Source organism: Sus scrofa, chromosome 13 (assembly GCF_054392235.1).
Source record: "Sus scrofa isolate SSC_HxYL_T2T_F1_AM1 chromosome 13, Sscrofa_HxYL_maternal_Yorkshire_Landrace_v2.0, whole genome shotgun sequence".
Taxonomy (NCBI): Eukaryota; Metazoa; Chordata; class Mammalia; order Artiodactyla; family Suidae; genus Sus; species Sus scrofa.
This window is the reverse complement of record NC_139395.1, coordinates 42042988-42324238: the sequence shown is the minus strand read 5'-3', so window position 1 is coordinate 42324238 and position 281251 is coordinate 42042988. Positions and strand designations below refer to the sequence as shown.

At 43.5% G+C, this 281251-nt stretch overlaps 1 protein-coding gene, 2 long non-coding RNA genes and 1 other non-coding gene across 14 annotated transcripts; 1 reads left to right on the top strand and 3 right to left on the bottom strand.

The window, feature by feature from the left end:
• The first annotated feature begins 24897 nt into the window (after window positions 1-24897).
• LOC110256512 (uncharacterized) lies at window positions 24898-54876 on the top strand. The gene is made up of 3 exons (XR_002338104.2): window positions 24898-24996; window positions 32430-32490; window positions 53056-54876. It is a non-coding gene; the product is annotated as an uncharacterized LOC110256512 (long non-coding RNA).
• Window positions 54877-116192: 61316 nt separating this feature from the next.
• Window positions 116193-123853, bottom strand: LOC146397283 (uncharacterized). 2 transcript variants are annotated; one of them, XR_014822928.1, is made up of 2 exons: window positions 117861-119641; window positions 116193-116714 (listed from the first exon to the last, which is right to left on the bottom strand). It is a non-coding gene; the product is annotated as an uncharacterized LOC146397283 (long non-coding RNA). The 2 variants fall into 2 exon arrangements; XR_014822929.1 differs by lacking the exon at window positions 117861-119641 and adding an exon at window positions 123593-123853 and having other exon boundaries at window positions 116344-116714.
• Window positions 123849-123933, bottom strand: MIR138 (microRNA mir-138). The gene has a single exon (NR_128418.1). It is a non-coding gene; the product is annotated as a microRNA mir-138 (primary transcript).
• Window positions 123934-124092: 159 nt separating this feature from the next.
• Window positions 124093-249604, bottom strand: LOC110256584 (uncharacterized). Of its 10 annotated transcripts, XR_014822916.1 has the most exons (9): window positions 249342-249604; window positions 245231-245289; window positions 146612-146806; window positions 144652-144970; window positions 131009-131313; window positions 130704-130817; window positions 129195-129357; window positions 126400-126453; window positions 124348-125405 (listed from the first exon to the last, which is right to left on the bottom strand). XR_014822916.1 is itself a non-coding variant. In XM_084988026.1 (4 exons), the coding sequence occupies exons 1-3, from the start codon at window positions 249566-249568 to the stop codon at window positions 138491-138493; spliced, it is 354 nt and encodes a 117-aa protein (XP_084844152.1). In that variant the 5' UTR covers window positions 249569-249604; the 3' UTR covers window positions 134518-138340; window positions 138450-138490. The 10 variants fall into 10 exon arrangements, 4 of the variants coding, with proteins under 4 accessions (XP_084844152.1, XP_020927381.2, XP_084844153.1 ...); XR_014822919.1 differs by lacking the exons at window positions 144652-144970; window positions 146612-146806 and having other exon boundaries at window positions 124093-126453; XR_002338254.2 differs by lacking the exons at window positions 131009-131313; window positions 144652-144970; window positions 146612-146806 and having other exon boundaries at window positions 124093-125405.
• Window positions 249605-281251: the final 31647 nt, after the last annotated feature.

Here is a 281251-nt window from a genome sequence, read left to right as displayed (position 1 = left end):
TTTTCCTCTTGTGTTGGTGGATAAGCCATCTACCCAGTTGTCAGAAATTTAGAAACCTTCAGAGATACACTTCTTTCCACTTTATCTGTCACATCCACATTCATTTGATCTGCTCGATTCAAACTTCTGTTTCTGTCAGCCACTCACCTTGGCTCTGGCTTGCAGACTCAGACTGACCTAATGCATCAACCTCCTGGATTTTATTCATGCCTCCATTCTTGTGTTATTTCAGTCAGCTTCCACCTGCTGCCTAGCCATGCCCTTCTGGTGAAAGGCTATCCTGGTATCCTGGCATTTCCCAGCTTGACTTTTTTTTTTTTTTTTTTTTCGCCGCACCCAGTGTCTTGCATCCTGGGTGAAGGGCTAACCCAAGCCACAGCAGTGACAACTGCCAGATCCTTAACCAGTAGGCCAACAGGGAACTCCTCCACCTTGACCTTTCATGAACATCCTTTGCTTAAAGACTGAAAGTAACAGAAAGTTCAAACTCTTTAGTGTGGTATTTGTGGCTTTTCCTGATATGGCCCCGGAATATTCGATTTTATCTCTTACTGTCACTATAGTGGAAAAGTTGTGCTTTGGTGGAAATCTGTGCACGAGAGTCACCCTTCTGCATTATTTGATTCTATGGGAGATATTTTGCAATTATGTAAGTTGTAAGTGAGTGGTAGCAATGCAAAATAATGGTCTATAGACACACAAATTCTTTCCTACAGAAGTTCAATTATCTTCCCACTCCCTGTTGAAGAAGCCAGTGTTCCTGCCTTTTGCACATTCATTTCAATATTCCTTTTCTAGAAATGTGTCTGTTCTTTGGACTTATCCTTTGAGCAAGTGGTTATAAAATCTGCCTAATGAGAGAAACACAATCTTAACATTTTCATTTTTACATCTATATGAGAGTCATGATTTCGAAACTGAGCAGCACCCCCCCAACACACACACACGCCCTCCCAGGCACAAAAAGTTTTGTGTGTCCCTGTTTCTTCTTTATAGCCTTCTTGCAAGTTCCAAAGAGCACATTCAAACAGTTACTAATTAGGGACGTGAGGGAATGCAGAAACAAAGGGAAAGCAGTCAAGGATCACCAGTGTAGCCAAAAAGCAGAGTCCTAGTTCTTCCTCATGTGATGTGCAGAACAATCTGATACATATCTTTGAGATCTTCTACAGAACTAAGGCCCCCACCTGGGAGCAGGATGATAACTTCAGGCTGAGCACAGGCACATAGAACCCAGACTGGTTTGAACTAGGAGGCTGATAATTGAGATTCCCAAAACATCACCCTGTTACTTCAAGCCAACCAATCAGAAAAAAAGTATATGTTGTGCAGACCTTCCCTGCAAATGTTGCCTTTGAAAACCCTTCCCTGAAGACAATCAGGGAGTCTAGATCTTTTGAGCATGAGCTGCCTGAACTTCTTGTTTGGTGCTCTGCAGATAAACACTTTACTTTCCTTCATCACAATCTGGTACCAGTAAATTGTCAGTACTGCACTGCAGGCATGCAGACCCAAGTTGGATTCAGTAACAATTTTACCTTTTTTTGGAGTGGGGAAACACCACACATACCTTGGTATGCACTTAAACCACATTGGGCTACAACTGAAACTCCCCAGCTTCCCTATGATCTGTCATGCCTGTTGTTTCCTACATGCTGGTCCTGGAAATTCCTTCTTTGCTTGTCTGCTTAGTGAAGTATATATTCCCCTTCAAGAGTCAGGGCAAGGATCACCCCTCAAGGAATCTTCCTGGCTGCCTTTCTCTTTACACTTGGAGAGATCTGGTGTTCCTGTTGGCCAACACATGGCTTTCAACTGTTTATTTATATGTGTCCCTCAGGGCAAGTACCTTCTTTTAATTTTGGCATTTTGTGTGTTGAATGAGGAAATTGGTGACTTTGAGTGATGTATTAAAGGATAGTAGGTGGGAGTTTGTGTCGTGGCTCAGTGGTTAACAAATCTGGCTAGGAACCATAAGGTTGTAGATTCGATCCCTGGCCTTGCTCAGTGGGTTAAGGATCTGGCGTTGCCGTGAGCTGTGGTGTAGGTTGCAGATGAGGCTCTGGCAAAGGCCAGCAGCTACAGCTCCAATTAGACCCTAGCCTGGTAACCTCCATATGCCATGGGTGTGGCTCTAGAAAAGACAAAAAGACAATAAAATAAAATAAAATAAAGGTTGGTAGGTATGATGCAGAGAGTGTGAGTACTGTGGCAGTTTGGATAAGTGGGTAAGTAGAATTAAGAGCTTCTAGAAAATTGAACTTAGATAAAGGCAGTGTAAAGAATCTGGAAACTATTTCTTTCTGCTTGCAAATACCTCCCATCAAAAGGAAGCCAGTTTAAGAATAGCAAAATTTAGAAAAATTATTTTAGGGATTTCAGGGTACAAGCTCATTCCAAGTTCACTTTGTGCCTCAGTTTCCTCATCTGTAAAATGAAACAAGAGCACCTTCTTTTTTTGCTGCTTTTTATTTATTTATTTTTTTTAGGGCATCAGAGCTGTGGCAACCAGCCTATGCCAGGGCCACAGCAATGCAGGATCCAAGCTGTGTCTGCCACCTACTCTGCAGCTCATGGCAACGCTGGATCCTTAACCCACTGAGTGAGGCCAGGGATTGAACTTGCAATCTCATGGTTCCTAATCGGATTCATTTCTGCTGTGCCACGACGGGAACTCCTGAAATACGAACCTTCTGAAGGAAATATGTTATCCCCAAATATGCCTCTTTGACATAAAGATTTTGAGCTGAAGTTAATTAAGCAGCAGCAAATGCAGAAAAACCTCTGTACCCTCACTTCTTTCTGTCTAGAGGCAAGATATAAATTCTTCTTTACTAGAGATTACTCTAGACCCTTAAAATTTTTTTATTGAATGAAAGATTCTTTAAATTTACAATTTTCCTTTTTCATTTTTTAGCTTTTAATAAAGTATAGTTGATCTACGATTTTGTGATAATTTCTGCCATACAATAAAATGATTCAGTTATGCATACATACATATCCACTCTTTTTCAGATTCTTTTTCCACATAGATTATCACAGAAAGTATTCTGTGTAGAATTCTGAGTAGGATTCCCTGTGCTATACAGAGATCCCCTTTGACCATCCATTCCATACAATAGTGTGCATATGCTGTAGGAGAAAATGTCCCAATAAAATGTAGAAAGGAGACACCCCAGCCATGATGACTAAGCAAAGTCTAGCCAACTGCCCCAACCAGTCCTCCCCCATGCATCTGCTGCTGTAAATTGTTTCCGCATCTACTACCTTGCCTGACGTCACTCCAGTCCAACTAGCCAAGCTTGGACTCGGAAGATGTAGCCCATAAAAGCCTTGTGAAACCCTTCTTCCGGGCTCAGACTCTGGAGAGCGATCTCCTCTGAGCCCGCTGGCATAATAAACCTGAGTTCTCCAACTCTCTGAGTGCTCGCTTGGTTTCTCGCCGGGTAAAAGAGCTGACCCACTGCAGCCACAAAGCTGCCGGAGCTGGTACACTACAGCCACGGGGCTGTCACCAGAGCTGATGCGCTGCAGCGCAGGGCTGCTGGGTATCTGCCGTAACAATGCCAATCCCGAACCCCCAATCCATCCCTCCCCCTGACTTTTCTCCTTTGGTAATGATGCTTGTTTTCAAAGTTTGTGAGTCTTTTTCTGTTTTGTAAATAAGTTCATTTGTATGATTTTTTTAAGATTCTACATATAAGTAATATCATATGACGTTTGTCTTTGTCTTGCTTATTTCATTTAGCCCTTCGCGACTCTATACTCTTATTAGTCTAGAGATGGCACTAGAGGAATCTGCAAATAAAACTTACTCTATTAGTTTCTTCCCATATATTTACCTTCTGGCATTTGGCACCCTTAGAAGCCTAAAACTGCTTTCCTTTCTCCTGTCTTTTATACACAAATTTATTCTTTGTGGAAGATGCTAAAGAAGTTGGAGTCCTAAGGAGTTTGCATGAGAATTAAATATGCTAATATTTGTAAAGTACTTAGAACAATGCCTAGCAGATTGTAAAGACTAACTAGATATGTTAAATAAACACCTTCAGAATAAACATTGCTGCTAAGATCTTGGTAAAATAAAGGTAAAAATACAAGTCTCACTTCTTTATTGTGAATAAAAACAGATTGTCTTAAAGTCAGTTATCGGCCCAGGAATTTAAAGACTTATGCACATATAACTGTTGAGAAATGAATAAAAGAGATATGAGAAGAGCTTAGGAACATAGGAAATTGTAAATTCAAGCATACTGAGTATTCTGAATAAGAAAATTATAATCTTTATTGCAGTTCTTATATTCTTCATACCAAATGCTTTCACAGAAAACTTGAGGAGATTAGGTGTATTTATACAAGTTTTCTTCTATCCTCTTCCGTGAAATGATTATCATAATCCTATTATTGTGCTTGACAGTGTCTGGAAAGAGCAGGCACAGTTGTTTACCAGAAAAGACTCCATCTTCTTAGTGGCAGATTTCACACACTTGGGAGTCAAGAAGATGGAGTAGAATATTTCTCCACACCCATTGGATTGCATCTCAGTCCACAGAGAGTCAGCTTTTTGTGGGTACCTGGGAGTCCCTTCTCTTCCATTCTCCCCACCCACCCACCCCCTTTTCTTTTCTACACTTTTCCCCTTGTCCCTGGATCCTGATTGACACTACTGCCTAGCCTTTGAAGTCAACTTCAGAGCTACTGCTCCTCCAATGTCTCTCGTGAATGGCAAGTCCTAGTTCTGTGCTGGAAAGATGACAGCAGAGCCACATTGTCTGCTTTCTACAACTTAACAACTTAGAGATCATTAATGCATAGGATGGGCTACATAATTTGGGGGGCTCAGTACAAAATGAAAATGCACTTTTTGGAGGCTCTCTTTTAAAGAGTAAGGAATTCCTTATATTTGGAATCTAAAATATGACAAAAATGAACTTATCTACAAAACAGAAATAGACTCACAGACAAGGAGAACATATTTGTGCTTGCCAGAGTGGAGGGGGTTGGGAGAGGGGTGGAGTGGGAGGTTGGGGTTAGCAGATGAAGCTATTACAGAGGCGATAAACAAGGTCCTACTGTATAGCACAGAGAACTATATTCAATGTCTTATGATAAACCATAATGGAAAATAATTTTTTAAAAAGAGAATATATATATGTATAACTGAATCACTTTGCTGTGAAGCAGAAATTAACATTGTAAATCAAATATACCTATATTTTAAAAAATATATGTATGTATATTTTTTAAAAGATTAAGGATTTAAGACAGAGACATCAGGGCATTAAACCAAGTGTGGGTCCCTGTGCAACTACACAGGTTGTGTGCCCATGATGCTGGCCCTACAGATCTGTGGTTTACTTCCACAGACCTTTCTATTGCTAATATTTATTAGCTTTGACCTCATAACTTCTTCTCTTTATCGTGCCAGTTCTTGGTCAGTTTGCCCTCACAGAAATTCCACACTCTTCCTCTGTCCTCCTCTGCATCACAGGGGCCAGCACCTCAGCCTGTGTTTTCCATGTTTCTGAATCATGGGTGAGATTTGACTAGTGGAGGACACTGAGAGGAGAATGGAGAAGGGAGGAGTTCCTCAGCTCTTTCTCTGACTTAGGGTTTCTATGAGACAGCAGCTACATCTCCTCTGGGCCTCCATCCTTGGGGGCCAGGCTCACTGGGGTGCAGCTTCAGCCACCTGCCTTGAGATCCCTTTTCTCTCCATCCTTAGAGTGGCAGTGGCTTTCTGTTGTTACTCATCTCCGGAAACCTCAACAAACAGTTTGCTTTCTCAATTCTTCTATCCAGTTTCCTGCATTACATTCTTGCGTTTAAGATACTTAATTTCTTTACTTGGTAATAGACTGCCTCCCCACCCCCCACCCCATCTCAACTGACCAAAGTGAGGATAAAGGAACACAGGAGATGAAAGGAAAGACTTCTGTACTGCCATGGTATCAGGAAATGTTTTTTCACCCTCTTGAAATGAATGTCTAAATAATGCAAGAATACATGTGGTTTTCTCCTAAGACACGGTCACTTTCCTTTCTCCTAAGTATTTCCGGTGTTTTCACCAGGAGTAGCTTCTTATTTGACTTCAGATTGTGAATCTTCTGTTCAGGAACATCATCCAATCTTGCTCAGTAAAGAATAACATAATGGAACTTTTTAAATGCTAAACAAAAATCAATGATCTTATTTCCCTGAGAGGGGGATAGGTGAAGTGTTAGGGGACGGAAATGTCAAGGATTCAAAATCAGCCACTGGTCCCAAATAGTTTACTTCAGATATGTAAGTCCAGACTTGGAAATCGCAAATGAACTTTCTATCCACTAGAGGGCCCCATATCCAGAGCAGCCAAGGATGACGCGCCACTCTTTCCTCCGGCTCCAGAACACCACGCTCTTTAATCTTAAGAGTTTTGATTGTGTCATTGAGTCAGATGAAGTCAATTACTCAATGTAATAAGTCCAAAATGGAACACAATGGGCATCTGTCAGCAGAACAGAAGCTCAGAAATCATCTAGTCTAACCCCTTTGTTTTACTACCATGAGGCACAGAGCTAAGTAATTTAAAAGTGCTGTAAACCAATCATTTCCTAAGTGTTTCTTCTGCTGCTGCTGAGTCGCCCGCACTTTCAATGGCCACTCTTCAGGAGACAATCCCCTCCCGTCTGAGAGAGAGGGAAGTAAGCACAGATTCATTCTGCTGCTTCTTTGTGCAGTTGCCTACCTGTCTAAGGATGTCTGGGGTGCAGGTGCTCACGTTTTAGCATCTCTGTAAGTGATCTTGCATTTTTGCCTCTCAATTTTTCAAAGTGAATGAGAGCCAACATTGCAGTCTATTATTTTGTCTTGAGGAGGTAATTCCCATTTCACTTTCCAGAATGGGATAACCTCAGAGAGAATGCCTGCGGCTGCTATGTCGAAATCAAGCTTACCACGGAGAGAGAATGATTTGAAGTGTGACAGACCAAATTTCCTCCTATTTAGTCATCTTTTTTTTTTTTTTTTTTGTCTTTTCATCTTTTCTAGGGCCGAACTCACAGCCTATGGAGGTTCCCAGGCTAGGGGTCTAACGGGAGCTGTAGCTGCCGGCATACACCAGAGCCACAGCAGCACAGGATCCAAGCTGCATCTGTGACCTACACCACAGCTCACGGCAATGCCGGATCCTTAACCCACTGAGCGAGGCCAGGGATCGAACCCAAAACCTCATGGTTCCTAGTTGGATTTATTAACCACTGCACCACAAGGGGAACTCCCTAGTTAGTCTTCTTCCCACTCAAGAGAACATTATATATAGTTATAGTGTTCATAATGTTTATACAGGTGACTTCCAGATTTATATCTCTAGCACCATGTCCTGCTTTGTAGCCCCTTGTCCATGCCTTTGAGCCAAGTGGCTGGGATAAACAGTTCCTTGCAGGGTTCGACTCATTTAACCAAGAGCATTCACCAAACATTTTCCCTTCCTGCCCCAGGGATTCCTCCAGTGCCCCACAGCAGACAGCTGGCTTCCTTCAGGGTGTAGGCAACTAGAAAGTGCAGCAGCATTAGTGTATCTGTGTATATATGTTGGGGGTGGTGGCGGGGGGTGGAGAGGCTCTTGCCTCCTGCCCTTTGGACAGATAATCCAGGAGGCATTTTGTATGTTTCCTCAGATATTTCTGAAGATGTGAGCCCTCATTGCACAGGCAGCAACCTTGATAGCACATCTTTTTATTGGCCTCTCCTCTGTCCTGGTCTCTCTCCCTCTTTTTACCACTGGTCCTGTACCTCCTAAAAAAAAATGTATTTCTGGGAGCTGCCTGGTGGTCTAATGGTTAGGATTTGGCCATTTCACTGCTGTGGCCCAGGTTCAATATGATCTGTGAACTGGGATCCCACATCATAATACTGTATGCTGCAGATTAAAAAAAAAACAAAACAAAAAACAAACAAACAAACAAAAAACCCAAAAACCAAACTTCTTATTCCTGGGTCTTTGCTTTGAGCTCTGTCTGAGCTAAGACAATATCTAACTGACATTTTACATTCACATGCCCAAAATATTACTCTGGATTCCCCCACTCCTCCCATATGTTCCTCAGCTCAGTAAAGGGCAACTCCATAATTCCTGTTACTTAGGTCAAAAGTAGACTCATTCTGGAATCCTCTCTCTCAACAGGCCCACTCCTCTAACTGCATTCAATTCATTAGCAAACTGTCTGCTTTCCTTGGAAATATTCAAAATTTCACCATTTCTCATCATCTCCACCACTTCTGTCCCCTAGTTAGGCCACCATCCTTTCTTTTCAGACCACTGTAAACAGCCTCCTAACTTATTTCCCTATTTCCAAATTTACTACACTATTCTTCACATAGCAGTCAAGTTGATTCATTAAAATGCAACTTGTTTCTGTGTCCAAACCCTCTAGTGGGTACCTATCCCATTTAAAATAAAATTGAAAGTCTTTCTGATATTCCATGGGCTTTGCATAATCATACCCCTGGCATCCCTTTGCCCTAATATTTGACCCCTTTCTTCCTCCTTGTGATGCCCTAACCCACTGACCTTCTTGTTGACACTGGAACATGCTAAGTGTGTTCTCGTCTTGGGACTTCTGTGTTGCTCTTTCCCTGCCTGGAATGTTTCTTCCCACCAGAATCCATCATCTTTATATCATCCTCATGGATAGAATTTAAATTTTAAAACTGAGAACCGTCTTTGGAGGACATCTCACTTTAAACCTTGTGAACAATACGATATTATCATAGTTCACACACTAGGAAAGTACAGTGTTTCACATATTACACATAAACACGTCATGGATCTGGCTGGTGTCAATGGATTGATTCAAAGAGTTTTTATTTACAGAGAGGATTAAATCACACTAGCAGGAAGCAGGTGTGGGGGAGTGGGACGACAGGGTGGCGTGATCAGATAGAAGATCAGAGAATGTCTGCCCCTAAGGCCAGACTGTTCTTGGTGCGGGTTGGGTGCTGGCTCAGCGTGAGGGTGGGCCAAAGTTCAGGAAACTGGAGGGACAGAGAAGCTTAACCAATGTTTGGTAAACAAGCATTTTGTTCCAACTGATTAGTGGGGACACACACTTTGACTAATCATTTATGAGGCAAAGAAAGGGAGTTTTGAGGGTCTGGGCTTGTCATGGGTAAATAAGAGGCACCTGTAAGTCTTATCTGCTAAAAGGGAGAAGGTGGTTCTTTGTAGTAAGCAGTTTTCTGGAAGACAAAGGGTGGGGGTGTTCCTTAACCTTCCCTGTCCCACAGGATCACAGGACAAACCTGGGTAAACATCAACACTGGCACCACTTAAAGAGGGGAGATTCCCCCACGTGCTTTCCTGTCACTTGCCATTCTCCTCCTGGCTCTTTCAACACGTGCCCTGTGACACGCTCATCATGTCTTCCCCAGCCCCCAGCTGGAGCAGGGCCTTTTTCTGCCCCGCTGTATCCCCCCTGCTGCAATAGTGCCCCACCCAGAGCAAGTCCCTAGTACATGTCAGCTGGATGCATGGGACCTGAAATTCTCCTTTTTGAGGGCTGGGTGGAATGGTGCGGCTGTCAGAGTTGAGGCTCAGAAAGGCTGATCTGGAAGGGCTGTGTTTCAGGAAGGAGACGTCCAACCAGAGAGCCCTCTCCACAGCCCTCGTGTTAGAGAGAAACCCTAGATAAGCAAGCAGCAGATTCAAGAGACCCTGAGGAAGAACAATTCCCCTTTGAAAGCCAAGAAATGTCATCTTCCTCTCCTTCTTTCTCTTTTCCTTCTTTTTTTCCTTTTTAGGGCCACACCTGCGGCACTTGGAAGTTCCCAGACTGGGGGTCGAATCGGAGCTGCAGCTGCTGGCCTACACCACAGCCTCGGCAATGCTGGATCCTTAGTCCACTGAATGAGGCCAGGGATCAAACCCACATCCTCACGGATACTAGTCAGGTTTTTAACCCGCTGAGCCACAACAGGAACTCCAAGAGTGTCTTTCTGATCTCTTATCCCAGCACCCATTATGATGCCTGGCCACTGGTTGATCTGTTGAAATTATAGTTAACATTTATGGGAGCTCTGTGGATATTCATGGGAGAGAGTGGCCACTCTGCTGAATCCTGTCCTCTTGTGAGAAGGTGTTTTCTGACCGATGCCTGGCAAGGGTGGCTTCCAGGAAACCAGTAGAAGAGTTTGATTTGGACTCCATCCAGTTGAGAGATGCGAACTGGGACCTGACCCCTGCCTCACAAAACTAAAGTGAACCACGAATGGGGCCTGATACCCTTCTACCCCAGAAAATGCAGAGTGGGAAAGAGCTGACTCTCTGCCGTGATAGTGGAGCCAGCAGGCTGATCAGGTTGGGATGGGTCTGTACTCCCAGAACTAGTCAGGGCAGGGGACTGGACAGCGGCCACCATGCACCCAATGTGGACCATACAGGAGAGCGCTGACCTGAGAGAGTCTTGTCCAGTCTGGTAGGGCCAGCTGGTAGGATGGGGTGTCCTTATGAGGAGGAGGCTGAGTGCCCAGGGGCTAAGAGTTTCAAGGACCACCTGGCATATACATGTACCCACTCAGGTTGAGGGACAAGAGGTGGCTCTAAAGAGCCCATGAGAGGTGGCTTTGATCACTGCATCTCTCTAAGACAACTAGTAAGAGAGGAAAAGCAAAGGGTGGCAGGAAAAGCAGTGAGCTGAAAAAGTGGGGCAAGGAGAACAGGGAACGTCTTCTCCCACTGGAGGCTTCCTCATGGGAGCAGGAATGAGCTGAGAGGGGAGACAACTTCATGCCAAGCCAACTGACAACTGAGGTTGTCAAGACTGAGACCATCACATGAGACTGGACAATTTAATTTCTGTGACTTAGACTATGGCTAAGAGCAACAGAGGACTGTCTGTGAGTGAACAGAAAATTCTCATCCTGCCCAAGTCAGCATCTAGTCTCAGGAGAATGTTATTCCTCACTGAAGAAAGTCTGAAGGAACAGAGGGAGACAAAAGGATAGTTGTGGTCCCACACCTATGTAATGCTTGCTCCATGTACAGGTTCTACATTTGTTAAATAATCATGATTTGAGACACCTACGGGATATGACATTTAATATCCCCCATCAGCCCTACAAGGAAGGACTTGTTGCCACTGCAGGATACTTGATCAGGACGCTGAGGCTGGGAGGGATGTCCTCTCAGTGAGCTGGAGACGGTGGAGGTCACACTTGCATTGGCCCAGCTCCTTAGCCCATGGCATTCATCACTGCACCACAGTGCCTCCCTTGAATGTATTCCTCTAGTGCTTCCTGGCACTTCAGCCATCAGCACATTTTGTCTTAACGGTCATGCCATCAAGTAGACCAGTGGGTGGTGATAGGTCTAGTTTTACAAAGGGAAATGATTTGGAGAGACTCAGTCTTGCTCATGGCCACTGGTCCTGTGGCCAAGTTTTGGATTCTTGCTCTCGGCCGCACCTCCTGCATTTCTCTGAGGTGACTGTCAGATACTAGCTTTTCTGCACCTTGAAAGTGATGCTCAGAGACAATTTTCTATTGACTTTTTGAAAAATGTTGAAGTACAACACACATACAGAAAATAATTTAGAAATGCAACATACGTACAGCAAAGTATTTAGAACAGATGTTCAGCCTAAGTGAAGGTCTGAGTAGCAACCACCGCTTCAAGAAGCAACATTTCAGCCATGTGCCCTGAACACAACCTGCCTCTTCACCCAAAGTTGGTCACCACCCTGTGTTTTATAGCATTTTCTTGACTTACTTTTATAGTTTCATTATCTATGTGTATATCTCTAAACACTACAGCACTGTCTGTTTTTAAACTTTGTATTAACTGAGTTGTAATGATGTGTTCCTTTGTGTCTACTTTTTACTCAACATTGTTTTAAAAGTTCACCCATAAAATGTTCTATGTAGCTCCAGGTTTTCTTCATTGCTGTATAATAAACTTCATTGTATGAACATCCCAAAATTATTTAATCTATTAATTATTGGATAATAAGATTATTTCCAACTTTTAAGAATTATAGACTAAATGATTATGTTTCTGTGTGTGCATATATAAACACATCCCTCTAGGGTCATGGGATTTCTGGGTCATGGGATGTGGCAGTGGCTGTATAAAGTGCTGGAGCTCATGCTGGTATATAAACTTGCAATTAACCATATTTCTAAAAGAGATACATCACTTCCCAGTTTTTACACCATGGAAATCGGCAAACACTGCAAATCAGGGCTCCTCCTCCTAAAGAGCTGGCTGTTCAACATTTAGCAGCTCTCACTGGATGTGTGTCCGCAAATTTATCAGCTAATTCCAAACTATTTTCCAAAGCAGTTGAACCAATTTACATTCCCTCCAGCAATGGCAGAGTCCCTTACATCTTTGCCAACACTTAAAATACATTCTGGTGGGCAAGTAGCCGTATCTAATTGTGGTTTTAATTTGTATTTCGCCTCAGCACTTGTCTTGCTTATTGGCTGTTTGGATTTTCTCTTTCTGTGAAGTGCTTCTTCAAGTCTTCTGCTCATTTTTCTATTATGTTGATTGTCTTCTTCTTATTGTTTTCTAGATCTTTTATCTGACAAAGGATATCTATTCTGTTGATCATGTGGATCTCTTTGTTCCACCACTTTTTTGTTGTAAAACAGGAACATAAAACCCACATAGAATATAGCTTAATACATTATTATAAGACAAATACTGTTGAAGTTATTAGTCAAGAAATGGACCTTTGCCAACCATTTTGGTGGCACTTTTGTGCCCTGTGCAATCACAGCTCTTCCTTGCTTTACTTTATAGTTTTAACCCCAAAATGTGCATCTTCATATGCAGTGATTTAGCTTTGCTTCTTAAAAATAAATGTCCTTGAGATTTTTTTTTTTTTTTTTTTTTGTCTTTTTGCCATTTCTTGGGCTGCTCCCATGGCATATGGAGGTTCCCAGGCTAGGGGTCAAATTGGAGCTGTAGCCGCTGGCCTATGCCACAGCCACAGCAACGCAGGATCTGAGCCGCGTCTTCGACCTACACCACAGCTCACGGCAACGCCGGATCATTAACCCACTGAGAAAGGTCAGGGATCGAACCCGCAACCTCATGGTTCCCTAGTCGGATTCGTTAACCACTGCGCCACGACGGGAACTCCTCTTGAGATCTTTTAATCTTCACGTTTCCCCAGCCTCCCTTTTTGCTTTTGCAAATTGAAGAAGCTGAATCATTTGTCCTCTAAAATTTCCCATAGATTGGATTTTGGTGATTACATCCCTATAGTGTAATTTGTCACATTCTTTTGTCCTTTGATTTGAGAGTTGCTCCTATTCAGGTTCTTTTTTTTTTTTCTTCAAGATAATTTCATAGATGGCAATGTGTTTTTGCATTGGGAGGCACATAATATCTGATCATCTCTCATTCCATGATATAATCAGCCTTTGGTGCTCAGTGCCTGTGTGTATTAATTCTTTGGGGAATGCAAAATGGTGATATCCTAAATCTATTATTCTTTTATATATTAGCTAGGTAGATATTTCTATACAGAGAAACTTCCCCTCATCATAACTTGTTAGTTACTTAGTGCTTCCATTTATATAGAAAAAACAGGGAAATTATTTGGTTTAATTTACCACTTTTTAAAAAGAATTTGTTCTTTATCATGTACCAGAGGTGAATTTTTCCTTTTAGTAAACTTTTTTTTTTTGGGGGGGGGGTCTTTTTAGGACTGCACCCATGACATATGGAGCTTCCCAGGCTAGGGGTCAAATCTGAGTTGTAGCCGCTGGCCTACACTGCAGCTCATGGCAATGTTGGATCCTTAACCCATGAGCGAGGCCAGGGATCAAACCTACATTCTGATGGATGCTAGTCAGGTTCCTAACCCACTGAGTCACAATGGGAATTCCTTTGTTAGCTTCTTTAACTTTCTAACAAGATGTCCCAGAATCACTGAGTACATTTTCTATCCTCCCCCTGGAACCTCCATTTCTTCAAGAAATCCTGATTTCTTTTCACAGAAAATGTTGTTTCAAGTACCTAGTCTGGGGTGCTAGAGATACTCATTGTTAATAGGCTGGTCATGAAATCTAGATCTCTTCAGGAGAGTTAGGAAGCTGTATCAAAATACTGTTATTTCATGCTAATAGTTCTATTTCAAATTCATGACTGTAGGAATTTTACTTCTTTCATTTTATCTGTCATCTCCTTTCCTCTGTAAAGAATCCTGATTCTCAAGGAAGATGATAGATTGGAATATTCCGTGATTACACATTTGCCCTCCTCTATCGCACACACTGTATTCACAGAGCTACAAAACTACCACCACCAAAATGAATGTTGAAAACTCAGCTGACTTTTCCATGTGCTTTCTCCATGTGCTCTGCTTTTAATGGTTTGCTCTGTCTATATTGTTAGAGCAAAAAGATATTACAGCTTATATTCTCCCCCAAATAATCCTAACTTTCGTAAGCAGGAGCTTACCTAGGAATGCTTAGGCTAAAATTGACGCTTTAGCATCTGGTATGCACGAGAACTTTGCGGTGGCACCTTACATATTTAAAAGAGAAGATTTCAAAGAAAAGGGAGGTACCCTTGACCAAGGTCGTATGTTATACAGGTGTATTTTCATCTTTGTGAACATGTGCATTCTTCCCTCCTTTTAACTGTCATCTTGGGTGATGCAATTAATTCTCTAGGTGATGTGTTAGCAAAAAAAATTACGTAAAAGTAAACTAACAGTCATGACTGTTTTCAAGTTCAAAAGCAGAGAAATAACAGATGTACAGAAAACTTCTAGAGTTTGGAGGATTACAAAAGAAAGGGCAATTCTTAAGAGGAAGGACCCAATGTTTTGTTATCAAAGTTTATAAGTGTGTCTTTTTTGGAGAAAAAACCCATGCCTTTTGTTAAGCATTCCAGCAATATAGAAATATATTTTTAGAAAATTATTCAAACTCACATCATCTAGAGGGACTCCTAAAGTTGAAATTCCATATTGTCAATTAAAACTTCAGTTCTGATTGTTACTTTTTATCATAACTTCCAGAAGAACTTCCAATATTCTCAAAGTCACTTCAGATAAAGAAACAAACAAGCTATCCTTGGAATCATGAAAATGCAACTCAGACGTCTTTATAAATATAGTAGTATGTTCCATAAGTGGAAGCTGTCAGGATATTACTGGTGTATTGTAGTGTGTACAATGTAGTCATCAAATGCAAGCTCTACCTGTAGAAAAGCAAAGCAGCAATTTCTCCTCAATGATCTACTTGGGATGCAGGTGTAAGTGGCAGAAAAACAGGAAATCAGGCTCAGGAAATGAAGTCAGTGACTCCTGCAAACCCTCCACTTATCTAAGTTGTAGTTGGCTCTGTGGTGCTGTTCAGTCATATCATTATCACATCGGACAAAGCAAACAGCAGCTCAGGGGTTCTAATTTGTAAACATTCTTCGGAGACTTTGGTGCTTGCTTTGATTTTCTCAAAGGACCATGTGCTTATAAGGTCAGCAATTCCAGATGAAGCTAATAGCAAACATCTAATTTCAGGAAGATACAATCCTAACTTTCATCTGTGTATTCACAATGTGGTCACACAGTTTACCTCAGAGAATTAGGTCTTTGTTAAAACTGAAACCCTCTGTTCTTCATGAAATCAGTGGCTTCAGGGAATGTAACTGTCTTTGTATACAATGAAATTTGAGAAGAATTTGGTTATAGTTCTACCTGAGTCTCTACTTAAACTATTGCTGTTTCCGATGCACAGTATTTCTGCTAGAGAGAAACATCGCTGACCAACACCAGTTTACCTGGGGACTTGTTAGAAATGCAAGTTCTTGGGACCTACTCGAGACCTCGTGAGTCAGAAACCCTGGGCTGGGGCCCTGAAGTGTGTTTTAACAAGCCCCACAGTGGATTCTGATGCATGTTCTCTCTTGAGGACTGTGGTCTCAGACTTGGATGAGAAGTTGCTTCCTGCCTACCTTGTGAGACTAAATGAGCAAAGATCCTGTAGAATGCTTGGCTTAAACATGCTCCAGAAACATTTACTCACCTGTGTAGAAACCAGAGTTTTTAACATCTACTATCCTGTCACTGTGATAAGCCACGTTCCTACTTTATGGGCCTGTGGTTTTGCCCTAAGATTGGCTTGGCCCTGTCACTGCTGCCTACCTGCCCTAGGATTCACCCTGAAGTCAGCTGGAGCCACCCTAGAAAGTTACAAACCAACCCTAAGTCATTTAGCAGGTCGTCCCCTTTGCATGGCTCCCCCACACAGGTAGGAGGCCCTTTCTAAGCAGGTTGACCCGGCTTTCCCACAATTGCAGCCCTCAGTGACTCTTCACCTGTTTCCCCTCAATGTCCCCACCTGCCCCAGCATAACATGTCCAAGTCTCTGGGCTCAAGTTGTGAGGCAACGAATCTTCTAATTTGGGGGAATAATGGGCCCACTCAATTACTGCCAGAGAGGCCAGTGCCATGGGAAAACACAGGGGCCCCTGGCCTTAATGCTCTTCACGCCCCATTTAATGAGCTCATGAGCTCATCAGCTGTGCCTTCTTCCTGACCAACTTTTCTTCTGAGTCCCTTAAAGTGGGAAGCAAAGCCAGTAGGAAAGCAACTCCAAAGCTCTGTTGAAAAATGTGTCATTCCTAGCTCTTGCAACTCCCAAGCAGTTATCCTGAAGTTACATTTATTGCCTCCATTATCTTACCAAAGAGAGAATGGTAGGAATTTGGGGAGAGGCAGAGACAAAGGCAGCTGGAAAGTTGTGACATAAACATCCCAGGCTTTAAGCACATGGTCCTGTAAGTAAACATCAGCTTTTACATCTCAGCCCTCCAGCCTATCCCTGCTCATTGCCCTTTCCTAAGAGATTTGCCTTCTTTTAGTCACTCGATTCTTTATTAAAACCTCCATAAGAGCGAGGAGTTGGAGTTTATAAACTGGAGTAACTTTAAGATGTTCAGTTGTTTATATCTCCCCTTCATTTTACAAGGCCTGAGGAGTGCCTCTTCCTTCTTGACAGATTTTGCTTCCTAGACTGCTTGGCTCAATGAGGGTTCACAGGGAAAAATATGGCTCAGGGGAGGAGGGAAATAGTTTTAGCTTATTGGTCTATCTGACCCCTTTCCACCACCCCCACCACCCCCCCAGGTTCTGAACTGCTAGTTTAACTTCTTAAACTCCAATTCAGCATAGCTCAGACAGTTGGTTATTTCAGACAGCTCTTTGTTTCTTCACGGAAATCATCAAACCAAGACACACATCTCTAAGAATCGCCTTTGCCTTCTCAAAAAAAAAAAAAAAAAAAAAAAGGAAATTAAAAAGTTATGGCTTTTCAGCTTCCTTTTGAGCAGAATTTTGTGAAGGAAAACTTTTTGGGAAGAAATGTAATTTTTTTCATAGGGAATGCTATGACATTTCTAAGTGTGGCAAGTCTTGTCCTCCAAAAATTTGGTTAGGCTTTAAAAATCCCCACCCCATTTCATTCTGTATCACTTTTGTTAATGACCACTTCACTATAGACGAGAGAATGTTACACAAAGGCAAAAGCACAGGAGTTCCCGTTGTGGCGCAGCAGAAAGGAATTCGACTAGGAACCATGAGGTTTCGGGTTCGATCCCTGGCCTCGCTCAGTGGGTTAAGCATCTGGCGTTGCCCTGATCTGTCACGTGTAGGTCACAGAGGCAACTTGGATCTGGAGTTGTTGTGGCTGGCAGCTGTAGCTCCAATTAGATCAGCAAATTGACCCAGCCATATATATATGTGTATATATTCTTTTTTTTAACACTATCTTCCATCATGTTCTAACCCAAGAGATTGGACAGTTTCCTAGGCTGTACAGTAGGACCCCATTGCTCATCCATTCTAAATGTATTCTTTTTACTCTAACTGAATATTTTTCATCCTTCTTCTGCCTAAATTATTTCAGCTCAGTATTACAGGTTTTCCTCAAATGCCAGCCCTTTTTAAAGACATCTCCTACTGGGAATCCTTTGGTCTTCCAAATCTCTCGTGTACATGCCAACTTTGCTTTGTATTCAGTTGGTTGCTTGAAATTATAGTTTACTCGTAGGTGTCTTTTTCACTCATTTTAGTAACTAGTGTATGGTCTAGCACTGTCATCGGCTTTAGAAGCATTCAGTCAATACTGGTTGAATAAATGAAGTTAGTCCTAAAGAGATTTTAACATTCTCTTTCTTTTTTAAAATTGTTACTATTATTTTTTTATGACCACACCTACAGTATATGGAAGTTCTTGGGCTAGGGATTGAATCTGAGCAGCAGCTGTGACCAACCCTGGATCCTTTAACTCACTTCATTGGGCCAGGGATCGAACCCATGCCTCTGCAGTGACCCAGACGGCTGCAGTTGGATTCACTGTGCCATGGCAGGAACCCATTCTCTTTATTTTAATGAAGATGAAAATTACAATATAAAATCCTGTTCTCAGGAAGTTCCCAATGTGGCTCAGCTACCGGTAACGAGCCCCCGACTAATATTCATGAGGATGTGGGTTTAATTCCTGGCTTTGCCCAGTGAATTAAAGATCTGGCATTGCCCTGAGCTGTGGTGTAGACTGCAGACATGGCTCGGATCTGTCATTGCTGTGGCTGTGGTACAGGCAGGCAGCTACAGCTCTGATTCAACCTCTAGCATGTGAACTTCCATATGCTGCAAATATGGCCCTAAAAAGCAAAATAATAAATAATAAAAATAAAAATAAAAATTCTATTCACAGTGTTATTGTTAATATTTTCATTTTTACCCTGTGACTAGAAAAGAAGGCATATTCTATTTCTAATTTGCAGTTCATTCAGTATTACTGAGGTTCAACGTATTTCACGTGTTTATTACTATTGTTTCTTCTGTGAATTTTGTCTTCCTGTCCTTTGTCAATTCAGGGGTCTTGTTATTTTTTTCTGTGGGTTGTAGATTCTCTGTTTTATGGATAGTACTGCTTTCCTGGTTATGTATATTACTGGTATTTCCTCCCATTGGTAGCTTGTCCTTTAATTCTGACTGTTACATCTTTGTTAAACAAAATATTTGAATTTTTTCCCCATTTTTAAGTATGTATTTTGATAGGTTTTGACAAATGTAATACCCATGAAACCATCACCACAATTACGCTCTAGAACATTTTCATCACCCCCCCAAAACATTTGCTTGTGTGTTTTCCAGCTAATTTACCCCTCTTGGAGCTGCACATTTGGATTTTTACGTTTCAACCTGTCAGTGTTTTCCTTTCCATACCTGGTTTTAATAAGAACCTCTGTCCTAGGAAAAGAGAGATCTGAGAAAGGAGGCCCCCTTCCTGAGAAATGGCTATTTTATGGCTAATAAAGAGATTACTAAGTAGGATGAATCTTCTCATATATTTAAACATTCCCATATATTTCAATTTGGGGGTCCAAATTCTCATATGCATGCTATAGACACATAATGATATGTCAAGATCAGTGTTTTTTTTTTGAATGTTTCTATACATTTTTCTTCATCCTTGGCTGATATTAGCATTCATCACTTGGTTCTGTGATTCACTGAATTTTTTAGATGGTTAAATAATTTCTATGTGAATCAGTAAGAAATTCTTAAGAGGTAATGATGCAGGCGCCTCCTACATCTGAGAGAAAAGTTATATTCCTTATGCTTCTATTTGAAATGAATACTTTGAAATTAAACAGCTTTGAGTACTTCCTTGTCCTTCTGCCTGACTTAATGGACCCTAAACGCAATCACCCATAAGCTAAAGATTAAGCACCCTGAGCATAACTGCCTGTGGGTTAAAGATTATTAGCACATGATGTTTTGCAGGGACTTTCCTGGTTTGTTCTAATCTCTGATCAATATGCCCTCTTCGCAAGTACTGTTATTCTAGGCAATAACCCAGAAGACCACCACTGTGAACATCTTCTGACTCCAGCTTTGATGACTAAGATTCCCCCAAAGAAAGAAGAATGCATGTTTGTCCTAATCCTGATTCCTACCTGAAAACCTGTTTTTCTCCTTTTTTACTATAAGACTCCTTTCAATTCTTTCTAAGAGGGGGCACAGTCTTTAAGGCATTAGCCTACTGTGACCCTCCTTTACCAAGCAAAGCAATAAAGCTATTTTTTCTCCTTTACCCCAAACTCAATTCAGCACCAGCAGACAGAGTCCCATAACAGTAACCCCTTGGGGGTGCATATTCTGTCAAATTCCCTCTGATCATTCAGTTCTAATCTTATCAAACTAACCAGTGTTTACAAGAGATTACTGCCTATTTTTAGGATCTAAAGTCCAGGATTCATGATCATACTTAAGTAGGACTTGGGTACAACTCTGGCTTGGTCTTTGATATGGACTGCTTTCATTCGTTTTTTGGTTTTTGTTTCAATCAGAAGTCATTATCTCCAGGACATGTCAGCATAATACCATGAAGCTTTAAAAAAATAATCTTGCTTTCAAGTATACTCTCTTCTCCCTCCCTAGTGGCACACCAGTCAGGACCAGCCCAATAGTACTTGCTCTCACAGCATTAGACCTTATGTCTTTGAATCAAAGTGATGTTCACCTTTTTTTTTTTCTTTTTCTTTTCTTTTTTTTTTTTTTTTTTGTCTTTTTAGGGCCACAGTTGCGGCCTATGGAAGTTCCTGGGCTAGGTGTTGTATTAGAGCTGCTGCTGCTGCTGGCTTATGGCATAGCCACAGCAATGCCAGATCTGAGTCACATCTGCAACCTGCACAACAGCTCACGGCAATGCTGGATCCTTAACCCACTGAGGGAGGCCAGGGATTGAACCTGCTTCCTCATGGATACGTCTAGTTCTTAACCTGCTGAGCCACAGGGGAACTCCAAAGTGATGTTCATCTTAACCACAGTGTGAACAAGGCCTTGAAAAGTACAAATGGGGAAAATGACAGTTCACGAACCATTCTTAAAGTGTGATTAATTGTTTTGTCAGCTGTAGCCCTCCCTACACTTTGGTAAAAAACTTATTACCCTGTGGCAGAGGACACAAACTGTATTCACTGTCCTTTGTATACATGAGTCATTAGTGTGTTCCTGAGATCTGAATTTGCATGAAGATATAATCACCTTGTATGGTTCCTTTTCCTTAAATTGTTTAAATACTTAACCTAATGTAAATTCTGGGCTTTAAGCTTAGGACAGATACCCTGGGATTCTTCTCCAGTGGTGAGTTCTACATTGGCAGAAGAGGGTGGACCTGGTTTGTGCCTGATTATCATTGGAGATCTTTTTTTTTTTTTTTCTTTTTCACTTTAGCAGCAACCCAAAAGAGTGAGGAAGTCTGATCATGAGACCATCAATAATATTTTCATATTTTGAACCTAACAATAATAATAGCTAACACTTATGCAGTGCTTGTTATGTACCAGGCTCGTTCCAAGTCTTTACCTATAATAACTCATTTATTCTTCACAACAACCCTATAAGGTTGGTACTACTATATTCCTCATTTAACAGATGGTAAGACTGAAGCTTAGAGAGATGATAGGGAAAAGACAGAAACAGGTTAAAATCCACATGATGAGCTCCGGAATCAGGTTCTTAACCACTAAATTATGCTGCTCAATTATTATTCAGAAAAATTGGAGCCAGGAAAAGAAAAAAAACCCATAAATTTGTAGCCAATACATTGGAGCAGGTCCCTCCAAATTTTGTTCAAAGTAAAAGCTGGAATGTACAATGAAATAGCAAACACTATAATAGTAGCAAAGGAGGAACTAGATAATTTCTCAAGCTCCTTCATATATATTAATTCATTTAATACACACAATAACTTTATGAAAAGGGTACTACAATTTGGCCCGCTGTACAAATGGATAAACTGAGGCCCAGAGAAGCAAAATAATTAGCCTTTTGACACATAGCTTACAGTGTTTTGCTAGCAACTCCCTAACTGTTTCTAGCTACCAAATCATTTGTTCTCTGTAAACCTTCCAGGTTTTTTCACATGTATCATCTCATTTTATTCTCAAAATAATAATGTACCAAACTGTTCAGTAAGTCAGGGTTCACCTTCCTTTAGCAGTTAAGGTGTTTTTTCTGTGTTAAGCTGTTAGGAGATAATTAAGAGTTCTTTAACACTCAAGGTAAAACTCCACATCATTTTTGTTGAAATGGCATCATGGCAATCAGTTGTTAGCAAGAGTCATAATCCAGGGTTGCAGGGCCTGGGAAGAGACACATGGAGTCCCCAGATGGTCAGTACAGACTCAGGAAGTAAACAGAAATGCTTTGAACCCGACCAGGAGGAGGGCTGGGGTTTCACATCTGTTGTGCTCTCAGCCCTGGCCTTCTTTTGTGTGCCATGAATTTCATGGGTATTGTTTAGGGTATGTAGGTGGGTTGGTCCATTTGAAATGGGGTAGAATAAGAAGAAATGAAAAATAATGAAGGGTTGACACAAAGAAAGGTCAAGGGCACAGGTCTGCTCTACTCTCTCTAGCTGGAAAGCTCTCAGTCTGAGATGGAGATGGCTTGGGCAGGGTGGCTGCGTACTGCTGAGTACATTGTTGAGTGTACCACCTGCCCAACCATACACAGTGGCCCTGCTCATGTGAAATGCCCTTGGAGGAAAATCTTATTGTGCAGATCTAATTGTAGACAGATCCGCCAAAGAGCTTTTCAAAATATAGAACAGCTTTGTTCCCTTAGACCTTTTCTTGTCAGTTTTATTGCAATAGGACTTTAAAAAAATGAAAAAACCCAGCTTTATTGAGATCTAATTCACATGCCATACAATTAACCCATTGAAAATGTACAATTAAATGTTTTAAAAAATACATTAGAGTTGTGCAACCATCACCACAATTGATTTTAGAACTTTCCCTCACACCCAAAATAAGCCCCATACTCATTAGCATTGATTCTCCATTTCCTCCCAACATCCCCAGCCTTTGGCAACCACCAATCTATCTTCTCTCTCTATGGATAGGCCTATTTTTGGACATTTCATAATTCATTTGGAATTATACAATATGTGATTTTTGTGTCTGGCTTCTTTCACTTAGCATGTTTTCAAGATTCATCCAGTGTGTTAGTTGTACAGTGTGTTAGTACTCTATTCCTTTTTATTGCTGAATCATTTTCGGTTATATCCCACATTTTGTTTATTCCTTCATTAGTTGATGGACATTTGAGTTAGGGCCACTTTTTGGCTCTGATGTCTAATTCTGCTTTGAACATATGTGTACAGGACTTTGTATGGATGTATGTTTTCATTTCTCTTGGGTACCTATCTAGGAGTGGGGTTGGTGGGGTATATGGTAGCCTTCTATTTAGCTTTTGAGGAACTGTCAGAGTGTTTTATAAGGCAGCTATTCCATTCTGCATTCCCACCAGCAGTGTAGGAGTGTTCCAAGTTTTCTACATCCTTATCAACATTTGGTATCTGCCTTTTTGATATTAACAATACTAGTGGGTGTGAAGTAATATCTCATTGTGATTTTGATTTCATTTCCCTAATGACTAATCATGTTAAACATCTTTTCATGTGACTATTGTCCATTTGCATATCTTTTTTTGAGAAATATCTATTCAGATACTTTGATGGCCTCAGTGTAAACGAGAGCCTCTTTGATATGGTATCCCTTTGCAGTGCACAACCTCATGTGGCAGCTTTGACTTAGGAGGACCTAGCATTAAATCCCATCTATAATACCTGGAATGTGCCTTCTAATGTGCAAGGCACTGCACTTGCCTCTGGGTATTAGAACAAGATCCAGGGGAGGTGTGAGGTATAGCAATTAATTTTAAGAACTAGGAGTTCCCATTATGGTGCGGTGGGTTAGAGATCCAGCTTATCTTTTTGGAGGAACACATTCAATCCTTGGTCCGGCGCAGTGGGTTAAGGATCCAGTGCTGTTGCAGCTGTGGCACAGGTCATAGCTCCGGCTCGGATTCCACTGCTGGCCTGGGAACTTACATATGCTGTGGGTGTGGCTGAAAAAGAAAAAAAAACCCTAGATATTGAGTATCTACTTCATGGAATGCTCTTCTGTGGCACTAAGAAGAGTAACACACAGTTCTTGTCCTCAGAGCTTGGAATCCAGTGTGAGACAGACAAATTCACGCTTATAACCACCATATAATTCAGCCATCTGCCATTTCAACAATAAAGCCAGGGTCCTTTGCCGGACAGTCAGCATCAGCCACAGCCAAGCTGCATCAAGTAAGCACATTATCTAAGCCCAAGTGGTGTTCCTGGTCCCTGCATCCAGCACCTGAATCCCTGCCCTGTGGAGAGGTTCTGGAATCATCACTGCTCACAGCACAGACACAGGCTTGGAGTTAGTTGAGTGTATAGTGGAATAATCAGATCTTTGGGGTCATGGGGCAAAAGACCTGTGTTATGGAGTCATAGGAAGTGCTCCTGAAAGTGTAAAGTCCAGCTGGACTGAGTGGGACCTTGACCCAGACCTGGGGGTTGCATGTTGCTCCTTCAGGTGTGTGGGCCATGGAACACTTCACTGATATCACCTGGGTGCTTGATACAAATGTAGAGTCATAGGCTACCAAATCAGAACCTCAAGGGGCAGGACCCAGGAAACTGACACTTAATAAGCTTCCCAGGTGTGGCCCATGTACAATGAGGTCTGAGATCCACCTACTTAACTTCTGCTTGCAAGTGCTGTTTGGGCAGTAGTCTCTCCCAATGGCACATTAGACTCTGGGGAATGACCTTGCACTTCCAGAAAAATGCAGCCGTTCCAAGTTTTCTTAAGAACACACCTAGCATATTCTTTGAAGTCATAAGAAGTGTTGATTGCTAGTTAAAACAGTGCACTGTTGCCCAAATGAAGCCCATCTCATGTGAGGCAGCTAAGTGAGATTATGAGTCTCCTTCTGTCTCAGGTTTCCTTGATCAGAAAATTCAGCCACAGGTTATAAAAGTTTTCTCTGGGCTGCAGCTTCTGCTCTTGTGGGTGGTGGGAGAATCTGGCGTGTGGCCTCATGTCCTGTTTGAAACCTGATGTTTTGGTGGCTGTGATGAGAGCTTTATGGCCTCTGGAGGGTAAGCCAGAATGAAAAAAATGGGTTTGTAGGAAAAGCTGCGTCTCCAGGAGTGATGAAGAGCCTAGGTCAGCTGTGTATCTCTCTGTTTCCACAGAGATGAGATCCGCTGGGCATTTAATCTGCTCTCTGGAGAATACGGCCTCCAGCCACAACCCCTTCCATCTGAACTTGCTCTGAAGGACCATGTTTTTTTTTTTTTTTTTCATGTAGTTCTAAGGGGGAGGAGCAGGCTCCTTAGCCAGTTATTGTTTTTTGTGTGGTGTTTAAGGAGCCCCACCTTAGGGACTGGTAATTTGTAATTGCCGTAGTGGAGAAACTTTTGGTTTCAAGCTTTTCTATTTTAGATTCACGGATCTTCTAAAATTACTAAGAGGTTGAATTGTAGATTTATTTTGAAGTCCTAAGTAGGGGGAAAGCCCACAGCTTAACATTAAGATCATCCCTAGAAGAGTGTAGGGCCTGATGTTATTTAAGCCATGCAGCCTGTCCAGGATAATGGCACTTGAAGAGAGGTTGGCTATTGATCTATTAGTGGATCTTTGGGGCTTTTATTAGAAACACAAGTTTGAGGGAGTTCCTATTGTGGTGCAGTGGAAACGAATCTGACTAGTAACCATGAGGTTGCGGGTTTGATCCCTGGCCTTGCTTAGTGGGTTAAGGATCTAGCATTGCCATGAGCTGTGGTGTAGGTTGCAGACACCACTTGGATCCTGCATGGCTGTGGTGTAGGCTGGCATGTGTGGCTCCAATTAGACCCCCTAGCCTGGGAACCTCCATATGCTGCAGGCGTGGCTCTAAAAAGCAAAAAAAAAAAAAAAAAAAATTGAAATTGAATTGTAATTATCAGGAAAAAGAAGCAAAGCGTAGGACCATTTGGGGTTCACTGGGACCTAATTGTGTACCCAAGGGACAGGCCAGTCCGCAGTAGTAACAACAGAATCACCATGGAAACACCACCCAGTCACTTTAATTTTTGTCATGGCTATGAAGAGGCCAGATGGATGCTATTTTGGTTGATAGTAAATTCCTTCAACTCAGTTCAGGTGTTGAGTCTGGATTGTGTTTCCTGGCTGTCATGTATCTGGAGACAAGCCCAGACTGAGTCCTGTCAACTGTGAGCACTATTGAATAAAAGATAGTGCTTCTGTGGGTATTTGCACTGGTTTTTAGTCCTTGCTTCAAGTTGCCTATTAGCCTAGAGTGCCTCTCTCCTTGGCCACCCAGCCAGGGTCAGTACCCAAACCAGAATGACAATGTGCCTTGTTGAAGTCCTGCCTCACAGCTCCATCAACTCATCATTCTCTTCCATGGCAGGCCACAGTGCTCCAAAAATGGAGTTTGGTGAGGGACCCCTTTGATTTTGACCCCAGAGGTAAGTCTTGTTTTTCTTCCCCAGTATTGGATTGGCTTTGGAGGCTGTACCCAACTTAGGAAAAAGTTGGTGGAAACAAAGCAGCCAAAGAATTGGGCTTTTCCCATGTTTGTTTTGGATATGGATCAAAAGTCTTGAATGCTGAGTTTGATTTTTTTATAAAGGGAATTCTTTTTTGTTTTAGTTTTTAAGCTATGGTTAACTCCTTGCCTTCAGATGGTCAGACATATTGACAGTAGGAACAGGCCATCCATCCCCATGACTCACACTGCATGAACTCAGTGCTTGGTGTGAATTAGCTACTCAAAGTGTTGATTAAAATGAGATGCAGGTTCTCCGGCATTTGCGAGTCTTCAGAAAATTCCAGGTAGCTTGTGAGAAGACCCTAGAGCAAACATGTAGACCATGCATGATCCTGATAGGAAGGAAACTCAAATTGGCCTAAGGTGCCATTGCTTTGCTACTAGAGAAGTTGAGCTGAGAGGGGCTGAATGGTGGCATAGTCTACCCTGCCACTATTACTCTTTTGCAAAATGGCAAGAATACTCTTCTCTCCTTACAGACCCTGCAATTGAAACCCAGATGTCAGACTTTTCCATAATTAGTTAAGAATAGGGGTATATTGGGGTCTGGCTTGATACTGAGCACATATCCATCCCATCTCATCCACTTTCCTATGGCAGAAAGAGACGTGGAGAATTCAAACTTACCTACTTCACATCTTCCTTTGGAAGGTTGCCAGCCTGGACTGTAGGAACAGTTCTCTTGGGGATTTATTTCCAATTCTCAGTGTGAGTGCTCTTTAACAATCAGCTGCGTCGTGAACAGATCTCGCTGGTAGAGACCCAGCTGGCTAGTTTGTTGCTCCACGTAGTCTCTTCTTCAGAGGCAGTCATTCTCTTTTGGTCACTGTCCAGCTGTGGCTACGTATATCTCTCTCGTCTCCACCTGGCCCAGGTTCAGAAAACCCTAAAAGACTCTTTTGTGATTCCAAAGGCTGTTTTGGTAGAGGAGACTAGCTTGGTCTGCCCTTCCATTGTTGATTAAATTATCATTGCTTTTGGCAGAAAGCATTCGATCACATTCTTGGCATTGGTCCCCAAGAGCCAGTTGGCACACTTAAAGCTAGAGCTTTGAGTGGCACCTCTGTAGGGGGCTTCAATCTACCTCCATCACCTTTTAATTATAACCTTATGAATTATGCATCCATGAAGATGGCAAACACTATGTGTGAAATGCATGATTTTTCTCCGTCTAATTTTCTGGAACAGAACTGTTAATGACACAGTCTCTACCATTCCTTTTACTGTTGGATTGATTCTTTGGTATTTTTTCCTGAAGGCCATTCTGAATAGCAGAAGTAAGAAGACTGAGGCAGCTGGTGGAAGGGAAGTCCTTGTTTAATACCTGTTCTCTGCCAGAACTGTGCTAGACTAAATACATTTTCTTTAATCCTTACAACCCTGTCTGAAATGTCTTCTCAGTAAGGCTTATAGAGGTTTAAATCATCATGAGTCTTTTCATTGTTTACCTCTGGGAACAGCATTTTATAAGTGAGGTGATTATATGTGTGTATACATATATTTAATACTATATATAATATATATACATTATATATAATCTACATGTAGTTATTGCATTTCTAAAAATGATTATGGGACAGTATTGGATTATTATCATAGCACATAAAATAGAAAACAAGTTTTCCATTTATTTCCTTTCCTTTTACTCAAGAGGTACACTGTTAATGTCACTGGTTTTAAAGCTGAGTTTAATAGAGGTCAGTCCACCAAAAGCTGGACTTAGAACCCTTGGCTGTAGCCTATGCTGGTCCTGAAAATGAGTTTTTGGGTCTCTGTTTCATTGTCAGGATTGTAAGCTGAGTAGACTTCGAGTCTTCTCAACTGGTGAAAACTTGAATCCTCCATCTAGGAAGTGGGAACCACTGGGATTTGTAGCAAAGTATTGAGGTAGTGATGCAATTCATTAGGCGCTGGCTGGCTCCTTTGCTCAAGCACATACTGAGCATATATTTTATGGCAGAGCTTGTAGATTGAAGTGAAGACCATCTTGGCCCTAAGGCTCCCATAGCTTGATGGGAGATGGACTTTGTAACCCTGCACACCCAGAAGTAAGTTTCATAATCACCTCGTCTCTTCCTTTGTTCTTCTTTCCTCCCCTCCTTTTCTTCTGCCAGTCACGCCCACACCATTTTGTTGGTACCCAGTAAACCCCCAGGATAAAGACATTTGCTATGGGGAAGTGTTCACATAGAGCAGTTACTGCATCATGGAGGAAGCAGTCAGTGGGATTGACAGCTGATGCCAATGAACAGGAAGTCACATTTCTTCTTCCTATGCATTGGGCAGGCTGAGAGTCACAGCCAGCCAGCCAGTCACATTATTGGCGGTTTGCCTATGAGTTCCTTAAATCTTATCAGATGTTTTAGAAAATGAAACCACATTTTTGGAGAAGCCCAAAGATAGCTGGGAATCTATCAATGACTGAAATTTTACTTCGATGACACCAGATTGTTTCTATGTACTTGGGATTTTTGGATCTTAATGTTCTTAAATTATAACATGAATCACCTCTTCAGCAAATAGGATGTGTCTAGATACTTACCTCCTGCATTCTGCTGATCACCTAGGCCCTCAGGTTCTCTAATTTAAGGATACTAATCTGAGGGGCCAGATTAGAATAAGTCTGCTTTTTTTCTGAGCTTCTTTCTTGGTTGAATTCTTGAATTCTAGGAGAAGAACCCCAGGGTCATGGTGGGATGGTGAGGGTCTCACTCTTCAAGATTAAAAATATTTTCACTACCTTTAGGAAACAGCGGTGCTTATTTTTCTCAATTCTTGCTGAAGGCTTTTTGTTAAGACTTTGTTTAGTCTCCTAGAGCAAAGTCTATAGGAGTTAAACAGGTAGCAAATGTGGGGAGGAGGCTTGCCTTCATAAGTAGGTGATTCCTGCCAAATCCAGATAAATAATGTGGGCTGTTTACCTCTCAAGACAAAGCATCTCTAGAGGAGTAAGAACGAAGAGCAGAATCTAGGAACTTAGAACATAGCTGAGAAACCCCTGGGGAGAGGTGGTGCCCACTGAGAGGTGGCTGGGGCTGCTGATGGGAAGAAAGCTTCTGGGTTCTGTTCACGCTTATCTTCATTGTCTGGGGACAGCCTCTGTCTGCTCCTTCCCTGTTGGGACTGGGAACAGCCACCCAGCCCCCAGTCAAGGCCAGAGAACACCAGGGCAGCAAACAGACAAAAGTCCCCTTTGGTGTGAGGAGTTAGGGAAATAAGGTGACAGCTGTCCAGCTCCCAGTGGGCAGTCCTGTGTCTAAATCCAGAAGTGGGGCTTCCATAGCTCCTCTGAGACACGAGGTTAAAGATGGTAATTGCTTAATAGAGAGATCAAATTTGTTCTCTAGTGTCTAGGGCTCTTCCCCTGCTCATCCTGGAGGCTCATCAGAGCTAACAGGAGAAGCTGACTCAGCCATCCCTAGGACCTATTCCCAGGCTGGGTAGCAGATCCTTTCAAAGCAGCAGGTCACAATTTCTCCAACTAGACACTTGAGAAGTGCCATTACATAAAACGCCACAAACTGAATAACACAACCCCCCTGAAACTGAATGTCTGGAACAGACAGGTCGAAGACTTAAAATAAGGAGGATCAATACACTCGAGCTAAGGAACAATGTTAGCAGCATGAAGCAAGAGCAAGATGTCAAAGAACCAGGTAGAAATATGAAAAAAGTACAGATAAAGAGCACAGAAGTAGGAGCAACAGTAATAGATGGAACCAAAGAATGCATTGATGAGATAAAAGAGCAGATGAAAGGAACAGAAAACTGTAAACATAAGCTATGAAAGATTGCTCTCATGTCTGGGAGACAAAAGGGAAAAGAGGGGACTATGGCTAACCAGGGAGGTGGCTAGGCTTAGCAAATTGTGATTGACCACAGAGGCATTGTTTGACTTGCATGTAACTTATGAAAATTGAGACCAGCATTATAAAATGGAATTTTAGCTTCTCTTTGGGGTAGGGGAAAGAAAATCAAAAGACTTCCACTGTGGGTTTCCTGTCGTGGCACAGTGGAAACAAATCTGACTAGGAACCATGAGGTTGCAGGTTCGATCCCTGGCCTTGCTCAGTGTGTTAAGGATCCGGCATTGCGGTGAGCTGTGGTGTAGGTCGCAGGCGTGGCTGGGATTCTGCGTTGCTTGGCTGTGGTGTAGGCCGGCAGCAATAGCTCTGATTAGACCCTTAGGCTGGGAACCTCCATATGCTGAGGGTGCAGCCCTAAAAATACAAAAGACAGAAAGGAAAAAACCTCTCCCGAAACCACTTTCTTCTTTCTGCTTCATCCTGGGGTCCAGTTGGGTGTGCGATTTAGTTGACCTGGGAAGGACAGAATGTTTGTGCATTTCCTTATCTAGACCAGATCATGTCTCTCTCAAACAATTGGACTATATAAACTATACTAAATAATATCCCTAAGATCACACTTTTGAGTTTGAACAAGGTATATTGTGATCCAGCAGACAGCTGCCATGGTCCAGGAGTGATTGATGATGGGTGGAGAAAGCCCTTGGTAGCCAGTGGGCTATGGCTCTGGTCACCTTACTTACATTCGTCTTTGGTAGAAGCTGTAGCTTTCATGAAGACATAGGCAGCCAGGCCTGCTGGCAAGCCTAGATAACTATTCCTTTTATTGTTTAAAATTCTAAATTACCTGACAGATGGCTGGGGTCTTAATGTCAATGCATTTCATAAGATTTTCATCTTCTGCTTATAGCTGTTAAACTGCCCAAGGGCAGCCTTGAAGCACCTTTTCCTGGTTGAGAGGAAGGAGAGCGTAAAGCTTGAGAAAATGCCCACATGATTATTGCTGCTTTAAACAATGTTGGCTTTTTCTCAGTGAGTGAGTGGCAAACCCAAGATGGAGCTGAGAACACACATGACCCTGTTCTGTATTCACCAGTTACTCTTCTGCCATTGCCTGAAGCAAGGGGCTCAAAAAGGGCTGGTAGGCAAAATGCGCCCTCAGCTCTTCCCTGATGACCCTGCAGTCTGTGAATGAGGTAGTGATAACCTTGGGGTCCATGGGACTAAGCTCTGGGGGTCAGTTAGCCACCCTCTATCAAAAGAAAGATTTTGTGTGCATTTTTCTGGTGAACCAGGAACACCAGATTCCCAAGGTGTTTTTGAAATAAAAAATGGTTAGAACCATCGTTCTATTTAGAGTTCATGGCAAGAATAATGGTCCTAAAAATATGGGAAAGAATGGAGGCTTTTTTCATGTCTAATTTTTGCCCTTGCTCAATGTAAGTGCTGATGTCTCCACCACTTCTCTTGGCCACCTGCATACATGGATGGTGGTGGAGGAGAACCTAAACCATCCTGGATGGCTTAGTTCAACTCTAATGAGTTGGGTTTTTAAATCTATGAATGTCACTGGTTCTGACACTGGTGGCTAGTGAGGATATTTGAGTGCTTGCTCTATACCAGGCATGAGCACTGCATGGGTGAACATTTTTATCCTTATAGTAAACTTGGATATAAATAAATGCTATTATTCTTACCTGAAATGGTAAAAGATGGTGAGAGTCATCCAAATGAGAGAAGACTGCACTGACATCATTAAAGTCCAGTGGAGGGTCCCCGCTTCAGGGAGGGCCCAGAATGCAAAGAAAAGAGGTCCCCAGGATGCATAAATTCCCTTTCCCCTTCAACAGATTGAAAAAACAGAGCTCTTTGAGTTCTTCCTGGACGCCACTAGATGGTGGTATACAAAAGGCTATTGCCTACCAGGATGCCAGGTGCCCAGGAAAGCATGTAAATGTTGCTCTGGAGTTTAAACATCTGCCCGATGGTTTGAAAGAAGAGTTTTCAGAGCGAGGTAATTGCCTAATAGAGAGATCTCCTAACCTCCTCCTCTCCCTCCCCACCCACCTTGTCCCAGAGCAATTCAGAGTGACTGGTTTCCCATTTTTTGGCTAAATGGTGTTTCTGTCTGCCTCTGTCTCATGGCCTAATTCGGGGTTTTCATTTTCAGAGAATTGGCAACCAGTGTGATCATTTCGTCCTCGGCAAGTTGCAACTGTTTCACAGTGATGGTAAGGCAATTTATTTTAACTTCTTTACATAGTTCTCAGGGTGCACTGATTCTAATGTTTTGAAGTCTTGAGATACACTGTATTGCAGAGCCTGTGAAACATTTTATTGCTGAAATGGGTGATGAGACAGGAACATTATGAGTCTTTTTTTTTTCTTTTTTTCCTTTTCACGGTCACATCTGCAGCATATGGAAGTTCCTTGGCTAGGGGTTGAATTGGAGCTGCAGCTGCCAGCCTCAGCCACGGAAACGTGGGATCTGAGCCACATCTGAGACCTATGCCACAGCTTGTGACAATGCCGGATCCTTAACCCACGGAACAAGGCCAGGGATTAAAAACCGAATTCTCAGACTATACTGGGTTCTTCTCCTGAGGAGCCACAATGGGAACTCCTCTCCCCCGCCCCCAAAGAACATTATGACTCTTTACGTTTTCTTCTATTGTTCACTTTGTCCTCTTACATGAAATCTTGCTTGGGTATTCCCTGCTGTTATCATTAGCTTTCAGACACCTCCCCAGATGTAGATGTATGATCAAAATGTCTTTTGTGGCACTAAGGAGTGGACCCTTTCGTAACTCTGTAAGAATACTGCAGTGACACCAAAGCAATCTCATTCAATTACGAGTTTTTCTTTAAGTGGTAGTACAACTTTAATGGCTGTTGCTATTTCCATGGGGTCTTAAGTGTATTTTTTTACTGCACCCTTTCCAGCAGTTAGGCACTAAGATGAGTCTCTAGTCTAAAAGCCTCATCTAAAATCATATATAATTCACATACTAAATGGCTAAACTGGAACTGTGCCTCTTTTCTCTTACATAGGAATTTAAAACAGTAGGATTATTTGGGGGTCAGATTTTGTTATATGTGCCAGATGAAAACGTCCTACAGTCTTGAGTAGTTAGTTTCTAGAAGAGAATTAAAGGCCAGGTATGAATCATTGCATGTGATATGTAGGGTTCTTTGCAGTTGCTCTCCAGATCCACAGTAGAGTTAATGGTTAAGTGGAAGATGGTCTCAATTCTAACAGTACTGTTAGGGGCTTTCCTTAATGGTACCTGGGCTATCATATTACTGGTTCTAACAAATTTTCCTTTGAAAAACATAGAAAAGCACTTTATGACATGATATTTTTGCATCTATCAGAAAATATACACATTTTGCAAATGTGGCAATGAATATCAAAGTGCTTTCCTTTACTAAGTATATTTATATTTGCTATTTCTGCAAAGCAAACTGTGCCATTAAATCTCTTTAATGTGTAATTAAACAATCCTTGGGAGTTCTCATTGTGGCACAGCAGAAATCAATCTGACTAGTATCTACGAGGATGCTGGTTCAATCCCTGGCCTTGCTCAGTGGGTCAGGGATCTGGCATTGCCATGAGCTGTGGTGTAGGTTGCAGACATGGCTCAGATCTGGCGTTGCTGTGGCTGTGGTGTAGGCTGGCAGCTGCAGCTCCGACTCGACTCCTAGCCTGGGAAATTCCATATGCCGAGGGTGCGGCCCTAAAAAGCAAACAAACAAACAAACAAAAACCTTGGAAGTTCCTTGGTGGCTTGGTGGGTTAAGGATCTGGCATTGTCACTGCTGGCTGGGGTCACAGCTGTGGTGTAGGTTTGATCCCTGGCCTGGGAACATCTCCATGCCGTGGCCGTGGCAAAAAAACCCCAAACAAAACAACAATACTTAGCATTGTATGCTGATCACACATAACCTCTTTTTTAAAAAAATAGTATTTAATTATTTTATTAAAGTATGGTTGATTTACAATGTTTCATATGTATAGCAAAGAGATTCATATAGATATATTTCAGATTCTTTTCCATTATAGTTTTTTAGAAGATACCGAATATAGTTCCCTGTACCCATAGCCTCTTAATAGCATCTACTTTTAGACTCCTCTAACCTGTTGTCTCCTTGTGGTTGCTGAATTGAGTATCATTTCATGGTCAATGTCTTCTCCCCCTTGTTACTAAAATTCATTCAAATCCCACTCGTATTCCACCCAAGCCTTTGTGATGCATTTAATAGTGTGTTCTTATATATGCATGACTCTTTCAATGTAAGCATTGTGTTCTAGACTATTTCCCTATCTGGAACCCAAGTGATCATCAGTCTGTCATTTAAGGTAATATTAGCTGATGAACCTGACATGATAAATTTATTATTAGGAGTACCCGAACAATTATTCCCGAGAACAGGCATCTCTTTTCTAAAGCAGGGCTTTGAGGATCCAAGCACTTATTTTAGCAGCTCTGTTACCTTAAAACCAAGAATGCCAAGCCTGTCAGGTTTTCTAGTAATAAGGAAGGGGAGAGGACTGAGGATTCTACCTGGAGGGTTATCTGGACCATGTCTAGAGCAGTATAGATCACCTGTATTAAGTTTCATTGACCACAACTTAGTCACAGAGCATACCCAGTGCCAGGGAGGCTGAAAATCTATTGTACCTGGTGCTGCTTTTTACATTTCAATTTTTCAATTGGTATGTAGATATACAAGTGATCTTTTTTCAACATTGACCTTGTGTTTTGTGACCTAACTACACTGACTACAGTTCTAGCAATTGACGTATAGATTCCTTAAAATTTGCTGTAGAATTGTGTTATCTTTGAAAAGAGAAAGTTTGGTCTTTCTTTCATGATCATGGTGGTTTTTCTTTTTCTTATGTTACTGCAGTGGCCACATTTGAGTACAATGTTGAATAGAAATGGTAAGAGTGGATATCCTTGTTTTGTCACTGACTATAAGGAGAGAGCATCCAGCATTTCATCATTGAGTATGATCAGTTGTAGGTGTTTTGTTGATGCATTTTTATTTTAATTTTTAAATTTGTTTTTTTAGGGCCGCACCCATGGGATATGGGGGTTCCCAGGCTAGGGCTCGAATAGGAGCTGTGGCCACTGGCCTACGCCACAGTCACAGCAACACCAGGGCTGAGCCTCATCTGTGATCTTCACCATAGCTCACAGTAATGCTGGATCCTTAACCCACTGAGCTGGGCTGGGGAGCAAACCTGCATCCTCATGCATGCTAATCAAATTTGTTTCTGCTGAGTCACGATGGGAGCTCCTGTTGATGCATTTTTAGACGAGGAAATTCCCTTCTAACTCTAGTATTCTGACTCTTTTCTCATGAATTGGTATAGGATTTTGCTAAATGTTTTTTTCTGCATCTATTGAAATAATCATGTGATTTTCCCTGTTTATTATGTTAATATTGGGAACTTTATTGAATGGTTTTCCATCTTAAACCAACTTTGCATTCTGGGCATAAATTCTGTTTATTCACAATATACTGATTTATTAAGGTTTTGCTAAGGATTTTTGCTTGTATGTTCATCAGAGATACTGGACTATAATACTCTTCTACTGAATTACCTTTGTCTAGTATTGGTATTGGGAAAATGTTGACTTCACAAAATTAGATGAAGTGTTTTCTATTCCATTTTTGAAAGAGTTTGTGTAAGACTGGTGTTTTTTTTTTTCTTAAATGTTTGATAGAATATGCTAATAGAACCATCTGGGCTTAGAGACTTATTTTTGAGAAACTTTATAGTTAATTTCTTTAATAGATATAGGTATTCTGATTTCTTATTTTCTCTCATGTCTGCTCTAAGTTGTTTTATTTATAGTTTTTGTCCATTATATCTAAGTTGTTTAATTTGCCATAAAGTTGATCATAATATTAGCTTATTCTTTTAATGTCTTTCGTTCCTGATATTGGTAATTTGTGTTTTTATTTTCTTAATTAGTATATCAATTTTCTTAATCTTTTATTAGAACCATATTTCATCTTAATTTTCTCTTTTTGTATTTTCTCTACTTGTCTCTAATTTTCTCAATTTCATAAAATTATTCTCTTACTTATATTTTACTTTTTTGGGGTTTACTTTGCACTTTTTTCCCCTAGCTATTTAGTATGGAACTTTATAGTATCGACTGAAGAGATTTTTTCCTTTCTAAAATAAATATTTGTAGCTATAATTTGCCCCTAAGCCTTTGAGCCATTAATCCCTGTTTTAGCTGCATCACACACATTTTAATAGCCTCATTTATTTATTTATTGGTAGGTGGCAGGTTTAATAAGCAATTTATACTTAAGAGGCTTGTCTTGGGTAGCTGCAAGATGAATAGATCTCCACACCTACCTTCCAGAATCTTAAAAGTTTATATAGCGGATTTAACTGGGTTCAGTCATCTGTACTGTCCAGATGGTCTCAATTGCACATTACTCCCTCAAGGCTGTGTCCTTGGGCAGCTTCTAGTGTGGGGAAGGCAAGCAGAACACACGTTACAAGGACGGATGGATAGGGGAGGGGATGAGGAGCCCCCCGATTACCGGGGTCCGTGGTCTGTCAGTGGTCAGGTCTTCTCATGAGCTCCTTGAACACTTCAGGAATCATGTTAGTGTTTCACACACTCAAAAATAACTTTTTTTTTTTTTTTTTTTTTTTTTTTAGATCAGGTAGTTTGCCTAAAAACCCATCTTCGTGTTAGTTTTATTCAGAAAATCTGGGGCCCTGGCACCTAATAATGCTTTATTTTAATCACTTCTAAATACTTTATAATTTCCTTTGAAGTCCTCCCTGACTTGTTTAGAAATATGTTGTTTAACTTCCAGATATTTTTTTGCATTTTAGGTATCTTGTTATTAATTTCTAATTTCATTGTGGACAGAGACATATGATGGTTTCTGATCTTTTGAGATAATTGATGGTCTAGCACATGATCAGTGTAGATGAATGTGTCATATATTCTCGGCAGTTGTTGGTGAACTGTTCCACAAACATCACTAAGGTCAAATTGGTCAGTAGTATTTTTTAAATCTCTGTCCTTACTGATTTTTGGTTTTTATTTAGTTTTTTTTCCTGTCAATAATTAACAGAGGAAGGTTGAAAAATATCCTAGGGTTATGGATTTATTTTTCTCAATTTTGGTTCTATCTACTCTTGCTTTACTTATGGGCATACTTGGAGATATTGCAGATACTGCAATAAAGAGAGTCACATGAATTTTTTGTTTCCCAGTGCATATAAAAGTTATGTTTATACTATTCTGTAACCTTTTTTTTTTTTTTGCTTTTCAGGGCCTCACTTGTGGCACATGGAAGTTCCCAGGCTAGGGGTTCAATCAGATCTGTAGCCACTGGCCTACACCACAGCCACAGCAATGGAGGATCCAAGCTGCATCTGTGACCTACACCACAGCTCAGGGTAATGCTGGATCACTGAGCAAGGCCAGGGATCGAACCCCTGTCCTCATGGATCCTTGTCGGTTTCGTTAACTGCTGAGTCATGAAGGGAACTCCAGTATACTATACTGTAATCTATTAAGTATGCAATAATATTATGCCTAAAGATGAACAGACTTCAATTAAAAAATAATGCTGTTGGATAAATGCTGCCAATAGACTTGCTTAACACAAGGTTGCTACAAACCTTCAATTTGTGTAAAAACAAAACAAAACAAAACAAAAAACGTCGTTACCTCCAAAGTGCAGCAAAACAAAGTGCAATAAAATTAGGTATTCCTGTACTTGCAGGTTCCGTTATTTCATTTATAAATATTTATGTTTTTTTTTTTTCCTCAGGTGACTTGTCTATAATTTGAAACATCCTTCTTTATTGATGGCAGTTCACTTTGTCTTAAATGAAGTTCTCTTTATCTTAAAGAGTACCTTATCTGATGTGTAACCATTCTAATTTTCTTTGCATTCAGGGAATATTCTCTTCCATAGGTTTACTTTAAAACTGTCTATATCTTGGAGTTCCCATTGTGGCACAGCAGAAAAGAAACTGACTAGGAACCATGAGGTTGTGGGTTCGATCCCTGGCCTATCTCAGTGTGTTAAAGCTCCAGCGTTGCTGTGAGCTGTGGTGTAGGTTGCAAATGTGGCTTGGATCTGGTGTTGCTGTGGTCCTGGCATAAGCCAGCGGCTATAGCTCCAATTAGACTTCTAGCCTGGGAACCTCCATATGTCATGGGTGTGGCCCCCCAAAAAACCAAACAAAAAAAAAAACAAAAAAAAAAAAAAAGAAAAGAAAAAACTGTCTATATCTTTATGTTTAAAATGTCTCCTGTAGGGAGTTCCTGTTGTGGCTGAGCTGTGGTGTAGGTTGCAGACGTGTCTTGGATCTGGCATTGCTGTGGCTGTGGTGAAGGCCAGCAGCTATAGCTCTGATTTGACCCCTAGTCTGGGAATTTCTCTATGCTGTGGGTGTGGACCCCCCCAAAAAAAAAGACAAAAATAAAATGTAGGTTTGTCTTGCCTTTTTTAGCCAGACTGATAATCTCTGCTTTTTAACTGGAGTGTTTAGTTCACTCACCACGAGTGTAATTATTGATAAGGTTAGATATGTCTGCCATTTTGCTATTTGTATTCTGTTTGTCTTACTTGTGTTTTGTTCCTCTGTTCTTTTGCATCTTCTGTGTTTAAACATTTTTTTAGAATTCCATTTGCGTCTGCTAGTTTTTATTTTAGTGGTTGATCTAGGGCTTACAGTAAATATCCTTAACTTTTCACAATCTAATTTGAGTTAATATCATAGTATCTTATCTAAACTGTACCTTGTCATCATGTACTTCCATTTACCTACCTTATCCTTTATATGATAGGTATGTGTGTAATTACTGTGTATATACATACACAAATGCATACACATACATGTATATATTACATCCACATATAAGCCCCACAATTTAGTGTAATAGTTATTACTTTATATATACTGTCATCTATTAAAAAATAGAACAAAATACTATTTCACATTTGCCCATATACTTTCTATTTCTGATGTTCTTTATTCCTTCTTGAAGATTCAACTTTCCATCTGGTATTATTTTTCTTTAGCATACAGAACATCCTTTAACATTTCCTGTGGAACAGTTCTACTGGTAATGAATTTGAATTTTCTTAAGTTTTATTTATTATAAAATGTCTTTATTTTGCCTTTATTTTTCATGGGTTTATTTTGGTTGGATATAGAACTCTGGGTTGACAGTTTTCTTTCATCACTTTTAAAGATGTCATTACATTGACTTTTTTGCCTCCATTATTTTTGATGAGAAGCAATCTATAATTTTTAATTTTGCTCCCTATCTGCGAAGTATCCTTTTGGTCAGCCTTATTTCAAGATTTTCTTATTCTTTGGTTTTCAGCACAGGCCATGATGTTCCTAGTGCAGTTTGTTTGTATTTATTCTGCTTAAAACTATCTAAACTTCTTTAATCTATAAATTCACATTTCTCAACAAATTAGAAATTTGGACTATTATTTCTTCAAATATTTTGTGCCCTATTTCTGTGTTCCCTCTTTTTGGTACTGAAATTATACCCATGTTAGACTTCTTGATACTTTACCACAGGCCATTCTTTCCCCTGTCACCTCAAATATGCTATTAAACCCACTCAGTGAAATTCTGAACATTTCTCATACCCAAATAATCCTAAAACACTATTCTCACTATATCAGCTTTTTAAAAACTATACTATGTATTTTAAATGTAAATTATACCTCAAGGAAAAAAACTACACTGGTTCCCTATTGCCTACTAAATGTATACCAAGTGTGCTATCTTGGCATTTTGAGAATAGTTATGTATATTATGTATGCAGAAATTTTTCTGTATGATAAGAGACTGATAATATTGATTTCCTCTAGGAATGGGAACTGAGTGAAACAGGCATAGGAGCAAAACTTTTCAGCATTGACTTTAGAAATTTGAATCAATTCAGGATGTATCTATTCCAACAATACCATAAAATATAGTATCCTGCATACAATTTCTAATGACTCATCTCTCCCATCCCTGGCCGGCAAACGTGCCTCTTTAGTCTGATCATTGTATCTCTTCCTGTATCCTCATGCTCATGTTTCTTAACATGCATCCAAGACCTTGATCTGCCTTCAATTTGCATACCCACTTATAAAGCATTCTGCTTTAGGACTCTGTCCATTGCAAGTTTCAGCCTTTGTTCAAGAAGGGGTGCAAGTGGTGCTGATTTAAGGAATAACTAGACTGAGGGACTGGGATGTCATTGCCATTCCTCAGCTTTCCTGTCTACCTCTCTTTGTGTGCTGATTTTGTTATCCCAGTCTCCCTGTACTAAGGAAACTGGAATCAAAGCTTTAGGCAGCTCCAGACTTAGAATTTCACAGCCACATGATCAGAGACAGAAAAAAAATTTCCTCTGCAACCTCAATAAGTAGAATCCCAGAGAGGGACTCAGATTGGCCTGAATAAGGTCAGGGCAAGGGCATGTGACAAATCATTGATCAGCTCAGCCTGTGATTGGCAGGTTGATGGGAAGTATATGTATGGAAAGGGATAAGGGGACAATCTTCCAAAAGGAGAGGAGAGAGGTGCTCTTTGTGACAAAACACCAATACATACTCACTGTGCCTTCCTTGCCATCTGCTATGCCTACTGACCTCTCTGTTTCCTATAGCACTTTCTTAACATCATATGTTGCCCTGTTATACAGAGCATGCCTGTGTCCTTTAAAGTCTGACATGGGATAATCTCATTTTCCACAACCAAATTTTACTCTCTGAGAAAACAGGGTTTTAAATGTTTAAACACCAATACATTCTGACACAGGTGTGAACCTGAGGGTTTGCTAATGCATCACAGTTAAACTTGGATGCAAGATGCTTTGATGCATTGTAGTGAGACTGCTGGGAGAACTGTCTCTGGGCAAAAGAGCAGTTGGAAGAGCAGAGAGTGCTTGGGCTAAGTTCAGGGTAACCACAACAGGTGACTTCTGACTTTAGCACTGGATTATGCTGCTTCTTCCCCAAGTCAGCACCACTACTTACTAGGGACTGTTCAGCCCATACTGAGACCACCTTCTAACTTCTATATGTGTAGCAGATAAATGACACAGATGTTACACTCTACCAGCTACCATCTTTAATGTCTTCAGACTTGTTAATGCTGTTTAAATGACTATCGATCACTAAAAAATCGTAAGAGCTTATCCTCCCTTAATGGAATTCAGAAAGAAAGTGGTTAACTGTGTAAGGTTTATTTTAGACTTAGATTCTTTGCTGACAAAAAGTAGTGACTGTATCAGCGTTATAATATCATTAGGAATGAAGAATGAAATTAATATATACTTGTTTATAAGAAAAGAAACAAACAAACCTCAAGCTCTTTACTTCATTCATCATTTACTTCTATATTTTGCCAATAGTAATATATCCAGAGATATTACATAAGTAAGGTCTGAGGTCAGAATTCCTCCCCCAGGCTTCGTTTTGCTACTGCTTACATGCTGGCAATTTTGATAAAGGGTTTTCCCCAGGGTAGGATGAAGAGATGGCTTTCAAATCTAGTTGGAAATAATGTAAACAGTTCTGATAAGTGGAAAAAGCTGAAACATAAGGAAGAGCTTCAGGTTATCTGTGGAATAAATCCATCATTCATGCCTTTGCCTGGGTGAATGTCATGGGCAAAGGCAAGCACTTTGCTGATATCAAAGTGACAAGGGACCCTGGGTTGTGCCTTGACTTAGCCATGCTTCCTTGGGAGGTCCTCAAGGGAGCTCCACACAAAGAAACAAGAGGGCAGCCACTTCTTCAATGACTGACATACACTCCCTGGGTCCCGATACAGCATCTGAAAACTGGGCTGGTTCTGAGAATCATGCATGAGGCTTAAATAGGCTCTCTTCTATTAAGACCCAAACCCAAATCTTGGGACTCCTTTCCCTCTGCCTAGGCTTATGGTAACAAATCCAAAAATACATAGGCTAGAGTGTGCACAAAGAAGGTAGATCTATATTTTTCTTCCATTAATTACATGAGGCTTGTTCCAGAAATAACATTGAAAGTGATCAAGGTTGGGTAGCAGTCATTAAATTTTCTTTTTATTTAAAAAATGTTATAAAGTATAGTTGATTTACACTGTTGTGCCAATTTCTGCTGTTGAGCAAAGTGCCTCAGTTATCTACACACACACACACACACACACACACACACACACACACACACACACACACACACATACATAAAGGTTCTTTTTTATATTCTTTTCCATCATGGTCTATCCCAGCAGATTGGATATAGTTCCTGGTGCTATAGAGTAGGACCTTGTTGTTTATCCATTCTATATGTAATAGTTTGCATCTCCTAGCCCCAACTCCCAGTCCATCCCTCTCACTCCTCCCTGCCCCTTGGCAACCACAAGTCTGTTCTCTATGCCTGTGAGTCTGTTTCTGTTTGGACATAGGTTCATTTGTGCGATATGTTAGATTCCACATATAAGTGATACTTTATGGTATTTTTTTTCTCATTTTGACTTACTTCACTTAGTATGATAATCTCTACTTGCATCCATGTTGCTGTGAGTGGCATTATTTCATTCTTTTAATGGCTGAGTAGTATTTCATTGTATGTAGGTACCGCATCTTAATCCATTCATCTGTTGATGGACTTTTAGGTTGTTTCCATATCTTGGCTATTGTGCTGCCATGAACATAAGAGTGCATGTGTCTTTTTGAATTATAGTTTTGTCCAGATATATGCCTAGGAGTGGGATTGCTGGATCATATGGTAATGCTATTTTTAGTTTTGTAAGGAAACTCCATACTGTTTTCCACAGTGGTTGCACCAATTTACATTCTCACCAGTAGTTCCGGAGGGTTCCCTTATCTCCACACCCTCTCTAGCATTTGTTATTTGTAGTCTTGTTTTAGGTCTTCTGCCAGTTTTTCTACTGAGTTTGTTGTTGTTGTTGAGTTTTATGTGTTGTTTGTGTATTTTGAAGATTAAGCATTTGTTGGTTGATATTTGGCAACTATTTTCTCCCATTCTGTAGGTTGTATTTTTTTTTTTTATGGTTTCCTTTGCTGTGCTAAAACTTATAAGTTTGATTAGGTCCTATTTATTTTTACTTCCATTGCCTTGGAAGAATGATCTACTAAAACATTTGTATAATTTTCGTCAGAGAATTTTTGTCTACTTTCTCTTCTAGGAGTTTTATAGTGTCATGTATTATGTTTAAGGCTTTAAGACATTTTGAATTTATTTTTGTGCATGGTATAAAGGTGTATTCTAATTTCACATATTTACTTTCATCTGTCCAACTTTCCCAACACCGCTTGAAGATTGTTTTTTCCTTTGTATATTCTTGTCTCCTTTATTGAAGATCAATTGACCATAGGCATCTGGGTTTATACTTCTGGGATCTCTATTCTGTTGTATTGATCCATATGTCTGTTTTTGTACCAATACCACACTGTTTAGATTACTGTAGTAATGTTGGAAGTCTGGGAGATCTATGCCTTTGGCTTTGTTCCCCACCTCCCTTAGGATTGCTTTGGCAATTCTGGGTCTTTTATGGTTCCATATAAATTTTTGGATTATTTGTTCTAGTTCTGTGAAAATGGCATGGATAATTTGATAGGGATTATATTTGATCTGTAGATTGCTTTGGGTAGTATGGCTGTTTTAACAATATTAATTCTTCCATTCCAGGAGCATGGGGTATCTTTCCATTTCTTTGCATCCTCTTTAATTTCCTTTATTAATGTTTTATAGTTCTCACCTCCTTGGTCAGGTTTACTCCTAGGGTGTTTTAGTTTTTGGTGTGATCTTGAAAGGTTTTTTTTTTTTTTTTTCGCATATCCTTTCTGATTATTTCACTGTTAGCATACAGAAATGCAATCAATTTTTGTATGTTTATCTTGTATCCTGCTATTTTGCTCAATTCCTTTATCAGATTTAGTAGTTTTTATCACGTCATCTGCATATAGTGACAATTTTACCTCTTCCCTTCCAATTTGAATAGTTGATTTCTTTCTCCTGTCTTATTGCTGTGGCTAGGATTTCTAATGCTATGTTGAATAAAAGTGGTGAGAGTGGCCATCCTTGTCTTGTTACATATTTTAGCAGGAAGGCTTTCAGCTTTTCACCGTTGGGTATATTATATTGGCTATGGGTTTGTCATAAGTAGTTTCTATTTACTATGTTGAGATGTTTTCTCTATACCCACTTGGGTAAGACTTTTTATTATGAATGGAAATTGAATTTTGTTAAATGCTTTTTCTGCATGTATTGAGATGATCATGTGGATTTGTTTTTGTTTTTTGTCTTTGCGGACATATACCTCACCTGTGGTATATGTCCCCCACTCTAGGGGCCGAATTGGAGCTACATGCTGCCAGCCTACACCACAGCCACAGCAACACTGGATCCTCAACCCACTGAGTGAAGCCAGGGATTGAACTCTTGTCCTCATGGATACTAGTCAGTTTCGTTAATCACTGAGCCATGATGGGAACTCCTGCTTTGTTTTGTTTTAACTTTTCCTTTGTTAATGTGGTACATTACATTGATTGATTTTTGCATATGTTGAACCATCCTTGTGAACTTGGGATGAATCCTACTTGGTCACAGTGTAGGGTCTTTTTTATGTGTTTCTGGATTTGGGTTGCTAGAATTTTGTTAGAAATTTTTAAATCTATATTTATTGAAGATATTGGCCTGTAATTTTCCTTTTTTGGTGATGTCTTTGTCTGGTTTGGTATCAGGGTGATGATGGCTTCTCTTCAGTCTTTTGGAAGAGTTTAAGAAGGATTGGTATAAGTTCTTTGTATGTTTGGTAGAATTCAGCTGTGAAGCCATCTGGTCTTAAGAGTTTTGTTTGTGTAGAGTTTTTTAAAAATTACATATTCTGTAATAACTTTGATAGGTCTGTTCAAATTATCTATTCCTTCTTGGTTCAGTTTTGGTTGGCTGTATGTTTCTAGAAAGTTGTACATTTCTTCTAGGTTATCCAATTTGTTGGCATATAATTTCTCATAGTATTCTCTTAGGGCATCTTTAAATTTCTGTGGTATCAGTTGAGATTTCTCATTTTTTCACTTGTTAGTTTGCTTATTTGGGTTCTCTCTTCTTGGTGAGCCTGGCCAGAGGTTTGTCAATTTTGTTTACCTTTTCAAAGAACCAGCTCTTGGTTTTATTGATTTTTTTATATTACTTTAAAAAACTTCTATTTATTTCTTCTCTGATCTTTATTATTTCCTTCCTTCTTCTGACTGTAAGTTTTGTTTGTCTTTCTTTTTCTAATTCTTTTAGGTGGTAGGTTAGTTTGTTTAATATTTTTCTTGTTTTTTTTGAGGAAGACCTGTATCATTATAAACTTCTCTTAAGAACTGCTTTTGCTGCATCCCAGAGATTTTTATATGGTTGTGTTTAAATTGTTGTTTGTCCAAGGTATTCTTTAATTTCCTTTTTGATTTCCTCATTAACCCCATGTAGTCATTTTTTTTCTCATTTCTTTTCCTGTGATTGATTTTTAGACCACATGCCATTGTGGTCTGAGAAACTCGAAGGAATTTCTATACTCTTAAGTTTGTTGAGGTTAGTTTTGTTCCCCAGTATGTGGTCAATCCTAGAGAATGTTCCATATGACTTGGGCAGAATGTGGATTCTGTGTTTTTCTGGCTTTAATGTCCTGAAATGTCAATTAGGTTAACTGTTCTCTTGTACCATTTAGAATCTCTGTTGCTTTATTGATTTTTCTGTCTAGAGGATCTGTGCATTGATATGAGTGGCATGTTAAAGTCTCCCACTATTATGGTATTCCCATCAATTTCTCCTTTTATGTCTCTTTGTTTTATGTATTTGGGTGTTCCTACATTAGGTGCATATATGTTGATGGGTGTAAAATCCTCTTCTTGTACTGATCTTTTTATCATTATACAGTGTCCTTTTTTAGCTTTCTTTATGAGCTTTGTTTTAAAGACTATTTTGCCTGATATGAGTATTGCAACTCTCACTTCCTTATTTCTGTTTGCATGAAATATCTTTTTCCATTCCTTTACTTTCAATCCATATGTGTCCTTTGCTCTAAGGTGGATCTTTTGTAGGTAGCATATTGTAGGCTCTTGTTTTTTGTCAATCTGTCAATCTGTCTTTCTATTGGAGCATTCAGTCCATTGATATTTAAGGTAATTATTGATAAATATGTACTTATTACCATTTTAAACCTGTTTTTCACTTGATTCTATGTTTCTTTTTTGTTCCTTTTTAGGTTTTTTTTTGTGGTTTGATTTCTTTTTATTTTATGCTTGTGTTCTCTTTTTGGTTTCTGTGAATCTGTTGTATGCTTCTGATTTGCAATTGCCCAATTTTTCAAGTATTTTAATCCATTTCTATATCTGCTTGCTTTAGACTAATAGTCATATACCCTCAAACACATTCTTTAAAAAAGACTCTATATTTTCTTACTTTCCTTCCCCACATTTTATGATTTTGATGTCCTTTTTTATATCTTCATGTTTATCCTTTTGCTGTTCCTTGTGTTTGTCATTGCTTTCACAAATAGGTTTTTTCCCCTTTTTGATGTGTGCTTTCCAGTTGTGATCTCCCACTTCCTATGTCTTCTTGCTCCTTTCTCTCTTTAAAGAAGATCTTTCAATATTTGTTTTAGGGTAGGTTTAGTATTGCTACATTCTTTTAATTTTTTGCTTGCCTGGGAAATTCTTTATTTCTCTTCCAATTCTGAATGGCAGTCTTGCCAGGTAAAGTATTTTAGGTTGCAGATTTTTCTATTTCATAACTTTGACTATACCTTGCCACTCCCTTATGACCTGTGACCTGGAGCATTTCTGTAGCGAAATCAACTGATAGCCTTATGGAGTTTTCCTTGTAAGTATACCTTTGTTTTTCTCTTATGGGCAGTAATCATTTTTAACAGAAATGCAATTTAGTACTAACCTTTGGAAATGCATGAATTGTCATGAGAAATTCACAGTGGGAGGGATATTGGATGTCTCATCCACTGCCTTACATCCCTGTGGCCTAACCTCTGATTCTAAGCATGACTAGAGTGTGAGTGCCTTCTGATGGCAGGGCCACACCTACCCTGGGGCTGTTCTTATATCCCAGGAGCTCTGTGAGAACCTAACTCACATGGCCATGTGCAATCCAATGTGTTGGGGTTTAGGGCCCCAGGGGCACCCCTACCCACAGTGGCCCATAGTTAGTGATGAGGATATACCTGGGGGTGGCTTTCCATCCTCCCCACCTCATGCTCCCCTTTCTATCACTGCTGATCCATAGCAGCCTTGTCAAGTGCATAATCTACAAGCAAGTTCTGTTTCAGTTCTGCTTTCAGGGAGCAGATCCCAGGCAGGTGGTCATCTGAGGCATTTAATTCAGAAGACTGTTTGTGCAGTGGGAAAGTGACTGTTTTGGACCATCTTTAAGTTTATGGTCATGGCTCAAGGTGAAAGAACAATGCACTGAGCAAGGACCCCAAGCCACTGGAAATGGAGGGTTTCCTCCAGGTGGAGGTGGTATTTCTAATAAATGCAGAATTCTGTTTGGGAATACATTGGGGTCTCTTTTCTACTGCAGTAACTTCTTTTCCTTTGTTTGTCTCTTGGAAGCTGTTAAAAGTCAGGTTTGGGATTGTAAGTATTGATTCTGGCTAACGTAAGCAGAAAAAGTAATGTACAGCAAATATGAAAAGCTAGATGTAGAGATTTCACAGCCAGGAGAAATACCTCCAAATAACACCACAGAACTGGTCCCCTGAAAGACATGCAAGTGGCAACATACACAATAGTGCACCAGACCCTGAGTTTTGCAGCCACTTAAACCAGAGCCATGTTGCCATCACTGGCCCCAGAACGGATTTAGGTGGGTCCCCACTGGCTTCTGCCCATGGTGCTTTAGCTGGGTCTGAAGCCTTTGTTTGTTCTAAAGCTGTAGAGCCCTCTGTAATTGGCTATCATTCTATAAAAACAAAACTAGACCTCAGTGTGGGCAACAAGAGGAAGGGGACCCATTTGGCCACATTTGAATACACCATCTAATGCAATCGTATGGTTTCTAACTAGATTTAGTGGGACTCTGATGCCATGTCCTCTCCTTTATTCAAAATTTCGACTTGCACCTATTCTGTATGTAGGGGTTCTTGTAAATTTGTCTTTATTTTAGAGTTAGTTTAGAAACTTCTGTCCTTCAAATAAGCATCTTAAAGCATCAGGAGGCCTTGAAATGATGACTTACAGGAGACTCCTAAAAATGTCTTTCTGGATGTGTGGTCTGACCATGGAGGAAATAGGCACCCCTGATACATTGCTACTGAAAGCTTGACTAAGTCCTGGCTCTAGGATCAGGGCTAAGCCTCATGCTAACCAAGTGACAGCTCCACTCTTTTAAGTGTTCATAACTTTGAACAAGCTGCAGAGACCACACCAGGGGACTGAAGGACTGCTGTAGAGAATCAGAATTCCAAAGTCTTATGACCCTAGGCTTACTTTAGGGACATGAAATCTGTCTGTCTTCAAGCATAAGACAGAAATGAATTTTTTCAGGTTTGGTGGAATGATTATAATTCTGAGTGGAACAAGGTTCTGACAAGGCTAGCGTGTCTGTCACAGGTTGGATTCTATGGGAAGGTGATGGCCCTTATGCTCCTACCCACAGGAGTTCACATCCATCCAAGGGACCAGGATAATTGTCTTCACACCAGCTGCAGCTCTTGCCTTGCATGGCTTTCTCTCTGCTCTCCCTTTGTCTATCCAAACCTCTTCTTCTTCCTTCAGTTAGGAAGAAAAAGCCTTTATATGTCAGTGGATGCAAAGAGTGACTGAGACTATCAAAGAGGCTTTGCTCTGGCCTTTAGCCCAGCTCAGCCCATCCAAACACCCAGTGATAAAGGCCACGGGTCATTCACTTTGACCATTTCCTAGTACTTGACAAAGAACACTCATCAGGATATCCTCTTGTGGCTCAGCAGAAACGAACCTGACTAGTATCCATGAGGAAGTGGGTTTGATCCCTGGCCCTGCTAGCGCGGAAGGGATCCAGTGTTACCGAGAGCTGTGGTGTAGGTTGCAGATGCGGCTCAGATCCTGCATGGCCAGTGGCTGCAGCTCTGATTCAGCCCCTGGCCTGGGAACTTCCATATGCTGTGAGTGCGGCCCTAAAAAGAATAGAAAAAAAAATTAAAAAAGACCACTCTTCATGAACTGCCCGGCCCTCATGCCACAAGCTCACGTTCAGTACTCAGCTTTCCAGCTTCCAGATAAGAGTTTAAAGTCAAACTCAGTCCTTTGTGAGGGGAAGCCTTATCACAAGATTACAGTGAAGAATCATCGGAGTGAAGATGATATCAATGTACTGTCTTACGAGGAAGCCCTGTGTTCATTTAGAATTCTTTTAAGTGTCAGGATACAACGTAAATTTGTTGAGGATTGTAAACTTTTCTAATGAAAATGGAAGTGATGGATCTGCCTGTAACGCATGATTTAGGGAAGTCACTGTCATCATTTGGGAAGTATCCTCTTGTGGGATGTCTCACAACAAGGGTACCTCTGGGCAAAGACTTAGGTACTGGAGAGAGGGAATCTCTTGAGTGAGCTGGGCTCCAGGTTTTCCCACCCCAGGTTCTCTCTTATGTTCTAGGGACTCCATTTTGTTCCATCAGCTACAGACCTTGGAGAAACAAATATCAGGCACATCAAGAGATGAAGTATTGGGTTAACCCTTCAATGTTGCAGTCTATCATTTCTGGCTTGTCATCAGAGTGAGCATGGAGCTAAGTAATTAATGGCTACTTTAAAAATCAGCAAGTGCCTTAATACTCAATTCCCAATGACAAGGGGGCAGATGCTAAGGCTCTAGGCAATTAAAAAAAAAAACCAGCAAATGTTCCCCTTCTGTGTAAAAAAAAAAAAAAAAAAAATGAGTAGGAGGAAAGAAGTGACTAGCAAAGATTTGCTGCTCTGGAAAATCAGTCTTTACCTTAAATCACCCAGTGAAATTCCTGTGCTGCCCAGGCTGTGGGGATCTGTCTTAAAGATGATCTGGGAACTCTTGGTTCCTCAGTTGGCATAAGCCATGAAGGCAAACTTTCCTCTGTTGATATACAGAACCAAACCTTGTAAAGGAACTGTAACACCAGGAGTGCCCAGTATAGAGCATGGCTCAGCACCCCTCCCTGACTGTCTAGCTCACCCTTTTTCCTGAATCAGCTTCTCTGGGGTCTGTGGTACCATCTGGGCAGAAAAAGGACAATACTTCCGTACTTTGCTGCTAGCTGCTCATCTAATTCCTAATTTACCAGGCTTAGAATTCATTTATTTCTATTGATGTGGGGCTCTATCAATTACCTATTGTAACAAAATTATCCCCAAACTTAGCAGGTTAAAACAGCAAATAATTAATAAATAGGTTAAAACTAAAAATAGTTTTTAAGGGTCAGCTTAGGTAATGGGTTTTCATTCGGAGCCTCTCATGAGGTTGTAGTCAGGCTGCCCCCTGGGGCTGTAGCCATCTCAAGGATTGACTGAGGATGAAGAATCTGCCTCCAAGTTTACCTGCGTGGTCCTGGGCAGCCTTGGTTACTTGCAGTCTCTTGGATTGAAGGCCTTAGTTCCTTACTGGCTGTTGTCCAGAAGCTTCAGATCTTTATACCTTGGGCCTCTCTTAGAACTGTTCACAATGGTGTAACTTGCTTCTCCCAGAGACAGTGATCCTGGAGGAGGAAGCAGAGAGCAAGAGAGTCCAAGACAGAACTGCAGTCTTTTTATAACCTAATCCTAGGAGTGTGACGTTGTCACTTCTGCCACAGGCTCTTGGTCTCACCCAGACCAAGCCTGGTACAGTGTGGGAGGGGACCATCCAGCGGGTGAATACCATGGGGTGGGGATCATTAGGAACCCTCTTAGAGACTGTCTACCATGACCATTGGCAGAGGTGCTCAGACTCAGTTCAGACACTGCTTTCGACCTCTCCACCTTTACCTTTAGCCCCTCTGTGTGTGTGGGAGGGGCGGGGGGAATCTCAGTCCACAAATCCAGGCGTATGAAAAATAATTCTGAGATTCCATTTTACTGGGTCTTAGGAACCTTGACCCTCACTCTTTCTCGGGGGAGTCAAGGTTTTGGGAGGGACCTGCGTGGTTATAAAGTGTCTTCTCAAGGGCTCTCAGCTGCTTCCTGACTGTAGCTGGGACTACCTGGGCAACCATATAGACTCTCGTCTGCCTGGATGTTCTGCAGCCCTCTCCTTTCTGGGATCCAGCTGCTTCTCATGTGGTTCTTCCTTTATGTTATAAATAGCCTCTGCTGTGGGACAGCCGGACACCTTTGCTGGTTTTCACCCCATAGCTCAGGGAAAGCTCTTTCTAGGCTATTCTCTTCATTTCATGATCAAAATATTACTCCAGATATAAGAGGTTCAGACTTTGGCCTTGTAGAGTCCCAGGTAGCTTGTGACCTCTGCCCTAAGGCAGGGAGCACAGGGCTGCCTATATTTTGGACGGATGAAAACCCAGGAAGGAAGAGGGAAGATGGAATATTGTGTTGCACCGGCACACTTGCTGGCCAGACTGCTTTGTCTCCCCCCACCCCACTCCATGCCTTTGTTGGCTGTGCTGAAGCTTGGCAGGTTGATTATACACATCTGCCAGCAACCCTACCTGAGTCATGTTCTCCAGTCGAAGATTTATTTCCTTTCCCACATCTTTGCTGACCGCAGGCTTGGGGGTCATTTCTCTTCATTCTGAGTTTACAGAGCTGTCTTCATCTCATGTCTTCTTTGCTGTAACCTTCTCTGTGTCAGTTCAGAGATCACAAAACAGCAGTCTGTTTGCTGAATCTATCCCAGAGAGGTAGTTTGACCCATGTTACTTTTTGTTTCTAATTTGAACGAGTTGCCAACAGTTAAAGATGGCGGGATTTCACGTAAATTTGGCTTCTGGCTTGCACTGAAAAATCAGTTGTGCTAGCCTCAGACTCGCTTTCCCACAGAGTAATAATTGGCCAGTGCTGAGCAGCTGTCCCTTTAGATGGGTCTTGCTTCCTCCAGTCGGCTTCTGTCTGCTTGACTCTTGCTCGTCACCTGCTATTTCCATGTGTGTGACTCCCACTCTGGTCTCTTGTGTAGTTATCTCACCTCTCACAAGCTCATTGTCCTGGATACTCTTCTTTGCCATTTAATGATTGCCCAGCATGGTGAGCTGAGCTGGATACAAGTGGAAGAATGTAAAACCTTATCAACATATTAAAAGTTAGGAAGGGCCTTATCAGGTAATAGGCACTGTTGGCTAATTTCACCCAAGATCCAAGGGCTGCTGCGTAAGCAAGATCTTCTGTGTGGTAGACAATTTCCAATTTATAATTGTTTTATAGATAATACTGCCAGGCAGCAACTTCCCTTGTTAGCCTGTCTTGATATATACATTTTGTAACTTGTTTGTAGTAGGGGCTGAAGAGATCCTTATTCAGTGGAAATGCTTGTTCTTTCTACTTGTGGTTCAATTTACTCTCCAATATGGGTCTGACCTAGGGAAGTAAGAGCAAAGGCCCTGAGGCAAGAGCATGATGGGTGAGGGCAGGGGAAGGAGTACTGGGAGATGAGCCCAAAGTCTCACAGGAGGATGGCATGTGGCTACAGGTGATACAGGTGGTCAGGCTCTCGATTTACTAGAGGACTGGCATTTGCATTGGCTCAATCTCAGCGAGGTTGTCAGTCCATCCTGTGTGATGGGGCTGAACAGGGCTCAAAGCCACCATACCCCTTTTCTTTTTCTTTTGCAGCATATGGCATTCCCAGGCCAGGATCAGATCTGAGCCACAGTTGCAACCTACAGCACAGCTGTGGCAATGCTGGATCCTTAACCCACTATGCCGGGCCAGGGATCGAACCTATGTCTCAGAGCTCCAGAGATGCTGCTGCCGATCCCATTGTGCCATGGTGGGAACACTTCAAAACTCACATCTGGGAACACTCTGTGGAGAAGATGAAAATGCATCTTTAATTTCCTTTCACCCTTGTACAGAGCCTGTGATGTGTGGTCTCCAGAAGCTCAGTAACTTGCCCAAGGTCATAGTCAGCCATGCTCTGCCCTGGCGCTTAGCATCTAAAATACAGAGCTTCTGGACTCTCTTGGGTAAGCCTCTCTTGCCCTAGAGCATTGTTAGAGAAACATGGCACCTGTGAGAGTGAAGGGAGGTCTTTGCCTGTCCCTTGCTGGGTATTCAAAGTGAACTGGCAGTTAGACAATAAAATGCTATTTTCTTGATTCCTTCTGCCCAGTTCTTTCTGAGCCTTCTGGCTTCTGCTTGTGACATCCCTCTGTCTAGAATGGCTCCAGTGCAGAGCTGGTTTGACTTGGGAGGCTGTTTTACAAAATTAAGAGGCTGCTTTGACATAGCTTCAAGGAATACGCTTCCGCAGCAGCAGTTGCCTCATTCAACCCTGGGAGACGGACGAATGCTCCAAATAGGGCTACGCACGCCCAGTGTTGCACAGCCACCCAGCAAGTGGCCATTTAATCTCAATTGCTCCCTGCAGCGTGGGCCAATTAAAGAGGAAGCCAGCAGGGCAAGGAGCACTGGCAAATCTTTTGAGGGAAGGAGACCCCAGGGCTGCTTTGCCGAAGGCTCTCCCCCTCCATTCACACACTGTGCAGGAATGTGAAGCACAGGGCTGCGAGTTGGATGGAGGGCTGCCCCAGAAATGGGAGCTGAGATGCAGTACAGATGGCAGCGAGAGTGACAGTGACACAGAATAGTATCCCCAGGGCTTGAAACTTCCAAAATGAGATTTACAGTTCTGGCCCGCCCTCTTTTGGGAGGAAACACCTGCTCCAGCAGCTTTAGGAACGGCCTCTTATTATCAACTTCTGTGCAGGGATCAGATTTTTGCAGCTAACTAGTGCCTGGTGTGAAATAAAAGCTATTTTGAGGTGGGAGGAGTTCTCAACCTTTTCCTCATTGCATTTTCTGTCCTGATTAATTTCTCTTTAATCCTTTATTTCCGAGTCCCCTTTCTTCCTCAATTCCTCCTCCTCTGCCTTTCTGTCTACTGTACTCTCCTCCCTAAATGTTCACAGCCTGTGCTTTGGAGACCAAGCCAGGGTTTACCAGTAGTTCCCAGCCCTAAATATCCATCAGGATCTCCAGGGGCTCCCAAATAGTTATGCCTGGTCCACTTCCCAAACCACTTAGGTCTCTAGGGGTGGGGCTCTGGCACAGAAATGTAAGATCCTCAGCTGATTCTAGAATTCAACCAAGGTGTAGAAATGCTGGCTATGGAAATGATGCTAAGAAATAAGATAGATTTGACTGTCCTGACCCACTGGGATTAGCTTAATGTCCACACTCAAGTTTCTAGAAGCAGGATTTAGTTCCAAAGGTAAGCTGTGAAGAATTAGATTCTTTTTTCATAGCTCTTCTCCCATGATTCAAATGATCTGTGTTCATTTAAGGTGATTTAGAAAATAGAGACAAAAAATATGTACCTATCCATTCAGTACCACCATTAATATTTTTATGTGTAGTTTGAATATGCCTTTATTATTTTTATGTACATGTACAGAGAATTTCTTGAATAAAAGTAGGATTATGGAGTTTCCATTGTGGCTCAACAATTTACTAACCTGATTAGTATCCCAGAGGATGTGGGTTTGATCCCTGGCCTCGCTCAGTGGGTTAAGGATCTGGCATTGCTGTGAGCTGTAGTCACAGATGCAGCTCAGATCTGCTGTGGCTGTGGCTGTGGCAATGGCTAGCAGCTGCAGCTCCAATTTGACCTCTAGCCTGGAAACTTCCATATGCCATAGGTGTAGCTTTCTAAGATTATACTGTATATATACTATATATAGCCTTATAACTCTTTTCTCTGAATATCATGAGCCTCTTTTCACATGAACACATACATTATAGAATATAACTTCAACTGATGTCATGGTCTTACTTAATCAGTTTTCTATTAGTGGATTTGGGGCTACTATTTTGTTCTCTTATGATAAATACCATGGTATCCACTCTTGTAAGGGAAATCTTTGCCCTTGTCCATGGTGCTGGCCTGATTTTTTCTCCATACTCATTCACTGGGTCATCTTGTCTAGTCTGATGCCTTGAATTATACCCAGCAACTAACAGTCCAAAATTTATGTGCATTTGACTTTTTTTCAAAAGAAGCTCTAATGATGTCCCTCTGGTTGCCTAAACCTCGTTTCCTATCTACCTACCTCTGGTATATTTGTTTTTTTTTTTTTCAGTCCAAAACCCTAAACATCACCCTCAATTCTTTCTTCACCCCCAGCACACAGCCTTTCCCCACCCATCCATATGCAAGTGATTGAGTGCCACATTGTCTTGAATCAATCTATACCTCTCCATCTTCCTTTCACCTCTTAATGAGACCATCTTCATCTCTCATCTGGACTAAACTTTTCCTCTGGATCCTCTCCTATCTTTTCTCTACATGGCAGCCAGAATCATCTCCCTCAGGCCTAAATCAGATGATGGCATTTCCTACCTTGAGGAGTCACATAGTTCCCTATCTTCCAGAATGAAATTCAGAACTTCTTACCATGGTCCACAGGACCTGCAAACCTTGCTCCTGTTTATCTCACTAATCTTTTCATTCTGCTTCTCCCCTGATGGCCAGAGTCTAGGCACACTTGTGTTATTTCTCTTCTTAAATGTGCTAATGTTACAAGTGGTTCCAGCTACTCACTGCTCTAAAGCCACTAAAGAGACAAGGTTGGTGGGAAGGAATGTCTGCTTTATTTCAGAGGCTGGCAACTGGGGTTGGGGAGGTCAGACTCATGTCCAAAGATGGACTCTCTGCATTGACAATCATTGGGAAAGAGCTTTTGTAGGAGGACGGAGGGGACTACATGCAGAAACAGCACAGTCAGCTCTGACAGTCAATTTGAAATTTGTCATGTGGTGGTCTGTACAGTGCCATCTTTATTGTTTTAAGTACAGGTAATCTTCAGTTCCAGGGTTGGTTTATTCCCATTTCCTTGAGGCCAGTTCTCAGAATTATGGCTACAGCCTGGTCCTCATGTAGTTAACTTCTTCCACCTGGTGGGGCTGCAAAACAACCCAAAGGATCTGGCTCAGAACATTATTTACAGCCCTTGAGGAGGAAACAAAGGTCTTTGACTTTGCTTACTGACTATTTTTTTGTATTATGATTTTAATTTTTTTCCATTACAGCTGGTTTATATAAACAAAATAATTCCATTTGCAGCAACATGGAAAGAACTAGAGACTCGCTTACTGACTATTATTATTTGGTCTCATTTGACTCTTTTCCTTTGCTTCTGCACTTTCTCACTTCTCTGATTAAATGTATTCTTTGGCTAAGGTTTTTCTACGGACAAAAGGCAGGCAGAGGACACAGGTGAGGGAGGACCATAGCATCCTACTCTGTTTCACTAATGCCTTTCCCACCTTGGGGCCTTGGTACCTGGGTACAGAGGGGCTACGTAAACATGCAGCCAATTCTTTTGTTCCATGAGTAATAAAGTCCTTGATCCAAGAGTCTATTTCCCACTGTGAAATGCAGCAGGCTGATCTGTTAGCCTGCAAGTAGGGTACAATCTCAGATCCTTCACCATCATTAACACTCACCGTTCTAGTGTGCTTGGGGAGAAAACCTACCTTAGGGGAGACCAAATATGCTAGGCTGCTTCTTGGATACAATGTTATTGGGCTGACCTGCAATTCACTTCCCATGTGCTATAGTTTCCCCTCCTCCTTCCCGTCATACACACTTTAAACTGAATACTAAATAGTATTGCCCTATGGGATGGCATTAAAGAAATGTAATAAGTCAGATGGTTAGATGCATTGCTAATTACTAGAAAAATGCAAATTGAAACCACAATGAGGTACCACCTCACACTGTTCAGAATGGCTATCATTAGTAAGACTACAAATAACTACAAATATTGGAGAGGGTATGGAGAAAAGGGTACCCTCCTGCACTGTTGGTGAGAGTATAAATTGGTACAACCACCATGGAAAACAGCATGGTGTTTCCTCAGATAACTAAATATAGAACTACCATATTATCCAGCAATCCCACCCCTAGGCATATATCCAGACAAAACTTCCCTTTAAAAAGATACATGCACTCCTATGTTCATTGCAGCACTATTCACAATAGCCAAGACATGGAAACAACCTAAATGTCCATCAACAGATGAATGGATACAGAAGATGTGGTACATATACACAATGGGATACCACTCAGCCATAAAAAAGAACAAAAATAATGCCATTCACAGCGACATGGATGGAAATAGAGATTATCATACTAAGGGAAGTAAGCCAGAAAGAAAAAGACAGATACCGTATAATATCTTTTATATGCGAAACCTAAAATATCACACAGATGAACTTACCTACAGAATAGAAACAGACTCAGGCATGGACAGCAGACTTGTGGTTGTCAAGGGGGAGGGGGAGGGAATGGGATGGATTGGGAGTTTGGGGTTAGTAGATGCAAACTATTACATTTAGAACAGATGAAATTCTGCTGTATGGCACAGAGAACTATATCCAATCACTTGTGATAGAACATATGAGAAAAGAGTGTATATACATGTATGACTGGGTCACTTAGCTGTACAGGAGAAATTGACAGAGCAACATAAATCAACTATAATAAAAAATTTTTAAAATTTTCAGCTTTAATAATTGGAAGAAGCAGGAGTGAAGATCTTTCCATCCTCATACCAGTCCTATTTGGCCTAAGAGTAAAGCAGGTGGCTCTAGGAGACTAAATATTGGCTATTGTGGCTTTTCACCAAGTTATACATAGTGAAAACTGTTAGATTTGACTAATGCTTGCTTTTCTATATGAATTTTGGAAGGAAGCCAGGCACCACTCACTTCCTTACGGAAGGAATGCAATATGTATTCACTGTCTTCCTGCAAGCGTGCCTCCTGTGTATGGTCACAACCTGGTGAGGTGAGATTTAGATTTGACTGCCATCAGCAGTAAGATGTTTTTCACACTGAAGCTGTTGTCATGGTCTCTGTCTCAGGAGAAGCAATCAGGGAAGATTGAAAAACTTTGATAGCATATACAGCCAGCTAAAGTTGGGTAATTCACCTGGCTAAAATGCAAAGCCCAACCAGTTCAATTCTCGGGAATAACTTTGGCCAAGACCATGGAGACAACAGTGCTTCTTAGGACATTATTTTGGTTTCTTGGAATTTAGGTGGGTTTTTTTTTTCCCCCCTTCCCAAAGGCAGCAGGGCTGACTGGTGACATAATTTCATATACCTAAATCAGGTTGGCTGTAAATGTACCCAGCTGTCTGTTAGCCTAAAGTCCATCATCCTTTACTTTTCGATTCCTATTTCTCCACCTTCCTTGGAACAGACAAAAGGAGAAGTTAGGGCGAGGCCAATCCTGCTGTCTGTCCTATGGTGGCCAGTGTGGCTGAATCCAGAGATTCAGGTTCATTATCTGATTTGAGACCTAATGAATGGACAAAGGGGGAAATTGTGGCAGGTGGAAGTGGAGACCACAAATGGATGATGATACTGAGAAAGGATCATGTATTTTCCCAAGACTGCATTTTATTTCAAAGATAACACTCTTTTTTTTAAATTTATTTTTTTCCCTACTGTACAGCAAGGGGATCAAGTTATCCTTACATGTATACATTCCCCCCCCACACCCTTTGTTCTGTTGCAATAATGCTCTTACATGCCGGTGGTGCCAAACCATAGCACATTCTGGGAGAAACCTCAGGATTTCCCTTCCCTTGAGAAGGAGATCTGGACTGAAGTTAGAATGCAAGATATACTTTAGAATTGTACTTTGTCGATTTAGAGAAATGGCATCACTCTGTACTCCTGATGACCAACCTGAGGATCAGTAGACTGAATTGGCATGGTTTTTGTTTTGTTTGTTTTAGTTACATTTGTGACATTGATTCTTTATTGGCCTTGAGAGAAATCCTATCTTTGAACTGGGATGGACACATTATCTTATCATGCCTGGCAGTTGATATACTGTGTTGTTGTGAGCCAGGATGTTGTCATATTAAGGGTGTAAGAGGAGCCACATCTTACTGTTGATACAGTATCTCAGAATCTGCCTTGCCTTTGACTATATAATTGTGAAAGCGAATAAAAACTATGTAAGCAAGCATTCATGGAATCATAATGGTTTCCTGGAGGGTGAATATCTGTGCAGTATGGAGATCATGCTACCTTGAATCCCCTGGAACTTTGGAAAGGCAGATGAGTGGTGCTTCCTGAAACCTGGAAATATGGGTTAGTGAAAACTTGTTCCCTCGTGACTGGGACATGGCCATGCTCCAGACCACCAGATAGGAGGGACCTAGAGCTGACTGAGCAGTAGCCTTAAGGGAGATAAGTGGTATATGAGAAAGAAGGTGCTATGCTTGGAAAGTTGAGAAAGTGGCACCATCATATTAACTAATGTATGATGTGTTAAGCATCACTTTAATCTCTGCCATAATTGCAGGGCATAATAAAAGATGTTTAGCTTCATGTACATAAGTAAATGAAAATCAAGCCAATGGAGAAGATGGTCTCCACAATGAAAAGATGTTTTTGGAAGTTGACCTGACACCCAGCTGACGTGATTCCCACAGAAACTTGCCAGAGGACACTATGGAGTTGAATGAATGCTTCTATCAACATCTATGAAAAGGGGAAAACAATGGAGGGGAGAGAAAGGAGAAGGGAGAGATGGAGCATTTGGAAAGGGCATATTGTGCTTGGAACAGAGTCTTGTAAACTTGTTTTGTGGAGAGAATTCCAACTCCTCAGTGAAGGATACAGGTCTTCATGGTTGTCTGTATTTTAGTGTATTTATTTTTTTGATAAAACAAATACTGCAGAACTTGCTGTACTAAGAATAGGAAAATACCTCAACTAGGTGTCACGGAGGTCTTAATGGAGTTCAGGGGAACTGGAAGGAAGGGGTTAACAGCTGCTTCTGTGGTCTTTCCTCTAGCCTTGAGGTATCTGAGGATTTGACTCTCGGTCTTTTCTCTTTGGAACATTAACTCACAGAAATGTTGGGATGATACACTACTGATGAAATAGAATCCGGTTAAGGATTGTGGTCTGCACATGCACATTGTCAAAACTGGTTATTGAGTAATGAGTAATTGACATTGATGAGATGCAGCTGCCCTGAAGAATGGGCGGGATAGTCACATGCCTGAGGGGCTACAGGACCAGCTGGCATAAAGTTGAAAAGGGATCAAAGCTGATGGCTTCCCTGAAGAGAGGTCATTTGCACTCAGTCTTGTATCTTGTGAGCACATTTTTTCTAAGTTCAGAAAGGCTATACCTGGGAAATCAGAGGACTTCTGCTGTGCCATTGCCGTGCATGCCAGGACATAGCGTGTTTTCCATCCTTTGGTAAAGCTAAGTAAATTTGGTGCTGGGTGGGGCCTTTTGTGTCTTTTTTTTTTTGTCTTTTTATGACCACACTTGCAGCATGTGGAAGTTCCCAGGCTACGGGTCGAATCAGAGTTTCAGCTGCTGGCCTACACCACAGCCACTGCAAAGCCAGATCCAAGCCACGTCTGTGACCTACACCACAGCTCATGGCAATGCTGGATCCTTAACCCACTGAATGGGGCCAGGGATTGAACCAGCATCCTCATGGATACTAGTTGGATTCCTAATGCACCGAGCCACAGTGAGAACTCCCTGGGGCCTTTTGTGTCTTGCAGGTGTGATTGTCTATCTGAACCCAAGTCCTTTGTGGCTGGTAGAACAGAGTGGGCATTGCAATTACCTTAACCATCTATGTTTTAAATTGTTATATTCTTAGTCATAGTGTTTAATTTACAGCCATGATAAACACTTGATGGAAGGCAGGAAACATGAGGAACACTGATGTTGAAATGTATGTTTAGGAAGATAGGTGACAATTCTTCAGATTTGCCTTAAGGTATTTGTTTCAGATCTGTAAATTTTCATATTTATCTGATTGGGGTCTTTACATAGCAGATCGACACCTCTCTTTTACTTATGCAACCAGTGCTAAAGAGAAAATATGGTGGATGTTACTCCAATTTGGCTTTCTATTTATTGGGAATAAATACTATCCACATCTGTAATGGGTTATTTGTAGAGCGATGCTTGCAAATAGCAGCCTAAAACTTTCTCTCTAAATCAGTCATTTAGAAAGATCATGGGGCTCATAAAAAGAAGCTAGTTGATTTTTATCTCAAAAGAATTTTAAACATATAATAAATTGACTTCTATTTGTCACTAATCAAGACTATCCAAAGGATTGAACACAAGAAACGTTTTGTGATAGCAAAAGTGATTTCATTGAAGTTCTGGATCAATTGTCACCTCTTCAGTGGCCTGCCTCAACCACTCTTCCTAATGTCTTCCCCTGGCTCCTTTCCTTTGGGTCCTCTCCACAGTACAAATAAGGGTTTTCCATCTTTATTATCCTCTTTTAATTTGTAGCCTATCACTTTCCCCTCTAGAATGTAAGCTTATGTGGGTGGAGTATAATTTGTTTTATCACTGTGTGCCCCCAGTGCCTAATAACATTGCCTGGAACATAGATGTACAATTTGAACATATCAAATATATTTTGATTATATTTCAGGTATAAAAGGTAGTTATTTTGTAACAGTTGACATAAATGGAGTTTGGTGTGCCTTTTTCCTGTAACATAGCATCTTGACAAATGCACAATACCAACTATTTATATCGTCAGAGTATCTACCATGCTTTGTGGTTAGAGACCACTAATGATTCTGTCCCAGTGATTTAAATATAGATTAAGCTTTAAAACCAAAGGTGGTGGCGAAACATGCTGTTCATCAGATCTCCTGCCAGGGGTGGGGTGGGGGGCACATAGTTGATTGGCAGCTCCAGCTGCTGCTCCTCCAGATTCACCACAATGTTTGCACTAAGTCATGCATCCCCTGGGCTGCTCCTAGCCAATAGCCAAGCATGGTGGGCATCCTAGTGGGATGTGTAACTCCTCTATACAGTCCTATAAGTTTTTGCTGGAGGACTCCCTATTGGCTGGGTTGAAACTTCTTTGGAACTATACTGTAGTCATAGACCTTTCCTCCTTAATTTTCCTTCCTTCCTTCTTTCCTCCTGGGAAGTCCAACTAATGGGAGGCATTGGAAGAAATTTGGAGAATTGGAGGAAAGGAAGGGCAAAGGTCTTCCTTCTTCATACCTCTGCTTCCTGTGATACCCCAGCAACATCTCTTTATGTCTACTTTTTGTCTCCATCCTCCTCCTTCTCTTTCCTCTGTGGTCCAGTCCCCTCCAGGCTGCTGCCACTGAACCTCTAGCCCCATCCAATGGCCACTGCAATCAAAGAGTTTGTATTGACTTAGGGATTGATAAATATATAAGTTACAGGAAGAAATCCAGAAAAAGAGTCTAATTTCTAAAAATGTAATATTTCAAAGAGTTAATGATTTATAATAGATTATATAACAAATGGTTCTTATACTGGAAAATGTATGTGGGGTTATTTTACTCCACATTAAAAAAATCCAATAGATTATATACTTAAAATGCTTTTATTTATTTTTATTAAAGTATAGTTGATTTACAATGTTGAGTCAATCTCTACTGTACAGCCTATATATATATATGTATTTTTAAGTTAAAACTTTACTAGAAAATATAGGAGAGTATAAGTATAATTGGAGATAATGGAAGCAGTTTGTCACTGTATTACTTAATGATTGCTGTGTAACAAATTGCTCCAACATTTTGCAGCTTAAAACATGAAATGTTCATTATCTCACAGGCTTTCTAAGGATCAGGAATCTTGGAATGGCTTAACTGGGTGACTCTGGTTCAGGTTCTCCTGTGAGGTTGCAGTCAAGTGGTTGGCAAAGGCTGCAGTCATCTGAAGGCTCAACTGGGGCTGCAGAGTCTGCTTCTAAGTGCACACATGTGGTTCTTGGTAGGTTTCAGTTCCTCACAGGTCATCGTCGAGAGGCCTCTGTTTCTCCCTATAGGGCTGCTCACATCATGGCAATTTGCTTCCCCTGGAGTGAGAGATGGGAGAGCAAAAGTGAGAGACAGAGAGCGAGAGGATAAAAATGAATGAGAATGAATGCACCCAAAATGGAAGCCTCAGTCTTTTCCTAACTTACTGTTAGAAGTGACAGCTCATCACTTCTGCCATATTCTTTTCATTAGAAATATATCATTAAGTTCAGCCCACACTCAATTGGGAAGGGAATGAAACTAACTCTTGATGGGGGGAGTGTCACAGAATTGGTAGATGCATCTTTAACACCACCAAGAGGAGAATAAGCTACCAAAAACTCTGATTATATGAAAATAGGGAACATTTGCATGGCAAAATACTGTAAAAGTTAATAGACAAGAGACAGCTTGAGAACATGTTCATAGTGCAGATAAGAGTAAATCTCTCCAATATATAAAGAACTCATAAGATTTGACAAGAAAAAGACAACTTGCTAGACAAATATGCAAAGGACATTGAATCAGTAAGGACTTTTACTCGACTGCTGGTGACAGAGACCTGCCTGTAGTGGCTTAAAGACTCGAGGGTTTGCTTTTGTAATAGATCCAGAGGAAAGGGATGGCTGGCACTGGTTCAGGGCTGTGGTGTCTTCATTTGCTCAGCCTTTTGCTTATAGCTACACATGGCTGTTAGAACATCAGACAAAACATGCACACTCTTGGTGTCAGGAAGGAGATGGCAGGAGAAGGACAAAAAAGGGTTTGTCATTGATTTTAGCTAATGACTTCTCCTATCTAAAAAAACAAAAACAAAAACGAAAACAGAATTACCTACCATATTGGGATGTTTTTTGGTGCAAACAACGGAAGACCCAATTGAAAAAAAATGTTTTAAGAATGAAGAAAATTCTTGGGAGTTCTCATCGTGGCTTAGTGGTTAACGAACCTGACTAGTATCCATGAGGACACGGATTTGATCCCTGGCTGTGCTCAGTGGGTTAAGGGTCCAGGGGTGCCCTGAGCTGTGGTATAGCCAGTAGTAATAGCTCCAATTTGACCCCTAGCATGGGAACTTCCATGTGCTGCAGGTGTGGTCCTAAAAAGACCAAAAAAAAAAAAAAAAAAAAAAAAGAAAGAAAAAGATAAAAATGAAGAAAATTCTTTATGTATAACTCCCAAGGCAGGAAAGTTACAGTAGTAATTCAGTGACTGAGTGCTACTGGATATTATTTCCATTTTTTGGCATTGCCTCCTATAGAGTGAGAATCTGCTTTTTGTTCCTAGGCTGTTACCCTGTGGTTACAAGATGGTACATCTGTATGTCTCATGTATCCACACAATGACCAGAAGCTAGAAAAGGCAACTCTGTCTTCCATACAAAAACAGTCATGATGAGGGGAACGGTGTAACTATGACTGAATGATTGACTTGGATCAGAGGGTCTTACTTGGTGGGCTGTGCTATAAGTAGGTAACAGTGCTGAGACTCTGAGCCTCTTATTCTCTAGGGCAGCCTGTGTGGCACCTGTTATGCCCAGAGCTTCCCAGGCTAGTTGCCTCTCAGGGTAAATGGAAACACTTAAAAGTTGTCAGAGGAGTTCCCTTGTGGCACAGTAGGTTAAGGATCTGGCATTGTCATTGTAGCAGCTCAGGATGCTCCTGTGGCATGGGTTTGATTCCTGAGAACTTCCTTATGCCTTGGTGTAGCCAAATAAATAAATAAACTTTTTAAATCACTGTGGCACAACAGGATCAGCAGCGTCTCTGCAGTGCCAGGATACAGGTTCGATCCCTGGCCTGGCACAGTGGGTTAAGGATCTGGCATTGCCACAGCTGCAGTGTAGGTTGCAACTTTGGCTGGGATCTGATCCCTGGATGGGGAATTCCACATGATGTGGGGTGGCCAAAAAGAAAAAAAAAAGTTGTCATCAAAAAAGCATATCATATGTGAGCCTTTATTAAAAAAAAAAAAAAGGATGGGAAGTAATGGCTAAGAGTAATTGACCTTCAGCCCTTGGGGTGAGATAGAAGACAGCACACACTGGCTATCAGAAACCTGAACAACACTCTGGTTCTATTTGAAGGAAAGGGGGGAGGCAACAGATTGTTTGCTACAACTATAAAAGAGCTAGAATCAGATCAAATTAAAATTTGAATCAGTAAACTCCAGAAATAAGACAATAAGTTGGACTACTGGTTGAAACTGGTGCAGGAAAAGAGCTTTGACCTAGAGTTTTATACCCGGTAAAACAGCTCCAGGTTGGGCTTAGGAGGAAGCAGATGCTGAGGTGGAGAGATGAGCATAGGGGAGTTTCATTAGGTACCATCACCCATCGGGGAAGAGAAGGAAGCAGGGTTAGGCCATGAGAAAGGCTGGGCTGAAGTGGAGCCCTGGCAAAAGCCACAGAGACCCAGGGGAGCCCTGAGGTGGGATGGCCTTTGGTGTTGTCCTACATTGCATGGGGTCTTTCTCCTCTCTCACAAACTTGTCACTGGGTGCACAATGCCCCCAGGAAAGGGGTACAACCTTGAATAAAGCAGCTCTTACCAGCTGAGAGCCATTTCTGGAAAAGGCTGAAAGCTAAAATATGTCTGCCAACAGCACTCCTAGCTGCTGGGGGAGGAAGTTCTTCTCTTTAGAGGGAGGGATCTGGGGGTCACAGAGACGGACATTTATTCAACAAATATTTATTCAGCATCTACCATGTGGCAAGCACAATTCTAGGCACTTGCTGTGAATCAGTAAACAAAAAACAACAACAAAAAAACAAAGCTCCCTGCCCTCATGGAGCTTACCGGCAGGCAAATTATAAAGGTAATAAATAGGAAGTTATATAGTTGGGTGTCAATCAGTGTTCAGCCAAGAAAATCAAAGTATTCTAGAATTTCCATATGGAGGGCTTCCCTGGTGGCCTAGCGGTTAAACATTCAGCTTTGTCATTGCTGTGGCATGGGTTCAATTTCTGGCCTTGGAACTTCCACATGCCTTGGGCATGGTCCCCCTCCCCCACAAAAACAGAATTTTTTTTTTTTTTTGTTTTTTCAAGACATGCACCCACAGCATAAGGAAATTCCCAGGCTAGGGGTTGAATTGGAGCTGTAGCTGCCAGCCTATGACGTAGCCACAGCAATGCCAGATCTAAGCAGCGTCTGTGATCCACACCACATCTCAAGGCATGCTGCGTCCCCAACCCACTGATTGAGGCCAGAGATTGAACCCATGTATTCATGGATAATAGTTGGGCTTGCCACTGCTGAGCTACCACAGGAACTCCCCAAAATAGAATTTTCATATGGAAAGAGGTGTTTTTTTTTTTTGGCCATGCACACTGCATGCTGAAGTTCCCAGGCCAGGAACTGGACCCGAGCCGCAGTAATGACAATACCAGATCCTTGACAGCTAGGCCACCAGGGAACTCCCTAAATGGAAGGGGTTTTATACAGGAGATTAATATTCATATTGAAAGAGTGGGGAAGCCAAAGGGGATCTAAGGTATCCAGAGTTAGAAACAGCAAGAAGCTGTTATCCCTCTAGGACCAGAGAGACAAAAGGAAGGGGCAGTTTTCTCAGAACCTAGAAGTTGAGGCTTTTGGCAGGGACCTGAGGCTCAGTGGGGATAGATGGAGGGAGGGGAGTCACGGAGAGGACACAGTTGGAGGTGTCCTGGAAGCAGAGAGAGTAGAAGGACCCCAGTCTTTTTCTTCCTTCCATCCTTCAGCCTCCTGCCAGTACCTCCCACTGGCTGAATCCTCCAGAAGCCAGAGGGCAGTGTCACCTGAGAGACTTAGTTCCCTGCCATACATAGCAGGGCAGGAGAATGGTGGGGGTTGATTTGAAAGCAAACCGCCATGGGACAACATAGTGTGTTTAGAAGGCAATAGGTTTAAGGGTTTTTTTTTTTTTTTTTTTTTTCCGTCTTTTTGCTATTTCTTTGGGCCGCTCCTGCGGCATATGGAGGTTCCCAGGCTAGGGGTCTAATCGGAGCTGTAGCCACTGGCCTACGCCAGAGCCACAGCAACGAGGGATCTGAGCCGTGTCTGCAACCTACACCACAGCTCACGGCAACGCCGGATCTTTAACCCACTGAGCAAGGGCAGGGACCGAACCCGCAACCTCATGGTTCCTAGTCGGATTCGTTAACCACTGCGCCACGACAGCAACTCCGGTTTAAGGTTTTTTAATGTGGGGGGAAAATTATGGAGCAAAATAAAGGGAACCAAGGGTTTTAGAGTAGGATAGGGAAGACCATACTGAGCAGGTAACATTTTCTTTTCCTTTTTTCTTTTTGGCTGCAGCATGCAGCAGCTTGATGTGGGATCTTAGTTGCTGGACCAGGGCTTGAACCTGGGCAGCAGCAGTGAAAGTGCTGAGTCCTAACTGCTAGACCACTAGGGAACTCCCCCAAAAACCTCTAACATTTGGAGTTCCTGTCATGGTGCAGTGGAAACGAATCTGACTAGGAACCATGAGGCTGCAGGTTTGATCCCTGGCCTCGCTCAGTGGATTAAGGATCTGGCATTGCCGTGAGCTGTGGTGTAGGTCACATAGGCAACTCAGATCTGGTGTTGCTGTGGCTGTGGCGTAGGCCAGTGGCTATAGCTCCAATTAAACCCCTAAGCTGGGAAACTCCATATGCTGCAGGTGTGGCTCTAAAAAGATAAAAGACAAAAAAAAAAAAAAAAAAAAAAAAAAAAAAAAAAAAAAGGTAACATTTGAGTAAAGAATTGAGGTGAGGGGAGTGGGCTGAATGATTGTCTGCAGGAAGAAGACAGTATCCCAGAGAGAAAAGAGCTAGAACAAAGGCACAAGATGAGGTGGCCTCTGCCTGCTCCTGTTAGAGGGACATCGAGGAAGGTGGCTGGAGCAGGAAAAATGCAATGTGAGTGGCCAGTGACGTGGCTGAGAGGAATGGGATCCAGGTCATGTAAAAGTGTAACTTTTACTCTGAGGAAAAATCAGGAGCCATTGCATGGTTTATAACCAGAGTAGGGACATTCAAATGCATTCTTATACGGAGGCTTTACCGAACCTGTGGATTTAAAGCCTACCACCCACAGAATGTTGCTGAGAAAACTACTAGAGGCTGTCATTCAGCAAGAAGAAAAAATTAGTTCGGGAGGAAGTAGAGAGATGAAATGATGAGTAAAATCTAGAGCTCTCTAAATAAGGACTAATTGAGGAAATGTTTCAGAAGAGTGATCTGGAATTAGATTCTAGATGATTTCAGTATAGAAATAGGGCAGCAGGTGGTGGGGAAGTGTAGGGTGATAGAAAAACATATTGTGTGCTGGCGTTCCCTAGTGGCTCAGTAGGTTAAGGATCAGCATTGTCATTGCTGTGGCTCGGATTGCTGCCATGGCATGGGTTCGATCCCTGGCCCAGGAACTCCCACATGCTGCAGGCATGGCTAAAACAAAACAAAACAAAACACCCCACGCCAAACCATGTCATGCTTCTTGCTTGTTTTGGGATGATATAGAGGGACCTCAGTAGAAAAATATGCAAATGAAACATTTAAAACTTAAAATTAAAAAAAAATTTAAAAAGCTTACAATTAAAGGTTTAAAGTGTAAAGGTGAATCACTAAAAGAATAAATATAGACTATAGAACTTTGGAACCAGTGGAAGAAAAAAGCTGGAACTAAGGAGACTTAATTCAGAAAAAAGCAAGAAAAATGTGTGGGTGGTAGGTAGTACTGGTATAAGAATCAAAGAACTTAGAAAAGAAAGAAACAAAATTAGATAGCAGGAATCTGTTAAACACAGTTACCATTTGACCTAGCCATCCTACTTCTGAAAGAGAACATATGTCCACCAAAAGCTGTATAGAAACGCTTACAGTAGCATTATTTGTAACAACCAAAAGGTGGAAACAACCTAAATGTCCATCAGCAGATAAATGGGTAAACAATATGTATATCTAGAAACTGGAATATTATTCAGCCATAGAAAGGAATAGCGCTCTCTCTTTCTCTTTTTTTTTTTTTGCTATATGCTGAAGTTCCCAGGCCAGGGACTGAACCCATGCCATGGCAGTGGCTGAGCCACAGCAGTGATAATGCTGGATTCTTAACCCATGAGCCACTGGGAAACTCCAGGAATAGTGCCTGTTCATGCTGTAGCATGGATGAATCTTAAACATTACAGTAGGTGAAAGAAGGCAGTCACAAAAGACCACATATTACATGATGGCATTTGTATGAACTGTTCAGAAGAGACAAACCTATAGATACATAGGAAGTAGATTGGAGATTGCCTGGAGTGGGGGATGAGGATGAGATGGGGATGACGGCTGAAGGGTGGAAGTATAGAGAGAAACTGACACACAGAGTAGTGGCAGAATGATTAATTTCTCTGTGAGCAGTCCTGTGGTTGGGTGTGGTAAGTTCCCCTGCATCTTTCATGGAGTCTGGTAGAATACTGGGCATTTTGATAATTCATTCATCAAATGTTGATGGATGCTGGTGATGCCACATTGAAGGCCATGAACCAGGCCTAGCCTGATAAAGCATAGGTTGGCCAAGGTCGCCTGGAAAGTGTTCACTGGCTGAAAACCCTGGGGAAATGTGTTACATCAGAACGGACTTCCCATGAACAGGGTGGGGGGAATGACCTTGAGCAGAGAGAAAACCAGGCTTCCGTTTAATTATGCATTCAGTGTTGGTGAAATGGAATTAATTATCTTTATCATCTTTGGAAATGCTGCACTGCACTTCCTCTCTTTTGTTTCACATTCCTTGAGATAGAGGCATCCTCACAATTACTTGCAAACTGTTTAAAAACAAGAGCTTTAATGTAGTCAGTGGAGAGACAAAGCCAATGAAGACTGTTTCTGAGTTTGAATAGAGTTGTATTAGCAAACTGTAGTATATCTATATATATATGCATACATTTTTTATAGCATTTCTTTTTAACATTTTTCTAGCTTTGAGATATGATTCACATGTAACACATTCAAGTTGAAGTTGTACAATGTGATGATCTGATACATGTATACATTGTGCAAATGATTATAGTTTTGGCATATTTATTTTATTTATTTATTTTGTCTTTTTAGGGCTGCACCTATGGCATATGGAAGTTCTCAGGCTAGGGTTGAATTGGAGCTGCAGCTGTTGGCCTACGCTACAGCCGCTGAAATGCCAGGTCTGAGCTGTGTCTGTGACCTATACCACAGTTCTCAGCAATGTCGGATTCTTTTTTTTTTTTTTTTTTTTGTCTTTTTGCCTTTTCTAGGGCTGCGACAGCGGCATATGGAGGTTCCCAGGCTAGGGGGTCTAATCGGAGCTACAGCTGCCGGCCTACACCACAGCCACAGCCACAGCAACATGGGATCTGAGCCGTATCTGCAACCTACACCACAGCTCATGGCAACGCCAGATCCTTAACCCACTGAGCAAGCCAGGGGTCGAACCCACGTCCTCATGGATACTAATTGGGGCCACAGTGGGAACTCCCAGGTTTGGTATATTTGGATTTCTGCTTTTAAATGCTAATTCAGGTGTCTGTAAGCTCAATCTGTCTCTTGTTTGATTTCTGTGACTTTGCAAATGTGACTTAATCACTCTCAGGTGCTGAAGTCTGTATCAGCTTCTGACATCTTTCTTGTCAAGTGGGCATTTCTTCAAAAGGAGAAAATATGAACAACACTGTAATGAAAACAAACTAATAGACTGTGTTTCATTACCCCAGCCCAGAGTTTATAACCTGACCATGAAAATGAATCATAACCAATCTATTCTTTCTTTAGGGAGTCTACCAAGTATTGATACAGAGATTTGTAGCCACGTTGGGTTTTGAGTATTTCTGTCCCTCCTCCTGTTGATGGGAAGACCCCGACCATGATCCATATTGGACATTTGCCATGTCTGTCTGTCTGTCTGGCCATGGCTGTCTGGATGTTGAGTAAAGTGTCTGACCCAGGGAAGTCCAAATATTCACTAGTCAGTGACCCAAGTGGCCTGATTTGAAGGCATCATTAGAGCCAATCAGATTCTTCTTTGTGGAATGTGAAGTTTGCCAACAGAGAGGGGGGCGAACACTGGAAGGAGGATAGAGGTGGGAAAATGCTACGAAGCTGAACAGGGGCCATGAGAAGCCCATGGCAAGGCAGTTAGGAATGGAGAGAAAAGGAGGTGTTCAAAGGAGTGAGCATGTATCATTCACCAAGCTACCAACCTGAATGAGTATGGCTGGTTGGCAAAGGTCATGGGTGTGGTTTGGTGTGTGTGTGTGTGTGTGTGAGAGAGAGAGAGAGACAGAAAGAGAGAGTCACAACTGGCAGCCTCATTGCTTTCTAAGCCTCGGTCCAAATTTGTCCAAGTGTCCTGGCTGTGCTAACAGATGTCTCCCAACCTGTCTGGAGTGGGAAAAAGTTGCTTTCTCTCTTGTTCCCCTTGGCAGTTCTCCCAGGACTTGCATGAAATGAACCCTTCCAAGCAGATGGGATGTCTTAAGGTTGGGAGGTAGTAGTATCCTTCTTAAAACAGACCAACCCCAGGAAAGGCTTCTATACACTGAGATGGTGCTGGTGGCATAGGCTTTTGTGACTCTTCATGCTGTTTTCATGGAAGGCTGAAATTTCTCTGATGCCTCTGAATCCATTCCATTTTAAGCATCACTAATGCTCATGATCACAACTGCTTCTAATGCTCATAAACCAATCCTAAAGTGTTGATACAGATGGAGATGAGTTTGGTTACACAGGCATCACAGTCATCGTGCTGAGGCATTGAAAATTTGATCCCATTAACACTGGCCTGGAGGACAGCTCTGTACTGTTGATGTGTGTAGTTGAGCAGAACCTGGAAAGCTGCTTCTCAATTGTTGGTTGCCTCTCTCAGTATCTCTGAGTTGGTGTTAGGGAGAGATGCATCCATTTTATAGGGACAAATTTCTCTTGGGAGCAAGGAGGGCGAGACTCTCCTCTTCCTCTTCTGAGAATCCATTTCTTGTGTGATTTGCTCACTTTCACACTCATGGATCATGCATTTTTATGCATGTAGTATCCATCTGTGTTTGATGGCCATCTATCCTGCTGCCTTAGGCTTCTTGAGGATCCACTTGGGGCCAGTTACTGTGCCATGGAGATGGGTCTAAGGTATTAATGTGCTGGAAGAGGGGCAGTTAATATACATGCACCTGTATGTTCATTAATTGTTGTATAATTAATTAACTGGATAATTAATTAATTATTATGGGGTGTGTGTCTTCCCATCTCTAAAACAAGGAGTGCAGTAATACCTTCTTTGTCCCAATTATAAGTTGTAGTGTGAGTAATGGAAGACAGTATGGAGGCACCCCAGAAAACTAGATATAGAACTACCATATGACCCAGAAATCCCACTCTTGGGTATATATCTGGGCAAAACTTTCCTTGAAAAATATACATGCACCTGTATGTTCATTGCAGCACTATTCACAATAGCCAAGACATTGAAACAACCTAAATGTCCATTGACAGATAAATGGATTAAGAAGATGTGGTATATATACACAATGGAATACTACTCAGCCATAAAAAAGAATAAAAATAATGCCATTTGCAGCAACATGGATGGAGCTAGAGGCTCTCATACTATGCGAAGTAAGAAAGACAAATACATTTTGATATCATTTATACATGGAATCTAATATATGGGACAAATGAACCTTACCATAGAAAAGAAACTCATGGACTTGGAGAACATACATGTGGTTGCAAAGGGGAAGGGGGAGGGATTGGGGTGAACTGGGGTTAATAGATGTAAACTATTGCATTTGGAGTGGATAAGCAATGAGATCCTGCTGTGTAACACAGGGAACTACATCTAGTCACTTATGATGTAACAGGATGGAGGATAATGTGAGAAAAAGAATATATATATGTGTGTGACTGGGTCACCTTGCTGTACAGTAGAAATTGATAGAACACTGTAAACCAACTGTAATGGAAAAAATAAAAATCAATATAAAAGAAAAATAAAATTGTAATGTAAGTAGATAATGCTCCCTTAGTATCCAGAAAGACAAAATATTATCCAGCCTATTCCTTTTGCTTTGAACTGGGCTGGAAATGTCCACAGTGGGATTTGCCATTGCCAACACCTCTGAGCTGCTGGATGTCTAACTACAGGACATCAGAGCCCAGTGCCGGGTTGCTCTGTCTCCTCCACCTGACCTCATCATTGGAGGAGAAGCAATTTAGAGGGACGTGTTCAGAAAAGGGTGGGAGAAAATTTCCTCCGTGGAACTTTTATCATGGACTGTGGACTGTTACCATGGGAGCCATGGGTTACTGCTCTAGGGACCAGCATTCATTGATTCATCACATATGAGTGTGTTCTAGGCCAGGTACAGATCTAGGGCTCTGTGTACAGCAACGAACCAGATGTACAAGATATATTCCCTCACAGAGCTTTCTCAAGAGTAGACAGCAGACACAACCAAACTAAGTGTGATGTAGGGCTCGTTTGCTGAGAATAGAGGGCATTGGTATCCTCAGCTCTTGGCTTGGAGGGCCTGATACTCACTGCAGGGGCCCCTGGTCAGTCCAATGGGCTATGTCTCTAGAGATGTCTGCTAGAGAGAGCAGGGCTAGATTCTGGATTTGGGCTCTCACATCAGCCAGGTTTTGGCTGGGTTACTTCCCAGGGGAGAGGTTTTCCCACTCTTTAAGTTTGGACCAAGGCAGGCAGACCTGGGCTCAGTCTTCTGCAGGAGCAGCTGGTTATACCAAGGGTGTGGTCTGAGTCAGGGCTGCCTTTCTCTCCCAGATGAAACAATTCTCTGAAGATATACTGAGGGGTACACATTGTGACTCCCTCAGCCTGGGTATGAAGCATCAAAACATACAAATTTGTATTCATTCCATAGCCATGGGAATCATAGGCTTTTCCATAAGTACTTTTTTTTTTTTTTGGCCACACCCATGGTGTGTGGAAGTCGCCAGGCCAGAGATAAAACCTGTACCGCAGAGGTGACAATGCTGAATCCTTACTTGCTCAGCTACCAGGGAACTCCCATGAGTACTTACTTCTTCACTGCAGCCTCTTATTCACTTGCTTCCCTGCCCTTTCCCACCTCAGGTCAAGTCCTTATTTTCTCTCCTAGACTAAGATGAACGCTTTCCAGTTGGCCTTCTTTTTCCTTGGTCCCTTTATGCTACTGTCTCCTTTATGCTGCTGAGTTCCTTGCAGAAGAATCCACATCTGGCCCATCTTCATCTTCCAAGAACAACACGGGCCCAAAAGCACAAAGAGTATCATTTCAGTTTAAGTTCCCCTGGAACAACCCCTGAGACAAGGAATAGAGTTCAAGTTGTTTATATAGGATGCGAGCCCAGGAGGCACTGGGCAGGGCCCTTGGGAAGTAAGAGATGAGGGAGTCAGTGCAGGAGGTGTTATCAAGCTAGTGATCACTGTGGATACCAAGGAACTCAGAGGATACTGTGAAGGCTGATTTTACGTGTCAGCTTGACATGGCCATGGTACCCACATACTTGATCAAATATTATTCAGGATGTTTCCATCAAGATATTTATTTTTTATTTTTATTTTTGTCTTTTCTAGGGCTGCACCCACAGCATATGGAAGTTCCCAAGCTAGGGGTCTAATCAGAGCTGTTGCTGCTGGCCTACACCACAGCCACAGCAACGCTGGATCCTTATCCCACTGAGCAAGGCCAGGGATCAAACCCGCAATCTCCTGGTTCCTAGTCGGGTTTGTTAACCACTGCGCCATGACAGGAACTCCCATCAAGATATTTTTAAAAGAAGAGATTAACATTTAAATCAGTAGACTTTGAGTAAAGCATATTCTTTTCCATGATAGTGAAGGCTTTAAAAGAAAGACTGACCTCTCCCAAGCAAGAAGGAATTCTGCCAGCAGTCTGTCTTTGGACTTGGGCTGTCACAGCCACTTTTCTCTGGGGTTCCAGCCTGCCAGCCTTCTTCATAGATTTTGGACTCTATAGCCTCTACTCTTCTTTTTAAATGAATTTTATTATTACATTTATATTGGTACAACAATCATCACAACTCAATTTTATACATTTCTATCCCAAACCCTCAGCGTGTCCCCCCACAGCAATGGGGGGATGTCTCTCTTTCTCTCTCTATACACACACACATACCATTAAGTTCTCTTTCTCTGGGAGTCCCTTGACTTTTTTATCTTTGGTCTTTTTAGGGCCACACCCATGGCATATAGAGGTTCCCAGGCTAGGGGTCAAATCAGAGCTGCAGCTGCTGGCCTACACCACAGCCACAACAATGCAGGATCAAAGCCACATCTGCGACCTACACCACAGCTCATAGCAACTCTAGATTGGAGTCTTTACCCACTGAGCAAGGCCAGGGATTGAACCCTGGATCAATACTAATCGGGTTCATTACTGCCGAGCCACAATGGGAACTCTATCCTTGACTATTATAAACACACACCTCCGAGTTGCCCTGGTTAGTCACCGGCCACTCATTTCCCAGTACTTCCAGCCTGTACCACACATAGACAAAGGGGCTCTGGTGGCCAAAAAAGGCCTTAGGAAAAAATTTTCAGGTGCTGACTATTAGAAATCTGGCTCATGAGCTTGGAAAGGTGCCTACAGAGTCTGGGTGGGGCATGGACAGCTCCTGCTATAAGCCTTTCATTGAGTGGAAAGCTTCTCGTAGGATGTTCCTTCATCACCTCATAGTACGCATGATAGAATTCTAGGGCCTGACTTCCAAACATTGAACAAGATACTTGACAGCTTTCCCATTTCCAAAATAGAACAATAGCTCATGGGACTTTTGGAGAAATAGCTCACAATGATATAATGTGGGCCAAATGTGTGCACAGTATCCAGTATATACAGCATACTCCATAAATGATAGCTACTTTTCTCAGGTATTGGAGCTTCTAAACTCTTTTTTCAGAGTGTGGTCTCCAGAGCAGATGTTAGAACATTGGGTACGCATGGCTCTCCATTCCTCGTCATTCCTCTCGTGACCTGGAGATGGTAGCCCATGGCAAGATGGCACATAGCACTAACACCACCACTGCCCTTAAATTTGGGCAGCTCTTCTGTCCATTAAAGGGCTTCCCGTCAAATTTAATCCTTTCTGACTGCCTTCCACCCTTGGTGTTTCTATGACCAATAAATATAAATGGGAGGTCAAATAGCCTTTGTTGAAAACAGATGCCACATGATCTGTGAAAAGAAACAGACTCGGCGAATGAACATCAATGAGGAGAGTGATGTGACTGGCATCTGTATCAGGGTTACATGAGCTGGAAATCTGAAAGCTTCCATGTCTGCATGTGTGTGAAATTGGCAGGCTCAAGAGCACTGGGTCCCCTTCCTCAGGCATAGGAAGAGGGATCCACATTTACCTGCTGGAGGGTGTCAAACTCTGCCACACAGTGTAATCAATGACTGGGGTATGTTGCCAATATTTCAACAGGTGAATTGCAGGGCTTAGAGATGTTTTGTAATCGCCTTTTAAAGAAGAGAAAACAGCATTTGTTCTTCCAAGAAATAATAATAGAAGCTTTCATTTAATTCCTCCCCATATTTTCAGCTGTGGGTTCTTTCACAGCTGTACTATGTGTCACTTCCTGTGGAATTGACCTGGTTTGTCCTCAGCAACAGGTGAACCTAGATCCACGGGGTGAGTCCAGTGGAGCAGGCATGCCTAGCTCTGGATGGATGTTGGCTAAATGGGTGTGGTGAAGTTTAACTGGAAGGATTTCCATTTTCTTTCCTGGAGACAAATAGGGTTTGTGCAAAATGAAGGGCAGAAGAAAACCCTCAATACTGCTCAAATGCAAATCATTAGATTCCATAGGCAGGCTGGCATCAAATGAGATAGTAAAAAAAAAAAAAAAAATGAGATAGTAAAAAAAAAAAAAAGAAAAAAGAAAATAAACAAGCTATTTGAAACATTCCTAAAAATAAGGTGTTTTTGTTTTTGTTTTTTAATTTGAAGGAGAGATATATTTAAGATTATTATGGACTTTTACAAATTCCCAGTTGGGATTTGAATGTAGATAAAGACAAGCTGGCTGGAAATCAATGCTCTTGGAATATTGATAGAGACATTTATTCCCATCTTACATATTCTAAATCACTTAGGTTGCATCATACCCTGGCTGTGTTTAGAATGCAATGATTTAAGTAGCAGTAACAGAAATTATCCACACTGTTGAAAACGTTCAGTCTTGATAGTGTTCAATGTAGCTGCTCACATGATTTTGCATTTCATAAATGCCTACAGATATATTGGAAAATGTCATGACTTTTCATATACAGGCAAATCAAAAGGCCAGGCAAGCATTTCATTTCTTCTCTGAATTACAGAGTGTCTCCTGACCCCAGCCATGTGTGCAATGAAGCCCCACTCTCTAAAATATTACTCCTAAAAGCCAATGAAATTGTTGCGGTTATTCTGGTTTGGTTCAAAGAGAATTTAAGGCAAGTGTTGAAAATTACAAAGGAAAAGATCAGCCTTGTGCATTTGTTTCCACTTTTATGGTCTGAGTATTCCCTGTACAGACTTCTATGGGAAAATAGAGAAATGATCTGTAGTCATTTAATCAGATGAAAAAAACCTCTGGGTGGGTAGTAGTATTTTCATTTTCCAATGAGGAAGTAGCTCCTAAGAGGTTAAATATCTTGCCTGAAATCACTCCCAGATTAAATAAAGTCAGGAATCAGACCCAGATCTTTCTGACAAAACCCCATTATTTCTGTGGTCCATACTGGGGCTGCCTCACTGTAGTCCAAACCTAACTGTATAAGCACTTCTGCTCTTCAAAGCAAATACGTAAGTTTTGATTCCCTGGGAGATGTTACTGTGGTTTAACTCTGAGCAAATGACCAACTTGGCAATCCATAGCTTAGTCAGTTAATGACAAAGTATTGTTGGAAGTAGGAAATGTGGGTTAAGCCGCCACCATGGAACAGAGGTGAAAACCCTCTATGTTGTATATCTTATTTCTAAGTGTGTTGTGAAGAAATTACTATGGATCTCTGGAAAGACCTCATGTTTTAAAGCAAGGCTGGTCCAAAATGACTGCATGTTGCTTCTTCCATATGGAAATAAGAAAGCCTATTGTCTGGTAGTGAGAATCCATTAGCTACAGCAGATGCTGTCGGCTGCCAGCCTGACACCCACCCCATTACCTTCCACACTCTTCTTGTTCCCAAATACATACCTCCTAATGTTCTTACATCTTGGGTTTGAGACGATGTTAACCCACTCTGTCCCCAGGGTTTGATTGATAGACCGAGAAATCTCTTCTCTTGCAGGTAACTGGATTAGGCAAGGGCAGGGTGACACACTGAATGTGAGAAACAATGAGCTTTCTTGAAAGGTAGGCTCATCCTTTAGTTGTAAGAAAGAGACAGAAGCTCTTCCACCTCTGTCTCTTGCCTGCTGGTGATGCCTGGAATGGTGACAGCAGCTGCAGGATGAGAACTGGAGTTAGATGGAAGGAGTTGGAGTGACTGGAAAGGAAATCTATGATCCCTCATTTTTGAGCCTATCCAGGAGCTGCCCTGATCATTTTGGATTCTTTTATGTGAAGTAATTTCCTTGTAGTTAAAGGCAGTTGAGATGATTTTCTGTTACTTACAGCTTTAGGGGTTCTACTTGGGGGTGTGGATGAACGTGAATCCCTGGTCTTTTGGAGAGGCTTTGGACTAAAGCTTTAAAATGCCCAGTCCAATTGAGAAGCAGTCTTGGAAAAGACTAGTGCATTCCCATGGCAGGTGGCTCCTCCTTTATTCCACAGCTGATTTCTAAGAGGCCTTGGGACCACTCAGGTCTGTTCAGTGGTGCTGAATTGACCATCCTAGAAGTGCTTTGAATTCTGAGATAATATTGTCTTCCAACCACTCTCCATTTATTGATGGTTTGTGGTTTTGTTCTGTTTTAAAAAAATTTCATTGGGGTATAGTTGACTTACAATATTGTATTAGTTTCAGGTGTACAGCAAAGTGAACTGGCCATATATCTATCTATGTCTATGTCTATTTCCATTTTTTTCTCAGGTATGTTGTTACAAACTATTGAGTAGATTTCCCTGAGCTATGCAACAGGTTCCTGTTAATCATCTATTCTATGCAGTAGTGTGTATATATTACTCTCATCCTCCCAATTCCTCCTTCCCTCCCCCTCCCCCAGTTTGGTACAACCCCTGTGGAGGACAGTATGGATGTTCCTTAAAAAAACTAAATATAGAACTACCATATGATCCAGCAATCCCACTCCTGGATATATATCCAGGGAGAACCATAATTTGAAAAGATACATGCCCCATTATGTTCACTGCAGCACTATTTACAATAGCCAAGATATGGAAGCCACCTAGATGTCCCTTGACAGAGGAATGGATAAAGAAGATGGGGTACATATATGCAATGGACTATTACTCAGCTGTAAAAAGAATGAAATATTGCCATTTGCAGCAACATGGATGGACCTGGAGATTATCATACTGAATGAAATAAGTCAGAGAAATGTGGTTTGTATTTTCTGATTGCATGTATTTTGCATGTTAATGGTAGAGAACAACAAAAAGGATGCCAAAAGAATTACTTGTAATCTTAGCATTTAACTATTTTGGCCTATAGCTGGGTTTGTGTAAATGTGTTTCCAATTCATTTTTTTCCCTTTCAAACATATGCTCATTATATTGTATATGTAGTTTTATATTCCATTATTTGGGACATAAAACTGTAACATGAGGTTTTTTTCCCCATATTTCATTAAATATATTTTAAAACGTGCTTAATTATTGCACGTTAATTTATTGCATGAATATGTAATAAATTATAAACTGGTTATATTTTACATGAAGGATGCATTCATGACAATCTTGCATAATTTAATCTCTGCATAATTCAGGACTTGTGATTTCTCTCTGTATTAATAATGAACACCACTGACATTCAGCTCACTGGCTTTGGACCATTATTCTTGAAGAATTTAAACTTTGGAGGCAATTTACATTATTTCAAAATTGGTCAACAAATTTTGGAACACTTACTCTGTGCTGGCCACCTGTCTAGGCTTTGGGACTCTCTGAATAGAAGTTAACCTTATAGTTGGAGACAAACAAGACAAACAGTATTTTAAGGTCATCCTTAATTCCAGCTGCCACCTTAATTACTCTTTGCCACATAGCATAACACAATCACAGGCCCTGTGGAATAGGACATGGACATATGGGGAGACCATTATCCTCCCTATCACACCACTGGACTCCAACTTCCATAAGAAAAATGACTTCCCTGTTCATAGTTGGATCTCCAGGCTCTGGTATCTGGTATCAATAAATAAGTTGTTGAAACACATTTAACTAAAATAACCCATGGGAAGTATCAGTGTCTGGCATGTAGCAGACAGTCTTAGCTTTACCTACTAATGGCCCTTCTTTCCAGCCTGGCTTCACCCAGACGAGCTGGTATGTTCTTCAAGGCTTTTACACGAAGCCACTTTATTATTATTACTATTAAAAAAATTTATTGAAGAATAGTTGATTTACAATGTGTTAAATTCTGCTGTACAACAAAGTGATTCAGGTATACATATTTATATGTTATTTTTAATTTTCTTTTCCATTATGGTTTATCATAGAATATTGACTATAATTCCCTGTGCTATATAGTAGGGCCTTGTTTTTACCCAGCCTCTTTGTAATAGTTTGCTTCTATTAATGCCCAGACTCCCATCACATCCCTCCCCAACTCTTGCTCTTGGCAACTGCAAGTCTGTTCTCCATTTCTGTGAGTTTATTTCTGTTTTGTATATATGTTCATTTGTGTCGTATTTTAGATTCCACATATAAGTGATATCATATGGTATTTGTCTTTCTCTTTCTAAATTTGATTCATATAATAATCTCTAGGTACATTCATTTTGCTGCAAGTAGCATTATTTCATTCTTTTCATGGCTGAGTAGTATTCCATAGGTGCGTGTGCATGTTTGTGTATGTGTGTCTGTGTGTCCATTTACATACATGTGTACCTTTACATACATACGTACATATATACAAAATACACACATATATATATGTATATATAAAATCACCTCTTCTTTATCCATTCATCTGTTGATGGACTCTTAGGTTGTTGCTGTTTCTTAGCTATTGTGAATAGTGGTGCTATGAACATAGGAGTGCATGTATCTTTTTTTTTTTTTTGTCTTTTGGCTATTTCTTTGGGCCGCTTCTGCGGCATATGGAGGTTCCCAGGCTAGGGGTCTAATTGGAGCTGTAGCTGCCAGCCTACGCCAGAGCCACAGCAACACGGGATCCGAGTCGTGTCTGCAACCTACACCACAGCTCACGGCAACGCCGGATCGTTAACCCACTGAGAAAGGGCAGGGACCGAACCCGCAACCTCATGGTTCCTAGTCGGATTCATTAACCACTGCGCCACGATGGAAACTCCTGCATGTATCTTTTTGAATTAGAGTTTTATGTGGATATATGCCCAGGAGTGGGACTGCTGGATCATATGGCTATTCTATTTTTAGTTTTTTGAAGAGCCTCCATACTGTTTCCCATAGTGCACAAAGCCACATCTTATCATGCAGCAAAGTCTTCCTCCTCATTTTTAAGGACACAATTATGGGTTCCTTTTGACCCATGTTTTATTAACCTGTTTCCTTTACTAGCTTCTAGAATGCTTGGATGGTCTCATCCATTTCTGAGCTCTTTACAGTTCCTAGCATGTGGGGAGCATTTACCTAGTTAAGAGAAAGGGGAGCAACCCAGGGGAAAGATCAGAGCAAGACAGCAGTTGGAGAGTGTAAGAGCTGAGGAGAAACTCTCTCAGGGTCTTCCATTTCTTCTCACTAAAGAAGAATCTCCATCCCAAGGTAGCTACAGTGCTGATGTGGGTGAACACATTTGCAGTAAGATGTTAGAATCAGATTCTTCTTCCCTCATTCCCTTGTGGGAGCGTTTAGTTCCCATGAACGTCATCCGTTCCAGAACCTGCACCCATTGGACATCTATTTCTTTGCTGACAGTGAAAGCAGACCTTTTCAGGTTTGTTCCCATGATGATGGTTCTGCTTCCAGATCTGGTCATTTACTTTGTGATCTCTCCAGTGCTTAGGCTATCTGATTCTCCCTTGTTTCCCTGTTGCCTCTACCATCTACTTGGTATATGGTGTGCTGCCCCTTGCCTGTTTTGAAGGTCATGCCTGTCAGCCTACACCTTGGCTGAATAGCTTTAGCTTTTCCTTTCCAGAAAGTGCAGAAGGTGACTTCCATGCAGTTTAAAAAAGTGGGTGTGCTTTTATTTTTCTTTTTTCTTCAAAGACACTTTAAACTCTTTGGTCAACATTTTTCATCATTTTCCTTTCAGATATCCAGGGTCAAGTACTATTTTTAGCCATTGTTCTCCGCAATGGGGTTCTCCTCAGAGCATCCTGGCTACTGGGGCTGTACTTTTATAAGCTTCTTCAAGGGATAATACATAGGTAACCACATTTCATTTCTTCCCCTGTTAAGTAGGTTAAATCTTCCACAGATCATTTGCTTCTTGCATTTCTAGTTATTTTTAAATAAGAATAGCTGGAATAGGAATAATTGATTGGAAGGATAAGAGAAACATATAACTACCTTTGCTTTGAAAGAGTCCATTATTTGCAAGATGTTCTTCTGGGAAGAGCACTGGATGTGTTTGAAAGAATTGCTTTTAAAAATCATTGGAAAGCAGGTGAGACCCCGAGGGGCCTGGGTGAGAGTAGAATAGTCTGTGAAAGAAGAGAAAGGATGTGTGAGTTGATTTGGGTTTGGGAGAAGTGGAAATGGATCTGAGAGAGAAAGAAAGAGGCAATAGCCAGAAAGGTGGCTGAAGGCCATATATTCCAAGACATGACCCTTTCATGTGGACTCAAACCCTTGGTAAAACGCAGCGAAACCATTAGATACTAGACATAAGTAGATTTTTTTTGTGTGTGAACTGCTAAAGCCAGATTGATGTGATGCAAACCTGGAACAGTTCATGCTGCCAGGTTGAAAACTTTGAGAAATATGAGGATGAAAACCACAGGAACTTAGAGATATTGTGGAGAGGGTAAAATTAAAATCAGAAATAGAACTTCTGTAGTTGGCTCCATGAGAGGGAAATATTATCCAAGGATGGTTTGGGAGTTCTTGTTGTGGCTCAGCAGAAATGAATCTGACTAGTGTCCATGAGGACGCAGGTTCGATCTCTGTCCTTGGTCAGTGGGTTAAGGATCCAGCGTTGCTGTGAGCTGTGGTTTAAGGTCAAGATGCAGCTTGAATCTGGCATTGCTATGGCTGTGGCATAGCCTGGCAGCTCCAGCTCCGATTTGACCTCTAGCCTGGGAAGCTCCATATATATATGGAGGTGGTTTGTGCCTCCGTTGGGCAGCAATAGTTGACTTGTACCACCCTCCTCCTGAGATCACATGTGAAGACCCAGCTCTGCCCCTACCTTCAATAAAATGCCTTTTCTTCTAAAACTCATGTTCTCAGTGGTGTGCCTCTTTAAAATTTTACTGCCTCTATCACCCTTAGTATATTGTTTAGTGCTTGAAGTTAATGTCTTGTGGTAGTAAAAAGAAATTCAAAACTACAAGCCTTCAGTGGCCTTGTAGGAGTTTTATAGGGCAGAGATATTATGAATGGGTCAGAGGAATGCAAACAAGTGAAGATAGTAGAAAACTACCTTGGTAATAGTGCCAGAGGCAGAAAGATGAATTGTCTAGGTATAACAATGGTAACAAAATGATTAGTGTTGATCAAGGCCAGTGTAACTCACAGGGACCAAAAGCATACATGACTACCTGGGAGGTAGTCACTAGTGACTTAAATTTGAATATTATTCCAGGTTTCATAACCTCTTAGGCTTGTTCTTACCCTCCTTAGTACTTTTTTAAAAAAATTTGAAGTATAGTTGATTGACAACATTGTGCTAATTTTTGCTGTACAGCAAATTGACTTAGTTATACACATATATATTCTTTTTTTTTTTTTTTTTTTTTTTTTTTGTCTTTTGTCTTTTCGTTGTTGTTGTTGTTGCTATTTCTTGGGCCGCGCCAGCGGCATATGGAGGTTCCCAGGCTAGGGGTTGAATCGGAGCTGTAGCCACTGGCCTACGCCAGAGCCACAGCAACGCGGGATCTGAGCCGCGTCTGCAGCCTACACCACAGCTCACGGCAACGCCGGATCTTTAACCCACTGAGCAAGGGCAGGGACCGAACCCCCAACCTCATGGTTCCTAGTCGGATTCGTTAACCACTGCGCCACGACGGGAACTCCTATATTCTTTTTTATATTCCGTTCCATGATGATTTATCCTAGGAGACTGGATATAGTTCCCTGTGCTATACAGTAGGACCTCATTTTTATCCATTCTAAATGTAATCTTGCATCTATTAACCCCAAACTCCCAGTTGATCCATTTCCCTCTTCCCCTCAGCAACCACAAGTCTGTTCTCTATGTCTGTGAGGCTGTTTCTGTTTATAGATAGGTTCATTGGTGCCATATTTTAGATTTCACATCTAAGTGGTATCATGTGGTATTTGTCTTTCTCTTTCTGACTGACTTCATTTAGTACGATAATCCATATTGCTGCTAATGGCATTATTACCTTTTTAATGGCTTAGTAGTATTCCTTTGTGTATATGTATGATAGCTTCTTTATCCATTCATCTTTCAGGGACATTTCGGTTGTTTCCAAGTCTTGAAGGTTATTAATAGTGCCACTATGAACATAGAGGTGCATGTATGCCTTTCAGTCATTGTTTGCTCCTGGTATATGCCCAGAAGTGGGATTGTGAGATCATAGGGTAATTTTGTTTTAGTTTTCTGAGGAAACTCCATACTGTTTTCCATAGTGGTTGCACTAACTTACATTTCCACCAACAGTGTAGGAGGGTTCCCTTTTCTCCACCCTCTCTCCAACATTTACTCTTTGTAGACTTATTCTGACTGGTGTAAAGTGGTACCTCATTGTAGTTTTGATGTTGCATTTCTCTACTAATTAGTGATGTTGCACATATTTCATGTGCCTATTGGCCATCTGTATGCCTTCTTTGGAAAAACATCTATTTAGGTTTTCTGCCCATATTTCAATTGGTTTTTGTTGTTGTTGTTGCGTTGTATGAGTTTTCAATACATTTTGGAGATTAAGCCCTTGTCAGTTGCATTTTTCATCATGAATGGATGTTGAATTTTGTCAAATGATGATGTGTGTTTTGATTTTTTTTTGGTTAACATAGTGTATTACACTGATTTTGCATATGTTGAACCATCCTTGTAAACTTGGGATGAATTATACTTGGTTGTTGCATGTGATCTTTTTTATGTGTTGTCTTTGATGTGTTGCTAGAATTTTGTTAAGATTTTTTTGCATCTATATTCATCAAAGATTGACTTGCAATTTTTTGGGGGTGATATCTCTGTCTGGTTTTGGTATCAGGGTGATGATGTCTTCATATAATGTCCTGGGGAGTATTCCCCCCTCTTCAATCTTTTGGAAGAGTTTAAGAGGGATTGGCATGTCTTTTTTTGTATGTTTGGTAGAATTCACCTGCAAAACTATCAGGACTTTTTTTTTGTAGGGAGTTTTATTTTTTTTAATTACATATTCTCTTTCATTCAAGTGATCAATCTGTTCAAATTATCTATTTCTTCTTGATTCACTTTTGGTTGGCTGTATGTTTCAAGAAAGTTGTTCATTTCTTCTAGGTAGTCCAATTTATTGACATATAATTGTTCATAGTATTCTCTTATGGTTTTTTGTATTTCTGTGTTATCAGCTGAGATTTCTCCTTTTTCATTTTTTATTTTGTTTATTTGAGTTCTCTCTCTCTTTTTGATGAGGCTCTCCAGAGGTTTGCCAATTTTATTTACCCTTTCAAAGAACCGGCTTTTTGTTTTATTGATTTTTTTCCTATTGTTTATTTAATCTCTATTTTATTCACTCTCTGATCTGATTTCCTTCCTTCTCCTGATCTTAGGTTTTGCTTTTTTATTGTTTTTCTGCTTCTTTTAGGTGATAGGTTAGGTTGTTTATTTGAGATTTTTCTTTTTTCTTTTTTTTTTTTTTGGTCTTTTTTTTTTTTTTTGTCTTTTTTGTCTTTGTTGTTGTTGTTGTTGTTGTTGTTATTGTTGCTATTTCTTGGGCCGCTCCCGCGGCATATGGAGGTTCCTAGGCTAGGGGTTGAATTGGAGCTGTAGCCACTAGCCTACGCCAGAGCCACAGCAACGCGGGATCCGAGCCGCGTCTGCAACCTACACCACAGCTCACGGCAACGCCGAATCGTTAACCCACTGAGCAAGGGCAGGGATCGAACCCGCAACCTCATGGTTCCTAGTCAGATTCGTTAACCACTGTGCCACGACGGGAACTCCTTTTTATTTTTTTATTTTTTTATTTTTTTGTCTTTTTTGTCTTTTTTGTTGTTGTTGTTGTTATTGTAGATTTTTCTTGTTTTTTGAGGAAGGCCTGTATTGCTATGAACTTCCCTTATGAACTACTTTTGTAACATCCCAGAGATTTTGTATGGTTGTGTTTTCATTGTCATTTGTCTCAAGGTATTCCTTAATTTCCTTTTCGATCTCCTCACTGATCCATTTGTTTTTTAGTAGCATGTTGTTTAGTCTCCATGTAGTCATTTTTTTCTCATTTCTTTTCCTGTGGTTGATTCATAGTGTCATGCCACTGTGGTCTGAGAAGATGCTTGAAATAATTTCTATACTCAAATTTGTGGAGGTTAGTTTTGTGTCCCCAGTATGTGGTCAGTCCTAGAGAATGTTCCATGTGCAATGAAAAGGATGTGGATTCTGTGGGTCTTTTTTTTTGGATGTAATGTCCTGAAAATATCCTTGAAGTCTAACTGTTCTGTTGTATAATTTAGGATCTCTGTTGCCTTGTTGATTTTTCTGTCTATTGATGTGAGTTGGGTGTAAAAATCTCCTGCTGTTACTTTATTCTCTTTGATATCTCCTTTTATGTCTGTAATAATTTGTTTTATGTATTTGGGTGCCCATCATATAAGCCTCTTTTTGTATTGATCCTTTTATCATTATACACAGTGTCCTTTTCTAATCTTTCTCTCTCTTTTTTGAAATTTTATTGGAGTATTGTTGACTTACAATGTTGTTTCAGTTCCAGGTGTACAGCAAAGTGAATCAGTTATGCAGATACATAAACCCATTTTTTCCCTTATAGGTTATTACAGAATATTGAGTAGATTTCCTTGTGCTATATAGTAGGTTCTTGTTAGTTATCTATGATATATGTACTAGTGTATATACATTAATTCCATCCTCTTAATTTTTTCCTCCCCCTCATGGTTTCCCCTTTGGTAACCATAAGTTTGATTTCAAAATCTATGAGTTTATTTCTGTTTTGTGAAAAAATTCTTTTGCATCATTTTAAAAACCAGATTCCAAGTATTTGTGATCTTATATGATATTTGTTTTTCTTTGTATAATTTACTTCACTTAGGATAATAATCTTTAGGTCTATCTATTTTGCTGCAAATGTCATTATTTAATTCTTTTTTTATGGCTGAGTAATATTCCATTATATATATATAAAATCATATCCTCTTTTTCTATTCCTCTGTTGATGGATATTTAGATTGTTTCCATGTCTTGGCTTTTGTAAATAGTGCTGCAATCAACATAGGAATATATGTATTTTTTTGAATTATGGTTTTCTATGGATCTAAGCCCAAGAGTAAGTTTGCTGGATCATATCTTAATTCCATAGTTTTTTAAAGAAAGCTTCATGCTGTTCTCCATAGTGGTTGCTCCAATTTACATTCCTACCAAGAGTGTGGGAGGGTTCCCTTTTCTCCACACCCTCTCCAGCTTTTGTTATTTGTAGACTTTTCAATGATGGCCATTCTGATCACTGTGAAGTGATACCTCATTGTAGTTTTGATTTGCATTTCACTAATAATAAGTGAAATGGTCATCATGTTGGCCATCTATATGTCTTCTTTGGAGAAATGTCTGTTTATAGTCTTCTGCCTATTTTTGGTTTTTTTCTTTTTAGGCCACTCCAGTGGCATATAGAAGTTCCTGGACCAGGGATTTAATCTAAGCTGGAGCTTCAGTTTGTGCTACTGAGCAATGCTGGGTCCTCAACCCACTGCACTGAGCTGGGGATTGAACCAGTGCCTCCACAGAGACAAATTAGATTGCCAACCTGCACCTTTTTTGGATGAGTTTTTTTTTTTGATATAAAATTGCATGAGATGTTTGTATTTTTTGGAGATTAACCCCTTGTTGGTCACCTCATTTGCAAATATTTTCTCCCATTCTATGACTTGTCTTCATTTTTTAAAAAATGGTTTCCTTTGCTCTGCAAAAGATTTTAAGTTTAATTAGGTTCCATTTGCTTATTTTTGCTTTTATTTTCATTACTCTGGGAGGTATATCCCAAAATATATTGCTGTGATTTATGTCAAAGAGTGTTCTGTGTTTTCCTCTAGGAGTTTTATAGTATCTGGCCTTACATTTAGGTCTTTAATCCATTTAGAGCTTATTTTTGTGTATGGTGTTAGAGAATTTCATTCTTTTATGTGTAGCTGTACAGTTTTGCCAGCATCCCTTACTGAAGTGACTGTCTTTTCTCCATTGTGTAGTCTTACCTCTTTTGTCCTAGATTAGTTGACCATAGGTGCATCTATTTATCTCTGAGCTCCCTATCCTGTTTCACTGACCTAGAGCCAATACTTTGATTACTGTAGCTTTGTAGTATAATCTGAAGTCAGGGAGCTTGATTCTACCAGTTCCATTTTTCTTTTTTCAATATTGCTTTTATCATTTGGGGTCTCTTTTGTTTGAATACAAATTAAATTTTTTTTGTTCTAATTCTGTTAAAAATTCCATTGGTAATTTGATAGGGATTGCATTGAATCTGTAGATTGCCTGGGGGAGTACCATCATTTTGACAATATTGATTCTTCCAATCCAAGAGTATAGTATATATTTCCATCTATTTGTGTCATCTTTGATTCCCCTCATCAGCATCTTAGAGTTTTCAGAAAACTTAATCTTTCTTTATGGCCTATATTTTACAGTCTATTTTGTCTGATAGGAGTATTGTGACTTCCATGTTCTTGTCATTTCTGTTTGCATGAAATATTTTTTTTCTATCTCCCTCAATTTCAATCTATATGTATCCTTTGCCCTAAAGTGGGTCTCTTATAGGCAGCATATTGTAGGCTCTTTTTTTTTTAATCCAGTCTTCTACTCTCTCTCTCTCTAGAGCATTCAGTCCATTGACATTTAATATAATTATTGATACATGTATATTTATTGCCATTTTAAACTTTGTTTTCCAGTTGATTATATGTTTCTTCTTTATCCTTTCTTTTTCTTTCTGCTTCTCTTTGTGTGGTTTAATGATTTCCTTTTATTTTATGCTTACATTCTCTTCTTTTTTTTGTTTGTTAGTGTTTTTGTGAATCTATTACATGTTTTGATTTATGGTTGCCCTGTTTTTCAAATATCTTAACCCCTTCTTATATCTGCTAAATTTAGACTGATAGTCCTATAGGCTCAAAAAATTCTAAAAAATAATCTACATTTTCCTACTTTCCTTGTCCACATTTTATGATTTTGATGCCCTTTTTTTTACATCTTCATGTTTATCCTTTTGATCTTCCTTTTTTTTTATCATTGCTTTCACATTTTTAAAAAAATCTATGTACTGGCTAATGTAAGTGATTTGCTTTCCAATTGTGATTTCATCCTTCTTATATCTTCCTGCTTCTTTTCTCTTTATAGGAGATATTTCAATATTTCTTTTAGGATAGGTTTAGTATTGCTGTATTCTTTTGGTTTTTGCTTATCTGAGAAGTTCTTTCTCCTTCTCTTCCTATTCTAAATGATAAACTTGCTGGGTAGAGTATTCTAGCTTGCATATTTTTCTCTTTCAAGACTTTGAATATATTTCGCCATTCCCTTTTGGCTTGCAGCATTTCTGTTGAGAAATCAGCTGATAACCTTATGGTGGTTCCCTTGTAATTAACTTTGTTTTTCTCCTGCTACATTTAGAAGCCTATCTTTATTTTTGCAATTTTTACTATGCTATATCTTGGTGTAGGTATGTTTAGGTTCATCTTGTTTGAGAACCTCTGTGCTTCCTGTATCCAGATATCTGTTTCCTTTAGGTTTGGGAAGTTTTCAGCCATAACTTCCTTTCCTTTCCTTTCCTTTCCTTTCCTTTCCTTTCCTTTCCTTTCCTTTCCTTTCCTTTCCCTTCCTTTCCTTTCCTTTCCCTTCCCTTCCTTTCCTTTCCCTTCCTTTCCTTTCCCTCCCTTCCTTCCTTCCTTCCTTCCTTCCTTCCTTCCTTCCTTCCTTCCTTCCTTCCTTCCTTCTTCATTCTCTCTTTCTCTCTCTCTCCCTCCCTCCCTCTTTCTCTCTTTCTTTCTTTTAGGGCAACACCTGTAGCATATGGAAGTTCTCAGGCTAGGGGTTAAGTCAGAGCTGCAAGCTGCCGGCCTATCCACAGCCACAGCAACACCAGATCTGAGCTGCATCTGCAACCTACACTGCAGCTTGTGACAATGCCAGATCCTCAACCCACTGAGTGGGGCCAGGGATCAAATCCACATCCCCATGGATACTAGTTGGGTTAGTAACTTGCTGAGCTGCAAAGGGAACTCCCTTCAGCCTTAATCTCTTCAAATATATTTTCAATCCCCTTTTCTCTTTCTTCTCCTTGGATCCCTATTATACACAGATTGGCACACTTTATATTATCCTATAGGTCTCTTACATTGCTTTCATTTTTTTTTTCATTTAGTTTCCTGTCTGTTCTTTATATTGGGAAATTTCCATTATTCTACCTTCCAGATCACTTATTCTTTCTTCTGCATTACTCATTCTGCTATTCAATGTCTTTAATTCAGCTTTCATCTCAGCAAATGAATTTTCTAATTTTTCTTGACTCCTTCTTATAGTTTCTACTTCCTTTTTACAATAATCTGCATTTTTCTTCATTAGATTTTCTTAGTGCCTTTAGTATTTTCAATACCTCCTTCTTAAACTTGGTAGCTATTAGTGTCTGTTTCATTGTTTGTTCCTTCAGGGGAATTCTCTTTGTCTTTTAACTGGGAGTGGTCTCTCTGCTTCTTCGTTTTGCTTGTATTTCTCTTAATCTCTGAGTTTAGGAGAAAATTATCTACTGTGATCTTAAAGGGTTATTTATATGTGGGAGCATCTCTGTGTAGCTTGTGGGAGTTTAATATTTTTTTTTGGCATGAGGGCTGCTTTTGGTTTGGATGTTTGCTATCTCTTTGCTCAGTATGTGCTGGCCATTATCCCCTTAATAGGGTGTGTGTAGGTACATAGCTCATGCATGTTTACAGAAAGGTGGGGGCAGTTGTGGTGGCCCAGTTGTGGGACGCTCAGGGGCCATGGCAGGCTGGACATGCTCCCAGGGAGGCAGGGGCAGTGGTTGGCACCTAGTCATAGGACCTTTGGTGGTGGCAGTTGTGCATACTCCAGGCAAGGTGGGGGCAGAGGACACTGCCAATGCATGAGTCTCTCAGAGAAGGCATTGGTCTGTGCCTGCCTCTGGAGTCTGAGATGGCAGTGGTGGCTTTCACCTGTCCCCAGAGCTCATGTAAGAGGTGCCCTGCTGCCTGAGAATCCATGCACAGAGAAAGAAGCTCCTAAGGCAGTCCTACCCCTCCTCTCTCATGCTCCCCAACAAAGGCACTGGTGATCCTAGGTTTCTTCCCACACTGCCTTAGTTGTTGTACACCACAACCTAGCCCCCTCAGGTTGTCTCCATGCAGTCAACACCCCCCCCCCAGTCTTTTCCCCAGTCTGACCTCTGAGGCATAAGCCTCAGTACCCAGCCCCTGCCCACCCCAGCAGACAAGTGTTCCAGGCTAGGGCATGCTGGGTGTTGGTTCTAAATGTCTGTGCAGGTCTTTCTCTGCTTTACCTTCCACAAACTGTCTATTGAACTCTCTTCCAGGGCTCTTGAAACTCCCACTCTGCCCAGGCTGGTCTCCCCACTCATGACGGAATTTTCAGTATGTATGTGGAAACCTTTTCTCCTTCACAGCTCCCTCCCAAGGGAGCTGGTCTCATCTCCATTCCTTTCTCTCTCTTTTTTCCCCTTTGTCCTACCCAGTTATATGACATCTTCTATCAGCGTTCTGCCCTTTTGAAAGTCTGATATCTTCTGTGAGTGTTCAGTAGATCTTCTGTGAGAATCATTCCGCATGTAGATGTATTTTTGATGTATTTGTGGGAGAAGGTGTGCTCCATGCTCTACTCCTCTGACATCTTGATCCTGGAACTCTTCCCCCTGACCCCTCACCCAGTCCAGCATTCTTTAAGCCACTCAAAATCTCTTTAAATATGTACTTTCTCCTTAAATCAGTCAGATTTAAGTTAAAACAGATTTTGTTGTTTGCAAAGAATAATAGAGTGTATGTAACTATCATAAGATTGTTGTGATGAAAATCTCTGAGTACACACTCTCAGCCCCTATCTTTGATTATTTCCCTAGGATAAATTCTTAAATCTTTCAGTTTCTGAGTAAAGATAGACTAAGCCTCTACCTATCACTCCCAGGGAATGTGACTATAAAACATGGATAGGGTTTCTGGGGTAGCTGCTTGAGAACTTTGAAAAGTAAATAATAGCAGGCAGATTGGGGAAGAACATTAGCAACTAAAGCACCATCAACCTGGCAGGGAGTTGAATTTTCTTTTCCCCTGCAGTATCTCCAAGTTGAATTCAATGTAGCCAGAAACTCAGAACTGAGCACCATAGCACAGAAGAGCTCCAGAAAAATTCCTCCATCCTTCTGGCTTGAGATATTGAGAAGGGAACTCCTGAGGGAGAGTGATGATGGCAGTGGAGAGAGGGAGAAACACACTCCAGAGAGCACTTGAGCAGAAATCCTCCTGGATTGAATCTTCTCTTTTCTCTTACACTCCAGCCCCCAGGCAATTCTGTAGCATGGAGGCAGTGGTTGACCTTTGATACCTAGAGGGTAGGACCAACCCCTTTTGAGTTTTTAATATCTGTCTTGCTACCACTTGGTCTAAACATAAGTTAACTATTGTCCCATATTTCTGGCCAAAAGACTAAAAAGTGATCTAAGAAATCAGAAAGTATCTGGGAGATCACAAGAAGGAGGAGCTCAGAAAAACAACTGTTTAAGAAAAGTTATCATGGTTATCCTGGTTACTGTACCAAAGATTTTGAGAGCTAAAGTAATGGATAGATTATCTCCACAACCCTGGGTTTCAGTGGTACACATCCATGGCAGACATGAAGAGCATTGCAGGGGTTTTGACAACTGAACTGACATGGGAAACATAGTCTCCAGGTTGAAAGTTTTTCAGCCTGAACCCCACCAGGTCCATTGCCTGCTAAAACAAAACTATCAATATTCTTCATAGGATTTAAACAAGATCCAGAGTTTTATAACATAATACTTAAAATGTCATGATTCAATCCAAAATTATTCAGCACATGAAGAAACACAAACATTTCAACTTGCATAGGAAAGACAATCAGTAGATGCCAACACAGAGAGAACACAGATGTCAGAATTATCTGACATAGATTTTAAGTCAGCCGTTATAAAAATGCTCAAATAAGCAATCAGGAACACTCTTGAAACAAATGCTAAAAATAGAAATTCTCAGCAAAGAAACATAGAGAAGATAGAGAAGAAATAAGCACAAGTTTTAGAACTGAAAATTACAACCAAAAAAAAAACAAAAAACAAAAAACCTCACTGGCTGGACTCAATAGCAGACAGAGGAAAAGGTCAGTGAACTTTGATTTAGATCAATAGAATTTATCCAATCTGAAAAACTAGGGGAAAAAAGTTGGAAAATAAGTGACCAAAATCTCAGGAACCTGTGAGATAATAACAAAACATCTAATAGAAATATCAGAAATTAGTGAAACTGAGAAATAGTAGATAAAATCTATGAAACAAATGGCTGGTATTTTGAAAAGATCAATAAAATTAAACCTCTAGAAGGACAGAGAGAGCAAAGAGGAAAGAAGGCACAGATTATCAATACTGGGAATGAATGAAAAAGAGGATGTCACTGCAGACTTACCAGGCTTTTGTAAAGCCTACATTACAAACTATAGATAAACTGGAGAACTAAGATGAAATGAATTCCTCCAAATCCACAAACTATCAAAACTCACCTAAGATACATTAGAGAATCTATAGAGTCCTATAACTATTAAAGAAACTGAAGTTTTAGTTAAAATACTTCCAAAAAAGAAATCTTCAGGCCCAAATAATTTCATGGACAGGTCTACCAAATATCAATTCTGAACACTTTCTTCCGGAGAATAAAGAGAAGGAAATATTCCCAACTCATTTTATGAGTCTAGCATTACCCTAATACCAAAATCAGACAAAGCACAAAAAAAAGAAAGTTCATACCACTGTTGTTCAAGAACGTCAATACAAAGATCCTCAAGAAAATATTAGCAAATTTTTTTTTCAGTTTAGATTTTTTAGGCTTATTCCCCATCTCCCAGCTTTATTGAGGTATAAGTGACAAGTAAAATTATTAGATCAGCAGATTATAAAAAAACAATACATGAAAAGGATATGCTGTGACCCAGCATGGTTTATTTAGCTTGGGAATGCAAACTGATTCAATTTTCAGAAATCAATCCATGTAACTCACCATATTAACAGTCTAAAGGGAAAAAAAAAAGCCATGATTATATCAATAGATGCAGAAAAAGCATTTGACAAATTCCAACATCCATTCCTGATAAAAATTCTCAAGAAACTGGGAATAGAAGGTGTGAAAATATGATTTATAATAAGAAAGATATATGTATTTGGTCTTCATCCCCATTCCTGGCAAGAAGCTTCTAAAACCCTTGAAATTTCCTGTGATGAGAGCTATGAAGGTTTCTTCTATTATGTTAATGAGGTGACTTGTGGAAAGCACCTAGGGAAAGGAGCTGGTTGCCAGGAGAACCAACCACGTGATTAGAAGGTTGAGACTTTAGAGCCCACCCCCAGACTTCTGGGGAAGGGAAAGGGAGAGGCGGTTGTAGATCGAGGTCAGTTGCCAATGGCCAATGATTTTATCAAACATGCTTTTGCAATGAAGCCTCCATAAAACACCCAAAGGGTGGGACTCAGGGAGCTTCTGGGTTGCTGAACATGTGGATACTCAGGGAGAGTGGTAAGACCCCTTTCTACATACTTTGCCCTATGCATCTCTTTCATTTGGCTGTTCCTGAGTTACAGCCTTTTATAAACAAACATGTAAGTAAAATGTTTCTTGAGTTCTAGGAGCCACTCTAACAAATTAACCAATCCCAGGAGGGAGCTGCTGGAACCTCCAACCTGTATTTGGTCAGTCAGAAACAAAGATAATAACCTGGACTTGCACCTGGCATTCGAAACGGGTGGGGCAGTCTTGTATGACTGAGCCATCAACCTGTGGGGTCTGACCTATCTTCAGGTAGATTGGAATTGTGTTGATTTGTAGGATGTCAAACTGGCATTGGAGAACTGCTTGGTAGTATAGAATTGGGTGCAGAATTGTAGAAGGGAATTCCCTCAACGTGATATAGGGCACCCACGTACAAAAGAACGTAGAGCTAATGTCATACATAGTGGTGAAAAAAACAATGATTTCCCTTTAATTACAAGAAGAAGGCAGAGATAGCCACTCTCACCACCACTATTTGATGTCATACTGGAAGTCTTAGCTAGTGCAAACAGGCAAAAGGAAACGGAAAATTAAAAACAAACCAAGAAACTATAGAGATTGCAATGAATGAAATGATCTCTTTGCATAGACAACATTTTTTTTTTGTGGAAAATCCCATGGAATCACTAAAAAAATCTGTTGAACTAATAAAGATAAGCAAGTTAGCAGGATACAAGGCCAACACACAAAAGTTAGTCATATTTCTATACACATGGAATGTACAATTGGAAAGAAAAAATTAAAAGAATATCATTTTATGGAGTTCCCATAGTGGCTCAGTGGAAACAAATCTGACTAGTATCCATGAGGATGCAGGTTCGATCCCTGGCCTTGCTCAGTGGGTTAAGGATCCGGTGTTGCCGCAAGCTGTGGTATAGATTGCCGATGTGGCTTGGATCTGGTATTGGCATGGTTGTGGCATAGGCCGGAAGCTACAGCTCTGATTTTACCCCTTTCGATATGTTGTGGTATGACCCTAAAAAGAAAATAAATAAATAAATACCATTTTAATAGCACCCCTTTAAAATAAAATACTTACATGTAAATCTGAAAAAATGTGCTGTATTTGTGTGCTGAAAACTATAAAAAACTGATGAAAGAAATCAGAGAAGACCTGGTGAATAGCAATATATACTGTGTTCTTGGATTGGAAAACTCAAAAAAGTAAATATGTCACTTTTGCTCAAAATGATCTGGATGTTTAATATAATATTGATCAAAATCCTAGCAATTTTTTTTCCAACCAGAGGCCTTCACATATTTATTAAACTTCTTTGAACTTTCCACCCTCCAAATTTCCTAAATATGGATTTTTTGAAGGGTCAAAGAATATGCATCTATTTAAGTCTTTTAAAACATATTCCCTTCAGGAGTTCCCTAGTCAGTGGAAACGAATCTAACCGGGAACCATGAGGTTGCAGGTTCTATCCCTGACCTTGCCTGGTGGGTTAAGGATCTGGCACTGCCCTGAGCTGTGGTGTAGGTTGCAGATGTGGCTCAGATCCCATGTTGCTGCGGCTGTGGTGTAGGCTGGCAGCCTGGGAACCTCCATATGCCACAAATGTGGCCCTAAAAAACAAACAACAACAATAACAAAACCAAACAAACATATTCCCTTCAGAAGAGTTGTATTGTTTACATTCTAGTCAGCAGCACCTAAGACGGCCTGTGCTCCTGGTCACTGGGATTTGCTGTTCTTTATCACTTTTCCCAATTTGATAGGTATAAATATTAGGTGAGATTTTAAGAAGTATGTGTCTGTTAAGAAGCAGTCTTCAGCTCTAGTTTGTTTTGAGATGCATGTCCATCTTAGGCCATATGGTTAAGTGCCTTTTTTTTTTCTTTTTTTCTTTTTAGGGCTGTACCTGCTGCATATAGAGGTTCCCAGGCTAGGGGGTTAAATAGGAGCTGTAGTCGCCGGCCTACACCACAGCCACAGCAACGTGGATCTGGCCATGTCTGCTATCTACACCACAGCTCACGGCAATGCCAGATCCTTAACCCACTGAGCTGGGCCAGGGATCGAACCCGCATCCTCGTGGATGCTAATTGGGTTCTTTGACCACTGAGCCACAAGGGAATCTTCAGTTAAGTGCCTTTTAATATTACAAAATGCCTGTGATTGTTCCCAACTAAGTCCAGAATAAATCTGCCACAGTGTCTTTCCAGGATTAGGTTAGATGGTTTCTGCTGATGGGTGCTTTGAACTGTGGGTGGGGAATCAAGGCCCCTATCAAAGATTCCTATACATTGCTTACTCTTTCTCTTAGGACTTAACTAGACATCTGAAATATATAACCTTGTCTATCCTTGTGGCTGCCACAGGATGCCATTTTCACCCTTGAAACCTAAGATATAACCAGTAGAAATGTCCAGGTGAAGATGAGAGTTGTTTGCTATGCAAAGGATCATATGAGTATGTGTCACAAGGTATCACTTGGGAGCTCCTGGCAAAAATTTTTGAGAAGCAGACCTTGTCAGCACTCCACTCATGTCCCCTAAGATTCATGTACCATTTTTCTGCATGTGGCCTCACAGTGTGTGTTCACTCTCAATGACCAGCACCCGTGCCTGTAGGGTAGAGGGCTGCCCGCAGGCTGCTGGACTTGCTCTGTTTGTGCACTTGGGCAGCCAGAAGTGCCAGGGGACTCTCACTCTTCTGCGGCATCCCTAAGCTTGCAAGTGCAGGGTGTGTAAATGCTCCAGCTGTCTTGCCTATAATGGGGAGCTATACTGTCCCCAGAACTCCCCATAAGGAATGAGCTGTGGTTACCCACGTGGGGTCTTATCTGCTATCAGATCCTTGCTTTTGGGAACTCTTCTTTTTTTATCCCAACTCCATTACCTGTTTTTCCTGGAAATATTTTCTAATAACTTCTTTTTTTTTTTTTTTTTTTTTTGTCTTTTTGTTGTTGTTGTTGCTATCTCTTGGGCCGCTCCCGCGGCATATGGAGGTTCCCAGGCTAGGGGTTGAATCGGAGCTGTAGCCACCGGTCTACGCCAGAGCCACAGCAACGCGGGATCCGAGCCGCGTCTGCAACCTACACCACAGCTCACGGCAACGCCGGATCATTAACCCACTGAGCAAGGGCAGGGACCGAACCCGCGACCTCATGGTTCCTAGTCAGATTCGTTAACCACTGCGCCACGACGGGAACTCCTTCTAATAACTTCTAATTCACTGTGACATGGATTCTCATAGTTCTTTTGTGAGAAAGAGACACTTTGCTCTTTATCCGTAAAAACAGTTTGAAATTTGTAATCCTATGGCTCTCTAAGGAATTGTGTCCTTTAGAATACTGGTTTGATTGCTCTCACAAGAGCCCAGAATGACTTGCCTTACATGCGTAGAGGTTTCTTTCTGTCCGTGAAGCAGTGCGGGCAACTCCCTGATATTGAGGATGGAGTCCTTTACTGGTTTCCGTGCATTACTCAGGTGTGGTCTTCATCGACATGGCTTCCCGCCACATCCACACAGGGCGATGGGAAGGGGAGGCATGCCTCACAAGTTGTGCTCATCATTTATGTTCACACCCCATTGGCAGAAACCTAGTGGCAAGGTCATTTTTTTTCTTTTTTGGCTGCTCCGTGGCCTATGGAGTTCTTGGGCCAGGGATCAAATCCGAGCCACAGTCATGACCTAAGCGGCAACACCAGATCCTTAACCTTCTGTGCCAGGCTGGAGATTGAACCTGCATCCCAGCTCTCCTGAGACACCTGTGATGCCATTGTGGCACAGCAGGAATCCCAAGACCTAGTTTAACTGGACTGGAGGCTGTCTGGGTAGATGTGTATTCAGTTTATAACTGAACATATTGTGCCCCATGGCTGTGAGCAAGAAGGGAGAACAAACCTTGGATAACTAGTAGCTTCTGCCTTGGGTATGCTTCTCTGTTGCCCGTAGCTCTGGAGAAAGGAAAGATGGGCACCTAACTAGGTTGTGTTCTTTGTTCTGGCTCTAGCTTATTCTCTTTCGCTCCCATTCCCATGCAGGCCCAGGTAGAAAATGGTAATTTCACCTGTGGAATAGGTGATCTTCAAGTAAGTAGATCTTTTCCAGAAGTCTAGAGGATTTACTTGAGGTTCATTATTCACCCCGAAGTATACCATATACCATCTATACTGAGATCTCAAAGCTTTGGGTACAATGGTATTAGGTGTGATGATGCAGAAGCAGTATAGTTGATTTTTTTTTAATTGAAGTATAGTTGATTTACAATGTTGTATTCGTTTCAGGTGTATAGCAAAGTGATTCAGTTATATATATATATATATTCTTTTTTATATTCTTTTCTCTCTCTCTCTCTTTTTTTTTTTTTTGTCTTTTTGCCTTTTCTTGGGCCGCTCCCGCGGTACATATGGAGGTTCCCAGGCTAGGGGTTGAATCCGAGCTGTAGCCACTGGCCTATGCCAGAGCCATAGCAACGCAGGATCCGAGCTGCATCTGTGACTTACACCACAGATGGCAACGCCGGATCCTTAACCCACTGAACAAGGCCAGGGATCAAACCTGCAACCTCATTGTTCCTAGTCGAATTTGTTAACCACTGCGCCACTACGGGAACTCCACTCTTACACGTTATGACAAAATATTGAGCATAGTTCTCTGTGCTATAGGTAGGTCCTTATTAGTTACCTTTTTTGAATATGATAGTGTGTATATGTTAATCCCAAACTATTAATTTATCCCTCCCTTCCTTTCCCTTCAGTGACCCTAAGTTTATTTTCTATGTCTCTGGGTCTATTTCTGTTTTTTTTGTTTTGTTTTGTTTTGCTTTTTAGGGCCACACTAGTGGCATATGGAGGTTCCCAGGCTAGGGATCAAATCGGAGCTACAGATGCCAGCCTACACCACAGCTCACGGCAATGCCAGATCCTTAACCCACTGAGTGAGGCCAGGGATCAAACCTGTAACCTCATGGTTCCTAGTCAAATTCGTTTCTTCTGAGGCACAACGGGCTCTGTTTCGAAAATAATTTCATTTGTATGATTTTTTTTCCTTAGATTCTACATATAAGCAATATCATATGATATTTCTCTTTCTCTGATTTTGCTGAGTATGATAATCACCCACATTGCTGCAAAAACCATTAGTTCATTATTTTTTATGGCTGAGTAGTACTCCATATACCATATCTTTATCTATTCATCTGTCAATGTTGATTCCACATATTGGCTATTATGAATGGTGCTGCTATGAACAAGCTATGAACTGTGTCTTTTTTAATTATAGTTTTGTCTGGATCTGTGTCCAAGAATGGGATTGCAGGGTCATATGGTAGCTCTATTTTTTAGTTTTTTAAAGAACCTCCATATTGTTCTGAAGTAACATTTTAAAAGAGCGAGCTCCCAGGAAAAATCAGTAGGAGAGTGGGGGAAACAGCTGACAAAAGAAGGAGAAACTGCTTAGAAATGGGAAAGTTTAGGCAAAGTCACAGCCTTGACCTGACCCCCCAGAGGACTGCTGGAGGTAAGGGAGCTGAGCCTCGATATTCTTGCATTAGACCTGTACTGACTGAGGGTTGCCTCAGTGAGTGAACTTCCAGTGCCAGTAGACAAAACTGCACCAGTGACTCCAGTACAGTCTTTCCAAGAGAATTGCAGGCCCAAGTATTGAGAAGCTCCAGGAGGGATAAAAAGAACCAGTAAAAGGGATCTAAGGGGATCTGGGAAGAGCTATAACAGTGTCTGCTGCAGATGAGGTTGACAAATGAGCCTAGAAACTGCTTTTATAGGACTTCCTTCTTGGAAGAAATGGCCTTCCAACTCCATAAGGATGTTTTAAGCTTTGTGACAGCTCCTAGACTGTCATTTTAGCTCCAGATCAGGGTTTTCCCTATGAACTCCTCCTGCTCACTCGGGAGGCAGGAGTAAATCAGCATGGATTCATGAAAGCCAGAGCCCTGCAGATTATAGGGAATGGCTGACTGCATTCTCTGCATGTAGGGATGAGGCAAATGTCATGACATTGGGGCTCCCAACCCAGGCATATCCCAGCAAACAAAGCGGGTGGTTGATGCAGCTTAAGTGATTCTCCCACGTGGCTGTTTCTAGGTACGTCTTTTAAAATTAGTTGTGCTTAAATTAGCAACGCTTTACTTTTAATATTCCTCTCTCGAAGCAGCTAGCACGGTTTCAATCAGGAGCCTGATTAATATGCAAAGAATGATTTGTTTTGATTTCGGTCTAGTGGATTTTTTTTTCTTTTCCTTTGCCAGGCAACTTCTTTATCAAATTCCTCTGCTTTTAAGGCATGGGAAGAAATGTTATCTCCTTAAAGTCAGAGTGCATAGTTTCCTTGAAATTGGAAATGGAAGGCTCTCTGGGAGCTGGTCTGCAATCTTAACAGTATAACTTTGCCAACGGCAAAACATCTCTTTATAATTTCAAGCCTACCTTCTGGTACCATTAGCTCCCTGATGATGCCATGCAAAATCTTGTTCATTGGAAGTTGCAATTGACATGGTTGTTCTATCAAAGTGTATAATATTTTGTTGCTTATTGTATGACCTTGGGCAAGCTACTTAACATCTGCTTTTTTATCCTTAAAGTGAAGATAACACCTACCCCTTGGGATTTTGTACAATGTAATTTCATAAGTCCTTATCCAAAAACTTGATGAATTTCCGAATTCACAATTTTTTGGTTTTTTTGGAAGATAATTCAGTTTATATATCACATTACTTAACACTCCCAGTGGCGCCTTGGGAAGCACCCTGTAATCAAACACATTAATATTTCTCTAGCCAAATTGATGAATATTCATACTGAAGTAGCATAAAAACTAAAAATAGCCTCTCATTAGTCCAGGGCAAGGTTGATAATCAAGTGAGTTACAGACAAGTATTTGTCTTTGCAAAACTCCTAGGATTTAGGGATTGAGCATCAGAGGTTGCAGTCATGTGATGAGACAATCTCTGTGTTCATCTACGCATTTTCCAGCTGGTCCCAGAAAGGATGGAGGGCACTGTGGTGATGCACATGGAAAGGCTGGCTCCCAGGAAGGTTCATTTCTTCTCGGCTTGTGATGTGGGTGGACTCTTATGAGTTTTCCTTTCTTCTTTGCCATTTTTAATTCTGATTTGCTTCTCCCAAGGGTTTCATTTCAGGCAGAATGCTACTCTTTTGAATAAAGGAGGGAAGACTTGACAAAAATTTCTAGAGAGGAAAAAGCAACAATGCAGACACTTATTTGGTAGGCTCATTAAGAAATTGAATTGCCTAAAAATTGGTAGAAAGTTCTAAGAAATTCCTCAGGTGGCAAGTTGCAGGAAGTTCAGAAGTAAATACACAGCAAGAGTTTATCAGCACACACAAAGGGCTGAAAACCCATGGAAGACCCTCAAAACTACTGTGGTACTCTCTCTGCTCCCCTACCCTCAGCAAACTCTGCTTATCTGTACCATGACTATGTTTAATTTTTACTTACTATGACAGAATATGTAATATATAAGATTTATGATAATAAACCTAAAAAGATAAATCTACAAAATTTATTTTCACCATATATGCTCCTGGAATTTTTTTGTGAAATTTTAAGTTGGGGTAAAATTTTGCTGAAAGGATATTAAATCAGTGGCCTTGACTACTTTTGGGTATTTTCTTCCTTCACTACCTTTGTATTTGTCTTAGTAGAAAATATTAATAGTTTGCATTTGTTGAGCAGTAACTATATGCTAGGGACTGTTATTAGTACAGACATTTAGAGTCCACAATATCTTGTCTAAGTCCTCTGGGCCAGATGCATTTTTCAGTTTTAGAAAGGCAATGTGTGGTTACATCCCTAGGAGGGGTTTGTGGCATGTCCTCCAAATCGCACACAGTGGTATTTAGATAGGAAGATGTATGAACATTCCCACTACCTGGGATGCAAGTTTTGCCTCTACATGATCTTTTTTATAAAAATTCCAGTTTCCAGAGCTTTTGGGATTTTGGAATTGCATCCGTGGGAAGATAGACTTTTATTATCTCATTCAGTCCTCATGATGACCCCATGACACAGGAAGTGTTATCCCCTGTGTAAGGAAGAATCAACCTTACCCACAGAACCAACCTTACCCAATCTTTGCCTTGGCTCACGGAATCTGATCTTTAGGGCCTGGAGTGTCCTATTTGCCAGAGTGTCTTTATTTGCCTGGGGGCTTTGTTCACTGGACAGTCTAATAATGTGATTTATGATAGAGACTTTGGGCCATGCATTATGAGTTCTGATTTCTAGAGAAACTGGAGACTAACACTATTAGCCTGACCTTTGGGAGGTGCTGGGAACTATACAGGTAGCCACCTGGGCAGTAGTGACCAAGATCCAGTAAATATTCTGAACACCAAAGGATTGGGTGACCTTCTCTGGATGGCAGTGCTCTGTGTGTATTGTTGCACGTTGTGGCTAAGAATAGGTAATGCCATCCAGGACTTCATGTGGAGAGGACACAGGGAAGATCCACATACAGACACCCTCCAAGACTCTGTCCCATGAGACTCTTCTGTGAGCTAATTTTAACCTCTATCTTTTCCCTGTAATAAGAGTATAATAGCTTTCAGTGAGTTCTATGGGTCCTCTCAATGAATTATCAAACCTGTGGGTGGTTTGATGAACTCCCACAACTTGCAATCAGAAGTGAGAGAGGTCTTGTGTGGAAGATTCTTCCCACAAACTGTGCATAGATATCAAGGAATTTGCTGGATGAGTAATACGCTGCATTGCTCAGCCTCTCTGGGCCTCAGCTCCCTTATCTATAAAATGGGGATATTGATGGTATGTCTCTTAGAGGGATGGATGTGAAATTAGGGATGCGTGCAAATTGCCTGGCATATCACAGGTATTCAGTAAGTGATGAGTTATTTTATGGATGAGGAGAGTGAGTCAGAGATGTTAGATAGCTTCCCAAGGTCATACATTTATATGAGATGGGACCTAGACTTTGATTCAAGTCCTACAGGCTTATGAAAGATAAGGGTATAAAAGGACCTTAAAGATCATCTGGGTATAAGGTTTTCAAACTTTTATTTTAAGACTCTATATGGGAATCATGGTCAGTCCCATTCAGGTGGACCTGGTCTCCTTTCCTCTCTCAAATTGCTCAGTAATCCCTGGTAGGGCTGTGGTACCTTAGGGTTCCCTGGAACACTGCTTGGAAATCTCTGGTCTAGTGCTACCTCCACTTTACAAATGAGGTTGCTTAGGCTCAGAGAGATCATGTTACTTGCTCAAGATCAGACAGCCTTTGGCAGGGGTGTGGCATAAGCCTTGTTGGCAGAATCCAAGCTTATGTTCTCCTCTGTGACCTCATGACCTCTGTGGGGCAAAGACACCTGGCCCTAGTGAGATAGTGCCATCTGATGACATTAATGTGTATGTTCCTTTCCAGTTCAGGACTTTCTGTGGTCCCCAGCCTCATTCATATTCTCCAGTGCTCTCCTTTGCAGTCTTCACTGTGAAGGATGAAAGAGTGGAGCTGCATTTCTAGTTAATCTTGCCAATTGGGTTCCTGTCAGTCTTTGCTGATGTAAGGCATTTGCAGGAAGATAGAAAGCAGGATGGGTAAGAGTGACTCTGTTGCTGGTTCTGGTGCTGTGAATGGCTGAGAGTGACTTGGCAAATTTCAGCAGTATTCATGTTTCTAGGAGCAGCACCCATGGAAACTACTTTTTTTGTTGTCTCGTGGCAATCTCCTCATTTACCCCCTATGACATTTAAATAAATCTTTTTTTTAAATGTACCATATACTTCCCCTGGATAAGGAGAACCAAGAGAATATGCTACACTCTTTAATGGTTACCCAGTCAAGGAGGGAAAACACAGATATATTTCGTGTCTGCAGCCTTTCTCTCTGGCCCACTTCTGATTTCAGCACCACAGTGGTGGACAGTTCCAAACTAACTGAGGTGTCTTGCATGCTTTCTGTCACTTGAGCTACTCCTAGAGGCAGATGCTAAAGCAGGGTTAGATGAGCAGGAGGTTTACTAGGAGGAATGTCTGTAAAGGCTAAAGGGGCTTGGGTGTGGGTAGGACAAAGTAAATGTAGGCAGGGAGAACCTCACCACAGTGTAGTTCTGAAATAGTCTTGGCCAGGCCAGTGGGGAGTCCCTAAGCAAAGTGCCCTTTAGAGGAGTCCTTCACTGGGCAGGAATGGCCTGGCTCTAGTGCCCCTGTTGTGCTCTTGTTGGTTGAGGACAACCAGGGGAAGTTAGCGCTGAAGCAGATCCAAGGGTTCAGCAGCAGAAGTTGCCTTATAGCAGGTTCTGCTGAAGGCAACCTCAGTGGCAAACCTCTGTGGCTGCCATCAGTGGTCTCCATAGTTTCTCTCTGATTTTCTGCTTCAGAGCTTTCTCCAAAGCTGATAAAGACCCCTGGACTTTCATACACTCAGCCCAGAAGTGCAAGCGGAGAGGGGGAACTATGGAGAATGTGGAGCTTCTCTCCTGGGCAGATTCTATATGGTTCCTACAAAGGTTGTCAGCAGGATTGAGACTAGTTACCCACAGCACTGACCTGCTCATCAATGCCCTCTTTACTGTTATTTCTTCTATTTCCCAGCGTATCTCTCTTGCTTCATGAGACCACTCTACAAATAAACTACCCTCATCTAAGCCCTCTCTCAGAATCTGCTTGGGAAGAGTGGGTGCCAGAGTAACACATTGGAGAAGCTGAGTACTCCTGGACATCAATGACAGTGCTCAGAGTGGGAGCATCCAGGGAGGGGATGACATTCCAGGATACAGGCTGAAGTTCTGTCCAGGGTGAAAGTTAGGTGGTGCTAGATTTGTTTTTATTAGGGAAACTAGGTTGCCCAACCCACGCTAGTTTGAAGTGTCTCATCTTTTTATAATGAGGTAGCTCTCATCCTCTTCCCCAGGTCCCTGGTCACATAGTGTTGAGCCTCTTGGCCTTGCTCATGCCTACGTTGTTTCCCAACTTTTTAAAACCCATGCTTTTCCTTGGTAAAGACCAAACCTCCCAGAATCTGCCAGCTCTCCCAAGAGAATATTATGTAAGCTCACCAGCTTGGGAATCACGGCTGTTTTCTGGGTGTCAGGCAGTGAGAATTCCCTGTGCTTTCCTTTGTTTACTTATATTCTTAAAAAGCAGTACACTCCAGCCTCATGTGAAATTACATTACAATGTTTTCATACCAGTTGTGTTCCCCTGGAGATTACTCTTCCCTTCCTTCATCTTGAGAATTGCTGCATTAGTAATATGGTGATGAGCATGGATTTTCTCCCATCCCTCCCTTCCTTCCCTTAGTCTCACTATGGATAGGAAGCAGTCTTTGATAAGAGAATAAAGAGAAAGAGAATGCACTTAGTCTAAGGATCCCTAGGTCCCTTTACTGGTGCATATACCCTCTTGCCCTTAACACCCTGCCTTCAGACTTCCGGCTGCCTGCACCTGCATTTTGTTGCCTGAGGACTCGTGGCAGCAGAGGACATTTTTTTCTAACCACAGGCATGCCAGAAGCTCCAGGGAATTAGCCCCAGGAGTGGGCTTCAACTAACGAATACCCTAGTTGTTTGAGTTGTTTGTTCTCTGCTAGCTCCCAGAGTGTCCCTGTGGGGGGCATCAAACTCCAGTGGTCTTCAGCAGTAGCTAGCTTGATAAGGACCCCTTCCTTGTTCCATTTTTCCATTCTCCAAACGATGTTTTCTAGGGTTACTTCTCAAGTAAAGTTTCTTGCCCTCAAATTCTTATCTCAGGATTTGCTTCAAACAGAACCCCAAATAAGATGTAACTCACTCAAGCTCTTCTCTGAAGGGAGTTGGTTGAGTAATGCAAAGGGAAAGTTTCTTTGATGCACAGAACCAGAACTCCAGCCATGCCAGGTTGCCTCTCTAGGTATGGCCAGGACCCAGGGGAGGAAGGAAGAGAAAACACTCTGGGGTTTGGGAATCGAGGGAGGAGGGGAGCTGGTGGAGACAGGGATGTTGAGGTGCTTCTGGACAGGCATCTGACAGGAACTGATGGAGTTGCATTAGAAAAGTAAAAAGAAAGACCCCTTCCTGCAAATGGGCTGAAACTACCCCTTCTTTGCCGAATGCGAGGTTATCTGCCATGTCTGAGTGTGGATCTCCCTCCTCATCTGTGACAGATTTGGTGGGAGGTGGGAACATACTTGGTATCGGTCTTGGAACTTCACAACTTCTAGACTCCAGGCTCTTCCCTTTCTATTGGCTTAATCTGCAATTTAGTCTAATACAAGCATCTAGGCCAGGAGGCTTCTCTTCCCTGAAGCCTCCCCCACAATCCCAAGGTGAAGGAGCAAAGCTTTGGCTTAGGTGCCTTTTGGGACAGAGCAGCCTCTCTGAGTGGTTTTGCTGGACTCTGTTATGCTGAAAGGTGATCGCTGCATCACTATGTGTCTGTCTGTCTAGTAAATATTTTCAAAAGATTTCTTTTATCATTAGCTATTTTGATGTTGATATTTTTAAATTTTTGAATCTTGATCCAAATGGAGATGACTGTATGTCAAACGAAAAGCCTGGGGAGCATGAGGTGGAATATTTCTGAGCAGAATTAACCAAGGATATGGAATGGTGGTGATGATGTTCCTCTTTTGATGTCAGGAAACTCCCAAGGACTTCTATCTACGGAACGTATACCTGCATGTCCATGCCAAATACTTCTGAGGGGTCAACCTGTATGTTTCTTCTGCTACATGTTGATGTAATAAATTTCATCTTTGGGGTATTGCATTATAGCTAGCTTGTAGACCTGGAATACCTATAAATAATCATGGATTTCAAAATACCATGTTCATGCCATAGAATAGAAATGAACAAACTGGTTCATTTGTGGGCTTTGAATCCTTGAGGTGCCCAATTCTTTGTGAAGCATTAGATTTTGCCTTTGACAGGCAAGCAGCAGCCTTCTCTGATCTACTCGATGTCTCTGGAAGCGTAGGGCAGAGGTGGGCATAGGGGTGTCCTAGGGACGCTTCTCTTTGAGAAACACTGGTTTAAAGTAACAAAAGGAGAATCCAAAGATGACCTTTATTGGAGTGACCTGTGTCCCAGCTTCAGAAAAAATCTCAAAGCCTAAAATCAGCCTCCTGGAGTGGAACTGAGGAGGCTGCCTTTCAAAAAGTGCCCCTGTTTCCTCACAATTTTCGTCTACCCTAAAAGTTGAGGCCCTCTGTTCTGCATGGGAGAGGGTGCTGTGGGTGGCAGAGGCAAACCTCTCTTTAATTTTCTGATTCAAATATTCTATCACATGTGTTCTGATTTCTTTTTTTCTGAAAACACACAAAGCAGCCTGTGGAATTAGAGGACATAAAAGCCAACAGCTTAAAGTTGAGGTGTTTCATATTAGAGGTCAGGGAATGGAACTCAGATTCCACTTGTTGGCAGGTGTGTGGTCCTATTTCTCTTTTTCTAAGATAGGGATGCCTGACGGAGCAGAGCTCAGAAGGCATGTGAATGTTTCAGCTGAAACAGATATTCAAAAGAAATGTTAAGCCTGGTGGAGGTGTGAGGGGAAGGAACAGACTTGTTCTCAGTTTACCCCTTGGGCAGCCAAGGCACATGCTTGCTCTGCTCCTAATTTCAGGTTCCAACTGCGATGGACAACATCAGTCACAGCTTAGTGAATCTGATAGTATAGTTTTATTCTTGTAGCTGAGGTAAGTTAGATTTAGGGAGCAGAAGTGTCCCTCCTGTGCAGGTGGGTCTCTCTTGAGCAGCAGAAAGTACCAAGAGCCTGGAGGGTGAGGGGAAGAAGACATCAATTGCTTAATTTTATCTGATGCCTTACCTTCTCCATGCAAGCTCTCTTTGCAGCTAGAAGGGAAATTTATTAGAGAAACTGATTTGTAAGGTAGAGTCTTTGTCACTGGTCCATGTGAAGTTCAAGAATTGGGTAGAAGATCAGCCACAGTCAGAGTTAATCCCAGATTAGAGGTCTTCTAGCTCAGGGAATATAGAGCCCCCAAATGTACAAAGTCAACCCACAGCCAGACCCCACTCTACCTCCAAATGCGCATCAGATATAACAAGGGGCAGGGGGTTGGAGGCTATGAAGGTGTTCACTGTGTTGACAGCTTTACATGCATCCTCATTCGATCTTTCCTGAACCATGAGGCGGTGTCTTAGGTTGGGTTCTCTTCAAAGCAGACCCTTAGACAAGGAACCCGGTGGTTTATTTGGGAGGTGATCCCAGGAAGTTTGGCAATGGCGGGGACATGAGGAAGAGAGGGGAGAAAATGATACAGGTACGTGAACCTGCAGGTTACATGCGGGGCACCCAGGGCTCCACCCTGATGGGAACCCCCAAGAACTTGCTGCCAACCCCTGTCCTCATTGGTTAACATCTCTGGAATGTTAACTCTCAGACACATGTGGGCTGCCCCACACCTTCAGTTGAGCTCACTGCTGTGGGCAGAGAACACTCTCAAGCAGGAAGCCGTGGACTTCCCGAAACTGTCCCTTGGCAACCTCCTGAGGGGGCCAAGTGTCTATGAGTGGAACCCCAACAGTAACTGCTCTAGGGACACATCACTTTCGCATGAAAGTTGAGAAAACAGAGACTGTGAAGGCCACTCCTAAAGGCCACTTGGATTGGCTTGGATCTGCTGGTCTAAGACACTGCTTGATGTCCTTTTTGTTAGAACATGCTCCAACATGAAGCAGTAATTGGACCCTAGGCCCATTAAAATTTCACCTCCACCTTCATGGTGCTGTCAATGGCAATAGCAAGAAAGAGCTGACTGCAGCTGTCATGGAAACTCACTCTCACCTCTATGGCACTCCTGGTGGCAGCACGCCCAGGCAGGAACTGTCCCATAGGAGCCTCTGTCTGTCCCACAGGGTCTGGCACCTAGATGGGCACTCATTTCAGGAGGACCCCCACTTTTGAGCTTGGACAGCAGCAACGCCTTCTCAACTCTACCTCCTGGGCCATTCCTCCCTCCTTGAGATCTTGCAACAGAATGGTAGACACTGATGATCTCCAGGGCTTGTGGTGGTTGCCAGACCAGGCCTGGTGGCAGTCAGGGGCGGGGGGATGAAGAGGCAGTAACAAGAGCAGACAAAGATGTGAGACTAATAGACAAGCAGCCAGTCCTTAACACCTTCTAGCCCTACCATCACTCAAGTCAGAGCCGGCCCCTCCATGCCCCACAACACACCTCCATCTGCTCTTTTGCCTCTGTCTGCTTGGACAAGGCAGTCTCAGGTGATCATATTCCTAGCATGTTGTCTAAAAGCACATAGTCAACAGTCAGACAGATCTGGGTTCAAGTCCTAGTGACTCAGCATTGCCAGCTGCTTGTGCAGGTTACCTGACCTCAGGGATGGGGAAACTGGAGCCTCTCAACTGTAGACAGTAGATGTCAATGACCCCTTGCAGTCACTGCCAGGATCACATGAGTCAGGCACTTGTGCATATTAAGTGTTCAATCAGTGTGAGCTGCTATTATTGTAACAATTATTATTGGATTACCTGGGGAAGGGGAGACGCACCATGTGATTTGCTCAGTTGGTGTTCCTCCAGGACGGTCTATACCCACCCCTCTAGTATAATGTTAACCATGACTCATTGCTAACAATGCTAATTACTAATTACACTGAACCACCATAGCTGCTGGACCTCTAACTCCCTGAAGGTCTCATGGGCACATTCAGGGTTCCTCTGAGGGCCTCAGATGTTAACATTACCAGCGCTGGGCTCTATGCTAATGGGGAAGTAAAGAAACCATTGAAGTTGTGTGGAAACTTAACCTGGCTCAGGGTCAGGGAGGCATGTGAGGTGGAAGCCGCTGGGGATGTGTCCCCCTCTGATCCTTAGACGCCAACTCCTTTTGATGTTTTCCTTTGCTTCTTGGGGGTGCTCTACTGGTGGCTTGGTCCTCCCAGGCTTTCCCAAACCCTGGTTCCTCTGTGGCAGAGCTGTGAGGATGGGACCTGTGTCAGGCCTCCATAAACTTGCCCGGGGCCAATTTCTTAGCACCCTGTCTTGGAGTGGGTCACTCCAAGGGAAGCTTCTGGCATCCTAAGAGCAGCTACAGCTCACAAGTCCACCTGGGCAGATCATAGCCCTCCCCACACTCCCCTTTCAACCTTTGCAATGACTACAAATCCAACCCCCTGGAAGACTCAGGCAGGCGTTGGAGGAGAGCCCAGTCCCCTGGGCTGGTGTGGCTTTCTCTTTTCCAGGGAACTGCTGCTTGCTGTCTGATTCTTAGGGCTGTAAGGGCCTTCTCTTCTCTCTCTCTCCCTTCCCAAGGGTATTTTCTCTGTGACTTAGAATAAGTATTCGGTCATGTGGATGTTACTATGGTAACCGATGTTTTAAATAAAAATAGTCCTACACCCCCGGTAGCCTGTCAGTGTGAAATGAGCCGATAGGCAGTGAAAGGCTGTTGGCATCTGCATGCCTTCAATTCCCAGCAGCAGCCCCCTGGCACCCCCCAGGCCTAGAGGGCAGAGCCTGCAGCTGTGGACATGGGGAGGGGCTCCTGGGTCATTTGGGGAGAAGGCAGGTAACTTGCACAGGCAGTTTCCTTGCCTGGCCAGGGTTGGGGGGGTGGGGGAAGGGGGTTTTGTTGGGGGGCTCTACCTAGCAATTTGTTCCCGGACCTGTGCCAGCAGCGAATGGATGCTGCTGTTCTCAAAGTCTTTCTGGCGAGAAACTTTAACTGATTCAAAATGGGCTTTGTCTGTGGTCTACTTCTGGGGGGACCAAAAAGTGAGACAAGGATTTGTGTGCAAGTAATTTCACTGGGAGAGGATCCAAGGAAACTCCAGCAGAGCAAGGAAGAGAGGCATGGGAGGGAAGCAGCCAGTAAAGGTGCATTTCCAGGAGGGACTGGTGCGGATGAGGGGAGCTTACCCGTAGAGGAACTTTGGGAGACTCGTTATCCCCCTAAGGGGCAAGGGAGCTGGTGGGTTTATCCAGCAAATCCTCATTGGTCTTTGAATGATGGCTCCTCCCAGAGGCAGGAACTCTCTACATCCCTAGCCTGACCTGTGAGAAAGAGGAGCAAAACCAAACAAAAGCCCACCAAAGTCTTGGGGCAGAGGTGCAGGTATCTGCAGGTGGCAGCCTTCAGCATGTGAAGGGGAAGGGCAGGGATAGACCATAATGCAGGGCACTGCATCACCTGCTGTGGACCTCTTGGCTGAGCTGTCACCTTCGGCAGGTCAGTGAATTTCCCTCACCTCTCAAAGGTGCTTTAGGGTTCGAGTAAGGACCTTAATCTGAAAAGGTAAAGGAATGTAATAGAAAGATATTATAAACAGAGCTTTGAAAGGTTGCCAAAAATTCCGAAGAACCCGGTGATGAAAGTGGTATTATTAAGGCCAAGGTTGATTATCTTCCATCACAGTGGAGAGTGGGGGAGAGGTGTTACCTTGTGGGGGAGGGAGTGTTATCTTCTGGGGGAGGCAGCTTACTATATCCCAAATAAGCACCTTTGAAAAAGTTTGAGTATGTTCCTCTTGATTCCACATCTGATCTTTGGGGGGGGGGGCGGTGGTTCAAAAACGTCAGGATTAGGTACAATGATACTGAACCCAAGAAACTCACACACTGGGATGGAAAGGATGGTGGGATGGTGGTTTAGGCAAGGGTGAACAGGTGGAAATGCATGAGAGCATTGCTTTGTGCTCTTGGCATGAATTGGGGCACAGCAGGCCTTTTTCCCTTTTCTTGTTAGGTTCCACTGAACCTATCAGCCATTTGGCAGATCCATTCACCTTTGAATGACAGGCACTTTGATCTTGCTTTGGATGCAGAGTCAGTGGGTCCATCAGTGGGAGAAAGGTTATTTCCCAAAGTGCCTCACTACCTCCTGGGCCAATTAGGTAAATTCTCCCTGGAATATGACTCCTGCGTGGAATATTGCAAGGACTGAAATTGTCCTTGAGTTTATCAATATCAACAGTAGTGCCCTGAAGGAATAGTTTACTAGTTCCAGGAGATTGTGAGCTATTGGGGCCCTATCCCATTGGAGCCAGGTTCCCAAGCTTTTCCTTAAATTCTCTGAGTTTCCCATAGCATTCCAATAAATCCTTGGACATCAACAAGGGTCTTTTTCTGTGCTTGCTAAGGGAGAGCCCTGACAGATCCTGATTCCTTTGGAGGAATCCCAGTGGGATTAGTAGCCAGAAGCCCTCAGATGAAATCCTATGAGAGCCTCTCTGTTGCTGTTGCTCCATGCAAGAGGTTTATTCAGAAATAAGAAAGGAAGGGGAAAATGTTTCAGTCTCATCTTCCTGGAGGACTCAACTGAGAGGGAAATAGGAGTGAAAGAGGATTGGGAAGGAAGGACCTCTGGCTGTAAAGTAGGTCTGATGATTTCCCAGCCCGCTGAGTAGGGAGTTCCTGAGCAAAGATTTCCACTTGGAGAAGTTCTGTTTTGGTAGGAAGTGGCTGAAACTCAGTCCTGGGCTGAGCTATCACCGGCTGGGGGCTGCCAGGAAAGAGTGTTATTTCCACCCCCACAGCTAATGAAATGGAGACCAATCAAGTTATGAACTTTGAGGTTGCCCTGCTGATGGATGGCAGAACCTGGGATTTGAACCTGCTTCAAAGTTGTGTGGCAGTGGCCACTGGTATCAGCTGCCATGGTCCCTGCAAGGGACTTGGGCTCTTTATCTGCTGTGGCTGCTTATTGTCCCCCAAGCATATTTTCTATCTGGGGCGGTGTATGTGTACAGTCAGCCTTCTGTATCTTCGGGTTCTGCATCCTATCAAAAACATTCAGGCAAGGGAATTCCAGAAAGTTCCAAAAAGCAAGATATGAATTTGTCATGCACCCTGGCAACTATTTACATAGCATTTACATTGTATTTACAACTCTTTACATAGCATTTACATTGATTAGGTATATAAGTAATCTGATTTAAAATATATGGGAAGGCATGTGTAGGTTATATGTCAACACTTTTATATAAGGGACTTGAGCGTCCTTGGATTTTGGTATCTGGTCGTGGGGGTGGGGGTGTGTCCTGGAACCAATCCTCTGTGGATGTTGGATGCTGAGGGATGACTATATGGGCACCTGGGACTGTCTTGGGTTCAAAACACAGTTCTCTTCCCTACATGCCTTAGTTTGAGTTCCTTCAAAGGCAGATGCTGAGAACAGTAGTTTAATAGAAGACCCCAGGAAGCAGGCTTTGAGGGGAGGAGTATGAGCCAGTAAAGGGGCCTCAGAGGATGGGTCTACAAGAGAGAGTGGGGCTTGCATCTGCTGGGGACCTCTGAGGAGCCCTGTGGAATGTTGGGGCAATCTTGACCTCCATTCCTCATTGGTGGAAGGCAGCCCAGGACACTGGATTCCTGGCACTTCCTAGAAGGTGTGGTCTGCACAGGGGCCTGGGGGCTCCAGTGGTTCTAGGAAGAGTCTCAGGGGTGGAGTTTGAGAGGGATGTGGTCAGCATGTATGAATTGTCCATTGCAGCCACAGGAAACCAGAGGCTGCCCAGATGGTGGGTGGGTGTCTGCAGCATCTACTACACCGAATACTCAAGGCTTGTGGAAACAATCTGCCTCCAGTTTTGGGGTATCTGAGTCTTGCTGCTCAGGATGCAGGCAAAGCAGCACTGATCCCCACACTTGTTGGGGGCATCTTGTTAGTCAGTTCAAGCTGCCATAACAAAATTCCACAGACTGGGTGCCTTGAACAGAAAAGACTGTTTTTCTTATGTTCTGGAGGCTGGGAGTCCAGGATCAAAGTGCTGACAGGGTAGGTGTCTTCTGAGGCCTCATGCCTTAGCTTGAAGATAGCTGCCTTCTTGCTGTGTCCTCACCTGGTTTTTTCTCTGTGTGCCTGCCTTCCTGCTGTCTTTTCCACTTCTTATAAAGACCCAGTCCTATTTGATTAGGGCCCTATCCTTATTTCCTCATTTAACCTTAATTACCCCCCCAAAGGTCCTACTTTCAAACAGAGTCATATTCCAAGGCACTGGGAGTTAGGGCTTTAATATCTGATTTAAGGGGAACACAATTCAGTTCATAACTTGCATGGCTGGCAAGAGGACCCGGGTCTGAGCCATATTGCATCATTTTACTGGTCCTACAGACACAGAAGCGAAAAGCTTAGGGCCCTGCAGCTTGAGGGGACCCCATGCAATGCTGAGTCAGAAGCAAACCTGTCTACCCAGGCTGACACTGCACTGCTCATACCCACAGCCTACTGGGCATCACGCCCCTGAGGTCTCTGGGCCTTTGTCCTCTCTCCTGGAGAACACTGGCACCTGTTCCCGGCTCCCCAGGCTCTCCTGCATCCTGGTGCTTCTCAACCTGACAGGTACTCCAGGAGGTGCCATGATATGTGCCAAAGGGCCTGGCCTGAAGTTTTAAGCCTGTGTTCCAGGCTGGCCGGGCTGTGAGTCTTGTGTAAGTGCTTCCCTCTGCTCCCTGTCTGGGAACTGTGGGGGCTGGGCTTGGCTACCATTCCCATTCCCCTAGTTTACCTTTTTCTCTTTAAGTGCTGGTGAAAATTTGGGGGAGAAATGTGTACATGTATTTGCCGGAGGGACTCTACATTGGAATAAGCCATCTGGGAAGGCAATTTGGTAGGATATTTCAAAAGCGCTAAAGAGGGTGCACATCCAAAGATTATTCCCTTTGATATATTCTTAGAAGGGGAACTGCTGGGCCGAATTTCAGCTACCAGGGGAGTCATTAGTGTCGGTTTCTCATTTTGCTCTCATAAATATCAAAAGACCCCCCCCAAACCAAGGGGCCAAATAAATAAATCAGGGCACCTTATTCACTGGAACACATGGACATAAAATATGACTCTGCAAAGAACATTTAATGATTTTGATTTTTTTCATCATAGCAAATGAAAAGGCTAATTACAGCACAACCCCATAGTGTGATTTCATCCATGTTAAAAAAGTATACAGATCTGGAAGGATAATAAGCCAGGAATACACAGTGATTAGTCCTGCATGATGGGACTTCAGAGATTTTGTAAATCTTTATTTTCTAAAGTAACAATGTATATTCATTGCTTTTATAATAAGAAAACCCACAAAAACAGTTATGTTAAAATAATTTACATAGTTTTGGCAGATAGCACTTGCAGGCTAACTCTATAGCTATTACTGTCTCCTCCCTTGCTGCTTCAGATTTCTATTGTTGCATTCTCATCTTGCTAGTGTCCCTGACCACTAGGGTGGTCAAGAGATGGAGTTCAGGCCCTTGAGATTTAAGTAGAAGTCTGTTGGGTGGAAGTGGAGATGTCTGGGAAGGCTCTGTCTTCTGATGAAAGGAGGAGATATTACTGGTTCCTCTGCTTCACCTTTCTTCTTCCTGGAAGGTAGAGGTGATGCTTTGAACAGCAGCAGCCCTTTTGTGCCCATGAGGTCAAAAGGGTGGTGGAGCAGAAGCGTAAAGGCTGGGCTTTTGATGGCATCCTTGAATCAGTTCATCAGCCTCCAGGCTTCTTGTTATGGGTGATAACTTTGATACAACAGTTCTGGTTAGACTGGTTATGAGTGCTTTTGGCTGCAGGTAACAAAGTTTAGGCCTCTTCTCTAGGTTCTAAATCACTCCTATGCTACACACTGGAAAGAAATGGGGGCGTTTTGGAATTCCCGTCATGGCTTAGTGGAAAGGAATTTAACTAGTGTCCATGAAGATGGATGTTCGATCCCTGGCCTCACTCAGTGGGTTAAGGATCTGGCGTTGCTGTGAGCTGTGGTGTAGGTGGCGATGCAGCTCAGATCTGATGTTGCTGTGGCTGTGGCATAGGCTGGTGGCTACCGCTCTGATTTCGATTTGACCCCCTAGCCTGGAACCTCCATATGCTGCGGATATGGCTCCCAAAAAAGAAAGAAAAAAAGAAAAAGAAAGAAGGGCATTTTCACCCAGATGTGTTCTTCCTAAGCTGGTGGTGCCATCTATTTGGCATTTGTCTCTGGGTTCATTTGGTGGCTCTGGGGAGAGAGAGGCACGGAATGTCCTCTGCAGGGTAGGGAATGCAGTAAGCACACCCATCTGCCAGAAGAGAGCAGGGCACCATATGAGCAAGAGGATCTGCTGACCCTCAAAACACCTACTATGTGCCATGCACCAGGGAGGCCAAAGAACAAAAGAGACCTTGGCCTTGTGCTTCTGAAGCTTACGGCTTGATGGAGAAACAGGATATTGCAAAGTCGCTGTTCATTCTTTGCCTAACAGGGTTTTGAAGGACAGGGAGCCGTGTGAGTAAAGACGGAGGCTGATTTGGTCTGGATCTCAGGGAAGGTAGCCTAGTAGCTGCTTGCTGTATCCTTAAGCGCACTGAGATGCCTCCAACATTCCTGGGCTTGTTTCTAATGGCCTTAGGTCCTAAGTGACCCACGGAAGGCTTCTTTGGCAAGAGCCCTCACCTGTGGGCTTTCCTGTCCACAGTTGAACTTTCGGCTTCCCAGGGCTTGAGTGACATGTGAACACAGGTTCAAGGAAGCCACTCACCAGATGGTGCAGACGCAGGGTGGGTGGCGAAGCTGGGGTTGGGAGAGGGCTGTTCACATCCCAGCCTTGCACAGGCGCAGCCTACAGTCTTTTTAAGCACATGTATGTTGAATACCTACTGCATGCTGGGCACTATGATCAAAGCAGGCAGTAATGCCTGCCCTTGGGGCGGCCTCATTGTCTAGAAGGAGGAGAAGAGATCACAAGTAAATCAAATAGGAGTCTAAGGTGATGCGTGCTGCGCAAACAAGGCAGGGCAGGGCAGGGTCTGGACATGGGAGGGAGTGGGGTGCTGTGGACGGCAGCTCACAGTTAACAGGAAGGTCAGGGCGGCTCTCACTGGGCCCCGGGGATGGAGGGGTGGGGGTGGCGTCAAGCTGACATCTAAGGGAAGAGAAGCCCCAGAGCATGTGCGATGGCCTTGCGGGGAGACAGTGGAGAAGAGCAGAAGTGGGCCGTGACGGTCAATTGCCTTGGGATCTGATATGTATTTCAAAAGGACAGCAAGTCAGTCCTTGATTTATTCTGAGCCCCAAATCTAGAGGGTCAATGGCAGGGGGCCCTGGGCTGTAACCCAGGAGGCAAGCTGCACAGATGCTTGTGGTCTCAGAACCTGTGCCTGCCAAGAAAGCCTGAGCAATGAAGCATTCATTTACTTTCGTTGTGATGTCTCTTTAAAAGTGGACAGCTGTTGTGATCATAAAAAATGATTCAAATTGTTAAAAACGCAGTTATCTGTGGGAATGGAATGATAAGGGACCTTCACAGTCTATCATGTACATCTGTAATCCTTTGGACCCAGGGCTTTAGACCTTGAGGGCCAGGCTGTGTGCCTATGGCAGGTCACTTGACATTTCTGGGCCTCTGCTCCCTTGGCTGCAAAATGGAGTTGCAATGGGACAAGGCCAAGGGAGGTATTTCTATAGTTGCAGGTGCACCTTGCAGCCAGGACAGCAGGCCCTCGGCTCCCTCAGTGCCCCCAACCCCATTCCATTCACCGGAGCCATGACTGCTGGGCTGCTGGCAGGCGCTTACTTGCTCTGCTAAGATGGCTGAGCTTCCCAGACCCAGGGCTGCTCCCAACTCTCCCCTTCCACTGGCCTCAGCCTTAGGTCTCCTGGCTTCTGGCCCTCATATCACCCCTTTGGAAATGAGGAATAGGCGCCCAAGGCCCCCACACTGCCCAGCATGTAGGAAGCTGGAGGGAATGTCAGAATTAGGTTTTACTGCTTATTTGGATTCATTTTTCTATCAAAACTCTTTCTTCTGTTATGCCTTTTTTTTTTTTGGATTTGCTTTATTTTCTTCAACAATGCGTTATATACATTACTTCCAATGACAACTTTGAAAAAAATAATTTGATGTTTTACATTTTTGAAAACTAACACGTGCATCCCCCCCATGCCTTTTAAAATAGCAATTTCAAACTTGCTCTTTGGTCTGTATGAGGTTGAGGTTTTTTTTTTTTTTGGAACAGAGGGAATGGTGGAATGGATTTTTATCACCCCTCCTCTCTTTAAAAATCCATCAACAATCAGGGAGTTCCCACTGTGGCTCAGTGGTAATGAACCACCACCTACTAGTATCCATGAGGACATAGGTTTGATCCCTGCTTGGCCTCAATCAGTGGGTTAAGGATCTGGTGTTACCATGAGCTGTGGCACAGATCCCGTGTTGCTGTGGCATAGGACAGCAGCTGCAGCTCCAATTCTACCCCAAGCTTGAGAACTTCCATATGCCCTGCATGCAACCTTAAAAAGCAAAAAAAAAAAAAAAAAAAATCCGTCAACAATCAACATTAGGGTGAACACCTTCCAGCTCTGTGAAGCCAATGAACTCTTCCTAACATTTCAGCAGTGTATGTGCACCACTTTCTCAGGTAAGATATAACACATGGGAACTCTTGCTTTGTAGCAGCACAAGGGGCAGAAACCCGCAAGCAACTTTTTTTTTTTTAAGAGAAGCCACATTCCTGGGGTCTCCACCAAGAAGCAGGTGTAGAGGGCTGAAAATGACCTTGGCTGTCGCTTGCACAAGGAAAGCATATAAGACCACCCATAGGGCCTAAGGTAAACATTTAGTGATGACTATAAGTGAAACAAGAAAATCTACCCTCCCTCAAAAAAGAAATGTAGCTCAAGGTAAAAATGACAAAAACATTCAAGTGAGATGACTGTCCAGTATTTAGTCACTATGGCATTGTTTTCGAGCCAATCCTAATTGGCTTTTAATTGCTCACAGACACAGGGTGAGCTGGCATGGCTGACCTTCCTGGTCCCCAGGTGTTCATTACAGAGGTAGCCAATCAAAGGCAGGTCCGAGTGTGGAACTGGGGACACCTGCATGCAGATGCCTGTCCCTCCTGAGGTCAGGTTCCTTAACTTCTCTTGGGCTCCAGTTCCTATTCTCAAAATGGGGTTGTTGTCAACTCTGATTAAAGAAAGAAAAAGCCCCGAAAATGTGCCTGGTACTATGCTGGTAATTAAATCAATCAGGAATAAGAATCTAAGCCTTTAAACTGGTGGAAAATAATTTTTACCTTCCAGGGTCCCTGCGGTGAAGTGATAAAAGGACATTCTAGGGTTTTTGTTTTTGTTTTTTTGTTTTTTTTCCGGGGAGTGGGGTCAGGTTTCCACAGCCTAGAACACTACAGATTTTAAGAATTCAGAAGAGTAGATAAAAAAAATTATTATTCGACCTAACATTAAATGCCCCAAACTTGCCAAACTGCTTGAAATAGCCTGCAAGGGCACTCCACGACCTTGACCTTTTAACATTTGGTAATGAAGGTGGGCTTTTTCCCTTTTACTCTATTTTAGTGGTTCTCAAACTTGAGGCACTTCAGAATCCCCTGCAGGGCTTGTTAAAACACAGACTGCAGGACCGCCCCCCTGGGATTCGGATTCACCTGGAGGATGGTGGTGTCTAGCAAGTTCCCAGGTGCAGCTGGTCCAGGGACCCCACTTGGAGAACTGTTGCTGTCTTTGATGTTAAATATTAACTCCTTTCCAAACCCAGCTCTTCCCAGAAGCATTGACCTCTGAAGGTAACTGTGCAAACCTCGAATGAATTCACCAGCTTAACACCAAAATTAAGGAGGGTGGCATCTGGTTCTCAGTTTTCTCTCTCTGGACTTGACCCTATTTTATCTTTCATTAAGTTTTTAATCAGGTTCCATGATGGACTGCTTTAAACAAGATTAGACTCCATCCTTTTTTAAATTATTTTTTTTTCTTTTTAGTGCCGTACCTGCGGCATATGGAGGTTCCCCGGCTAGAGGTCTAATTGGAGCTGTAGTTGCCGGCTGACGTCTCAGCCACAGCAACGCTGGATCCAAGCCGAGTCTAAGACCTACGCCACAGCTCATGCTGCCTCCTTAACCCACTGAGCGAGGCCAGGGAAAGAACCTGCATTCTCATGGATACTACATGGATTTCATTTCTGCTGAGCCACGATGAGAACGCTGACTCTATCCTTTTAGATTAAACAGGAAGAATACTGGCTCATCTAACAGGTTTCAGAGACCAGAAGGAGGCCCTGAGAGTGCAGAGGGCATTGCTGGGTCCCTGGGTGCAGGCCCTGGGAACTGCCCTGCCCAATTTTGTCCCCTTCAGCTCCTCAGTGCCATGGAACAGTGGCTTAGGGGCCAGACTGCCTGGGTTAGGAAGCACTAGGTACCAATAGTATGGATGGCGTGGTTCTGGGACCTGCCTGACAGGTGGTCACACAACCTGCCATTAGGAGGAAATTGAGGTCCTAGGTCAATAACTATGCAAAAGGCTTGGAGCAGTGCCTGCCCTGCTGCTTCTATTTTGTAAGTGCTTGGTGCTGTTATCAGGATGCCACTGAAAGGCAACAAAGCCGTGTCGCTCCAATGGGTGAGAGAGAGCATTTGACCTTGAAGGACACTCATAGCTCAGGCTGTGAACAAATGTATTAATGAGTCATTACTCAAGGCCAGCCACTGAGCTGGGCTGGCGGTACAGTGGTGATGCTGAAAGTCCCTGCCCTCAGGAAGTAGCTGGCTGGAGGGTAAGACATGCATTCAGCAAAAATGCCCATCAGTGAAGGCATAATGACAAACAGAAATGAATGCTCTGAACACTAACTACCTTACCTGACCTGGCCTTCCGGATTGGGGAGTCAGCATTGGCTGAAGTCCTGGAGGACGGATACCAATTCTGGGGAGGACCAGGGTGGGGCGGGGGTGGTGGTGGTGGTGCTGGGAGCATTCCAGACAGGGCTGAGCCACACAAAGGCCCTGGGGCAAGAGGGAGCTTAGAAGGTGTGAGGGCCCGGAGAGGGGTGTTGGGGCAGGTGTGCCCGAGGGAAGAAGGGCGTGGACTGAGAGATAGGTGGTTAGGGGGTCCATGCCACACAGGGTCTCAGTGCAATTAGGGTGAGCCCAACTGTTTAAGCAGTTTTAAGGCAGGAGGGCGTCACACGATGCAGGCATGTGTTTTGAAAAGACCATTCATTCTGGCTATAACATGCACAAGAGATAGAAGCTGGAGAGGATGTGAGGAGACCAAAAAGAGGGTGGTCATGATTCTGAAGAATCTCCTAGAAGGTCTAACACCGGGTCCCTGAGCCTAGGCTGTGCCCTGCCCGCTGCAGTGAAGCAGCAGGTATACAGTGGGGCCAGGCATGCTGCCTTCCCAACACGCTCATGCTGCTGCCACCGTGGGCCACACCAGGAATGGCACTCACCTGCACTCTGGTGGTGGTAGGGGAGCTGGTTAATGGATGGATTCTGAGAGACATTTAGGTGTTTTAAGGAGAAGGTGTGATGATCTTTGTGAAAAAATCTGGGACTCTTTTAACTTTAAAGATACTTGTCCCCAAGCAAAACTTAGTACATAGTTTAGAGATGCCTTAGCTTTTTCGGGTGAGGGGCAGGACTTCACAGAAGCAGCTGACTTACCTCCCAGAACTTCAAGGTGGCAGAGACCCACGGCTGCTTTGATTAACCCAGGCTCTGTGTAACCTTGTTACATAGTATTTGCACCAGGCTTATTTTTGTCCATCCTTCTGACTTCCTAGGAGACAGCATCACAGCACTGAAATTACACAGACAGAGCCTGGGTGAATCGCATCAGCCCTGGGTCTCTGTCCCACAGAAGCCAGAGAGATGGGTATCCTCCTTTTTCTCAGTGCCTCAGAAAGGATGCTGGCCAGCCCAGCCACTCTGTCTTTAAACTCCTTCTTGGCTCTAAAATACAGCAGCATCTCACCTAAGATTTAATTTAGGTACTTAAACAGAAAAACACTCCGACTCTGGAGACCCTGTTTTCCAACCCTGCCAGGTCCTTGGCGGTGGGGTCCCAGGGAAAGGAAGCCCACCTGTCAGCGCAGATGACAGATCACGTTACCCAGAACAGGAGTGTCTGCCAGATCGATGCCCTAGGAAGTGTCCTCTGTGTGTGGCTCTCATCCAGCATGGGGACATGTGTTGATGGAGGACGGTGGGACTCTCACACTCAAAGGCACCCAGACCATCTAGGAGATAGATGTGTCCCATCTATGTGGCCACAAAAAGTCTTCCTCGCTGGAGTGTCCCCAAAGTTGCCAGTCTTGTCACGAGGGCCCCCCTCCCCTCCCCTTTGCCCTATGCAAAGCTTCACCACCACATATCAAAATCGTGGCCCCAGATCACCGCTGTGCGTTCCTAGAAGGAAATGTTCAGTTTAGTGGCACTTAACCCTTCTGAGGGCCCATAAAGCCATTCTCACCATAGAAAGCCTGCAGCTTCATTTTCTCTGCAGGAAGCTAATGCTGCCAGGAGTGGCTGTTCCTTTAAAAGTGGAGCTGTTTGTGTTGAGGGATAAACAGCCTCCTGGTGCCTGTGTCTGTGGTGGTGTCTGTCCACACAGCATGCAGAATGAACCAGAAAGCCGCCTGCTGGGTGCTGGGGGGCCTGGCAGTGCCCCAGCGATGACCGATGGCTGAGGTGGAAGCACGATGGGGGCTGGTGCCCGGAGTGCTGCCTGTGGTGGGGTGTGACCCTGGTGTTGTGAAGTAGCCGTTCTCTGATTGGCAACGGCCTGATTCACAACACCAGCTGCCCCACCGCACCTTGTTGGGGGGCCTCTGGGGCAGCCGACAGTCGAGGTGTCCCTTCCTCAGTGCTGCCTGTGAAGCATGGAGAGGGGGGAGAGAGCAGCCGCGGGTTAGAAGTGGAATGCAAGCCGATTCGATATTTCATCTTCCCATCTATCTGCATCTCACTGACTTTTCTTTTTTTGTTGTTGTTGTGTCCTTTGCCAGCTTTCCTATTGCCCTGGGGTCAGGGGTGGGTATCAGTGGCTCTCAGGAGCCCTGCACTCATCTGTGCAATGATGCTTGTCTGGGAAAGGGGTCTATGCCTTCAACAACCCTCTGAGGGAAATACGACCCCTCATGGCTTGCGTTTTCCCCACCCTAGGAGGTTGAACAGTAACCTAATATATAAGTTTTAAAAAAAATTTTTAAACAATTTTTTACTTAATTTTTCTTTTCCTTTTTATAAGTATAGGTTTTTATTTTGTTTTCTTTTTTGGCCACCCCATGTATGGAGTTCCCAGGCCAGGGATTGAATCTGTGCCACAGTTGCGGCAGTGCTGGATCCTTAACCCACTGTGCTGGGCTGGGGATCAAACCTGTGTCCTGGTGCTCCGGGACACCACCGATCCCATTGCACCACAGTGGGAACTCCTAGAGGTGTGCAATATAGTGATTTGCAATTTTGAAATATATATAAAATATGTGCCATATTCCCCATATTGTACAATATATCCTTCTAGCTTATTTTTGTCTTTTTAGGGCCACATCCACGGCATATGGAAGTTCCCAGGCTAGGGGTAGAATCGGAGCTAGAGCTGCCAGCTGACACCACAGCCACAGCAGCATGGGATTGGAGCTGCATCTGTGATCTACACCTAAGCCAGATCCTTAACCCACTGAGCGAGGCCAGGGATCAAACCCACATCCTCATGGATCCTAGTCATGTTCATTAACTGCTGAGCCACGAAGGGAACGCCTCTTGTAGCTCATTTTATACCCAACAGTTTGTACCTCTTAATCCCCTACCTCTACCTCCCCCTCCCCCCTCCCCACTGGCAACCAAGTTCTGAGTACAGACTTTTCCTCAAGTCCTGATACTCATATGCGAGGAATGCAGGGGTTCCCATGCCTCTACTGCCAAACACAAAAACCAGAGATGGACGGTTCTTACCTTGAGTTCTGAGTGGTTACTCTGCCAAGACCCCCTCCCTCTCAATTTGCCCAGGGTACCCAGACCTCAAAGGCCACGTGGAGTAGCTCCCGCATCTACTAAGGCGACTGGGCTCAGAATGGAATCCTCCGAGGAGGGAGAACATCTCCCTGACTCAGTCCTACAAAGAGGGGGAGCGCATCCCAAACACATCATGAGAGTTAACGCGGACGAGTGGAGCAGTCGTGCACACCAAGCAGAGCCGAGAAGAGATCAGGTGGTCATGGTGAAAACAGCGCCCCGCCCTGCCCTTCGGCTGGCAGCTGCCCTCCAGGGCTCTTCCTAAGATTCACCTGGGAGGTATAGAAAGTCTCTGCTGGAGAAACGCAGCAGTAAAATTATGACTTTGGAATTTTCATTTTGGTAGCTGCCCTGGACTGTACCACCATTATGAAATTATGTAACACAAACAAACATAAAAGTAGCATTTGCAGTTTAACCTCTATCTCCAGGTGTCAGTAAACACCTTTAAATGAACATTTCTCTGGCCTCAAATGGTTCCTGCCTGCTGCATGGTTCTTAGTTACCCAATCAAGAAATATTGCATTTTCCACTTTCTGCCACCTATCTTGGAACCTGTTTTATTTTGAGGATGCAAAATTGGCAAGTTCCTTAGTACTGCCTGTGGCACAGAAGTTCTGCCAAAGTTCTTGCTGGAGTTGGGGGAGATAGATAGAACTTTGAATATTTTATCAATCGTGGCCATACCACATAAATCACCATGGTTTTCGAATTCAGAAGTGTCTGGACTCTTACATCTACGGTGAAAGAATCTCTACTGGGACACTGGCTATAACATGGACACTGGGGCTGCTGTGGTCTGCAGTTCTGCCAAGCTGAGGGTTTCTACCACATGCAGGTTGCTTGCGTCAGGCAGGATCCCCAGGTGAACAGTTTGGTGGCAGGGGCTGCAGGATGTGGACGTCCAGGCCTCGTGCTGTCCTATGTACTTTGTATGCTCTAACTCTGAATCCTCATCATACCTGTGAGGTTCACGATCTATCAGAGCCAAGGTGGAGAGGGCACCCAGGTTCTGCTCTGGCTCTGCCACCAACTTCCCCGGGTGGACGTGGCTGAGCCTATGTGCTTCTCCCTTATTCAGATTCCTCACCTGTTGAGGGACAGCCCTGAGCAGGTGGCCTTGAGGGGCCCCAACTCTGCAGTCCCAAGGCCTGTTCCCTGGAATACAGTATGGACTGGTAGGTGGCTGGATAGCACCATAATTGGGCCCCGGGACTTTGGAAACAGGTGGGACTGAGTGTGCATTTGGACCCTGTCCCGTCTTACCTGTGTCCCTAAGGCAAGTTACTGGACCTTCAGGGCCTTCCTCGGATTCGGTATCTGCAAAAAGGGTAATAATAAGATTGGAAAACTTTGTAAACAAGGTCTTACTATTAGCACAGGGAATGATAGTTGATTGTCCTGTAATAAATCATAATGGAAAAGAATATGAAAAAGAATATACACATACATATATATATATCCACACACACACACATACATATATCCAGACAAAACTGTAATTTAAAGAGATACAAGCATTCCTATATTCATAGCAGCACTATTTACAATATCCAAGACATGGAAGCAACCTAAACGTCCACTGGCAGAGGAATGGATTACGAAAATGTGGTACAGGAGTTCCCGTCATGGTGCAGTGGTTAATGAATCCGACTAGGAACCATGAGGTTGCAGGTTCGATCCCTGCCCTTGCTCAGTGGGTTAACGATCCGGCATTGCCGTGAGCTGTGGTGTAGGTTGCAGACGTGGCTTGGATCTAGCATTGCTGTGGCTCTGGCATAGGCTGGTAGCTACAGCTCTGACTGGACCCCTAGCCTGGGAACCTCCATATGCCGTGGGAGTGGCCCAAGAAATGGCAAAAAGACAAAAAAAAAAAAAAAAAAAAAGAAAATGTGGTACAGTATACAATGGAATACTACTCAGCCATAAAAAAGAACAAAATATTGCCATTAGCAGCAACATGGATGGACATAGAGATGATCATACTAAGTGAAGTCAGAAAGACAAATACCATATGATACCACGTATATGTGGAATCTAAAATAAGACACAAAATGAACCTATCTATGAAACAGAAACAGACTCACAGACATAGAGAACAGACATGTGTTTGCCAAGGGGTAGGAGTTGGGGAGGGATGGAGTGGGAGGTTGGGGTCCGCAGATGTAAGCTATTCTACATAGTGGGGATAAATAAGATCCTATTGTATAGCACAGGGAAATATATTTAATGTCATGTGATAAACCATAAGGGAAAAGAATATAAAAAAGTGTATATATGTATAATTGAATCACTTTTCTATATAGCAGAAATTAAGACAATTGTAAATCAACTATACTTCAATTAAAAGATTTTTTTAAAAAAATCAGAAAACTTTGCATACAGCAAGTGCTTGGTGTGTGTGTATCCGATGAGTGCTGGTGCTGAGTTACATGGCTGGCTTTCTGAGCATAAAGTAGAGGAAGACCTTGAAAATTTTCTTTCCCATGAGGCCGAAATTTTAATCTCGAGGGCCAATACTCACTCCCTCTGAGACGGAGCCAGTTCCAGAAAGGGGGCTTAGCTCCTTGCAAAATAAAGCAGGGGGACTGTGATTTGCTATTGCTGAGTGGCCAGAGCCTTCAGCAAAGTTACTGTGCTTTTGGGGCCAAGTTTGTGCACATGGTAAGCTTAGTACCCAGTATCAGTACCCAGTATCAGTACCCAGTAACACCTGCACAAACTCCTACAAAGTCAAAACACCATGACTCCAGGGACTGGCACTCTCCCATCCCTGCATCTGAGAGATAAAAGGTGACTCAATAAGAGGTGAGAAGCTGGGGCCACAAACATGGGTATCTGTAGCCAACTTTTCTTGCCTAAAACCCACCAGTGTCCACAGAGTCAAAGATCAAGAAATGATTGTCTCAAAAGAACAAGTGACGGTCATGTTTTATCTTCACATGTTTGCAAGGGGCTGATAACTTGCAAGGGCTAGGCCTGGCTGCTCTCTGTCCCCTCATCGCTCCCTGCTTTCCTTCTTGCTCTTTCTGCTTTTCTAACTTCTCAAATATGCCCTACTCCTTTCTACCATAGGGCCTTTGCACAAGCTGCTTCTGCCACCTAGAAAGCCTCACTCCCCATTTCACATAGTTTAATACCAACTTTTTCAGATTTCAACTCCAAAATGACTTCCTGGACACCCATCCCCCAGACCAGACCTGACTCTTCTGTAATGTGCCCTCGAGGCATCCAGTCCTCTGCATTTTCCATACAGTGTATGTGAAGCTGCTTCCAGTGAACTCTAATGTCACCACTGGGCAGCCAGCTTTGGCCACCTGGGGGATGCTTGACGACTACTGCTTGGGTGAACAAATGATTTAAACCATGACGTGCGTGGGGCAACTACTCTTTTCTTTTGGAATAAAAACAATCAAAATGGCACCAAGTATCTAAGGCCATACACATACTGTTTTCAATTAGCTTTTTTTTTTGGCTGCCCCGTGACATATGGATTTTCCAGACCAGGGATCAGATCTGAGCCGTGGTTGTAACCTATGCCACAGCTGTGGCAATGCCAGACCTTTAACCTACTGTGCTGGGCTGGGGACGACACCTGCATTCCAGTGTTCCCGAGATGCTGCTGAGCCAATCTTGTTGCACCACAGTGGGAACTCCACATATGCTGCTTTGTAATGAATGATTTTACATCAACAGTGGACTGCCAGACCTCCTAACTCACCTCCCTGCCTCTAGGCAATGAGTACCTCCATGCACAGTGAAATCAGAGGGATTCTTTCAGAGGGTCAGTCTGATCTGGCTTAACCTCTCCAAGGCTCCCCAATGTCCCCACAAGAGAATCCCAGACCCTCTGGCTCCTCACTTCCTCACCTGTCCCACTCCCCTTACGGAGCAGAGCCCCCCAGTATACCACGTCCACCTGCTTCTGTGGATCTGAATGCCCCGCCCCTTTCTATCCTGTGCACTCCTGCTCATGCTGGTGAACACCAGGGTTGGTGCCAAGAAAGTCCTCCTGACCCTGCTCAGCCTGGGCTCTTGGCCAGTGTCTATGACTCTTGTACCTTTTGTGTCCTTCTGTTACTGTCCCACTCTTCTATGTGTCTTAGGAGATGGTGATGCTAAGGACAAAGGCCATCACGGAGTGCCCTGGCAGCCCAGGGCTGCACAGCAGCTGGAACAGCAGGCCCTGCAGCTTGGCTCTGCTCTCCATCCTCAAAGGAAATCCTGCAAAGTTGGGGGAGGGGGGAAAACAAAATAAATTCGTCCCGAGTGTCCCCCAGGAGTCATCAGAATGGCCAATATTTTGCCCCTGAAGTACACTGCTTCACCTCCACGGTCACCTTACACCGCCAGCCCAGCCCCACCTCTCACTGAGATGATGGCCTACGTGTCTAACGTGTTCCTCTGTGATTCATTCTTCACCCTGCCACCGGAGTGGTCCCTCTAGAACATGACTCAGAGCATGGCACTCTCCTGCTGCAACCCTCGTTCTCTTCCCATTGCACCCAGAGTAAAATCCAAAATCCCCGCAGAAGCACACAGGTCCTGGCGGTGCAGCCCTGCCTCCCTGTCCCCCCATCGCCTCCCCCTCCTCGTGCACTTAGCCACACTGTTTTTCTTTTAGATCTTGAAACACAGAGCTAGACCATATGGCACCTTCCACACTGTGAAAAATCAGGCCTTTCCTGTGCATGGAGCCTTTTGTGAGCTCAGGATGGTGCCCTTTTCACTTGGGCAGATGCAGCCCTATCACAGCGCATGTGACCTAGTGGGTGGCCCTGAGCTGGACCCTGGACCCATATGTCCCAGGGCAGGAGGCTCTTGTGTCACTGCGTCCATGCAGAGTGGCCCTTTTGGGATGACTTGGTTTCCTCCTGCCTCAGGGGCCCTTTCACCAGCCGTTGCCCCTCTAAGGACTTCAGTTACCCCAGGGGCGTTTTAAGAGAATGTCCAGATTTCTGGTGTTTCAAAATCCTGTACCAATTTTAACCAAAGCCTTTTATCTCTTTATTTCCCACTTTGGCTTGTTTATGTTAGTCCTTATTCTTCACTATTTGCTTGATAAGGTCAGGCCAGCTACTTCTGTGGTTTTTTTTTTTTTTTTTTAACGTCACATAATGATTATTTGGTGAAGGTAATCAGAAGGATGTGACATTTACCTAAGCTGTACAGCATCAGAGGTCTCAAATCAACAAACCACTTTCCTGCCTGTTACTTCTGGAAAAAGATGACAACAGCAAAACAGGGTGTGTTTCCTCATCAACCAGGTCTCAGGCTGACCGTGGGTCAATGCAGATTCCCTACAGCAGCTGACAACCCCCATCTGGCTGGTTGGCTCAGGATGGGGAGAGGGGATTCAGGGCTCTGCTCCCCACTCTAAGATCTCGATTGAGTAGGTTGGGGGGCAAAGCCTGGAAATCCTCTTCCCAGCCCAGGAATTCTGATAAACCAGATCTGGGGACTACTCCTGTAAATCCAGGGCCCTGTTAAAAAGGGACATTTCTTATGAACCTGGGTGCAGCGGGAGTCTGACATGGCTTTGGCATCTTCAGAAGAAAAATCTCACTCACAGGGCAGACGCTATTGGTACTCAGCATCCGGCTGCTGGTCCCATTCAGAGAGGACAGGGGTGCTCTGCATGGGGGCTTCCTTGGGTCAGGAACAGGAGCAGGAGTGTGGTCAGCCTGTTGGATGAAAGGAAGTTCACATCCCTCAGGAGTGATGCACAGGAGTTGGTAGACAAATACCTGCTCTCTTGTCCCCCAAGGGTTGGCAGAGGTCCCCACCGACCTATCGCCCCATCGTTATTGGTTCCCTCCCCTCTCATCTGCCCAGCCTCTCACAGCACTTCCCAGCCCCATCTCCCAACACTCACCTGTGCATTCGTGACTGTGTTCGTGTATTTAAGTGCACCCCAATTTTGAATGGATAGATCGTACAATGTTCCCATGATCACTTTCAGCAGGACTGGGGGAAGGGAGTGAGCACTCACTGTCAGATGCTGGTCCCATGAGGACCTCTGAAATGTTATCCTGGGTGGTACTGCTTGCTCACCCTGGTCTCACTCTGACTTTCAGGGAATCAGAAAACACAAATCAGGCAGAACCACTCCTTCCGAGTAGATATTTTCTAGAGTGTGTTGTGCTTAGCTTTCTTCATTGTTTTTCATAGACAATCACCCTGTAAATAGAGGATCCTTTGGCACCAAAACTCCGAGGTATCAGAATCATTCTGCACTGTCAGTAGGCACACATGCTGCTACAGGTATTTAAGATAGCCTGTCTATTCTAGAACGATGGCAGACAAGCCTAAAGGCAACCTGTAAAGCCTGCTTGCCTTAGCCCATCTGGACTGGTGTCTTCCAGGTGGGCTTTAACATAAAAACTCCTGGTTCAGAAAAGACTGCCAGGCCTGCCAAGCCCGGCCCAGAGTTTATTAGCACAGTTAATATCGCATGCAAATAGATTTCCCCGCTTCGGTCATGCCAGTCCATTAATTCAGCCCCTTGTCTGCTACATCTTTATCCCTGGCAGGTTAATCCTGCCAAATGCCTTTGCTGTAGCACATGTCACGCTGTGCCTATGTCCAACAATGCAATTTTGCTAATCCTGTTGTATCAGCTTTGTGGCCCTGTCTGGTCAATCCAATGGTGGAAAAAAACAGTGCATAGAAGGTTTTTTTCTTTTTTGTTTTCTGCTAAGATCTTTCTCCTGCTCTGGCACCCACCCCCTTTCTTTTCTTTTCTTTTTTTTTTTTTAAATATGGTTTTAATTAAATGGTTTGAAAGTCAACCATGGGTGTCTGGACAGCTGCCAATGCCAATGCCTTTCAGACAAGGATGTCAAGGCTCTCAGCGGGCCTCCAAACTCTTTCCGGCAGCCTCACCCAGCCATCAGCTGAGCATGCTAAGTGGGAAGGGTTAAAACAAACATCCACTAAAGACTTTTTTTTCCCCCTGGGTTTGAAGATGACTGAATGGAGGGCATCTGTATCACCCCGTTATCTCTGGTACCAAAGGAATCATTCACATGAAGTTTGAGAAGAGGTACATCAAATCCTGCAGGTATCCACCTGCCCCCAGGAAAAGAAGCGGCTCCAGGCCTCACAGTGTACTGCTCTTCTTATCTGTGGCCCTGTAGCTGGATTCACCAGGTTCAAACCTCAGCTGGACCACTGCTACCTCTGCAACCTCAGGCAAGTCTTTTCCTCATCTGTAAAATGGGCATCGCCGCAGCACCCATTGCCCAGGATCGCTGTAAGGGTTCAGCGACTTAATCCATGCTAGTCATTTAGAACAGTGCTGCACACCCAGGGTGGGTGCTGGGTAAATGTAATATTAGCACAGACTGTGAAACTCGCTAAAACTCTTATCATATGCAGCTTACTGCGGTACAGAAACGAAGTGCATGGTCAAATTCCATATGGGCCTGTCTTTTAGAGTCTTTAGACATAAACTCCACTCTTGTGCCTGCTAGTTAGACAAATCTGGCTCTGAGGAGCCCTTCCTCATCCACCCCACCACTGGTCTCTGTGTTACCCCTGGCAGCTTTGGTGGGTGGAAGGAGGTGTTCTAGGGGGGTAAGCATAGGGTCTGTGATTAGATTCCCAGGGATTGAGTCCTGCCCTGTTACTATGTGACTCTGAGCAAGGTACTCTTATGGTCCTGATACTAGAAATGGGGGCTACTTGGTTCTACGATGCAGGGTTATGGTGAAGATTAAGAGAATACACAAGTGGTGGGGGTGTTCTTGGCACACTGCTAAGATCTCAGTAATGGCCCCATAAGTCATGGCTATTATGGTTATGGAGTCTCCTGCAAGGTACCAGGGCTTCCCCCTTCATCCTCTATCCATCTGCCTCCTAACCTCCCTTCAGCCTTCATGGAGATGCGAGAATTACGTGGGATCATGTAGGAAAAGTAGCACAGGGTCTGGCTTCCAACACAAGCTCAGGAGATGAAGCCATAGTTCACCCTGGTTCATTTCTTAACCCACAGGCCCTCGGCTCCTCATAGCCCCTTTTGTATTAGTCTGTGCATTAGCCTTTAGCCTGAGCCCTGCTAAGAGGTGTGAGTGGTTTGTAAATGAGGGTGCATGCATGGGTAGGTTTGAAACTGCCCTGGTGTTTGGATAGAGCTGAATATGCATTCTTTTTTTAATTATTTTTTAAAAAAGAATGCCTGTTTATTTATTGGCCACACTCACTGCATACAGAAGTTCCCAGGCCAGGGAATGAACCCGAGCCACAGCAGTGACCCAAGCCACTGCAGTGACTGCTGGATCCTTAACCTGCTGAGTCACATAGGAACTCCATCTCCTTTTCCTTTTTGATAGATCTTATACCTAGGTTTGGTTTTTTTTTTGTTTCTTTTTGGTGGGGTGGGAGGGGGGGTAGATAGAGAATATGAGCAAAAACAAACAAAAAACCCCCAAATCAAGACTCCTTTTCTGCAAAAATGAGGAAACTCTTGCATTTCTCCAGTGATTAGGAAAATCCAATATATCCCAAGTTTATTGCATAGATCTTAATCCAGTTTCATTTGCCAACCTCTTGAATAGAATGGGTTTGCACTACTTCATGCTAATTAAAACATGATGGAATCAGATTATTTGCAAAAAATGAGCAGCTCTGATCCTCTGGTCTCCGTGGCTCAGCAGAGTCCACTGAGGCACACCTGTGCATTGCCTTGGTGAGAATTCCTGCTGAGAAGGTAGCCCACCTAGCTTGGGTCTTAAGAGAGCCTGGCTTACCTAGCAGAATGCAAACAGCTCTGAACTTTGCTTACTGGATAAAAGGCAGCCTTAGCTTCCCATTGCTTTTTGGGTGGCAGGATCAATCACACCTCACTGCTCGTGATTCATCTCTTGGAGGTGAAGCTTCCTCTTGGGATGGATTGCTGGGTCTGAGCTGGGTCTTCTGAGGGGAGGGGAATAAAGGCCGGGAACAGAATAAGCACCCAGCATCCATCTTAGAAGCCTGCTCTATGCCCTGTGCAGCCAGGAGCTTTTTTTAGTGGTAGATTCACTGTCAGAAAATTTGCTTTTGCCGTGAATGCTACTTAGGATCATGGAGGGAGTTTATGATTCCTTCTTTCCCACTGTGTAAATCTGGTGCCTTCATGAGGCGTCTGTATAAGTTTGTGTTTCCTGTTCTTTTTTAGCCCACATCAAAGTTGGCTGATTCCTGACTCTGGGGGTTCTAGGGCTTGCCCTCAATATCCACATTCTATCAGAGGGATAGAAAGGGACTGAGGTTCTTTCCACTCAAAAGGATTTCATGGTGACAATTTCACACCATTGATGGAGACCTGCTTCTGACTCTGCCCTCAGGACCCTGCTTTTCTAAATTCTTCACCGAATTTGAAAACGCTTGAGGGCTATTGAATTTTTTTTTTTTTTCATTGTGGTTATCTCAGTGCCTAGGTTTGTCAAGGAGTTGTGTGGGAGGGGGAGTGACAACAGTGAGGTGACCATCCCACAGGCATTCACTGCACGCACCATCACCACGGTGGGGCTAAGACTTGAGGCACTCGGGGCTTCCAAAAGGGGTTGTCAGCTCCTTGCGCTTCCTGAATAATGCTGTTTGTTACTATTTTAGGAACCAAGCAAAATACTGGGGGGAAAGAAAACCCTTGCTCTATAGAAAGCCAGCACACAGAAGCCTCTATTGACACAAAAACCACCCAAGGAGTGACTTCTTCCAAAGCTCTAGGACTCCATTAAAAAGCAAGCTTCCTTGATAACTTGAATATCACGCGTGAGACACACGCACTTCCTTCTACGGACGTGTGCCCATTGTATTAAGAGAGGCGCATCTGCCATTTATCTCTGAAAAGGGATTTCTTTTGAGACGAGCACCTCCCCTCCCTGCGAGGCCCGGAAGCCATACTGACAACTGGCAGGATTAAGGCACATTGACAATGGGAGGATTATTTCCTAACCTGGTGTGTGACAAATGCCTATTAATAAATGAACAAGACAGTCCTGTCTCCATTTTCCCCCAAAGGCCCCTCACCCACTGACCGGAGCTGAGGCATCCAGGAGGTTACTGACCTCTCCTGTCCAGCCGCCTGCCTAGAGGCCTTCTGGGCACACTGAGACCCCTCGGTGCAGACGGAGGTGGCTAAGGAGGGGCCCAGGCTTCAGCACCTGGGTCAGGAGAGCTGCTCTCCTGCTTCCTGGCAATGCCCCTCTTGCTTTGTTCTTGGCGTTTCCATTGACTGAGGACAAAATGCTTCCTTGTTAGACAAAATGTACACGGGGGAAGCTTGCCCAAGCAGTTTTTCTCAGGGAAGAAAGGAAGTTGTTTGAAAACCTTGATTGGCACCGAGACCTCAGAAGCCTGACTGGGCGGCTCTGGTTCCCAGCAGACCTACTTTCTCTGTTTTGCCAAGTCTGTTTCCTCCCGCACTTCCTGGCGTGGGGCTCCGGGGATATTCCCCTGCAAGGTCACAACAGGTCTGCATTCTCCTCTCTCCAGGATTTCTCCTAAGAAATGATCTTTTTAAAAAAGGCAACCACTAATGTAGTTCTGGAGGAAAGAAACCTTTGAATGAAAGATGGCTTAACACAGTGGCAAAGGGAGGTTCAGCTGCTGAACAGAATGAGTTACTCTACGACACCAGAAAATACTCGGGAAAAGAATGAGGAATGGGCTTCTGCGAATGAATGAGTCACCCGCTTCCCCATCTCCCGCACAGCCCTGAGTTGGGGAGATGCTGGCACACACACACACGCATGCCTGGGCTTGCACACCTGCCATGACACACTGCAGTCTCTTGTTCATAGTCTGTGAGGGAGATCGCCCAGCCATCATTCAGGGAGATCAAAATTGAGGGACAAATCACAAGTCCCCAAATTTTCTGTGGCAATTAAACAGTTTCTAGGGGCTGGGAGTAGTCGCCTCTTGGAGGGTCCACTGTCCAAACTGTAGACCCAGGCTCATCACTGACAAGACTCTTGCAGGACGTCATGACTAGAGCAGCTCAAGGATCTACCTCTTTTAGCCCCTACAGGAGACTCAGGTCAGCTAGAGGTAGTGAATTCCTGGAGAACTCTGGCCCCACAAACCAAACCTCAAAGATGCCTCCGAGTCCTGGTGGTGGGGACAGCTTTCCTGCAAATGGAGGGATTTGGATGCCTGGGGCAGGGGGTTATTCAGAGGAGCAGGGGGCTGGTGTGGACCATGGCAGAGAGCAGAATTCAGGGGAGTCCATGAAGCTTCCTTGGAAACACTATTTAAAAAACTTCTTTGTATAATTATTGATAACGCTGAACAAGGACTGCTTAGAGACTCTGCTCAAAGTAAAGTACTTTGGAAACCCCAAGTATTTTAACTGAAGCATTTAAAGACAGTATGGTGAGAAGGGGCCTACGACACAGAAAAGATCAAAGACCCCTCCTCCCACAAGGATGTGGATGCCTTGGGAGTGGGGAGAGCAGTGTGGGTGTAAAGACGCTACCCTGCCCTCAGAGCTTTCACTCCATCTAACCCTGCTGCCTTGTAATGCTGTCCACATGCTTGGCTCCCCCTGTGCCTCAGCTTCCTTATTGCTAAATCGGTAATAACAACACCCTTGAACTTCAAAATCAGACATCACATGCCTTGCCCATGGCCATGGCTATAGCCAACTCAGAACCCCTGCCATAAGGCACAGAAAAAACTATTGATCTGTCAGCACTGCTGAACTGCTCCGTCCTTGTTCTGGACACAAAACAGGATGTCCCACCTCCTTCATTCTGCAAGAAATTTCCAGGAAATGGTCAACCCCATCGTCACTCTAACTGCAGACTCAGCACAGGCAGCCTGGGGCTCAGCTGAATTTCATGGGGACTATTCTGGCCCAAAGGAGGTCCACCTTATCACCGATTTGCTGTGTTACCTGGGGAACCCTGCCAGTCTGGGACTGCACTGCCCAGTTCTCTTCTGCATGTGTGTATTTTCTAAGACAAGGTGACAGAGCACAGCTAACATTATCACAGCACCCTTAAGTGCCTCTTAGCTCTTGTTTGATGCAGTGCTTCTAGTGACATGCTCTTAGGGGTCTTTTAAGCATAGGTGGCCAAGAGGACAAAATTTTCCGTTTTAGGGTTGGGGGCCTCCCATCGGCCCCACCTCCCCTCTGCCCTACTCCTCATCATTAGGGAAAAACATCCAGGCAGACCGAAGATGCAAGACTCTTAAGACAAAGGGGAAGGAGTGGGATGGATGGGCATTTGGGAGGTTTTTGGATGCAAACTGTTATATGTGGAATGGATGGGCAATGGGATCCTACTGTACACCATAGGGAAATATGTGTGATTGCGTCACTGTGTTGTACAACAGAATTTGATGAAGCACTGTAAATCTATACTTTAATAACAATAATAATAATAATAATAATAATACTCTGAAGACAAAATACTGAGCCTGCAACTTAGCTGATGCCATTCCTCTGTCCCCTCGTGCCCAGAGCCAACAGGTGCAGACCTGGTGGCTCTGGAGAAGGGTGGTGGTGGTTTCAAGGGTTGCTGAAGAGAAGTGGGGGAAATGAGAAGACCCTTTTCAAAGCTTGTCATCTCAAATGAAGACACACTTGACCTCTGATCCCCTTGTCCTCAACAGGTACTAAAATTGGAGATGGGGAATGGGCCAAGGTTTTGTGCCCATTCTGCAGATGGGGGAAGCTGAGGCAAAGGGGCCTAAAGCAAACTTTTCTGGGGGCAGCCTACTAACCTTTATGAAAATCACAGGTTGGTGGGGGCCATATGCGTTGTGTAAATGTCTTTAACTTTCCTTTGAAGCAAATTTCATTTCATGATTAATGCTTTTTATTTTCTTTACTCCTGTAATGGGTTCAGACTAGCAAAGTTAGGAGGAGATAAAGAATGAGGCAGCTCGTCTGGCCCACGGCATTTTTTCATCATTTTTTCCATTTGCATCAGTGGGAAATTCAGGGGGCAGGCTGCCCGTCAGAAGGACTTGGAAGTAAGGCTCATCACAGTGGTACCCAGAGCGCTGACAGACGTTTCCCAACACTGCCTTTTTTAGCGTGAATTCCCTGTTAGTGGAACCCTGGGCAGCTCATGGAAGGCTGTGAGATCATGACTTGGCTTCTTCGGGGGAGCCCTGGAGTCAGAAGGCGAGAAATGCCATCACTTACCCACAGATGACCCTGGCCACTTACTCATCTCCCCCAAGTTTCATCTGCATCACGTAGAACAGGAAACTGGGATGTTATAATTGAACAAGACAATATGTCCAAGTAAGGCTTTGCTATTTTCAAAATGCTGCCCCCACCCTCTGCCAAGCACACTTAACTATAAAACATTGCCCACCTTTTGTGGCTGGTTATGGGTGTCTGATCACCTTGTACTCATCAAGTAGAAGGCAATGTGGCTGGAGGTCTGGAGGGGTTGGGGATTCCCACAGAGATACCCTGGGTAACTGGGGTGAAAGGTTAAAGGCCAATGAGACAGATCAGCTGACAATTTCTTCATCTATAAAATGGGGACAATAACAACACTTTTCTTCTTTCTTTCTTTTTTTTTTTTGCTTTTTAGGGTCACACCCATGGCATACGGAGATTCTCAGGCTAGGGGTTGAATCAGAGCTGCAGCTGCCAGCCTACACCCAGCCACAGCAACGCAGGATCCAATCCATGTCTGCAACCTACACCACAGCTCATGGCAATGCCAGATCCCTGACCCACTGAGCGAGGCCAGTGATCGAACCTAAGTCCTCATGGATGCTAGTCAGATTCATTAACCACTGAGCCACGACAGGAACTTCAATAACACTTTTCTTTGAACACTGGAGGGAATAGAAGAGATAGGATTATACAAAGGATAATACCTTGGGCTTGGGCTTATTAAATATGCACAGCCATCATCGTGAACACCATTGGGAACTCCCCACTTGGTGCCCCTACCACCACAGAAATAAGCCCAAATACTGCACTGGGGAGTTCCTATAGTCAGCTCTGCTTTCACTATGCCAAAGATAACATGTTGGTAGAATCCACTGTTTTTGGAAGTGGTTTTCTCCAATATCAAAGGTTAGGAAGACAGATTAAAAAAGGATCAAAGTAGAGGCATCCAGTTGATTTATAGCCAAGACAGGCTACACAGTATTTAAGGTATTTATAGTAAAAGCAAAGAAAAACAATGCAGAACGGAAACATTATACAAGCAATGTTGGTAGGAGAGCTGGAGAGCAGTATTAAGAAAACATTTTGATTCCCATTAGATAGTGGTACCACCTTGTCCATACAACTGAGCAGGACACTATGGGGCCTTCCTGGGATAGACCCTCCCTATAGCTTCTGCTTTAACTCCTCTTTGAAGTACCCAGATAACAGTATCTGATACACATTTCCTTAGTTGTTCTGCAGATACTGAAACCCCCACCAAATGACAGAAATGAACACATCCCCTCTGGAGTCTGGCTGGGACCAGGAAATATTTGTAACAACTTACTGCCTTTACTTTACTTTTTTGTTTTTTTGTTTTTTTTTTTTGTTTGTTTGTTTTTTTTGCTTTTTAGGACCACACCGGAAGCATGTGGAGAGTCCCAGGCTAGGGGCTGAATCAGAGCTACAGCTGCCGGCCTACACCATAGCCATAGCAATTTGGGATCTGAGCCACATCTGTGACCTACACCACAGCTCACGGCAATACCAGGTCCTTAATCCACTGAGAAAGGGCACAGATGGAACCCACATCCTCATGGATCCTAGTCAGGTTTGTTAACTGCTGAGCCACGAAGGAAACTCCCTTACCTTTACTTTAACTTACTATCAATCAGTAAATTGTGTATAAGCGATTGCCTTCGCTTGCCCTGCCTTTAAAAATGCTTTGCTGACAAGACATGGAAGCAACCCAAATGTCCATCGACATAGCAATGGATAAAGAAGATGTGGTACACATATACAATGGAATACTACTCAGCCATGAAAAGAATGAAATAATGCCATTTGCGTCAACATGGATGGACCTAGAAATTATCATACCATGTGAAGTTAGTCAGATGGTGAAAGACATCTTATGATATCACTTGCATGTGGAATCTAAAAAAAAGGGACACAAATGAACCTATTTGCAGAAGAGAAACAGACTCATAGACTGAAAAACTTATGGTACCAAAGGGGACAGGTGGGGGCGGGGAGGAAGGGACGGACTGGGGGTTTGAGACTGGCATATGCACACTGAGGTATATGGAATGACTGGCCAACAGGAACCTGGTCCACAGCATAGGGACCACCACCCAGTATTCTGTGATAATATGTATGGGAAAAGAATCTGAAAGAGAATGGATGTGTACATGTATAACTGAATCTCTTTGTTGTACAGAAGAAATCATCACAACCTTGTCAATCGACTATACTTCACTTTAAAAAAAGGAAAAAAAAATTCTTTGCTGAAGCCCCTTGGAGAGTTTGGGCTTTCTGAACATTAACTGTCCCAGACTCCTTGCATGGTACCCTGTCCTAAACGCTGCACACTCCTTTACCAAAGCAGGTGTCAGGAGACAGGCTTTACCACACACAGGTGAGGGGAGCCAAGTTTTGGTTTGATAACATCGCTGTTCCTGTCTTCTCTGTGCAGTGAGCCCATCATCCCTGCCCAAACGGGAGAGCCCATTCAACAGCTGTAGTCCCCCGGCGTGCCCACGCTACAGAGCTCAGCCACCATGGAGCTCTTCAGAGGGGCTGGTGCCCCTCACTAACACCTTTCTCAGAGTCCTTAGCAGAGGGGGTGTCCTCCGAGTCTGCTCTGGGGACAAGGTGAGCAAGTGGGTGTGCAGGGCACCCATGATAAATGCCCCTCAACAGCAACCTTGCTAAGCAACCTTCACGCCAGGGTAGAACCTCACTGAATGTAGAACCACTGAGTCCAACTTTCAGCCAACCGACGAAGCCACCTCTTGGAGCCACGTCTGGCTGCTTGAGTGAACATATCACATTCAGAATCCGTACCATCCTCCTTTGTTGAATTTCCTAGGAATCCACTCCTACCTTCATTCCTAAAGTTTTTCCCAATATAAATGAGCGAAATCTTGTAGTTCTTCTGGAAGAATGCCCCTTATGGCCTCTCCCCCAACTTGTGCTCGGAAGGCTATGCCCTGGGGACCAGACACCACTCTATGCACCTCTGGGGATGGTCTAGGCTGAGGCAGGACTCCTGTGCCCCACATCTGTCTGCTCCTTTACGGACCACCTGTGTTTCTGCCTGTGGAGATAGTTCTTGGGGAAGCAAAATTTGCTGACAGAGATGCTCAGCTCTATTCTGGTGTTTTGCCAGAGATTTTATTTTACTTTGATTTTGAAATTGAAGAATCCTTCTGGTCGGGAAAAAGGCCAAGGAGAATGAGTCTCAGGAAATGCCTGGGAGCTCTCCAACCCAATGGTCCTGCTCTTTGGAAATGCCTCTCAAACCATCTTCGCAGGTCAGGGTGTGGGAGGCTCAATATTCACCTCCCCTGCCCTGTGACTCCCATCATGGTACTTCCTTCAGGTGCTGGAAGACCTGGTGGAATGGTTATCAAAGACAGATGGTGAGCTCAGGTCTACTGTGGATGATAGAGATGGCTGGACCAGCTGGGAGCTTCTGGAATGCCTCTGCTGCAGTAATCACCTAAGCCCAGTGGCCCAGGTGCCCCACACATTTTCTGTCTAAGCCTCACAGTAACTCAGGGAGGGAGGTATCACCCCCTTTTATGGATGAGGAAATGGAGCCTCAGCCTTCCCCACGTGCTTCTGCGACATCCATACGTGCTCCTGATGGTCATGATGACAAGACAGGGAGGTGGGCTCGGCCTGCCTCAGGTGATGAGACAGCAAAGATGGCTGATGGAAGAGAGGAGTGAGGTGAGGTGAGAAGGCAGGGTGGGCTTCTGGGTCAGCTGAGGGGGATATGACTTATACTCTGGTTACAATCCTCCAGCCCCCAGACACGGCCAGGATGTGTCACCCTTCCTCTTCTCACAGATTGGCAGGCTGCCTACTCTCCCACTTTTTTTTTTTTCTTTTTCTTTCTACGGCTACACCTGTGACATATGGAAGTTCCTGGGCCAGGGGTCAAATCAGAGCTGCAGCTGCCACCTAAACCACAGCTTGCTGCAATGCTGGACCCTTAACCCACTGAGTGAGGCCAGGGATCAAACCCATACTCTCGTGGTGACTATGTCAGGTCCTTAAACTGCTGAGCTACAATGAGAACTCTATACTGCCTATTCTCTTGCTTTTCCAAATTCCCTGGATGCAGAAGGGAGACCAACTCAAACCATTCCATTTTATTCCTGTTTTAGAAGCACCTCCTTAAATGTTAGTTTTGAAAAGCCTAGAACTGGCAGCAAAATGGACTTTTCAGATGATCTAAGAATTGAAAAACTCAGGCTGCTTCTGAAATGTACATGAGAAAGTGCCTGCCTTCTACACGCAAAGCAACCCTCTGTGGAAGAGATTCAGACTCAGAGCTCAGCCACCGAGTTTGATGCTTTGAGACTAATTATTGACAAAAGGATATAAAGTTGAAAATTTTAAAACAATTGGCCATCAGTGTACAAGTGTAATGAGAACTGCTTCTTTCACCAACAAGTAAGCTTAATTCTGAATTACTTGGAAATAGTTGGAAACTTTCTCAAGATAAAGTTTTGGTGGGAGAGTTGGGACTTCGGGTCAGACAGACCTGCAGACTTTATCCTTCATTCTGTGAGGTCCTGGGAAACCCACGAGAGCTCAGTTTCTTGTAAAATGGGGACGGTAACACCTTTAAAGGGCTGGGGTGGGGATCAAACCAGAAAATCACACGGTGCAAATGCTTTTAACTAACAGTGAGAACGGGTGAGCCCAAGACACCTCAGTTCTGCTTCTCCTTACCCTTCCTGGTCTCAGGAAGAGAATTTCTGCACATGTCTTAAGCATTCCTGCAAGAGTTCCTTTCTGATTCAACATCTAAAAAAAACTGAGTTGGGGCTAAAATTTTTGGTAACTGGTGATCCAAGAAACAAGTCAAAGACATGGAAGCACCGAAGTCAAGTTAACAGCCTGGTCTTTGGTACCTTGAAGAGAAAACCAATTTAACTGACTAGACTTTGAATACAGAGGCTTCTTTCCCAATGATTGCTGGACAGAAGTGTTAATTGTTACCTACACAACCGTAAAATTAGTCAGCAACTTCCAGCTAAAGCTCCCATTCCAAACAATCAGAGAATAAGTGGAAACCAAATCCTCCCAATCAAGCTTAAGAACAGGATGAGAAATAAGAACACGGCACCCGCCAGTCATGAGGAAGGTGAGGATTTAAATCCTTGGGGGACAGAATTCTGGTGCTTCTGCCTTTATCCTGCTCCTCGGATATACCCCATGCTGGGAGTTTACAATGCAAAGCTGCCAAGGCAGGGACGTGCAGGAAATGAGAAATCACAGCTGGGCCTGTGGGCTGGCGGTGTCTGATTTCTGTCAGGAGGGAACCCAGCAGGAAGAGGACAGACTCAAAAAGTACAACTATTTTTTTTTTCTGCCACGCCCGCAGTGTGCAGACAGTTCCGAGCCACAGCGGTGTTAATGCTGCATCCTTAACTGCTAGACCACCAGGGAACCCTAAAAAAGCACAACTCGTGAGACTGCTGCCAATATTCCAGCTGAACCGCAGCCTTAGACGCAGCAATGCAGCTGCCCACTTTCCTTCCACGGAAATTGCATCTGCCCTGCAATGCGACCTCAATGCACAAGTCCTCCTTGGGGTGGAGGGAGCTCTTGGCAATTGTGTTTTCTGCCTTGAGCCTCGTTCACAACGATGGGTCATCTCATTGGCATCCTGGTTTTGTTTGGGGTTCATTTGCAATTTGGGTTGTTGAGAACCGAATCAATCAGTCCGAAGGGGATTAGAGAACAATCTTCCCCATCCCTCCTCTCCACACTTGGAGGAGCCTCCCACCCCTCCCCCACGCCTCAGTCCTTGCTGCTGGGACTAAATCTACAAGCGTGCCAGTGCCATTAACTGACATTCATCAAAACACTCTCCATTGTTCGCAGACATGAGCGGCCGAGAGGTGGAAATTACTTGGCATTTCATTTTAATCTGTATTGAAGACTTGCCTGACAAAACATATTAAGTGTAAGAATTGCCGGCTGGGAATGAAGCTCTGTTTATGGAATGCCCCATATTTTCCCTTTGCTAAAGGAAAGGCACTGACATGCTCCCCCTCCTTCCCCACCTTCTACAGCTCGCCAGCCACCACCCCACCATCATCATCATGAAACCTTAACATTTCATTTCCTTTGTGAGTGCCGCTTTGGTTAGCAGTGTTGATAAAATTGTAATAGACATTCGGTGCCTCTGCACCAGCATCTAAGATTAAAAACAAGAACACCCCCCCAACAAACTCTGCCTTTCATATGGTGTTACTGGTGGCATCTCTCCCTTAGGGGGGGTATGTAGAGACAGACCACAAGGCTGTGTGCTTCTCCGGAGAGAGACTGTCACCAAAGGCCTCCAACAAAGAATGGCTGTCATGCTAATGGATGCGCATAATTACCAAGGGACCTGATCCTCCCTGCTGAATTCTGAGGGCTGCTGGTCGCCAGAACCAGCGACCAGTGCAATAGCACGTGCCCCACGCTGGCCATTCTAGTTCCTCTTCCGTGGATCCTCAAGTTTACCCTTTTATCTTCCAGGGTAATTTCCCATTGTATTGAAAAATAAAAGTACTTAAAGGCTCCCAGAGATGGAAGATTCTATTTTTCCTTCTTTTTCTCGTCTCTTTCTAGATGAGGAGGCTGTTTTGGGCGGGGGAGGCGCAAGGCGAGTGTTGCACACTTTCTATGCTGTTGCTGGTCAAGTCCAGGCACAGGGACCTAGAACAAAGAGAAATGATGGCAGACCTTTGGGACAGTGGTGGGGGGCTATTACAGGTCAGCAGAGACACTGGGGCTTTGCCCATTTCATGCTTTCCTTGCCTAGAAGCCTTCTGATGCTGCAAACTGGTACTGTCCTGGGGTGGATAGGGAGAGAAATCCTAGTCAGCTGTGTGCTTGTGATAAGATCTGTGCCCAGGGCCATTCCAGGGTTCTCCTTCTTGATGCACTTTCTACTTCCAAGCTCTGAAGTGCCTCAAGCCTCTGAAGGCAGGGAGTCTGACCTTCTGGCCTTGCTTTGCTGACCTTGGGGAGGGTTATGTAGACCAGGGTCTCTCCAGGGAAGCCTCTGTGGTCCCTTACTGTGGCTGGAAATACCTAAAAGGTGTTCTTCTTAGCCCTTCCATTGCGCCTTTGCTGATTTCAGGGTTGGGGGAATCAGGTGATCAGAGCAGAGGGAAGGACAGGAGAGAGGCGATTTCTGTTGTCCCCCAGGTAAGGTGCAGCTATCAAAGGCCTCAGCCAGGGCTCTCCCAGAGGGGGCTTTCCCAAACCATCTAACTACAAGCCCTGGGGGGGTTCTGGCCAGGGCTGTTCGTGCATTTCTTGTGACAGGGTGAAGACCACAGGAATCCCCAGGTTTGTGGAGGGGCAGGAATTGGGGGGGGACGACACTTCAGAGTGATGGAGAGGCTGCCCACCTGGGTGAAAGCTTGTGGGCTAGATGCAGAGGTTCTGTGCCCCACCACAAGCATTAGACCTGTCTTGCCTCCTTATCCCCAAGGGAATACCTTGGGTCAGGTTTTGGTGAAAGCATTTATGGTTTTTGGAGGGTATGCGAGTGCTTTCCCGTAATAGAGGGTATAAAGCCACTCACTGATAAATTCAAAAGGCAACTATTGCAGGCTGGCACCCAAAGAGAAGAATCCATTTGTACCAGTCACGCCCTGAACAGATCCAGCCCTTCCTTCCTCTCGTGTCCCATCTAGGATACTGTGATGCACCCGAAAAATTCATACCTTTGCAGCCCAAAGACATGACCTTTTGCAATGATCTGCAAAATTAACACATACCCTGTTTGAAATCATCATTTCAGTCTGTTACCTTTTGATTTGTAAGAGAGACTTGCATATGGCCCGGTTTTAAGGGCAGATGTGTGTTGAATGGTAATTACTTGCTAAGAATCACTGGAATTAATCATACAGTAAAGTTATGTCGTATCTAGAAAGCACTGGCAAGACGATTCAAATCTGTGGTCCACAGTTCTGACTCTGTCATTTAAAAATTACGTTAGAAGATAATACATGCTCTGTTAGCTTCCCCTGGAACAAATGGAAAGTCTTTGTCTTCAGGAAGTAGGTAATTTCTCAGATTATCAAATGGAGTCTCCCCCAGTTCCTTGACCCCAAGTTCTACCTGTAAGATGAGGGCATCCAGCTGAGACAGAGACTGGAGTGGGGGTGGGGGGGTGCCCTAACCATTCCCCTACTGCCCTGTCTCATCCCTACCCTTCACGTTTGTTTGACTTTCATCACAGTGCATATCGCCGCCTGGACGGATGTCTTCCTGCTTTACTTACTAGGACTTCACAGGACTCTCCACTCAAGCATAAGGTCCATGTGGGTGGGAATGTGGTCTGACCTGTTGTCTCTGTATCTCCAGCTCTGAGAGTGGTGCCTGGCAGACAGCAGATGCTCAAGGTGTGCTTGTCGGATGAATGACTGAGGAGCAGCAGCATCACCCCACAGAGCTGCCCAGCCTCCCCTTGATCTTTGCAACCCCCTGGCTTTGCACTGAGCAGAACTGAGTAAGCAGTTCAGGAGAGGCTTGTAGAAGCTGTAAGAGAGCAGGGGAGAAACTAAGCACAGAATTAAGGAAGCTAAGAGCTATACATCGGGGGAAGCACTGAATATTATGATTAGAAGCTTTGAGATCCTGGTATCTCAGCCTGGGAAAATCATTGTGAGGTCTGCATTTTTAAGACTGGAAATAACTGCAGAAAAACAGGAAGGGAGGAGGAGAAGGAAAGAACTGTAGAAAGCAGTGAAGGTGAGTACCAATCAAAGAGTCACACAGCAAAGTCGAGAAGAACTGTGTGGTACTGTCCAGTACTTTGAATGTGCATGTGCCTGTGGGCATGGGTGAACCTGGCTCACATCAGTGAAAACACCGAAGGCCCTGGAGGACTTAGACAGGAACCTTTTCAGCTCCAGGGACAAGAAACAGTTCTTTGACGATTTCTTCTTCCAGACCCAACCACAGGTAAACATAAATTCCCATATGCATGTCACATAGTTCCCACAGAAACGTCTCTTAGAACCTAGCCCATCATTCAAAACCTGGGCGGTAGGGGGTTGCGGGGGGAGTCTCAACTTCCAGACAAGCAGTCTATAGATTTCATTCCCTGGCCTCAATGTGAATGTCCCTTGTAGGTTCTGTTCACTAGTTTCTTTGCTGGGCCAGTGACATTGACTCATAATTCCCAGGCCTTCCATTTGTCAGGCAACCTTTTCTTGAAACAGTAAAAGGTAGTATTAGTTGAAAAACTTAACTTGCTAATAACTGATAGTAATAGAATTACATTTACATAGCCTAAATATTTTTGGTAATATATCTGGCCTGTTCTTTCATGAGCTTTTACATCCCTAAAACATTAATAAAGAGGAGGGTAAAAACAGGTTTCAGGCTGAAATGGTTGCTTTTGTATTCTGGAATGAACCCCTGGATACTTTGTTGGGAAACGTCTCCTGTGTGACCTAGAGGACAGACTTGTGGTTGCCATGGGCGTGGGGGAGGGATGGATGGGGAGTTTGGGATAAGCAGGTGCAAACTATAATATATAGAATGGATAAGCAAAGTTCTACCGTGTTGCATAGGGAACTATATCCAATCTCCTGTGATACACCATAATGGAAAAGAATATGGAAAAGAATGTATATATGTATAACTGAATTACTTTGCTGTATGGCAGAAATTAATGCAACATTGTAAATCAACTATACTTCAGTGACAACAAAAGAAGAAAATGCCTACTGTGTGCGGAGTGAGGACACACTGGAGGGCTGAGGTCAAAGCCCTTGACACATGGCAGGGCTGCCAGCCATGCTCAACCATGAGCCATAACTGACCCAGTCACATTTGAGGTGACAGGGCTCTGAGGTGTGCTACCCATCTTCCACTGGGTGACCCTCTTACGAATTTAGATTATTCAAAAAGATACTGCAATGAATGATGGGAAAATATGTCCTCATCTAATCATGAGGAGACAGCGGAAAAATCCCAAATGAGGGACATTCTCTGTTCTCTTAAAATGAGTCAATGTCATAAAAGACAAGACAGACTGAAGAGCTGTTTCAGATTATGGAAGATCAAAGAGACACGGCACCCCAAAGCCACGAGCACTACTGGGCTGGATCCCGGACGCAGAGGGAAAAGAAACGGCTTTACAGGATATTATTGCCACAATGGCTAAGTCCGAATACGGACTGTGACGGTGCAGCAACGCAATCAGCCCGAGATGAATTCAGCTGTACCAGTACTCTCATATCAATGTGAAGGCTCCTGAATTGGATAACTGTATTTGATTATGTTTTCAGGAAATACAAGCTGAAAGATTTAAAGATAAACTCACTGAAATGGCTTAGGAAAAAATGTATGCGTATATAAGTATGTGTAGATATGTGTGCATGTATAAGTGTGCGTGTGTGTGCATGAGAGAGAGGGAAGGAGAAGTGATAAAGCGATTACTAATCTGGGTCCACAATATATAGAATTCCTTGTACCATTCTTACAACTCATAAGTTCTAAATTATTTTAATTTGGAGGGACTAATCTTTTTTTTTTTTTTTTTTTACTATTTTGAAATACGTTATCAGTAAATACAGGCAACTGTGGGGCATTTTTTTTCCTTCATTTTTTTAAGGAAGCAGAAAAAAGTAATACTTAAGTAACTGACACCACACTGAATGTCAATTTATTGCAGTATTTCTTTAAACTCCAACATTACATGATCGCAGTAATTACTAATTCATGCACTACACAATCTTAAACTACTTCTTAATTTTCTGTCTCACTGAAAAGCTGCTTTGGGAGGAAATATGCTACTTTACTTTTACATGGAAGTAGATAAAACAGGTAGTTTACACTTTTCTTCCACTAGCATCATGTGGCTTAAATCACGCAATGCCCTTTGGCTTTTTAACTAAAGCAGAAAAATAAATTCCTAGTGTTCACTCAAAGCTTCTTCCTGCTCCTGCTCCTACTTGGCATCTCTGGGGGTGAGTGCGGCTGGAGGTCGTTGGGAAGCCTGCCTACTTCTCATGTCTGTCCAGTTATTAAGAGGTATTCACTCTTTGCAGGCAAGGTCAACACAAATGCTGCCTCTCTGACACTAAAACATCCTTTCTTCCATTCAAATGGCAGATGATCAAAAGGATCCAAGCAAGACTATTTTGCTTGGCACGTGGCCTAAAAGTTCTAAATTTATGTACTCTATTTTTTGCTTCTTTCTCAGATTGGATTAGTTACTAGGCAACTGAAGTATTTAATTTCATTTGCTAATAGTTACATTTTAATCGAGGCAGCTAGTGTACATGAAGATGCTGCCAGTACAAACACAGCCCGACTCCAGTCTCCATTCTGTGCACCTCCGGCAGTGCACACCCTTCCATTCTGATGGCAGACAAACTACTCATATACATATATTTTGCTTTTTAGGGCCACACCCATGGCATCTGGAGGTCCCCAGGCTAGGGGTCAAATTGGAGCTACAGTCGCTGGCCTACACCACAGCCAAAGCAATGCGGGATCTGAGCTGCATCTGGGACCTAAACCATAGCTCACTGCAACACCAGATCCTTAACCCACTGAGCGAGGCCAGGGATCGAACCTGCAACCTCATGGTTACTAGTGGGATTCGTTTCTGCTGCGCTACAACAGGAACTCCAAACTACTCATATTCTTGCCTTTTATCTGGGGATTGTTTGACTTTCACGTACAGGAAACGGGATGACTCTTTGAAACTATAGAAAATAATATTTTAAGTAATTTATTTGCCTCATTCAAAAAGCTACCTGGTTGTGGCATCCTAAGCCCACCTGTGGATTTCTGGATCAAGATGGCAGACCAAGCATATATGCGTTCTTCCCCTCACCAAGGAGAAAAATAAATCCTCAGGAGCATGGAAAGGGCACCATCAGTGCTCCAGAAATGTTGATAGGTGGCTGAAGGTTGAAGGAAAAATAGAATGGTGAAAACTGCTAACTCCCAACAAGCCCAGCATAGCAGTAGGCTCAGCAGTCTTCTTAATGGTGTGCTGAACACCCCCACATTTGGAGAAAGGGCATACGATGGGGGCACCTACGAGGGAAATGAGTCACAAGATAAGTGGACCAACCTCTCCTGCTCCTTCCGCCAGCATGTAAGAAGGCCGGATGCAGTGTGTAGGGGTGTTAAAGAAAGCTGGGGGTAGTTCCTGTTGTGGTGAAGCGAAAATGAATCCAACTAGTATCATTGAGCATCCAGGTTTGATCCCTGGCCTCGCTCAGTGGGTTGGAGATCTGGCAATTGCTGTGAGCTGTGGTGTAGGTTACAGATGTGGCTTCGATTCTGTGCTGCTGTGGCGTAGCTCCGATTTGACCCCTAGCCTGAGAACTTCTATATGCTGTGAGTGCGGCCCTAAAATACAAAAATGGAAGGGAGGGGAGGGGAAGGGAGGAAGAAAGCTGGGAATTGGACAGGATAGGTGGTGTCCACTTGGAAGCGGAGTCTAGAACATCAGGTTGAGAGGACACGGTTCCCTCAGCAGAGCTGAGGGTAAGGAGAGGAAAGAAAACAAAACACTGCACATGAGTCAGCTCTGGGAAACGGCCTCACCTCAGGGCAGAGCTTCCCTGCGGGGCCCCATGAGGGTCCCCGGCTGGCCTGGCTCTCCTCCCAGGTGTCCTGCAGGGAAACCTGCTGTCCTGCCCCCCACAAAGTGACATGTGGTTCTTAGCCGTCCTGCCCATTTGGGAGGAGGATCTGCAGGGAAAACGAAGCATGAAATTGCTGAGGAAACACGTGACAGTGACCAACACTTATCCACACCTTTCTGTATTTTAATACGTGAATGGACAAGCAGGAATTAGGAGACACTGGAGGAAATACTTTTCATAATAGAGAAAGATGTAAACAATCTGAACTGGGCTCCAATGAAACACACACACACACACACACACACACACACACACACACACACACACATACACTACTGCTATCTTCAGAGGAATACTGCATTGTGAAAACCAGAATAGGGTGCTATAAAAACAGAGCCATCAAAGAGCAAGAAAGAGTCCTTGGAAGTTAAAAATATGTAAAAATTTGGTACATATTTTGTCTTGTGGGAAGAGTAAGTTACAATGTCTGATTAAAATTACATTTTCCGATTAGTGGTGAGAATTAGGTGCTCTGTTTTAAACAACTAAAGAAGAATAGAATGTAGACATTAAAGTACCAAAGGAAAAATGAAGAAAAAGAAAACCCTAGGAGTACAGCAATAAAGAAAAGGGAGGCATGTCAAGTAGAAAATGAAAATAAATGACAAGAATAAGTCCAAACATATCAATATTCACAATAAATAGAGTGTAATTTTTCTACTAAAAGACAGACTTTCTGATGCGAAATATTTAGAACGGAACTGTATGTTATTTACCAAAGACAAAATGGCACAAAATAAAACAACTGGAAAGAAACCTTATATATATTATCAAAAAGAAAGCCAAAAAATGCAGTATTAACATTAGACAAAAATAGAATTCACGGTCAGAAGCAAGGGACTGTTTTACATGTATTATATATATATAATATACATATATATACAATATATGTATTACATTGTAAAGATACAATCCAGAAGATAATAGTTACAAAGGTTTATCACCAAACATCATGGCATGGAATTACATAACAAGTGTTAGAAATGCAAGCAACAACTATTAAATCCATGATCATGGTGGGAAAATTTAGCACATCTTTCTCAGAAATTGACAGATCATGGTAGTTCCTTGGTAGCGCAGTGGGTTAAGGATCTGGCATCGTCACTGCTGTGGCTCAGGTCACTGCTCTGGAACTGGTTCAACCCCTGGCCCTAGAACTTCCACATGCCACAGGCATTGGCTAAAAAAAATAGGAAAGAAAGAAAAGAAATTGATAGATCAAGTAGACACACACACACACACAAAAGGTAAGGATACAGATGATTTGAATACAAAATCATCAAGCTAGATGAGTTTCATTTAAACTCAGTTCCCAACTAAAGACAACATAGGTTTAAATTTCCATTGACTGCTTAAAAAAATCTGACCAAGTATTTGGCCACAAATAAAATCTCAATAAAACCCTCTAAAGTGAAATACTATAGCCTTTTGGGTTAGTTAATTTAGAAAAGAAAATCAAAAGAAATTGGAGACCACATAGCAATGAATGATAATGAGAGCACTCAGCTCAAAATTTACAGGATGTATCAAAGAGGGATTCCACATTTCAAGTGCATTTGGAAAATAAGACAGATGAAAAATGCACTGAACAATCAACTCAAGAAGAATTTTTTAAAAAGAGCTAAACCAAGTAGAAGAAAGGAAATCAATAGACATAAAAACAGGAGCTGATGAAATAGAAAACAAACAAGCTGGTTTCATCATTAAAATCAAAAGATGTTTGAAGACCAATAAAAGAGACCAGTCTGTGAAAAAAATAAAATAAAAAAAACACAGTTAGGACCAATAAAGAGGACATAACTACAGACATGGATTTCATTTCAAAATAACTGGAGTATATATATGCAAATTCCAACAGATTTGAAAAAAATAAATTTAAAAGTAGAAATGAAGCGATTTTCCAGGAACATAAAAATGACTAAAATGAATCAACAAGAGGCAGGAAAACAGAAGAGACCTGTTAACTACAGGAAAAGAAAATTGAAAAGATAGTCAAAGATTCCCCTCTCTCCCACCTCCAGCCCCCACCAACCAGGTCCCAGGACCAGATGGTTTTACTACTCCCTCCTCCTTTTTTCTCACTTTTAACACCTTTAAAGTTTAAAGTACATATTAGTTCCTGTGCTAGACTGTCGTGGAACATGGAAAGTATGTATGATTCTCAATTTATTCTACAAAGCTCATATAACCCAGATACCAAAAATGGATAGGGTGACACTAATATAGCAAAGTACATACCAACAACTCAAAATGCCTATGAAAGTCAGGTGGGACATTTAATAAAAAGAAATTCAATATTCAATAGGACATTTATTATTTTTCTTCTTTTCTTCTTTTTTGGCCACCGTGTGGCATATGTCCTCAGGCCAGGGATCAGACTCAAGCCGTAGGTGCAACCTACCCAGATCCTTTAACCCATGGTGCTGGGACAGGGAGTGAACCTGTGTCCTAGTGCTACAGAGACGCCGCCAATCCCATTATGCTACAATGGATACTCCTAATAGGACATTTAGCATCAATTTAATAGAGTGACCATAAGGAGTGGTCCAGGGCAGCATGGAGAACATAGGCCCCCAACTGAAAGAGGTCATCGTTTGGTGTAAGGCAGGGATCAGAAGGACAATCTTAATAATGCATACATATGCAAAAATCCTAAATACAGTACCAAATCAAAATTAGTAGTGTCTTAAAAGAGAAATACCATGACTGCGGAGCGTTTTTCCTCCAAATGCAAAGAACACTCAACATCAAACAAATCTATCACTATAATTCTATTATTAATAGATGAGAGGAGGAAAAAAGAGCACATGATCACCTTGGTAAATTCAGCAAAGGCATTTAATAACACTGCAAATCCATGTGTAATAAAAAATCTTAATAAGCTAAGTTCAGAGGAAACACTGATAAAGGACAGAAACAAAAACCTACAAAATAATCTACTTAACATGGAAAGATGAGGAGCAAGAGAGGGACAGATACCTGCCACTGTCACTGCTGTTCCATAGGACACCAGTGGTCTTGGGAGAGGCAGTGACAGAAAGAGTGAGGTATAAATATTGGGAATAAAGAGAAGAAAACATAGTTTTTTTTTTTTTTTCCTGTCTTTTTAGGGCTGCATCTACGGCATATGGAAGCTCCCAGGCTAGGGGTTGAATTGAGGCTGTAGCTGCTGGCCTACGCCACAGCCACAGCAACACCAGATCTGAGCCATGTCTGTGACCTACACCACAGCTCACTGCAATGCGGGATCCTTAACCCACTGAGTGAGGCCAGGGATCGAACCTGCGTTCTCATGGACGCTAGTCAGTTCTGCTGAGCTACAAAGGGAATTCCAAAACATAGTTCTTTTCAAAGTATGTGATTATTATCCTCCAAAATTCAAGACCATTATTTTGGAAATGATTAGAACCACTAAAATTGTTTAGTAAGGTGGCTAGATACAGGATCTCTTTATCTGTATCTATATCTTTGTATCATGGATACAATGGAGAGATAGAGAGATGAAAAGTGGAAAGAAGAAAAAAGACCTGCTAAGGAACTTGGACCCCAAAGAATGCCATGGCAGCGAGTTTCCTGGGTTGTCCTTTTGCTTCAGACACCCCAGACTTGCAGGTACAGGCTCAGACAAAAAGACCTAAGAAAAGTCTGCTCTTTGTAGCCAAAGGACCAGGAAGGAAGTTTTCTAAATACACAGGAGATGAAAAGGAAGGAACTTGGAACATCAGGATGAACAAAAATGCAAAGAGTAAAAATATGGGTAAATGCAATATATTATGCCTCTCCTCTTGAATGTTCTAAATTACATTTGATGGTTGAAACAAAATTATAACACTGTCTGATGGATTCTAAATGTAGGTAAAGGAAATATTTAAGACAATTATAAAGAGGGGAGGGTTAAAGGAGTTTTCTATTTCACTCAAACTGGTAAGATGTTGACAGCACCAGACTGATAAATTACATATATACAAGTACACATATATACATACATACTTGTAATACCCAGATAATCTACTAAAAAATTTATACAAAAACACACTGACGAACACTACAGATAAATTAAATGGAATACTAAAAAATGTTCCAGTAGCCCACAGAAAGACAGGAAAAAGAAATCAAGAAATGACAGAGAGAGAAGGAGAGAGAGAGGGAGAGGGGTAGGGAGGGAGAGAGAAGGGGGGTAGGGAGGGAGGACAATAAGAAAGGAAAAATAAAATGGCCGATATGCTCTAATGTATCAATAATTACATTAAATGTAAATTATCTAAATGTGCCAATTGAAAGTCAGAGATTGGCTGAGTGGATAAAAAACATGACCCAACTGTATGCTGTCTATAAGAAACTCACTTCAAATATAATGCTAGAGATAATTTAAAAGTAAAAGGATGGAAAAAGCTGTATCATGCAATCATTAATCAAAAGCTAGCAGGAATGGCTATATTGATATCAGGTAAAGTAGGCTTTGGAGCAAAGAAAATTACTAGAGATAGAGACAAATATTACATAACGTGAGAAGGTCAATCCATCAAGAAAACATAGCAAATCCTAAATGCATATGCACCAAACGACAGGGCTGCAAATATGAGAACCAAAACCAGATAGAACTGAAAGGAGAAACAGAGAAATGCACAATCAGAGTTGGCGACTTCAACATCCCCACCTCAAAAGCTGATAGAAAAACTGGATGGAAATAACCAAGGCTATAGAGGAGCTCAAGAACATCATCTACCAACAGCAACTAATCACTTTTATAGAATATGCTACCTGACAAGAGAAGAATATGCATTCTTTTCAAACGCCCAGGGATGTATTCAGAGAAAAACAATATTTAGAGCCAAAGTTCAAAAAACCGAAAGAAAGAAAAAAACTGAAACCATACAGAGTATGTTTCAGGGCACAATAGAATTAAACTACAAATAAATAACAAAAAGATAACTGAAAATTCTCCAAACATTTTAGACACTGAACAAAAGACTCTGAAGCGATCCATGGTTGAAAGAGGAAGCCTCAAGAGAAATAAAATCAAACACATAGAACTTAATTAAAATGGAAATACAACATATTAAAATCTGTGAGACACAGCTAAAGCAGTGCCAAAAGGGAAATTTTTAGCACTAAATGCTTATTTTAGAAAAGAGAAAAAGTCTCAAGTAAATCCAAGCTTCTACCTCAAGAACCTAGAAAAAGAGCAAAATAAACCCAAACTAAGCAGAAGAAAGGACATCATAAAAAGCAGAAACCAGTGAAATTGAAAACAGATAAAAAAAAAAAAATGAGAAACAAAAATCTGGTTCTTTGAAAAAGCTTAAAAAAACTGACAAATCTCTAGCAAAAAACAAAAAAGGATGAAACAAAAAAGAACGAAAACACAAACTACAGGTATCATGAAGTACAACGGAGGCCATTACTACATACCTTGAAGATATCAAAAGAGTAAAGGTTATTATGAAGAAATCTACACACATAAATTTGACAACTTAGATAAAATAAACCAGTTCCTCAAAAAAAAAAAAAAAAACTACCACAAACCAAGAACCCACCATAAAACAGACAATTTTAATGGTTCTATAAGTATTAAAGAAATTAAATTTGTAATTTAAAATCTCCCCCAAAAGAAATCTGGCCAGTATGGTTTCCTAGGAGAAGTCTACCAAGGAAGAATTAACAATTATATACATTCTCTTCCAGTAAAGAGAAGAGGAGCAAACATTTCTCAGCTTACGAAGTAAATATTATCCTAATATCAAAACCAGGCAGGAACAGTATGAAAAAGAAAACTAGCGATCACAGCCTTCATATAAATAGATGCAAAAACTCCTTAAAATATTAGCAAATAGCTGTGGTGCAGTGGGTTAAGAATCTGACTGCAGTGGCTTGGGTTGCTGTGGAAGCACAGGTTCAATCCCTAACCTGGTGCAGTGGGTTAAAGGATCCAGTGTTGCTATAGCTGTGGCTTAGCACATAGAATTCAGCAATATATAAGAGAAATTATACACCATGACCAAGTGGGCCTTATTCTAGAGATGCAAGCTAGTTCAATGTTCAAATATCAATCAATGCAATCCACCGTATTAACAGGATAAGAAGAAAATTACAAGATCATAACAATTCATACATTAAAAAGTACCTGACAAAATTCAACATCCATTCATGATAGAAACACTTAGAAAAATAAGAATACAGGGTAATTTCCTCAACTTGAAAAAAAGCATTTACGAATCATTGTATAGTTAACATACTTCATGATGAATGACTGAAGGCTTTTCTCATAAAATGGAACAAGGCAAGGAGGTCTACTTACAACACTCCTGTTCAACATGATACTAGAAGTTCTAGCCAGTGCAATAAGGCAAGAAAAAAGAGATTTATAAAGAATAAGAGGTAAAATATAGAATTCTCTATTTCTAGATAACATGAGATTACATAGAAAATTCCAGTTAATCTGAAAACAAAACAAAACAAAAATGAATAACTACTAGAACTCATGAGGAAGTTTAGCGAGGTCATAGAATACTAGACAAATACAATAATATACAAAAATCAATTTTATGTATGTTAGCAATGAATGTATGAACACCAAATTTAAAATATAACACCATTTATAATTGCTAAAAAAAAGAGAGAGAAATACATGTAAATCTAACAAATTTGTACAAAACTTGGATACTGAAAACCACAAAATGCTAATGAAAGAAATCAAAGATCTAAAAAAATGGAGAGACATACTGTGTTTATGGATTTGAAAATTCAACATAGTAAAGATGACAATTCTGCCCAAGTTGATTTAGGTTTAATGCAATTCTTTACAAAATCCCTCTATTTTGTAGATACAGACAACTATTGTACAATTTTTATGTAAAGGCAAAAGTACTAGAATAGCTAAAACAATTTTGAAAAAGAATAAAGAATCACTCTGCCTGATTTTAAGACTTACTATAGAGCTATCACATGGTATTGACAGAAGGAGAGATATATAGATCAGTGGAAAGAATAGAGAACCCAGAAATAATTCCATATTTCTGCCCACCTGATTTTTGACAAAAAAGCAAATTTCAGTGGAGAAAGGATGACTTTTTCAGTAAGTGATGCAGAACAACCTGAAAACCATATATGAGAAAAAAACCTGGAGTTCCCGTTGTGGCTCAGTGGTTAACAAATCTGACTGGGAACCGTGAGGTTGCAGGTTCGATCCCTGGCCTTACTCAGTGGGTTAAGGATCCGGCGTTGCTGTGAGCTATGATGTGGGTCACAGATGCGGCTCAGATCCCTCGTTGCTGTGGCTCTGGCGTAGGACGGTGGCTACAGCTCCGATTAGAACCCTAGCCTGGGAACTTCCATAAGCTGCGGGTGCAGCCCTGGAAAAAGACAAAAAGACAAACAAACAAACAAACAAACAAAAAAACACCACCCCGATCTTCTTAACTTAAACTTCACATCTTCTACAAAAATTAACTCAAGAGGGATGACAGACTTACATATAAAATGTAAAACTAAACCACTTAGAAAAAAACATAGCAGAAAATCTTTGGGATCTAGGGCTAGGCAAAGAATCCTTAGATGTGACATGACACAGTAAAAGAAAAAAAAAGTTGACCACTGGACTTTTAACAAAATAAAACACACTAGGCTAGGAGGAAATATTTGGAAGCCACATATTCCACCAAAGATTATTATCTAGAATATATACACACGGAACTCTGAACTCAATATTAAAATATCAAACAATCCAATTAGTAGGTGGGTAAAAGACAACAACAGACATTTCACTGAAAAGGCCACATGGAAGGCAAATGAGCACAGGAAGAAATGTTCAACACAACTTTCCATTAGGGAAATGCAAATGATGAACTATCAGCACACACCTATTAGTACAGATGAAATTAAAAATTGTGACAGCACAAAAAGGCTGGAGAGGACTTGGAGACGTCGCTCAGACATTGCCTATGGGAATGAAAAATGGTACAGCCGCTCCAGAAAACAGTTTGGCGGGTGCTTCAAAAAACAAACACATACTTGCTGTATGACCCAGTAATTGTACTTCTGGGCATTTGTCCCAGAAAAATGAAAACTTATGTTCACATGAAAACCTGTACGCACAATTGTTCCTAAAAGCTTTACTTATAATCATCCCAAACTGGAAACGAAAATGCTGCTGCAGAGGTAAATGACTGCACAAACTGTGGCCCATCCACCCATACCAAGGAACCCTACCTGACAGTAAAAAGGAGTGAGCTACTTAAACATTTTTTATTTTTATTTAAAAAACATTTATTGGAGTAGTTGATTTATGAAGTTAATTTCTGCTGTACTGCAAAGTGATTCAGTTATACACACACACATTCTTTTCCATTGAATGCAGTTCCCTGTGCTATACGGCAGGATCTTGCTATTTATCCATCCTGCACATAACGTTCTGCCTCTGCTAATTCCAAACTCCCAACCCTTACCTCTCCCACCCCACCCGTCCCTGCCCCAAAAGGAACATGCTACTGAAAACGACTTGTATAGATGTCAAGGGCTTATGTTGAGTGGGAAAAAAAAAAAGCTAACTGGAAAAGGTCACATACTGTATGATTCCATTTATACACTGTCCTCAAAATGACACAATTACAGAGAACAGGTTAGTGGTTTTGACATTGAGGGTAAAAGTGTGTGAGACTATATAGGGGGAAGCATGAAGAAATCTTTGTGGTGATGAACAGCTTTTCACTTTTTTCTTTGTGGCTGCACCTGCAGCAAATCCAAGTTCCCAGGCCAGGGACTGAACCCGAGCCACAGCAGTGACAACACCAGATCCTGAACCCACTGTGCCATCAGGGAACTCCAGCAGTTTTTCATCTTGATTGTGGTGACAGTTACACACATCTACAAATGTGATTTCCTGTCTTGGTTTAGATAATATGTTACAGTACTGGGGAAACTGGATAAAGAATGCATAAGACCTCTCTATACTATCTTTGCAACTTTCTGTGTATCTATAGTTATTCTAGGGGAAAAAAGGGGTTAAACCAGGGTCCCCCACCCTTCCTGGGTGTTGTACCTTTAGCACCTAACCAGTGCCTCGTCTATAGTAGGTGCTCAATTAATATTTGGGAACTGGGTGATACTCACGTATTAGAGTTCCAATTTGGGGTTTTTGTTTTTAAAGGCACATGATATAAATGGTGAATGATGGTCATTTCCAAGGAGGGGACAGAGATGGGGAGAGATAAAACTGGGAGGAGGTAAGGAGAGGGGGATCTTAAAAACAACAGAGAAATACACTGAGTAGAAGGGTATGTTTTCCATTCATTTCTACCTCCATCATTCTAAAAGATCTTCCTCATCCTAATGATTTTTTTAAAAAAAACCTGCCATGTGCTTATCCTAAAAAAAGCAAATAAATACATATATATAAGGAAATGCCCGCCTCGCCCCCGTGTCTTCTTTCTACTGTCCTAAAAGATGGCAAGTGGGGGAGTCTTGTGTCATAAACACAGGACAGTGAGTTAGGGCAGCAACGAGGCCTTGGGGCACTAGAGTGTTTTCCAGCGACGATGGTATCTCCCTGCTTCCCAGGCTGTCTCTGAATGCACACTGGTCAACCTCAGGCTGGAAAATGCATGCTGCCTATGAAGCAAGTCCAGGTGATTTAAGAAATGCATACATTCATAAAAGAGAAAAATTATATTATGTAAATAACATCTACCTATTTGAAAATCCTCTCTTCCCAGCACCACTTGCCTTTCTGTTTTGAAGCACCCTGCAAGGCATTTTTAAAGCACCGACTTGAATGATAGTGGTCTTTCAACCAATTAATTGCCCTCTGCAGGTGGTGATGTAAATTCCCTTTGCCATCAGGGAAGAAGCACTAAAAAGTTCCCCGTTATAGTATTAATTTCCCTTTTAACTTCAGTTCTCCTGCTAGATCATGGCTTCGATGTGCCTGTTTTAGGGCAGCCTTGTACCCAAGTACAAAAAGGACACTGAATCCTTAAATTAATAATATTTTAATTCTACATTATATCATATAGGGTTTCAGGCTTTAGGGCATGTATTCACATACATCTCTTTGAAACCACATAATAGCCTTGTGAGTTAGGCAGTGTGAAACAATTTTAAGAAATGAAATATTATACCTAACATTTCACGTTCAGACAGCAGATGAGTCAGAACCAGAACCAGAGATTTCTGTCTCCCATTATCCCATGCTTTCATGTGTTGTAGAAGGCGTACTGGTGGGTAAATAAACACATTATTTGTTATAGTCTTATCAAAAAGGAACGTCTAATTGCAATGACGGCTGTTTCACTTTGTTCCTCCTGCTTTACATAATACCTCGACTTTCCACCTGCTCTTCTCTCCGAAGATGTAAGTTTTAAAAATTGGAAGATATTTGCTAAAGTCCTAGTGCAATAATTTAGAGATCCATCAGCCTAATGGTGGAAGGTCTTAACTTACTTTCTGAGGAAATACTGCTTGGAGAATTCCAGAATAAAGAAATCTTCTCCCTCTGCCCCTAAAGCATCCTTAATTAATTTTTCTTTTTCTTTTTTTGTCTTTTTAGGGCCACACTTGAAGCATACAGAAGTTCCCAGGCTAGGGGTCCAATCAAAGCTGTAGCCACTGGCCTATGCCACAGCCACAGCAACACGGGATCCGTGTTGTGCCTGTAACCTATACCATAGCTCATGGCAAGGCCGGATCCTTAACCCAGTGAGCGAGGCCAGAGACCAAACCCACATCCTGATGGCTACCAGTACTGCTGAGCCACAACGGGGACTACAATTTTAAAAACTTAGAGTCTTTTAAAAAACAAAGCCAGGAATTCTTTGGTGACACAGAGGGGTAATGAACAAGTGTTGTCACTGCTGCAGCTTGGGTTGCTGCTGTGGCTTAGGTCCAGTCCCTGGCCTGGGAACTTTCACATGCTGCAGGTAGGGCAAAAAAGAAAAAAAAAGAAAAAGAGCAAAGCCAAAACCCATCTTTGCTTTTACAAAAAAAAAATCTGGTAAAGTACAACAAAATAACTACAATGGAATTGTGAAGTCCAAGTGACTACTGCTAAAAGCCAGCAGATTTACTAAGTTGGCAAAGGGTATAAGGTCACCTAGTGCTTAAAACTTTAAGCCATCTTCTTGGTGAGAAACATGACTATTAGGGATTGTATGGGCCGTGAAGGGGAAATGGAGCTGCAAAATGAAATGTGTCAAAAAAAAAAAAAAAAGTCAGTAGAAAAGTATAGAGACCCTGGAGATTCTACTAAATAAGTGGGACTAGGATGCAGGCAGGGTTATTCTGAATGAAACCTCCCCCCAAGCTGTCTCGGGAGATGTCCGGAGATCAGTGGCTCTCAGATTGGGCTGCATAGTGGATTGCAGTGGGCTGTGTGAAAAAGCACAGATGCCCGTGTCCCTTCCCCAGAGACTCAGTTTAATTGGTGTGGAGCTAATCTGGGAAGTAGGTTTCTAAAAGCCCCCACCTCTAAATACTACAGATTGGGGGTCTTTTCCATACCCCTCCACCCTGTGCCTGGCCCTGTGGTTACTACAAACCTGGGGCCCCCGAGAGCTAACAACATGGGAGCTGGAGAGCCATCCTTCCCAGGATGGGCAAAGTGCATCATGTAGCATCCTGGGGAGCCCTGCACATTCCCTGGGGCTCAGCCTGCCTCTTATAGCTCTGGGTTATAACTCAGCAATCCAGAAGCAAAGCGGAAAACAGGAAGGGTCCACTATGTCTTGTGGGGAGCACCTGCAGGATAAGAAATGTGCTAAAAGTAGGATCCTATAGTCTCTTTTCAATTTTGAGAGACTCCCTTTCATTTTCTTTAAAAAAATTTTTGGCTGTGGCATGCAGAAGTTCCCCGGGCAGAGATCCAACCCACGCTACACCAGTGACCCCAGCCACTGCAGTGAGAATGCTGGATCCTTAACCTGCTGAGCCACCAGGGAACTCCCCTTTTTATTTTCTTTTCCAAGGAGGGGGGGAAAGAACATGACAGTTGACAAAGGTTAGCCATTCCTCACTACCCAGTCTGGATTTGGGAAAATCGGCCTTATATTTAATTGGCCAAGAATCACATTTTCCCACATTGACCCGTGAGAACATTTCCAACATCATGGCTTAAATATTTTTCTCTCTTTTCTTCCTTCCTTTCTTCCTTCTTTTAAAGTAAGTAGGTCAGGATTAAGGAAGAAATCACTCCTTTCTCCTCCTACCACTGTGAGTGAATTCTGACACTTGGGGACAAAAAAGACAAACACTGCACACCCCCCAAAGTAAATGAGGTACAGTTTGCTGAATAGAAAGACACGTGGGGGAAGGCAGTAAAACCATCACAAAAGGCTGTTGGAAAAAGCTGCCTCAGAAGTGGGGGAAACCTCAAACTTTTTAGGTCTGGCCCCAGGGGAGCAGAAGATGAAGCCCACGGACCAAGTGAAGCGAGAGCACAGCGAGTCCCCTGAGATGAGCATCTTCTCGCTTTAATTATGGAAGAAAAAAAAAATTAAGGTTTTGATTAGGACTTTCAAATACAAAGGTAGGAATCACCAAAGCTTTTCTCTCTCCCATGTTTTCCCCCCTCCTCTCTATTTGAGCAGTTATTAAGAGACAGACAAACAGAGATCGGGCGGTGGCAGTCCACGATCACACCATTCTGGCCCGCGACTCCAGTCGGGAGCTGCCCTGGTGTCTGTCTGATTGGTGGGAGACCCAGGGAGCCCTCTAGAACTTGCTCTGCATCCAGAAAGTGATGGGAGTGCTTCACCACAGTTGATTTTACCTCTTCCAATTAAGTATTACTGTTGTAGTTCTTTCCCCGATGCATTATTCATTGAGCATTAATCCCCTTAAAATTGGTCTTTGCAGGAAAACTTGGCTTTTTAAAAATCAGTATGTGTTTAATCAAGGGAGTGGGTCCCAGCTTTGCTGATGGGCAAGCAGCTCCATAAAGGCGAGCCGTGGGCTTCCCTGCTTTTCTCCGCTTGCGCTGCCAGCCCCCCCACCCCATCCCTGCCACTCGGTGAAATACGTTTCCTGCCTCCCTCAGCTAATAGACTCTCCTCAGAAATGGAAGTTAATCCTTGGGCGAAGCAATGTTAAACCGCCCGAGGAAGAATTAAATATTTCAGAAGAGAACATGGTAAAAAATGGCAACTGCTATTTTAGATTCTTTGAAAATTTAAGTAGGAGAGCAAAAAATAGAAAGCAGCTTGTCTGTGGCACAATGGATCTAAGTTCACTTTCGTGAGATTCTTAATAATGCAGTGGGGAGACCAGAAAAACAGCAACGTGCTTAGACACAAAGAGGGGACCCGGCCACTCCAGTCAGAGCCCTGGCCCCCCCATCACGTTATTAAGAATCTCACAAAAGTGAACTTAGATCCACTCTATCAAGTGGATAGACTGTTCCAGTCCCTCAGGTGGGAAGGAACATGCAATATGAAAAATGGAAATTGACCCACTTCCCGACCTCTGCAGTAATGTAATGAAAAGCAAAACTTGCACCTTTGCAGGGGGAGTGGGCTCTGAGGTTTGATATCTTGGGTTGGGGTCCTGGCTCCACGATTACCAGCCCTTTGGCCTGGAACCCTGCTTGGCCTCTCAGAGCCTCAGCTAACTCCTCGGAAAAGCAGAAGCGCAGGGGAGGGCCTGCGGGTGGGGCAGGTGTGAGGATGACACGTAATGGTGCAGAGTGTCTTGGTGAGTGGTGAGTAATCGATACTGGCTGGATTGTGATGGTATAATAATGAAACAGACTTAACCTGGATACAGGTTTTTTTTTGTTTTTTTTTTTTTTTTTTTTATCACACAAGTACAAAGAAAAAAGCACTCTTGCTTCTGCAGACTGAGGAAAACCAGGTAATTGTTAAAATGCTGCAATCATTTTTCTATCCTGCACTTTTACAATCCAATTTATTGCTCTGCTCTTCACAGCTGCTTTCCAGAGCCCACAGACTGCGGTTAAAACATATTAGCTGGAGTCAGAATAGCAGGGTGGAGTATTTATGTATTTATGGGTGGCTCTAAGAGGCACAAGTGATGTGACTTCAATTGTTTTAATTTGCTGGGCCTTCTCTCCCTCTGCCTCAGGGTGGGAGGAGGTGGATCTGAAGGACCAGGAGCTCCCTGGCGCCTGGGGCCCTGCACACATGTGCAAGCACTTGGCAGGGAAAGAGTGGGCTGGCTGAGTGTGCCACTGGCCACGCTGTGGCTGTCCTGCCCCAGAGGCTCACGCCACCCAGGAGGGGCCTGTGCAGGTCCTGAAAGCACCTCTGCCGCCAATACCACTCAGGTGTGGGTTCAGCACCTGATCAGGCCTGAAGATGCCTCGGTTCTCATATGGTGAGGGTCCCTCTGAGTGCTTCCAGCCTCCCCAGTTTTGTGACTGGTTTTGGGTCCCTGGGAGAGGGATCAACAATGGTGCAGCACAAAGCTCAGGTAGGGGCTCTCAAGGTGCCTGCGGGACTTTTCACTCTTTACTTGCCCTTGAGCCAGTCCCTTAGCTTCTCTGGGCCTGTTTCTCCATCCAGGAAATGGAGATAAAACCTACCTCTGAGGGTGAGGAGAGGAACTGAACGAGGACACCTCCAAAGCACTTGGTGGTTTAAGACTCTAGATGATGGCTCTGACATTAGAGGATTTAGATGTCTGGTCTGCTCCCAGGTCATGCGGCCACACAGCTGCAGGCCCTCGGAGGCCCCTGCTTGACTAGACCTCTTCAAAATCCTGCAGGGGGACTCCTGCTTCTGCCTACAACTCCATCCCTTGGGGTCTTTGCCTGAGTGCTACTGCCTTATTCCAGTCTCATCTCAAATGACACCTCCTCCCTGATGCCTCCCCAGCTGCCTGCCAGCCAGCTCTCTCACCCCCTTCTTCCCTGGCCTCCCAGCACACGTTACAAAGTTGCGTGGTGTGTATTATGGATGTACACATGTCATCACAGGCCCTGGAGTAGTGTCTTATTAATCTCTCTGTCTGGTCTTTCCCCTTCACCCCACCCATGGCTTTCATTTAACAGGTATTCCCCCTACGCTTTGGCTGAACTGTTAGGTTTGCTCACCGGCTTCCCAACCTCCTTGGAAAGGGTCTGGCAGTTTATTAGATGCCCAGCTCATGCAGACATGAATAAATGCTCCAGATCCGGCCCCTCCCAGAATCTGACATGAGCCCTGATGCTGAGGGTACCAGGAAGGATGCGTGACTGAGGATCCCTCAGGGTCTCTGCAAAGGTGTGCAGTGGCCTGGGGCAGGGATGGGACCTTTCACCGGAAGCTATCCAACAGAGAAGGACAACCCAGACTCCATACTGAATCTATTCCTTTAGCTCTCACCTTTGTGCTCTGCTGCCTATGCTTAGTCATGCTGGCTCTGCATCTTTTGTTAAAGAATGTTGCCTATAGCCTGAAATAAACAGGAGAGCCCTTTCTCAAGGCTCTGACCTTTAAAGGAAAACACTTTTCCATTCATATAGACAGAAAACATTGCAGAAAAGAACATTTATAGCAAGGCCCTTCTGTACAGCATGCAAAATCTACACAATATTCATTAATAACCTATATGGGAACCGGATCTGAAAAAGAATGGATATATGTATATGTACATATACAACTGATTCACTTTGCTGCATACCTGAAACTAACACAACATTGTAAGTCAACTATATCCCAATAAAATTAAAAAAAAGAGAAAATAACATTTATCTTATTGGAGGTTTATAGGAATATTATGATCTACGTGGACAGCTGTTAGAACAAAGGATTCTAACGCCAAGAAGTTTACAACAACCAACCACACCCCCTCCCCTTTTAGTATAAAAGAAGCCTGAATTCTAACCTGGGCAAGATGCTTCTTTGGGACATGAGTCCACCATCTTCTCAACCTACCAGCTTTCCGAGTAAAGTCGCTACTCCTTGCCCCAACAGCTGGTCTCTTGATTTACTGACCTTCCCTATGGTGAGCAGTAGAAGCTTGATGGGACTCAGTAATAGCTAGACAAAAGCCCTGAATGTAGATGTTTGTGAAACACTCAGGGGAGGGCACACAATACCTAGTTCCACAGCAGCACATTGCAGACACTGTTAGCGTGCAGTGTTCTGATTAAGGGGAAGTTCAAATGTGGGTCCCCTGAACTTTAAAGAGTACCTCCTAACTTCCCTAAGCATATCTGAGGAGGGTGAAAGCTGCTCAAGCTGCCTCTGACACTAGACAACAGGTTAGGTTCTGGCGCCTGGGCAGGCCTAATACTGCTGCTCCTAACTGAGTGCCCTGATGAGAGGTCCTGATCCATGTACGTCCTGGGCGCTTTCTCTGTGAGGAGGGAAAGTGATGTACCCCATCTCCTGGAGGTGTTAGGCACAGCAATGAGCTACTGCATGGAAAGCCTTGGTACAGTCCCTGGCATACAGTAAGTGCTCAATAACAGTCACTACTATTGGAATCCTGCTGCAGTGAGGGGGTGATTCTACTTGGAGTAAATTAAGTCTCTATCATCCAGTGGGAACCAGAGATTACGGGTGAACCTGTTAAGCTTGGTAAGTCTGAGCAAGTACGATGAAATCAGGAATGAGAAAAGAAAATGATGACTAGACCCAGGTATATCTGGACCATGACTGTTGGCAAATGCTACAATCTGCTTTTAAAAAAAGAAAGTTCAGGAAGATGCTGTGGAATGGGGTGGGGGTGGGGAAGAGGGCTGGAGGGAGGAATGTGAATGGGTTTTTCTACCTCACAGACCTTAATTTTCAAAATACACAGGCTCATGACAAGAAACACACCTCGCTCTCAGCTCATCACCCCATATTTAGAACTAAATAACAGACAACAAGTGAAAGGTGGGTCCCAGCTTGTAATTCTTGGGAGCTGAGAAGCCAGAAGAATACTGGTTGAACCTGGATGGGCTTACTCTCAGCCAGGGAGGGTCTTAAGTGAGGGTCTGAGAAATCTCCATCCTCAAATGCCCTGGGCTTTTCAACTCCAGGAGAACTAAAACAGCCCTCTTCAGTTAATGAGTGAAATGAACTCTGGGAAACTGCCTTTTCTGAGGTTTACTGGTACAGTCAGAGGGGCAGGAGGCAGCCTTGCAGAGCGCAGTGTTAAGCAGGCGTTTAAAGGAGTTGGTGAACTCTATGCCTCCCACCATGGACTCAAATCAGCTAAAGAAGCGGAAGAAAACCACTGTTAGTGTGTGCAGGGGACCAGCGAGGGAGGAGTGATGGTGAAAAATCATCTAGCATAGAGACTAGAGAACCACTTCAAGAAGAAGGAAATGAGCAAACCACTCTGGCCAATTTATTTAAGGTGTCACTGCAATTAACAGGTAATTTACAACATGTACTAGTGGTTCTGCCTCCAGAAGCATCTACTTTTAGGCAGCACACAGTGTGTACCAGCAGAGGAGAGGCAGGGCTTTGTGGGTTCAGAAAGACAGCAGAGGGTGATGTGCTGGGGTATAGGTGAGCTCGCTACTTTGAAATGCTTTTTCTTTTTTTTTTTTTTTTTGGTGTGGATGTTTATCATCTGGTTCTCAGAGCTGCTGCTGCTTCCCGCCCCACCTCAATCAGGACCTCAGTGCTCACAGCAGCTCCAGAGGCGCCTCACTGAGGAGACGGTACACATGCAGATGCTTGGGCCCACCCCTGACTTGCTGGATTGGAACTTGCACTTAACAAGATCCCTGAGTGAGCACAGGAAAGCACAGCAGCCCTGCTTGAGGGCAGACTCTGATGAAGTGGGAACAGGCTGCTTCCTTAATAGTTTGCTCCAGAATATTATTCTTAAGCCAACAGTTGGGTCAGACTTTCGGGGAAAGGAAATTAAGGGCAGGGAGAAGTTGGAAATTCTGCTTTCTGCTAATTTCATAAAAGCAACTCAAAGGCTAGAAAGGTTCATCAGTTGCTGGGAGCTCACTGCATAGCCTTCATCACCACTACTCAGACTTCATGGGTTACAAATCCATTTCTTTTTTTCCTTTTAATTATACTTTTTCTGAAAGAAGGACCAACTGGGACGTATTCCTGTGCCTGGTTACTGGACTCCAACCCGCCCTTTTCTCAATTTGGTCATTTTCCACTCCTCCCCTGCTCACAGGGGCGCACAGCTCAGCTCCTGACCAACAACCAGCACCAGCTCAGGCTCCCCAGGGCCGGCTCCCTTTGGCTCTCATCACCTCCGCTAACCTGCCTGTGTCACCTCCTGGTCGTCTTCTTCCTGCCACTTGGCTGTGGGCATGCCATGTCCTTGGCTTGTCCCTCTGGATCCCCTCTCCTCCCTCTGTCACTCAGCTCTGGGATCTGGGAGGCTGACACATAGCCAGCCTGTGTGGCTCCCTTTCCTCCTGGCAGGGAGGTGAGGGAGATCGAGATACTGCTGCCCTGGGCTCACCCTCGGCTGGGCCCCTCTCCACACTGCCCTTTGTCTCACCGTCTGACAGCAGCTCCCCTCTCTAGTCCCTGCAGACTGGCTGCCACTGCTACTAGTCCTGGGTTTGTGCCATCTCTGAGGCTCCCTTCCTCCCCTCCCACACCTTTGCACACCATCTCTGGATAAAACTCCTCTCAAATTAACCAGCTTGAGCGGGCCATCTACCTCCTCCTGGGCCCCTGACCACTGATACACAGCTCTGTTACCCTCCTTGCACCCTTGAAGGTCCTTGTGTCCTTCTGAAAGATGAAGGCAAGGGCACTTTCTTTTATCTTCATCTTCTTTGTGCTGCATCTGATACACAGTTCCCCCTGGACCACCCCCCACCCGACACCCATACATTACATTCAGAATATCTCAAGTAACTCATTTTGCTCCCCCAACGGCTTCCCTCCACCCCCTTCCAGGCACATCATCACCTGCCCCACTCAGGTTTCCACCCTGCCATTACTTCCACCACCCCTCCCTACCCAGTGCTGTCAGAGAGTTTCAGCCTCAGCAAGCCAGGGGATGCCTGAGACTTCCTGGTCCAACCCATGGGGATGCCGAAGCTCCGTGAGCAGGCTGCCCAAGGGTTTGACCTGGGTGTTTAAGGATGTGGATCCTCAGAGGAAAAGTTCAGGCTCTGTCCATGTCCCTACCTTCCCTTTCCTGACCTGGGTGCTTCATTCAGAGGGGTGGGCACGGCTGCCCCGTCCCATGTTCTTCATTCTCCTGAAACATCTTCCATCAGCTCCTTGACAGTTTCTCCATCCCAGTCTCTCTCATGCTATTTCATTCCACCCACTAGCACAATTAAGTCATCTGAAAAACACCCACCAGCTCCAAACTGCTCTTGGCTTCCCAGTTTGTATAAGCCCCTTGCCCGGGCACACAATATGGGGTCCCAGCACCTTTCCTGTGCTAGGACGACGCACAGCCGTCTCTCACCTGGCAAATACGGCCTCCACCAAGGTCCAGGGCATGCACGCTGCTGCCCAGCCCACCACCCCATCTGATTCCGTTTCTGATCACGCTGTTGCCCATGTTGAAGATACATCCCAAGCTGGCATCCTTCTGGAGTTCAGATCGGGCTCAGGAAACCCTGGGGCCGGGGGTGCAGGTTGGGGTGGGGGACTCTCCCTTACTCTCATTTCCTACAGTCCCTCATTTTCTGTCCCATTTATCATTAAACAATTAGTCATGTCCTACTTCTGGCTGCCTTGATCGGCTCTGAAAGATAGGTTAACTCTTTAGCTGCTGCTGTCTAACTATTCCACCTAGATCCAGGCTGCTCTGGAGATGCGACTACTTACTGTAGGTACCTCTACATCCCTCTCAGCATCTAGCAGAGTGGGATACAAACAGAAGGTGCCAGAAAGACAGCATATATGAGTGAAAGATAAGACAGGCCTTTGGGAGCCCCTGGGTGCCCGGGGAACCAGAGGAGGTGGAACGACAGTCATTCAACCTCTGCTGCCCTCCAAACTGCCTAAAATGAGGTCTCCACTTGCTGCTTTCTGTGTTTTTTATATAAATCTGGCCTCATTACAGCCGATGAAATATATTGCGAATTCTATTTAAATAGAGGTTAATGACATCCAAATGTTTTTCTCCAAAGATGCTCAAAGGTTTCTATATTCTGACCCTCACGTGAGACCCTCCTGTGAGACCGGTAATGCCACCCCTGCTCAGGTGCAAGCTCCCCCCACCCCCATCACATGCTGCCTCTCCTCACTGTCACCCAGTCTCACTTGAGATTTTATAAAAGCAACTGCGTCATTCTCTGTAACCTTGACCCTTCAGCTCTTCAAGGCCACTGCCCCCCAACCCCGTCCCTTGTCTCTCCTCCCCCAACCCCCACTCAGCCCCCCTCCACCTAGCAGCCTCATTCACGCACCCTTTTTGGCTTTTGCTTAAATGTCACTTGGTACCTGTCTACACGCTCTCCTGTTCACAAGACCTAAACTAAGGGGCTGAGATTTTGGTGTATTTTTCTCAGCCTCTGGTAGTTCCTGCACACAATAGGTCCTCAACCTGTCGGTTTTACCTTCCTCAAGATAAAACGGTAACATGGCAGAATCCAGAGTGAGGTAAGTCACTTGACGTGCAGGAAAGTTCATTCTTATCTCAAATTTATCTGAGTTATAACACAGGAAACCCTGCTCTGTCCCTGCTGTGGAAACCTCAGCTGGCGAGGAGGTGACAGGCTGAGGGAAGGCACCTGGCACCTGCACTGGCAGCAGACACCTCTCCTAGGGCTCTTTATTGGCCTCACTGGGGGATGGAAAACCACTGAGCAGCCTTGGAGAAGTTACCCAGACATTGGGCCTTGGATTTCCTCCTTTAAAAAATTGTAAAATTGTAGTAAAATACACATAACATGAAATTTACCATTTGAATCATGTCTTTCTTTTCTTTTCTTTCTTTCTTTTTTTTTTTTTTTTTTTTTTTGGTCTTTTCTAGGGCCGTTCCTGCGGCATATGGAGGTTCCCAGGCCAGGGGTCAAATCAGAGCTGTAGCCACCGGCCTACACCAGAGCCACAGCAACGCAGGATCCGAGCCTTGTCTGCGACCCACACCTCAGCTCACGGCAACGCCGGATCCTTAACCCACTGAGCAAGGCCAGGGGTTGAACCCGCAACCTTATGGTTCCTAGTCGTATTCGTTAACCACTGCGCCACGACGGGAACTCCTTGAATCATTTCTAAATGCACAAGTTCTGTGGCTCCACATCATTGTGCAACCACCACCAACATGCACCTTCAGAGTTTTTTCATCTCCCCACACTGAAACTCTGTACCCATTACACCCCAATTCCCTCTTGTCCCCCCAGTTCCTGGCAAGCACCAGGAACTTTCTATGATTTTGTCTGTTTTAGCACCTCATACGAGAGGAATCATACACTATTTTTCCTTCAGTGACAGGCTTATTTCACTTAGCAGAACACCTTCAAGGGTCACCCATGTGTTAGCATATTCCTTCTTTTTTAGGGCTGAACAGTACTCCATGGTACAGATATCCCCCTTTTGCCTATTCATTCATCTGTCCATGGACACTTGGGTTGCTTAAACCTTTCTCCCAAGAAAATGTATCAGGTACTGCTGCTATTCTGCCCATATATCCCTGGTGCTTGCTAGTGCCATCCAAGGCTTTTTGCTCTGGATTTTCCGCCTGAGGCTGCAGAGGGGAGGCTGGATGTGCTGGTACCTTAACACCCCCAGGGGCAGCCCTGAATGGCCCTGGGAGTTGGTGGGTGCGTGTCCTGGTTCCAACTCGAATGAATACCCGCTGTCCTGGTTCCCTCCCCTCCCCAAATCCTTTCTCCCTCCTAAGCAGCCATGCCTGGGCTCACCTCCCAGATAATCCAATTGCTCTTGAACCTTCCCTCAGTATTTGGCTCTGGGGAAATCCAAACTAAAGTATACACTAGGCTCATTCACGCAAGGTGGCCACGGTGGAGGAGAAGTTGAGACACAATGTGTACCCTGCAGATGGAGAGCCCCATTTTCACCCACAGGGACAATGATCCCTGCCCAGCTTCCCAGCAGCATCTCAGTACAGGGGTCCTGACCGAGATGACCCTGGAAAGCCTCTTGGGAAACGAGTGAGAGGGACCATTTCTACCTGCTTCAGGCTCAGGATGAGACCAGCCACCCAACATGCCAAGTAGTGTCCCTCCACCCCCGCCCCACATGCGCACGGGGGGTGTGGGGAGTAGGGGGGTGGTGGGGGTAGAGACAGACTCAGGGGCAGTCAGGTACAAAGCACATCTCACACTGTAGTCGGGAGCCCACCTTACTTGTTGGGGGGGGCGGTGGCGCTCATCACACCCTCTGTGCCAAGGTCAGATGTGTTGAGTCTCACCTTGTCTAGCAGCCAGGGGAGGCCAGAGGTGTGGGTCCACACCAAACACAAGGCCTCCTCCACTGCAGGGGTGGAGGACCAGGTTTGACTCTGGGTCATTTAAGCCCTCAGCTGTCTTTCTTTCTCTTCCTCGGAGCCAGGCTCCTTCTGCCAGGCTAACCCTTTCCTGCAAGCTGCACAGAATTCAGTGACAAGGCCGCCGGGCTCTGGTGACACCAGAAAGGCAAGAGCCAGGGCAAGGGACTTTTAAAGCAGTGGCTGTCTCTCCCACACCCATCCGCAGTTGTTGTTATAATTGTATGTGGGCGTCCTGTCATTACTGAGGTTACGGATCACGTTCCCCTCCATCCTGACTCATTGTCTGGCATTGGGAGCAGCACCGCTTTTCATGGGTTCAGCCAGGGTGGACACAAGTGGTTGTGGGACTGTTTCATTTAAGAAACCACCACTGACAATAAAATGGAAATGACTCAATTCCCCAAGCCAATGTGTTTCTCTCCTTCTTTATCCTCTGACAACTTATTCCAACCTGCCCCCAACGCCGGGAGTCATCCCCATTTACTCAACAGGTATTTATAAAAACCCTTCCCCTAACACACGGTGCTGGGTCTGGGAGCATCCAGGGAAGCCCCGAGGGGGGTGGGGGGGAGGGGCTTGCCTCCAGAGCCTCCACTCCAGTGAAGGGCAGCCCAGCCCTGACCTACAGCAATGAGTGCAGACAATGTGTCATGGCTATTCCAGATGCTTCTATCTGTAAGCTTGTTCCACTCTCCATCAGCCCTCTGAGGAAGGATTTAACTGTTCTTTGCACATCACAGAGTGAGGAAGCGATGGGGCCCTGCTGCCTTGGTTCACCCAGGGTCACCTGGATATCAAGGGTCAAGCTAGGGTCCCACCACCACATTCTTAATCCCTGGGCTACACACCTCCCCAGAAGCCCAGCCGAGGGGTGATCTTTGTATTTCACATAATTACTGTCTCTCTTTGGAACAGAGCTAGATGTCTGCTCACCTTTTTGAACATGCCAGGCTCTTCTGACCCATGTTTAGAGCAGCTTTGCATGAACAACGGCTGAGGTCAGGGTTTTGATGGAGAAACAAACCACTGACGTCTATGAAACGTAAATCAGGATATCAGGGCTCTGAGTTTTGATGGAGGCCTTCCTGGCTGCTAAGGGCAGTTCTTGGACAAGGCCCTGCCCTCTTGCTTTCATGAGTCACTGCAGCAGCCTTAGCCCCATCTCCTTTGCCAAGTGACAAATGTTTTAGAGTGCAATGATCATGACAGAATATGGCACAACAGAATATGTGTAGAGAAATACCCATGCAGGCATGCAAGCCCTGCACACATGCCTTGCACTTGGATTGTTTCAGCACAAAGAATCCATACATCTTCATCAATAGCAAAAAAAACTGGGACCATTCGTACTAGGTGCAAGGAAGAATGCAATGGTCTCCGACTTAAGGTTCTTAGAATCTAATGAGAAAGACCACCAGAGAATTCCCTGTGAGGTGCTATGATAAGAGCATTGGTTACATAAGCAAAGAGGCCACTGATCCTGCCAGGAGTGGGGTGGGGGTGGGGGGGAACTTGGGAGTCAGGGAAGGGGCCAGAAGAGAGGCCTGATGGCAGGGTCCTGAACACCAAATAGCAAAAATTGATTGTTAATAAAAAAAAAATATGTGAGGCAGTGGGTTAAAGAGGAAGGGGCATTTCCTAGTCAGGGGCGTATAGGCAGGAACACAGGGTGTGAGCTAAGGGGCTCAGAAGCCTAGATTTGGAGCCTTATGCCCACTTGCTGGGTATGGGACCTTGAGCATTCTCTCCATGGGTCTCCTCGACTGTACAAGTGTAACTGCACACACCATCTCATTCAGTCCTCACAACAAAGAGCTCAGCCCGCCCAGTACCTATTCAATCACCTGTTTATTAAAATGGTCCTTAAACAGAGAAGTCACTGTTTATTTTCTACCATGACGATGTCACCTTGGTCTGGCGAAGATTGGGAAGTACCCCTCGTCCTATGTCTGCAAGCTCAGCAGCATCCTTGGCTCCTGAACTAGGCCTTGAGACATGAATAAAAGATGACCCTTTGGTGTTTATGTACCGTGCATCCTGGCAGAATAATAAATGAGAAGTCATAATAGCTGACATGCTACCACGAAGAGGAAGGACAATTCAGCAGGCTCCGACTTTAAATGGTCATATCCTTTGCGGGAGGCACTGTGCAGTGGACTGGGATGGTAAGCTTGGCTTGAGAGAAAAGGAAATTTCCACCAACCCGACAGTTACTTGTAGCGAACTGCAGAAAACCAGGCAGAGAAGCCCCCGTTTCAGAAACAATCCACAAATAAATTGCCAATCAACAGAGATCCAAGTCTGCAGCAAACCTCTCTTCAAAACAGCACAGGAAAGGAGCAAAGGAAATTTATAATCTCTTTTCTTGGGCATATATCAGCCTATATTTCTGACAAGCAGTAATGGAAAATAGGCTTCCTGCATGTTTCTATTCTCCTGGCTGTTGGTTCTCTAACTTGCTTTCTGCCTCTTCCTGCTCTGCTAACATTCAATCTATTTTGTGATGCTGACATGTCTGGTGACCCAGACTTGTGTGAGGCTTGCTTAGAATTTTAACTACAGTTCTCTCCTTGACTTTTCATGGCTTATCCATTTCTCCTGTGTTCCTGGCCTCTGATCCTTGGCACAAAAGAACCCAGAAGTGGTAACTGTGAATGAGTAGCGGCCTTGACTTTGGCAGGACCAGGGACTAGACCTGTCTTCAAGACAGGCTTTCACAAAAGGAAATGGAGGGAGAATGACAGAAAAGGTGCAGAAAGATAGTAGTGGTTTCAAAGGAAGCAAATTCGAGGCTTCTGGAAGATACCATTAATAAAACCTACAGAAAAATGCTGATGGAAGAGAGCATAGCCCCTCTATCCCCCGAGACAAGATCAACAATTAGATAGGCTGTCATGAACAAAAATCAGCTCTGGGGTAGCCCAGAGTCCACCTAAAAAATTTTAGCAACACGGTGCACCAAAAACCCTGAGCATAATAACCACACAAGAGAAGAAGGAAGAGAGCTTCATTTTGGCTGTGTCATACCATCCCCCATACCACATCATTCAGCCTCAGGAAGGAATATCCCAGCCAGAAAGAGCTCCTTCTCTCACCAGGAAAGAAAGAGCAGAGTGAGCAGCTAGCTTCTCCAGCTTTGGGGAAGGGGGTACCATGCAAAGGTCCTGCTTTGGTTTCACCTTAGTAGATACCTTCTAGAACCATGCTTCTCAAAATTAACTGTGCACATGGATTACCTACAGATTCTGACTCAGCAGGTCTGGAGTGGAGTCTCAAGTTCTGTGTTTCTAACATGCCCCCATGGAGCCCACTTTGCAAGGCTAGATAACCTAGTTCAACACTCTCATATTCAGATGAAGACACTGAGGTCCAGAGCGGGGCAATGACTTGGAGAAAGACGGTTAGACTAAGAAATGTGCGGAGTCTAGAATCTGGGCCCATGATTCCTGCCCCTGTGCCCTTGCAAAGGAATCCCTTAAGCAGGCACAGGAACAACTGGGGTGAGGAGCTTGCCCTCCCCTCACATTCAGTCTTAGGGAGCATTCTGCTTGGACATGTTGCTTGGTTTTTGAATTCTAGTAAGTGAAAGTCTAAAGTGGGAAATATCAAGGAACCAAAGAGGACTGATTTTTTTGTCAAGTACAGCACTCTTAGGGGAAGAGAGCTGTCTCCTGTGCCCTGAGGGCATGCAGTGACAAGAAGTTCTCAGATTCTGCAGAAGTGCCAGCCTCCTTCCTGCCTTAATGAGAAGAAGACATTTGATAACACTCTACACACCCCTTAATGCCACCTTCCTGACCTGGTCACAGATCATCAGAGGGTCCACAAGCATCAGCACCTGGAATGGTTGGAGTGGCAGGATGGGAGGTGAAGTGACTGAGACCACTGGTTCCCAAATGAGCCGCCTCCAGCTCCGCCCCCGGCCACCTTGGTCTGGAGAAAGTGGGGGCAACTCCCTCGATAAGTCCAATGCCTGACCAGTTTGGGGGACCAGATTAACTGATCTCTCGCACTGCCTTTCAGCCTGGATGGTGCAACTACCTCAGACAAGAGCCGAGACCAGGTGGCTCATGCGTCACCTGGTGATGAGGAGGGGATGAGGGCTCATTGTGGGAGGGGGAAGCCAAGGCTCCTTCCCATTATTAACAAGGGGGTGGCAGGGGTGGCTGGGGCCCTGCCCTCTGCCTCTGTTTGAAAAGGACCAAAGCCGCCCAAGGTGAGGAAGGGCCGCTGATGAGCTGTCATCATTGTGAGAAGGGCCATTTGGATAGTTCTGAATTTATCGGAAAAGAAAGGGAACAACACCGAGGATGTGATCTCAAATTGTGCAGGACGGCATTTCTAGAAAAAAAAAAAAAAAAGTTCCTTGGAAAAGCTTTTGAGAATAGAATGAAAAACATTTGACATGAAGACAGATTTTTCTGTGAAACTGGGAGCAGCTTGCTGAGCGAATTCTGTGCTGTGTGAGTGCACGGTCCTGGGGAAGGCACGTTGGGGGAGGGGTGGTCCTCCAGCCTCCCCTGCTGCCTGCGAGGAGGAGGAGAGGGCAGGGGAAGAAGGTTCTACCAGATGAGCATCCAGGGAAGGGTAGGGGACATCATGGGCCTGGGTCTGAGCCTCCCTTCCTGCCCTTTGTCAAGTGAATTTGCAATTCCTCCCCATGAAGTGGGGAGAGGAGCATGGCCCTGTAACTTGCTTTGGCCAGTTGACCCAGGAGGAGTGATGGAGCAGTCTGGAGCCTTGATCACAAGGGGTCTGCTATGTTCCTGCTTGCTCTCTTGTGCCTCTGCCCCTGCCATGAGCAGAGCCTGCCTGGCTACCCCAAAGGTCCACGGAGAACAAGAGACATGTAGAGAACAGCCACTCAACTGCCCCATCCTGAAGCACGGGGTGGGTAGAGGGATAGGCACTGAGTCAACCTTGCCTCAGCTAAAGCCCAGCAGCCCTGCAGATGTGGGATAACGTGAGTGTTGCTGAAGCGACAGGGTTCTAGGGTGATTCCTCGTGCAGCCCAGACAACCACGGAGACCGTTCAATGGCATCAGAAATCATCTTGTCAAGTCACTGTTCTGCTCAACTCCTTACTCCGGAGGACAAAACACCAAGTTGCTAATTGAGGTTTCAGGACAACGCACTAACAGTCATCATCGCTCACTCCAATTTCATGATCCCTTCTGAATTTCAGCCCTGCTCACACCCCTAACACATACTCAAAAGAGAAATGGGACTTTTAATCACGGTGATGGGCTGGAAAGTGTGACATTTTTGCTAATAATAAACACGCAATCATTACTGCTTTGCTGTGTCTCATGCCTCCCGCCCAGGTGGCCTGATGCTCAGGAATATTTACTCATTCAGCATTTGGAGGCCTGAGGCTTCTGCTCACTCCTGCATCAAGGAGAGGCAGCTCACTCCTGGCCTGAGGGGAACGTTTCCAGGCTCCTGAGTTAATAGGTTTTTCAGACGGAAGAAGGTCCAGGAATTACTCAAGGCCTTGTCAGAGAAACAAGGCATTGACTGTACATAATTTCCTCTCCATTCAACTGCTTGCAACATCAGAGCCTGACCTGGGTCTTAATCCGGCTTACCTTTTTTCTGACTGTGGTAACTTAGGAAAATCAAATTTTCTGAGCTTCAGTTTCCTCAGCATCAAACCTTAAGAGTTGCTGTCAGGGTTCTAGATAATAACTATGTAAGAAAAAATGCCTGGCCCTATGATTACACAAGTAGGTACCCAAGAGTAGCTATTTTCTTTGTCAGAGCACGGAGTAAGTATGGTTGACATGTGCGAATGTGTAGGTTGTTAACTGCACAAATATTCCAGGCCAAGGAGGGACATGGGGCTGAAATGATCCTGGGCTCTGCAGGCCAAGCCTTGTCTCCTGTGTGGCCTGTAGCTGTCAGGAGCAAAGGGTCTCTGCTTGTAATCTGCACAGCCTTGAGAGCAAGCCCCAGTGTACTTGAATTTAAAGATATGTTCAAGCTGAAACTTCTCTGAAAGAAAGAAAAAAAGTGATCACTTAACTGGGTAGCAAAACAGGTGGCTTTGCCCTCACCCCGGAGATGCTGATTCAGTGGGTCTGGGGAGAGGCCTTGGAATCTGCGTTTTTCGTCAAGGTCCCAGGTGTTTGCCCTCAACCAAGATTCGAGAACCACCGTGAGGTTTCTGGTCTCCAGGAGCCAAGAGCAGTTCAAACAAACAAACAAACAAACAGGAAATAACCCCCAGCAGTTAAATCCAAGAGTTAAAAATCCAGAAATAACCGCTGTGTCTTGCTAACGAGAGTCTGAGTCAGCCAGAACTCCCAGAGGTGGATGCAGAGAGGCTGGGACATGGAAGGGGATGTACGGTGAAGGGGGAAGCTTGGGAGGTGGCCAGGTCTGTGACAAGTTGCCTCTGATGCACATTAATGATAGGAAGGAGCCTGGCCACCAAAGGCAATTACAGAGGATGCGACATCTCACAAGCCCACGAGTCAGGGGAGTGTGGGGGGTAGGGTGGGGGTATCTTATTATCTCGCTGTCTTAGTAGGACTTAATAGTTGGAAGGGAATAAAAGAATAGTGTGCAAAGTTTAGTGCCAATACAGTCTAATATGCATGCTATGTTTTTATTTCAAAGAAGATAAAGGCCCAAATTTTATACTGAAAACAAATGTTAAAAATTAATTATAAAGAAGACACCAGAGGGCCTCGAGCATGTTCCCTGGGTGACTGATTAAATGCCTGCCTCATTTAGACTGGTATAAACCCAATCTCTTGGAAGAAGGCCAAAACTATTTGCCAACGTCCACAGAGACTCTCCAAGAAAATGATCCCGGTGCCAGGAAAGAGAAAAACATACTCACCACTGCTGCCCGGAGCCAGCCACCGCCACGGGGTGGCATCCAGTCACAGGCAGGAGGGCTGAATGATTCTGCAAGGTCAATGTGGGTCAAGGGCATCCTTCATCACCTGACACTGACCATCAGTGAACCAAACCGATGCTGCTGCTGGGGCCTGTGACAAAGTGGCCTGAAGACTTCCCTCTCTGTGCAGGCTTGGAGGGGATGGGGCTTTTTTTAACCCCTAGATTTTGTTTGGTTTCAGGAGCTATCTTCCTGAATTCTTCCTGATTCTCAGAAATACACAAGCTCTAACTGAAAATTTCAGAGCTCAGAAGTAAGCCAATGACTCCATTATCTTTTGAATTTAAAAATTACATTTTAATGGCAAGAGAACTGTTTCCCCATGAGAATAAAACTGAAAGATTACCCCAAATGCTTATATCCCCCTTCAACACTCCCCCACCTCCAAACCCCAGTTCTTTCTTTTCGCCCTAAAGGTGAGCGCTGTCAGCCATGTGGGGTGGGTCCTCAGACCCACAGAGAAGACCAATACCCAGAGTTGTTTTGTGCAGTATTTTTCCACTGGTGATAGCACACTAGGCATATTTTTCTGCAGCTTGCATTTTTTCATTAAACAACAGGTCTTGGAAATCAACTCATGTTGGTACATATGCTAACTGCAGCATAATACCCCAAAATATGGATACAATTATTCCACGTTCAACAGAAAAAATAGCCATGTTTTGTAGGCTGATCTGTAGTGCTGTACTTAAGGTCCCAAACTACATTTTCTACTTTATTTCCCACAAGTCCCTCTGCCACTTCCTGGGAAACTGTACTCAAACCAGAGGAACCATGTGCAGTTTCCTACAAGGGAGGGACGGCCTCTCAATGAAGTATTATCTGCACCATCAGCGCCCAGAGGGCAGTCATCCCACCTCCTTTAGGTGCCTCTTGCCCAGGCCCTTACCACTTCTGCTGGGCATCTGAGTAAATAACGGGTTATTTTCACTGTCCTTTTTTAGTAGCAAGCTCGGCAGAAGTATGGGCCAGGGATGTAGCAGGTGCTCAAAAAACTTTTCTTTTTTTAAAAAAGGAAAAAAGTCTTACGGATTCTCTATAATGCTATGAGGGGAGGAACAAAAGCTCAAATAGAAGTTGGACTGTGGATACATTTTCCTTCCTTCCATCTATCCATCCACAGTCCATCCATCTATCCATCTGCCCATCTGCTCATTATCTACCCATCACCCATTCATCCATCATTCATCCATCCTTCTTTGCTTCCATATTTCCTTTTATGCCTCGTACCCCCCATTTTTCCTCTTTGATGACAGCTATAAAATATGTGCCTTTCTGATCTCTGGCTATAGTGAGCATGTTGATTAGCTTGCATCGTGAAACTGGGGTGGGTTGATTCATGAGAAGCATGAGACAGTGCCTGCTATGTAGGTGTTTGGCACCCCCTTGTCCCTTAGGAGGGGGGACAGAGTGGTAACAATGGCTAATGTCTGCTGGGGCTCCACTCGGGGCCATGTCCCAAGGATGCAGCATTCCTGGAGTTCCCGCACAATGGTAGAGGGCCTTCCATGTTTTACCCTGTTTTATCCTACTGTGACTGAGGATATGGCCATTCCCACTTCACAGTTAAAGGAAGCAAGTCCATGCAGAGACCCACAATTTGCCTGAGGGGCCGCAGTTGGTATCCATGTGACCCCAGGTGCTCAGACCTCCATGAGCTCCTCCAGCCTGAGGCAGGAGAGGCCAAATGACAGCTGAAGAGTTGACAGAACAAAACTGGTTTCCTGATTCCCCTCAACTCCATCTGGCTGCCTCTTGTCTAGGAACAGAGAGCAAGCCGGGTGTATACTGAAAATAAGTTGATTTTTTTTTTTAAACCCGACTAGGCCATTCAGCAAAGATGGGCTCCTACTCTCCTTAGAATCTTCTAGATTCTGAGATTCCACAACCTCCTTGATGACACACTTTCAGTTCTAGACAAGCGTTTATGGCCTCAAGTTCTATCTCCCAGTCTAAAAGCTCTCGCTGCAGCTCCTGCTCCCTCTTTCAAAGTATCAGCTTGAACAGCAGTTTCCCATCTTGAAGGCTGGGTCCAAGCCTCTGCCTCCCTTACTGCGGAAGCACTCATCACTCACATACTGAGGCAGCCATGGCTGTCCTGATTCCCTGGAGGAAAGTGAGTGCCGGGGGAGGGGGTGACGGCAAGGTCACAGTGGGGGCTCGAGACGGTGTGCAGGGTAACCTTTCAGAGGCCGAGATGCAGGCATTCTGTTCATCAGCCAAAAAAAAGCATATCCATTGTACACATATATACAATGGACTACTACTCAGACACAAAAAAGAACAAAACAATGCCATTTGCAGCAACATGGATGAGAGTAGAGATTACCATACCAAGTGAAATAAGTCAAATAGAGAAACAACTTTTTTTTTGTCTTTTTAGGGCCATACCCACAGCATATGGAGGTTCCCAGGCTAGGGGTCGAATGGAACTATAGCCACTGGCCTACACCACAGGCACAGCAATGCCAGATCCGAGCCACATCTGCAACCTACACCACAGCTCACAGCAACCTCGGATCTTTAACCCACTGAGCGAGGCCAGGGATCAAACCTGCGTCCTCACAGATGTTAGTCAGATTTTGTTTCAGCTGAGCTATGATGGGAACTCCCGAGAGAGACAAATATTATATGTGGAATCTAAAATATGATACATATAAATTTATTTACAAAACAGAAACAGACTCACAGACATACAAACAAACTTATAGTTACCAGAGGGGGAAGGAGAGGGAGGGATAAATTGGGATGAACAGACACACGCTATTATATATAAAAGAGATAAACAACAAGAACCTATATTCAGTATCTCATAATAACCTATGATGGAAAAAAATCTTAAAAAAATATATGTATGTGTATATATACTCAGGTGTACAGCAAAGTGATATATGTGTGTGTATATATATATATCTGAAACTAACACAACACTGAAACTAACACAACACGGTAAACCAACCATACTTCAATAAAGCTAAAAAAAAGTTTTAACAAATGGAATCCAACAATACAAGATAATGTATCATTAAAAAGGCACATTCATGTAAAGGAATGACCAGCCCTCTCTGGGCTGTCACCCCCTAGTCTGTTCTGTTCACCTCATCCCTCTTAGTTTCCCAAACCTTCCAGGACTGACCCTCCCTCTCAGACAACAGCAGCTGCCTCCTGTGTCTGTCGATGTTTCCAGGCTGCTGCAGGGAAATGTCTGGAGTTCCCATTTCTCGGTTTCCCCCACATTCACTTTTCGGAAACAAGCTTTTAAAAACACTCCTGCTTATCAGATTCTACCAGCCATTTTTCTGGCCAGTTTCTGGTTTTCTATATTTCTACTTGTGTTCTGGATGTCAGGGACCACCACTGCTCACACGCTCTGCCCTCCTGGGTTCTCCACTTCTGCTCCTTCTAGTTCTCTCTCTGCCTCCTCTGCACACTTGCCCTGTCTCAGAATTCCGTTCCCATCTCCAGAGACTCCTGTGTCCAGGCGGCAGCCCCGCCGTGATCCCGTCTGTGACAACCTGGCCCCAGATCCAGCTGAGCCTCTAGGCAGTTCTTAATGGCATCAATTTTCAGGGATGCAGTCAGCATATTTTGGCAAACAAGTGCCGGAGAGCCAGCCTGGCAGTTATTGGGCAGGAACCAGCAGTTTGAAAGGATTGAAACAGACACAAACAAGACCTACCCGAAGTGCTTCAGCTGATGGAACTGGAGAATAAGGAGGGTAGGTCTAGATATGGAGAGCAAAACTAATTCTCATCAATTTTGTTTTTACACCCCAATAAATGAGCCATGGATGCTGGCAATGGTAATAATAATATAAAAAGAATGAAGGTTAAACCAGTACCTTTCATTTTTAAAAATCATATGAATATTAACTATACTCCTGGTTTTTTCTTTTTTTTTTCCTTTTTTTTTTTTTTTTTTTTAAATGTCTGCACTTGCAATTAGAGGTCAAATCAGAGCTGCAGCTGCCAGCCTACACCACAGACACAGCAATATCGGATCCGAGTCACAGTTTCATCCTACAGTGCAGCTTGCAGCAACACAGGATCCTCCTTAACCCTCTGAGCAAGGCCACGGATCAAACCCACATCCTCACAGGGACAGCACTGGGTTCTTAGCCCACTGAACCACAGTCGGAACTCCTATATTCCTACCTTAATGGTTGGAAGATAAATTAGAATCAAGGAGATAAAGTAAATAGTCATTTGTGGTACTTTCCAAAGGCAATGGTCCACAAAGTACATTTTAAAAAAATTAAAACTCCCCAATAGGGTTGATTTATTAACTATTTCATTTTTTATCTCAAGTGTACCAAAATACAAAAAAGTTACTCTGATCTTGATGCGGAAAAAAATTATTTCCAGGTGATGTTGCCTTTCAGATGGTTGCAAAAGCCCCTAGACGATCTGTAGGGTGGCATCTCCCCCCTCAAGTCTAACACCCAGGAAAAGTCCTGCCCCCGCCTTTGGACTGGCTTCATCTTTGAGGAGACTAAGACATCACACATTTCCCAGAGGACGAGGTGACAGCTCCGTTTTGCCCTCGCCCCACTATCATTATTGTTCCAAAATGACTGTGCTTTAAACATGGCTTTCTCTTCCAGTTGAATGAGAATGGCCACTCTCCCCACCGAGAGATGAGGCAACCCAAAGCATCACCAAAATGTGTTCCAGAAGCATCTGCTGGCATCACGAATTAGCAGCCCGTGGTCCCGCACTGGAGTGGGAGGCCACAGGAACCAGCCCTTTCCCTTCACAGAAAAAACCAAACTAGCCATCCTTTAAAAATGTCAAGAAGCATCATCTTAGACTCGGGCGCTTGCCTCTTGGTGGCACTGATTTTTGCTATTCTTCTCTTTTCTTTCCAATAACTTCTCACAGTGACCCTCTGTCAAAGGGCTGGCATTGTACTAGTGTGTTTCTTGAAGAAAGTATATCCCCCACCCACTTCTAAAACAGCATCCTGTGAAACTGCAGGCAAAGGCTTTCTAGGACTGTGTGTTCCCACCAGGGAAGGTTGACTGGTGCGGACTCACATCCTTCAACCTGTACACGTTTTTTTTTTAATGGCTGAAAGGCAAACCATCACTGTAGTCACAAAGGGGCATCGATGCTATCCCTGTTGTCCTATTAACCATATTTAATGCAATGCGTCTAATAGTGTTATCTTTGCTCCCAGTTCCAGGAGCCTCTAATTCAACCTGAGCACTTTCCCCCAAAGTGTGAATCAGGTTCATATACTATCTCTCTCCACTTCCTTTGTGCTTTTAAATTAGAAAACCCAGATGTCACTTTCCTCAGATAGGAAAAACTCTCAAGGTCAACGTAAAAGAATAAGGCAATTAACTTCCTGGGTAAATTGCAGTATGGTGGGAAAAACACCATACCTGAAAAAGTGGTGAGAAAAGAAAACCCTCTTTACAAACGACATCCCTTGTTTAAGACCCAAATGATGAATGCAGGTCGCCGAGGCTCCTGTCAAATGAACAAGGTAGAGAAAGCCTGCACCTCCCTCTGTTGCCAGCTGCGGCCACAGCAAATGTGCTGTTTTTATGCTGCAGCGCACACTGATGGGCTGTTTGATGAGGCAGATCTGTGGCTAGTTTCTTTGCTTGCCTTTCTTTGCCTCTCTTTTTGGATACCTTCTTGGCAACTTCCTAATAAAACAAGTTCCATTTCTGAATTTCCAGTGGGGCCATTGTGGGCTCACAAATAATGGGCACTCTGCGCACTGACTAAATCCACTGCCTTCTGTTAGTGAGTCTAGTAATTATGAAGAAACAGACCTACACAGAAACAAAAAGACAGGGGCAAGATTCCAACTAGTTGCTCAAATTGAGGAGTTCTCTTCCAGGTTTGATTGCAATTGGGGTTTACAATTTGCCGTCTCCTGCTTCTGCATAAATGAAAATGAAAACAGTTTTATTTGCACATTTCTTTACAACAGTCTCATTGTGCTTCTGGGGAGGGGGTTGGTCAAAGGACCTGCTTACGGTATTTGACTGCATTTCCAAACCACAGTCTGGCCCAGAGTCCTGGGGTTCCATAACCACAGAGGTCAACAGTCTGTCCGTGACTGAACTTCTAACACCTGGCCCAAGGCACCAGTAGTTCTCCAAAAGAGCTTGACCTCAGAATACAGAACAGCATTCGGAGCACAGCTGTACCTGGTACACCCAGGTGTCCCAAACCCAGGCAGGAGGCACCCCCAGAGCAGTTTCACATTAAGGCGTGGCCTGGTCCTATCACCTTAACTCTGCAGAGCTCCCTTCAGTCACAGGAGAGGGGCACCCTAAACCCAAGGTCTATGCCAGCATCATCTCTTCTCAGGTGCCTGCATAGGCATAGGTGTGTCATTAGACTCTGGGGAAGGGCAAGCCTGTGGCTCAGAGTCCCCCTGCAAGTGAAGGCTCTGGAAGAACTGACCATGGGTTCTAAAGAGATGCAGAACACACAATCAATAGGCTTGGGCAGCAGCTCTCTCAGGCACATTTGGCCGTTTCCAGAACTCTCCCCAGTTGTTCCAACCCCCAGTTCCCCACGAAGTCGCTTATTTTCACTATTCCCAAAATCCGTCTTCCATCAAATGTCTAAGTACTCTCCCCGCCCATCAATGATGGTCTCCATCTCCTTCCAATCTCCCTGGTGAATCCCCCAGTTCCAAAACCACTTTGAGTATGACTTGAACAGACCTCAGCAAGCAGCAGGCTCTGCAAAAGTCGCCAGCTTCTGTCACAGGGCTCCCTTAGTCTCCAACTCCACAAAAGACTGTGCTCAAGCCTCCTCTCCGCTCCTCCAGGGAGCAATGCTCCCAGAAGACAAGCGATGCTGAAAGCAAGGAGAGTGCAGCTGGAGGAGGCGGCCTCGGTGCCAAGGACCGGAAGGGCTGCATGGGGACAACAAAGAGGACAGGTGCTGCCTGCTGGGCAGCACTTTGAGCCTGCTTTCCCCTGTGATCCTCAGTTGCAAATTTTCTCAGCTGTCGTGCAGGCACTTTCCTAATCTCTCCAGCCTCAGCGGGGCCACGCCCTCCGGCTGCTTCCCAGTGCTATGATGAAAGATGCAGAGCGACAAACAGACTCTCAGCTCAAAGGCAGTTCAGGGCAAAGGCAGCCCATAACTGGTTCCTGCAGCCCTAGCCAGCAAATGAAACCTTTAGGACTTCGATGAGCCCAGCAGGGTGTGCAGTGGGCCACGGTGCCCAGTGTGTACTGGTGGCAGCGGGGGGTGGGGGTGGGGCGCCTGGGGAGCGGGGTCGCTGAGGGAGGGAGATGATCACACCTACCCATGGGCCCCTGCTTTATAGGAGCAAACAAATGGGAGCGGAGCTTTGCAACCCGCTGCTCTACAAGGCTCTGGCAGGCTCGCCTTCCTCATGACTCATCCTGCTTCACTCTTAGGACTTCATGCCTTTTACCTGCCACGAATGTTCTTGTCAGGGAGCTAGTAGGTGTTAGATGTTCAAGCCAGACTCAGGGGTGCGAGTGTGCACGCACGCATGCACACGTACACACACACACACACACACACACACACGTGCCATCTTTTGAAAAGCACATTTGCCTCACTTAAAAACAAACAAAAACACTCCTGCCTGCCATAAAGTATTTCTCTGGGAACGGAGAGCTTGCCTCTGACTTCTGAGTCCCCATTTCACTGCCTCTAAGTGGACCAGACCTTTCTCCTCAGAAGGAAAGGGAGATCTTAGGCCTGGACCCACATCCCACTGGAGCAGGCACACCAGCAGCAGAGAAGGCAAGGCGGGGAGGGAAGAGATGAGAACAGGATGGCAGCCGTCCTATCTAAAGCTCAGACATCCCAGTGGGCCTGACGCAGGGCTGCTGGAGTGGTCGTGGGAGGGAGGGACAAGTGGAACCTTCTTCAGAAATGGGGACAGGAGACGGAGAATGTTAGTGCAAGTGAAATGTGATCAATAAGCAACATTATTCTCGCCCTTGCCTTTACGAACATTACGACTGTTGCCCAAGTGTTCAAGGCCCATTAAAGATACTCAGAGAAGCCACTCTCATCTAAAATGCCCGAAGAAATGCTGTAAAATTGGGTTGTGATGATGGTTGTGCAACTAAAAATATAATAAAATGTATTGAGTTTAAATAAATTTGTCAATGAAAAAAAAAAAAGAAAAAAAAACCAAGTCCGAAGTTATTCATCTTCTAGGCACAGAGGTGGGACTCCAACCTGACCCAAAGGATTCAACTCCATTCAACAAACCGTCTGAGAGGAATAAGGAACAGCCCTTGGGAAGCTGATGGTTTAGGGAGAGATGGAGGAAGGCAGTCAGGCAGGTGAGCACAGATCTCCCTCAGCTGGGACTGTAGGGTTACATCCCTACAAACCCACTGTAAGCTGAAAACGTTGTAAGGTGAAAATGCACCAAATACACCTAAGCCACCAAACATCACAGCTTAGCCGGGCCTCCCTTACCTGCGCTCAGAACACTTTCATCAGCCTACAGTTAGGCAAAATCATCCAACACAAAGCCTGTTTTATAAGAAAGGGTTGACTATCCCAAGCAATTGACTAACTGCTGTACTGAATGTGAAAGACAGAATGATTTAGTACAGAAGGGCTGTTGACTCTCACGACTGCTTGGCTGCCAGGGGCTCCATGTCCCTGCCGAGCATCAGGAGAGAAGATCATACCGCCTCTTGGTAGCCCGGCAAAGACTGAGATTTAAAATGTAAAGTTCAATTACTACCGAAGGCAGATTGCTCTCGAACCATGTAAAGCTGAAAACCCTTAAGTCTAATCATCCCCATCTAAGCTGGGGACCCCCTGGTATATGACACTGGAGAATATGATGACAGATGGAAGAATGGTGCCCGGAAACATGATGCACACGGAGCAGGAACTCTGTGTGACAGCAGAACCGGGGAGAGCCTGTGCTGGGGCCTCACGGAAGGGCGGGGCAGGGGGAGGCAGAGGGGAGCATCGGGGAGGGCATCCAGGGGTCTCAGACCACTAGCGGCCGGAGACAGACAGGCACGGAGTGGTCACACAAGACTGGGAATGGAGCCCGTGTGCCTCCCCGAGACCCCCCTGGGAGCAAACGGTTGTCAGTTGCTCCCTAGACTGAGGGGATTGCTCTAGTGTGGGAGGTGATTGTGGGGTGGGGAGAGTGAGGACAGAGGGGGTGGAAGGGCAGAGTCGGAGCTGAGACACATTTTGGAGGCAGATTCACAGAATAGGGGCTTGAGGGGGGAAGGAGACAAAAAGATGCGTCTGCCTGTGAGAGGTGGGGGCAGGTGGCTGGGGTTCAGGGTACTACAGACTGTAGGGACATGGGAGGAGCCAGGCCAGGAAACAGAGAAAAGAGGACCATCTTGGTGCAGAATTGTGTCTTCCCACTTTTGGGTCCCCAGGGAGCTGACGGCTGCCTTCCTCTTTCCCCCACACCTCTGTGGGGAGAAGGTCAAGTATAGTGAGGGTTCAATGCCAGCCATCACAAACAGCACAGCATCGTACAATGCTGAGGGGCTAGAAATTACAGGCCAGAAGTGAGCTTGGAACAGGGACCTGCATGGCGAGGAAAATGACATGGGGGGACAAGGGACCACCATCGAAGCAAAAGAAAACCAGGAGCCCCACCAGCTTCCTGACTCGGATGGAAGGACAGTTCAGAGGTGTGGGAAAGCCCGTTTTCTCCTCTGCAGGCGGAAGAATGGCTGTGTTCCTCTGGTCCTAGAAAGACCAAGGAGGATCAAAGAAATGGGGCCTGTCTCCAGGAAGAATCAGGCATTTTACAAGCCTTATTTTTAGATTAATGTGCGGATGCTATTACTAGCGCCGATTCCCAGCAGGACGGGGCTGTAGAAGCAGGCATGCTCCCCGTCTGTTCTTTCTCTCACCCCTGCCACCTCCCACAGATGGTCCTCACGCCTCCATCTTAAAGCCACAGCTCCATGAGGCATCCCCGGGCCTCTAAGCCCAGTGCCCCCACTCTTCCCCCTCTTAGTCCACAGATCCCACACACTGGACCCCAAGGCATACAATCTTCTCAAAGGAACCCCACGGACATGATGTTAGGCGATTAACAAGAGAAAATGACCAAGCTTTGAACCTTGCATTACAAGTTGTACTTAAAAGGGAGAAAATGCAAGACACATTGCAAACGTGTTCTTTCTGGCACCGGCTGAGCTCCTGGCTAATTCACTCTGCCTGTCTTCTCTTCCACGGGGGTGGGGGTGGGCAAAGGGAGCAAAGACCACAACTGCACTGCACAAGGAGACATGGGTTTCTTACATAAACACGTACGTCTGAGTGGAACATTTAGCCCATCTCATCAATTCCACGACTGCAGGGTATTATTTTATCTTAGGTTACGGCAATTAGGTAAATCCCGCTTGTTTTAAGAAATGAAATGGATAGCTGAAAGAGTGCAGACAGATATTCTGTCCCCAAGGTTATGGTACAGAGAATCCTGCTGTTTCAAAACAATCCTGAGGTGCAGAAAAAATAACCCATGTATCCTATGGGTCTATTTGAAAGCTCTGCTAAAAGTGTATATACTTGGCTTAATCTGGTGACCCAAGTGGGACTTTTCTCTACCTTCTTCTATTACCCAAAACATGACTTTTTGCTTTTTTCTTGAGGGAAAAGATTTATCTGCTTACCAAACACAAAACAAAACAAATAATACTTACTAAAGTGCTCACCAGGCAAACAAGTATCTACAACACGGAGCAACTCAATGCCAGGCTTGTTTCATTTTGGGGTGTCTTATAGTACAATTAGTGGCTACCTGTACTGTAATCAACTATATTTCATGTTCTCTCTCTGGAATTGGATGTTAAGCGATTTGAAATTGCGAGTGAGTCTCTTTCAGCATTCTCCAACATACTGGCCTTGTGGACCATGGAATGACTTTTTGAATGAACAACACACCACTGAATGAATGGCTGAGTCAGTTTCCTGCAGCTTTGTTAGGACCAGCCATGCCCTCCCTGTTTTGCATTAATGAAAATCTTCTCAGGTTGGGCAGGGGGAACAGATAGGGGATCTGGAAATGACTGATCAAGAAAGATGGCCAACTCATGACACTTGAGCCAATCCTCCTCCTCGTGCCCTTGGCAGACACTAATAATCAATTACAGGACTCTCTGTTGAGCATTGATTAGATCTCAGATTTCATCTCAGATGCCAAACCCAATCAATGGCAATAACCACCCCAAGTGTTATGGAGAGAAGGATCCATTTGCCTTCTCTTTGTTAGATCCAGATTTTTAAAAGCATCACTTTACTGGAGAAAAAAAAAAAAAAAAGCAGGGTTACTTCTCTGGTTTGAACGTTACCTTTTTTATTTTTAAACCCCTTCTTCCTTCCTGTGCTATTCTTTTTTCTTCGATAGTCTACCTCATGCTGTTTAAACAACTGTGTGTGCCCACCCAGTTGACTTTGCTTGCGATACTCTTTGCTACTGATCTCCTAGATCAAATGGCCAAATGGCCTGGATGTGGGGGATACACTGGCCACCTAAGAGCTAAGCCATCCTTACAAGGGGAAGACTAGAAAGTGACAGTCAGTGAGGTTGATGGGAGACTCTTGGGCTAAAAGGGTCCTCCTACAATAATGTGCTATGTGCTGGTGGGACTGTCCCACCGAGGGAGAGAGGACGAGGTCAGCCTGGTACAGGTAACTTTGGAGTTTTTTGGAGGGGTCTGTGATTTCCTGCCTCCAGAGCCACGTGCAGGGTGAGGACAAGAAGGGCTGGCAGGCCCTTGGGCTGGGGGAAGCTTGTGGCTCCAGAGACTGGTTTCTGCAGATGGGGAAGAAAGGAATATAGACATCCTCCGCCTTTTGGGAGCAGGTGCCTGTAGGTGCCCAGTGGGTGGTGCCTGTGCCTATTTGGTGTTCGCTGTTCCTTTTCTCGGTTATGAGTCTCTGAACTCATGACCTGGCTTTTGCTGTGGCCGGCTGACTGCAGCTGTGGTCAGGGAAAGGGATCTTAATGAGAGGAGGAGCAGGGCCACCCAGTGGCAACAACAGTGCCAGGGAGGCCGGTGGTCCTGGCCTTGCAAGGAGCTGGGGACAGACAAGGACCCTCGGGGCAGCAGGAGTCAGTGCAGAGATCAGCACCAGGCTCAGGCAGAATGGGTCTGCAAAATCCTGCCTGGTGTGGTCCCATGCTCGCCACCAGGGAAGCTGGTCAAGTGGCCTGGGGTGGGTGGTACTAGAAAGGCTGAGGTCGCAGTTTTCCCCCCAGATTCGCAGTTGCTCCACACACTGTGTATCTGCCTCCAGAACCCGTGGGCGAGGAGAACGCTTCCTTGCTGGGCAAATGCTGCCCTGGTCATGGGAACTATGGACAAGGGGTAGAGAGAGGAAGGGCTGCTGCTTGGAGCCCACCCTAAACCAGGGGCTCTCCCTGGGCCCCAAGCACCCTGGACCACAATGCAAATGTTTCTAGCCTGGGAGCATTTAATCGCAGACTAAACTCATTTGGATAAACAGAGGTCTCCAGTTTCTCCCTCTGTGGGTGTCCTGTGGTCACCATTTCCTCTGCTCTCCTTGGGGGGATTAGGAACCCACGGATAAATTAACCCCAAGGGTTCCCATCAGTGGAACTGAGAACTAAGTGGTGGGGGAAGGGAGCCCTTACCATTTTTCCCTGTGTGAGCTTCTCTCCAACCCCTGCTCCTCCAGTCCTGTCTTCACCCCACGAGGCCTCTCCTGGGACCTGTGTTGGGGGCCCGAGACCCTCAGCTTCCCTGCCCCCAACATGGCCTGACATCTCCCTAGACCTGAAGGCTCCCCTGCCCTCTCTTATTCCCCAAAGCAAGGAAGAGCCCAATAAACGGCTTTAGAATGTGTTATCTAGGAAGCCAGGTTGCATTTGCTTGATTTCTTTGAAACTCAGAAAACACAGTCTTTACCCTTTAAAGAAAAATCCAATTTCATTTTGGATCACACTTCTGTCTGCCTCTCTGTAAAGTAAGATCCAGGCAAGTCTATGAGATACCCTATAGTCCTAAAATTGATTTCATACCCCAAACGCTGCAGAAGCTTATGAAAGAAAAAAAATAAAACTGACCCAAAGCTCGAGACTAAACAGGCTTCCGCAGCCGCAGATGCACAGGCCTCTTTGCATCAGCAGCACAGCGCAGCAGACACTGGGGGTTTGTTGAGGAAAGTTATATCAGATTCCAACCGGGTCCCATCTCCCTCCCCCTGGCCCCCAACCCAGCTCTGTCCTTTGTGCCAGCGACCCTGCAGATGTGCTGACTGGTGAGGGGTGGGGAGAGCAGCCATATCAGTGCCTGAGACCGTCTGAGGGTGCGCTGAGGACTGATTCAGAGCCGTCAATGGCTCGATGGAAAGCCCTTTGTGATGGGCCCCTCCCCAGGGGTAGGGATATAAGGACCAGGCATGAAGGACCCATTTCAATTCAACAAGAATGTATTGAGGTCCCACCAGGTGCAAGGCACTGCGCTCAGCCTGGGCGGAGGCCGGGCGGCCGAGAGGGACAGAAGACAGACAGTGGTATCAGGGCTGCAGTCAGCCGAGCCCCTGGCATCGCGCTGCACCGATTCAACAGTGGGGATCTTTGCTCCCATTGTCCCCCCACGTCAAGCCACTCACCCGAGCCGGAGGAGCCATGGATGCTGAAAGCCGAAGAGGAATAAACAGGCACACTTTTGCTTTCTGCTGAGCCCTGTCCATTCCACAGTATCTCGAGGTGACCAGCTGGCCCTCTGCAGGTGTCCCCCAAAGGGTGCCAACACCTCCGCCCAACGCTCCCCTCCCGCCACTCCCGTAATCCCCCTCAGCTGGTCCACAGAGCGCCACGGAATACTCTCATCACTTGCCCTTGTATTTCACACGTGAATCTCAGTGGCTTAACGATATGCTGATTTCTGAGTGGAACTGAAGTTGATTTTTGAAATTGGATTAAGCCTTTCAACCCTTGAGAGTTAAATCGTCCTTGAAATGTGAAGACTAAAAAATAATACCTAATGGATTTGGAGATCAAATTCCCTTAAAAGTAGGAAGAATCTTTCCATCATGAGCCAAAAGAGCCTTTGCACAAGGATGTTTGAAGATCAAATTCCCTTAAAAGTAGGAAAAATCTTCCTGTCATGAGCTAAAAACGGCCTTTACACAGGATGTATAAAAACATCTGTGGCCAAAGAAGTCAATAAAAATATCTACCCTGTTACTCGAGTTTTTCAGCATTTTATGCAAAGGCATGAGTGGGCCAAAATCATAAATAAAATTGTATCCCCAAATCAAATCCTCTTACAAAAACTATTACAAGATCTCTGTTGAACACTGCTAAGCCCCAGTCGATATTTTGATATGTTCTAGCATAAGCAACAAACCTAGACAATCTCCAGGAGTTTGGAGCTGTGGGGTTTAATCGGTATTAAAAGTTCTTATCTCTGATAGAGAGATTTGTGGGGGAAGTCCTGATCAAACTAGACAGGTCTGCCTACAGAATAGCAATCAACTCAGATGCCAGTATCTGAAGATCCTTCACAGAACCAGAGTCTGCTCCTGCAAAACTTTAAAAATGCAGCATGAACAGACCATCTGGTAGAAAAGCTACCCTTCCTTTGCGAGAGGAGAGATCCCACTGTCAGATGTGGCTGAGTTCAGAGGCTGACTCCTGGCGTTCTCAGGGGAGTCCCTTAGGAACAGGACCGCTCACCTAGGTGTTGTGAAACCCCCCGTGGCTGGCTTCAGGTGTTGTTGGAGTAGGACCTGATTCTGTTGCTGCCTCTGGGGTGACAGACTGACAGCAGGTTATCACCCATGCAAGACATTACTAGTCGATCTCATACAACCTCATACCTGAACACCAACTCAGGCAGCAAGCAACTTACTTCCGTAGGGCCCCCTACTGTGACAAGGAAAATACCCTAGTCCAAACCAGGAAAGCAATTTCCTTGTCTATAGCTTTCGGACCACAAGCTCAGGGTAGAGCCGTTAAGGAAAGAGATTACAAAAGCTTTATGCTTAAAGAGAGCGTTCAGATGGCTACCAGCAGTCATGTTTAGAATTCCAAGAATAGACTGGTATAAAGAAGGCTGGCTCAACGAACTTGGTAAAAATACCAACTAAACCCAATACACTGGGCCCTTTGTTTATCTGGGCTGTTCATAGAGAAATGTCCTAATTCAGAAGTATTTACAAAGAGCTGAAATGACCATTCACCAAAGACCTCTTGGGTTGCTCAGAACTGATTAGCAATGGAGGCTGGGCCACTAGACAGGACTGATAAAAAGTGAACTACTTGGAAGCCAGAACCTGTCAAACTACATTCCAAAGATAACGAAGGAAGTCACACAGGCTGTAAAACTGCTTCTGTGTTGGCTGGGTCTCCTGCTCAACCCTCATCACAAACCTCTCTTGGTTCATAAAGATGGAACCCACAGATCACTTTAGAGATGGAAGAAAATCCTCCTGCCTTTTTAATCCTGGGAAGTGGATGCTTAACAGAGGGATAGGAATCCATGGCTTTTCTACAAACGTGTCTACACTATTAACTCAACAGTGAACAAGAAATGTGAATGGACCCTGACTGAGTTTCAAAAATCCAATGGCAGTTCCTAAGCCCTCCCTTTTGGAGGTGGAGGAGGTTCGCTGGCTAGAGATAATGAGCAGTGAAGACTAGTGATCAGAAGGGGATAATCCAGAGCCAAACTTCCAGGGCGGGGTACTGTATCAGGCAATGCCTTGAAACTAGTAAGAATTAATAAAAGTACTAAAATTTCAAGATGAAGACTTGCTTTTATTTTATTTTATTTTTTTTTTATTTTTTTATTTTTTTTTTGGTTGTTGTTGTTGCTATTTCTTGGGCCGCTCCTGCGGCATATGGAGATTCCCAGGCTAGGGGTTGAATCGGAGCTGTAGCCACCAGCCTACGCCAGAGCCACAGCAACGCGGGATCCGAGCCTACACCACAGCTCACGGCAACGCCGGATGGTTAACCCACTGAGCAAGGGCAGGGACCGAACCCGCAACCTCATGGTTCCTAGTCGGATTCGTTAACCACTGCGCCACGACAGGAACTCCAAGACTTGCTTTTAAAGATAGCATTATCAAGCAATGGGGACCTGTTGTATAGCACAGGGAACTATATCCAGTTACTGGTGACAGAACATGATGGAAGATAATATGAGAAAAGAGGGTGTGTGGGTGTGTACACACATGTACATGGCTGGGTCACTCTGCTGTACAGCAGAAATTGACAGAACACTGTAAATCAACTGTAATAATAAAAAAATAAAACTTAAAAAAAAGGATAGCGTTATCAGGAGTTCCCTGGTGGCCTACTGGGTTAAGGATCTGGCACTGTCATTGCTGTGGCTCGGGTCACCACTGTGGTATGGGGTTTGATCTCGGGCCCAGGAACTTCTGCAAGCCTCAGGCACAGGCAAAAAAAAAAAAAAAAAAAAAAAAAAAAAAAAAAAAAAAAAAAAAATTAGCATTGTCTGGATCTATCCGCATAATCACATTCCTTGCATTCCAATGAGGTGCTGGAGTGGGAGAGAGGGGGTGACTTTTGGTGACTGCCAGTGAACTGCTCAGAGCTGGCAGCCTGCTCTGTCCATGCCACTGCCCTCAGTGAGCACCCATGAATCTTGTCCTGTTACTAGTGATGGCAATTATGAAGTGCCTTTGTGCTTGACTCCCCTGTTGGAGATGTTACATCTTAGTGTTGCTGGAATCTAAGAGTACCCTTGGAAGCATACCTCACTTGTCAACATTACTGTGCCCTTGATGAGGGTGGGGTGGGGGAATAAGAATTTCCTCTGAAGCAGTCAGAAATATTTCGATGGAGAACTTGGAACTGGACAGAAGAGGCTGATGCTTGGAGCAGCTGGTTAAAGCTCAGCCTGGGAGGCTAATGTCCCACCCAGCTGGGAGGGATTCCAGCTTCAGTCAAGTCTATGCATCTTCCAAAGGCTTCTCATCTCAATATGGCTTTCTAAGGTGTTTTTAGTGCTGGAAAGAAAAGGCATTCCCTGGTCTATCATGGTGTGTGGAGGCTGTTATTTCTCACTGCAAAGGACTAGATGAGCTTTTGGATTTACAAGGAAATGTGAGCAACAAGGGTATAGTTTCCAGGGTCTGATTCTCAGAACCAAGAAGCCAAACCACCAGCAATGGTCTTCGTGATCATTCCCCTGTCCCCATTATCTTATCATCACCTTTCTGAGGAGGGAAAACACAAAAGAAGTGGAAAAATTAGGGTTAGCGTACGTTGTTCAATATACCATTAGCTTAGTAAACTTCAAATGATGCATATACTTAAAGAAAAAAATACTGAAACATGCAGTCAGGTATTAGTGGTGGTCCCTCTTACCACCCACCTCTGAAGTTTTATATCATATAGAATGACAGCACTGTGTTGTACACCCTCTAGGAAGTTCTTCATTCTACTATGCACTTTATTCTATAGAGGCTAACAATAGAGTATATAAAATATGACAGCTTGCACTTTTAGATTTTTGCAGAAAATAACCCAAGTGCTGTTAAGGGCACACCGGCATGCCACACGATGCTGTGAGAGAAGTCACCATACTTGATTTATATATTTAATGCTTAGTTTGAAGTCTCATTATTTTCATCTGCTCATATGAAAACTGGCCCTCTGTGCTAGGTTAACAGCAATCGGCTAACACAGCAGCCTCCCAACTTTTCTGAGTGCACAACCCCATTAGTAAAAGAAAACCTGTGATAATGCCACTGACGTATGCGTATGTATCTATAACATAGGTGCATGCACTGCTGTACTGACATACTGGGTCCATGATCAAGTGTATGAGGATAGAGCAGTTCTGGTCTATTGATCTGCATTTTTCCTGCACCAGAATAGGTTATGGAGATCTCAAGTTTAGACAATGAGAAGAAAGTCGTCAGCAGGACATGGCTGATGTTCAATCCCCACCACTCAGCGCTCTCAAATGCAATGCCAGCCACATACTGGAAACTCCCAGACAGATGAGCAAAGTGGCCTTGACCACCTGCACCTGGAGGGTCACCAGCAGGAACTCATTTTTCCCGGGGCTGAAAGTCCCTTCCCACAGCGCTGCTCACAGTAGCTCTGCCCAGGGACCTCAAAGCAGCTGGCTAAGGTCCAAGGGGCTTCTGAGAATGAAGCACTTCCCTATTTCTTCAGATGGCTTGTCTAGAAAATGACAAAGTAAAAAAGCTTCAGTGATTCTTTTTCTGCTCAGAAATCTATAAATCTAAATAGACAGCTGTCAGAGTGGTCGTTATCAGAGGTTTCTGAACTTTTTTTTTTTTTTTTACAAAAATCTGATGTTAATTAGCACATTAAAGAAAGTCAAAGCACCTTGGTGCAATGCTGCACCCAGATCTGTCTTTAAAATAGTTACTAAGAAATGCTGAGAATGTGCATGGTTCTCTATTTCCTCCAAACAAGGTCTGAGTGACGTGGGAGAGCTCTTTCAAGTTGGAATCTTGGGGGGTGCGGTGGGAGGTGGGGGTGGAGATTAGAAGTTAAAACAAAATCAACCCCAAAGTCTCATAAAATGTTTGCTAACCTCAATTCCATCTTTGCTAGGTGGAGGCTCTGAAAAGTATCTAGAATTCGAACAACTGGCCTAACATCCAAGAATTAGCAGAAAGCAGGAATGCAATATCTCTGCTGAAAAATATATGAATGAATAAACCGTGAATAGTTAAACCATAAATCCCCCTGCCTCATTCTGAAGTCCATCACTGAGGTGTAGGTATCAGCCTGCATGCTCCAGTGATTTGTTTTACAGATACTATGGCCTTCCCAATACCAGATTTTTTTTTTTTTTTTTTTTTTTTTTTTTTTTTTTTTACGACATACTGGGGACAAAGGTGAAGTGAAAGACTGCTGGGCGCCTCCAAGAGCTCACAGACCAGTAAAGAAGAAAGACCATCAGCACAGAAGCTCAATTTACGGTGCTCTCATGAGAGTGTGAATATACTGCAAGAGGTTGTGGGTGAGCAGAAAGGCTTGGGCATGAAGCTGGCCCTTGGGTGGGTGATGCTAGGTGAGTGCGAGCTGGTCATCCTGGAAGGAGGTGGGGAAGGGGCATTCCCAGTACAGGAAGCAGCTTTTGAGGATGCACAGAGCGAGGCTGGGCAGAGGGGGTATGAGACCAGGGAATGGTGCCAAGTTCAAGATGCTCAGGCCTGGAGGAGGCGGACTGCCTGGAAAACACCTGGCAGGTGAAGGCATTTTCATTTTATACTGCAGGCAATGAGGAAACAAGTTGATTTTAAGTAGGACACAGGCTTCTCCTTCAGTATTTTTTGAAAACATGACTGAATTTGGAAAAAAAAAAAAAAGGGGAGGGTGAGCTCTAACAATGTGAAAATAGGAAATATCCAAAAATAATTCATGAGCTCAGATATGTGAAAATACCACTTTTCTTCTTCCACATTATGATCCCCAAGTCCAAATGATTAATAATGGGGCAGAGTACCTTTTGATTGATCAGAAGGGGGCCTGCTTCATGGAGCAGAGCTGAGCAGAGCAATCTGCGTGTGTTCTTATGTTGAACAATATGAGCAAGCAATGAGGTCCTGTCATACAACACAGGGAACTAAATCCATTCTCTTGGGAGAGAACATGATGGAAGAGAGTATGAGAAATAGAATGTGTATCTGTGACTGGGTCACTGTGCTGTACAGCAGAAATTGACACAACATTGTAAATCAACTATATTTTAATTAAAAAACCCCATACTTCACCCCCCCAAAATTCAATAGAACCAAGTTAAAGGGGGCCCACTTTTTGTTATTATAACTGAGCCCTTCCTCAAGAAGCAGACTATGCCTGCTAGCAATGTGTGCTGGACAATGTCCCAGTGGAAACAACCATATGAAATAATGACTTAGATTTCCCCAGAAGGACACAGACTTACAGTGACCAGTATGGCTAATGCTAAAAGCCAGAAAAATACAAAGAACCCCATGCATGTCCACAACATATCACAAAACGACGTCTTGGGCTGCCTTTGCTCTTTACAATCACCCAGAAAAGGCAGGAAGATCCTTAGGAGAGACCAGGGTACAGAAATGCTGATGCCTATTCCCTAACCCTAACCCTAACCCTGAGCAGCAGATCTCAGGACACTAAGAAAGGAGGTTGGTGTGTCGGTTTCGGGGCAGGTGAAGCTTGCAGGTCAGAAGTGAGGGGAATTCAGCACACACTCCAGTCTGCAGAAGGTAGGAAGGTAACAGGAGGTATTCTCCAAGCTCAGCTCTGTGATGTCACTGCACTGTGAGGGGCGAGGCACCTAGGGCTTGTGGGGAGGCCAGGAGGTAGGAGCTGCCCTTGGGGGGTCACCCCCAACATCTAATATGCTGTGTGCACACAGCCACAGGGTGCAAAGCAGCCAGGAGGCTCGGCTCTCCACTGCCCCTTCTGGGAAGCCAGGAGCATAGAAATTGGCTTCCAACTGGGAAGTTCCCCTCCTCACCCCTGCCCCTAACACTCCCTCTGCATGTGCCAGCCGTACCAATATTAATCAGGAAGATGCCAAGTGGATTTAAAACTTTTTTTTCCTTTTTACTGCCATATCTGCAGCCTATTTCAGAAGTTCTTGGGCCAGAGGTCAAATTGGGGCTGCAGCTGAGACCTACGCCAAAGCCATGGCAACAATGAATATGAGCTGCATCTGCAACCTCTGCTGCAGCTTGCAGCAACGCTGGATCCTTAACCCATTTTTACAGGCCAGGGATCGAACCCACATCCTCAGAGACTACATGGGGTCCTTAACCTGCTGAGCCACAGTGAGAACTTCCCAAGTAGATTTTTACAGTCCTCACACACTGACAGGCTTCTTCCAAAATTTGGAAGTAAACATTCCAGGTAAACTGATGAAAGTCTGTTGCTAAAAGAAAACCAGGGCAGGCAAATTAAGTGTCATGGACCCTTAAGGAAACCAGCAACATTCAGGTGCTCACTGACCCTCTCGGCCATGAAAACAGAATTTCCCACTGATACCACTGAGAAAAAGATGCATGGTGGCACGTGTGGAGCCGAACAAGTCTCTTCTCCATACAGCTGAGAAGCCAATGCAGTCAAGCTAGATGATCACCGCACCCCTGCCCACCCCACCACCCCCGGAGGCACAGCAGCCTTTCTCACGAGAGGAATACCCCAGCACCATTAGGGGTGGGTGCAAAGGACCGCACAGCCCCTCTTTCCCCACGCGTCTTGGGACCTGCCCTCCCCTACACCAAAGGTCTGAGGCAGACCTGCCACCATAGAGGACCCTGCTTTCTCTGCGAGGCTTGGATCATGAACACCATCACTGTGACTGTGAGACTGTTTCATTAGGAACAAGGGCTCTTTAGAGGAGCAATTTGATCTGAATGAGCAGAGACACACGTGACTGGGAACAACCTGCTTAATTCCCTTCTTGGCTGACCTCTCCTGGCCCTCCTCGACCTCTCCCGCCTGTGATCTGTGTAACTGCTGCCTTGCTGCTTTGCCATCAAACACTGGCCCGGAGGTCAGGCTTTGCTTTTACAACACTGCTTTGTAAAGAAATAAAGGTCTGATCTACCTCCAAAACTGAAGCTCCCACCTGTGCCCTGTAAGAAGCACCTCAGAGCAGGGAGGGAGGGTTGAAATGGGCAAGGGCTTGCCTTCTAGCTGAGGAATGCAACATGGGGCAAAGACCCTGCAGAGTGCTAGAGGCTCCACTGAGGATCCTGATCTGCCCAGAAAGGTGGACTCTAGTTTCAGAGATCACCTTAGCCAGTGAAAGATCACCACAAGGTAGGAGGTAAGTGGAGGAGACATTCATTTCTGGTGAGTCAAGGGCAGACAAAGACTCTCCAATCTATCCAAAGCAGCAAAAAACCACCACTGGGGAGCCCCTTACAAATAAATAGCAGCTCTTTCACTTTATGTGTAGGTAAGTTGCCTTCCTCTCTGGGCTTCCTTTTTCCTAATGTGACACCACAAATGAGCTATCAGGGCAGAGTAGTAGGGACAAGAATTTTGGGTGTCCTGCTTACTGAGTGATTCTTGTTACCAACCCACTAAGCGGTTTCCAGAAATGGATAATCACCTTTCACCTCCCAGCTCAGAGAATGCCTTAAAACATACTCAAAGTGTATGCAGTCTGAAAGCCTGATGACAAGAACTCTGATTTGGGCAAGCGCTGTGAACAGACAGTTCATAGAAGAGCTCATTCAAATAGCCCATCAACACAGGAAAAGATGCTCAACCTTAGGAGTTGCAAGGGAAATGCATCTCACAGCAACAATCAGCTGTCACTGACAACTCTTTAATTTTTACCAATCTGATAGGTGAGAAATCCTAGTGCTGAAGGGTCAGGCAGGGGGAGGTTCAAAAATCACTAGTGAACACATAAAGCAATTCAATCTTTTTTAGAAAGCAATTCAACAACATAAACTCTAACTTGAAGAACACATTCCCTTACACTTAAGACTCAAATCTCACTCCTGGCAATCTTTTCTTTGGTACACATTGTGGGGTGGGTTTCCTACTCGGCATTCACCCCTCCCTTCTTTTTAACAGAATGCCAGGTTTCCTCAGTATCCACTGCTGCACCCATGTGACTCATTCAAGCCTCACCTATAGCTCCTTTGAGGTCCTGAATTACTCATCAGGTCTAAGAGTAATTCCACCTCCCTTGCCCATGACTGGCTCTGGAACACATGCCTAAGCCAATCAACTCCTGGCATTCTCCTGGCCCCATGACTTGGTCCAGGATTGGACATGTAACATCCTCTGGACCAATGGGACTGAAGCCCATGTTTTCTAGGGGCTTCTGGGAAAAGATGATTCATCAATCATAGGAGACACACCAGAAAGAAGCCTCTCTCTTCCTCTGGCTATTGTTGCATACCGTGCTGGAGCCAGAAATGACTGCACCCATGTGGCTTTCAGTCTAAGACTAAATCACAAATATGGAGGAGGACGGGGGCCGCCTGAACCACATCTGCCACTGACCTTTCTTGCCAATGAATCTCTTTTGTTGCTTTTCTTTGCAATTTATCAAGTATTTTAAACATAGAGAAAGGTACAGAGGATAAGGAAGAATATATCCAAATGTTCACATTTTGCCATATGCTCCAGTTCTGCGTGTTAAATCAAACTTTAGACATATCTGAAACTCCCTTTGTAGATTTTCCTGACTCGGTTCCTCTTCTCCCTTCTCCAAAAGTATCACTACCCTGAAGCTGGCAGCTATCCTTCCCTTTACCTTTTAATCTCTCTCTCTCTCTCTTTCTATATATATATATATATATATAGAAACATACACACACTAGGTTAAACTATATGAACTGGTCACTATCAACCATTTTCACCTATATATTTTATCTATATATGCCTATGTTAGGTAGTTCAACCTAATACATTTTCTAAATAAACGTCATCACTGTATATATATGTAATTTAGCAGCTCTAGTTACCAATATACTTTTGAAGCTTATCCATGTTGATCCTGTCATTTTACCACCACTCTGAACTGCAATGATTGGGTGTGTCATAAAGTACTTTTCATCTTTTTTTAAAAATATTAATTTATTAATTTCCAGCATGCGGAAGTGACCTCATCAGGGATCAAACCTGCGCCATAGCAGTAACCTGAGCCACAGTAGTGACAACACTGGATCCTTAACCACCAGGCCACCAGGAAACTCCTTTTAGCTCTTTTATACATGGGTATTTAATATGTTTTCCATTTTTTCTATCATAGGTGCTACATCTGGTGCTCAAGGGGGATCTTTCTAGGGTAGAACACTGCAGTGGCATTGCTGGGGAGAGAGTGGATCTTGAGATTTACCAGGTGCTATTCGCAATTAAAATCCTGCTATCCAGTATGAAAGGTCCTACTTCAATGCTTCCTGCCCAAAGCTTGCTCCTTTTTGCTAACCTTCAACATTTGAGCTAATCCACTGGCTAGCTCAATGGAATGGCTGCCTTTTGAGGTTTTAATGTGCATTTCTCTAATTATTAATTGAGCATCTTTCCTTATGTTTATGGACTATCAGTTTTCCCCTTTTGCAAAGAGCTTCTCCCTACAACACTGACCATTTCTCTACTGGCCTATTAGTGGTTTTCTTATTGAATATGAGGAATTCTTTGGGTAGTCTGAATTAGTTCTTTGTTATGGATTGCAAATATCTCCCAAATGAGGGGTGTGTTTTTCTACCTTCTAAAAATGGTTTCAGCTATCCTTCATAAGTTTGAATTCTTGTGTTGTAAGATGTATCAATTAGTTCCTTTTATTTGTGCTTTTGTGTGTCTTGTTTAAGAAATCCTTCCCTTATCTCAACATAATAAAGTCCATGTATGACAAGGCCACAGCTAACATCATACTCAATGGTAAAAAGCTGAAATCTTTCCTCTAAGATCAGGAATAAGACAAGGATGCCCACCCATTCTGACCATTTTCACTCAACACATTAAGACCCAATCAGAGCAACTGGGCAGGAAAAACAAATAAAAGGCATCCAAATTGGAAAGGAAGAAATAAAACTGTCACTATTTGCAGGTGACACATTATATATAGAAAACCCTAAAGGCTACACCAAAAAAACTGTTAGAATTATTAAAATGAATTCACTAAAGTTGTAGGATACAAAATCAGTATACAAAAATCCACTGCATTATTATATGCTAATAATGAACTATCAGAAAGAGAAATTAAGAAAACAATCCCATTTACAATTGCAGAAAGTAATAAATACCTATGAATAGATTTAACAAAGGAGATGAAGGACCTGTATACTGAAAACTATAAGACATATATGAAAGAAATTAAAGAAGACACAAAGAGATATTCTTTGCTCATAGACTGGAAGAATTAATATTGTTAACATGTCCATACTACCCAATGCAATCTACAGATGCAATGCAATTCCTATCAACTTCAAATGGCATTTTCACAAAAACAGAACAATGATAAAATTTGCATGGAATAGCTGAAGCAGTCTTGAGAAAGAAGAACAAAGCTGGAGGCATCATGTTTCCTAATTTTAAACCATGTCACAAAACTGCAGTAATCAAAATAATGTGGAACAAGCACAAAGACAGACACTAGATCAACAGAACAGAATAGAGAGCCCAGAAATAAACCCACACATATATCATCAATTAACTTATAGCACAGGAGCTAGGAATATACAATTGGAAAAGGACAGTGTTTATGTTAAATGGTATTGGAAAAGCTGAATAGCCACATGCAAAAGAATAAATCTGGACCACTCTATTAGATCATACACAAAAATTAAGTCAAAGTAGATTAAAGATTTGCATGCAAGACCTGAAACCACAGAACTCCTAAAAGAAAAGGTAGGCGGTAAGCTCTTTGACATCTGTCTTGGTGATATTTTTAATCTGACACCAAAAGCAAAGGCAATAAAACCAAAAATAAATAAATGGGATACATCCAACTGAAAAGCTTCTGTATAGCAAAAGGAAACCATCAACAAAATGAAGAGGCAATCTACTGACTGGGAGAAAATATTTGCAAATCTTTAATTTGATAAGGGGCTATTATTGCTCATACAACAGTTTAAAAACAACAAACATGCAATCCTATTAAAACAAGGGCAGAGGATCTGAATGGACATTTTCTCAAAAAAGGGCATACAGACAGCTAATGGATATAGGAAAGTTGCTTAACATCACTAATCACTAAAGAGAGCACCACCTCGACCCTATTAGAATGGTTGTTAGATTAAAAAATAAAAAAAAAAAAGACAAGAAATAAGCGTTGGTGAGAATATGGAGAAAAGGGAACCCTCCCACACTGTTGGTGGGAATGTAAACTGGTACAACCACTATGAAAAACAGTATGGAAGTTCCTCAAACAATTAAAAATCAGAACTACCATATAACCTAGCAATTCCACTTCTGGGTATTAATTGAAGAAATAAGAACACTAACTTGAAAAGATACATGCATCTGCATGTTCACTGCAGCATTATTTGTAATAGCCAGGACGTGGAAACAACCTAAATATTCACTGACAGATGAATGGGTAAAGAAATTACGGTATGTGTATATACATACACATGCTGGAATACTATTCATCCATAAAAAGAAGGAAAATCTGCCGCTTATGACAACATGGATGGACCTTAAGAGCATTATGTTGAGTGAAGTAAGTCAGACAGTGAAAGACAAATACCCTATGATCCCTCTTACACATGTGGAATCTAAAAAAATAAAACAAAATACCCAAACCCCGTACTGAGCTCACAGATGCAGAGAACAGGCTGATAGTTGCCAGAAGTGGGGGATGTCTGAAATGAGTTGAAGGGAGTCAAAAGGTACAGCCTTCCAGTTAAAAAAACAAGTGGGAATGTACTGTACAGCATAGTGCATTAGTTAGTAGCACCATATCACGTATTTGAAAGTTGGTAAGATGATAGATCTTAAAAAGTCCTCATCATAAGAAGAAAAGAAGTTGTAGCTATCTATGGTGAAAGATGCTAACTAGACGTGTTATGGTGGCCATTTCACAGTATATACAAATATGGAATCATTACACTGTAGGCATGAAACTAATATAACGCTGTACCTCAATTATATCCAAATAATAATAAAAAAGGAATGTGAAATGAGCTCGTCTCTAGTGTCCCTCCAGCTTTCAAAGTCCAACGGGTCATCCTTTAAGATGACATACTACCTTGTTACACTGTTACTAGGGCTGGTTCTCAGTGGTTTTAGTTATTGAGGAAATTTTTAAAAAACACAGAAAAAGAAAGCCTTCTCTCCCTGCGGTCATAAAGATAATTTGCCTGGTTTTCTTCTAAACATGAAAAACGCTGTCTTCCAGAGTTAGGGCTGAGCTCCATCTGGAATTTATTTTTGTGTGAGATGTGAGAAGGCAATCTTAGTTTACATTTCCCTCTATGAGAAATCAATCACCCAAGCGCAGTGTATTGACTTGGCGTCCTTTCCCGCTGATTATTAATGCCGCTTCTGAACTGTAACTCTGATCTACACTTAGACCAAAGGGACAGACTGGAGAATGCAAATATAATATCTCTGCACGAAAATACTCTACTGTCTTAATAACTGTATCTTTCTGAAACAAACCAACCATCTCCCCTCGGGCAAGGCTACCTTCTTTATTCTTTGTTTGGGTTCTCTTGGCCCTTTATTCTTCCACACGAATTTTAGGATTAGCTTATTACATTCTGTGCAAAAAATGTATTGACGCTTTACTGAAATTGTACTGAATTAATATATTAATGTGAGGAAACGGACAGACTAATTAGTTTATGTCTCTATTTAGCTACTCTTTCTTGTCCTTTAATAAGGTTTTAAAATTATTTGCATACACATTTCATACTTTTGTGATTAGATTTATTTCTGAGTGTCTCAGTTTTCATAGTTAATGGCATCTTATACATTTCACTTCCTACTTAGAGGTTGCAAATGCTTAGGCATGGTACTGAATTTGTATTCAGAAAACTTTCTGAATTCACGGAATAGTTCTAATTGCATAGATTATCTTGGATTTTTGAAAGTGACCACCATAAGGATTTCCAAAAAACAATAAATGTCTGCTCATCTCAATCCTTAATGGGCTTTATTTCTCTTTAGTTGCTTCTTAGAAGCTAGGACTGCCGGTACAGATATTAAAGTGGTTGAATTGGGCCTCTTCGCTGTATTCCTCCCTGTAACATTTCACCATGAAGCAGGGTGTTTACTGTGGGTTTTTGGTAGATGCCTTTTACCAGGTCCTATATTCACTGGGTCAAGAAATTTTCAAACACTGGGAATGAGGGTAGAATTTTTGCTTTTGATCAATTTATTGAGATAACAGAACTCTTTTTCTCTTTGGATTTGAGATCGTGGTCACTTCTCATAGATTTTCAAATGTAAAGCCATCCTTGCATTTTCCTTGTGTTGATGTATTCTTTACTAATAAGTCGTTTTACTTACATAAGGGATTTGTGCATCACTCTTACTGTCTTTATTAAGATCTTACTTTTTAAGCCAGTTTGAGTCAGTTCTCCTTTTGCTTGTGGCACAAACCTGCTGAAATAAAAGTAGGTGGGCACTGCTGTAGGCACATGCATGCCTACCATGGCAGAGGCTGCCTGCAGAAACCTGCTGCCTGAACTATGGTCCACTCATCCAGTGGAATCTGCTGCCACCCACAAGGATAGGAGGGAGGGTTAGCTACTGTAGTTCACTGTCAGGAGCAGCCCACTTTATGAAGTGACAAAGGTAAAATGCAGAGAAGCACATGTAGTATGGCTTCACTCGCATCAAATGATGACCATAGCATGTTTTATCTATGTTATACATACATGACTATATGTCCATAGAGAAAAGAATGGAAAGAAACTACCAGGCTATTAATACTGGTTTGTCTGGGAAGTGGTGGAGACAGGGAAGGGGAGAAGGATGGTTTAAAAGAAAAATGTCCAGCCAACACTATAAATCAATTACCCTTCAATAAAATTTTTTAAAAACACCTGAAACACGACATTGTAAATCAACTACATTCAATAAAAATTTTTTAAAAATGTCCACAAGGAAAAATTACACAGCAATATGATATGGAACTCTTGGTGTAACATTTTTTAATATTTTTCTGTAGAGTCAGAGATTTTTACAGTAAATTTTATTTATATAATGAGAAAAAGTTTATGCATTATTTTCATGGTAGATTATTACTAAAGATGCCCTGGAAAGACACATTTATTTGCCTTTGTCTCAAAATGTTATTTGTCTGTCAGAAATTACCCTCACTGAACTTTGAAGCCAAACAGCTCAGCTACCCCAATAGTATCTGCCCACGGGATAGCTCACACCTACAAGGCGAGGGGAGGGGTGTGGGGTGGGGGTATGGGGGGTGCAGGCAGCAGCTGTAAGGGCTTTAGTTGGGCATGCTCTACCACAATCCCACAACACCCTGGGTCCGGTATTCCAGTAGCCAGTTCAACAAATAAGAAATGTTGACACTGGATCCACTTCTCAGAGACGCCATAAACCAAGAAGGAAAAACCCCGAGTTGGTTTCTTACCCCCATCAAGTCCCAGGCAAGAAACGGAGAACAGATGTCCTCAGTGCACCCGTTTGCTCCTGGCATCTTCTCCCCCTTCTCGCTTTTACAGCAGAAGGACAGAGAAGATGGAAGAACTTCATTTTTTTTTTTCTCATCTGCTCCAAAGGGAAGTCACTTTCCAGAGAGAAAAAAACTTCAGAAAGACAGTGAGGCAGGGGTGGCTGCTGGGAGCGAGAATAGGACACTATCAACAAGTGTCTCTGTGGATGGGGGATGTCCAGCGGCCACCAGTGACCTTCTCTCCCTACAGCTTCTTTGTAAGGAAAATGACTTGACTCAATACATTCGCTAGCACTTGCTCTGGACTGGAATCTTGGCTAAGCACTGGGGATCGGTGGTCCCCGTCTTCCAGGAGCATAGAGTCTACTAAGAGATTCCACCATTTAAACCAAGGTTTTATGTCCTAGAACAGAAAAATACAGAGCAGTGTGAAAAACCACACACACACAAAAGGGAAGAGGACTTCATAAGGATTCATTCTCAATAAAATGAATCCGTACCAATCTCACAGAGCAGCATGGTTGAAGTCTTCTGTCAAGAATGCTGGCAAAGAAGTCTAATACAGTGTAAGGTGTCAGGGAGAGAGAAAGAAGGGAAAAATGCAATGAAACAGAAACAAGAAGAGGAAAATAAAAATACCCAGCAATTATCCTCAGTGGGCCGAGCACCCCCATAAATGCTTTGCATCCATTCACTCATCTATTTCTCACAGTCTCCCTGAGGAGGTATTACCAGGATCCCTGTCAACCCCTCCAAAGAGATGAGAACTGGCTGAGAGGCACAAGGGGTCCAGTAACCCCCTTCAGCTTGGTGGCCTCTTAGCTATTTCTTGTCTGAAAAGAACCCTAAGAAAGCAGCATCTTCCTGGAGACACACAGGTCCTTGGTTGGAGTGAGGGGGCTGGTCTAGAAGGAGCGTCTGCCCATCCAGCTGCAGACTGAGGCCAGTCAGTGCCCTGGGCGAGTTGATGGTTGGCCACCTTTTTATTTTTTTTTTATTTACATTTTTAAAAATTAAAGTAGAATTGATTTACAATGTTATGGCCACCTTTTTAAATCGAGGTTTTAAATATCGTTCAGCATTTCTGAGAGGCCCGCAGAGGATGGTGGTGGCAAAGGTCACCTCACGAGTCCCCAGGACAGCAGGTCGCCATCATCCTCATCAGATCAGCAGCGACCCTCAGACAGATGGAGTGCCCTCCCTGGGCCAGGCACTGCTCTAAGCATCTCATGCTCGTGCTCATCAACCTTGGAGGTGTGTGTGTACTGTTTTCGGGCCCATTCTGCTGATGAGGCCCTGGGAGGTGAGGTAACTCACCCGAGTGAACACACCTGGGGCTCAGACCCAGCCACGGTCTGAATTACAAGGCGTAGGAGGCCTCACTGCCATGCAGCTCAGGCCCCCAACTTGCACACAGCAAACCAGAGCCCTGGAAGGAACTCACCTCACCCATTCTGGACTTCAGTTCATTGGTTATCTGCTGTTAACCCAGCCTGCTCTTTGAGGGACCTGGGGGTCCTCACCCCAGCCTACCCCCGATGGCTTGTCCCAGAATTCCTTCTCACTACATGCACAGAGGAGTTCTGGGAAAGGCAGTTTTTTCCATCTTGTCAAATTTCCCTACAGTGGGAATGCCCTTGGGAGGCCCTTGAACCTGACTGCCCTTGTCTGCTGTGTCCTCAGGAAGAGGCAATGACTCTGGCCTCACCTCCAACCTAAGACGTACACCCCATGCCTGTGTCCACAGACCTGATGCGACATAGCCTGGTCTGCGGGCAGACATCCTTGGTTCTAGCCTCAGGCCTGCCCTTAATGGGCTGTCTCCCCAGGGAGATGATGTAGGGCTTTGTTCCAGCTTCATAAGCTGGCAGGTTGGACACGATGGTCCAGAAGCATTTCTCACATCCCCAAGCTAAATCGTGCACCTTAACCGAGGCCTTCTCTCTCCACGCTTTGGCAACCGAGTAACTGAAACAACCTGTTAACTGGTTTTCACAAGCCTGTCTTCATAATTGCATCTTGTTGGGAACAGAACTGCGAAAAGCTGGAGTGGGGGGAGGGGGCGCGAGAGGGCGGGATATGGCTGACAAGCGGATGACAGCCCAGAGCAAGCACTCTCCAGCCCTGAGCAAAATGTAGGCGCAAAACACAATCCCAACTAGAAAGGAGCGATGCCAGTTCTGTGCCGACCTGCAACATCCGCTAGAACCAGGGGAGCCGGTGTGGTCAGTTACTGACCCCTAACCTTTGTATGCAAGGGAGAAACAAAGCCAAATCTGATGGTTTTGTGCTCTTTCAAAGGACATTGGCGACTTTTACTTCTAATTATCTACGAGAAAATATCACGAAGAGTCAAAGCTCTGAGGGTAGGTAAGACTGGGGTCCCGTCCTGATTCTACCCTCATTCACTGGGCAACCGACTCAGGTGCTTGGAGTCTGAATTTTCCTTTTTTTTTTTTTTTTTTTTTCCAGGGCTGCATGCTCAGCATATGGAAACTCCCAGGCTAGGGGTGGAATCACAGCTGCAGCTGCCGGCCTACACCACAGCTCACAGCAATGTCAGATCCTTAACCCACTGAGCGAGCCAGGGATCAAATCCGCATCCTCATAGACACTAGTTGGATTCATTTCCACTGCGCCATAACAGGAACTCCTGGAGTCTCAATTTTCTCAGCCAGAAAAATCACAACAGCAGTATCTCCATTGCAGGATGCCTACGAGCATTATATGAAATCAGATACAAAAAGTCCCTGGTAAATGCTTGTTTGTATTCGAATACTCACAAATGAACAACCTAAGGCAAAATTAACTTTGAAAGAACTCCAAAAAGAGCCTTTCCACATGACATGATGCACAAGTATGTCCACATGTAAAAATGTACATTAAAGGTCTGCTTGTTCTATTGTATATATGAAATACACCTCGATCTTAAAAGTTACAGGAGAAGTAGTACCTGGCTAGAGACACCCATGAAGGTTTATTAACAACGATGTTGACAGAACCAGTCTGTATTCTAGCAAAAAACAGAAACAAACAGCCTGCAGGAGGTGAACAATGAAATAAATTCAGGTACTTCCATGTGGGAGAATACTGTTTGTCTATTGAAATTATGTTTTCGGAGAGGTTTTAATGCCATGAGAACATGCTCAAAATGAAATGGAAAGTGGGAAGAAAACAGGATATGAAAACTGTGTGTAGAAGAGAATTCCAGTTGATAGCTCATATCCGCAGAGACCACGACTAGACAAATCTGATGAAGGTGTCACCAGCTGTCATCCCTGGGGGACAACTGTGGGTGGTATTTATTTTTCCTTTATACTTTTCTGTATTTTCTAGACTATCTAAAATGAATATATAGTACTCTAAGAGTCAGAGAAAAAAAACACATAAGAGATAAATGCCTACCGTAGAGCACTTAGAAGAAGTGGTGATATTATGGAAATGAGGTTTCCACCGAGGTACCGCACTCCAGAAAGTGTCATGTGTGGGGGTTGCTGGAGAAGAGAAAAACTTTGCGCATCTCATCACCAAAGAAAATAGAGCCTTTGACTCCAACCCCAGGCAGAAAAGCCAGAAACTGGGTTACAGGATGATCAAAAAATGATTGGCTGAAAGCCCAAGGCATCACGTAATTAAGCATTCTGATTGGGAAATTAGGGATAACAGGGAAGAGAAAAACCTTCAGGATTATTGTGGTATTTCAATCCTTAAGACACTAGAGAAGTTTCCCAGTGAGAAAAACCTTGTTTCTAAACAGTCTTTTTTACATGATCCAGAGACTCATTCAGGGATCGCCTTATTGTTTTATTATCATTATTACCATTATCATACAATTCTGTAAAAGGGCAAATTGTCTAAAATGTGAGGATGGCTTTCCAGTTTTTAATTTAAAAGACGAGAAACTGTGAGTTTATCTCCAAAGAAAAAGAATATTAAGTCTCCGCAGCCAGGAGTACTTTCACTGTGTGGGATTTTTTATGCTCACATCCTTCCTCTTGAAAAAAATCTAAACTGGAAGATCATCTTTGATTTTTGGTCTTTATCTCTACATGTCTAATGATCCTGAAAGGATAACATGAAAGGAGGCCACAAAGTGAATTACCTTTTATCCCAGCAAGCCCGCCATGTGACACTGGGGGGAGGGGCTATTTAATGATTGAGGTGGAGTGGTTGTGGGGAGAGGGTGGATTAGGAGACCCACAGCCACTGCCATGGAAGGGACATCCCGGTCTGTGACCCATGGGACAAAGCTTGGCACAGAGCCCTAGGCCACCCCTGCCCACCAGCTCTCCCCCAGGTTGCAGCTGGTGCTCTGCCCACCCTGCCACCACCCAGACATCAGGCAGACTGACACCTGGCCAGGGGCCACCGTGGGCGTGAGAGTACATTGCATACAGCCTTAGGAAAAGGACAGGGGTCTCCAGGTGAGGGTGGGAACATGAGCACAGCAGGGCAAAAAGGCAAGGGGAGCACCTCAAAACTCCAAGGACAGGGCAGGAAAGGGACCCTGGTAAAAAGGGCCAGCTGAGTTTCTAGAGGGTACCTGACAGGTGACAACAGAGTATGGGTTTTAGCCAAAGACTTTTGATCATTTTACAATTAACAAGTTGGACTGGGGTATTTATTCCCTTGTCAGTAATATCTCAGTAAAGCTGGAAAAAATAGGGAGACCCGCCCCCAAAGAAAATAAGCATCTTTAAAATCAGGATCTGAAGACTGTGTGTAGAGAAGAAGGAAGAGGATTTCAAGGTAAGATCTTTAAGTTAGGAGGAAGGCTGGCTCATTCAAAGAAATGGGAGAAGGTGGGCAGGGGCCCAACTGTGCAAGGTTCTGGGAGTGGTGGAAAGGATTTTAGTCTTCCTTTCAAAGGTAAAGGAAAGCTTTGAAGAGACTGTTGGCTCAATTCTCCCAAGAACATTTTGTAACTCGTAGCATCCTAGATGCACTGAAGAACAGTTAATTCATCATCACATCATAGATGCCTTCGGGGCTAACACTTTCAAGGAAGTGACTGAGAAAGATTAGTTCAGAGTGTATTTCAGTAAACTCCTTTTGTTATTTTAGGAACTGTATCCCTCATTCAGGGGGTAGAAGGCTGAATCTGCCTTAATGCAAAGCTCTACTGTTCTTCCGGGGTGGGGGCGGGGGAGGCAGAATAGCCTAGTGGTCACAGAGACTTGGGTTGAAAACCCAACTTTGTCATTATCTTGACCTTGGCAAGCCACTTAACCTTTATATACGTCTCAGCTACTGCAACACTTACATCACTACTTCTTCCAACAAACGCCAAGAGATAACTCATAAGGAGTTTGGCATGTGTTTATCTTTTGACAGAACATGTACTACTATATTACTAGTATCAAAAAGCATCTGAGGAAGGACTTCCTATGTCCTGTGAGCCAGAACTACACTTCTACCTTCCACAGTGGTTGAGAAGCTACTTCATTAAAACATATCTTTAGTTCTTAGCCTTTACTCTAGACTGAGTTACCGTCTCCAGTAAGCGAAAATAGTTTGGGATATTTTTTCCCAAGGGACTGGTGTTGGTCAGTTTTCCGGGCATGCTGGATGAGGGAGGGATGATGAAATCTCCAAGTTGGGGCTCAACTGTGGGCAACACAAGGCAGGAGTCTCTCTTGGGGTTTTCTGGGAGGCAGTCTTACAGGCAGGTGCTATACAGCGTGACCAGGGAAAGCCCCTCCTTGCTGGGTTTGATGGGCTCTGAACCACCAGTTACCTCTTAGAAAGTGGCAATACTCCGTTTTTAAAAAGTTGAAATAATTGATTAACAGTGTCGTGTAAATTTCTGCTGTACAGCAAAGTGATTCAGTTATACATATATATATACATATATATACATATATATATATATATATACACACATTCTTTTTAAAAATTCTTTTCCATTATGATTTATCACAGGGGACTGAATATAGTTCCAAGTGCTATACATAGGATTTTGTTATTTATCCATTCTATATATAGTAGTTTGCATCTGCTAACCCCAGAACTCCCAGTCCATCCTACTCCCACCCACTCCACTTTGGCAACCACAAGCCTGTTTTCTATGTCTGTGAGTCTGTTTCTGTTTCATAGATAAGTTCATTTGTGTCATATTTCAGATCCCACATATAAGTGAGATCATATGATATTTGTCTTCTCTTTTTGACTTACTTCACTTAGTATGATAATCTTTAGTTCTACCCATGTTGCTGCCAATGGCATTATTTTCGTTCTTTTTTGTGGCTGAGTAATATTCTATTGTATATATGCACACGCTCTTCACCCATTCATCTGTCCATGGACATTTAGGTTATTTCCATGACTTGGATATTGTAAACAGTGCTGCTATGAATATAAGGGTCCATGTATCTTTTTGAATTATAGTTTTGTCTGGATATATGCCCAGGAGAGGGATTTCTGGATCATATGGAAGCACTGTTTTTAGTTTTTTGAGAAATATCCATATTGTTTTCCATAGTGGATGCATCAATTCACATTCCCACCAACAGTGTAGGAGGGTTCCTTTTTTTCCACACCCACTCCAGCATTTGCTATTTATAGACTTCTTAATCATGGCCATTCCGACCTGACCAATACTATTTTAAGGGTAACCTGAAAAGTGGCAGAAATCAGACAGACATTATTCTCTCCATGGACCAAGCCACAATACATCTCTACCCATTTTAGTCAAGAAAGACAGGAAAACCAGTCTCAGATATGTCCCAAGCATCTAGAACAATGGGTCCTCCACATATAATTGTTAAAAGAAGGAAGGAAGCAGGGGGTTGGAAAGCCTTTCCTGGCATTTTGATGTGGATGATAAAGACTGAGATTGGAACAGAATAATTTTTAGCATCCTGGGACATGTGGGCAGGACCCACCTCAATCTCTAGTCTTTCAGGACACTGAGAGTTAAACCCACTAATTCAATATCTTAGTCTGTCTCACTTCATGGTTCCCAGGGCCCTTTCCCACATGTTCTTTCAGTTCCTGCCAACAATTCTGTGAAATAGACGTTATTACCCTTTTTTTAGGGATGTGGAAACTGAAGCTGAGAGAAGTAGTCAAACCAGGCTGCTAGTCACAGCCATTAGAGGAGCTGTTAAAATGCAGACTCCCAAGCCCTAGCCTCAGGTCTACGGCATCAGAACGTCAGGTTTGGGGAGAGGGGCAGGACTGGGGCTCTGAATTTATAATAATCACCGCCCCCCTGCATATTCTCAACACACCTCCACTCAGGAACCATTAGGTCCCTGGGTGATCACAGTGCTGGGAGCCCCACCTGACATCCTCCTCTTGTGTCTCCCCATTTACTTCCCAGTGTCCTGTCCCTCAACCCACCATCAACTGTTCTCATCTGGCAACTTTATCTGGGCCAGATTTTAAACCACCATTCTGGGAACCAAGCCAGCAGATAGATTCCAGGAGCCTCTATGGGGCAACCTAAGCCAGCCTACTTTGCCTCTCCCCGCATAGTGCAATGTGCAAGGTATTTCATTCAACTATACTGATGTCAAACTTAATTTTAAAATGGTGACCAAGAGGACCTGATGGATTTTAGAATGGTATCATACATGGCCAGGAAATCAAACGGAGGTGGGTGAAGGAAGTCAACCATTTCACAGAGGGCCTCTGGACAGTGCCCAGGGCCAATCCACCTCCTCCTGTTAAAAGTTGGCATGACACTGTAAATTGGCTATAATTTATAAATATAAAATTACACAACTGGAGACTAAAAAAAAAGTGAACGGGAATAACGGAGAATGCATCTGAACAAATTACTCAGTGTGATGGTCGTTCTCTATATTTACACTGATGTGTTATGTTATTGGTAACTTCGCACTTCTGGTTTGAGGGCCAGTTAACAGTTCCACCTTTCCACATGCGTGCTTCTCCTTCTCACTTCTAGGTTTTAGAAACATGCATATATGGTTAAGAAGACAGATAAAGCAAAAGATGAAAACACAGAGACATTTCCTCAAATAACATGGAGGATGAAAACACAAACAAACCGGGGCTATAAAATCTAGAAAACATGAAGAGGGGGCCTGATCTATAAACGATATTTGGCCTGCTCGCAGATTTTTACTCAAAAGATGCCGATCATTAGTTGTCGGCAGAAACACACAAAGCATTGTGAGTGATGTACCTGCTGTGGCAGAAGAAAGGGGAAGATCAAAGACCTGCTTTTGCAAAACCTGACTTGATATGTTAATCAGCAAGAGAATAACAGAAGTACGAGCAAGATATTAAAGATAATATTAAATGAAAACCCCTCAGAATATAGTCAATAGAGTCCAATTCCTCTACAATACCGAGTAATGGGTGATTTAGATCTACAGGATTAAAGGGGGCCTAGTGGAAAACCAGAACATTAGAGTACTTTTTGTCTGGGTATGGTGGTATACTCAGGCGAAAAATGGCTGTTCTGGTCACTCATGCTCCATAAAGACCCTGGTACCTTCCATCAGCGTTGAGGACAAAGATGGGGAGATTTGCTTCTCAAAGCATGATTTTGTTCTGCATTAGAAATCCAAAGTAAGAAGAGATACAGGGGTGACTTGCCTCTTGGTGAGTCAAAGGTTCTACCTTTCCCAAAGGCAGAGCCTAGAAAGAAGAGATACCCTATTTTCAATTTCAGTTATTTGGCCTGATGTTTTATTCCTTGGTTTGGTAATAAACACCATCAACAGCATATAATTTAAAGCTACCTTTGAAGGGTTCCATGCATCTGGGCCCTGCACGAGGACAGGAAAAGCATTATGGAGCAAGGTTGGGAGTTCTACGCATTGAAGAACACTGGCATCCACACCAGTGCATGCTGAAACAGGAAGGCTGAGGGGTGCCAGTCTGTCATAAACACTGGCGTCTCTATCGCTCACCGGCTACCCGGAGCAACCAGGGCAGAAGGTACTTCTGCATTTCTCAAAGCTAATATCACCCTCCAGTTTCAACCACTCTGCAGCTATGCAAGGAAGAGGGCTTTAGGAAGAGATGGGCTGGGGCCTTGGGTTCTAGATGCCCAGAACAGAAGGAAACCCCATAGCAGGCCTAGGCAGGGCAGTGGGGAGTTTAGGGAGTGCAGGAAAGGAAAGACAGTGGTGCCCCCAGCTTCTCTGACTTAACAGAGGCAGGGAGAAAATGGCAATTTGCTGCTCAAAGGTGCAGTACAGAGAACAGTTCTTCCCCTGGATCTGCTCCTCCCCAGGTCCTGCCCTCATCTCCTAACAACTGCTATGAAAAGAATCATCACACTGGGTGTCCGCCCAACACTGACTGGGAGCCGGGAGTTCACAGTACTTGAAAACGCCATCCTGGTTAGTCCTAGAATACCCCTGGGAGGTGGCACAGTGGTCACAGAGGGCAAATGGGGCCCAAGAGTGGCAGGAACACTTGCCTAGCTCACAGGGCCAGACAGGGTAATGCAGAAGCTCCATTCACAAGCCCTCACTGTGGTCCTGGACCAGGAACTGGTCTAGATGGTGGGGCCAACTTTACAGCCAATCTAGAGTCAACAGGGCAAAATGAACTAGTAATACCTGATCATGGATGGCCTCCTGGCATACCTGGGTACCCAGGCCACTGTGGGAGAGGTAAGAATTCTGGGAAAGAAAACAAAGCAGGGATGGAGAGACCCAGAAGGAGACACTGAGCCTGTTGGCAAAGGCCTGAGTCAAGAGCCAGGAGACTGCGGTCACAAGGGAAGGCTAAGAGAGCTGGTCCTGGATGTGGTCTGCCTGCACTCACTGCTGTGACCTTGAGTCAGTTACTCAAGGTCACTGTGCCTAAGTTTCCTCCTCTGTCCCATGGGTCTGATACCCCGTAAGATTACTGTGAGGTTTAAATGTTCAGACTTAAAGTCCTCACTTACTGTTTGCTATTACCAAATTGACCAGGTAGTCAGGTGACTTACTGAACAAGATTTTAGTTAAGAAAAAGGTCAAAAACCTAGTGTACCTTCATTAGCCTGAGTTTCCCACAAGAGTGTTGCCTGAGACAGGAGTTCAGAGGAAGACAGTTCGGCAGGAGTGGGGACGGGACGGTGGGAGGAGGGAGGAGGTCAAGGAAGCACCAATGCCTCACTGGGTTGGCTGCATCTTACAAGGACAGTCCAGCGAAACTTAAGAAATACCAGCAGAGGATGAAGCAGCAAATGCATCTCCACCAGCCCTCACCCTACCTGGGACGAGGCACTACCAGGGGTACGGGCGGCACAGGGTGGAAGCAGTCTCCTCTGGGGAGGGCATCTCTGGCTGCTCCCACAGGAAGTTGCCCACAGCTACCAGGGACCAGGCTCTGCAGTGGCTGCAGGTGAGAGGATTCAGAGTAGGGCACAGGCGTCCAATGTGTTCACTCAACAAATCTATACTAAGCCCCTGCTGTGAACCCAGCAGGAGGACACAGCAAAGAACAAGACAGGCAAGGTGAGTGTCTGAGCCTCCACTGTCGTAAAGGAGATGACAAGAAGCAAGCACAAAAAAGTAATTTTAGGTTGGGATAGAGTACTTGGAAGAGGATAAAATGGGCTAACGGGGTTAGGAGGAAGGTTTCCTGTAGACATCAGGACTAAGAATGGCCTCTCTGAGCAGGGGGCATTTGAGCTGAGTTGCGAATTAAAAGGATCCAGATGCAGAATGCAAGGGGCAAATGCAAAGATCCTGAGGCGAGTTCCAGGAACCTCCCGGAGGCCAGCCTCAGGAACAGAGTGAGCTGGGGAACAGTGTGGAGGTGGGGGAAGGGGGCCAGGGGCCAGGTCCTGAAGGACCTCTGAGGAGGCCAAGATAAAGAGCCTGGATTTTATTCTGAGTCCACTGAGAAGCCAGTGGGACATTTTGTAGGCAGGGGAATTACGTGATCTGATTGCAGTGTGAAGAAGTAGAGCAAGAGGAGAAATGGGAAGGTGCGTACCTGCTGTTTTTGTAGGTCAGAAATGGCTGAACGCTGGTGGTTTCATATGGTTCAACCCCATTCTTGTCCTGTTAGACTGTCATTGAGAACAAGAGCAAGGTCTTAATGAGGCTGTGGTGCCTGCCTGGAGTCTTCCATGGGAGGGCCATGGACAACGGCTCTGAGCCAGGAGGAATAACTGAACCTCTCAGGCGGCTGGAGGTGGAAGCACAAGGGAGGGGTCTCCCCGTGGCCCTGCAACCTCACGCACACAAGAAATGACTCCTCAGCCGGTGATCCCCTCAGATCAACTTCCTGGGCATTGAGTCAGGCACGCTCTGCCAACACACAGCCCACTGGCCACCCATGCCCCACCCCTGTGTTTATCTGCTCAGTCACAGATTCAGACAGTGAAGGGAGGGCCTCAACCATGGCCTTCCTCCCTGGCTCTTGTTTCTCCAGCCTCTCTCAGGCTTCTTTGGAAGAAGGGAACTTCTTCAGAGCTGGAGAGAGATAGTGCGGGTAAGCAGACCACAACCTTTGATCAGCGTTTGTGTCCCACAGCATGACAAGCCTCCATCTGCATCTTGACAGGTTCCTGTCTTAAGGATTCTGTGGTTAAGCAAAATGCAGGCTGGTGAACTGCCAAGCCTGCTTAAGTACTTGGAACAGATCACCTATTTTTCTACCTATCCACATTTTACTTCGGTGTACACGGACTCAGTCCCACAGTAATGTGAAGGGGATGCTTTAAAATATATGTGAGGATATGGCACTGAATTTTATCTTTGGGCTGCATAATCCATATACCTAGTAACCAGTGTTTGCCATGCATTTGAAAAAAAATTTCATGAGGCTGCTATTACCATTCATTTCAAAAAGTATCGGCTGTTTAGTAATTAAACAATACCTTGATGCTACTGTACACTTTGATTTTCCTGTTGTTCTTCTCGAAGCACAGAGGGAAAGTGCTTATTTAACCCCTCAGCCACTCTGAGACTGTTCTGGAGAATTCCCATGGGGCAGAGACAATGAAACTCCATTGTAAATCCAATCCCACGTGAATCATTATTGATTATCAGCCAGTAGGGCACTGTGTTTGGGATAAAGTTTGAAGAGAGGGCAAGAGCTTTCTCTTTGAATCTATTAGAAACTGGTTCCCGAGGGCCTTTGGGGCTGCCCTGTCATTCTTCATTTATTCTTTCTAAGATCCGTTGGGTTTGTTAACATTGGTCAATCATCTGGAGTAGCAAAATAGGCCACTGACCTGAAATAAAGAGCTTAAAATACGTAAATTACATAAAGAGGAAGCCACTAAGGTATTTTATTATCTCCCTGGAACTGAGTCCTGTAAAACTACACTAAAATCAGGTCTTTTTCAAGTATACAGAAGATGTAGTATTTTTTGGGGGGGTGGGGGGAAATCATCCCGATCCCAAAATGATAATGTTAAAGTGAGCCTAGAGACGTCTTTGACTCAAAGGTGACTAGAAGTCAAATACCGGCTACCAAAGGAAGCCAACTCTACCAATACAAGTGGGTTTTTTCATTCCACCTAATTTGTCAGGGCAAGTCGACACATCCTGGTGAGGTAACTGGGGTGGCCCCGTCCCCAGTGCACGGGAGATCGACACCAACAGCCACTCAAAGGACTCCATCCTATTTGAGCTACATTTAAAAAAGCAAAGAATAGATTTGGGTGGCAGTAAATATCTACACACACAATCTCTAACATTCCCCAGGAATTTCGTTCCCAATATCACCCTTGAAAGAGATGATCAGTGGTATCTGCATAGTGGAAACGACTTTTTTCCCCTGCTTTTGACTCAGCCATGACAGACGGATCCAATATCATTTTCTCCAGGTACAGGCTTTTATATTTAACAGTTCCCTTTCACCGAACTGAGGGGAAAAAATACGTATGTGAATCTGTGAGTCAATCAAATATGATGTTTGCCCCAAATGTTTCTGATTCCGAAGAATATTTCATTTGCTGTTCTTTTTTAGGACAGAAGCCTGAACAACCAACCCAAAATAACCCCCAAACAAAGAAACAAACAAAACCTACCACTTTCCTTGATCTCCTTTTAATGATAGGGAAAAGATCACTTTCTAGGTTAAAAAAAAAAAAAAAATCGCAAGTAGTGAACTGATGGTAATGGTCTCTTAATGGAGTTTGAAAAAATTCCCTGTAGTCTTTCCAGTGAATTTAAAGAAGTCTGCCAAACACATGTTCACATAGGTTACTCTTGAATAAATACGTGTTTGTATGCGATCCCAAATCTTGTAGAAACACAAGAGGATTCAGACCAGCAGTAAAAGATTATATACACCATAATCTTCCCCAGGGATTTAGTGCCAACTCTACATACAGTTAAAAAAAAAAAAAAGGACACGCAGGCAGTGCCACTAAAGGCAGGGGACTGGTGGTGGTGATTTCTGTCTCTGCATTCAAAAATCCATATTTCAAGGCAGAATATCTCTTTGCTCAGGGAAAGTCAACCCAACTCACTTTAATTCCTTCCTTCCTTCCTTTCTCTGTGGTGAGTTTCCACTATCCCCAGGACCTCAGAAAGATCTATGTACTGCTTCGGATGCTAAATGTATTATTGCTGTGTTAAGTCGTTACATATTCATTCTCAGAGCCAGGGCTCACAATGGTAATGTGCCTCCTATAAAGCAAGCACAAAGACATACCAAACACGTTCCGTGCCTACATGCCACAGTATCTCCCATAAGCTTAACCATCACATCCCGACTCATCTCTTGAATTACTTTTAAAAAATCTTTCCTCACACCATCTTCAGCATATCAAGTCTACGATTACTTTTCAGCAATCAAGGCATGCTAAAAATTCTGTAGTAAATATATAACACGGAAACAATATATTGCCTAGTAAACGTGCTGTCTTCTCATTTTTACTTAACCCCTCTAACATGACAATGATGCCACCAGGGAAAGCTTGTTTAAGAACTGAAGCAGAAGAAAAGCGTTTGGGCTCCTTTTCATGCTGGTTACTTATAAGTTATTGATCTGGGGTGGTTTCTCGCTTGCTCTTTCTTATAGAAGCAGACGCTTCATTAGTCTCACCCTAATGGCTGTCGTTTCTATTCATGGATTAAATCATATGTGTATATATGCATAGTACGTTCATCTATTTTATAAGTAATATGATTTGGCAATAGATTGAAAATTCAGATCATTTTTAAAAAGTAAAAGAGGCATATCAAATAGAATATACAATAAATCCGCAGAAGCTATAAACCCCAAACACATGTTCCTATACTTTATTCATTCTTACAAGACTGCTTCCCCCCAAAATACAAGAAATGCATTTTTTTTCCTAGAGTTTAAAAGTCAGAATAATATATCATGTGGTGAGATTTTTATTGTTAGATGAGTTATTTCTATAAGGGAAATTATAATGATTTCATCATTAACAATAGAAACATCTTTTGTCAGAAGCACATTTTACATTGATTAGACCTGGTTGGGTTAAGCAGGCTTTTAAAGTACTGATTCTAAAAATAGGTCTATCAGGATCTGTACAGACATTTTTGCTAAGTGTTCACTGGCCTAAAAATATCTTTTAAAAACAATTTGGCTAATTTGACTGAGGGGTTCACATGGACATATTAACCCATAGGCTGTGATTTCCTGTAGGAGTGAATAACCTACCAAATTAGTAACACAATCCAGGTCAAGTTTATAGGCATAATAGAGTTCCTGAAAAATATCAGCGAGTCTATAGAAGAAAAATTTTTTAAAACGATGGGGTTGTGAATGGATGAGTAGAGGGATGGGAGCATGGAAGGATGAAAACCAAAGTTGAAGAATAAAATATGAACATAGAAAAGAGAGTTGAAGTGATATCTCCCTTTGCACTGCAGTATCCTTTGTAATGCAAGGCAAGTTATTTTCTTGTATCTTGATGAGAACATGCCAGTGACCCTTCCGCAGAAGTAACATCAATCCTTGAATCATCTCCAGACTGAAACCACACACCACCCTGTCCAACCTTTACCACACACCCTAGAAGAAGTTACTTCTCAAATGCTGGGCTTTTTAAAATAACTGTATGCTTTATTTTAAAACACCAGTATTTAATTCAGTGATTCCTTTAGGGGGAAAAATAGGCCACTCCTAACTAGCATTCCCTAAAACAACAAAAGTCTGTGGTCACTAGGTAGAAAATGAAGGGGTGGGGGGAGGTGGCCCGACCACCTTTGTCTTTCATACCCAACAAGGACCACGGCGTGCAGACGTCTCCAGGAATTCAGGAGCGCCTCATTACTAACATAAGATACACTTTACACATAAATCAATAAATCAACCTGCAATTGCAAGACGGGCAGCCGGTTACTAGACGAAATGAATATGCATAAGCACCACCTCCTAGGAGAGCTTCAGTGCCTGGCGGATCACAAAATCTAAAAGGAAGGTTCCGGGAAGGCGTCACGGATGCCCCGTGAGAAATGCCACGTAATTTACCCGCCAGAGAAAAATGCCCTGCAGAGAAGTCCGGGGAGGGGGCGAGCTCAGCTAGCAGGAGCCCTGGTAAGGACCCCTTACCTTGGGCAGGGGAGGAGCGAACGGGCAGCAGGCTGGGTCCCCGTCGGCCCGGAGCGCACCCGCCCGAGCTCAGGGGCGGCCGGATGCCCGAGCCCGGCCGTGGACCGCGCACCCCACTGCCGCCCGAGCGCCACTCTGCTACCTACCCCGTCGGCGTCGGCGCTCTTAGTAGATGTTAATGGCTCCGTGAGATCCAAGAGAAACCTCTTTTTGTCATCTGTAAATTCCAAGTTAAAAAAAAAAAAAATAATCCCGAAGCAGCAGTGGGCTCCCTGGCGCCACGGATGCCAGTCCGCACTCCGCCCCAGCCGCCTCCACCCTGCGAGCCAGCCCCCAACTTGCTGCAGTGGGGGCCAAAAATCAATCCGAAGCCAGAGCGATCGGGCGCGCAGGCAGACAAAGACATCACCTCGGGCAGGGCCGGAGTCTGGCTTTGCTTTGAAAGCAGTAACCTGCAAGTAGCATTACAGAGAGGGGTCCTACATGTTGTTTCTCTCCAGAGGATTCTTTTACAGCAGCCGAAAATACTCAAGTCCTGACAGTGGCCCGGCCGCTCTCCCATAACTGTGGGACAATCACGTCCCATGATTTTCCAAGGGAAGAAAAAAAAAAAAAAAAAAACCCATCCCAATCCCCTTTGTGTGAGACCAAAGAGGGCTGCCAGTCTCCCATCCCGATACTCCTGACACCCCAGTGTTCCTTCCTGACACACCCACCCTCCTGGCATCCAGTCCCCACGGACCTTCCTGAGTCCTGCCACAGAAGAGCCCTTTGGGTTTGGGGAGGGAGGGAGGGAGGAAATAAAGGGGGGTGGGGTGGGAAAAAAGGAGGAACGGAGGAAGGAATTAGTTTTAATCCATTCAGAGGTGCCATGGTTCATCTCAACCAACAATTGCTGCTTTCAGTTCCAAGACAAGCTGTTGTACTAAATAGGTGAAAAATTTAAACAGAAAAAAGTCTCTGGAGAGATTTAGTCCAAAGGCAGACACACAAACTGCTGCTGTGCCTGCCCCTTGGCTGGGCTACTTAACCCCCAGATGGGCCAGACCATCTAGGTGTGTGACACGGCCACACACCCAGCAAGGCCTGCCATGTTGGGGATGAAGCAATCCATGCTACCAATGCAGCTCGTACCTGCCAGAAAAGTATGTAGATAAACTCAGTAAGAACGCACTAATTTTGAAAGCTGTGATAAATCAATCTGTGGAGGTGGGCCGTGGGTGGGGGAGTAGCTGACTTCCAACTTTTCTGATACTCAGGCTCTTCCATGCTTGGAGAAGGAGGCCACCTCAACTAACAGCCTTTGTTTCCTCAGTGTGTCTCTGGTTCTCGGTCCAGAAATTGTTTGTTAAAGGACCTTCATAGTTAACATAGAACCACATTAAAACACACCTGTTGTGAATTGTAATTTATTTTAATTAAGGTGCCTTTTTTCTATTTCTTGGTATTCATACCCATCTAACTTTCTCCAAAGTAACAAAACTCCAATAGTACAATGACTGTAAGTCAGATTGCCCTTCTCACCATGATGATTCTCCATCAGTGAGAATTAACCATATAACTGTAAATATTGCAACTGAAGACACAAATGAGAGAAAAATTGGGAATTTCACTAGAACCTTAGACCAGTTTTTATCAATTTCTTGCTCTCCTGCCCTCTCCATTCATGGGCCCTACCCAGAAGGACAGGATGAAAAGTGATCAAGTTGAAGAATAATGGATACCTTTAGAGACCTTATACCTTATAAGAGCCAATGTTTCTTTTTCTTTTTAACTGGCTTTTCATGAGCAGCTGCAAAGTTCAACAACAACCTATTAACCACTTCAGCATCTGCTTTATGAGAAATGTGATCCGCCTGCACGACCCAGAGCCCTGCAAATTCCAGTAAACAAGGGGCAATACAGTTTTAAAAATAAATCAATATGCTAAAGTAATTGTACTGGGTGTACATGGCCTGGGAGGTGAATGGGGAGGGGGTAGGTATACTGAGATTCACCTTCTTATGTGCAGATAAAGAGCTGCAGCTATTTTCTTGGTTTTACCCAAAGAATGAAAAATGTCATTAATTCTTTCAAGACAAATGCAAGCAACTGGCTTTGTTGCTGTTTCTCCCTCCCTCCCCTCCTCTCCCCTTCCTCCCTCCCCTCTCTCTGCAGCTTTAGAGAAAGGCAGCGGTAAGACTGTAGCAGCCACAGAATCACAGGGTCTGGCTATATTAGCAGAATCACAGACAGCACCAGGGCGATGTCTTCGCTCTCCAGCTCTCTAATTATTTACCCAGATCAAGCCTGACTGTTGGAAAAATCAGCTCTCTCCAGGAGGTAACCGAGCTGAAAGGTTCTTTTCACTAAGAAATGATGGGCTGGTGGCTGGCATCCAGCCTACAGGCCAGTGCGCCCTTGTGGGCAGTGTCACGAAATAAATACCCAGGACCGCAGCTTTTTCCTCTTTCGTCCCCAGGAAAGCATCGGTCAGTTTCAGAAAATCGGGGAAGAAGAAGGCATCCGTGGTACAGAAATCACACAACAATTGGGCCCCTAGAAGACCCTGATTTTCAGGATTAATTTGGTGAAATGAGGAACAGAGAGGCATGCTGAGGTTTTTGGTGTTTTATAGCTGGAGCGTCCGTTCAAAGTCCCTATATGCAGACAAAGCAGATTGCTTCATTGTTCCCACTTACGGGGTGCTGTTTTCTCGTGCAGGTCTCCAGAAAACAGATATGTGCAGGGAACATTTATATTCTAATTTGTTCGGGCTCTTAGAAAACAGGAAGCCACTAGCCCTGTCAGCTCCCATGCTCCTCCAAAGCTTTGGGTTACTCTCTTGACTCCACAAAATAAAGGTTTTTTTTTTTTTTTTTTTTTTTTTTAAAGCAATTTAAATCAATCTCATTTATATTTGTCTATTTCTAAAAGCTTTGTTAGGAGCGACCCTTAACTTAAATGCTTTGCACTTTCTTATTTGCTCTCCTTGAACTGCAAAACTACTGTCACATACATGCAAATTTTTAATTTATCAGACCCACGATGGGACGGATCACCTTCAGATTCCTTTATATTTCACCACGCACAGACGAACATGGCTGCCAGCGAGGCTCTGTCTGAACGTGAACATGGGGGCCTGGCACACACATCCCCCCTGCTCATTTACCTACACACTTCAAAAGGCACAATGACAGGGTTCACCCACCAAATCTATAAAAGGTTTGGGGAAACAATGTATGTATTGTTGATTGGCATTTCAAATTTATGCTGTGTTTATTCTAACATTATAATCAATTTGTATTCTCCGCATATACAGCCACCTTTTAATAGTACATTTGAGGATTCTTTTTTCCTGCTTCCTGGTCAGGACAAGAATTCCAAATCTGCTGTGGCTGGTGAGCCTGCCAATTTTTAAAAACTGATTTCCCCTTTTAAAAACCCCTCTTTTCGGCAACTGACGTTCTAACTCGAGCTTGAGAAGTGGTGGAATTTTATTCCTGCATTCAACATCTAACCAAACTACTGCCTTTGAGTTCAGTTGGGATCTGTAATATATTCATCAAATTTCTACCATGAAATATTTTCATCCATATTATAGCTTCTATGTGCAAGAGAAGGGGCTCAAAAAATTCACTATTTAGAAAATAACTAGCATGGGTTTGCTAAAATCTCTATCAAGCTTTATTAGACCCCCGCAGAAGCACATAAAGTATTCCACAGAACCAAATATGGATAGAAGAATAGAATTTTGAAGAGGGTATAAATTTAACCAGGTGGGATGATGGGGGTCATGCCTATTTCCAATATAGAAATGACTGCCCAATTGTCCTGTGATGTCATTTAAAACAGAGAAAAATTCATCTTGGTAGGGAGAAAAAAAACCCCATCCATTTAATGTTAACAAATTACTTTATAGGAAAAAAGAATACTTTATATTAAATTATTATTCACTGAGAGAATATAAATTAATTATAGACAATTTCTTCTTTGGCACTGAAAAAATTAAGTGGAATGTGGAGGAATTTCCCCCTAGTTCTAAGAGAAAAAAAAATCTCGGTATTCTCACAGCCATCACCCAGACTATAGACTACAGAGTCTAAAAGTTAGAAATTTTTATCTTCTATAGAAAAATGTTTACTGTAGTGACTAGAGTTAAAAAAAAAAAAAAAAGCCTCAGGATATTGTGGACATTTCCACTGCTCATAGGGTTTACAGTTGTTTAAACATTTTGAGCTTTTTGTCTCAACTGCATCTGATTCTATTCAGACCAAAATCACTGTTTTGTTCACCTGATTGCAGGGCAAGCTCCATTTTCCTTCCTGGGACTAACTAATGGTCCCCCTCTATTTTTACCCAACCGTACCAGAAATAAAATTATTGGAGCACTGGTCCATACCACTAAAACAAAGGGACAAAGGAGGACCCCACCCCCCCACCCCCCAGCCCAGAGAAGGGCCATTTGATTCGCTTGATGGCCAAATTACTTCAGGATGGGGAGCAGCATGGTCAGGGGCAAGCCTGTGACTGACAACGAGGCCATCCCTGAAGGAGTGAGTGTGGGCCACTCGCAACATCTCAGCCCCAGCTCTGAGCTTTCCTCCTAGTCCCGATTCCCTTCGATGCGCCTTTCCTTGGCCTTGACGCGAATTGTTACTGCCTGTGTGTGATCCTCATAATTTCATGGAGGTGGTCCAGTTGGACCATGAGTGCTTTGTTAGTGGCTCATGAGGAATCACAAGATAGTCATTAAAAAAAAAAAAAAAAAAAAAAAAAAAAAAAAAAAGCAACACTACCTTATTGAGTTACAGGGCCAGAGTGACTTCAGCCATTAAAGTATCGGTGTTTGGAAGGAAAATACAATAGACCCAAATGTGGTTTGTGTTTGTATAAACTTGACAGGGCAGCACTGCAGCATGTGAAGGTAGGTGGTGGTTCTATTTTGCCAGAGAGGCAAAGTGACAGGAATGAGGTGACTCAGAAGCCAATGTCCTAGGCCAGGATCATGTCTATTGAATCAGGAGACTGAAGCTTTGAATGTCCAGCTTATACTAGGATGGGATTGTCCTGTGGTTCCTTTTGGAAAGCAAGGGCCTCTTAGTACTCTTCACAGTCTGAAACCCTAATCCCCATGCACTTTCACCCTAAAGGCCACTCCCCTTCTCTGCCTGGGCTGGCATCAGCCTGCTTCAGTCTGAGACTGAATTTGAGACTCCTTGATTTCCCTAAGTGCAGGTCAAGGGGACCCCCGTGTGATGCCACCCTCTGGCTGGAATTCCATCTGTGTGGAGAACACAGCTTCAGTCTGTCTGACCAACATCAGCATCTAGAGCTGGGGCCTGTTCATGGGCAAGAGTTGAGATGTGAGGATATGACTGGTCTCAGGCTGAGGACAAGGTCAGAAACCATCTCTACTTCTTGTTGCCTGAGTTTTTCCATCTTTCTCCTTTGTGTCTCACCTTCTACTACTATCTTAACAGTCTTTCTATCACGACTTGGCTATTACAAGTGCTCCAGCCTCCATTGGTAAAACTTCCATTTTATCTCATTTGTCATCATCTGTGAAGATGCTGTACTAGAAGAGAACAAAGCTGACTCCATATTGGATCAGTTTACTTTAACCTCTCCTGCTTTTGCTACAAGTTAATCACTAAAGGGATGTTGCCTATGGTTTCAAGTATACATAATGGCCCATCTTGGGGAACCCTGCCTCCCATGCCTGAGTGTTAACCTAAAACACCTTTGCTTAGCTCACAGGAAACATTCTCATCAGGCCTACCTGTGACTGGTTGTGGGAAGGAAGAATTAACACATCCCCTCCAGGGGCTGATGGGAACCAAGAAGTGTCTGCAACAACTTATCACCTTTTCAAATCTACCTCCTCACCTCTCCCTCTTTGTTCTATAAAAGAAAATAGCCTGCAAATCCTGGTGGGCAAGATGGGTTCTTTGGGACACTAGTCCACTACCTTCTCAGTCAGCTAGCTTTCTGAATAAAGTCGCTATTCCTTGCCCCAACTTCTACTTATTGGTCTATGGTGTGGCAAGCAGAATGAGGTTGGCCCTGGTAATGATCTCACCTCAAAACCCTTAGCTGTGGATACAGACATGCACAGGGCAAGTCCTGTAGACGGAGGGTTTTGACCCCTCTTTTCTTCCCACCTTCCCGCTCTTTGTCTTCCTGACATTGTCAGTGCTCTGTCTGCAGACTGACTGCACCCGAGCGCTGTGAGACCTCAAGGGCATCACAGACGAGCCGAGGGGACATCCCACTTAACACACTGATGAAACGGAGCAACTCTTTCCTGGATAGACCCAGACAGCTCCCAGACTCTCCGGGGCGGGGGGGGGGGGGGGGGCTGTCCACCTGGCTTCCCAGACCATCACTGTATCTGAGCCTTCCTCACTGAGGGATCACATCTTGATCCTGACCTGGAGATAAAGAGATTGATCCCATTATGGCAGATAAGGTCAGGGCACTTGCTTTTTTCTAGCCGCTTTGGTTGGGCTTGGCAGACAGACAAGGAGTAGAGTAGAGAGTAGCAAGTATACAACCAACCTCACGTTTGGATAGAGACGAGCCAAGATGATGGGTGAGAAATCTGGCACCAAAGGCAACTTGTTCATCCTCTCTAACCTACCCGGTACTGCCCCCACCAGGACCTAGTCCATGGTCACCATCTTTTTCCTGCTGAGAAGAGACCTGTCCTCCAAGCTCCCTAGAAGCATGGGCACCAGCTGGCTTGGGGAGCCCCTGGCCAGCTGTCAGAGGGAGAAATAGCAGGTGAGTGGGGGGCAGGGAGCTTCTTTCTCCACCTGCCTGCACCAGCCCCCCTACACTAGGTCCTCCTGGCTTCTTACCAGATGGATTCCCAGACATTCCTGTCTTTAGACCCGCTAAGGCTTAATTCTCTGTCCACCTGAGCCATGACAGTAAAGCCACTCTAAAAGTGAGCAACGCTAACAGCCCTGCTCCCCCATGGCCCTTACCAGCTAGTGGGGGGTAAGAGGAACAAGGTAGAGCATCAAAACTTCAGTGTTATTAGAAACACAGTGTTATTAATAATAGGAGGTATAATGGGAGCAGATTTATGTTTCTTGAGTCCACCCTGGATGCTGTGTGGCTGGGGACTGGGAGCAGAGACTGGAGACAGGTAGGCCCGATGCAGATGGAGGCCAGGGTGGGGGCCTGAGAAGGGAGGTGGTGGCCTCTGCTTGGGTGGCAACTCTAGAGATGGGGTGGATGTGGACATGAAGGAGACAAAGGTGCCAGGGTGACAGCATGCTTGGGGCTTATGCAGTTGGCTTGCTAGGGGCTCCTGGCACCTGGAAACTACAGGGCAGATTTTTGGTATCCTCCAATGCACCCATATCTTGGCCACAAGACTAAGAATGTCCCATAAGGGAATATCTGAGGCAGGAAGCAGGGGTGGGGTCCCTGAACAACACCCCTTATTGTACATAATGGCTGAACCCTTGGGCCAACATCTGATGTCTGCTTCATGTGTGGGACTTGGATGTGGCAGAAGTGCCTGTGTTGTCCCCCAGCTCCCCGGCTGGTCTATAGGGGAACATGCCGCTGGGTGAAGCCTTAGGCTGGGATCACAGGAGGCACTTTTTCAAATGGAATGACAGTCATGTAAGCAGGTGTCTTTCAAAAATACAGAGATGAGAGAGTTCCTGTTAGGGCTCCGCAGGTTATAAACCCAACTAATATCCATGAGGGTGAGGGTTCTATCTTTGGCCTCACTCAGTGGGTTAAGGATCTGGCTTTGCTGTGAGCTGTGGTATAGGTTGCAGAGTCAGCTCAGATCCTATGTTGCTGTGGCTATGGTGTAGGCCAGCAGCTGCAGCTCTGATTTGACCCCTAGGCTGGGAACTTCCATATGCTGCAGGTGCGGCCCTAAACAAACAAATAAATAAATACAGGGATCCACACAATGGCAGGTGATGCTCCCCCTCGCCTTGCCCCTGGCCTAAGGAGACGAAGGCAAAAGCAATGAATCAGTGCAGGCACACACATAAAGAATGGTGTCATGCTGACAGGACAGCCCAGCTTCCAGAATTGGGGCCAATTCCTGACCTAATCTCATTCACCAAGACGCAACTGCATATCCAGAGAGAGCCAACGGAAGACAGCCCAGACCCTATGTGAAACTTGGCGGGGTATAAATACATTAAACAAACAACAAATCACATCATCTCCCTGAATGCCCTGACAGGAATCTTCTGACTTTAGGTGGGCACCTTACTAGAGCTGTCAATGGTCTCTGCCTAAATGAAATAGGAATTACTACTGCTTTTCATTGGATGGAAAATAGTCCCAGCTGTTCTGAAGAGCCCTTTTTCCAGAAGCCGGTCTGTTCTCACTGCACAACAATGATGCGCCCCTAATACGTGCCAGGCATGGTTCTTGGGGTGCTGCATACACGTGCTAATTTGATCCTTGTATCCTCCCCGGGAGGCAGGACCATTATTTTACAGCTTCACAAAGGGATGCATAGAGAAGTTAAGGAACTTGCACAAGGGCACACGGCAGTGACCAGTGACACAGCCAGGATGTGAATCCAGGGCTATGCTCCATCATTTTCATCAACAAGCTCAGTAGCTTAGTCCTGTGTGAGGGTTTCAGCCACTCACCCCGCCTCTCTTCTCCCCCAGTTCTAAAGCCTGTGTTCATCTGCCCTGGTCTCTGGTCTTGCTAGTATGGGTACGTGGGGACATCAGGGGCAGCTGGTACTGTGTGCCTCTGAACATGAACCCATTCCCCATGCTTTCAACATTTCTCCAGTTAAGGCTTAGGTTGCTCTAAAACAGATGTCTGATTATTACCTGGGATAAAAAAAATTCCAGGTGGAAACTCTACAGAAGCCAATATCCAGCGTTGAGAGCATAGGGTTTTAAATTTTGCAGAGATAGAAATCTAACATTCAAACAGAAAGAAATTCTGCAAGTCTCTGAAACACTTCAAAAACTGATCTGCAGAGGCAGACATAAATCACTGTGAAGGAAACTTTTCCTCCTAATAGGAAAAAAAAAAAAAAAAAAAAAAAACCCTAAAGGAAAAAAAGTTGCAGAAATGACTCATGGATGTGTATGGAGGCGAGGGAAAGTGGGCCCTGGGGAGCCACATGGATGGTTTACAGAGGCCTCAAGGCCCAGCTGGGAGGAGGAGGCTGGGAAATGAGGCCCCTGGAGCACATCTGAGCTTCTAACTTGTTCCTTCTTTTTCTTCCTCCACAGCTCATGACTCAGAAACACCTGGGGTAGGTGCTAAGCGGGGCCTAGGAGCCTGGGCTCAGGCTGCTCAGAGCCCAGACCTTGAAGGGGCAGGACAGCAACGTTGTAGGCCTCCGCCTCTTCCCAGCTGTGTGACCTCCAGCCATTAGCCTGCCTTCTCTGAGCCAATTTCTGCATGTGCAATATGGTGATAGCAGTACCTACTATATGGCTGAGGGGCGGCGGTGGCGGTGTGGATTATGAAGATAGAAAACACCCACACCAAGTGCTGAAGAAACACTACAAAGTGATAGTAACAGTGGCAGTAATAATAAGTGGGGGTTGGGGTGGGGAGGCTGGCAAATCCCTTTATGTCCCGGATCATGGTGCTCAGGGACCAGGTGGCCAGTTCAGATCCAGCCCCGAGGGACAGAGACCACACACCTTGGACACTCCCAATTCAGATGATGTCCCTGGAGCCTGAGCCAACTGTGGGGAATGATCCTGGACTGAATGGTACCCCAACCCCTGCCCTGCCTCTTCCTGCTCACTGGCCCCGCCCCTCTGAGCAGAGCAGGTACTGCAGGCAGGGAGGCTGGGAAGAGGTGGCCTGCCTTGATTGTGGGGGCTGAGTGGAGGGGTGGATGCAGCCGGGTGAAGAGTTCCCAGTGACCTTGGATCTTCCCGCATGCTGGACTGGCTCCAAAACCACATCAGGTCACACTCAGGACAACTCCTGCAGACCAGCATGGACCCCCTCACTGGCTGGTGGAGCATTCACGCCAACAACCAGGGTTATGAATAACCATCACCCTTCCGAGCAGGGTCTACGTTTCCAATCCTGTGACCTTAAATCATTAACCAGCCCGCTTTCTCTCTCATTTGTGGAGTCAGTGAGAACAGCTCCCCACTGCCCACACGGGCCACCGTATCATCCTACAGAGGGACCCCGGGCTGCCTGGGCCTGTCACAGGCCTGCATCCAGGAGGCAGCTCCCCCCTCCCCCAACCCATGGGCTCCATGACAAAGGCTCTGCCAGCACCACCCACCCACTCGGCAAACTCTGATCAAACCCCGGCTGTTGGCCCAGGCCACCGGGCTGCCTGGAGACAATGAGCCCTCTCAGCATGCTTTAAATCCAATGACCAAACACCCTTCTTTATAGCAATGCCGCTTGACCATTCTCAAGTACAGTAACTCCTATAAAGAAAGATACGAATGGTGCAAAAGTGAACGATGGGGCCATTCTTACGCATAAAAGGACTTCTCTGTGTAGGCTTGTTGTGAATTGTCCTTTTTCAGTGCCTTGATTGTCAGCGCAGAGATTGACGGCAGAGCTGAGCCAGCGCTGGCCACAGTCGGTTGCAGGGAGGTGCTCCTAGGGGGGCCACCCAGAGTCACTCACTTCTTTTCAGGCTGTGGGGTGGTTTGGGAAGGCGGGGTGCCCAAGGGCTCCTGGAACTGGAACAGGGTGGGGGTGGGGCTGCAGCAGAGGAAACCTGAGTGGGCCGGGGAGAGAGGTCACGTTCTTTCCCTGAAAAGTTGCCAGAGAGACTCCTGGCTAAGGAACAGGTCTGGAATGTGCAGCAGCTTCATCTGCAGGACACAGTTTCCTTGGGGCTTGGGGGTGAGCCTCGGCGGGCCCCTCGCCTGACAGTGGCATAGCCGGGAGCACAGTGTGGCCGCACCCACAGAGGGAAATTCCCCAGAGATTCCCCCAGTGGGCACTGGAGGATCAGCAGTGCTCAGGATCAGCTGCTCCTCTCAGCCCTAAGGATGGGCACTAGGACCTGGCGCTCTATCTCCGCCTGCCCCACCTAAAATACTTCCAATTTCTACCCCACATGAAAATACTTCACATATTTGTAGTTCTTCGAATATGCTCAGCCTTTGCACCCTCCCTCAGGCCTCTGTATGCATCTTCAGCCTCTGATGCAGTCTACCTCCTCCTCCTTCACCAAGATTGAGGTCTGGGAGCTTCCTCAGGGCTGGATGAGGCCCTCGGCACCCTGGATGAGCCCTCCCAGCATCTCTCCCCTTCCACCGGAAGAGAAGGCAGGACAGTGCCCTTCACTTCTATGTAATCATCCAGAGCAGGGGTTTGGCGGTTCTCACGGTCCCTGAGGGATCTCTCGAGGAGAAAGGGGGATGGCTTTGAGGCTCTGGCTCAGCCATTGGAGGTTACCCTTGGAGCAGCTGCCCAGGAGAAGGGCTCAGGATACAGCCAGGTGGGCTAAACCAGAGATGGAGGTGCAAGTGGGGGTGGGGGCTGATGACACAGAGAGGGGGCCACAGTGGGAGGGTTCCTGGCATCCTTTTTCCTGTACTACAAATACTTGCCAACTGTGTCTCAAAATTCTCATTCCTTCAAGGATGGGGTGGAGGAAAGTGTTTCTCAGAGGTACCACGAGGGTGCTGGAGGCTGCTCTGAGGACGAAGGGATGAGTGAGCAGCTCTGATGGGGGAGGCGGCAGCAGCAGAGAGGAAGAGTTCCCAGGGGAAGGAGGGTGTTGTGTGCATGTGTCTGGTCAGCAGACTAGGGGTCCAGCACATCCATGCTGGGGGAAAACCAAAGGCCTGGTCACTGCTAAGAACATCCAGTCAAAGGCACTTAAAAACAATGCCACAGTTACTTCTTTGTGAGTGTGTGATGCTGGTACAGTCTTTGCAAAGGCCCTGTCCTGGGAACTGAGGGGGAGGTAGGGAATGACCATGGAGTTAGGGGTGGGAGTGGGGGCCCTGTGACCATCTGCATATGAGCCCAGGCAGATGAAGAAAGAAAGCCACAGACCAGAGGTGCAGGCCAAGGTGTGGGGCCTTGGGAACAAGGGGTTTGGCCAAAGGCATGGGAAGAAAGCTGTAAGCCTGTAAGGTGACCTGTGAACTACACCTTGTGAGAGATACAGATCTGCAAATGTGGGGGTGGGGGCAGAAGACCAGGGGAGCTACACACCAGAGCCTGGCCTGCAGGGCATAGAGGGCGCAGTGGCCGTGGGCAGAGCTGGGCAGGTGAGGGAGGTGTGTACTGTCCTTGCTTCATCAAAAAGCCCTAAGGAGACTGCAGTGATGCGAGTTCTGTGTCCCGCAGCTGGGGAAAGATGATGGAGAGAAGAGTGATCTAAAGAGGCAGGGGCCAGCTTGGAGCCTTTTGAATCAGCTCGGGCACGAGACGGTGCGGGTCTGAACTAGGTCAGCCTCAGAGCCAAGAGAGAACAGGGCACTGTTTGTGGGACACCACATCAGGCTGGGGGAGGAAGAGCAGCTGAGGTCTGTACCCTGATCTTGGGGAGCAGAGTGGCACCAGACGGGGACTTGGCTCAGTTTCACCTAAGCTGAAGGACACACCCAGTGGGAGCTGGAAAGCGGGGCCTGGAAAGGTCATGGTGGCGACACTGGCGCAGGAGTCACATGCCCAGTGGGCACAGCAGAAGTGATGAGATTGCAGAGAAGGCAGGAAAAGGGGAGGAGCCTGGGAGGCTAAAACCCAGCATCACATTGAGGGGGTTGGATGCCATAGAAGATGCCCAACAAGTCAATACAAGCTAAGGGGGGAGCGGCATCCCAGCCCAAACTCCTACACGTCCTGAACTCTGTGATGGAGCTGGACGCAGGCTACATCAGCAGTGCTGGGCACTAGAAATTCATCAGTGCCAAGGCCCCACCCCAGAGATTCTCATTGAGTCTGGGTGGAAGCACAGCATCAGCACGTCTTGGGGACCCCCTCACCCTGAAGACAGGGCTGAGAGAACTCAAAGAAATGGTCTAATTCTACAAATGAGGGGTGAGGCCCAGGAATTTGCTTATTAACATTTTTTTTTCCCCTTAAGAATCCCCTAGGTGGTTCTGAAGAAGTGCTGGACTGGAAGATCCTGAGCCTGGGGAGGGTGGTGGGGTGCAGGCTGGGAGCGCCCTGAGGAAAGAGCGCCTTGCCCACCAGTGCCCACCCTACTCAGTCTGCCTCTCCCCACAGATGGAAACCTCCTGTGTGTGCCCAGCTGCATGGTGCTGCCCTGGGGGCACAAAGGGGACACTCATAGCTGCAAGGTACCCTTCACCCTCTTTGCCTCCCACCTACTTATCTTGGTGGGAGCCAAAGAAACCAAGCTCCACCAGGAGAAGTCCACTCACTCAAGTACCAGATCAGGCTCCGAAAACATCATGGTCAATTCCATCACGAGACCTTCTCCATTTATGAAGAAAGCTCTCACCACCTTTAGGAAGAGGGCTGTTCTGTGGGATGAGTGAGTTGTCTTAACTTCTTAACTGGCTTTGCCTTGACTCGGGGGTCCACACTCTTAAGCACCCTGGAGGCAAAATCCTTTGAGATATAAAGACTGAAATGTAAACAGATGTTGTGAAGTTCTAACCATGGGCAAGAGGGTTTAGTGACCAAAAGAAGTGGTGGAAGAATCTTCTAGAAAGGCAAATCCAGACTTTTGCCCCTAAATCTCTTATCCTCAAAACAGAATTCTGAGAGTAACTCAGACATACACTTGTAGCCCAACAAACTAGCCAGAACTCAGAGAAACTACCTATAGTTGGGAACAGGGTCTCAGAGCAGCAAAAACAGTCAAATTCATGGAAGCAAAGAATAGAGCGGTCTTTGCTGAGGGGAGTGGGGGTAGGGTGGAGAGTTGTAATCAATGGGTATAAAATATCAGTTATGGCAGATGAATACATTCTAGAGAACCACTATATAGCATGGTGCCTACAGGTAACAATACTGCATCGTACACTTAAAAACCTGTAAAGAGGGCAGATCTCACTTTAAGTGTTCTTACCACAATTTTAAAAAACGAGCAGTAGCAATATCATGCACTGGGCCCCAGACTGGGAGGACTGCAGTTGTATTTTAAAACGTGAAAATAAGACAGCAACAGCACAGCTCTGATTTGCACACAGCTGTGCAGGGCCCACCGCATTGAGAGGACTCTGTCATCAGCACTGACCTGTCCCCACTTTCTGGAGTGTGCATGCCCCTTCGCTCACATTGTCCACAGAGAGGACTTTAGATTTAGTGCAAAGCTGACTCACTTTCCTGAATGTCTGCGGCAACACTATCCAATACATACAGCCCCCAGCTCCATGTGGCTTTTTAAATAGCCATTTTAAATAAAATTGAATAAAACTTTCAAAATTCAGTGTTTGAGTCACACTAGCCACCTTCAAGTGCTCAGTAGTTACATGTGACATGTGGCTCTATAATGGACAGGGAAGGTGGAAAAATGTTTCTGTCACCACAGAAAATTCCATGGGGCCACGTCACTCAAAAAGTCGACTCTTAAAGGAATTCAGTCTCTGTATCTATCTCTGTAAGTGTTCACCCTGTGCTTTTTTTTTTTTTTTACTTTAAATGTCAACTTAAATCCTCAATAGAGAGAGTATCTGATTTCTATTTATTTATTTATTTATTTATTTACTTATGTCTTTTTAGGGCTGCAGGTGCAGCATTTGGAGGTTCCCAGGCTAGGGGTCGAATCAGAGCTGTAGCTGCCTGCCTACATCACAGCAATGCTGGATCCTTAACCCACTCAGCGAGGCCAGGGATCGAACCCGTATCTTCATGGATACTAGTTGTGTTCTTAACCTGTTGAGCCACAACAGGAACTCCAGTCTGTCTGCTTTAATCCAGCATCCTAGCGCCACAAATCCCAGCTAAGATATATCGCCTGAGGGGCGTTCATAAAGGCCCAAATTAGAGCTTTGTTCAGGCTGGAAATTCATGCCCCCAGATTATTTCCAAAAATTATATGATTGTGAAGGAGCCTGAAAATGTGGGTCTATAGTAGGTTTTTTTTTTTTTTTGTCTTTTTGCCATTTCTTGGGCCACTCCCGTGGCATATGGAGGGTCCCAGGCTAGTGGTCTAATCGGAGCTGCAGCTGCCAGCCTATACCACAGCCACAGCAACGCGGGATCCGAGCCGAGTCTGCAACCTACACCACAGTTCACGGCAACGCCGGACTGTTAACCCACTGAGCAAGGGCAGGGACCGAACCCGCAACCTCATGGTTCCTAGTCGGATTCGTTAACCACTGCGCCACGACGGGAACTCCTATAGTAGGTTTTGTACTCTTATCTTGAATGCTTATCAAGTGATTCTGAAGAACTTGTAGACATATAGATGTTTGCAGGAGTAGAGAAAGAGCACACCAGTGACAACAGTGATTCTGAAGAGGGAGTGGCCAGCTTGCTGGAGAATAACATCAATTTCAAATTCTTGGCTTGGGTATAGAATTCATAGGCCGGCCACTTCTTCCATTTGGCAGAGACAAAATCAAGTCCATCGGATGGTGGCTTTGCATGTCCATACTTGTCAGCGTGACCAAAGCACAGCCTTAAGGGAGCAAAGGCTACAGCAAGATGAAGAAGTTCAAACTCAAAAGTGAGATTCACTGGTTTCAAGGAATTTTTTTTTTTTTAAATGAGACTCTCATTCCTTAAAGACATACCCTCAACTGAAAATACACACGCCAAAACCAAAACAACCCAAAAAAACCCCACCATGAATTACTCTTTCACCAAATTCCTACAAAACCACGGTGGATCAGCCTATTCATAAGAAAATGACGTCTTCCACAGCATGTATCTCAAGCAAAAACTAAGCTGGGCAAATAGTCAAGCCTATTTTCTTTACTGTTCTAGGACATTTCATGGTGTCTATTTCTCAGTATTGGGTTTCTAATTAAACTGGATTTGCTTAGGTTTGTTTGAAATGGTATGTATATACATTTAGCTATTAATAAGTATAACAATATACTTGTAGTAAGTTCATTATATACTTATATGATATACATAGAATATGTTATTAACTCATCAGTAAGTATAAGAAATCATCGGCTGACTGTGGCCCCAAGTTGTCCCAGAGGGGATTTGAATTTTTGGGGGGTGTACACCACAGCAATTTATAATTTTTAAGGGTTATACTCCATTTATAGTTATATGGGCTGTATTTCCTATGATTTACAATACATCCTTGTAGTTTATTTAATTTTTGCTTTTTAGGGCCACACCTACGGCATATGGAAGTTCCCAGGCTAGGGGTTGAATGGGAGCTACAGCTGCCAGCCTACACCACAGCCACAGCAACTCGGGATTTGAGCTGCATCTGCAACCAACACCACAGCTCACAGTAACACTGGATCCCCGACCCACTGAGCGAGGTCAGGGATCAAACTCACATCCTCATGGATACTCATTGGATTTTTTTCCACTGTAGCACAACAGGGAACTCCTATTTTATACTTAGTGGTTTGTACCTCTTAATCCCCTACCCCTGTTGCCCTCCTTCCCTCTCCCTGGTAACCACTAGTTTATTCTTGGTATCTGTTTTGTTTTTTTTTTAAATATTCACTCATTTGTTGTATTTTTCAGATTCTACATATAAGTGATATCACATAGCATTTGTCTTTCTCTGACTTATATCACTTAGCATAATGCCCTCTAAGTCCATCCATGTTGTTACAAATGGCAACATTTCCTTCTTAGGAGGCACATGGGGGTTTAATAAACCTACTGAGGATAAAGCTCAGCAGCTGTTCCATGCCCTAAGCAAGTTGTCTGCTGATTTCTTAGCATGAACAATTAAACCTGAAAATAAACTTTTTATTAAATGCAAAGCTAGAGTTATTAAAAGTGGCATATACTGGGCTATGACTTCACTGATAATTGAATTAGTACACTGTCATTTTTCTTTACTTTGCCTCAATGTGTTCTTCATTAAAGTGAAAAAAATAACAATTTTTAAAAAAGCATATTATCCTTAATCCATTGCATTAGCCTAGTTATTAGTTAAATCATTGTTGGAAGGAAAAGTGGTCCCACTGCTGTTCTTCTATTAAATGACTATAACTTTAAATGAGCTGTAGCTAACGGAAGAGAGCTCAGACTGTCTTCTGAAACTGTAGCAGTTGCAAGAAAACAAAAATACAGAAGTTCCAATTACTTCCTAATGTTCACTTCACATATCATATATGAAATCAAATTCCAGAAATTATAATGTCCATTCCTGTGAAATGGCTGCAAATTCAACCTGGTTTTAAAATTTTGTGTTGAAGAAAGATTTTTTTTTTAAAAAAAAGAACTTAAAATCTTTACCAAGCACCTGGTAGGTCTACTGATGTTGTTTTTAGTTCTACTGACAAGCTCTATAAAACACAGGTGCTTAGGAGTTCCCGTTGCGGCTCAGCAGTTAACGAACACGACTAGGATTCATGAGGATGTGGATTCGATCCCTGGCCTCGTTCAGTGGGTTAAAGATCTGGCGTTGCTGTGAGCTGTGGTATAGGTTGCAGAAGCTGCTTGGATCTGGTGTGTCTGTGACTGTGGTGTAGGCCAGCAGCTGTAGTTCTGATTGGACCCCTTGCCTGGGAACCTCCATATGCCGCGGGTGTGGCCCTAGAAAAATTAAAAATAAAACATAGGTGCTTAAAGTTGTTTTGTTTTTAAACATTCTCACTCTAAGATGGCACAAACTGTTAAGAAAGTAATATACTAAAACTAGGTATTTGTATTGCCAACCCATAATCCTGAATATCTTTTATTCAGAACATAGCTTGTGTAGCTTCCACTTGGTTCCTTATTCATTTTCTCCTTTCACTTTATTAAAATAAATCAGTAAAACTATCCACAATTTAAGACAACAGCAAGGCCTATAAATGCAGGTTTCGGATTCAAATTTCTCTGGGAAATGTTTTCCTTCCAATTCTCTCTGCCCTGGGATTTCATGTTTTCCCTTTTATTGGTGGCATCCAATACCTCCAATTTTTAACATTTTCAGACATGTGTTTCTCTGTAGGTTAAAAGGAAGGAAGTTTATTCAAACAGCTAATTCCCAAGTTTAAAGTTCTCATATAATGTAGTTTTTGCTCACGTCTCAATGACATAATTCCCTAAGCTTAAACCATCAAACATGATTACCTCTCTTTGTGCAAAAAGCCACATACTACAAATAGTTTTTGTCACAAAACGGTATTCATGTATAAAAGAAAGAATAGATACAAGATTTTACTTATAAAAGATTGCTAAAATATGTAGCTCCCTTATAATCATATACTGTTGAACTGCTCCAACTGACTAGTTCTCAACACCATTTTCTCAGCAAACTTTGCTTTCTCTCTTCCTGCTAAGCAGAAACCTTAAAAAACAGATCAGAAGCATTTTAATGAAGTAGATGAAAACAGCCAAAAGTTCTTGAAGCCCTACAGAAAAACTGTAGATGTGATCAGGCCCTGACATGTCACGTCTTCTGTACCCTCATCGTCTCTCCTGCCCTATTTCACATACTCTGGTAAGTCGGTTCCTCTGGCTACTGGATACGACCTGAGATTTAAAAAGCAAAAACGCTGTCATAATACGCTTTGTAAAATCTTGAATGTCGTAAAGGAAGTGGAAGAGGCATTTACCTACAGTGTGATTTGGTTTTTGCCATAAAAAAGCAAATTTAAACCTGAGAAGTAAAGAGCCCATTGACTGCATTCACTTACAGGAGAACAAGACTTCCTGACAGAAGTTCAAATGCACCCTACCCCGTGGGCTGGGGAGTGTTATACACCCCACACTGTCTTGGGGTGAAGCAGGATTATGGCTACGACAATACTCCACAGTGGCCAGATGCCACAAGTACAGTCAGTAGCAACGGAGTCATTTCTAAGTCAGCTACAGAAAGTAACCCCAAATATCACTTCCCTAGAAATACTGGCCAGTGCTCTATCGGGAAAATAGATTTTGAAGAATGACCCATAAAACTTCAAAATTGAGACCCCATTCCTTATCATTCAATAGGAAATTTAAAAAAGAAAACCGAAAGGATTTCGCTTTCCTAACGCATGGCTACTCCTCTGCTTGGTTGTTCTTAAAAATAATTTATGTAAAGCAGGATTTTCTCTAAATATACCGTGCTCTCTCATACACATTGCAAATGATATTTGCATACACCGAGTGTATGCACTGATACACACATGGTAAAAAGTTAAAAAATATAGACTGCATAAATCAGAAGCTGATTTTAAACAGACACCAACTTCAACAGATTTGTTTGCAATTTCTGAACTCTTCAGGTAGAAAAGATCTTTCTTGCTGGCTACGATTGTAGAAGATGTTTATGTTCTATAGAGTGTGCAAAAATGCTTCTCCATATAAACAAAGAAAGAAAGGTTCCAGGATCTTGGTATTCTAACCTTGCCTTTGCTATTAAATATCCATCCAATGACTGTGAGGAGACTGGTGAAATCAGCCGGTCATGCTACAGTAAACATGGTATTTTGTGCACTGCCCAAGACATTTTTTCTCATGAATATAAGTCACCTGCCATTTATTATGAGATTTTTTTTTCCCCGACTGACACCCCATTATGTATATTCAGTCAAGCTCAAACAAGATTTCAAGTGATCAATACACTATTGGTGCTGAAAGTCTATTAGCCACTCTAGCAATAAACTCTGCAGCGAAACGAAGAATGGAGAAATATTTAGTGAACTGAATTACACAGAAGTCCATGTTTAGGGGCAAGGGAACAGAAAGAGGGAGGCAGAAAAGCAAGGGGAAGACAAGGGAAGGAAGACATTTTTCCTAATAAAAATCAGCTTTCTGGAGCCTGACCAATGATCAAATGCATTAAATGCCTAAGAATTGTTTCAAAAATATCTTAAATTACATGGTGAGGTCTCTAAAGAAACAGGGAGGGGTCTTCCTCTGGGTCCCTTTCTGAGAACAGAGAGTTGCTTCCATAAAGAACCATACGTGGAAGTATTTGATATCCCAAAGTGGAGAAGGCAGGCCGATGGTAAAATCCTGCACCATCCAGTGTCTATGTGTCCAAGAGCAATGCCGTGTTTGAACACTTTTCACTTTATATCTGAAGCGTAGCAGATCTCAACAGGGAGCTGAGCTCAAGAAGTATTCTGGTTCATCTATGCATTAGGAAAGCTAACTCAATAGCCGCCAAAGGATTTCACCTGGCACAAAAGAATGCTGCTCCTGTATGTCTACCTACTGGGATCTGTCCCCCACATGAGGAGAGATGTCATTTCAGCATTGCCCAGATACCAAAGGTTCATTTTCTATTACTAGAAAAGTAATGAAAACTAATGGGGTGGGGAGGGGTAGAGAAAAATGGCAACGGATGGCTGTCATGGTGCCTTGATACAGTGCCACTGTTGAACACTGAACAAACGTTGGTCTCAGTTGGGCATCCCTCTGCCTACCCAAGGAGATGGTATCACCTCCTTCTAGACTCTTTATTTATCAGGCTAGAGTCCTGGGCAAAAGGAATGAAAATGGGAAGAAATGTTCTGCATAGAGCCCTAGAATTATGGACATTTAATTATTTGTTAGTTTGCTGAACTTACATTTTGAACCACTCCCAGGCAGAACAGCAGAGTCACCATCCACTGTATCAAAGGAACACCTGGAAGACCAACATATTTAGATCATTAGCTGGCTGGACAGTTTCCAAATTCCATGAGTAGCAAAGACGACTTACTGTAATTTGACTAAAGGATATGCATTCTGAGCTACATCTGGAAAAAGGATATTTTCCATGATATTTTTAGTTCTATAACCTAGAACATGACTACTTTTAAACTGACCACCTATAGGAAGACTTACGGTAAAAAATATACTTTACTCTTACTCTGAGTATTGTCTGTATTCACTGCCTCTTCTTGAGGCTTCTAAACACTAAGATACCCAAGCACAGCAGCATCAGACCCCAACATCCAACAGAAAAAAAAACAAAAAATTCTCCCACTACCCCAAGTCTCCTCAATATAAATAACTGAATCATTCTAAACAGCACTTCTAGGATGTGTGTGTATGGGCCAAACTGTGGGCACCAAAGTGCATTCTTTAATTTTGCTGTGACAGATGTGTAAAAATCTAGTGTCACATAATTTTAAAAGAGCAGTGATCTCCAAATGTTTTTTTACAGTCAACTCCCCACTCATACATAACCCAAGTCAGAATACTCATACATTCCTAATATGTAAAAATTAAATTTTTAATTATGTAAAGATAATATTATTATTAATTCTAATTTTACAACTCCCTACAATAAGTGGATTAGTAAAGTGTGTTTCCTTGATTTTCTTGAAAAGTGCACATAATCTGACATTCTCATATGGAAAAAGGTAGATGCTTGGAGAACAGCTCTTAAAGAAATCAGACTTCAGATGCCTCTCTCCATCCTATGAGGCTCTCCAGTGTCCTGAAAAAAGCTCAGTGTACATTAAATTAATAGTCTCCTGGGGTCAAAAATGAGATTTGCTGGCGGGGCCAAACTAGCCCAGGTGTTTATTCAGCCAGCATATTCACTTCACTGGGAGGTGGGTTTTCTGGAATGCACCTCATACAATGCTGTGTACATAGTTAATGTCGGAACTCAAGGAGGTACTGTTCTGGAACCTTCTCGCACTGCAATTAACTGTGCAAGTGGGCAGAGCTAACTTCCACAAAATAATCACTGCAAATCTTAGGACAAGTCCCTCTTTGAAACCAGGCTACCGGGGCGCCGACATCTGAGCAAAGCACCAGAGACATCCTACAAATTTGATTCCCGAAGCTAAAGCTGAAATCTATTTTGATCTTAGAATGACCCGCAATCACAGGCAATTTACCTGATTGTGTGTTCCGGGTGACACTGCAAAGCCTTCTAGGGTGCTAGGATTTGTGGGTGTGGTTTGTGGATTTAAAGGAGGGGAAAAATCGAATTAGAAGGAAAAGAAGCAGAAGATGGTTTCAGCAGCTTTGGACTTATATTAGTTCCGAACAGAACACACAATTTTCACCTGGAGCCTCACTGCAGACTGGAATAACTGTTGAGATACAGTTATTCTGTTATATAAATGGTCACCACATCCAGATTTAGAAAGGCATTAATTCACTCTAGCCATCAGGGGAAAAAGTAGATTTTTCTCTTCTTTAAATGATTTATTTGCCTTAAAGAATGGTAACGTCAAGTGGGCGTCCTTTTGACATTTTTAATTTTTTTTAAAAAAAAGAAAAGGAAAGAACAAAGTCTTGGCATCTCTCTTCCTCACAGTCGGCCCCGCTGTCTGCAGTAGACGATGCGGGTTAGCATGGCTATGACAATAATGAATTGTGAATTTATAATGAATGCCTCTTTCTTCCGAGCAGCTCAAAACATTTTCTTTCCCATAGATTTTAAATAAGGTTTGAAATCTCCTAGCCTTGTTGCTGAAATGGCCTTCCTCTAATATGACATGACATGACTGGGTTCTCACTGAAGGACCAAACTCAGTCATCTGTTTCCTGCTCCTGTTGTGTATTTCTGTTCTAAGTGAGATGCCAGGTCCTTATCTATTTCACAAGCAGGTTTACTGCCTGAAAAATAAATAAATAAATAAATCCCTCTTTCTGAAACACTTACTTTGATAACGAAACTCTATTAAAAATACCAGAGCAAAAACAACTCTTTTTGGCTTCACTAGATGCTTTGCTATCTGCCCTTCCAAGCATGTCTTTTAATCCCAGGATCTTAAAATTGGGAAGAAGCACCCACTTCAGATCCCTTTTCTATCAAAATCAACCTCTCAAAGTTAAATGGATATTTGAATGAGCTGGCAGGTGAAACCAAATAATGCTGTGTTTTTTCAAGACTTTTCTATGGATTAAAGCCTACCTTCCAACATTGTAGTAATTATTTAAATAAAATGTTAACATCCAAGTGTAGAAGCTGCCTCTCTCCGCACCACTGCAATTGTTGAATTCCTTTCCTGGCCTTTCATGCAGATGCTCAGAAACAGGGTGGGGCTCCCTGGTCTTGCATGCCACGTTAAGGGAGTCTATGCTGCAAAGGAAACTCAATCGTTCATATTCCAGTTTTTTGGAGTCTTTCCCAAATACCTTTGAAATAATCATACTGGTAGGAACACCACTATTTCTAACATCAAGATTTAGATGAAAATCTCTGTCTTAAACCAAATGTTCTGTGCACAAGCATGATGACAGGTACCGAAATGAAGGTGACAAGTCAAGGAATCAGGAAAAAACCTCCCTAAAGAAGAGATGTGAGGAGGAGACAAGCTTTTCTGTTGATGGATGCCTCTGTTAAAGCTTTTTATTTTCCATAAACAAATTGTTTTTTTCAAACAAGTATGGGTTTTTTAGAGTTTGTAAGTAAATTCAACCTTCCCAAAGCCATGCTGGGTCCCTTATGAGTCAGCAGGCCATGAGCAGTTCAGACAGTGCAGCCCAGAGTAAATGGACAAGAGCTATCTTTGGACACACCCATTTCACTAATCCTGACTCCGATTTTTTTTTTAAATCATTTTTATGCTACTTGGTGTCTGAGGGCAGAACTTGCATCAAAAAACAGCACCTCTCCACCTCCACCTAAGAGAACTCAGGCTCCCATGTGGAATCACTTCCCTTCAGCTCTTTTACTGAACACAATTGGATTAGGGCTCATTTCTTCCTCAATGGGCAACTCCTGCTTTTTTCTCTCTCCAGTCTGCATATTATCAGCTTGACATTCCCTTCAGTGGCATATGACAAATCAAATTGGCCATTACTGCACTCATCAAAGAAGGAGTTTTCTATTTCCAAGGACTGTTTCCTCCACTCCTTTTACACACCAAAACAAAACAAAACAAATGTCTTTTTTTTTTTTTTTTTTTTTTTTTGATGGGGAGGGTGGCAAGAGATAATGAATGGATACAACTCACTCTGTGGACAGAAAAGCAATCAGCAACCAGAAAGCCAAGGGCAGTCCCAAAATACGATTTCAAACACCCGGTGCCTACACCTTAAACATAAGGTATTTATTCAAAAATTATTATTAGCTTCAAAAAACTTCATTTAAAAATGCAGTAAATTATTTTCTATGTCTTTTTGCATGATTCAGCACTTTTAATACAAATTCCTACCAAGAAGTTAAAATGAAAATGGAATATTTTCTGGATTCCTTAAAGCCTCACACACTCTTTACCTCGCCACCTGCTCTCCCGCTACTACAGGAGTGTATCAGAAATACGGGGGTCACTGGTTTGCTGCTATAACATCCAGTGACCACCTCAGAGCAGCACAATTTCCCTCTCCGACATCTAAGTGGCTTTGGGGGACGGAATGACCCGCCGAAGAGGCTTCGCCCCATCTCGGACTCATCCTCCTCGCCCGGAAGCCACACACACACGCAGGCAAACTAAAATGCACCTGTCTAACCACCATCAGCTGCAGCTACACGCTCCACCTGATGTGTCTTTTCAACCTTTGTCAAGTATCTCAAGACAAGAATTTCCCTAAGCCCTTCCCCCCAAATTGAAGCTTTCTCTGGAGCCCCCAACCCACTGGAGCAGCAAGAGGAGGCCGGGATGGAGAGAAATCTCGGACTCGCTCTGCAAACTTAACCTGCGCATCGCACGCACCCGCGTCGGCATCTGAAGACCCGCAGGTCTCCCCGCACTGTCCCCGCAGCATCCCACGCCCACACCGCACACTCACCTGCGGGTAGGCGAGCCGCGGGCCACCGCGGGCCAGCCTCCCGTCGCGACCTCCCCGGGCGAGCCTCTGTGCTGGGTGCCGGGAGTGCCCTCAGGGGTAGAGGGGACCGCGGCCGGCTCCGGGCAGGGCGGCGGGACGCCGGGACGCCGAGAGCCACTGGGAGGAGTGCGCCCGGGCGGGTCCGCGCCGAGCCCGAGCGAGCGGGCGAGCGGGGCGGGAGGGGCCATTTGTAACCGAGCAGACGCTACCACCGCCCCTTACTCGCGGGGGGCGGGGGCGGGCGGTCAGGTGACGGCGGCCCACCCTCCGCCGCCGAGCCGGGTGGTTCCTGCCCAGGAGGAGCCCCCTGGCGCGCTCTGATTGGAACTCCCGTCGCAGTGGCGGGGGAGGGGGGCACGTGACAGCCCGGCCCCGCAGCCTGGCGCTCCCCACCCCCGCTGGGCACCCCATCTTCCTCCTGGAAAAGCCGGGGGACACAGGGAAGGCAAGGGGAGCACGTGGGGTGCAGGAGAGCCTACTAGCCTTTTATTTTTTGCCGCAGCTCGGGGTGCTCCCGCCACTGAACCCAGAGAGGAAGGGTTCCCCTGCGGCCAGCCGGCCTTCATGGTCCTCCCACTCTGCCCTTGGCCGCAGTACCCTCCCTTGGCCGCAGTACCCTCCCCCACTCCTCCAGGCACCGGCACTCTGTATAGACCATCGCCACTCCATAGATGCCAGTGGCACTTAAGAGTGTGTTTTGTGTTCTCTGTGCGCACTGGCACAATGTGCCAGACAGAACCTACGACGATGCAATGCAGACACCGCCCAACTCGGAGGCCCGGGAGACCCCCAGGGTTGTCTGATAGCCCCCGGGTTAGGTCGTAAAGGGTCTTGGGCCTGCTTTCTCGGGAGGAGGAGGGGGCGCCGCGGGAGCTGAGGTCTCTGATCCTTCCCAGGAAGCAGGCGGGTGGAGGGGGAGAGAGGACGTCCACGGGGTGCGAATCCAACCTCTGGAGCAAGTTGCTAATAATAAAGGTCAAATTAAAACAGCTAAGGTAGTGGTGCTGGCAAGGACGCGCCGCACGGTCGTGGGAAGCCCGGCTATTAATCACCCATAACCAACACTGCTTTTCTCAAGTGGGAGAGGGGGTACCGGGGAAAGCCTCTGGAGTTGGCGCGCTGTTCTAAAGCCCCAGTGCTTCTGTACAACGAATGGATTCTGAAACCTCTTCGCCATCTCCCCTAAGCTCTCTCACCCGGCTGCACCACCCTAGAAGGCAGGAATTCGAGAAAATGCGGTGTCACGTTCCCTACTGTGCCTGCGGACGAGTCTGCGCCAACCCCAGCAACACGTGGAGACCGCGAATCTGGGCGCCTGCTCCCTCCTTGGGTGGTTATGTGGACTTGTATGATTAGTTGTTATAACGAGATTAGAAGAAGTCCGTCTCTACACTGGATTCTTCCAAACTTTTGTGCAAGGGAATTTCGTGCTCAGTTAGGGCCGGGAATCTTTTTCTAGCCGAGGTCGCTGCGGCGCTCAGCTGAGTCCAGGAAACCGCAGGGAGGAAGACCGAGGCCCCGGTCCCTGGATGCTGCAGCCTCTGTTCCTCACTTGGATCAGTCCGGCAACTCGCCTTTCGCCCTGAGGGGCTTTCCGACAGGAATATGACAGTATTGAAGCCAGGAAACGTTGACCCATTGGTAACCGAGTTTCGCTGGCATGGGACAAGTGGTGAGCAGGTTTAACCCCAAAGGAGTTCACCCTTAAAGCTTTTGGCACAAACGCTGGATAGGGAATCTTTGAGGAAGGTGAGAATCAAACCATTTTAAGTTGGGTGGGGGGAGGGGGAAAATATTCTGGAAAGAAACGGCAGTCTCCCACCACTCTCGTTCTCCAAACCACAAAATGTTGGGGAAATCTCACCAATAAAGTATAAGTTCACCGGGAGGAAAAATGCTGTTAAAAACCAAGACCTCTTTAATAGGAAGATAGGTAAGTTTTCTATTTCCGGGTGTTAATAATGGCACCATCACATTAAAATTGGAGATTGATTGTGACAAGAGAATCCAAGTGCACAGGATTTAAAATTTCCACAGTTGAAAATAAACAAGTCCTCCTCCACGCTTCCACCCTCATCCTGCCGACCCTAGTCACCGACTCCAGGACTGGGGACTGGGAGGCTGTAGCCTCTGGTGGGCGGCGGAGCCACTTGTTGCGACACCGCTAGAGGAGGTAATTTCCAAACGGATCTGGCGGAGATGCGGAGTTAAAGTCCCTTCTCCGGGATACAGACGCTCCAGAAGCCGAGGCGGGCGGTGAGCATTGACTCAGATGTGGTTTTGTTTTTTACTTGAACGCTGGACCATCTTTGCTTGAAATGCTTTGTCTTGCACATCTGGGAATTTACTCTGTGCGGTTAAATGCCTACTGTGTGTGTGTGGACACACACACACACGCAAGAGGTCACCCGCAAGCCGGGCGGTGAGCGGCATAGGTGCTTCGGACTTTATGGGCTCTGCCCTTGGGAAGCAGAGCGAGGGGGACAGCCTCGATGTGAGTCGTGTAACTCGGAAAGGCCCTTATCCCGCTGCTCTGGGAGTGGGGAGCTGGGGACCGAGGTACCGGGGAGGTCCACAGCACCTGCCAGGTTAAAGGACAGAGGTGTCGGGAGGCAGATCTGACAAGGGCAGGCGAGTTCTCGGGAGTCCTAGTTCCTTGTCTACTCGGTCAAGCTCTGTAGAGAAAATGCGCGATACCCGAAAGGGAGGGGTTGGGGGAGAGAGGCAGAGACAGAGACAGACAGACCAAGGCTAGGTGCAGGGCGACCCTTTCGCCTGGGCTAGGAAGCCAGGCTCCTCCCCACTCGGCAGTCTCACCGGCGCCCTATGGCCACTGCTTCCCCAATCCTGGCGGCCGCTGAGATAACGCTTTCATTCACTCTCCCGGGTTTGCAGAGCAAAAGCCAAGCACGTGAGCCTCTTGTTATGGGTCTGGCGTGACCACGTCTTAGAGCGATGGAAAGGTGCCGAAGGTGGGGTGGACTTGGGGACAAATTGGTTAATAGAGTGAAGAATTTGTCCTGAGTTCTCACATAAAACGAGGCTGGTAAGACTGAGCGCTTAAAAGGCTGCTAGGAATTTGGAGGCGTGGGGAGTGAAGGTGGGAAGGGGTTAATGATAGGTTTAGGACCACTAAGAGAAATGCCGAATTTAAAGATCTCCCCATCATGGGTCGCGCTATCGGAAGTTGAACCCAGGTGGAGGCGCCGCTGCGCTAGCGGTCACCTCCCCGCATTATGACACCTAGAAGTACCCTGAACTCCCACGTCCCCGCGGTCAACGTCTCCGCGCCGGTTGCAACCAGCGAAAGTCTTTGCTTCGCCCACGCCCCTTTAGAAGATCTCTTTTCCTTTTCTTCCGAGGATAGGTTAACGCCGACAGGCACCGCAGTGCAGCCAGCGGGCACCTCACTGCCTGCTGCTGCTGCTGCCGCTGCCGCTGCCGCCGCCGCCGCCGCCGCCGCCGCCTCTGCACTGGGCGCGGACTGCGGGGTTGCTGCTGTAACCTAGCCAAAGCCTTCTGGTGACTCCCGCCCCCTCCCCCACAGCCACACCTCAGTCGCGGACAGCCCCTTCCCCCCACGGCCTCCCTCCCCCGCGCGCTCCCGGAGTCTGCCCTTCCACTGGCGGGTGGCAGCGAGAGGCGTGTGCCCTCCTTCGTGTACTGGGGCAAGGGAGCGCACAGGACGGCGACCTGAGACCCCACCACTGCCCCTAGCTCGGGGTTCACCCACGTGGAACTCGCTGGCCTTCGCCGGTCCCCGGCACCAGTCTGCGGAGCTCGGCTGCAGGTGCAGTTCTGGGAGCCCTTCGGCGCTCCCACCGGCCCCTGTCCATCCCAGTCTTTCCCCCACCCCAGGGTTTGGCAGGTAATGAAACCCCTTCGTCTCCCGCCCACGTCCCCAGATCATCCCTGGACAAAGCCACCCGGCTTCCCGCACTGGCGCGGAAAGGAGGCGCGGCGCCGGGGAAAAGAGGCGCTCAGAGAGCGCCTCCAGGCGCCGGGCCTCGGTGCAGGTGCCGGGCCTCAGTGCGGTCCCCGTCTCTGGCCTGCCGTCTGGATGCTGGGCTGGGGCTGTGGGGTCTGCTTGCGCAGGGCAGTCACCCCACCTGCGGTTCCTTCAGCGCCGGCAGCCGGCGCTGGCGGCGCTGCAGGAAGGAGGCCCAGAGGCGCCGGTCTCTCCACACCCACGTGCCCCGCGTGTGCGCGCCCCCGGCCTGCAGATGCTATCCGGCCGGCGCCTCCGGGATTTCCGGGCGGCCCCACCCTCCCCGGCCGCCACGCTCTGCTCCCTGCATTTGGAGTCTCTTTGGTGTCTCGGCTGCAGCATCCAATACCAGGCAGTCAGCAAGCCTGCGGGCCGCAGCTCAGAGGCTGCACCTCCCTCCCGAGTCCCGCACTCACCTTTTCCTGTCGACGGTGGGGTTCAGTCACTGCACCGGGGCTGTTCAGCCACCGCCCACGGCCTCCTGGACAACGTAGCAGGAGGGCGTTCCTGAGGCGCCAGCACCCTCCTTAAACCCTTTCCTGGCTTTCAGCACAGCACCTTCATCAGCTGTCCACCCTTCCTGACAGTCGGAAAGGCATAGCTCTCTCTGATTTCTCTTTTTCACCCTCACACCACTGCCCACCTATGGACACACACACCTGAACACCGTGAGCCCACGCCAGTTGCGCTCTCCAACTCCTACTTGCTACACTATGCAGCACACAACACGTCGCTGACAGCAAGGTGAGGGAGTGGCACTTAGGAGCTAGGTGGTTTCATAAAATTTATGAAATAGCCTTTTGCCCCTGGCCATTGAGTTTTTAAGAGGGTTGTACTTTTTTTTAAATTAAATAAATAGCCCAGAAGTACTTACACATTTAAAACAATATTAAAGTATTTTGAGAATATGGTATATTCACATGCAGTTTGTTTAAAAAAAAAAAAAAAAAAAACAATACAGCGATCTTCTGCACCCTTTGCCCAGTTTTCCGCAATGGTAACAATTCCGGAAACTATGGTACAAGGTCATAACCAGAATACTGGCATTGATCAACTCCACCAATCTTACTTAGATTTCCCCAGTTTTACTTGTACTCAGTGTATGTATGTATTTTTTTCTATCCAATTTTATCATATGTTTAGATACAAATCCACCACCACAGTCAAGGTACAGAACTGTTCCATCACACACCTTTTCATAACCTCACTTGGGGGAGGGGGCTGATAGCCACTAATATGTTTTTCTATAATTTTGTCATTTCAAGAATGTCCTATAAACGATAGTATACAGAAATGTAATCTTTTTGGACTGGGTTTATTCACTCAGCATAACGCCCTTAAAATTCATCCAAGTCACTGTATTAATAGGTCCTTCTTTTTATTGCTGGGTGATATTTCATGATGTGAAGCTACCACAAAGGTGAAGGGTTTAACTATTCATCCATTGAAGGACATCTGGGCTGTTTCCAGATTTGGGCTATTTTAATAAAGCTCCTATGAACATTTGCTTACAGGATTTTGTGTGAAAATAACTTCATTTATCTGGAATAAAAACCCAAGAGGGCAATTGCTGGGTCATATGATAACACCATTTCTTACCACCATTTTGAAACTGCCACACTTCTTTCCAGAGTACTTGTGCCAAAAGCAATGCATGAATGATTCAATTTTTCCTCATTTTCCACAGCATTTGGTATTGTCACTATTTTTTATTTTAGTGATTTTGATATCTCATTGTGGTTTTAATTTACATTTCCTCGATGGCTAATGATATCGACTATCTTTTTTTACACTGATTTGTGTCTCTATCTCCTTTTTTGGTGATGTTTGTTCATATTTTTTGCCCATTTTCTAATTAGAGGGTTTTTGCTTTTAGTGTTAAAGAGTTGTTTTTTAAAAGCACTTTATTGAGGTACGGTTGACATACGAAAAGTTGTACATATTTAATGTATACAGCTTGGTGAATTTGGAGATAAGTATACATTTGTGAAACTCTCAACCACAGTCTATGTTGTGAACATATCCATCACATCCAAAGGTTTCCTCCCACCTTCTGTATTATTATTAGTTTGTGATAAGAACACTTCACATAAGATCTGCCCTCTTAGAAAAGTTTTAAGTATACAACACAGTATTATTAACTATAGGCACTACGTTGTAGAGTAGATCTCCAGGACTTATTCATCTGCCAAAACTGAAACTTTATACCCACTAATACCTCCCCATTTCCCTCTCCTCCCAGGCCTTGGCAACCATTATACTCTATTTCTATGAGTTTGACTAGTCTAGATTCCCCATATAAGTTGTGTAATTACACAGTCTTTGTTCTTCTGTGTCTGGCTTCTTTTACTTAGGATAATGCCCTTTGGGTTCATCCATGGTTGTCTTAAGTACCAGAATTTCCTTCTTTTTTAAGGCTGAATAATATTCCATTGTATGTATGTTCCACATCTTCTTTATCCATTCATAAATCAGGGGACATTTAGCTTGCTTCCACATGTTGGCTATTGTGAAAAGTAGTCCAATGAAAATGGGAGTGCTGAATATTTCAATTCCTGAATATATACCCAGAAGTGGGAGTGTTAGATCATATGGTAGTTATATTTTTGTTTTTTTTAAGGAAGCACCATGCTGTTTTCCACAGTACAAGCACAATTTACATTCCTAACAATGAGTTCCCTTTTCTCTTCATCCTGATCAATACCTTTTTTTTTTTTATTTTAATAACAGCCATTGTAACATCCGTGAGGGGATAGCTCATTGTGGCTTTGATTTGCATTTCCCTGATGATTGGTGATGTTGAGCACCTTTTCATGTACTCATGTACCTGTTCCTTGTGTAGATGTCTTCATTTTTAAATTTTTCTATTTTTGGGCTGCACTGTGGCATATGGAGGTTCCCAGGCTATGGGTTGAATTGGAGCTGCAGCTGCTGGCCTACACCACAGTAATGTGGGATGTGAGCTGTATCTGTGACCTACACCACAGCTCAAGGCATCGCCGGATCCTTAACCCACTGAGTGAGGCCAGGGATCAAACCCATGTCCTCATGGATACTAGTCGGGTTCATAACCCACTGAGCCACAACAGGAACTCCTTTTTGAGTTAAATTTTGCATATGGTATAAGGGTCCAGTTTCATTCTTTGTGTGTGGATATCCAGGTTTTCCAACACCATTTATTCTTGGCAACTTTTTGGAAAGTCAGTTGACCATGTATGTGTGAGCTTATTTTGTATTTCTGTCTATGTGTCTGTTTTTTATTCAAGTAGCAATACTATTTTGACTACTGTAGCTTTGTAATACATTTTGAGATAAGTAAGTGTGATGTCCCTGGCTTGCTCAAAATTGCTTTGGCCATCTAGTCAGGATTTTTTGTCGTTTCTTATAAATTTTAGAATTGCTTTTGTTCTATTTTTGTAAAGCGTGCCATTAGGATTTTAATAGGAATTGCACTGAACATAGATTGGTTTGGATAGTATGACCATTTTAACACTGTTAATTCTTCCATGAATATGTGATGTTTTTCCATTTAGTTTGTGTCTTCTTTCATTTCTTTCATTGGTGTTTTATACTTTTCAGTGAAAAAATTTTAGTTCTTTGGTTAAGTTTATTCCTAAGTATTTTATTCTTTTTGGTGCTATTGTAAATATGATTATTTTCTTAATTTCCTTTTTGGATAGAGCTGATTTTTCTATGTCAATTTTTTATCCTAAAACTTTACTAAATATGTTTATTAGTTCTTACTTTTTTTGGTGGAGAATTTAGTGGGTTTTTTTACATGTAAGATCATGTCATCTGCAAAAAGACATAATTTCACTTTTTCCTTTTTGATGTGGATGCCTTCTTCTTCTTCTTTTTTTTTTTTTTTTTTTTTTTTTCTTCCTTACCTAATTGCTCTGGCTAGGACTTCTAGTACTATGGTGAATAGAAATGGTGAGAATGGGCATCCTCTTGTTGTTCCAGAGGAAAAGTTTTCAGTTTTTTACCACTAAATATAGTGTTATGTGTGGGATTTTCATATATAACCTTTATTGTGTTGAGGTAAGTGCCTTCTATATCTACTTTGTCAAGAGTCTTTTAATCATGAGAGGGTGTTGAATTTTGTAAAATGCTTTTTTATGCATTTATCAAGATGACTAGGTTATTTTTATCCTTCATGCTTTTAATGTGGTGTATCAAAATGATTGGTTTACATATGTTGAACCATTTTTGCATCCCTGGGTTAAATCCCACTTGATCATGTATCATCTTTTCAATGTGCTCTTTATTTTGGTTTGGTAATATTTTCTGAAGATTGTTGCATCTGTGTTCATCAAGGATATTGTTTTCTCATCTTGTAGTGTCTTTGGCTTGCAAGTTCAATTGCATAAAAACTATGCTTTTACTCTCCTTTGTGTTTATGCCAGAATTTCCTTCCTTCTACATTGTATATCCATTAGCAAATTTTTGTGGTAACAGTTATTTCTAATGCATTTGTTTTTTAACATTTATTCTAAGATTAAAAGTGATTTACACACCATTACTGTATCACATTATTTGTATTTGTATATATATTTATCTTTACCCATGAGAGAGCAACATGCTTTCATGTTGCTGTTTAGCATTCTTTTGTTTAAACTTGAAGAATTCCCTTTAGCCCTTCTTGTAAGTTATATCTATTGGTGATAAATTCTTTCAGCTTTGTTAATCTGGAAAAGTCTTTATCTCTTCCTTATTTTTTAAGAACAGTTCTGCTGGGTATAGCATTCTTGATTGGCAGTTTTTTTTATTTCAGCATTTTGAATATATTGTCCCATTCTTTCCCGGTCTGCAAGTTTCTGCTGAGAAACCCACTGATACTCTTATGAGTGTTGCCTTGTGTGTGACAACTCACTTTTCTCTTGCCGATTTCAAAATTATCTTTGGTTTTTTTACTTTTGACAATTTAATTTTAACGTGTATTCATGTAGATCTCTTTAGATTCAAACCTTTGGTCTTATCTGGGCTTCATGATTCTGGCTGTCCATTTTCCGCCACAGATTTGGTAAGTTTTTAGTCATTATTTCCTTATATAAGCTTTCTTCTCTCCCTTTTTTTCCCTTTCTCCTTCTGGGACTCTAATAATGTGTATATCATTTTGCTCATGATTCACACAAGTCTTGCAGGCTTTATTCATTCTTTTGATTTTTTTTTTCTTTTGGTTCTCCTGACTGGATAATTTCAAATTGCTTGACCTTTAGCTTACTGATTCTTCTGCTGTTGAAACTCTTTATGGAATTTTTCAGTTCAGTCATTGTCTTCTTCAACTCCAGAATTTGTTTATTTTTTATGGCTTATATCTTGAACCTCTCATTTTGTTTTGTATTTCTTTATTTTTTATTTTTTTTTTTTGTCTTTTTGCTATTTCTTTGGGCTGCTCCAGCGGCATATGGAGGTTCCCAGGCTAGGGGTTGAATCGGAGCTGTAGCCACTAGCCCACGCCAGAGCCACAGCAACGTGGGATCTGAGCCACGTCTGCAACCTACACCACAGCTCACGGCAACGCCAGATTGTTAACCCACTGAGCAAGGGCAGGGACCGAACCCGCAACCTCATGGTTCCTAGTCAGATTCGTTAACCACTGCACCACAACGGGAACTCCCCGTATTTCTTTCTTGACTTCATTTAGTTATCTTGTAGTTCACTGAGCTTCTTTAAGATGATTGTTTGAATTCTTTGTCAGGCAGTTCATAGATCTCCATTTCTTTAGGATCATGTACTGGAGCTTTATTTTGTTCCTTTGGTTGTATCGTGTTTCCCTAATTCTTCATGACTCTTGTAGCTTTGTATTGATTTCTGAGCATGTTAAGAAACAATCTCCTCTTCCAGTCTTTACAGACTGCATTTGGCAAGGAAATCACTTCATCATTCAGCCCAGCCAGATAGCTGGGCAGGCCAGTTGGTAGGGACCATGATTGGACCTAGCACCAGGGTGTATGAGTGGACTTGCTCTTTTTTCCTCCACAGGAGATCTTACTGGCTGAGGGAGTCTCTCTCACCACTACAGTGTGCTGGCTTGGAGGAAGGGTGATGCAGGTAAACTTGAAATATTCTCTTTACCCCTTTCAATGCATCTTTTCTCATTTCTGTGCTGCGCTGGTATCCTATAACCCCTGACCTGTATTTTGAAGCTCGCATAAACTTTTTTTTTATCCATGGGCTGTTGTTAAATTGGTATTTCTATGGGGGAATGAGGAACTGGACATCCTGTTATGCTACTTACTGTCATTCTTCTTCTGAGATATCTTTATATATTTTGTAAAAAATTCTTTTCCAGACATGTGGCTTGCAAATACTTTGCCCCAGTCTCCAGCTCATCTCATCCTCTTCATATGAGCTTTTGCAAAAGTTTCCAGTTTTGATAAGATACAATTTATCATTATTTCATTTTGCAGATCTCATTTTTGGTATCAAGTCTAAGGACTTTTGCCTACCCTAAATTCAGAAGATTTTTCTCCAACTTTTAAATATATTGTATAGTTTTATATTTTAAAATTATCTTTGATTTATTTCAATTAACATTTGCATAAGGTGTGAAGTTTAGGTTTAGGTGCATTTTTGCCTATGGTACCAAGTTGTTCTAGCATCATTTGTTGAAAAAACTATTTTCCTTCATTGAATTACTGTTGCACATTTATGAAATATTGGTTGACATATTTGTGTGGGTCTATTTCTATGTTCTCTATTCAGTTCCATTAATCTATGTGACTAATAATTCACTAATACCACACTGTTTTGATTTTTGTAGCTAGGTAGTAAGATTTAACATCAAGTAGAATGATTCCTTTCACTTTATTCTTTTTTCAAAGACTGTTTTACTATTCTAGATCTTGCTCCATTTCAGATAAATTTTTATGATGGCCTTTCTATATCTACAAAAAACAAAAAAAACAAAAAAAACCTTTATGTGGAGTTCCGACTGTGGCACAACCAGGTCAGTTGGGTCTCTGCAGTCCTGAGATGAAGGTTTCATCTCTGGCCTGACACAGTAGGTTAAGGATTTGGTGTTGCTGCAGCTGCAGCTGCAGCTCAGATCTGATTCTTTGTCCCAGGAACTCCATATGCCATGGGGCAACCAAAAACAAAACAAAACAAAACAAACAACTAAACCAAAAATCCTTTGTGTGATTTTGGTAGGAATTGATTAAGTCTATAAATCCTTGTGGGGAGGAAGCTGACATCTTTTCTACATTGAGTCTTCTAATCCGTGAACATGGTATATCTATTCCTTTATTTAGGACTTCATTGATTTCATCAGCATTTCGCGGTTTTCAGTATATAGATTCTGTTCATGTTTTATTAGGTTTCATTGCTTTTTTTTGGTGTCTGTCTTTTTAGGGCTGCACCCATGGCTTATGGAAGATCCCAGGCTAGGGTCTAATCAGAGCTGCAGCTGCTGGCATACATCACAGCCGAAGCAATGCAGGATCTCAGCCATGTCTGTGACCTATGCCACAGCTCACAGCAATGCCAGATCCTTAACCCACTGAGTTGGGCCAGGATCAAACCCACATCCTCATGTATTCTAGTTGGGTTCATTACCACTGAGCCACAGCAGGAACTACACTGATTCATTGTCTATGAATCAACTGTATGTGATATTGTACTTCTAATTTTTGTTTCTACATGAGCACTCTTAATGTAGAAACACAATTAATATTTGTGTTTTGATCTTGCAACCTTGCTGAACTTACTTATCAGTGTTAAGAGTTTTCTATGTGACAATTATGTTATCTACAAAGAGGGCCAGGTTTTTTTCTCCTTTCTTTCCAGTCTGAGTATCTTTTCTTTATTGCCTTATTTCAGTGTATAGAACTTCCAGTACCTATGTTGGATAAAAGTAGCGAGAATAAACCGCCTTGTCTTGTTATTTTATTTTATTTATTTATTTTTTTGTCTTTTCAGGACTGTTCCTGCAGCACATGGAAATTCCCAGGCTAGGGGTCAAATCAGAGCTACAGCTTCAGGCCTATACCACAGCCACAGCAATGTGGGATCTGAGATGCATCTGTGACCTACACCACAGCTCATGGCAATGCTGGATACTTAACCCACTGAGCAAGGCCAGAGATTGAACCTGCATCCTCATGGATACTAGTCAGATTCATTTCCACTGAGCCACAACAGGACTTCCCTCCCCTTGTCTTGTTCTTAATTTTAGGAGGAAAGCAGTCTTTCACCTCCAAGTGTGTTGTTAGCTATAGGGTTTTTGTAGATGCTTTTTATCAAGCTGAGGTAATTCTCCTCTATTCCTAACTTGGTTAGAGTTTTTATAATGAATGGGTACTAGAGTTTTTTCAAATGCTTCAATATGATCATATGCTGTAGTTAAATGATATTCCTGACTTGTTTTTGAATGCTGTACTAGCCTTGAACACCTGGATTAAATCCAGCTTGGTCATGGTGAATGATTTTTCTTGTACATACTTTGATTCAATTTGATGGTATTTTTTTTATTTTTACAACCATGCCTACAGCATATGGAATTTCTGATCCAGGCTGCAGCTGCAAACCACACCACAGCTGCAGCAATGCTGGATCCTTAACCTACTGTGCCAGGCCAGGGATCAAACTTGCATCTCAGCACTCCAGAGATGCATTAATCTCATGCCACAGTAGGAACTCCATGCTAATATTTTGTTGAATGTTTTTTGCATCTAAGTTTGTGAAATATATTGAGGTGAACTTTTTTTTTATACCACATTTGTTTGGTTTTGGTATAACAGCCTGATAAGATGAGTTGAGAAGTGGTCTCTTCTATTTTCTGGAAGAGACTGAATAAAGTTGGTATTAGTTCTTCATTAAAAGTATGGTTGAATTCTTTAGTGAAACCGTTTGGGCCTAGAAATATTTAAATGAATTTTACTTATGATTTTAATTTCTTTAATGGTTATAGGACATTTCAGATGATCTATCTCATCTTCGTTGAGTTTTGGTAGCTTATGGTTTTCAAGAATTTGATTAATTTCTTCTGTGTTTTTGCATTCTCCTATTAAGTTGATTGTGAAATTGTTCATGGTACCCATTTTCCTTTTAATGACTACAATATCTATAGTGATATCCCTAGTTTCATTTTTGTGTGTCTTTTTTTTTTTTTTTTTTTTTAGGGCCACACCCACAGCTTATGGAGGTTCCCAGGCTAGGAGTCTAATCGGAGCTACAGCTGCCAGTCTATACCACAGCCACAGCAATGCCAGATGTGAGCTGTGTCTGTGAACTACACCGCAGCTCATGGCTCCGCCAGACCCTTAACCCACTGAGCGAGGCCAGGGATTGGACCTGCAACCTCATGGTTACTAGAAGGATTCGTTTCTGCTGTACTAGGACTGGAACTCCCCTAGTTTCATTTCCAATGTAGGTGATTTGTTTCCTCACTGTTTTTTCACTTTTGTAAATCTTGTTGGGGGTTATCAATTTTACTGATTTTGTTGAAGAACCAGGTTTTTGTTTTATTGATCTTTGTCAGTTGTGTTCTTATTTTCAATTTCATTTATTTTTGTTTTTCTCTTTATTTTCCTCTTTCTTCTTCTTGCTTTGGGTTTATTTGCTTTACTTTTCTACCTTTTTGAGATAGTTACATTACTCATTTGAGATCTCCTATATTTTCTAATGTAAGCATTTAGTGTTATTAATTTCTCTTTTTGAACTGCTTTAATTGTAAAGTTTGACATGTATTTTCATTTTCACTCGGTTCTTTCTATTTATTTATTTATTTTTGGCCATACCCACAGCATATAAAAATTACTGGGCCAGGGATTGAATTTTAGTCACAGCTACAACCTGAGGCAACACTGGATCCTTAATCCACTGCACCAGGCCAGGGCTTGAACCCACACCTCAGCAGTGACCCAAGCTGTTGAAAAAACAGCACCAGATCCTTAACCCAGTGCACCATAGCAGTAACTTGTGGTAACTCCCCATTTCTATTATATTTAAATTTTCTTTTGGGAATTCCTCTTTGATCCATGATTTTTTTGAAAGAAGCGTGTTACTTAATTTGCAAGTGCTTGGAGATTTTTCTGTTATCTGCTGTTATTAATTTTTAGTTTGATTCTATTATGGTCAGAGAATACACTCTGTATGATTCAATTCCTTTAAGTTTGTGGAGGTTTATATTATGGGCCAAGCTATGGTCTCTATATCATGGGCTCTTGAAAAAAGTGTGTATTCTGCTGTTATTGGGTGGAGTTTTTCATTAATATCAATTAGATCCTATAGGTTGATGATGTAATTGAGTTTTTCTGCATCCTTTATGATTTTCTGGTTTGGTGCATATACATTTAGGATTGTTATGTCTTCCTGATAGAATTGATCCTTTTATCGTTACATAATGTCCCTTTTTGCCTCTAGTAATTTTCTTTACTTTGAAGATTACTTTTTCTGGTATTGGTATTAATATAGCTACTCCTGCTTTTTTAAAAAATAGTATTTGAATGATATGTATTTTTAATCCTTTTAAATTTCAACCTTCTTATATAATTTTAACATTCATGCATTTCTTAAAGTTTTTTTGACTGGTAATTGGTGAAATTCTAAAAGTCGTTTTGTCCAATAAAAAGCTTATGGTTTTGTGGCATTGGATTTGGCAATGATTTTTTGGTTTTAACACCAAAATCTCATGGAACAAAAGAAAAAATAGATAAATTCATCAAAGTTTAAAACTTTTGGCCATCATTAATAAGTCCACAAATAACAAATGCTGAAGGAGGGGTGGAGAAAAGGGAACCCTGCACTGTTGGTGGGAATGTAAGCTGGTACAACCACTATGGAAAACAGTATGGAGGTACCTTAGAAAACTATACATAGAACTACCATATGACCCAGCAATCCTACTCTCAGGCACATATCCAAATAAAACTTTCCTTGAAAAAGACACATGCACCCGCATGTTCATTGCAGCACAATTCACAATAGCCAGGACATAGAAACAATCTAAATGTCCACCGACAGTTGATTGGATTAGGAAGATGTGATATATATACATATACACACACACACACACACACACACACACACACACACAATGGAATACTACTCAGCCATAAAAAAGAATGAAATAATGCTATTTGCAGCAACATGGATGGAAGGAGAGACTCTCATACTGAGTGAAGTAAGTCAGAAAGAGAAAGACAAATACCATGTGATATCACTTATATCTGGAATCTAATATAGGGCACAAATGAACCTTTCCACAGAAAAGAAAATCATGGATGAACTTGGAGAATAGACTTGTGGTTGCCAAGGGGGAGGGGGAGAGAGTTGGATGGACTGGGAATTTGGGGTTAATAGATGCAAACTATTGCCTTTGGAATGGATAGGCAATGAGATCCTGCTGTATAGCACTGGGAACCATGCCTAATCACTTATGATGGAGCATGATAATGTGAGAAAAAAGATTGTATACTTGTATACATGTATAACTGGGTCACCATGCTGTACAGTAGAAAATAGACGGAACACTGTAAACCAGCCATAATGAAAAAAAAAATTTTAAACTTTTATGCATCATAGGACACTATCAAGAGAATGTAAAGACAACCCACAAAATGGCAGAATATATTTGCAAATCATATATGTGATAAGGGACAATGTAAACAACAAAAACCCAAATAACCCCCGTTCAAAAATGCATAAAGGACTTAAATAAACATTTATTTAAAGAGGACAAACAAATGGCCAATAAGCACATGAAAAGATGTTCGACATCCCAAGTTATTAGGGAAATGCAAACCAAAATCATGATGAGTTACCACTTCACACCCATTAGGATGACTATTATTTAAAAAAACCCAGAAAATAACGTGTGTCTAAGGAGATGGAGAAATTGGACCCTGTACCTTGCTAGTGGGAATACACAGTGGTGCAGCTGCTGTGTAAAACACTTTGGTGATTCCTAAAAAGTTAAATTTACAATTACTATATAGTGTACCAATTCCATTTCTAGGTGTGTACCCAAAGGAATTGAAAACAGGGACTCAGATACTATACATCAGTATTCATAGAAGCATTATTCACCGTAGTCAAAAGATGGAAGTAACTCAAAGGTCTATCAACAGATTAACTGATAAACAAAATGTTGTATATACATAAATGGACTATTACTCAGCCTTGAAAAGGAATGAAGTCTTGACACATGCTACAACATCCAGGAAACTTGAAAATATTATGCTAAGTGAAAGATGCCAGATAAAGAAAGACAAATACTATGTGATTTCACTTATATGGGATACCTAGAATAGGCAAATTTATAGAGAGAAAGTAAAGTAGAAATTATCATGGGCAAGGGAGAGAAGAGTAGGGGGTAATTGTTTAATAGGTAAAGAGGTTCTGTTTGTGATGGTGAAAATGCTCTGGGAATGGATAGTGGTGATGGTTGCCACATCCACCATTGGACATTGTGAATATACTTAACGCCACTGAACTATACACTTAAATGTGGCTAAAATGGTAAGCTTTATAGTATGTATATTTTATCACAGTAGAAATTATGCAAAAAAAAGAGCTCAATTTGTCAGAAATATTTACCCCACACTACAAAGTTGTTTCTATACAACTTGTAATGGCTCACTGACAAACAAGAGTTCCCCACTCTCATCCCATCTCCAAATTTGTTGTTGTTTACTCTTGGTGACCTGGATCTGTTTCACTCAAATTTCATGCTGTGTCAGTTAGAGGGCATTTTCTTCCACCCTACAATGACAGGAATGAAAATAGCCAAGGCATATTGATGCTTCTGGTTCAGGAAGTATCTTCTCCTCATCTCCTCACTTATGTGGTCATTGAAGACAGCACTGACCTTGGCAGTCACCTTGCCAGTCTGAATGACTTGCCTCTTTAAAGGCAAATACGAGCACTAAGTGAAAACTGCCTGACCTCTTGTTTTTTCTCCAAGTTTTTTTCTCTCAGCCTTTTAAGCTTTCACTATTATCATGGCTACATCATTGCAAATATAAAATGCAACTATTAAATTTTTTTTTGTTTGTTTTTGTTGTTGTTGTTGCTATTTCTTGGGCCGCTCCCACGGCATATGGAGGTTCCCAGGCTAGGGGTCTTGGGAGCTGTTGCCACCGGCCTACGCCAGAGCCACAGCAACATGGGATCCGAGCCGCGTCTGCAACCTACACCACAGCTCACGGCAACGCCGGATCGTCAACCCACTGAGCAAGGGCAGGGACCGAACCCGCAACCTCATGGTTCCTAGTCGGATTCGTTAACCACTGCGCCACGACGGGAACTCCCAACTATTAAATTTTTTAATGTCCATGCCTAAACCATCAAAAAGACAGACACCATATTCTTTGACCTACTACTTTTTGATACTGAGACCATGATGCAGTGGGAGCAACATGAGGACCTGGAAGCCCTGGGATCTTCCCCTAATCACCTGGGTGGCATGGGCTTATTGAACCACTTCTCAAGGTCAACTCTCTATTCTTTGCAAGTTGGGCTAGAGGACTCCAGATCTTCTTTCACATTTAAAAGGAGAAGATTAAAAATCCTGGAATGTTGTGTTGCCTGTGACAAATATTTACTCTCCCCTCTTGCCACAGACAAATGTATCGTATTTTGTAACAGAGATAGTCTTTATATGACATTGGAAAATCTCACCCATTAAAGTATAGGCATACCCTCAGAGACACTGCAGATTCAGTTCCAGACCACTGCAATAAAGCAAGTATCACAATAAAGTGAGTGGCACAAGTTTCTTGGTTTCCTAGTGCATATAAAAGTTACGTTTATACCATACCGTAGTCTTTTATGTGTGCAGTACCATTATGTTTTAAAAAACAATATACATACCTTAATTAAAAGTACTTTATTGCTAAAAATGCTAACCATCATCTGAGCCTTTAGCAAATAATCTTTTTGCTCTTTTAGAGTCTTGCCTTGATATTAATGGCTGCTGACTGATCAAGGTGGTGGTTGTTAAATGTTCAGGTGGTTGTGGTAATTTCTTAAGACGAGACAGTAAAGTTTGCTGTATCAATGGACTCTTCCAAATGACTTCTCTGTGGCTTGCAATACTATTTGATAGCGTTTTATCGACAAAACTTTTTTTTTTAATTTTTAAATTTGTATTTTTTATTTTTATTTATTAATTTATTTATTTTTGTCTTTTTTTTTTTTTTTTTTGCCTTTTCTAGGGTCGCTCCTGTGGCATATGGAGGTTCCCAGGCTAGGGGTCGAATCGGGGCTGCAGCTGCCGGCCTATGCCAGAGCCACAGCAACGCGGGATCCGAGCCGCGTCTGCAACTTATACCACAGCTCATGGCAATGCCAGATCCTTAACCCACTGAGCAAGGGCAGGGATCGAACCTGCAACCTCGTGGTTCCTAGTCAGATTAGTTAACCACTGCACCACGACGGGAACTCCAAAACTCTTTTTTTTAAATTGGAGTCAATCCTTTCAAATCCTGCAGCTGCTTTATCAGCTAAGTATATGTGGTATTTGGAAGCCTTTGTTTTCATTTCAACAGTCTTCATAGCATCTTCGCTGGGAGTAGTTTTCATGTCAAGAAACAACTTGCTTTGCTCATCCATAAGAAGCAACTCTTTGTGCATTCAATATTTATCATGAAATTGAAGCAATTCAGTACATCTTTAGGCTCCTCTTCTAGTTGTCTTTCTATTTCCCCAAACATGCAGTTACTTCTCCCACTGAAGTCTTGAACCCTTAAAGTCATCCATGAGGTTGGAATCAACTTCTAAACTCCTGTTCATGTTGATATTTTCACCTCTCCTAAGAGGTGAATCACCAGTATTCTTTTTTCTTTCTTTTCAGGACTGTTCCTGCAGCATATGGAAATTTCCAGGCTAGGGGTCGAATCGGAGCTGCAGCTGCTGGCCTACACCATAGCCACAACAATGTGGGATTTGAGATGCATCTGCCACCTACACTACAGCTCACAGCAATGCTGGATCCTTAACCCACTGAGTGAGGCCAGGATCAAACCTACATCCTCATGGATACTAGTTGGGTTGTAATCTGCTGAGCCACAAGGCAAACTTCCCACCAGTATTCTCAGTAGTATCTAGAATGGTGAATTCTTTCCAGAGGTTTTCTTTTTTTTCCTTTTGCTTTTTTTGTCTTTTTGCCATTTCTTGGGCCACTCTCACGGCATATGGAGGTTCCCAGGCTAGGGGTCTAATCGGAGCTGTAGCCGCTGGCCTACGCCAGAGCCACAGCAACGCAGGATCTGAGCTGCATCTGTGACCTACACCACAGCTCACGGCAACGCCGGATCGTTAACCCACTGAGCTAGGCCAGGGATCGAACCCACAGCCTCATGGTTCTTAGTCGGATTTGTTTCCGCTGTGCCATGATGGGAACTCCCTTTTTTTTTTTTTTTTTTTTTTTTGTCATTTTGCCATTTCTTCTTTCCAGAGGTTTTCAATTGACTTTGCCCTGATCCATCAGTGGAATCATTCTCTATGGCATCTATAACTTTACAGAATATATTTCTTAAATAATAAGACTTGAAAGTTGAAATGACTCTTTGATCCATAGGCTGCCAAATAGACCTTGTGAGAGAAGGCATGAAAACAACAGTAATCTCATTGTACCTCTCCATCAGATCTCTGGGGTGACCATGTATTTTCAATGACCAATAATATTTTGAAGGGAATCTTTTTTTTTTTTTTGAGCTCAATTGTGGGCTTAAAATAGTCAGTAAACCATATAACCATATTGTAAACAGATTGTTGTCATCTGGCCTTTGTTTTTCTAAATAGAACAACAAATGAATATTGAACATGGGCAGAGTAGATTTAGCATCATTTTTTTTTTAACTGCACCCACAGCATATGGAAATTCCCAGGCCAGAGATTGAATCTGAGCTGCAGCTGCAACCTATCCTGGGCAATGCTGAATCCTTAACCCACTGCACCGGGCTGGGGATTGAACCCACACCTCAGCTGCGACCCAATCTGCCACAGAGCCAATGCCAGATCCTTAACCTGCTGTGCCACAGTGGGAATTCCAATTTAGCATCATTCTTAAGGGCTCTAGGATTTTCAGAATGGTAAATGACACTGATGTCAACTTAAAATTAACCCGGAGTTCCCGTTGTGGCTCAGTGGTTAACGAATCTGACTAGGAACCATGAGGTTGCAGGTTCAATCCCTGCCCTTGCTCAGTTGGTTAAGGATCCCAAGTTGCTGTGGCTGAGGCGTAGGCCGGCAGCTACAGCTCCTATTTGACCCCTAGCCTGGGAACCTCCATATGCCACGGGAGTGGCCCATGAAATGGCAAAAAGACAAAATAAATAAATAAATAAATAAAATTAATCCATAATTAATGATGGGCTGAATTAGCCCATAATTGGCTTGTCCTCTGAAGCTTTGACTTCTCCTCTCTAGCTATGAAAGTCCTAAATGTCATCTTATTTCCATAGAAAGCTATTTAACATTCATTGAAAAATCCACTGTTTAGTGTAGCCACCTTAATGAATTATCTTAGCTAGATCTTGATAACTTGCTGTAGCAGCTACATCAGCTCTTGTTGCTTTGCCTTGCACTTTTATGTTATGGAGACAGCTTCTTAAACCCTATGAGCCAACTTCTACTAGTTTTAAACTTTTCTTCTGCAGCTTCCTCACCTCTTAACATTTATAGTATTTAAGAGAGTTAGGGTCTGGCTCTAGATTAGACTTTGTTTTAAGGCAAAGTTGTACTTGATTTGATCTTCTATCCAGACTACTAAACTTTCTTTATATTAGCAATAGTGCTGTTTTACTTTCTTATTTGTGTGCTTACTGGAGTAGGACTTTTAATTTCCTTGAAGAATTTTTCCTTTGCATTCAAAATTTAGCTAACCATTTGGTGCAAGAGGCCTTGTTTTCAGTCTTCTACTATGCCTTTTTAACTAAGCTTGATCATTTTGATTTAAAGTAAAAGGCATGTGACCCTTTCTTTCACTTGAACACTTAGAGGCCCCTGGAAGTTATTAATTGGCCTAATTTGAATATTGTTGTGTCCCAGGGAATAGGGAGACCTGAGGAAAGGAGAGAGATGGTGGAAAGGCTGGTTGGTAGAGCAATCAGAACACATCAACATTTTCTTTTTTTCTTTTTTTTTTGTCTTTTTGCTATTTCTTGGGCCGCTCCCGTGGCATATGGAGGTTCCCAGGCTAGGGGTCGAATCGGAGCTGTAGCCACTGGCCTATGCCAGAGCCACAGCAACATGGGATCCGAGCCGCGTCTGCAACCTACACCACAGCTCACGGCAACGCCGGATCGTTAACACACTGAGCAGGGGCAGGGACCGAACCCGCAACCTCATGGTTCCTAGTCAGATTCGTTAACCACTGCGCCACGACGGGAACTCCACATCAACATTTTCTAATTAAGTTTACTATCTTATACAGGTGAGGATGATGGCACCCCAAAATACAATAGTAACATCAAAGATTACTGATCACAGATCTCCATAACAAATACAGCAATAATGAAAAAGTCTGAATTGTTGTGAGAATTATAATGTGTTATAGAGACATGAAGTGAGCAAATGCTATTGGAAAAATGGCACCAGTGATGGAAGACTGCCACAAACCTTCAACTTGTAAAAAACACAGTATCTCCAAAGAGCAACAAAGCGAGTTGCAATAAAATGAGGTTATGCCTGTATCACCCCATCAAAAGGCTTAATATTTTAGAGATTTTTAAAAAATGATTGTTCTCTGCACCCCCAGAATTGACTCCATATTTGTAGGGCCCAGTGAAAAATGAAGATGAAGGCTCTTTGGTCAAAAAATAAGAATTTCCAACAGGAGAAAGCACAGCATTAAAAGAACAAGCCCCTTCTGAGCACAGGTCTCATGCTGCCTGTCCATATGTCAAAAGTCAACCCCACCCCACACGACTCCTGGGAAAACATTGAAGTTGACTGAGCACCCTGAGCATGTTGAGAAGTTATGTGTGGGTTGCATTTTTCTTTGTTTGTTTGTTTGTTTTGCCATTTCTTGGGTCACTCTCACGGCATATGGAGGTTCCCAGGCTAGGGGTCTAATTGGAGCTGTAGCCACCGGCCTACACTAGAGCCACAGCAATGAGGGATCTGAGCTGCGTCCTGCGACCCACACCACAGCTCGCGCCAACACCAGATCCTTAACCCACTGAGCAAGGGCAGGGATCGAACCCACAGCCTCATGGTTCCTAGTCAGATTCGTTAACCACCGCACCACGACGGGAACTCCTGGGTTGCATTTTTATATATAAGTAACACAAAGAGGAGGCAAAGCTTCCAACCTGCCATGCTGTTAGTCCCTCACAAGTAGGATGTATTAGTAGTAGTCCCATGAGCTGAGAGGTAGAACAATGAAGTGAATAGTCCACAAAACCGGCTAAAAGACTCAGTTCTTCATTTAACAAATATTTATTGAGCACTAACTCAACAACGAACTTGGCCCTGGGCTAAGTGTTCCATAATGGGAAGATAGATCTGTCACCCCGGGCATTTCAGTCAATCTTTGATACGTTGGTTCTCTGGATTGTTCACTGGAAACAAAAGTATTGTTTACCTGAAAACTTTTAGGAAGTAAGATGACTCCAGAGGTTCAAGTTGAAATACCAGTTTATGCTACAAAATTTTAATGATAATATCTGCTAAAAATGACATTATAAAAAAATAGAGAATGATGCTAGATTATAGGGTCTTAGAGTAGCCTGTGATTTTTCTTTCTTTTCTTTCTTTCATCTGAAAAACTCTGTGGGAGATGCCATTTCTAGAAACTATAACCAAGTCCTCAACATCGTCTATGAATTTATAGAATTTCATCCTTTAACTTCAAAGACATAATGAATAATGAGAAACTTTCTCACAGACCTGGTTTCACACAATTGATGCATTCCTAAAAGTGAGTCAACTGAATTGTTGGAAACAGAATTATATTTGAAATACACTACAGAACTTGGATTTTAAAAGAAAATCTGCATTGAATCCTTTTGTACAACAAAGAATAACTTTAATAAAGTAAAAAATTACCACTAATTTGCCTGATGTGAAAACTCAGGCATAAGCACAGATTTGTGACTATACAAATGGGAGCCCATTTAGACTGTACAATGGTTCCTCTTCTTCCTTTTCAGCTCCAAGGATGTGCAAGTGTAAGGGAGAGGTAGAAAGGGTGAGAGGATGTCAGCATCCTTTACCAATGTTCATAATCCATTTCCTACCTGAATGAATAGTGTTTTCCTAAGCAAAGGAAGACAATAGGACCCAGGGCCTTTGATGGGATCAATACTGATGTGACAATGGGAGCATTTTTCAGGAAACACTGTGAAGAATTATAATAAATATCAGTTAGACTTGGAATTTCAGTCAGTTGCGGGGAGGTGATGTTGTGGAGGTTCACAAGTCATCAAGCCGTTGGCGTTCAAACTGGAGCAGCCGGGTAGCTATCAAGACATATACAGATTCTGGAGTTCCCACTGTGGCACAACAGAAATGAACCCTGCTAGTATTCATGAGGATGTGGGTTCAATCCTGGCCTCGCTAAGTGGTCAACGATCCGGTGTTGCTGGTGTAGGTTGTAGACATGACTAAGATTGTTGCTGTGGCTGTGGCATAGACTGGCAGCTACAGCTCTGATTCGACCCCTAGCCCGGGAACTTCCATATGTCATGAGTGTGGCCCTAAAAAGCAAAACCAAAACAAACAAACAAACAAAAACCTAAAACCAAAGAAACAAAAACATATACAGATTCTGAGACCCCACTCTCAATGGTAACTGATTCAACATTCTGTTTCCCTTCCAAAGTGGTTCTTATTGCAATGCACAATCAGATTTTAGAACCACTGATTTAAAAACCTAAACATAAGCAGGGAGTTGGGACACTGGGAGTGGGCTAGAGGGTCCCTTATGTCCTTGGGGCTACCTTCCCTTACCCATTTCTAAAGCCTGGCTAGTACATGTGCCTGTGTGTGGGTTATGGGTACCTGTTTGTCTCCTGCTTTACTCTAAGCCTCTTCCCCTTCTAATGATCTCCTGGAACCTGAGAGGGGTAGGCTTTTCCTGTTCTTTTTCTGTTTGGACATTGTATCCTTCCTTATGACTTCATCTAAGCCTTAATGACTGATAGAAGTAGTTTGTCTATACTAGTAGAGAACTTTATGAGTATTGACTCTCACGACTCAGAGTGATAACATAAATGAGTACGAAAAGAATTTGGAAAATTTACTCTCTCAGGGCATAGCCAGGTCAGGGCATTGACTTGGAACAAAACTTAATTCTTTACCTTTTTGTGTTCTTTTTGTAACATTTTGTCCTTGTGTGTTTCCCCCAGAAGCAGACCCTAAATAAGGATTCAAATGCACTTGGTTTATTTGGGGCATGATCCCAGGAAACACCAGCATAGGAATGAAGAATGGATGTGTGTTGGGGGAAGGAAGGAAAGAGTATGTAATCAGAAGTTACAATTGTGAGTAATTGGAGCTTAGCCCCTCTGGAAACTCTGAAAGCCAGGGTAGAATACTGTGCATTGAAGAATTAACCTCACCCAAATAGAGATATGACCTTTGCTATTGGCTACTAGGGTATCATTTTTGCCTCTGAGGGCACTGGAGAATGAAGGTCAGGCACACAGGCACTGTTTGATCAAGCCCCAGGAAAAGCTCTAGACACAGAGGCTCCGATGAACTTCCCTGATTGGCAAAAACTCACATGTATTGTTGCATATGGTGGTGGGAAGAGTTAACGCTGTCCACAACTGAGAGAGGGCCACTGGAAACGTCACGAGTGGGCCCTTCCTGGACCATACCCTAGGCACCTCTTCACTTGTCAGGTTCAGATCTGCCTCCTTTATCTGGAGCAAACTATAACAACAAGTATAACAGTGGTCTGTGAAGCCTCCCAGTGAATTATTGAAACTGAAGGTGGTTTGGGAAATCCCCAGTCTTGAAATTAGTGGCAGACATGAGGGTTGTCTTGTGCAATGTGCTCCCTCAAAATTTGCAGTTGGTTCTAACTCTCAAAAACACACAACTGAGAGTTGTCCCATTCAAGAGGTGGGTGACTTGGGGATATTTACACATTGGCTAAAAGCCGCTTCTAAAGGGCATTATTTCCCTGGCATTACTGCTTTGGTGCATGGATGAGAAAGTGAGTTCCAGATCAGAGAAAACCCCCAGTCACAGAAATGCCCATGACGGCAGTTAGAAATTAGTAGCAAGTATGGGAAAAAATGGTTAAGAGGATGTAAGTGAGGTACTGAAAACAACTGCTATTTTTTTTTTAATGGCTACACCTGTGGCATATAGGGGTTCCCAGGCCAGGGATCAAATTGGAGCAGCAATTGGGACCTATACTACAGCCACAGCAACATGGGATCCAAGTTGCATATGTGACCTATGCCACAGCTTGTGGTAATGCCAGATCCTTAACCCGCTGAGCCAGGCCAGAGATCAAACCCACATCCTCACAGAGACAACGTCATGTCTTTAACCTGCTGAGTCATGATGGAAACTCATACTAATCATTTCTAATATATTTCCTATGATGTGGCTATCTCTGCCTCCCTAGCACAGGGGCCAGCAGACTATGACTCATGAAACAAATCTAATCTACTGCGTGTTTTGTAAAGTTGTATTGGAACATACATGTTTCTTCTAAATAAACATTTATTGGAATAAATGGGAATACCCATTTACTTATGTACTATCTGTGGCTGCTTTTGTGCTATAAAGTTAAAGCAGAGATGCAGCAAAGTCTAAAATATTTACTATTTTATTTTTTACAGTAACAGTTTTCCAATCCTTGCCCCCAAACAAAGAAAGGGTTAGTAAGGAAAAAGAAAAGCACATAAATAAAATTTTAACTGGACCCTGCAACACAATGAAGTAAGTGCCCTGACAAAGGTATAAACTAAGGAAAGTACAGGACTCACTACCCTGATAGGGAAGTCCATGAATATATCACTGAGGAGGTAGTGTTGGTGCTAGGCTTTAAAAGATGAATGAGTAGGATATCGGAACATGGAAGGAACAATATTTTAACACAGAAGGTTTAGAGGTCCAAAGGCATGAGGGCTTGCAGACATAGGGGACAAATGGGGAAAACTAGTGCTTTGGCATGATTCTGGCAGAGAGATTGAGTGACAAGGTAGAAGAGGAGATGGGAAACTTTACTTGGTCCAAATTTCCTGCAGCATAAAATCCAAATTCACAACTAATGGATAAAAGAGGAAATCTAAAGAGAAATGAAAAAAAATCTCAAGATAAGTTGAAATGGAAATATACTATAATTTATGGAAGGCAGAAAAAGCAGTTCTAAGAGGGATTTATAGCAATACATGCCTACATCAAGGAACAAGAAAAACTAAACACACAACCTAACTTCACAACTCCAGGAATTAGAAAAACAAATGAAGCCCAAAGTTAGTAAAAGAAAGGAAATGACAAATATCAGAGTGGAAATAATGAAATAGAGACTAGAAAGGCAATGCAAAAGATCAATAAAACTAAGAGCAAGAAATAGAAAACCTGAACAGACCAATTACTAGTAAGGAGATTGATCCTCTAAGATCAGGACAAGACAAGACAAGGATGCCCACTCTTAGCACTTTTACTTGAAATAGTATTAGAAGTCCTAGCCAGAACAATTAGACAAGAAAAAGAAATAAAAGCATCTAAACTGAAAAGGAAGCAGTAAAATGGTCACTATTTTCAGGTGACATGACATTATACATAGAAAGCCTAAACACTGCCAAAAAACTGTTAGAACTAGTAAATGAATTCAGTAAAGTTGCAGGATAAAATCAAATATTAAAAAATCAGTTGAGTTCAGTAAAGTTGCAGGATAAAATCAAATATTAAAAAATCAGTTGAGTTTTTATACACAAAAAATGAACTATCAGAAGAAAAATTAAGAAAACAATCCTATTTATAGCTGCATTAAAAAAAAAAAAACACCTAGGAGGAATTCACACTGTGGAGCAGTGGGTTAAGAATCCAACTGTAGTGGCTTGGGTCGCTGCAGAGGTGTGGGTTCAATCCCTGGCACAGCACAGTGGATTAAAGTATCTGGCATTGGAGTTCCCATCGTGGCTCAGTGGTTAGCAAATCCAACCAGGAACCATGAGGTTACAGTTCGATCCCTGGCCTTGCTCAGTGGGTTAAGGATCCAGTGTTGCTGTGAGCTCTGGTGTAGGTCACAGACACAGCTCGGATCCCGAGTTGCTGTGGCTGTGGTGTAGGTTGGCAGCTATAGCTCTGATTGGACCTCTAGCCTGGGAACCTCCATATGTCATGGTGTGGTGCAGCCCTAGCAAAGACAAAAAGACACACACACACACAAAAGTATCTGGCATTGCCTCAGCTGTAGCATAGGTCACAGCTGCAACTCAGATTCAATCCCTTGCCTGGGAATTTCCATATGCCACAGGTGTGGCCATAAAACAAAAACAAAACCCTAGGAGTAAATTTAACAAAGGAGGTGAAAGATTTGTACATCAAAAACTATAAGACACTGATGGAAAAAACTGAAGAAGACACAAATAAATGGAAAGATAACCTATGCCCATGGAATGGAAAAAAAAAAATGACACTGTTAAAATGGCCATAATATCCAAAGCAATCCACAGATTCAGTGCAATTTCTATCAAAATTCCAGTGGCATTTTTCATAGAAATAGAAAGAACAACCTAAAATTTGCATAGAACCAAAAAAGACCTTGAAGAGCTGAAGCAATCTTGAGAGAGAAGAACAAAACTGGAGGAGTCATGCTCCTTGATTTCAAACTATATTTCAAAGCTGTAGTAATCAAAAGAGTATGTAGACTAAAAAGAGACATATTGATCAGTGGAATACAATAGAGAGCCTAGAAATGAATCCACACATATATGGTCAATTATTTTATGGCAAAGGGGCCAAGAAATGACACGGGGAAAGGAGAGCTTCTTTAAATAAGTGGTGTTGGTAAAACTGGACAGACATATATAAGAATGAAACTGAATCACTATCTGATACCATACAAAAAAATTAATTCAAAATGGATTAAAGACTTGAAAGTAAGACCTAAAATTGCAAAATTTCTAGAAGAAAACACATGTATTAAGCCCCTTGAGATTGATCTTGGCAGTGATTTTTTGGATTTGATACAAAGCAAGGACAACAAAAGCAGAAATAAACAAGGGGGACTACAGCAAACTAAAAAGCTTCTGTACAGCAAAGAAAAACCATCAACAAAATATTTGCAAATTGTATATCTGATAAAGTGTTATTATCCAAAATACACAAAGAATCACACAACTCAGTAGCAAAAAACAATCTGGTTTAAAAAAGGGGGCAGAGGATCTGAACAGACATTTTTCTAAATAAGACATACAGATGGCCAAAAGGTACATAAAAAGGGGATCAACATCACTAGTGATCAGGGAACTGCAAATCAAAACTACAAAGAGATATCATCTTACACCTGTTAGAATGGCTTGTCAAAAAGACAAGAAATAACAAGTGTTGGCATGGATGTGGAGAAAAGAGAACACTGTGCAGTGTTGGTAGGAATGTAAATTGGTGTGGCCATGATGAAAAACAGTTTGAAAGTTCTTCAAAAATTTTAAGATAGAATTATAAAGTGATACAGCACCAGGTTTTTATACAAAGGAATTGAAAACATTAACTGGAAAAGATACGTGTGCCCACATGTTCATTGCAGCATTATTTATAGTAGCCAACATATGGACAAAACCTAAGTGTCCACTGATGGATGAATGGGTAAAGAAAAGGTGTATGTGTATATATATATATATATATATGATATGTGTGTGTGTGTATATATACACATGTGAATTATCATATATATATGAATTATATAAGTATCCACTGATGGATGAATGGGTAAAGAAAAGGTGTATGTGTATATATATATATGGTATGTGTGTGTGTATATATACATACACACACATACATACACATACCATATGTATATATACATGTGAATTATCATATATATATGAGTTATTCTGCAGCCACAAAAAGAATGAAATCTTGCCATTTGCAACAACATGGATGGAACTTGAGGGTGAACAAAAAAGACAAACAAGAACAATTTTGTATGAGTTCTCATATGTGGAATTTAAAAAAAACAAAAAACAAAACAGAGCTCATAGTTACAAAAAACAAATTGGTGGTTGCCTGAGGTGGGGGATGGAGTGGGAAAAGTGGGTAAAGAGGGTCAAGTTTAAAAAATAAATAAGTCATGGGGGTGTAATGTACAGCATGGTGACTGTAATTAATAATACTGTATTGCATACTTGAAAGTTCCTAATAAAATAGATCTTAATTTTCATTATAAAGAAAAAATTATAATTATATATGGTGATGCATAACTAGGTATATTGTGGTGATCACCTTTAATATGCTATACAAATGTGAATCATTATGGTGTACATCTGAAACTAATATAATGTTATATGTTATACCTCAATAAAAAAAATGCAAACTCCTTAGCATTTCTTGTATACTGAGCTCCCATTATAACCACTTCTTCATGTCCCCAAATAATGAAAGAAAATTAAGGGGAAAACCAATAAATCCATAACTATACTGGATAATAACAACAAAAATTCTTGGTGAATCAGAAACCACAAGGAATCTCCAAAACATAAAAAGCAAGTAAGAGCAAAGAAGAATGGTACCCTAAAAGTTCAATGAATTAAAAGTGTCATACCTAAGAAGATGGAGTTAACAGAGCAAACAAAGTAAATTTTTAAAGTTCATTTACATCCATAAAACAGAAAATAGTATATATAATCTTGGAAATAAAATATACCAATTGTTAAAATTTTTTAAAAGCGAGAAAGAAACAGTCAGTAGCTAGCCTGAACAACAGAATGGACATAGTCAATGAATCGAGTTGAAAGAAGGAATCAGGAATTGTCCCTGAACAAAACATAAAAGGACCAAGAAACTGAAAGTATGAAAGGAAAAAAAAAAGAGATAAGATATGGAGGATACATCCCAAATTTCAACATTCATCTAATAGGATGTCTAGAAAGGGAAAGTAAATAGAACACATAGAGCAGTAAAACAAAAACAATTCTAGAACTACAAAAATGATAATATTCCTATATAAAGAAAAATGCCCAACAAGTATAGAACAAAATTAATGAAACATATACACTCACACAAATCCAGACAAATTGCAGTAAGTTTTCTGAGCACAAAGGAGAAAGTAAACCCTAAAACTTTCAGAGGTACTACCTTCAAAGGGATAAAGATAATATTGACACCAGACTTCTTATGGGCCACCAGACAGTGGAATAACATCTTTGAAGTTCTAAGCATAGAATGCCAAACTCCAGCTAGTGTGTGATTAAAATGATGTTTTTAGAAGTGCAAGAACTCTGTTTATCAGCTTCAGATGCTCTGTGAAAGAAACACTGAGAGTTATATTCTTGCATGGAAAAAATGAGTTTAATGGAAAGAAGTAGAATCTAAAAAACAGTGGTGAGTAAGTACCTCTGCTAAAATTTATTATTAGGAATGTTTGATTTTAAAAAATCAATAGAGGAGATAAACTAAAGGATGAGAATGGAGATCAGGAAAAAACTATGCCATGATTTTTATCTTCTTAGGGCAAGGATGTAGAGAGTGAATCTTTCTAAATATTAATAGACAAATACAAGTGTAAGGGTGCATGTTACAAGTTAAGAATAATAATTAGAAAAATAGAATATGCTATATCTACCAGACTATTAGAAAAGATGGAACAAAGAAAATGAAATCAAGTCATTAAAACAATAGGGAAACAGAGACAAACAAAAGCATCCTATATAAAGTAGGATATATATATAGTAAATAACTCTACTAGGTGAAAACATAAGATGAAATGACTCCAAACATATCAATAATCAAGACAATTATGAATGGCTTAAATTCACTTGAAACTCAACTTTTAAAAGATTAATTAGCCTTTAAAAATCAAAATGAGATAGATACTTAAAATGACATGGGAAAGTTGTCAATTGAGACATAGAATAAAGATTAACAATCAAGAACTTACAGAAAAGAGGCAAAAAAAGAGTGAAATTTAAGGCCTTCCCTAAACTAAAAAAATCCCACACCATTCCAGAAGGAATAGGGACAAAAGCTATATTTCCCTAGTCAAAGTGATGCTAACTACTTATAATAAGGTCAAGTGACTTTGGCCAGAAGCTTTAGAAAGGATGTAAGAGGAAGCCAGACTGAGGGCACAAGAAAAGAGAATAGGCAGAGAAAACAATGATTCCCTTGGAATACACACCCTATGTAGTCCTCTCCTTTTGACTGGATTTATGGACATGATGGGATACCACTCCCATGATTAGGTACTGCTATACAGCAAAGATGTAATTAAAGTCTCTAATCAGTTGACTTTGAGTTAACCAAAAGAGAGAGTCTCTTGGAAAGACTGATCTAATCATATAAACCCCTTAACTCTGGGGCTAGAATCAGAGACAGAAATCAGAAAGGTGGAAGCTATAGCAGATAGCTAGCTTCCTGCTGGCCTCTAAGAAGATGGAATGGAAACACCATGAATTCTACCACTGCAAGGAACTGAATTCTTCCAAGTTCAGTGATCCTGGAAGATGACCCCAGGCTCCATATGGTATTTCAGCCCTGGCCAACTCCTTGATTGCACACCTAGAGCACAGGATCCAGTAGAATTTTATTTAACATAGGACATGTTAAATTTATATTGCTTAAGCCACTGTATTTGTGGTAATTTGTTATACAGCAAAGGAAAACTAATACACAAAGACAGTTCTATTTAGGATAAAGGAAATTTAGAAGAAAGAGAGACAGGGAGTTCCCGTTGTGGCTCAGTGGTAACTAATTTGACTAGTATCCATGAGGACATGGGTTCAATCCCTGGCCCCACTCAGTGAGT

Coding starts and splice junctions, on each gene's coding strand:
- LOC110256584 (XM_021071722.2), bottom strand. CDS start 249,568: ATGGCCCCTCCCGCCCCGCTCGCCCGCTCGCTCGGGCTCGGCGCGGAC. Junction 245,290..249,341: donor CGCGGCTCGCCTACCCGCAG/GTGAGTGTGCGG, acceptor TTGGTCTTCCAG/GTGTTCCTTTGATACAGTGG. Junction 138,559..245,230: donor GCCTGGGAGTGGTTCAAAAT/GTAAGTTCAGCA, acceptor CTTTCACCCCAG/TTACCCAGGGTATCTCTGTG.